The sequence below is a fragment of the Pelodiscus sinensis genome, chromosome 7, assembly GCF_052426305.1.
Source record: "Pelodiscus sinensis isolate ZL-2025 chromosome 7, ASM5242630v1, whole genome shotgun sequence".
Classification (NCBI taxonomy): domain Eukaryota; kingdom Metazoa; phylum Chordata; order Testudines; family Trionychidae; genus Pelodiscus; species Pelodiscus sinensis.
Window position 1 is genome coordinate 68,790,061 of NC_143058.1, and position 288,358 is coordinate 69,078,418.

The following is a 288,358-nucleotide window of genomic DNA, read 5'->3' on the forward strand; positions in this document are numbered from 1 at the left end:
GGATAATTTTTAATGTACAAGAACCCAGTATTATTCAATGGAATTCATCGCGCATGACAGAAAATTGCCTGGAGGAAAGGAGGAATTTGAAAGGAGTGGGGGGAGTGAAGAGTGGTAAATCCTACAGACCCTTACATGGGAGAATAATTCAGAGTTCTCTGAGTAAAGCCTTTTCAGGAATTTTATGATCCAGGCATAAAAAAATAACCCACACTAACACAGTACAACATTCATTATCCCACCAGTCAAGTGATTTGTAGCCCAACACTAGCCAAAATTGATCACTTGGGCAACATAGTGGTGTAACTAGTTGAGTGCTGGGGAGTAGGATTGGGGAAATTGTGTGTGTATGTGCATGGGGGAAGGGGGGAGGAGCAGTATACAGTCAACCTTCCCTAAGGGAGGCCTGGGAAAATCCCTTGTTGCTTCAAATAGGATTAGCTCTGAAAGGTGACTGTAAAAATGGCATAGTAGCTTCCAGGTTTTTTGCCTCAAGGAATTCTAAATCCTATTTGCTCAGTACACAATTAAACGGATAGTTTCCTAATCATTTGCTTTGAAAACTAATCCTGGGCTATTTCTTTCTCACACACAGTCACCAGTAGCAGAATTTAGTCTAGAGAATCTCTTCTGTCATATTTGTGCCATATTCATTGGCTTTATCTTATGCCTTCAGTTACATTTTTGCCATGTATGAGTGTCACAGCAGATTGGCAATAGAATAGGAATTTATCTGCTTACTAACAATTCTGTTAAAGATGTATAAGAATGTATGAAAGCATAGCTGTGCTGAATCGATTCTATGATTAGGACTAAAAAGTACTGCAAACATTATTTTTGTCATCTACAAGAAGCAGAGTCATGATTCTGAATATGCAAGAGGCAAATACGTTGAAGAAGAAGATTTTTTTAAACTAAAAACACACTTAAGCATTTTGAGACTGCTCCTTGGGAAAAGGACAAATCATCTGTGGAAGAATTATAACTTATGCTTTGTTTTAATCAACACAGACTAGGAAAACTGCTTTTACAGCATAATAAAAGCCTAGTTAACCATGTTAATAAATGTTACATGCTCTGTGTCTATCATAACCAGCTGTCTGCATATCTAAATTATTCTCACGGTCTTCATACCGTTATGTCATGGCAGGGCCAGCCTGAGCCCTTTTGGTGCCCCGGGCCTGGGCGTGCAGCGCTGCCCCCGGGGCACACGCCGCATGTGTGGGCCCGCTCCCGGGGCGTGAGCTCACCCCCCCAAGTTGCGCAGGCCCACCCCCAGGGCACACAGCGCATGCGTGGGCAAGCCATGGCCACTTGCACGCAGTCCAGGGCCTGCCCCCAGGGCACATGGTGCATGCGCAGCCCAGCCACGGCCGCTGGCGCGCAGCCCGGGGCCCACCCCCGGGGTGCATGGTGCATGCGCTGCCCAGCCCGGCCCGGCCACTGCTGCTGGCGCGCGCACTAGGCCATGCAGGGCCCTGCGGCCGCGGAGGGAAGGATGCTGCTGGCCGGTGCCGCGGGGGGCCAGTGCTGCGGGAGCCGGGCATGCGGCGCCTGATGGCAGCTGTAAGGGACGCCGCACGCCCCTTACAGCTGCCATCAGGCGCCCCCCATCGGTTGGTGCCCCGGGCAGCTGCCCGGCTTGCCCATTGCTCGGTCAGGCCCTGTGTAATGGTATTGCTCATCCTGAATTCCTGCTGACTTTAATGGGAATTGAATGCTCAGCACCTTACTAAGGATCAAGCCCTTAGGTAAGCAGTCTCTCTCTTCATGCATAGCTCGTCCCCTTTGGAAGATTTGCACCAACATTTGCACAGAAGCAACATATCTGTTTTCTAGAATATTCGTTATGTAATTTAAGGGACAGAGCTTACTATCCATCTGCCCACTCCGATGAGAAAATACAGAACAGGCTGCTGAGTCATTTAAAAAGAATCTACCCATAATCTTTATTTGAAGATCAGGATTGAAACACACTCATAGTTGAAAGTTAAAACTATCCCAGCTGTCATAGACAAGCTGACTTTATAAATGAACTCTGAAGTATGCACTCGAAGGTTACATCTTCAGTTCCTTTGGCACAGCTGTATATTACCTATGTCCTTGAGCAGAGAAAAACATTAGCCAACAAAGGTACAGAGAAACTAGCTTAGTCCTGCTAGAGTCAAGCTCCAGCCAATTTAAAGAGATGTAATTCATTTTGGATCTGTGCCTTACTTCATACAATTAAGAGGACTGATTGTTACTAAAGGTCTAGCAGTGAACTTGGAATTCAGTTTATGGCTGCCTGGGTGGTGACTGCCATCTGTTAGCTAAATGGGTCTACTTGAGCCGATGTATTCAATGCCTGTGTTTCTTTGGGGGTGGGGATGGTTAAGTCTCTGTGTTTGGGCATACTATGTCAAAAACAATAAAAATGCACAGGGAAGAGAATTAACACTATCAACACTAAAGGATGTATCATGTCTTTCCTTCTACAGGTACTGTTCAAGTGCTCGATTTGAATGGAGGGTTTTAAATGATACTGTACAATGTCCCTTAATAAAGACTTCTGATAGAAGGGTGAACCTGCTCTTGTTTATTTTCTCCTTCAAAAATGAATTACTAAATTTGATGTGAGTGTAACTGAAAGCAGAACTGAATCCACTGAGAGTTTAGTGTCCACAGAGAATGCAAAAATTTCAGCAACCATTTCATTTCATTTCATTCAACTGAATTTCAGCAGAAATTTAGTAATTTCTGTAACACTGATCACTCTTGTGTGTTTGCTGAAATACGCTCAGTAGTTAGATTAAGCCTGAGGATATATCAGTTCATTAACTTTAGAAGCTAATTGCTTGTTATGTAAATATTTATATGTAAATATCAGTTAGTTGTCAAAGTAAAGTGCATTATCTCTGTTCTCAGTATAGTTTATAGACTTAGCTCATAGTTAGACTATAATCACTAGCATGAGTGTTTTATCTATTGATTGTTTTCAGTTCTGGTAGTACATAAACTACTGCTTGTTGTTTTTATTTCTAAGAGTGCAACTTAGGTGGCTTTCCTTCAAGGTAAGTTATAAGTAATTACTATTGAAATATCTTATCTTTTGCAAAGATATTACTTTATACCAGAGCAGCATATTAACTTACTCATGCTTTTCCTATTGTGGAAAATGTTGATATATCAGTCAAAATAAGTGACATTTAAAGTTGACCAAAATGAATTACTATCACACCGTGATTCATTTAAGATCTATACTTTTTCCCCTCTAAAGACTAATAATCAGAAGACCCTGAAACTCTAATAAAAATCAGAAGACAGATGATCAAAGTTAAACATGCAGATATATGCAAGTTAAAAGGTCCTAAAAGGAAAAGTGATATTTAAATGAGTACACACATGCACATATGATACAGGTCAAGAAAACAAAACTTTTCCTGATTTTTAAACAAAACAATTGCTTAAGAATTCAATGATTGCTAATTTTTTTCTTTGTCATCTTCATACTCAGAAGTTTCCCAAATGCAATCCTTTCTTTGTGTTTATAATCTAGAATGTTTACCTTCCTAAGAACAAATACTATTGTCTTTTTAATACAGTACTACAGCATAGCTTGATAAATATTATAAATGTTATGACTTTTATTGTTGATATATGTGCGTTATGCCACCTGTCATGTCCAACAAAAAAAGATTGATTTAAAAAAGTCAGACTACTGTACTTTCATCTACAAGGTAGAATTACCTGTGTTAAGACCAGAACAATATATTTTCTCTTCTGATGAGGAAAAGCAGACTCTTCCTTTAAACTGGGGAACCAATGTTGCAATTTGATTAGCAAGCACATACTCTTGCTCATAAATATAGTGTTGACTCTGGTGGGAATCTGCCAGTGACATTCCATGTGTGCAGTTCCTAGTTAAGAATTTGGCCTTAGGCTTATAATCTTGCCTCCACACAGAGGCTAAACTATGCTAATGTTCCCTTGCAGATACTTCAGATTTAACCAAAAATGTGCCTGAAAAATGTTTAAACCTTATTTGTGATGCCAAAGTACTTATTGTCACCAGAATTTCAAATGTAGGCTCCAATATAGATTCCAAAAATATTATCTTCTAAAAAGATTCCAAATAGTCTGTCTGTCAGCCTTTACTAAATGATAACATTCTAAGATTAGGAACCAGAATCTGATTTCACTTACACAGGATAACCACTGAATTTACAGGATTTTTATTCTGAATTACATTTTGTGTAAATAAGGTTAGAACAACGCCCTAGAATTTTGGAGATGTATGCGATTTTGAAAATACATACATAAAATAGAACTTCATTCTTCTCTATTTTTTTCCATTCATTGTCTCTAGTCCCTGTGTAGAGTGTTAATAGCCTCTGTTGAATACTATCCTGTTCTACTCCATTTATAATCAAATGGCAGACAAGATGGAATGAATAAGAGCTAAAAACAATAGTTGAGAAATTTGGAGGATGGATAGATAATGATCAAGTTAAGGATGCATAGTAATATGCAGGTTTCTCTTACTTATATACCTCTTGTTCCAAAATATGGTCCACAATTAATTTTGAATTGATGTTCTCTTAACCTACTAAAAAACACATACAAAGAAAAATATCATCCATAAAGGGCCCTGATTCTGACCTCACTTACTCATATTTAACACCAGAATCATTGTATTGGCCTCAGTGTTAACAGAATCAAAGCCCAGTATATCAATGGAAAATTGAAGTTATAGTAGCCAGTATATTGAGGAGCCTTGAAGATGTAAAGCAGAGCAATTAAATTCCTGATAGACTGTACTAAACCTGAAGCTATATTCAGCCCATGTGTTAGATGACTGTGGCGTATATGATCATTTTTTTCTTTAAGTGACAGAAGAAATTCATAGAAATTTCAGAAGTTGTTTATATTTACTCTTAAAATTAATCTTTTAAATGATTTCATAAGATCAATTTATAAAAGCCACAAGAAAGCTGCTGTGGCTTTTAATTTTGTCACAAGATACTTAATTGTCTGAAGTACTGTTTGCTGAAGTGACTTGATAGAATTATTAAGTGAAACTATATATCCAAACATTCAAAATCTTCTACCACTTTTGGCCATCATTTTAAGTTTACTAGTGAAAAGTGCCAAAAGATCAGACTTCATAATTTTCCCTCCCTCTGGTACAGTACCAAATTCACAGAGAAAAAAATTGTGAAGAACTTTGTTCCTGTTGTCCCTTTGAACCATCCTATACACTTCTACACTTCAAAGCCATTTTGCGTACAATACATCCTTCCCTTAGGAAGAGAATAATTAATATTACAGTATTTGCATAACCACTTCCATTTTAATTCCATTACATGAAATGTTTTTAAAAACTATAGTGGCAGAAACAGTTGTTTTGGGGAGTCCATAGATTGGTGCAATCCAGGATATGTCAGGCCCTGGCATGCAGCAAATAATTATTGCAGCAAGAACAGTAAAAACAATAGAATTTTGGGGTCCCGCTGCTTCTGAATTGGAGTTAGGAGGCAGGGAATCTGTTCCCTTTAAAACATACAAAAAAATAGAGAAGAAGGGGAAGCTTGATACTGCTTGACGGTATTACAAGGTGAGATGGGATCAGCTGTTGGCTCCTGTAGACACCAGATTTGAGGAGGGATGGTAGCTGTGTGCAAAAGAGTCCCAAAGTAGGAATATGGATGGATTAGGGATCTATTAACAGAGGTGGATTCAAGATGGAAGTTGAGTCTTTTTCTCCCCAACGTGGGCCCAGGTTTCAGAAAAGGATTGCCAATGTGGCTGAGTTTCAAGTTGGTAACAAAACCTGAAATCAGGCAAATTACTAACCCCATGTAACTGGAAACCATATTATAATATTGGGAGTGGAAATGTTAACGTGAGCAAGAGCCAGAGTAATGTTAAATTAAAAGGTTGGTACTCTGTCTTGTGCTTTTGCATAACATCTGAAACACTCAAATCCATTGAGTCTTGTGCAAGTTGCTTCACTACAATAAATGTTTGAAAATGTGGTGTAATAAAACACACCTCACTAACTGAGAACATGTAGTTCTTTGCTGGCACTCCCCTTTGGACAAGAGTCATACTTGCGCAATCATAAATTATAAGCATGAAGGTAAGTCTGGTATACACATGCTTAGAGTGCATGCCCAATGTCTAGGTTTGAGAGTTTTGCATCATTAGCAATAAAATATTCATGAGTTCTTGTCAACAAATCAGTGGAATGTTGCCACCTTGATTATTCCTTTCTGTATTTTAACACAGTGTCATAAATATTTAATCCCCATTAGAAGTTATCAATGCTTTGGAAGTGTTCGAAAGATGATAATCTTGTTCAAATAGTAAGTAACCTTGGATTATAATGAAACATTGCATGCCACTGTAGTTGATGATGCTGGTAGCCTGTCCTCAGTCACCAGAATCATAAGGCTAAATGCTCTCTCGTGTTCTTCATGTGCTTTTGTTTTTCAGATTTATTTTATCTCTCTAAAAAATAGATATGCTTAAGAGAGAAACCGGGAACAAATCCCCCCCCCCACACACACACACTCAGGATTACAGCACTATTCTATTGAAGAGACATTGTTCCATTAAGTTGTCAGGGACTTGCTCCTTTTGAAATCAATAGGAATGTTGCCAGTTCTTGCACTGGGAGAATGGAACGCTTAGCTAAACAGCATCAATTCTTCCTCCTTCAGAAATACAACATAAAATATATGGAGGATGGAACACAGTGCTAATTTTTGCTTCCACGTATAACAAAATAAAAAGAATACGACCTGGTGAAATGGATTTTAACTTGCTGTTTTAGGGACCTGTTTATTGTTACTAGTGCTATCCTCTCTACTCAAATAATTCTTCCTCTGTGAAACCCCAAACCTGAATGTCTTTGTGCAGGCTGCTGGCATGCTGACTAAAGGGATTTAAATAAACATGGCCGCCGCTTTTTTTCCGGCTTGGGGAAAAGCCGGAAAAAAGCATCTAGACTGGCGCGATTCTCCAGAATAAAGCCCTTTTCTGGAGGATCTCTTATTCCTACTTTGAATAAGATACCGGAAAAAAAGCGGCAGCCATGTTTTTTAAATCCTGCGGGGGATATTTAAATCCCCCGCGGATTTCCCTATTCCCAAGTTCAAAATTAGCATACCCCTTCCGAAGAAGGGGCCAGTGTAGACGTAGCCTATGTGTTTATTGCATCTTGTCCTAAGTACAATGTAAGCAATTCTAGGCATATCTTATACTTTATTCTGTGTTTGTGTAATACCTAGTACAATGTGATAAAACAATAAACATTTCCTAATATCTATGTAAAGCAAATCCATGGTATCATGAACACAGGCTGAATGTGCCTTTAAAATTTGATGTTTGACGTGTTACAAAGTATTTGTAGCTAGACTGAGTGGTATTTGTAATACTACATTTAGAAGTATGTTTTAGAGCAGATAATTGGGACTGTCTGATACATCAAGAGCGACTTCTGCGTAGGTGAGTCAATTACTTCATGAGATGAGGGTGCTTATGTGTAAAGAATTTCACACATGAAAATAAAATTCCAAGTTTTAGATGCAGCATTGTGCCCTAAGGGTGAGTGTAGTGTCCCCCTAAAGGAGACTCAGATGACAAGCAAAGAATGTACTACACAGAGCTGGTGGCAAATACATTTGATAATTAATGGCATTCCCGATCTGTTCCAAAAGAAGTACCAAATGTTTCATCGTAGTTTGAGGAAAAATGTAGATAAGTCCTGCATATGAATAATAACATGGCACTGGCATTTTATGCCATTACCTTTCTGACATTATAAAATATCTAATTTACTATTATTTCATCTCTCTCTCTCTGCTTTCCAGGAATTTCTTGCTTCTGGGCTCTCAAACTACAGGTTGTACCTCACTTATCCAGGATTCCCTGGTCAGGCAACAGCCATGGTCTGACATGGACCACAGATGTTCCTGGACCACAGAGTCCAGGAAGAAGGAGGTCTGGCAGCGGGGCAAGAGCTCCGTAAGGGGCACCGGCAACTCAGCCGGGAGCCCAGAGTGTGTGGGTGGTGCTGGTGGTGGGGAGTTCAGATGGCATGGCAGAGAGTTCTGGCCCCAGCATTTGGAAAGCTCTAGTCTTGTCATGGCCATGGACCTCTGGCCCTGGTGAGGGAGCTCTGACCCCAGCAGCAGCCAGGGAGCTTTGGTCCTGTCCTTAGCTGTGGAGCCCTGGCCACATTCTGGGGAACTCCATCCCCAGCAGCACTCAGGAAGCTCCGGCCTGGGCTGCGGAGCTCCGGCCCCATCCCTCTGCCCTGGCCACAGAGCTCCAGCCCTGGCTGCAGAGCTCGGCTCCAGCTGGGGAGCTGAGGCCGCAGTGGGAGCAGGCTGAAGCCCTAACCTGGTCCAGCAAATCCCCTTGTACAGGACCAGTCAGGGCTGGAGGATACTGAACCAGGGAGGTCCAGCCTGTACTATGTTTATGTTTTAATCTACATTATTCTAGGTTAAATAACACTTTATTTACTCCTTATATTTCTATCCATGGAGGAGTCTATTGTGTATCACATATTGCACTTGACGAGGGAAATATCATTGGCAAATAAGTGCCTTTTGTTTTAATCAGTGTTCCTGATTCTCCATCCTTTATTCACATGAGTAAATCTTATTGGTACAGATAATGCCACTGGAGTCAGTGGAATTACATGAGTGAATATGGGAGTAAGGGTTTCTGTATCATGTCCTTAGTTCCCTTCTGGATAGTGTTGAGCACAATGACAAATAATATGAAGCTCACACAGATATTTAAATTAGCCAAGTAAACATTTTCATGTCATAGTCATGCTAATCCTTCATTTCTGCTGCTTATCTGAGATCTGTCTTGCAGATCTGATGGGAGGTTTTAGCCCTATGATGGGTGTACGTGCTTGAACTGGGAAAACCTCATTTTTCCTATGGATTTAGTACAGAGAGCACCCGCCACCTTCTTGCAGGAAGGAAAGCAATCTCTGACATATAGATTATTTGCAGGGAAGTATACTGTACATTTTGATACTGTATTTTCCAGTAAAGTACAAGACAGTGAGTCAAATAATAAGTGATAAAAATATATCAAATGAAATCCACTTAAAATATTTGCAGCTGGTGTTTGGACACACAGACTGTGTCTTCCTATATTTCCACAGAGTACAATAGGGGTTAATATTATAATACAAATGTTTATCATGTTTATCATCAGCTGCTTAGGCAACTGTCTCCAGTCTGAAAATAAAAACCACAATGAATTTTAATTTAATATTTTTGCGGCCCATTTGTATATGTTTCCCTTAGGATATTATAATAAACACGTAAGAGCATAGCACATGACCTGAACATAGAGGATGGGGGAGGCTGTGGATGAGATCTTGCTTTTAGTAAGGCTTTTATCAGCCCCACATGACAGTCTCATAAGCAAACTAGGAAAATGTGGCCTATATCAGGGTATGTCTACACTACAAAGTTAGTTCGAACTAAGTTTCATAGGCGCTACACTAGCGCTCCGTTAGTTCGAATTTAATTCGAACTAACGGGGAGCTTAGTTCGAACTAGGTAATCCTCATTCCACGACGATTAAGCCTAGTTCAAACTTACTAGTTCTAATTAAGGGCTGTGTAGACCCTTAATTCGAACTAGTGGGAGGCTAGCCCTCCCCAGGTTTCCCTGGTGGCCACTCTGGCCAACACCAGGGAAACTCGTCTGCCCCCCTCCCGGCCCCGGACTCCTTAAAGGAGCACGGGCTGGCTACGGTGCCCGTGCCAGGTGCAAGCCTGCCAGCACCCAGCCAGCAGACCCTACACCTGGCACGGCTCGAGCCACCCACCCGATGCCCCCCAGCCCTCCCCCTCTTCCCGGGACCAGGCTGGCGGCTCCCCGGAGCTTGCCCGGGACCGCAAGAGGCGGGCACCTGCCTAGGCTAGTGCGGACATCGTGGACCTCGTCCACGAACTCCGCACTAGGCACAGGAAAGTGGCCGTCTACGGCAGGAGAGCTGCCAGCCTGGCCACCCAGGAGCAGGTGTGCAAGAGAATCAAGGGGGTCCACTGAGACCCCCGACCCTGAGCCCTGAGCTTACAATGGCCGTCCTGGGTCAGACCAAAGGTCCATCTAGCCCAGTAGCCTGTCTGCCGACAGCGGCCAACCCTAGGAACCCTGGAGGGGATGGACCGAAGACAGTGACCAAGCCATTTGTCTTGTGCCATCCCTCTCCAGCCTTCCACAAACCTTGGGCAGGGACACCACTCCTACCACCTGGCTAATAGCACTCCATGGACCCAACCTCCATGACTTGATCTCACGTCCCTTTAAACTCTGTTCTAGTTCTAGCCTTCACAGCCTCCTGCAGCAAGGAGTTCCACAGGTTGACTCTTTGCTTTGTGAAGAACAACTTTCTGTTACTAGTTTGAAGCCTGCTACCCATTCCTTTCCTTTGGTGTCCTCTAGTCCTTCTTTATGGGAACTAATGAAGAACTTTTCTTGATGCACCCTCTCCACCCAACTCCTGCTTTTAGAGACCTCTATCCTGTCCCCCCTCCGTCTCCTCTTTTCTAAGCTGAAAAGTCCCAGTCTCTTTAGCCTCTCTTCATATGGGACCTGTTCCCAACCCCTGATCATTGTAGTTGCCCTCCCCTCTCCCAGCCTCTCTCTTCCCCTCTCCCACCTCCTTTTCCCAGTCTCCCCCAGTTTTGTTCAATAAAGACAGATTCCATTTTTGAACACAATTGTCCTTTATTTTGTACATCAAGAAGAGGGGCTAGGGAAGGGTAAGTGGAAGGAGGTGAGGGAGGAATGGGGCACGAGCCCCCGATGGGGAGGACTGGGCTGGCTCTGCGGGCTTCTGGGGGTGGAAGCTCTCCTGCCCCCTCTCCCATGGCAGCCTGCAGCAAGTGCAGCCGGGCTGATGGCCGAGTGGTGTGATGTGCCCAGTGTGGGTAGTCCGGGCACTCTAAGCCAGGACTGCTTTGCAAGCGGGGAACCCCTGAGAACTGTCTGTCCGGGGTGGGGGTCGGGACCCTTTAAGCACAGCCCTCGGCTAGCCTGAGACAGCATCTCCACACTCTAAGTCCTCTTCTGATGCCCTGCCGGCACTGCTTCCGGCCATCCTTAAGCCCGGTTCAGGGTCCACTCAATGTGGACATGCTAGTTTGAATTAGCAAAACGCTAATTCGAACTAGTTTTTTAGTCTGGATCTGTTAGTTCGAATTAGCTTAGTTCGAATTAACTAATTCGAACTAAGTTAGTTTGAATTAACGTTGTAGTGTAGACGTACCCTCAGATTACTATAAAGTGGTTGTGAGGCTTCCTCTGGTACCCAATATTGTGGTTAAGATTGTTAGACTCCCTCATGCTGGAAGTGTGTGGAGGGGGTGTATCAGTAACTCCTGCATACTCTTATCAGGAGTCTGCCAGTTTAGTTTTGCTTTGCAGGTTAACAGTAGGTTCAATCCAATCCCTGAATCCTGTTTGAAGAGCATTCCTCTGTGTAGCATCCAATCCCTGTCACGGGACACTGACAGAAATTACCAGGTAAACTGCCCCTCACAGAGGCAGTATACATTCAACTGGAGGGTTTACAACTCAGGTTTCAGTTCCTTTAGAGCAGCACAGTACTGTAATCTATTAATAAAAAACAAATATGAATTTATTGACAAAAACAGATTCAAGTCAGTATTGAGTGAATAAAGGAATCAAATGGTTACCCACAAAAGAAAAGTAAAACATGCTTTCTAGAGAAAAACTTAATAGACTACAACCATTGTCCAAAACAGTTTCTCACTCTCAAAGTCTTTCTGCAGAGCTGCAGGAGCCATTCTTTCAGCCATCGCTCCTTTTCAACAACATTGTTCCTCAGTGAAATATAAAGGAATTTTACTACCCACTTACAGAGAGACTGCAGAACTGAAATGTATCTACAAATTTGACACTGTTCACCCTGGGCTTGAATAAAGACATTACTGTAGCTGGTTAATGCACTACAAAGCCAATGACCCCTGCCTTAGATATCTGCGTTTTCACATCAATAGCTATAAATGGCACACATTCAGCCCACTTAATTAGCTTCATTAACATGAGTCCTACAATTGACAGGTACTTTTTTTGGATTCTGTTACTGCCACTCTAACTCATCTGATGAAGTGGGTCTTACCCACAAAAACTCATGATCCTATATATTTTTGTTAGTCTAAGGTGCCACATTGTTTTTTAAGTTACAGACTAACACTGCAGCCCCTCTGAGACTGGATAACAGAGTGTTTTCCTTGTGCTTTGAAAGGCACTCCTATTGTTTTGTTCCTAGTGTGCTAACACCATGTTGTCTTCCCATCCCTCAGCAACCTGTTTCAATTTTACCTGCTAATGTAGCTCCTGTTATTCCTGGCTTATACTGCTTAATCTACATGTGACAGGTTGCTTCTGGAAGAAACCTGTTTCTCCTCTTAAAGTCTATAACCAAACAAAGTCTAATTTTAGCACTGGTGAGTTCTTAAGATCATATTGGGTGCACAATATTCAGGGTAGTTAATGATTTGTTGTCAGATGAGGATGTAGTGGCATCCCCAGGCCTGCCAACAGGAGGAGGGAAAGGGGTCAAGTGCCCTGGGGCCTGGTGATACACAAGGGCCCAGAGCTCCTGGCTGCCACTGTTGCTACTGTGGCCTGAGCCCCTGGTCCTTTAAATCACTGCTGGAGTGCCACACTCCAGGCCAGGGGTGGGCACAAGGGCCTCCACAGGCCAGATCCAGCCCGCCAAGTGGGTGGATCAGGCCTGCAGAGGCCCTGCTGCTCCCTTCCCCCCAAGCCCTAATTGGGCTGGGGGCAGGAGAGTGTGTGAAGCCTCCTCCCGCCCTGCCAGGAGCACATGGTGCTTTGAAGCCATGTGCAGCTCTCAGGGTGAGGGGGAGAGTGGAGGAGGCTTCGTGCGCTTCCCTGCCCCCAGACCAATTAGGGCCTGGGGGTAGGGGAGCTGCGTGAAGCTTCCTTCACCCTACCCTGGCCCTGTGAGCAGCGCACTTCAAAGGGTGGGAGGAAGCTCCCTGTGTTCCCCCATCCCCAGACCCTGATTGGCCTGGGGTGAGGGAGCATGCCAAGACTCTTTCATGGCATGGGTGCCTAGTGGGAAGGGGGGGCAAAGGGGCTCCCCCATCCTCAGGCCAATCATGGACTGGGGGTGGGTTAGCCCCGCCACTTCCTGTTTAGGTTCTGCCCCTTCCGGGGCGGCCCGAGGCTACTTCAAAAATTTTTGGAGTGGCTCCTGGGCAAAAATTATTGCCCACCCCTGCTCCAGGCAGTATTGAGGGCTGCCTGGGGGAGACACGGCGCACTCTGGGCAGTGCTGATGGCTGCTTAGTCTCAGGCCTGCCCCTTCCACCTGAGGTTCTGCCCCTTCCTGGGGTACAAAGGAGGCCCCCGCCAGCTTGTCCAGAGCCTGGAGAAGCTGCACTTAAGGAAGAAAACTCAAATGCACAGCTACAAAATGGGGAACAACTTTTCTAGGCAGCAATACTGCTGTAAAACGTCTAGTAGTAATTGTTGATCATAAATGTGTCACCAGTGTATTGCAGCAGGGAAAGAGGCTTATATTCTGGGGTATGTTAGCAGGAGAGCTGTGTGTAAGACATGGGAGGTAACTGTCTTGTGCATCTCAGCAGTTGTTAGGCCTCAGACTGGGCCAAATGTCAGAAACCCCCCTTCTTTTGGAAGCCCCTTCATTCCTCATGGAACGAGGAATATAGGGGCTACCAAAAGAGCGAGTTTGCCGGAAAAACTCCTGGGCTGTGTCTACACTGGCATGAATTTCCGGAAATGCTTAAAACGGAACAGTTTTCCATTATAAGTATTTCCGGAAAAAGAGCGTCTACACTGGTAGGCTGCTTTTCCGGAAAAGCCCTTTTTCCAGAAAAGCGTCTGTGGCCAATGTAGACGCGCTTTTCCGGAAAAAAGCCCCGAACGTCATTTTCGCGATCGGGGCTTTTTTTCCGGAAAAGACAACTGTGCTGTCTACACTGGCCCTTTTCCGGAACAGTTTTCCAGAAAAAGGACTTTTGCCCGAGCAGGAACAGCATAGTTTTTCCGGAAAAGCAGCTGATTTCTTACAGTAAATCGTCACTGTTTTTCCGGTGCAGTCCCAGCCCCCCAGCCCCTCCCCTGCACACAGGAAGGCAGCATGGGAACAAAGTCCCCAGCGCACGACAGACCGGCATTTTAGGTACTGCACCAGCTGTTGGGGGGGGGGGAGCAGCCCGCACACTTCTGGGACCTGGTGCACAGCTGAAGAACTCCCCACCCCCAACCTCACAGGAAGCCTGTGTTAGCCCCGTAGTCCCTGGAGGTAGCATCAGTGCGTTGTTAATCTTGGGGATGGAGGGCAGCGAAGGGGGCCCAAAGCCTCACAATTGACTGGTTGGTGACCACGGTGTTAGATATTTGGCTATTACAATGGTGTTTTGCTTACTGTAATCAACTTAGCTGGTGTTGGGTCACAGATTGTGTTAATACTAATTGCCATGTCTGTAATTATTGGAGAAATACAAATGAAGAAAATGTGTGTTTAACCTAGCACAAAGAAGGGAAACATTCTCAGTTTAAAGAATGAGATTCTGGGCATGTGCATGTAAATACAGTTCATTAGTTTGCATAGGCCTGCTAGATATTCTACTACAATGGTTTTTTGCCCATTTGTGCCAGCGTGAATTCCACCCGCCTGAGCAGGAGGGAGTTAACTCAGCCCTGAGAGCCAAGGAAGCCACACCCACTGTATCTTACTGGGCATGCTTGGGCTACACTACTATAAAAGGGAGCAGCTCAGCTCATTTGGGGCTGGTAGCAGAGGAGCATGCTGAACTAGCTCCCTGCAAGCCCCAGCAACTACCTAAAGGTTGGAATACTGCCACCTAGGCTAGTGACCAGATGCCTGTAGAGACCACGCTGGATTTGGAAATAAGGGGAAGTAGCCAGAATGCAGAGAGCCGTGGTGAAATGGAGACTCACCAGTGAGCCAAGACCGGGGAAGCAGGAAGCAGCCCAGGAGCGGCAATAGCTACCAGTGAGCCACTGTCAGGGAGTCAGTGTGTTGCAGTTAGGATTTCCCTGTTGACTCAGTGGTGAGAGTATGCCACTAACAGGGCCCTGGGCTGGGGTCCAGTGGAGTAGGAGGGCCTGGACCCCCCCTGTAGTGGGAAGTAAACCTTTCCCCAGCTGCTCCCCCACAAATCGACTCTGACCATTGGGTCATGTGTTGACTATTGAACTATGCTGCCCTGCCTATAGGATTCCTATGAGGGGACTAGAGGGAAGGAGCAGACAGACTTTGGGGGTGGGAATAGAGGCACCAGCTGGGGAGAAAAAGGGTGGGGATAAGTGCGATAGGGGCGAGGTGATCCACCCCACCTGAACCATATCATCCCCATAGCCGTGTGACACCATTGTAACCAATTTGACTGTTGTGGGGTCACAAACTGTGTTAACACTACATGCAGGAATTGTGAGGTATGATCACCAGTGCTTGCACGTATTGGGGGAATGCAGAAAAGTCAGACTGTGTTTAACTCAGCTCAGAGGAGAGAAACTGTCAGTGTAAAGAACCTTGGATGGACAAGGGCCTCCATGCCAAAGCTCTGTGAAGTTAACTGGGGAGGGCAGGATTCTGACTGCCCTCCAGGTACGAGCTGTAAGACCGGTTCAACCTGTTTCTCCTCCCTGTTCTAATGATAGAACTAGAACAATTTCTGTAAGGAGTCTCTCTTATTATTTTAAACTTACTCCAGTGGATGCTGGAATCTCTTGTGGCTGGATGGTGCTTTGAGCCAAGCGGAAATCCCTCAGAGCTGAAATCAATAGGTTTGGCCCAGAGCCAAATCCTCCACAAGCCTGCAGAAGATGCGATGAGAAGCTAGCACAGTGGCAGCAGCAGGATGAGCAGCCAGCAGAGTGGCAACAGAGGGATAATGAGCAGCAGCCGAGTGGCAGCAGCAAGGTGAGATGAATGCCAGCAGAGTGGTGCCAGACAGCAGCGAGCAGGTGGATGATGAGTGACCAGCGGAGTGAGTAAAATGCCTCCTACCTCCTCCCGCTCAGGATGGGAAGTGAATTCTGCAGCTGCACCTCTGAACTTTAGATCTGCCCTTGGTCAGGGCAGTGACTGTGAGTGGGGTGAAGAGAAGGTCTGGGCATGTGAAGGGGACATTTACATTGCTGGACTTGAGAGCCTGCGAGGAAAAGGCCATTGCCCAACCTACTTGAGCTGGGATGTTTACTCATGGCTTTGGTTATGAACTCTGTTTGGGGTGTTTTCCCAAAGTAATGCCACGTTACTTCCCTCCCCTTTTAATAAAAGTTTCTCTTTTACACTCAGACTCTGTGTTTGTGAGTGGGGAAGCATTGCCTCCCAGAGGTGCCCAGGGGTGTTGTGTGAATTTCCCAGATTACTGGGTGCGGGCTCGAACCAGTTTTGTGTTGGATGGATGAAGAGAAACCCCTAGATATTGAACCTGGCCCTGGCTGCTGCTGGCATAACCTAGCAGAATGGTTACACACATTTACACTGTGCTAGCACCTATTGTGTTTGACAAGCAAAAACCAGAATCTGCATAGGACATCAGGTTCATTTTTGAGATTTTACATGCAAAACTTCATGTCCTTGCTGGTGTTCTCACTGTAAGAGCCTTTAGTGTGTCTTTGTGTGAACTCTTTTGTACTCAAAATAGTAAGAGCAAGTAGTGATAGCCTGAACAGAAATATGTAGTCTGGGGGTAAGGCACTCAGCATGTCTACACTACATGGAGGATTGTTGATGCTGCAGTTGATCTTCTGGGGTTTGATTTAGCAGGTCAAACCCCTTCTAAACTGAACTCAGTGGGTGCCCCCATTGACGCCAGTACTCCTGCTCCTCATGAGGAATAAGGGATGCCGACAGAAGTTTTTGCTCCCATTGGCCTCCTGCTGTGCGCGGAAACATGATGTTAGATAACATGATGTAGCTGGAGAGGCATATCTTACTTTGACCTTCCAACGTAGTACAGGCAGTCCCCGGGTTACATACAAGATAGGGACTGTAGGTTTGTTCTTAAGTTGAATCTGAATGTAAGTAGGAACTGGCGTCCAGATTCAGCCGCTGCTGAAACTGACCAGCAGCGGCTGAATCAGGACCAGAGCAGCTGGGGTGCTGCTGGGTTGGACCAGTAGCGCCCAGAGTGGCGCTGCGGGACCAACCGGCAGCACCCCAGCTGCTCTGCCACAGGCGTCTGGAGAAAAGCCTAGTCTGCTGGGGGGGGGGGCGTACTAGCTGCGCCCCCCCCACCCCAGCAGACCAGGAAGACACGGGCGGCGCCAAGCTGCGGGGGGGGCTCGGGCAGCGAGGCAGCCCAGGCGCGCCTGGACTGCTCCGCTGCCGGCTTCCCTGCGGCTTTGCAAAGCCGCGAGGGGGAGGGCTGGGGGGGGGCTGCCCTGGGCTGCCCTAGCCCCTCCGGGGCTTTGCTCTGTGTCTTCCTGGTCTGCAGACCAGGGAGACGCAGAGACAGCCCCAGAGTACACTGGCGGCAGGACCGCGAGGTCCTGCAGTCCGTGTACTCTGGGGCAGCCCCGTTCGTAACTGTGGATCCGACATAAGTCGGATCCGCGTACGTTGGGGACTGCCTGTACTTGCATCCTCATTGCAAGAGACACACAAGCCCACCACATGGTCTGAGCACCCACTCCAGAATCTGGCAAACTTGTTCAAGAATTGGGCTGTTTAGGCCACTGCTTTTAATCTGCCTCTCTGGTCACAGGTCACAGCATAGGTGATGATGTTAGTCCTGTCCCTGGACTGGACTGGTCAGGACCGTGAAGTCCTACTGCTGTCACAGTGGGTCGTGATAGACATGCAGCCATGTTAATCTGGTCTAGCTGAAACAAAAGACAGGACTATGCAGCACTTTAAAGACTAACAAGATGATTTATTAGGTGATGAGCTTTTGTGGGCCAGACCCACTTCCTCAGATCAATTTTATGGAAGAAAATTGGCACGACCATAAATACCAAAGTGATACAATAAAAAAAAAAGTGAACACATATAAAATTGACAAATCAGATTTTAGAACAGAGGGGAAATGCGAGGGGGGGAAAGTTAGTGTCTGTGAGGTGATGATATTAGGGGTGATAACAAGCAATTAGAAACACTATGCCAGAGGATACCACTGCCAATCTGTAACTTTGTTCTCACCCGCAATTATTTCCAATTTGGAGACAACTTATACCTCCAGATCAGCGGCACAGCCAAAAAAATCTTTTTACTTAGGCCCATTTACTAAATTCACTAAACTTTAGGACAAAGCAATAGACATTTAACTAAAAGGACTTAATTTAATGAAATATTAAATGTGTATTAACATATACCTTATATTGCTATATTATTGTTACATCATTAAACTACATTACTATATTACTAAACGTAAAATACAAATATAAAAAGAATAAAACTTTCAGTTCCAACAGTGGGGTGTTCTCCAGGGGCCCAAACTGGGACCAATCCTATTCAGGATATTCACAAATGATCTGAGAAAGGACTAAACAGTGAGATGGCAAAATTTGCAAATACAAAACTGCTCAATATAGTTAAGTCCAAAGCAGACTGTAAAGAGTTTCAAAAAGATCCCACAAAACTAGGTGACTGGGCAACAAAGTGGCAGATGAAATTCCATGTTGATAAATGCAAAGTAATGCATACTGGAAACCATAACCCCAATTATACATATAAAACAATAGGGATATGTTTTAGCTGTTACCTCTCAAGAGAGAGATCTTGGAGTCATTGAAGATAGTTTTCTGAAAATATCCACTCAATATGCAGCAGCAGTCAAAAAAGCTAACAATGTTGGAAATCATTAAGATATAGATGAAAGAGAAAATTTTGTATTGCCTCTATAAAGATCCATAGTGTGCCCACATCTGGAATACCATATGCAGATGTGTTCATTCCATCCTCCCAAAAATATACTGGACTTGGAAAATGTTCAGAAAAAAGCAACAAAAATGATTAGGGGTATGAACGGCTTCTGTATGAGGAGAGTAATAAGAATGGGACTTTTTAGCTTGGAAAAGATACTAAGGGGGATATGAGTCAGAGCTATAAAATCATGACAGGTATGGAGAAAATAGGTAAGGAAGTGTTATTTACTTATAACAAAAAAAAAAAAACCTAGGGCTTCACCAAATGAAATTAATAGGCAGCAAATTTAAAACAAAAGGAAGTATTTTAACCAGGGTGGATTTGATTTAAATCACATTTATTTAAATCACTAGTTAAGACTCAATTTAAACATGGTTTTCTACATAAAAGTGCAGTCTTGTTGGTTGTCATAACCTTAATTTTTTCACAACTCAGAGATAGATGTAGGTTTCATTTTTAGAAGGTAGACACTATACATTTTAAATAGTGATTTATTTTGAACACAAAATGAAATGAATGATTGGTTATTTCATTTATCAAAGGTAATGAAGCAGATAGTTATGAAGTCATTGAGAAATGAGCAATCTCCAATTCAACAGATTAATCATTAATATTTGGAGGATTTTCATGATGTATTACAGGTGGTACCTCTAAAAACTGGCATTCTCTGATCTGGAAACATCTGTAGTACAGCATGACCAAGGATGCTCCTGAACCTAGGAGCCCGGGAACCTAAGGGCAGGAGGGACAGCCAGGCTGAGGAAAACAAGGTCAGCTGCAGGCAGTGCAGGACCCGTGCTGGAGCCCCCATAGCAGTGTGGAGCCAGGGCTGGACTTCCCTTGCAGCGTCTGCAACAGCACAGGGCTGGACTCTCCTGACAGTCCCCGGGAGTGTAGAGCCAGAGCCCCCACAGCAGCCCCCTGGAGACTGGGTCTGGGACCAGAGCCCTGCAGCAACCCTGGAAATGTGGGGCCAAGATGGATCCCCATGGCAGCCTGCAGAAGCACGGGTCTGGGGCTGGAGTCCCTGGTGAAAAGGTGAAAGTGCATGCTGTTGCATGAGTATGTCATGAAAACATCTGTATTTTTTTTAAAGCTCAAAATAGCTGATAATGTAAGAAATTGGATGCTGACTGCAATTCCAAGTGGTGATTGAACCTGGTGATATCCAGAATGTAAAAAGCCTGTTACCCATGGTTGTATCTGTTTCCATCTCTTCACACACAATTGACTTCAGTTTATTACTTTTGTATGGCAATCTTGGACTCTTATTTCATAGAATTAATATAAGCAAAATATGTACGTAACTACACTGTTTACATGCTATTTTAGGCACTTGACAACACTTAGTCTAAGGGCAATCAAGTTGTTCTGTTACCAGGATGAGTCTGTAAGAAATGACAAATCATTTTGCCAACTATTTTGTCTTCTCTCCTCCATTAGGGGGCAGTCTGGCTGATCATTCATGAGTCATTTGTACCCATGGTAACGTGTGACGATCCTTAACTCCAGTCTACTTCTAGCCCAGAAGCTTCTGGCTTGGCCTTGGCTCAGATCAAGCAGGGTCCATTTTTAGCACTTTTTTTTTTTTTTTAAAAAGAAACTAGAACACAAAGTACCGCAGTCGGTGCTCTCATGAGTTGCAACGCCTGAAAGCTTATGAGATAATAAAATTGTTAGTCTTTAAAGGTGCCATTGGGCTTTTTTTTCCCCTTTTCTGAAACAGACTAACAGGGCTACCCCTGAAACGTCTCTTCCTGCGCCCTTTCCTAGGCTGAGCTTTTTTTATTTTTTATTTTTTGGAGGGGCGGGGGAAAAGGGCAAAATATTTAGCTCCTCAAGTTTTTGCTACACGCAGCTGGCTGGTCCTCTCCTGCTGCACGTTCCACGCCAGCTCTAACACCTCACGGTCTGCAGGGAGAGCAGTTTTTAACCAGGAATGTGCGCATTGGAGGCACCACTCCCTGCCCGCCCGTAGCCTTCAGACGGCTGGTGCTGCGGCGCTCGGGAAGGGGCGAGCCTGAGCTCATTTCTACGTGGCGAGTTGCACGCACGGGCGCGAGGCCGAGACCCTCCCGCTTCCCTGGCGCAGCTCGTCACCGCCTCGCGCCTCGCCCCTCCCGCGCCATGAGGCACGCTACGCCACACCTCGCGGGTCTCCCCCCCCCCCTCCTCGGGTGGGTGGGGCCGGCGCGCGGCCTCCTTCGCCCGCCCCTCCCTGCCCCGCGGGCTCTGCCGTTGACTTCAACCGCGCAGCCTCTGACGCCAAGTGCGCCACAGCTTCAGTCTGGTCTCCGCGGGGGCGGGGCGGATTGTGAGTGGCGTGCCGCGTGACCAATGGGCGGGCCAAGCGCCTGACAGCTAGGCGGTGCGCGCCCAGCGGGCAGGCGCGGGGCGGGCTGCCCGAGGTGGCTGGCCGGCGCGGCGGCTGGGGCGCAGCACTCGGCGGGAGGAAGCGGAGCGGCAGGATGCGGGTCTGGAGCTCTGTGCTGCTGCGGGAGCTGATGCGGCTCGGCCAGCCGGCGGGGGGCGGAGGCTCAGCGGTGAGGCGGCCGCTGGCCCCGTTCGCTGCGGCCGCCTGGGGCGCTGGCTCGCTCCCCTCCCCCTGCTGGGGGCCGCCGCCCGTCCGCAGCGTCTGCACCCGCTCGGAAGGGGCCCTGCAGGAGCCGGGCAAGGGGCCGCCCCTGTCCGCTAGGGCGCCGCCCGCCGACGGCGGCAACAACAACCACCTCAACGGCGGCCAGGAGCTGGCCGGAGCCGGGGGGGACAAGTGAGTCTGGGGGGGGGGAGCGGCTGAGGCGCTCGCCACGCGGGGAGATGCTGCTGGCGGCGGGCCGTGCCTGCGCTGTACGGATGGTCCCTCCCGCGGCGGCTGGGCGGGGACTCGCGTGTGGGGCGTTGGAGGGCTGCTCGCCGGGCCGGCGGAGGTGCTGGGGGCTCTGGGCCCCCGACCCTCCCCCGGGTCGCACGCTCCCAGTAACCGCAAAGCCGCCACAGCAAGCCGGCGCGTCTGGGGCTGGAGTGGGCGAGGGGTCCCTCGCCGGGCAGGGCAGGCGTGTTGCTATCCTGAGGGGCAGGGTGAGCGCCGCGGAGGGTGGGGAATCCTAGACCCTGCCTTGTGCCTTCTCCTTCACTGTTCTGCTTCTCCCGTCGTAGAGAAAATACTTGACTGCTTTTACCCGCTTGGTGTATTGACTCGTTGTGGGTGTCTCTTCCTCCCTCAAGGGGAAAAGCAGATACATGCTGCAGCTATGCCAAAGGAAATAGTGCCGTGTACGTCAATATCAAGTAAAAAAAAAAAATCTCAAAATAGTTCTGGCACCGGCTTTGTATTCGGACTCTCTGATGTAAATGTATTCTAATATTAAAATAAGCTTTTAAAAATGCTTTCTATAATTAGGTATAGTGCATTATATCTGCGAATTTCAGTAGGATTCAGCACATTATGAACATGCTATTTATGTGTCCTTCAATCAAATGGGAAACAAGGGGGAATACATTTCAGATAAGACAATATGTTCTGGTGCTTTTTTGTTGGAATGATATTTTGTTTGAACAAAAATACTATGTCTGTTATATTATTAAAGGTGAATTCAGTGCACTCTCTCCTGTATTGGCACTCCTGCAATGGTCTTCTCAATTACACTGCTACATCTTGTGATTTTTAGAAGTTAACCTCTAAGTCCCTGATCTCCAACCTATAATTAGTAGAGAGAGAATTAACGATGTTGTGCATTACACGTGTTTACACTAATTCCCATGGAATGTGCCTATGGGACTAACTGGGTGGATTGATCCTAATTTATGTATTGGTCTCAGGGTTGGGTGAGGGCGGGCAGGTGTTGAGGACAGACAGCAGTGAAAAGCTGATTTCATTAAGCTCATTTTAATATTTGAGGGCTTAAAATTCATCATTGGGCTAAATATTAGAAAAAGGTACAAAGCACATGAGAATTCTATTTATTAAGGTCAAGGGAGCAAAACCTTCATTTAAAAATTTGGGTTCCTCACAAATGCTCTGACTCCTGGTAAAGGAAAACATGCTAGAACATCTAGCTCAGTGGTTCCCAAACTTTTTGGCATCAGGCCCCTTATTGATTTTTGGGAAACCTTCCCCCTCCCCCAGCAAAAAACTTGAGCAAAAAAAAAAAGGAACTGACCTGGACCAAAAAACAAAAATAGCAAGGGGATGGGGGCGGAGGGGTTGGGTTGCCTTGCACTCCCCTCCCCCCAGAATTCCTTTACGCCCCCCAGTTTGGGAACCCATGATTCTAGCTGAAGAGCTTCATCTTTCATATCAATCTGTATGTATCCGTCTTGTAAATGTGACATTCTGTCTCTTCAGTCTCCTAGAAGAGAGAAAATATGCTGTCTAGCTCCCTGCTTTCCTCTTTTGCCCTTCAGAGCTTTGTGTCTGTTTCTCTCTCTCTCCCCAAGCTTTGGCTTGTTTGAGGGCAGGTCATCCCCACTATGGAGCTATGAAAGTTGTATTATTAAATTCCTATAATACCCATAATGTGTATGCATAGTATATTTTCTGCATATGTGAAGTTTGGATGTAGTTGTGGATGTAGTTTCATAAATGATCATAAATATAAATTAATAATGAAACTAATTTCCATTATGATTCTAAATGCACGTCATATCATTATTGAACTTTAATGTCAAGGTAATGTCATTTTAGTGAAAGAAACACATACTTGGATGGATACTAATGCAAAAAGGGCAGCATCCTCACTCCCCAATTTGAATTCCTAACCATTCTTGTCTGTAGATTAATTCCAAAGTAGTTATTCAGGCAAAGTCTGTAAAATAATATCTTGTATCAGTGCACTAAGATTTTAGTGCAAATTTTAAATAATGTCTAATCAGTTTATCACTCGAAAAAATACTACTTGATCACCCATGGGGCAAAATGTACATGCTACATTTTAAAAATAACTTTCATTGTTTTCTTTGACACATGGATGCACTTGATAGTCTGTAGTTATTTTGATTTTCAAGCTTTAGTGCCTAATGCACAGAGAGTAGTATCTTACAATTACCAAAACTCAAGACAAATGCACACTACTTTGTGAGTGTTACAGTACAAATGATAGCTGTACTCTATGACAAGAGTACAATTATAAAGAGAAGCACTTTTTCATGCAACACAGCTGGTGGCTCTTACTGGTGCATGCTAACTGAAGTGAATAGCTTAGTGGGGTTCCAACATGGATAATAAGAACCAACTTGGTATAGAGCCCTTTAAAAATAAACTACTGGCCACTGTAGACGGCAGGATACTGGAGTAAATGGACCACTGATTCAGTATAAAAATTTGTGTATCTGTCTTTACTGGTGCTCATGGTTTTGAAATGCTGCAGCATGACATTGACAAGAGTTAATGTTCCTTAGGGCAGGAGTAAAATCCCTAGTTATTCATTGTCACTTAGCTGCTCAAAAATTGTACAAAACTATGAGCAGCAGCTGTCACTGGAGTTGTCTGGAGACTCAAGAAAATAGTACTATATTTTACACTCAGCATGGTATAAAGGGTAATTTTTGCAACTGAAAATTTTACAAAGTTAACTTTTTATGTGAAAAATTATACGGAAATTCATAGATTGTTCAGCTGTTATGTAAGCTGTAGTGAATTTTCAAGCCCTGAATATTGTTCCTGTAATTAAGGATATGACTTTTATAGTTCTTCTTTTGACCTCCTGTCCCCAGATACCATCCCATTTTCCACCAGAAAATCATGTATGTTTTTTTGGGGGAGAACTTTTTTAAGCTCAGTTAACTAGAGAAGCAATCCTTGGTGGCTGATTTTAGAGCTAGCAGTTTTCAAAGTTTTATGGCTCACTAAAATTTGCAACTTAAATTTATCTTGTATGTATCGATGTGTTTTAATCAAAAGGTGTTTTTTTTAAAAGCCTTAAATATAAATTTCCATGCTTAATAACGGTTTCCCTTTGCAGAGAAATCACAGAAATTACTATCAAATTAATGTTCTGGTATACAGGCAGTCCCTGGGTTACGTACAAGGTAGGGACTGTAGGTTTGTTCTTAAGTTGAATCTGTATGTAAGTCGGAACTGGCATCCAGATTCAGCCGCTGCTGAAACTGATCAGTTTCAACAGCGGCTGAATCTGGACACCAGTTCTGACTTACATACAGTTTCAACTTAAGAACCCCAGGCGTCCCCAAGTCAGCTGCTGCTGAAACTGATCAGCAGCTGATTCCAGGAAGCCCGGGGCAGAGCAACTCTGCCTCGGGCTTCCTGTAGTCAGCCGCTGGTCAGTTTCAGCAGCGGCCAACTTGGGGACGCCTGGGGCAGAGCAGCTCGGGTGCTGCTGGGTTGGTCCAGTAGCGTGGCTGCTCCTCGGCGCTACTGGAGCAACCCAGCAGCACCCCAGCTGCTCTGCCCCAGGCGTCCTGATTCAGCCGCTGCTGAAACTGATCAGCAGCGGCTGAATCAGGACTCCTGGGGCAGAGCAGCTGGGGTGCTGCTAGGTTGGTCCAGTAGCGCCAAGGAGTGGTGCTGCGGGACCAACCGGCAGCGCCCCACCTGCTCTACCACAGGCCCCGGGCTTTGCTCCACGTCTCCCTGGTCTGCTGGGGGGGGGGGGGGCACTAGCTGCGTCCCCCCCTCCCCCAGCAGACCAGGGAGACGCAGAGCAAAGCGGCAGAGGACCCGGGCCAGATCAGCTGGAAGCGCCGCGGTTCTGGCCGGGTCCTCCGCGGCTTTGCTCAGCGTCTCCCTGGTCTTCTGGCTCCCCCAACAGACCAGGGAGACGGGGAGCAGCTTTTCTCGCCCCGGAGGAGGCAGGCGGCGGGACCAGGCGTCCCGGCCCTCCAGTCCTCCGGGGCGAGAAAAATCCCCGTTCATAACTGCGGATCCGACATAAGTCGGATCCGCGTAACTCGGGGACTGCCTGTACTTTTTTTTTCCATTTGTCTATCTCTCCTGTTCACTTTGTTTCTATCATTCTGCAGTAAAGGACGTAGGTATTTCAGTGGATGAGAAGCTGGATATGAATCAGTGTGCCCTTGTAGCCAAGAAGGCTAATGGCATATTGGGGTGCATTAGTAGGAGCATTAGCAGCAGATCTAGGGATGTGATTATTCCCCTTTATTCAGCACTGGTGAGGCCACATCTGAAGTCTTGTGTCCGATTTTGAGCACTCCATTACGGAAAGGATGTGAATGATTGGAGGAAGTCCAGTGGAGAGCAGCAAAAGTGATAGGGTATTGGAGCACATGACTTATGAGGAGAAGCTGAGGCATTTGGACTTACTTAGTCTACAGAAGAGAAAAGTGAGGGTAGATTTGATAGTAGTCTTCAACTACTGGAAGCGGGGGGGGGGGGGAGAGGGGGTTCCAAAGAGAATGGAGAGAGGCTGTTCTCAGTGGTGACAGATAAGAGAATGAGGAGCAATGGTCTCAAGTGGCAGTGTGGGAGGTCTAAGTTGACATTAGGAAAAACTATTTTACTAGGAGGGTGATGAAGCGCAGGAATGGGTTATCTAGGAAGCTGAGGGAGTTTAAGTCCTGGCTTGACAAAGCCCTGGCTGGTATGATTTAGTTGGGATTGGTCCTGCCTTTAGTAGGGGGTTGGTCTCTATCACCTTCACAGGTCTCTTCTAACTCCGATTCTATGACTCTGATTTGCATTCAGTCTCTGACAGTTAATAATAGTGCACAAATGCTGCTGCTTCATGTGCCCTCCTTGTTGGGAAGTTGGAGCGGTCTTAGGCCTTCCCCTCCATCTCCCTCCTCTTCAGGGGCACCATATGGATCTAGAGCGCCCCCTATTCCTGGAGGAGAGAGGACTACAGTTCTCCACACCATCCCTGGATATACTGGTGAACTGCCTCCTAGAATAACAGGCAGCTTTAGTCAGATAGAGCAGTGTTTCTCAACGAGTGGTACAAGTACCCCCCAGGAGTACTTGAGAAAAGTCTGGGGGGTACATCAACACAACTGAAATTTGGAGAAAACTGAATTTTTGTTTTAAGTTTTACAGCACTTTATTATACCCGGCTACAATTTAGTTGTTTAAACAGATGTGTTGCAGTGGTAGAATAAAAAACATGTGTCTGAAAACTGTAGGTGCTGGGGGTACTTATAATTTTTTTTTAAAAAAAGGGGGTACTTTATAAAAAAAAAAGGTTGACAAACACTGAGCCTAGCATATTTATTTGTTCTGTAACTCAAGTGGGAACTGTTGGTTGTGCAGTGCTGATGGTTTAGAACAAGTGTGTGTGTGTGTGTGTGTGTGTGTGTGTGTGTGTGTGTGTGTGTGAAACCAACCTAGGAAATGACATATTTAGCCTAAATAACTTATTTTTATTTTTTTAATCACTTGAAAGTTAGAAACGCCAAATTTATGGACTCCTGTTCAACCTTAATTCTTCCCTTTTATGCATATATGTGTTATGGTCGTCTGATTACTCAATAACATTATTGTTTTCCACAGGACTTGTCTCATTCAGATTATGGGATGGATGCACAAGGGGGCAAAATGAACAATAGAGTAGTTGACTTTGCAGTCTTAATAACTTTGCAATTGTATTAATGTACATCATATATAATTTTCAATCAAATATCTTTGTACTCCAGCCCCATTGGAAACTTGTTTTAGAAGAAAATTCTGTCATGTTAGAAAGATACATACCGGTAGTTTTTCTCTCTCCTTGTTAAGTCTTAATTTATTTTACTGTGATAGACTGGGTGATTTTTTTTTTATATAGAAATTCCTACTTATAAAATTATCAAAAAAAAAAAACCCACTTATGGAAGAAATGTAGATTTGAGGCAACTGCGCTATATATGAAGAAGTCAAAAGATTTTTTTTTTCTGTCTGATTTTTTTAGGTTCCAAGAATACACAGAAATTGTAATGGCTGTTCTAGTCATTCATACTACAGCATGTGCCAAAAGCAGCATTTCCAAGACTTCTCTACTTGACTCTATCTAACCTGCATGTGCAAGATACCACTTTTTGAATTCTATTTGCAGCATAATAGCACCTGAATTTTCTACTTCTTGTATTGTAGGGCAGTGGAAAGAGAATCTTATGTTGAGCTAAGACCACTGTGACCATGGTCATTGGAAAGATCACACTGAGAATGCTCAATCATGACAAATGGCAAAGAAAAGGGCAGATCTGCAAAATTAGTAGTTGGTTCTATAATTAGATTTTATCAAGCTAGTACTGTAACCAAACAGCTTGTTTAATACCTTACTAGTTACCAAGAAGCTAAAATACAGTTCTCCTTAAGCAATCCAGCCTTTGGTTCCTATTAAGGATGTGAAGAAGTGGGTAATTGGGTAATTGTGTAGTTGATACAATTTGTATAGACTACATGATTAGTTGATGAGGGAAGGCACTCAGAAGGAGCTACCCCTGCTGCATCTCTGCAGTTTAAATGTTGTAAGAGCTGGGACCCAGTCAGCCCAGCTCCTACTACATTTAAACTGCAGACTCACAGCAGAGTTAGCTCCTGGACCCGGCGCGAGCAAGGACTGAGCCAGGCTTGCTTATTCCCGGCTTGCACCGGGTCTAGCAGCCCCTGTCCATGAGAAGCAGCTTTGTTCTGCTCACAGCCAGAGCAGACTCTGTTCATAGTGTTTGAGGCTAGCCGCAGACAGGGGCTGCTTCTGGAGCAGCCTTTGTCTGCAGGGGGCTCCCAGGACAGAGTTGAGACCTCCCCCATGGACAGGGCGCCTTCGTAGCACCAGCCTCCTGTTGTCCCCCCTGTGTGTGTGGGGGGGGGGGGAGAGGAAGAGCAAGTAGCACCATGGAGACAGTGCTGGGGGAACTGGTTTTTAAGTTGATTCCCCTCAGTGCTGGCAGCTCCAGCTTCCCCCTTCCCCCTCCGCTGCCTCTGATATTTAGGCAGCGAAGGGAGGGGAATATGAGTAGTCGATTCAACTACCTGATAAGCTTAGGCCTAAGCCTAGCCTACTTTTTTACATCCATAGTTACTATTAGGGATGAGAATGGTTATCTGTTGGGGGAAGAGGGGGTGTATCCCTAGCTCCCCCCAGTTCAATTGGCTAACCAATTAGCATAATGTTTAATCGATTGACTGACTAAATGGGATTTTACATCCTTAATTCCCATCCAGATAGCCAAGTCTACTAAGAACATGATAGTGTACATGTTTAAAGGGTTAACTGATGAGCCTGGGCTCATTGCTTATAATTGTGCATATTAGCCAGACCCCCCCCCCCTTGTGCTGCTGCCTCAGTATCAGAGTCAGCAGCGAGGGGGAAAGGCAGGAATGTACCAGTTCACATGGAGCCACCTCCCTCCTCTATCCTGTATGTAACAGTGTAAGCAGTTACATGATTACATAATTAAATGCATTTTAACATCCTTAAAGTCTATTATAGTGAGCGTTATTTAGTCTTATTCACCCTATATGAAATATTACTAACCCCAAGAGATCAGATACTAATTGACCTGATGAGTAATGTATTTCAGATCTGAAGCAAATGCATGCTAACAGCCAATTCTTATTAACGGATTTAAGATTTATTTAAGAAAGAAAGAATTATTACAGTTAAAAGATCATTATACACACAGGTATAAATAAAATTCTTGAGTGAGTTTCATAGCATACATGACATGCTTCCAAATTCTAAAACTACTTCCGGATTCAGTTCATTATGTTATAATCCATTAGGCAATCTACTTATAGAATTTGTTCTAATTCTTCCATGAGAATTTGCATGGGTACTCAGGTTAAAGACCTTCTTTATAGTTCCTAAGCAGGGTGAGAAGCTTCTTGTCACAGCAGAATCTTCCCTTGAAGAATAGGTAACATACATTGTTGCTTTGAAGTTAATCCCTGTTTCCTAGTCTTATGTAGCTAACTAGTTGTATTGATTAGCAAAACGTAATTAACATTAAAACTATTCATTTACAACAAACTTAAAAGAGAAAGATATTACTACACCAAGTTTTATTTAAATATTGATATCACTGTTTGATCTGAGTCAATGTAATTGGGTGGTGAAATACAGGAACAGAAACTTGGCACTGACAAGATAATTAGATCATTGTTAAATTTCTAACAGATGTAGGTAAACACTGACAAAAACAATTTGTATCTATCGCTCATTCTCCAGACCTCTCATCTTTTTAACATGGCTTTGATAATTGTCTATAAGAAATGATCCTATTTACCATGTCAGTATTTCTCTAATAAGTCTTTAAAAGTTGATTTTTGAGTCACTTAGTCAGCTAGTTGACCAACCCTTGATGGTTCAGCCTCACAGCCATTTCATACTTAAGTTATTTAGTGTTTTTTATTTTAAAAATACCAAAACACCCTGAGCAGAGCTGACTTAAAGTTGTAAGTCAATCACAATAGCCCTGACCCAGAACACTCATTTGATTCTGAAATACATTAAAATAGTTATTTAGACTCTTTTAATGGTACAGGCAGTCCCCGGGTTACGTACAAGATAGGGACTATAGGTTTGTTCTTAAGTTGAATCTGTATGTAAGTCGGAACTGGCATCAGCCGCTGCTGAAACTGATCAGTTTCAACAGCCGCTGAATCTGGACACCAGTTCCACTTACATACAGATTCAAGGTAAGAACACCAGGCGTCCCCAAGTCAGCTGCTGCTGAAACTGATCAGCAGCTGATTCCAGGAAACCCAGGGCAGAGCAACTCTGCCTCGGGCTTGCTGGTCAGTTTCAGCAGCGGCTGACTTGGGGACGCCTGGGGCAGAGCAGCTCGGGTGCTGCTGGCTTGGTCCAGTAGCGCGGCCGCTCCTCGGAGCTACTGGAGCAACCCAGCAGCACCCCAGCTGCTCTGCCCCAGGCATCCTGATTCAGCCACTGCTGAAACTGATCAGCAGCTGAATCAGGACGCCTGGGGCAGAGCAGCTGGGGTGCTGCCGGGTTGGTCCAGTAGCGCCAAGGAGCGGTGCTGCGGGACCAACCGGCAGTGCCCCACCTGCTCTACCACAGGACCCCGGCTTTGCTCTACGTCTCCCTGGTCTGCTGGGGGGCACTAGCTGCGTCCCCCCCCAGCAGACCAGGGAAACGTGGAGCAAAGCTGCGGAGGACCCGAGCAGAATCGTGGCGCTTCCAGATCAGTGCCGCAGTCCGGCCCGGGTCCTCCGCGGCTTTGCTCAGCGTCTCCCTGGTCTGCAGACCAGGGAGACGCTGAGCAAAGCCACGGAGGACCCGGGCGGACCCGCGGCTTCCAGATCAGCTGAAAGCGCTGCGGGTCCGGCCCGGGTCCTCCGCCGCTCTGCTCAGCGTCTCCCTGGTCCCAGCGTCTCCCTGGGGCCGGACCCGCGCTGCTTCCAGCTGATCTGGAAGCGGCGCGGGTCCAGCCGGGTGCTCCGCCGCTTTGTTCAGCGTCTCCCTGGTCTGCAGACCAGAGAGACGCTGAACAAAGCGGCGGAGCACCGGGGCCGGACTCGCAGCCGCTTCCAGATCAGCTGGAAGCGGCGCGGGTCCGGCCGGGTGCTCCGCCGCTGTGTTCAGAGTCTCCCTGGTCTGCAGACAAGGGAGACGCTGAACAAAGCGGTGGAGCACCCGGGGCCGGACCCACGCCGCTTCCAGCTGATCTGCAGACCAGGGAGACGCTGAACAGAGCGGCGGAGCACCCGGCCGGACCCGCGCCGCTTCCAGATCAGCTGGAAGCGGCCGCGGGTCCGGCCCCCGGTGCTCCACCGCTTTGCTCCTGTCTCCCTGGTCTGCTGGCTCCGCCAGCAGACCAGGGAGACAGGGAGCAGCCTTTCTCGCCCCGGAGAAGGCGGGCGGCGGGACCAGGCGTCCCGCTGCTCTAGTTCTCCGGGGCGAGAAATCCCCCGGATCCGCGTAACTCGGGGACTGCCTGTACTTTTATAATTTTCAAGACTGGTGTACTGATGGAGTGGATTGTTTTAAAGGTGGCATTAGACTTTGACCATACCATGTATCCTTTCCTAATTGAATTTATTTCCAAATCTAGTCCATCTTGCATAGTAAGTGCCATACAGGTACAGACCAGTGGTGCATTTGATCCAGTATTTAATGCTGGTCAATACTAAAGGTTCAAGAAACCTAGTTACGTAAGTCATTGGATAGGGAAGCTTTCTGCCTAACCCCGATCAGTTAGAAACTGGCTCTTGCTCTCAAGAAACTTTTGAACCCTTCAAAAACTTGTGTTTGTGTGGTTTTTCATGTTTTTTATTACTGGATTTCTCTAAAAGCATGGACATATTTAATTCTTTTGAATCTTGCTAAACTCTTAGTATCTATAATATCTTGAGGCTTCAGGTTCAACTGGTTCAATATACTTTGACAGGAAGAGATGTTTTTATCAATTTAAAATTTTACACCTTTCAATTGCTGTGACCAACTAATTCTTGCATTATGTAAAGGTGAATATAAGTAATCAAGTCATACAAATTTATTTACATTCATTATTTTGTAAAACTTTATCATGCCTCTTATCTACTTTGCCTCCAAAATAGACAGTGCCAGTCTTTTAATATGGAAGTTTCTTCATGGCTTTTATCCTTGTTTGTCTAGTTGCCCTGGTAGTGATAAGAAAGTCACCATTGTATTATGATGGCTGAGCTCCTAATGTGAAATGAATTGATGGTCTTAGTGTGTTTGTTTCCTAGTGAGTGGCTCTGTGAGTAAATCAGTACTACAGTTTTAAAAAAAACCTATGGTTGGCCTGTACCAGTTGACTTGAGCTTGAGTCATAAGGATGTATAGATGTTTGAGCTTCGACTGAAGCATAGCCTAGTGTTCGCAAAAGCCCCTCAAAATGGTATCAGCTGGCACTGGCCAGCTACAATTGTCTAATTGCAGTGTAGTGATACCCCCAAGTAAAAAGATCAATACCACCTTAGTTTTCAGGTTTATTTTAAAATTGACTCTGTGAACAGCCCTGCAGTTCTATGGGTCAGCTCTGTGCTGGGCCAGAGGAAAATACAGGCAAATTACAGGTATTGGGAGCTGGATCCTTGCTTACATGGTCCCTATAATGTAGAATCTTTGTTAAATGGCAATGTGGGACAACCTTCATTATTCCAGCCCATAGAGTAGGATGGTATTTGTAAAATCTAGTTTAATTAACCTCTGTACTTTTTCTGTGTTTTTTCAGAACATGATGTAAACTGCGAAGTAGGGAATAAATTGGAATTTCCACTTGAAGCTAACTATGGCAGTAGCACGTCCTCTTTATTCAGTACTTGGCTTTATGTGGTATATGCTGAATAACACTTTCTTGTTCAGTGTTACTGCTCTAAAACATGGCTTTTAGGTTAAGCAAATGTTATATACTAATAATATTGACGTGATAAAGAGGGCAAAAGCTTATTCTGCAGTTTTAACTGATAAACTTATTGAAAGGTCCATTTGACAAAGCATTTTCTGTAAATATAGAATAGTAGCCTCATTTGCTTTGGCAGCTGGTGCAAATTTATTGTTAAATCAAGCTGACTTGCTCAATATTTAACAGCAACAGATGTGAAAGAGATAATGGGAATTTTTTAAAATCTTTGTTTGTGAAATGCATACAGTGATTTAAGAAAATATAAGTGTAAATGTTATGAAGGGTAGGAGTAAGAAACTTACTGTCCATTCAATTTTTAAGGCCATAAGTCTGCACTGATATAAATAGGATAGATTCATTTTCCTGGGGCATAATTATAAAGCTTGTTATAGAGTAGATTCATAGGTTTCAGCTATTTTTGCAAGTACAGTAAACTTCCGAAAATCTGGCACCTTTAGAACCCAGGGGGTGCCGGATTATCAGATATGCCGGACTATCAGAAGGGGGGGCTATGAGGGGTCTAGAGTGGGGTGGGAGGGGATGCCACCCCAGACCGCTGCTGGTCAGTTTCAGCAGCAGCTGAATCGGGGATGCCTGCAATAGAGCAGCGGGGGTGCTGCCGGGTTGGTCCCGAAGCGCCAATGGGCGGCGCTGCGGGACCAACCCGGCAGGACCCCAGCTGCTCTGCCCCAGGGGTCCCCGATTCAGCTGCTGGTCAGTTTCAGCAGCAGCTGAATGGGGGAAGCCTGGCGGGCTGCCCCAGCACTCCGGGTTCCTGATGGTGCCGGACCATCAGGAGTCCCGGAGCATTGGATGCCGGACTAATGGAGTTTTACTGTATATGCATTGCCCTCTGTAAAATTTTTGCAAGTATATGCATTGCCCGAGTGACAGCAAACATTCAATCTGGATTTCAGATGGCCAGAAATAAATTTTTTGTGTTCATAGAAATACTGCATATAGTTGTACATAATTCAGGAAGTTCACAGGTAAATGTACTGAAACTGCATAAAAAGGTTAAAAGTCGATAGACTTTGGAATGTGTTTTATATTGTAACTCCTAAAATATATGAAATAGAATTTGATACTTTAGATACTTTTAAATTGCAGTATAAAATTACAACTTTAAAAGTGTATAATACTTTTGAAGTCTAAAAATTGTCTGTTTTAGAAGCTAAGTGAATTGGATCTATAAAGATGCAAAATGTGGCATGGAAGACTTTGAAGAAAGTTCTGTAACTTTCCTAGCATAATTGCATGTATTTGTCTTTGAGTTGCCAGCCTGTCTTTAAATGAGGCAATGCTGGCTAGTGTACAGATGATTTTTCTGAAATGAAAAGGAAACAGTAAGAGCTCTGTTAGTTCATAAATTCACATCTGTTCTTAGTGCATTCATACATGATAACTGTACTTAATCATTAAAGATAACTGTTATCTACAGAAAGGGGTGGTATATAGTCTTGTTTTAAACTTACCCATTAAAAATAAGTGTATAAACTTGTAACTTGAAAACAATCTTCAAATTAGTTACTATACCATCATCAATGCAAGTCAAGTTCTTTCCTAGAAACGAAAACCTTCAGATGAAACACAATGACTGTTTGGTTGTGAAAGCGGTCTTTCACAAGATGCTGAAGAATTTGGAGTTGTATCCAAAAATAATTTGTGGGACCTAGCCCTAGGACTGCAGTAAATACTGCTGCAAGTAGTCATGTAAAATAGGAAATCTGTGGTTGTGTGTGTGTGTGTGTGGGGTGGTGGTGGGTGTGGTTTTTTTTTTTTTAAATAAATAAATCACAAATTTTGGGGAAGGATGTAAATTCCTGGTTAGTCAGTTACCTGGTTAAACCTTAGCTTTAACCTGTTAACCGATTAAGCAGGATCCTGCTGTGCCACCTCCCTCCCCATGTACTGGGTTGTTGCTGTGGGTAAACCAGATTCAGTTCCTGGCCCCCCCCCCTTCCCCCCCATGCGTTTGGTGCCCAGCTCCTACTCCTGGGATACACCCTTCCCCTTCCCCCTCAGGGCTTGAGCAGCTCTCTACTTGTGCGCCACACCCAGGTACAGGTTAACCGGTAGTTGGTAAGCATTCCATGATGAGGCTGATGCTTACAAGGTAACTGGTAGGGATGTGGACGACTAGTCGACTGTCCAATGAGCAAATGCTTTTTGGATAGTCAATACGCTTGTCGACTAGTTGCTTTCCCCCCCCCCCCCCCCTTGCTGTCTCTATCTGAAAGGGTCAGTGGGATGGGGAAGATGTGGGGGTGCTTCAAAGCAGCAGCACCACATGGAGTCGGGGTTAGACAGGGGGCTCCATGTGGCGCTGCCATTTTGAAATGCTGCATGAAGCCTGAGCCTGGGCTCCCTGTGGCATTTCAAAGAGGCAGCGCCGCGTGAAGGCCGTTGTCATCTGGGGACTCTAAGCTGATCCCCACTGATCCCGGGCTCCATGCAGCGCTGCCTCTTTGAAGCTCCGCAGGAAGCACTGGGCCAGTGGGGGACTGCCCTGTGCTTCCCACAGCACTTTCGCCTTTGAAGCAACCCTGTAGCTGTTGCTACACTTCAAAGGTGAAGGCGCCCTTATCGACTAATTGAATAGTTGATGCAAATTGCATTGTCTATTTGATTAGTCAATCAAAATTTTACATCCCTAGTAACTGGCTACCTATTGACATCCCTAGTAGAGGGAAGGAGAATTTAATATGAAGCCCATTGTTAATATTAAGGATAGGATTAAATGTATGTAGGTTATTGATTCACTATTAATTTTTGATGAGTAAACTGATCTATCATTGAAATAGTTTCAGCTAATACTGTATTTCTGCAAGTATGAATCTGCAGATGGTCTACATGTTTTACGTGACTACTTGCAGCACTATTTACTGCAATCCTATGACCTGCAAGTTATTTTTGGATATATTTCAGAATTCTTTAGAATGTTGTGAAAGACAGCCTTCACAACCGGACAGTAATTTTGTTTCATCTGAAAGTTTTTGTTTCCAGGAAAGAACTTGACTTACATTGATGACGATATAGTAACTAATTTGAAGATAGTTTTCAAATTACAAGTTTATACACTTATTTTTAATGGTTAAGTTTAAAGCAAGAAGACTACATACCATCCCTTTCTGTTGATGGCAGTTATCTCTATTTATTTAGTATACAAAAACAGAGCATCTGACGAAGTGGGTCTTTGCCCACGAAAGCTTATGCTCCTACACTTCAGTTAGTCTATAAGGTGCCACAGGACTCCTCGCCGCTTTTGCAGATTCAGACTAACACGGCTACCCATCTGATACTCATTACTACCGAGAGTCTCTAAATTTGACGTGTACCAAAGAGCATAGATTTTTTTTAAGTTGACACTAAGTCTAAAAAAAACCTGAAGTGCATATAGGATGAGGAAAAGGGAAAATGATCTGAAGCTCATTGTAACTTTGTTCCTAGTAATACTGAGATATTAGGTCCAATGAGAATATCATCAATCTATTACAGTGCAAGTCTAGAGAGTAGCATTTAAAAAGCTGACTTTAAACCTGAAATTCCTGGCATGCTATTGTGAAGCTTCAAAAAAGATTGTTTTGTTATTTAATATTCATCATCTAATTTGAGAAGGAGCTGGGAGGGGAACACAATTTATTGCTGATCCTGTAGCATTACATTGAGGGTGAAATGCCAGAAATACTACTTTAGCAAGGATAAAAGGTGTGCAAGTGAATTATTTAGAGAAGGTAAATCTGTCTATTCAATTTAAACATTCATAATACAAGAATAAAAGGCTATTGAATAAAATTTCAAAGCCCAGACTTATAACTGTTGAAACATTTTTTTTTTTTTTAAAGTTTTCTTTCTTTAACTGACTTGCAACAACATATAATTGATAGCAGGAGCTGATTAGGAATAAAAAAAACTTCTTAGATGTGTATATGGATAATGAAAGCATCCATAGCTTTATTAGGATATTGTACCTAGGAGGTAGACATTTTTTAAAAAATATATAAACTTGTGCTTACAGGTATGAACCAGCTATTAGCTGATGGGGATAGGGCATAAGCTTCTGTAAAGAAAAATTAATTATCCTACCATGGGATTTTTGCACCTTCCCGTGAAACTTCTGGCACTGGCCATTTCAGGAGACCGTGAGTTAGGTTAACTGGTTAACCACTAATCGTTGCCCTTACCAGGTGAACTTACCGGTTCTCGTTAACTGGTGGGGGCTGGAGCAACTCCCCGTCTGCTACAGGCAGGACATTACTCCAGCCTCACAGGAGGTCTGCTGAGGACAGGGGCTGCTCTAGTTGTCGGGTCCTATAGAGCAGACTTTGTCCATAGGGAGCCCTGACACCCCACAGTCAGGGGCTGTGTGTCCCTCCCCTTACTTGTGCCCCCTTTAATCTGTTAACCAGTTAAAAATAATATTTAACGTATTAACTAATTAAATGTGACTTTACATCCCTACTTTCTAGGAGTTACTTTTTGTTATTTAAACTGTGAGAGGGATGAAATATTTGAAAATTAAGATTAGTCTTGATGTATGTGGTCAGAGAAAATGTGAGGTGAAGAAAAGAATGAAGGCTATAAAACTGTCATGCACATCTGTATTCTCATAGTGAAAACCAGTCTTCTTTACAGTTCAGAGAGCAAGTCTTCATGGTCTCTAGACAAATTGTGCCCTTCCACATGTATAATTCCCCCTTAAGTCAGTGAGAAGCCTGCTTGTGATTTCAAAGGTGGAATTAAGCCTTGTGAACAAAACACAATTTGTGCCTCTTCCTCCTCTTTGCTCCCCCGATATTGGAGTTGAACTTGGTCGTCTAATCAAGTGATGCAACATATTTGTCCACATGTGTTCTTGTGCTATAGAACCTCATAAACAGGAGGATGTGATGTAGCAGTTTCACAAATTGACTTTAGAATAAATATGTACTCTTCATTCATTTGAGTTTATTGCCGTATACAAAACCGATTTTAATACCATTAATGCAAACTGTTGGATATCTTAACTACAGTTAAAAAAAGAATCACACATACAAGCTACTTTATTAACATATCACTATTTTGTGTCAGCTGAATTAAATTTTTGAAATAACTGTCCTGCAAATGCCTTCAAGTTCTCTGCTAGTGGAACTGGTCTGACTCTAGATTCCTTTTTTAGAGTGGATAATCAGTAAATAATGCATGTGTACTAACTCTTCTTTGATTTTCTTTTTATTCCTAGTAAGATGAAACAAGGTCTCTTGCCCAGCTTGGAAGATTTGCTGTTCTATACGATTGCAGAAGGGCAAGAAAAAATTCCAGTTCATAAGTTCATTACTGTAAGTTTCAAAGTGGATAAAAATTGCATGCGCGCACATGTGCACACAGAAAAATACCCTCAGATTTTTTTAGAATTAGAACTAATTCTCCTTTTAAAAAATCAGTTACATTTGCTGTGGTAAAGTAATGCAATGTAAATAACAGCAAAAATGCAGTGCAGATGTGCAGACTTTCTAAGGAAAGTCAAACCATAGGACTGATGGAAGTCTCTGGCTAGATACCTAAAGCCAAAGTACAGGCACTCACCAACTTACAAACATTCGAGTATATGAGCTCCTCAGGTACAAATGCACCTGCAGCCTCAAGGGAGCAAGCAAGAGGTGTAGGTAGTGGTGAGCAGCATGAAAAGGGCTGGTTGCAGTCCTTCAGTCCTCATCTGTGGCTGCCCTCCCCTCACTTGTGTGTTCAGCATGGGCTCTGGCAGCCCACCCCCACCCCCATGCGACCTCAGCTCCCATGGGATCTGGCAGCTCACTTGCTGCAGGCTCAGCACTAGCTTTGGCAGTTCCATCCCCCAGCCACCCCTCCTGCACTTAAGGGCACTGCACCCAGCCCCGTTCACCAGGAGGCAGAGAGCAGCTTGAAGAGAGGGGGTGGCAATGTGATGCTTGTCTCCAGATGGGGCTATCTGAGTGGTTGAATTCTCTCACCCGGTCTGTGCTGTTTGCCCCCTCCCAGTGAGTGAAGGCAAGGTGCAGAGCCTGTGGGCTGGGTGACTGCTGTAGGGCGAGGCTGGAGATGGCTGGAGCCCATGCTGGGGGACGAGGGTAGGGCTGGATTAAGAAAGGGCTTTAGGAGCTATAGCCCATAGCTTTGGGCTAAGTGGGGGGTCTTGTAAAAAGATCTCTAGGCTACCAAAAATGCAGAACTTATTTCCAGGTCTCCTTAGCCCAGGGCTCTGGCCTGCATCCCCTAAAGCCCCTGTGTTCTAGCCCTGCTTGGTGGGGTGAGGATGTGGCTCTGTGCTCTGCCATTCTCTCCCACACCGCCCTCCAGGGTTGGAGCTGCAAACTCCAGGAAGCTCTCCCGCTTCCCTCACCTGCAGGCTCAGTGCCTGAAGCTCCCCTTGGCTGGGAATTGGGGACAATGGGAGTTGCCGAGGGTCATGCTTGAAGGCAAGCAAATGCAGGGCAGCATGCAGAGCCATCTGCTTGCCCTCTCCTCCAGGCCTGTGCCACCGCAAGGGAGCTACCCCAGGTAAGCGTCCTAACACTCTTGCCCCCAGCCCTGACCCCCCTCCACAGTTTAACTCCTGCTCAGATCCTGCAGCCCAGTTCTTCCACTCCTATTCCCACCTCCTTCTCTAAGCCTCTCCTACACTCCAAACCCTTGATCCCCAGCCTGGAGCCCCCTCCTATACCCCAAAGCCCCCACACCAACCCCTGAGCACACATCCCCAATCACAGCCTTCACTCTCTCTGGCACCAACCCCCTGCCTCAAGCCACAGCCTCCTGCTGTATTCTGAACCCCTCACTTTTGGCCCCACACTAGAGCTTAGAAGTTCCCCCAAAATGAAATGGCCCCAGGCACTCAGAAGACTTAATGTAGCCTTGTGGCCAGGGGGTATCCAGAAGCCCCTCAGAATCTGTTCCTACCTTCTCATCTCTTTCTAATTAAGCCTGCTGTTCCTCAAGCACCAACCAGCATTCAGTGTTAAATAAAAAAATATTTCTTAGTCAATGTTGTTGATTTTGTTTTTTGTTTAATTACTAGTATTGCAATTATTTTTCATTGGAAATATACAATATGCCAGCAGCTCTGTTGGCTAAATAGGCCTAGTCACCATTTATAACATTGTTTGTTTCTATGGGAAAATGTATTCCGAGTTCCAAACAACTGACTTACAAATAGGTTGTGTTCCGAACATCCATTTTTAAGTTGTGGACTTCTGTATGTTGAAGTTCCTTTGATAACCGGTAGCTTTTTCCGCAGTTTCAGAGAATATTTTCGTCAATTCTGCTTGTTCATTTCCATTTTATTACTTTAGTTCATGCAAAATTTGGAGTTGAAAACTAGAAAAGCTTGTTTCCTTTATGAAAGAAAATGAGGTGTGAAAGGATGGAATTTATGAGTTCTAAAATATTAAAGGGTGTGGTGACTAGAAACAGTTGCTATCTTCAGTTCATACTTAGATTTGTTCAGTAAATCAGTTTTCAGTGCAAAACACTGTATTTGATACACTTTTTTTTTAACTTGTTAACATATTTAAGCTACTGTTGTTTACCTAACAAATAATTTTAAAGTGGTGTTGTCTTTGTGCATTTTAAGTGAATTCTGAATTTCATTTACAGCTTGATAGAAATCCTGAGTTTAAAAAAAACTCTAGGTAAATGCATTCATCACCATTTTCTAACACAATAAAAACCATGAAAATTAAGAATCTGAATAAATGTATGTTATGTAATTACTTGCATAAATGTGTATACATATGCTGTATTCTCTTGATTAGTAAAAAGAAGTACCAAATTATATGGAGACTGTAGAATCTATCTTTCTTCAGGAAAATTACTTAAAATATAAATGTGCCAAGATTAATACTGATTAAGGGTTTTCTACTTGCTGATTTAAATAATAATTGAGGTTAATGATTTAAATCACCGTATTGGTGTGTGTTCTACTTCCCTAGTTGTATATTATGTTATGCTTTAGCAAGCAGAGATATTCAATTAACTTTTCTGTTACATGATGAGCTACAACTTTGTGATATTCCTTGTTTTCTGGACTTACCGCAGTGATCTCCTAAGGGACTATGAATAGGGTGAGACTTTCCATAGTCATTAGCCTGCACACAATTTGAAAGGAATTACTTGGGCCTTTGTGTCTGTCATCTAAGAATAAATACTATTTTATTTGGGGAAGTCTTTTTGCATACCCACAAATTCCCCAGTAGTATGGTTTCTTCTCAAGTTATGGTCCATCTACTCAATTCACTGATATTGTTAAAACAGCGGAGGTCTTTTGATGCCACTAGTAAAGATACCATAGCAAGAGATCAGGGTATTGAACCTACCTATATAATAATTGGATGAAATTTTGGTAGGCTATTGTGAGAAGAGAACAAATAGGGGTAAGCACTAGAGAATTTAATATTTCAGTAAAGGAATTTTTCATATTTTAATAATTCTAACTTCTCTTTTATTATAATAGGCACTCAAATCTACAGGATTGCGTACGTCTGATCCCCGGTTGAAAGAGTGCATGGATATGTTAAGGCTAACTCTTCAAACGACTTCTGATGGTGTCATGCTGGACAAAGACCTTTTTAAAAAGTAAAATATTTCTGATAATATTGTGACGTGGATGCTATATTATACAGTATGAAGATCATGTGCCTTATTTAAGTCACGTGCTGTCATGAAATACGTATACTATGTGTAAATCTAATAAGTAGTTAATGAAAAGTGAGAGACACCCATATTTAATTTAACTAGCATTATCCTAGTACAGTGTTTCTCAAACTGTGCTCCACAGAGCCCCAGACCTCCGCGAGACATCTCCAGGGGCTCCGCGAGGTTGACAAACTGGAAACATCGATAGGTACAATACATATAATCAGTGGACCGCTGGGGCTCCGCATACATTTTTACACATATAGAGGGCTCCAGAGCCCAGAAAGTTTGAGAACCACTGTCCTAGTATTTGAGAATGCATCACTATCTCATAAAATACTGCATGCTAGGGTCATTGATACTCAAGGAACAAATTCTGTTTCTCTGTATTATGTATTTGTTCACATAGTAGAGGGAGGAAGTTTTTGTTTTAAAATCTGCTACTTTTGTTTACTAATTAGTGATGCAGAAACTAAACTTTTTGAGAAAGGAACACGAGACAGTCTTATGTTAGAGTAATATTAAATGTGCAGTAAGATGCAGCAAAGACACGTAAGTCTACATTTATAAATGAAATCTGTGTGCCTATTCTCATGCAATGTGCTAAAAATTAGACTCTGTAACATTGTCATTGAATTAATTTTTTAAATATCTTTTTATGATACATAGCCTGCTAAATGATTTGGTTCCATATATCCTAAGTATACAAAGTTTAGCTATTGTTGAGTTAATTGTTGGAGGGAAGTTAACAGAAAATGGGAAACTTACAAAAATAGGAAATGGTGCTTTCCCCGTATGTCTCGTGAATCAGCAAAACTAGCTCTCTTGAAAAACAAAAGGAATATGGAAAATTTCAGCTAAAACAATTCTGGAAAGCTGTGAGGAGGGACTCAATGAGACTATGGAATGTGTGACCTGATTTACAGTAACTGGCTGCGGAGTAACAGCTATAAGAGGGTCTAAAATTCTGCTATATCATTAATTCTCTTTCACATAGGTGACTTGGATATTTAGCCTTCATATGTAAGAAGTTTAGTCTTTGTCACAAGGCACTTTGCTACTTTTTACCAGCAGATCAGAGATCTGGCTGACAAGATTGTCACTCAGAGTCAATAAAAGTAGAACAATCAGATTATATTAAGTTGTAAATGTAAACCTAACAATTGGCAATCTGGCCTCCAGTGATCTTCTAATTTTTAAAATTAAATTGACCTTCCTTCAACATACATGAAGATAGCAGATTCCTGAGAAATTTTCCATTAGGCTTCCTGATACTTACCTTTTACTTCTCAAGTTACACAGGTTTTTATTCATTTGGATGGCTTAAAAGGTTCTGCCACAGCAGGTTAATTAAAGTGTTTGGAATTTCATGTTAATATGACAGACTCTCATTTACCAAAAATAATTAAATTTGAATTTTTCTGCAGGAGATTAGAACTGTTGCACACGCTTTCAAATGTAATTACTTCTCTTTTAAGAGCTTTACTAGAAGTAATACTACTAGTTACATGTATAGGCATAGGTTCTCCGACTGCTGTAGACAAACATCTCATTGACATTGATGTTAGTTCAGGTTTATATCTATATAAGGACTGGGACCATATTTTGAATACTTTCCCAGTGGAAAGACTGACAAACAGGGTATGTGCAAACCCAAAAGGGTAGAGAAGAAAATACCTTGGAAGAATTGTTACGATAAAGGACATAATAGGGAGGATGAAAAATAGTTCCGACTTACGCGCTCCAGTATTCTGCCTTCCTAAAACTCAACTCCTGCTTTGTACTGTGGGTGGTGGAAACCCAGTTGCAGCCATATGGTAGAAAATGAAAGAGTTCAAAGGGGATCCTGCTTCTAACAGGTTGGATAATTAAAAAACAAAAACAAATTTTGATTTAAATCAGTTTTATTTTGTTTAAATTTTAAAAATAAACCTATTTAAAATGAAATCTGAATTTAATACAAAATACATTAAAACCTAAAGTTCTTACAATCTTTTAAAACATTTTAAATAAAAATGTGTGCTGAATCTATGAATCTTTATTAAAAACTTAGAATTAAAGGCTGTCTTTGTTTGTGAAGAGACACATTTTTTTCCTTTGATTCAGGGGGTACGTCTAGATTACATCCCTCTTTCGACAGAGGTATGTAAATTAGGCATTCTGAAATTGCAAATGAAGCCGGGATTTGAATTTCCCATGCTTTATTTGCATAATCACGTCATGGCGCTCTTTCAAAAAAGTGCTATTTCGAAAGTAAAACCGCGGTCTAGACGCGGTTCTTTCGAAAAGGGAAGGCTTTTTGGAAAGATCCCTGGCACTGATGGGACTTCAGCATAGGGGCCATTCTCACATACAGTTGCTTCTCCAAAAATACATTGCCTCCACTTTGGAGCTATAGCTGTCCAATATAAGGGATTCTATTCCCACCATTTTTTCACAGAGAAGAAAAATGGGGGATGCTGCTCTATTCTTTATCTCAGAGCTCAGAACAAATACGTAGGATTCAAAATGGTGACCCTATTTTTTTTTTTTTGGGGGGGGGGGCAACCATATGTCAGTACTGGGAGCAGGATGACTGGTTTTCATCCCTCATCCTGCAAGACACACATTCACATGACACTACAGTATATCCAGCTCACATTTTCTCTGGTTTGTCCTAGGTCTAAGATTCTGGCAGTTGTTACTGCTCATCTAAAAAAGAAAGGCATTATTTTCCCATACCTGGATAACTGCTGCTTAAATGCCCTTTTCCTACAGGACTCTTATCAAAGCATCCTTACAACCATTCTTTTTTCCCAATTTCTTGTCCTGCAAATCAACAGAAACAAATCCTCACTTATTCCCACTCAAAGGCTACAGTACATAAGAGGTCAATTAGATGCAACAACAGCTATCACATCTTTTCCACATGACAGATTCAACAACATCAAGTTCCCAGTATGCTAACTGCAGGCCAGCCTGCAGGTTATTGCTCATGACTATCTCAAGCTACTCGGACATGTGGCCTCTTGCAATGTAATTGTGATGAATACGTGCCTCTTCATGCAAGGATTTCAGAGATGGTTATATACTATGTCCAGATCTCTCAACATTTCCTCAATAACCTCCTCTCCATCCTTCCTGTGATCAGGCAATCCCTTACTTGGTGGACAATCCAATACAATCTGTGTTCAGGGGCCCCCTTTACACAAGAAGAACCATGTGCACTATTCCAACAGATGCCTCCTTCACAGGATGGGGAGTGCTCCTTGTGGACCACACCGCTCAGGGTCTGTAGTCTCTTCATAGAAAGCAAACAGGTCAGACTCTACACTGACAACATAGCCTGTATGCTCTACGTAAAGAGGCAAGGGGGAGCTTGATCCCACATGCTTTGCAAGGAATCCATGAAACTGTGGAACTGGTGTCTTTGACGCAACATAAGACTCCATCCATTACCTTCTAGGGGCTCTCAACACCATTGCAGATGCACTAACGAGATCTCTCCATCAAAAATACAAATGGGTGATAAATCCAGAAATCATCAACCCAATCTTTGACCCCTGGGGTTACCCCATAGTTCGCAGTCCCTACAAGAAAATGCCCAAACTTCTGTTTCAGAGCAGGATTAGGCGATGCATTCCTGGTCAGATGGGACTGTGGCCTCCTTTATGTCTTCCTATCAATACCATTACTCAGGGTGGTACAGAAGATTTGCTTGGCCACAGCTACAGTAATACTTGTGGCTCCCTCATGGCCCAGAGAACCATGGTACCCCTTTTTCACCAGGATGTCTTCCTTTTCTCTGATCACCCTACCACTAACATCCAACCTCCTAGCATACCCCACAACACAGGAATAGCATCCCAACTTTCACATGCTGCATCTCAAAGTATACCTCAATGGTTCATGGATCAGGAGTTAGTGCTCAGAACCAGTTCAAAGAGTGTTGTTGCATAGCAGCACAATCCACAGGTAAAACTTACTTTCTCAAATGGACAAGGTTCTCTCACTGGTACTACAGCAGCACGTTTCCTACCTCAGCATCCGTTCCTACAATATTGAACTATCTTCTCCACCTTAAACAATTGGGGTTTTCCCTAAGTTTCATTAAAGTACACCTGACAGTCATCACAACTTTTCATCTCAAAATAGATACAACTTCTGTGTTCGCACACTGGGAGATACCTCAAGGGACTATAGGCATTCTATCCAGATGTTAAACCGCCAACTTAACCATGGGACCTTCACGTTTTCCTTAACTTTCTAATGGGCCAACCCTTTGAACTGACGGCAACCTGCTCCCTCCTGCATTTATATAATAAGACTGCTTTCTTACTAGCCATCACATCAGCCAGAAAAGTAGGAGAAATTGCAGTATTTATAGTAAAACTACCATATACCATGTTCTTTAAGGATAAGGTTTCCCTCCATACTCATTCCAAGTTCCTACCAAAAGTTCATTCTTCTTTTTACTACACCCAAACCATTCATCTGCCTACTTTCTTTTCTAAACTACACGCCAACACTTTTGAATCCATTCTGCACGTGCTTGATGTACGCAGAGCATTGTCCTTTTATCCTGATAGGACTAAGCCTCTCAGATCATCACCAAAACTTTTCATATCCATAGCTGATCATAATAAAGATAAAACCAGTTTCTTCCCAGAGACTTGCACTGGATATTGGACTGTATCTGATTATGTTATGAACAGAACAACATAAATCCTCCTACCTCTCTTCAAGCACACTCCATCAAAGTGTTCTCTGTATCTATATCCTATCTATGGAAGATTCCACTTGTAGACATTTTTAGAGCTGCCAGATGGGCCTCTGAACATACCTTTGGAAAACACTACATAGTGATTCCTAGGATGCAGCAGGATAGAATGAACTGGGTCACATACAATTAAACATGAAGTGCACCCCTGCAGTTGAAACCTTAAATTAGAGCATAACATAATTAAAGAATAAAACCGACTAGTATTCAACTGCTGTAACTAATCAATTTCTCTAATATCTTTTTGGAAAGTTCTTTTTAATAGAGATTATCTTATGCCTATAAGCAGGGTTTGATGAACGGCAGTGAAATTCTCTTGCCAGCCCCATACTACGCATGTGCAAGAGCCGCAATGTGCATGCATACGCTGCGAATGAACAGGGCGTGCGGCTGAAATCTACTCGCCATGGGCTAGTAGATTGTATTGTTTGTTGAGCCCTGCCTATAAGAATAATTAAGGGCTCAGTCATCCAGCCCTCGCTTAAAGCACGTTCTGCTGTTTACTTCAGTGGATTAGTCGTAACCCTGGACTGGATTGTACCTTTTATAGTCCTCTGAGATGAAAGAAAAGGCAGAATATTTACTTAACATGACAATTTTCTTTTATTTTGCAGGTGTGTACAAAGCAACATTGTGTTGCTTACTCAGGCCTTTAGGCGGAAGTTTGTCATTCCAGACTTTATGTCATTTACTTCACACATTGATGAGCTGTATGAAAGTGCTAAAAAACAATCTGGAGGACAGGTAATATCTTTGTAAGGATGGGATTTTTTGGTGTGTGTTCTCCCTTCATACCTGCCCAGCTCAAAAGAGAGCCACAGTTTGTTTGAAAGTGGAGATGTTGCTTTATATTTCATATATTTTAAGACAACTGCTTTAGGAGTACAAGGAGATAAGAATTCAATAGAGATTTTTTTTGAGTTCTTGCAACCTAGTAATTTTTTTATACTTGTTAACTTATTCTAAACTGTATTAAATATAGTATGGTCTCATAATTTGATATGCTTTCAACTTCTGAAGCATTTCCAAGCTTCTAATGATTTTTGGAAATCAACCATACTCTGGATGTAAAAGTCTGTTGCTTTATTATATGTGTTATGATAAGTAAAGTCTGTTCTATTTCTGACTGTAAAGGAGAGTGCTTGGGGGATTGATAAACAGGATGACATTTTTTCATCTAAACTCTGTTACCTGAATGAAATCTCTGTCATCTAAGCTATTCGGAGAAATAGAATATGCTGTATTCCACAGCATAATATACATAAGTATTTATGCCTGTTACAATATATTGCTTAATAGTGAAAATAAACATTTTAATTATAACTAACTGTACGATTTCATTTCATATTTTTGGTAGGTTGCTGACTATATTCCACAATTGGCCAAGTTCAGCCCTGATTTGTGGGGAGTGTCACTTTGCACAGTGGATGGACAAAGGTATATATTTTTTTACTGTGGTAAAGATTTTCACTATTGGTATAATTTCACAGCTAGAGGGATCTGCTCCTGTTGCTGATGTTTTATGTTTCAATTAAGTGTTATTGGTATTTCCCATACAGTAGAGTCCACTTTATTTTATTTGGAGAAGGAGCTACCAGATATTGTCTTTTGATATTTGGCACTACAGCATCCCTGATGGTAGCATTCAGTAGTGATCATCTGAGTGAACTTAATAGCTAAGTGATTTTTCAGTTGCAATTGATGACTGAAGTTGTTGATAGCTACACAGCGACAATTGCCTTCCAAGTAAGTCCTCTTTACAGCCAGTCTTTGATAGTAGATTTCTTTTGAGAAACCCCCTCCACCTCTGAAATTAGAGTATATTTATTCTGACAAAAGAACTTGCCTTCCTGTGAGTGTTAGCATGACAGTTTTCATACATGTAATATGTTGCTAAACTTAAGTTAGTAACCTACTGAAAATTGCTTCAAAAGCAATTGTCTTCCCCTCTCATCCTTAGTAATCAGATTACTATTTTCTTATGGCTTACTTTATACATGGTAGATCTGTCTAGAAAACAAAGAGAAAATCAAAACTCTTGCTCTGTTTTATTTGTTTGTTGAAATCTTTTGATCAGCTCTTATTTAGATCTGAAGTTGGGAATTGTCCTAATGCTCAGAGAGCTTACTGTGAAGAAGACTATATAGATGGGGAATTTTCACAGTTGACCTTTATAGGAAGATATTAGTGTGGGTGTTGACACCACTTGGCCAGCATTAATCTGAAAAACATTAGAGGCTCTTTTTAAGTGTACCCTGGCTTCATAACTGTTGAAACCCCTTCTACAAGAACATATCTGTCCTTAAAAGGAAAGAAATACTCAGGGACTGACATAAATTAACAAGGCCTGTGTTTCCCATTTATGAAATGAAAATGTCTCTTGATCTTACATGGGTCTGGATGTAACTGTTGCCTGGATGATCCCTAGTGATTTGGACTGCCCTTTTCTCCCATAACAAAGTGGTTCAACACTAGCGTTCAGGGATGCTTGAATGTCCCAAAGGAATGGGGTAATTGACTGTAGCATCAGTAGAGGTATGTCTCATGCCAGCTTGCAAAGAGTATTGACTTGAGGCCATTTTAGTATCAACATAAGTATTTAATAATTTTAAAAATACTTTCCTTTTTTCCTTCATATTTATGTAAAGCTGGAAAGCACTTGAGCCATCTAAGTACAGTTATTTTCTTGAAGTTAGAGTGTTAAAAGCATTAAACTCCAGACCAAGAGAAATTCAGTTTGCCACCTCACCTGTGCTTATTGAATAGGAACACAGCACTGCAGTATAAACAGTTTTCTCTTTCAGTTGTGCACTTATTATTAGCTTAAGTGAATATGTACATTACAACAAATCAAAATATCTATTAGGTGTTTATCGTGCAGCATCTGAAATATAAACTCTAAAGCTTTAACTTTTTTCATGAATACATATTGCCAATGGAGCCAAAATGTGTTATGAGTTAATTGCAGCAAATAATAAAAAATAATTTCATGTCTTAAGTTCCCACCCAGCCAAGTGTCTCTTGAGGTACACCGAGACAGCTGTAACATTTTCTATGGCTACAGAATTTCAGGATCAGTTCAGTCAAAGTGGAAAGGATTAGAATGAAAATACTATGCAATTTTTGTGTAAAAGTGATTTTCCAGTGTTCCAGTTCAGAAGCTTCCTTAACTGATACTTGAATTATATATTATTTGCTGTTTGTAGATCAGTTTTAAAATTCATACTCAAAATACATTCCTGTTCTTCAGATTACTTTGGTTAGGATTTTGCTTTATTAGGAATATTATAAAATATATTAATGAAAGGCCATCAAATATATTTTCAAGGCCATCAAAGAGGCTCTGTGAGCACCATTAAAGACCTCTTAAAAGAATATCTTTTTTTGCAACCATATCACAAAAATGTACTCTTAAAACTCAGCTGATGGACAAAGATTTGATAGGGTTGGAGACCAACATTTTAGACAAATTTAGACAAGACTACTTGTGCTAATCCAGCCTTGGTTTTAGAAACAGTCTGAATTTGTTGTTAAAGCATACTAAACAATCAATTTTTATCAAATTTTGTCTTTCATTTTCTCACTCCGGAGGATATTGTAAATCCAGGTGTCTGGAAACTCAAATCCAAGTTGTAATACTTTAATGATCCAGACTTAAAAAGGGGTATCAATTTTGGTTGCGGATGGTAGCTTAGTGACTTGAGCACAGGACTAGGAATCAGAAATACCTGTGTTAGTTTTAGCTCTGATACGGACACCTCTCTGTAGACGTAGCCCATGTCTACACTACCATTAAAAGCAGAATAGCGTAGCTAGAGTTGATGTGCCTTAGGTCTTGTTACCACAGGGTCTAAACTGTGGAGAGGAGAGGTATCAATGGGAGAAATTCTCCTGTTGACTTACTTTACTCTTTTCGTTGGGCGTGAAGTACAGGAATCAGTTGCAGAGTGATCTGCAATTGATTTGGCCATTCTTGCTTAGATACACTAAATCGATTGTTAGTGGACTGATCTCACAGCATCAATTCCTGCCGTAGTATAGATGTAGCCATCACCAGCTCACTATTTCTGTTTTCTTATTTATATGGTGATTACTAGAGTTTGACTTCACTGTTGCCTTTACACACATTGAAAAATAAAACATATTGAATTGAGTACAGATTTCTGTTTTTAAAACAATTTAACAATATTGGTAGTACAAAAACATTCAATAATAATCTGAAGATTTAGTGCAGTAAATCTTGACATAGTAGTCAAAAAAGGAAAATATTAAATTGTATCTGTTTCTTTGTTAGGCATTCTGTTGGAGATACCAAAGTCCCCTTTTGTCTTCAGTCCTGTGTAAAGCCTTTGAAATATGCTGTTGCTGTTAATGATCTAGGCACAGAGTATGTGCACAGATACGTTGGTAAAGAGCCTAGCGGATTAAGATTCAACAAACTGTTCCTGAATGAAGATGGTAAGAATTATATGTTTAATAATGAACATTTTCAACTTCCTGTTTGAAATCAGAATATCATAATGGAAGATACCATGTTTTTGTTCATTTTTTTAAATCAGTATATCAGATTGGTATCCTCTGACAATGCTGATTTATTAGGTTCAGTGCCCCCAAAATATTTTGCCCATGGAATAGTTTCACCCTTTGCTTACAGTAGTTATTAGTTTTGTCTCGCTTCCAGACTCAGCATAATATACTTAATTGGGTTTTTAATGGCCTATATTCATTTTTGCAACTACTAGTTATATTTTTGTAATAATTCATAATGTATGTTTTTATTCAATATTATGGAATTTAACTTTTTTTTTATTTGAGAAAATGGAGGTTGGTAGCTAGTCTGGCCCTTTGCAAAATGGTTTCTTGATCATAGAATCAGATGTTACATTGAAGGAAATATAATTGTCAGTCATCCTTTTCCTTCTCAGAGAGAATTTGGTGCTAGTGCTAGATACAAATGCTGGCTGGATTCCAGATAATAGAAGTGGAAGATGGGACTGTCTCCCCATGATTATCTAACACTGAAAGTGCTCTGCTCCCAATTCAAAGCAAATGTTTGTTTCACAAGGACTTTTTTCTAAAATGATTCTGTGCAAGATTTTATATAGACTGTTTTTGCTGTTTATTGTAGCAAGCCATGAGCATAAAAGCACTGTTTTGAAAAACAAAGTCCTAAAATGTTAAAAGGATGACTCACTTAATCTTGGAGGAAACACTGGCTTTTTGTCTCTGAAACAGATATTTCTAGTGGAGCTTGTTCTGTAAGAGATCAAACATTTCTGTTGCCATGGGACTCCAATTAATATTTAATTAATAGAATTTGATCATGTCAGATGTAACCCTTTTAGAACATTGTCTTTGTGTTGAGGAATATAAATAAATTCTTGCATTTGTCATACTATAATATGAACATGATTTTCTATTACCAGAATGTGGAAATTAGCATTTTGTTCCATCATGCACAATTTTTGTTGTTACTGTCCACAAATGCTGAGGTGCTAAACAAGCATAAAGAAGCAGCAGCGGTTTCTGCCTTTTAAAAAAAATCCCAGTGTAAAAAGTAGGTATATTACTGAAAATCAGTCAGCTTTTAACGGTATCTGTCAATTTAGCATAGTTCTTACTAATATAATGAGGAAAGGCATAAAAGTTATTTCCCATTTTAATACAGGTTTAAAACAAAAAACTAGTTAAATAAGAGAATAAATTACTAGTCAGTTCTTTTTTATAGATAGTGTAAACAAAGAAGAGCTAAATAATTATCATAGAATAAGAGAATTTGGTTTGTTTAAAATACTGTACTGCATTGTTTCAAATTAACTGAAAATGTGTGGCATGCATATTACAGTGTTATTTTTCAGCTGGTTGATACAAAGCTAAGGACAGAGGCAATATAACAGTAAATTACAGAAGTCTGCCTATCTCACTTAAAATGGAAATCCATAGAATAGAAGCTGAAAATCAGGAGCTAAGCAGACAGTATAGTTACATAGAAAGAGGGAATTTTTTTGTACATAATGTTTAGCTATAAATTAATCTGTATGTATTCTTTGGGAGAGCTGAGCACCTGGATCATTTGAATTTTGTTGTTGGTGGTGGTGGTTGTTATTGACACATGCTCATTTAAGATGAGTAGGTTTGTAAGCAGAAGTTATACGTTGTATCCTTCGGGACTTAAGTATTTTGTATTTAACTGTCTACAATGCTAATATTAATAGGCCGTACTGGAAACTAACAGAATTGCAAGTAAAATTAGAATAATAGAATACTAGGACTGGAAGGGACCTCAAGAGGTCATCTAGTCCAGTCCCCGCCCCTCATGGCAGGACCCAGTACTGTTTAGACCATCCCTGATAGCAATTTATCTAACCTACTCTTAAGTTTCTCCACAGATGGAGATTCTACAACCTCCCTGGGCAATTTATTCCAGTGTTTAACCACCCTGACAGTTAAGAACTTTTTCCTAACGTCCAACCTAAACCTCCCTTGCTTCAGTTTAAGCCCATTGCTTCTTGTTTTATCCTAAGAGATCAAGATGAACAATTTTTCTCCCTCCTCCTTATGACATCCTTTTAGATATCTGAAAACAGCTGTCTATTTATGTCCTCCCATCAGTCTTCTCTTTTCTAAATTAAACAAATCGAATTCTTTCAGCCTCCCTTCATAGGTCATGTTCCTCTAGACCTTTAATCATTCTTGTTGCTCTTCTCTGGACTCTCTCCAATTTCTCCACATCTTTCTTGAAATGTGGTGCCCAGAACTGGACACAATACTCCAACTGAGGCCTAACCAGTGTAGAGTAGAGTAGAAGAATGACTTCTCATGTCTTGCTCACAACACACCTGTTAATGCATCCTAGAATCATGTTTGCTTTTTTTGCAAGAGCATCACACTGCTGACTCATATTCAGCTTGTGGTCCACTATAACCTCTAGGTCCCTTTCTGCCATACTCCTTCCTAGACCGTCGCTTCCTATTCTGTATGTGTGAAACTGATTGTTCCTTCCTAAGTGAAGCACTTTGCATTTGTCTTTATTAAACTTCATCCTGTTTACCTCAGACCATTTCTCCAATTTGTCCAGATCATTTTGAATTATGGTCTTATCCTCCAAAGCAGTTGTAACCTCTCCCAGCTTGGTGGTATCTGCAAACTTAATAAGCGTACTTTCAATGCCAGTATCTAAATAGTTGATGAACATATTGAAGAGAGTCGGTCCCAAAACAGACCCTTGCAGAACCCCACTTGTTATACCTTTCCAGCAGGATTGAGAACCATTAATAACTACTCTCTGAGTACGGTTATCCAGCCAGTTATGCACCCACCTTATAGTAGCCCCATCTAAGCTATATTTGCTTAGTTTATTGATAAGAATATCATGCGAGACCATATCAAACACCTTACTAAAGTCTAGGTATACCACATCTACCACTTCTCTCTTATCCACAAGACTCATTATCCTATCAAAGAAAGCTATCAGATTGTTTTGACATGATTTGTTCTTTACAAATCCATGTTGGCTGTTCCCTATCACCTTATCACCTTCCAAGTGTTTGCAGATGATTTCCTTAATTACGTGCTCCATTATCTTCCCTGGCACAAAAGTTAAACTGACTGGTCTGTAGTTTCCTGGGTTGTTCTTATTTCCCTTTTTATAGAGGGGCACTATATTTGCCCTTTTCCAGTCTTCTGGAATCTCTCCTGTCTCCCATAACTTTCCAAAGATAATAGCTAGAGGCTCAGATACCTCCTCTATCAGCTCCTCGAGTATTCTAGGGTGCATTTCATCAGGCCCTGGTGACTTGCAGGCATCTAACTTTTCTGAGTGATTTTTAACTTGTTCTTTTTTTATTTTATCTTCTAAACATATCATTTCCCACTAATATTCACTATGCTAGGCATTCCTTCATCAGACTTCTCAGTGAAGACCGAAACAAAGAAGTCATTAAGCATCTCTGCCATTTCCAAGTTTTCTGTTCCTGTTTCTGACTTCTCACTGAACAGTGGGGCTACCCTGTCCTTAATCTTCCTTTTGCTTCTAATTTATTTATAAAAAAATCTTCTTGTTTCCCTTTATTCCTCATTTTGTGCCTTTGCCTTTCTAATCTTGCTCCTGCATTCCTGTGTTGTTTGCCTATATTCATCCTTTGTAGTTTGTCCTAGTTTCCATTTTTTATAGTACTCCTTTTTTATTTTTAGACCATGCAAGATCTCCTGGTTAAGACAAGGCGGTCTTTTGCCATATTTTCTATGCATCAGAATAGGTTGCTTTTGGGCCCTTAACAACGTCCCTTTGAAAAACTGCCAAATCTCCTCAGTTGTTTTTCCCCTCAGTCTTGCCTCCCATGGGACCTTACTCAGCTCTCTGAGCTTACCAAAATCTGCCTTCCTGAAATCCATTGTCTCTATTTTGCTGTTCTCCCTTCTACTCTTCCTTAGAATTGTGAACTGTATGATTTCATGATCACTTTCACCTAAGCTGGCTTCGCCTTTCAAATTCTCAACCAGTTCCTCCCTATTTGTTAAAATCAAATCTAGAACAGCTTCCTCCCGGTAGCTTTTTCAACATTCTGAAATAAAAAGTGTGACCAATGCAGTCCAAGAACTTATTGGATAGTCTGTACCCTGCTGTGTTATTTTTCCCAACATATATCTAGATAGTTAAAGTCCCCCCATCACCACCAAATCTTGGGCTTTGGATGATTTTGTTAGTAGTTTAAAAAAATAAAGCCTCATTCACCTCTTCCACTTGGGTAGATGGCCTGTAGTAGACTCCTAGCATGAAATCACCCTTGTTTTTTACCCTTTTTAGTCTAACCCAGAGACTCTCAACATTTCCGTCTCCTACGTCCATCTCCACCTCAGTCTAAGTGTGTACATTTTTAATATATACGGCAACACCTCCTCCCTTTTTCCCTGTCTATCCTTCCTGAGCAAGCTGTACCCTTCCATATCAACATTCCAAACAATTTTGTTTTAAAAATAAGCTAAAAATGACATGAACTAATTTTTCTAAGCTCAAAAATATCATTAAATAGAAGGGTGTCTTAGAAACTTCAAGGGCTACAAGCTTGGGTATACCTCTTTTGGAAAACCTGGCAATAGCTGTTCTCCAGAAATATATAACTCTCATTCTAGAATGCTGCAGACTTAAAAATATCCCACAAGTGTTCTCCTAAGTCATAGGAACCAATCCAGAGCAGACTGTGTCTTGGACCACTGTAGTTTTGGAAACATTTATGTAGTTTGTGTGTGTGCTTCATTTTTTAAACAAAGAATGAAGTTAGCTCTTAAAATTTTAAAATTCCTGATCTGCTTCAAGGGTTTATTAAATGACTCAGCAGTTTTGTTGCACTTGTCACTAAGCATATGGATATGTAGGAAATGGACCTATTGAGGCAAGACTCCCAGCAAAATTCAGTCTTTAATTCTACATGCCCTTTGTCAATATAAAGATGACTAATTCTTTGCGAACTTTTGCATGTGACTTGCATATACGTTATTGTATCTTAACTGTATAAGAGAATGGTAAGGGGATGTCCTTAGCTAATCGTTGAATTGTACTGGATACTTTGACATCTTTCATTAATCTTTATAGCAGGTCTGTACATGAAATAGGTTCTAATTTTATGCTTTGCATTAGATTAATAGATTTTAAGGTCATATGGCACATTCGTGATCATCTGGTCATCCTGTGTAGTGCAGGCCACTGCACCTCACCCACCCACTCCTGTAATAGATCCATAAGCTACTGATGTCCTCAAATCCTGATTTAAAGACTTCAAGTTCCAGAGTATGAACCATTTACTCTAATTTAAATCAGCAAGTGACTTTGGTCACATAGTGCAGAGGAAGGCGAAAAACCCTTTTTCCTCTCACCCAGCATTTCAGCCAATCTGACATTCCTGATCACAAATATGATGATCAATTGGACCCTGAGTATGTGAGCAATACCCACCAGTTATACAGCTGGGAAAGAATTCTCTGTAGTAATGCAGAGCTCTCTCCCATCTAGTACCCATTACTGGCCATGTAAAGTATTTTGTTGCTAGAAATTGCGGATCAGCTATATGTCATTGTAGACAGACTCGTCATATCATTCCGTCCGTAAATGTATCCAGCTTAGTCTTGTAGATGGTTAGATACTTTTGTCTCCAATGCTCCTCTTGGAGGATTTTTTCAGAACTCGACTCCTTTGATCGCTAGAAACTTTTGTCTAATTTCAAGGCTAAATTTGTTGATGTCCAACTTATATTCATTGGTTTTTGTGTTCACATGAGCAATTAACTTAAATAACTTTTCTTTTTCCCTGGTATTTCTCCCACTGATATATTTATAAAGAGCAACCATACTTCCCTCAGCCTTTGCTTGGTGGGCTATACCAGTCAGACTCTGACTCTCCTTCCATAAAGTATGTTTTCCATTCCAAGGATCATTCTACTAGTTCTTTTCTGCATCTGGTCCTCTTTCTTAAACACAGAAGACCAAAATTATACACAATATTACAGAGGAGGTCTCACCAGTGCCTTGCTAATGTTGCTAACATTTCCCTCTCTCTACTGGAAATATGCCCCAGATGCATCCTAGGATTGCATTAGCCTTTTTTTATGACCATATCACATTGGCAGTTCATAGTTACCCTGTGATCAACCAGTACACCTGGGTCTTTCTCCTCTTGTCACTTCCAACTCATGTACGCCAAGCTCATAGAAAAAAAATCTTGTTACAGTAAAACCTGCACTATCTGAAACTTAAGCATCCGGAAAACTGTAGAAACCAGCAAATTTCTGACGCCAGGAAAAGCCAAAAAAGGGTAACTGGCCCTTTAAGAGCCGGGCTGTTCCTCAGATGAACGTGCAGCACGTAACTGGGGGGGGGGGGGTGAATGGCAGCCGGAAGCAACCAGGAAGCATCTCTGCTACCCCCATGGCTCCTGGTAGGCCAGCCCCCCTGCAGGTCCCGCCCCCTCCTCCTGACAGGCCACCCCTGCCATCTCTGCCTCCCGCCCCCTGGCTTCCATGCCCCTCACCAGTTCGCATCCTGCCCCCCCTGCAGCTTGTTGCCCCCCCTGCAGCTTGTTGCCCCCCGAGCAGGGGCCAGGATATGGCCTGCATGCTCTCGTGGCCTTCCCTCCCCCAGATAACCAAAATTTTTAGGTTACCGGCATGCCCTAATCCCTGGGCGTGCTGGATAATACATGTTTTATTGTATTAGCCCCTAAGTGCATGCTGTTGAAATTTCTGTACTATTAAAATTTCATCCCATTTCTATTATTCTAATTTACAAAGTCATCCATATCATCTTGTGTGATCTTTGGGTCCTCTTCTGTATTGGCAATATCTCTGAACTTTGTGTCATTTGCAGATTTTGTTCACACTCCCATTTTTTTTGGTGCCAAGGTGTCACACAAAAAATGTAAAGTAAGACTGGTCCCAAAACTGATTTTTGAGAAATTGTGCTAGTAACTTCCCTCCAACCTGATGGTTCGCCTTTCGTTATGATCCAGTGTAGTCTATCTCCCCTTTAACCAGTTTCTTATTTATTTTTCCTATTAATCTTCATCTTCTTCAATTTAACAATTTCCCATGTGGAACTTGTGACAGGGTGTCATCACAGAAGTCCCTTGAGTTTGTTCCCCGGTGTACTAATTATGCCACTGATCCCTGCCTGTCTTGCTCTGTGGGGCTACCGACTACCCTGTCCTGCCAGGCCAGATTCTCTGCTCTCCACCAGACAAGGCATGAAGCTGGAGTTACTACCCCCATGAAGCGCAAAGCAGACACTGAAATAATTCAGCTCTGGGAGAATGCAGTTCTGGGGTACGACACTCAGAAAACCAACCCTCAAAGGAGATCAAAATTCTCAAATCCATCTTTCTCTGAGTAAAAGTTATATACTAAGAAAGCTCATGAGGACATTTGCCCTCTTTATCAATGAAAGAAAGAGATGCAAGCTGGTCATCCCCCTAATTCTCCCCCAGGTAACAATTACACTGGGCCTGATAATAAAAACACTTCTGTTTTCTAAGTACAAACAGTAGGATTTAAGTGGTTGCAAGTGAAAACAGACAGATCAAAGTGACTAAGTTAAAAATGAAAAGAAAATTCATAGCTGTACTTGGTTCTAAGCATAATCTTCAGATCAAAAATGATCTTTTACTCCTACCTGAATCCCCATGCCTTTGTATTCTTCCAGGGATTTCCAGATTAGCCAAAGACGAAGGGCTGATAACTTCCCCTGGCTTAAATAGTCTTTTCCTAGTCTTTTGTTGTACGTTCTCCCTTCCATGAAAAACTACATGGGTCAAAAATGGAATCCCAATATCTGGTGCTATGGTCACATGTCTTACTAGTCTAATCACCGTTGGACTTACAGGACAAACAAGGCTGTTTACAAGTCCTTACGTTGATTACCTGGTTGTAAAGACTGCTGGATACCAATAATGGTTCTCATTAGCAAATTTAAAACTATACTTCATATTTCTAACTTTTCATACAAGAATGATAATACACCAACATAGGATATATAAATCCAGCAGATTCTAATATTAAAATGCCTTCGTTACAAGAGGCATTTTGTTTAAAGCATCTTTGAGTTATGCATATTTATATTCATAAGCCAAACTTCATAAAACATTGGGCAAGGGAACGAGCAATCTCAGATCTGAATCAAATGATACTGCCTTACTTGGATTTCAGTAGATTAGTTCTATATATTTTTTTGTCATATCACAACTTGTTAATATGGTATTTATGTTAATCCATTCTTCAAAAAATCCTATTCATAACACTTAGAAAAGACATTGTAAGTAATACTCTGACAATAAAAAGCCAAAAAACTCCTTAAATGTAAAGTCTGTGAAATGTACCCTTCCCCCCCCCGCCATTTCTGTGGAATGTTCTCTTCCCCCCCACCCCCCATTTCTTCTTCAGATGGTGGCAAGTAGCTTATTTGTGCTTCCTGATTGCACAATTGGCTTCTTCAAAAAGATTTGTGTGTATTAGGCTAATAATTCTCTACACTAACAGAGCTTCTTCCAAAAAAGTATCTTAAATTGCTTTACAAAGATATGTATCATACCTAGTTTACAAATGAACAAATTGTTGCACAGAATGAGTGAGGAGGATGAGTGAGGTTTTTCAAAGATACTGCAGGTTGAACCTTCTAAATCTGGGACTCCTTGGTACAACAGCATCCATGGTCCAGCAGAATCATGGATGTTGCTGGTCCAGAGAGCCCCGGTGCCCGGGAATGCGAGCTTGTTGAGAGTCCAGCAGGCTGAGATCCCCATCATTGGGACTGGGTAAGCCCTGTCCTGGGGAGCCTCATCCTAGCATTCAGCGGTGGCTGGGTAGCTCTGTCCCTGGAGAGCCCAAGCTAGCTGGCAAAAGCAAGCCAGAGCTAAGACCAAGCCTTACCCCTGTAGCAGCAGGGCTAGAGTGGTGTCCTTGGGAGGCCAGTGGTAGGGGACCTCCCCGATTGGGCATATTTCCCTCATTTGGGACCAGACCGGTCCCAAGGATGCAGACCAGGATGGTCCAACCTGTATAAATCATTTAATGAGTTGAGACTAGTGCTTGGGTTTCTTAATTCTCTGCTTCTATGTACTTGCACATAAGTCAATATACAAGTCAATATATTCTAATCTGTCAGTTAATTTGTGCTTGGTTAAATACATGTTGTGCACTTTATGGAAAGCTTCTTTGCAAGATTGAAAATAAAGGCCTGCTTGATGTTGAGAATAGAGCACAGAATGCTTATATGGGTCCTCTTGCGTCCTGAGTGAAAGGAGGGTCTATATGAATAGCCCTTGTGTAGGGGCTACTTCTACTCTTCTTTCCATATCTTTCCATGTGCACCTGTCCCAAAGGGTTAGCATGCCTTATATGTTTTGGGAAGTGTGACACATTTGACCTGAACCATGATATTTTAAAATATATATAGTTAGTGTGTGTGTGTGTGCGCGCGCAGAGGTTGACCTTTTCTTTTTGTACTGAGTTTGCAAGCCAAATAGCTAGGGGGTCACTACAAAAAGGGCATAAAGTCAACAGAGGAAAAGCAGCTAGGAAAACTGGCAGAGAAAAGGTAGTTTACTAGGGGAAAGGTCTGAGTTGGATAGGGAATAACTGTATGGGTGGAGGCTAGCTCAGTTACTCCAGCAATGCAACGGTGATAAACAAAGGGAATACGAATGCCATTGTTGTACAGTGTGGCTCTTACTGAGGCCCTGTTGTGAATACACATTCCTCCAATAAACAAATGACTCTTCCTGTGGACTACTTATTTTCTGTATGGAATGGAGATATTTGATCTGCACAACCATATTAGAGGGAAAGAGAATCTATTCTGAATTGAGAGAAAGAAACATGCTTCTAATATGCTGATGCAGCCTGTATCAGCATTAATATTTGTCACATTTAAATTTGGCCGCTACACCCTGAGTAGTGTATTGAAGGCTATAATGATCGAGGGGACAAATCTGAATGCTGGGCACAAAGACTGCAAACTAGCTAGTGGGGAAGGGATATCAGGGTTTCTTCTTTGGAGTACTGTGCCTTTGGTAGATCTGAGGACATATTTGGTGCTTTTTGGGGTATAAATGTACCCGTAGGTACTTAAGACTACATTAATAATGTAGGAGGGGACTGAAAGGGCCTTGGTAGATTGGGTAAGTTTTTTCTTTCATCTCAGTTAACTTTGGCTACGTTTAATTTATCACATTTAATATTTGCCTGTATGGCATATATTTATTGACATGGTTTATCGGCATTTGGCAATTATTTTTTGTTAATCTGCTCCTTAAACTACATAGAAGAATAGTAATAATTTTGAAAAGCAAGGTGGGTAAGGTAACATCTTTTATTTGACCAATTTCTGTTGGTGAGAGACGAGTGTTTGAGCCACACAGAGCTCTTTTTCAGGTCTGGAAAATGTATTCTGAGCATCACAGCTAAATGCAAAGTAGAACAGATTGGTTAGCAAAAGTAGATAGCACGTATTCTAAGGTACAATTCAAGGATATTAACACCTTTGTAGTCATGTGACAAAAGGACTGTTATAAATCAGAAGTGATTGGTTAGGAAGGCCACAGGATTGGGGGGACAATGGCCATGTGATTCCTCCCTGCACATACCCTAGCCCAGGGGAAGGTCAGGACAGTGTCCCCCATCGCTCCTGCTTTGCCTTTGCCCTGCCTCTTCCTCTGATCTCTCTCCACCTGGCGTAGCACTGCCTTGCTCTGCTCCCCCGTCTCAACAGCATTGCTCCACTTCCCACTGGTGAGTGCTGGGGGTGGTCCTGCCCCTTCCTTGAATGAAGTGGCTGGGAGCCAGGGGAGCAGAGCAGTGTTGCTCCACTTCTCCCCATCACTGTAGATGAGTGTGGGGAGCCTGACCCCCGACTGCAGGCGCCAGGGTCCTCCCCACTAGGCTCTAGACCAGTGGTCTCCAACCTTTTTAAGCACAAGATTACTTTTTGAATTTAAGTGCAATCCAAGATCTTCCTCAAATCCAAATACCCTTGTCCCTTCTCTGAGGCCCTGCCCCTGCTCTTGCCATCATCTCTCCCTCCTCCATTCTTTCTCACTTTCACCAGGAAGGGATGTGGGTTGGGATTGCAGTCTCTGGTCTTGGATTAAGGGATTTAGAGTGTGAGAGGGGCTCCGAGCCGAGCTTGGAGCTGGCAGTTGTGGTGCGGCAGGGGCTCTAGATGCAGGCTCTGGGAGTGTGTTTGGATGCAGGGGTGCTCGGGACTCGGGCAGGGGCTTGGATTGCAGGAGGGGGCTTATGACCTGGGGTAATGTTTCACGATGTGGGCTATAACTGGGCACTGCTTATTTCAAGTGGCTCCTGGGTGGTGGTGCAGTGGGGCTAAGGCAGACTCGCCCCAGCCCTGGCCCTGTACCACTTCCAAAAGCAGCCAGCAAACTCCATTCTGAGTCCTGTTGTGCCCCCTGCCTTGCTCTGTGGACATAGGATACAGGGTGGGAGAAGGGGGTACCTTGACATCATGGCTCCTCTTCTCCCTCCCCTGCCCTACTCAGCAAGCAGGAGGGTCCTGGGAATGAGGGGAGGCAGCTCCAAGACAAAGGGCAGGACATGTGCAGTAGTAAGGGAGAGGGGCAGCTGAAAAGCCAGCACTTCATAGCCTGTTGGCCAAACAAATCATGATCACCTGTCAGAGGCTCCAAGATCTACCAATAGATCCCAATCTACTGATTGGTGACCACCGCTCTAGACCAAACAGAAAATCTGGTTCCTTTCCCTTTTCACTCACATTTCTCTCTCACGTGCATTACAAATTAGAGACAATGGATTTCAGGAAACCTCAAAGAGCTGATAGATAAGGTCCCATGGGAGGCAAGACTGAGAGGAAAAACAACTGAAGAGAGTTGACAGGTTTTTCAAAGGGACATTTTATTAAGGGCCCAAAAGCAACCTATTCTGATGCATAGGAGAGATAGAAAATATGGCAAAAGACCGCCTTGTCTTAACCAGGAGATCTTGCATGCTCTAAAAATAAAAAAGGAGTCCTATAAAAAATGGAAGCTAGGACAAATTACAAAGAATGAATATAGGCAAACAATACAGGAATACAGGGGCAATATTAGAAAAGCAAAGGCACAAAACAAGCTAAAACTAGCTACAGGTATAAAGGGAAACAAGAAAACATTCTATATATTAGAAGCAAGAGGAAGACCAAGGACAGGGTAGCCCACTGGTCAGTGAGGAGGGAGAAACAGTAACAGGAAACTTGGAAATGGCAGAGATACTTAATGACTTCTTGGTGAAGTCCGAAACAAAGAAGTCTGATGAAGGAATGCCTAACATAGTGTATGCTAGTAGTAAGGGGGTACGTTTAGAAGATAAAATCAAAAAAGAAGTTAAAATCACTTAGAAAAGTTAGATGTCTGCAAGTCTCCAGGGCCTGATGACATGCACCCTAAAATACTCGAGGAGGTATCTGAGCCTCTAGCTATCATCTTTGGAAATCATGGAAGACAGGAGAGATTCCAGAAGACTGGAAAAGGGCAAATATAGTGCCCCTCTATAAAAAGGGAAATAAGAACAACCCAGGAAACTACAGACCAGTCAGTTTAACTTCTGTGCCAGGGAAGATAATGCCTTAGCCCCACTGCACCACCACCCAGTAATTAAGGAAATCCTCTGCAAACACTTGGAAGATAAGGTGATAGGGAACAGCCAACATGGATTTGTAAAGAACAAATCAGGTCAAATCAATCTGATAGCTTTCTTTGATAGGATAACAATTCTTGTGGATAAGGGAGCAGTGGTGGATGTGGTATACCTAGACTTTATAAACTAGGCAAATATAACTTAGATGGGGCTACTATAAGGTGGGTGCATAACTGACTGGTTAACTGTTCTCAGAGTAGTTATTAACGGTTCACAATCCTGCTGGAAAGGAGTAACAAGTGGGGTTCTGTAGGGGTCTGTTTTGGGACCAGTTCTGTTCAATATCTTCATCAGCTATTTATATCGGCATAGGGAGTACGCTTATTAAGTTTGCAGATGATATCAAGCTGGGAGGGGTTGCGACTGCTTTGGAGGACAGGGTCATAATTCAAAATGATCTGGACAAATTGGAGAAATGGTCTGAGGTAATCAGGATGAAATTTTAGAAGGACAAATGCAAAGTGCTCCACTTAAGAAGGAACAATCAGTTTCACACATACAGAATGGGAAGCGACGGTCTAGGAAGGAGTATGGTAGAAAGGGATCTCGGGGTTATAGTGGACCACAAGCAAAATGAGTCAACAGTGTGATGCTGTTGCAAAAAAAGCAAACATGATTCTAGGATGCATTAACAGGTATGTTGTGAGCAAGACACGAGAAGTCATTCTTTTACTCTACTCTACACTGGTTAGGCCTCAGTTGGAGTATTGTGTCCAGTTCTGGGCACCACATTTCAAGAAAGATGTGGAGAAATTGGGGAGGGTCCAGAGAAGAGCAACAAGAATGTTTAAAGATCTAGAGAACATGACCTATGAAGGAAGACTGAAAGAATTGGGCTTGTTTAGTTTGGAAAAGAGAAGGTTGAGAGGAAACATGATAGCAGTTTTCAGGTATCTAAAAGGGTGTCACAAGGAGGAGGGAGAAAAATTGTTCTTCCTGGCCTCTGAGGATAGAACAAGAAGCAATGGGCTTAAACTGACGCAAGCGAGGTTTAGGTTGGTCGTTAGGAAAAAGTTCCTAACTGTCAGAGTGGTTAAACACTGGAATAAATTGCCTAGGCAGGTTGTGGAATTCCCATCTGTGGAGCTATTTAAGAATAGGTTAGATACATGTCTATCAGGGATGGTCTAGACAGTACTGGGTCCTGCCATGAAGGCAGGGTACTTGACTCGATGACCTTTCGAGGTCTCTTCCAGTCCTCGTCTTCTATGATTCACAGATTGTTGCAGTAAGCCCTACATCCATTGTCTCTATTTAGTTCATGATTTTTGACTTATGACTAGCAGACTTATGAATTTAAGCTTCCCAGGGTTGTCTTTTTTTGAAAGTGTGCAGGTTTCTTTTGTGTGTCAGGACTGAAAGGTCAGGTATAGAGTGATCACTTTGTAAAAAGTGTTCACCCACAGGTGGTAGACTGTTCTTTGTTTTCCATCATTTTCCTGTGAGAGTGCATTTGAGACTGATTGTCAAGTTTCATTAGTAGCTGTTGGGAGATGTATATATGCACTCAGCAAATATAACTTGTTGTGTTGCATGTGTGTAGGAGCCATAGATCTTGAAAGGTGTGTTGGGGGTGGATGGGCATTCATCATTGCAGCAGTAGAGGTATGTCTTCAGATTTTGTTTTGGAAGGGTCTGGTGCCAGTTGAATTTGGTGTTTGTTGTCTGTAGGGAGCTTGTTCCTGATTAAGTCGGGGGTATGGGAGTTGGAGGCCACAAGAGAGGGTTCAGAAAACAGTTCTTTCAGAATAGGGTCCCCATCAATTATGGTTTATAATTTGATGCCCTGTATGAGTTCCAGTATTGGGTGGCAGGTGACAGGTAATGGGAGGAGGCCAGATCGGGTTTTATTTCTATATACAGATTGAACTTCTCGAACCAATTCACTGCATAACATTTTAATTTGTACTCATGTAGCCAGTTCTTTTTATGTAGACAGTTGTACTGTTAGGCAAATACCTAGATAGGTTGATGACCCCCCACGAGACTCCAGAGTTGAGAATCACTGCATAAAAACATTTTTAGATCAATTTGTAATCTATTTAGTATGGGCTATGCTAGTTTTGTTTAGTGCTAATTTTTTATCAGAACCCCATGGAGTAAGTCAGACATGTTAGTATTTGTTTAATACAAGTCGGAAGCCTAAGTACGCTATGTTCACTTAGTCTGAGGACACTTGGTTTAAAAAATAGGCATTAGTTCTGTCTGTGGTATTAATATACACTCTTGAAACCAGTATCAGTATTACATAATTGCTCTCATTAAATGTGCTAGCTAGAATAAATTTGCGAGCTTTCCCTGTGTAGTTAGTATATAAATAGTAGCAAGTCAATGGCATTTACCTATTACCAATTTTACTTCTCTTACAGCTAACTCAGGGATTCACTAATAAAATCTATTATGTGTGTATATATACAATCTGGGTTTGACAATTGCTTGAAAGATTCTGCGTTCATACATCAATTAATGTGGTGTTTAGCCACGTGTTTCCTAATGTATGGATAATAGATTTGTTATCCAGTAAATGTAACTTAGAACAAGTTAGGGAATAAGCTTTTTCACAGTTTTCAGAGCAGTGTATGTATTAGATCAGTAACAAAAGAAAAAGACATATTCAGAATGTAGAGAGTGCAGTGATACTGATACACCTATTAGCAAAGTGGAAAGGCATGTCACACAAGATTTTTGGCTGTGGTACACCGCAGCTGTCAAGTCATCTAGTGTTGTGATGTGTCTCCCTTCATGAAGAGAAGTATGCTAAAGGTTCTACAGCAATGCTCTTGTAAACTGGAAAAAAAAAAAGCTCTATATGTTGCTCAAGTATATAATGTTGGTTAACAGTATTGTAATTTATGATTACAATAAAATAAAATAGCCATAGCTTCAAAAACATGTCTAACTTTTACTTGGATGTATTGGCCGATTTTAATTTTGTTTGAAACAAGTCTGAACGTCAGCCATTGGGATGTATGTTAATTGAAATTTTTTAATTTCACAGACAAGCCTCACAATCCTATGGTGAATGCTGGAGCAATTGTGATCACTTCTTTAATCAAGGTAAAACAGTCACACTTTGTTTTATTCTGAGTATCCCATTAGAATGTGGAAAATTAGCTTAGCAGTCAGTAGTGCTTGTACATTTAATATATGTGTATAGATAAGTCTAATTGGAAGCATGCAAATCTTGTCTAATTTGCATAATAAGCACTTCAAAACAAGGGTATCATTAAAATTTGTATTGATGATTTCTGAAAGATATCATGATCTGATCCAGATTCAACTGATCCAGATTCAACTGAAACACTGCTACATCTTCTGTATATAATTTTATTTTTATTGTTTTACCCATCTAGTTAGCTTTTTTGTATGCTGGGCAAAGCAGACAGATGGATAAGATTGAAATCGTTTAGTGCAGTTTTGTTACGAGAAATGTCTTTTAGTCATCATCAGAGGCTTAAGAGTTAGGGATGTAAAAAACATTTACTTTTTTAACTTAAAAATCCTACACGTGCTGCAGACTGGCTCCCTGGCTTTATACTGCACAGCTCATAGTGCAGAGTGGAAGCTGACTCTTCCGGGAGCAGAGCTGGGAGCCGACGTGTAACAGAAATCAATACACTGATGCTTATCAGTTACCTTTTTATATCAAGGGTGGGGAACCCTTTTTGGGTTGGGGCCACTGACCCACAGAAAAATCAGTCGGGGGCTGCACACGAGTGAGAAGTAAAAACATCCCCCAGCCTCTCCCTGATGTGGCCCCAGACTGAGAAGGAGAAAGACACTCCACACATTTCCACTTCTACACCAGACCTATGGGGGCCCAGCCTAGTAGTTTATGTGCTCCAGCCCCTCTGTGGCGGCAGGGGGGCTGGAGCACCAGTGTGGACTCCCCAATGCTGAGAGGGCCCTGAGCCTCGGGGACTGGATCCAGGCAAGCTCAGGGCTATATCTGGCCCTCAGACCTGATCCCCACCCCTGATTTAAATGGTTAAACTCTTACATATCAAGAGTACATCCTCAGAAATTCGCTAAATTTTCTCTTGCCTAATGAGAGAGTTTACTCCTGAACTTAGATTTTCTCCTGTCTTGTAGAGAAGTACAATAGGATTATTTTTCCTTTCATGGTAAAATTAGAGTGCTTTACCATCTATATATCCTTTATAGGAGCTGCACAACTAAATTCCATGCTTTTATATTAAATGTGCCTACAATTATCCTCCTATGTATTTAAATCACTTTTTACTATCTATATTATTTGGTATTGCTTTGAACCTAAAATGTCCACTTTCTCAAATAAGTGGTTGGAAACTAACAGCTATGCGTGTTTCCATAAGTAAATATTAGATTATATATCAGATATTGCTGTTGGGCCATGTTCCTACATAAATGCATGTTTGCTTTGAAAGGTGGGGTTCTTCCCTTGGCGTGGGTTTGCAGGTGTAAGTTGTAGATGAGATGGATTGTATGCTGATGTACTCAGACCTTGTCCACATTAGACTTTAAAACAATATAATATTGCTTAGAAGTATGAATAAGCCATGCCCTGAGTGACTTCAGTTATGCCACCTGAGTGCTGTTGTAGACATGACTGTCAGTGGGAGATCTTCTCTTGCCAACATAGCTGCCACTGCTTTTTGGGACTAGCATAATTAAATCAGAGGGAGTGCTCTTTCCCATTGACTTATAGTGCTGCCCGTGTAGATGCTCTAGAGGTTCAGCTGTGCTGCTTTAAGTGTGGTAGTGTAGACAAAACCCCAGTGTAAATCATACCATAGTTTTGATGTAGAAAATTTAACACTAGGTATGTAACTTTTCCAAGCATGACTTCTTAATTTGTTTTACATTGGATTTATTACATTTGGAAACTCATTTAGCCTCTGCCTGCAAAATGCTAGTTATGAAAGATTCCTCCTTATTTTGTATCATGATTTTCTGCTATTTATATTAAACAAGGTGTAAAAATTCTTGCTTAAAGACGTTTATCTTTAATAGCTATAGGTGAAAGAAAATGGCCTTAAGTATAACAGGTAAATGTATTCATGATTTAGTTTTTCTAAAGGTTTCACTGAGCACTGAAATTCATGTTGGCAAAAATTAGTTTTAACATCTACATTTGTAAAAGCTGTTAAAATGTTCCTCCTCCTAGAGTGTGCCTTATTGGTCACTGTTCTGACAAAAGAACAGCATGTAACTATTTGGAATGCACCAATATAGAGTTCTTGATAAATGGTATATTTATGTGGCTACAATAAATCTTAGTTTTTAGTGCATGTAATCGTGATACTTGTTTTAAAAATGCTGTAATATTTTTATAGACCAAATTGCATTACACTGAGAGGTTTGCTTGTAATAATTGCACATCTGAGACACATACCATATTATCACTTCATTTTTTTCAGTGACAATATCTAAATCATTTCATGTACTGCTTCCACTAAGCTGCTATTTAACATTTCAATAATTAATAATAATTTCTTTGAAAATTATATTTGGGATCAACAGGTACAAAACATTAACTGCTTATATTTTGGCAGATAACTTATAGTCTACAATTTAGCTGTCTTGCATATGAATTGTGTTTTTAAAAAAAAAAAAAATTTGGATAATCCACTGACAAACTTAAATTTGGATATAACCTATATACAGTAAAACTCCAGTAGTCCGGCATCCAGTAGTCTGGCACTCCTGATAGTCCGGCATCAAAACGGCAAGAGCCTAGTGAGTGAGCTTCGGCAAAAAATGAGTCACAAGGTAACAGCGGCAGCAGGTGAACTGAGCAAAAAGAGTAAAAAAGACTTAACCTAAAACATTACAGTATACAGTACAATAAAAGAGGTTAAGAACACTTTATATACAGTATATAATGTATACAGTGTATATATATATAACCAGTTTATAGTACCTCCTGATAGTCCGGCATATTTGATAATCCGGCACCACCTAGGTCCCATATATTCCGGATTATTGGAAGTCTACTGTATAAACTTTTCTTAAACACACTGGTAAATAAAAGCCTTATGTTGCCCTCAGTTTACATGCATTCACTATCAGGATCCATAGGAATTGCTAATATTTATTGAGGACCATGCATGGACTTTGAAATCTGGCAGTTAAATGTCTTTTACGTTGTCTTAAATGGCATCAAATATTTGATAAAATTACATGAGATTCATATGCCAGCATATCAGGAGGTATGGAGAGACTGTTGGTGTATTTCAAAATTCTGACCAGCTTTTATCTTTGTGGTGAAACTGTTACTACCTTCACATGTAAGGGCTCCTTGATTTCATGTGTTAATTTTCTAAACTATTAAATTATTCTAAATAATACAGCAAATACAATGCACTGAATGTGTCAGTAAAGAGAAAAAGCTGGGTATTTACCTCAATTCTTGTGCATGATTATCATTAGTATGGGTACCGTATTTCAGCGAATATGCCCCCCCCCCAAATATACCTCATGGTTTTTGCTATTTGAGTTAAAAAACCCCAACCTGTATAGCCCACAGGAGAGATTCCATGGATAAAGCACCTGTAATCACCTGTTAATGAGCTGCAGCTGATGAAGGTAATGCAGAGCACCTGTATTCAACTGTTTATGAGCTGCAGTTGATAACACCAAGCAGTAAGGGGTGTATATAACACCTTTGAACAACACCGCTTTTCAATTCATTTGTTCCTTCATTGGTTTTAACTTCTATTTTAAATTTTTAAACTTTAAACCTTTACACTTTTCAATCTTTTTAAAGCTTTTAGAAATGCCTAAGTGCAAATCATACGTGGCCGATTTTAAATTGTGTGTAGTGGCTTTTCCAAAGGACAATGGAAACAGAGCTGCAGGCAGAAAGTATTCAGTGAACGAAAAGTCTGTTTAGGAGTGGATTTTTTTTAATAAATTTTACCATAACTTTCTCTATTATTAAATTAAAATATGCTGCTTTTCTCAAGGAAGTGTCAGTATTGTTGTCTTTACAGTAAAAAAAACAAAAAACAAAAAACCCTTTATAACTCGTGCATGAGTATAGCCTGTGAGGGAGGTGCGGGGTTTGTAAAAACTAATATAACCCGCAGGTTATATTTGCTAAAATACGGTAGATGCAGATTGAAGAAAATATGTTAAGGTGAATTTTTTACTGGACAAGAATTGTTGCTGACATAAGTAACGCTTTAAGGGAAAAATTCTGCCTTTGGGATCACACGCACAACTCTGACTATAATTGGAATTGTATACGTCTTGGAAAAGAATATAGAGCTGATATGTAGTTGGGGGTTCGCAATTTAGTATATTTCTTATGTACTGTTAACATTAATATGTTTTTCTTACTAAGCATAACGGCATTATGTTTTAAAAGCTTACATAGCAGCCCAGCTGTAGAATACCAGTAGTTATGCTGGTGTCTTTAAAATTTGGTGTATTAACTCGGGCTCTATTCTAACTGTACTTACATTCCACATAACTATTTGAGAGATTTAAACCATATAAAAGTGCTTTAGTTTTGGGGTTCTAAATCTTTCCTGCTGCTGACTGGATCTTAATAAATGGGCTGTTAGACCATATTCCCACCACTTATGATTGGGCAGCCACTTTGCTTTATATGTGTAATCATATAACGTCATAGTGATAATTACAACAGTTGTTCATATGGCAAAGCAATATTAGGAAAGTACTTATTACCAGTTAGCTGTCTTTTGTGAAATAGAGATTTTGAAACATAGAGATGCAGCACCAGTGTAACTAGCAGTTTTCTGCAGACTACCAATGGTTCATTGTTGGAGAGATACATATGTATCTAGTATAAGTGACCTTGGCCTCAGAGGGCAACAGTTCAAATAATTGACATATCCCTGACTGTAAAACTCCTAATATGTGAGTGTTCAGTTACATCGGTGACTGGATCTCCATTTATAACCTAACAAGACAGATAAACTTCTTTGGAAAAACAGAACATGTGGAATCCAGGACAAACCTCATTAGAACTTAAGGAGGAATGGATCTTTTATGGAAGGGGAAGGAAGATAGGATGGCTGTTGAAAGAATTGCCAGAGGAGAAGAAATTGATTGAGAAACTGATCACGGTGTAGGGTTTCCAGGTGTCCTCTTTTTTTTGGAACACCCAGTTGAACACAAACCCTGGAGGCTCTGTTCAGTTCTACTGACTGGAGTGTTAAAAGTCTAGCTGGTGTGGGCCTTAAAGGCTCTCTACCTGGTTCTAAGTGGCTCTCAGGAAGCAGACAGCATGTTTTTCTAGCTCCTGGGGCTATGGCTGGCCATGACAATTCTGTATGCTGCCTACACCCTGAGCACTGGCTCCACAGCTTCCATTGGTCAGGAACCAAGGCCAGAAGGTACTATGGGGGCAGTGTCTTTGGCAGGAGCAGTGCACAGCACTCCTTGGCCACTCCTGTGCCAGGGAAGGGAAAAGAGTTGGATGCTCCATGAAGTCCAGCCTTCTCTTCCAGTTGAAATGGGAAACATTTAGATACTGCAGTAATGGGTGCCATCAAAAGTCCTTGGAACAAAAGTTCCAAAGGATTATCGGCATAGGTATAAAAATGAAGATCAGGATAGAAGTGAATATACATCCTCAGCTAAACTTAAATGACCTGCAGAAAGATAAGATGAGCAAGTAAGCTGCTTCATATACACTTCTTGAAATTAAGCACATAAATTACTGTTATCCCACAGTATTACATGTGTTGTAAGTATTCTGACATTACCTTTGTAGAAAGCTGTGAATCATTAAAGAAATGGGACTGTGGTTAAAGAGAAATATAGCTGATAGTACCATAATCCTGTTAAGTACCACTATACAACTGTTAGATTCATAGAAGTTTTGAAGACACGTTTTCATATTCCATCCTCATACTATGTGATCAGAAAAGTCTCTGCTTTTCCTCTAGTATAGCTAATCGTATAATTACTTCTGATTGTCTGACACATTTAAATAGGTGTATATTTGTGAATTTGAAAACATGTATTCACATGATCATAGAAATGCCCAAGATTTTTGGCTTCTCTTCTACTTGGGTATTTGTTCATGCTGTTACACCTCTCTTCTGTTAAGATTTGTGAATCCTGATGCAATGGTTTGTAAATATTCACATTCTTTTGTCTGTTTTTTATTATGACACATTACAACTAGAGTAAATTTCAAGCTTCATGTTACATTTCAAGTTGAACTTCTCTAGGCTGCTGTCTTTGGTCCGGCAACATCTGGGGGGTCTTGCATGATTTTCAGTTAGCCAGAGATCCACTTACGATAAGGTGGCCAATTTTCCTACAGTCCCATAAAGTTTTACTTCTACTAGTCCTGGCTCTGTGTTCTGTGCTGTTATTAGCTCTTTTTTTTACCTGAAATGTCTTCTAAGAGCCCAGTAAGTAGTGGAAGTGTTGGTATTGCAGCTAGACAATATTGACTACCGGTGAGCCTCAAATTCTCTGGTTTGGCACCAGTTAGGCCCCAAGGGTGCCATACTAAAGAAGATCAACCTATAGTTGGTATAGAATCTGCTCTGTAGTGCTGTGTCCAAAATTATCAGATATATTCAATACTTACATTGAGGACACACAAAAGTTTCTTAAATGTATTTATATATAATATACATGGCAGATCAAATATTATCTGACATTGTACTCCCAAGTATTTCAGAGGTGCAATATTAACACTAAGCAATAAGGCAGAATTTTCAGAACATGCACAGATTAACCAAAAAAGAGTGCAAGTACAGTAAGCTAGAACAAAGCCATTAAAAGGTAAATTGGTGTATTCAAATGCAAAAATTGCTGCTGTACTTAAAATAGTGTCAGTATTTGCGTTTTCTGGGGGCTTTATAAAAACATAATTATAGCATTCTGCTTTGCTGACATTTGTCATGTCAAGTCTTCACTCGAGTACATTTTATCAAGATCTAAAATTGTTAGAAAAACATTTAAACACACCTATGTTTTAACTGCATTAGTTCTTTCACATTAAGAAATGAAGTGACTGGATTAATAAAAACAATAATTTGGCAACGAAATTATATTACATTATGGTCTAATCAACTGCATCTCAAATGTTAATGAAAAGTCATTTTTCATTAGATAAGTTTTATATGGGTTTATTTTTGGATTCTTGAGAAGCATTTTACAACTCTGTTTTGCCATGCCAAGTACATGGGCGCTTATATTCTTATGCTCTGTATTACAGAAACTAAATGCTCTTATTCAATTAGTATTTACTAAGTAGAAGAATTTTTATCTTAAAATAAGAACAAACTTCCACACAATGTTTTTTCTTAAAGCAATTAAATTAATAAGAAGCCCCTGCTCTCCTTCCCATTCCCAACATGTTTATAACCACTAAGGTTCTAACACAAATTGATAAGCAAAAAAATCAAAGTTAGGATTTCCAGCTATAACTCATTCATTGTGTGTTTTGTGTGCTTAAAATATTAAGATGGAAACAGTCTGATAAGGAATTTCAGAGTTGTTACACACAGCTCTTAAAACCCATATATTTCTATTTAAACTGTTTTGTATTCATTTATAAATGTTTGTTCATATGTATATATGCAGTTATATAGAAAATATACACACAGGTATGTATACAATGTGTGTATATGTGTAATACGAATGTTTCTGAAGATGTTGCATGGAACATTTCATTAGCAATCTAGGTAGATGAATTGCTTACGAAGCTTTTAAAAATATAAATTAACTTGATTTTCCAGTGTTAATTAAAGCAAAGTCATGTAAAACAGTAAAGAGGCCTTCCTGTCTTTCACTGTTTAAGTTGTTGAAAATAGCTTCAAAATTCTATAACTAAATTTTAGTATCTGTATTTGAACTTCAATCATATGTATTTTCAATGTGGCCTGTTAATTTAGAAGATGGGTAGTATGCTTCCTTTATCTCTACAAATAAAAACTGAAGTTGTGGTAGTGATCTACTGTAGTCATCAACACACAATGGAAATAAAACATTTTGTTTTTTTCTAAGTTATTGCATATTGTAGGCTCCAATTATGTCACCTGTGCAAATACTTTAAGCATATGAATAGCCTCATTGAATTCAGTTGGGCTGCTTGTGTGCTCAGAGTCAGTAATGCATGTGTGCAGAATCAGAGTCTTAAATGTACATCATCTGGTCAACATGATCATTAATGTACAGAAGATGCTGTGTAAAAGTGATTATCTTCTGCAGTGGTAAATCAGATGGTGCTTATTAAAAACACTATTTTTTTTAAAAATGGTGAAATGAAAATAGTACTGATGTCATATCTGACTTTTGCCCTTCATGTTTATATTTTGTTAGTAAAATTAGTTTATTAAATGTAAAGGATTTTTTTCAGTTGGGCAAAAAAAGAACCAAAATACTGTATATTTGTATTTTTGCACAAAGCATGATCTTTCTCCTTTACCTTTTTTAAACAAAACCATAACTTATTTCAGTTTATTTTAAATGTCTAACCCTATGATTATTGATGCAGCATCTCTTCACTAATGCTGACCCAATTTCCCAAAAAGATGTTCATTGTGCATTTAAAAGGTTGAAAAGGTTTTTGTGGCTTAAATGTTGTTACATATTTTACAGCATTAGGATCTATGGAATATTTTGACAACTGCAACAGTTCAATGAAGTTGGTAATTTCTTCTTTTAATTATTTTTCATTGAACAGATTTGGCATTACTTTTTTAAGGCTTGTATTCTGGTATATTATACAAAACATTTTGATGAAATGTGATTTTTTTTTTAAGTATAACTTACTTATTATTTAGCTAGAGATTATTGGCTCTGAATAAAATTGATTACCTTTTATTTTATATGTGTAAGGGACCATTGACACAATTTTGGCACAGCAGCATGGTATTGCTTTCAACTAGTGATCATTCATACATCTGACTGCACATCCTCTTATATATGAGCTGATACATAGGGCTTCATAGGCTGTGTGCAACATCTTAATCCATTTGTAGAGTGGGAAATTGGCTTTATGCATTTCATTAAGTAAAATAATGGTACATGCAAAACTTACACTTTTTTATTTTTTCTATACTAAATGTAGTGTGAGTAAAGTTTCTTGGGCTGCTCGAGGTAATCTTTTTGGCTAATGTATCTAGGACTATATTTAATACTCAAGTGGTTTATAAAACAAACCTCAGATTTATTGTTTCTGTTAGTTTAGATGAAGCCATTTGATTCAATTTCAGATTTTTAATCCACTGTTTTTATAAACTTAAAATGAAGCTGCTTGGCTTTTTCAAAACAAGTAAAATACATGAGCTTTCCCCTCTCTCCCTCCCCTCCCCCCCCAATACAAAGTTATGGCAGGTCACTTATCAGAAACTGAGATAAGGACCAATACATCTTTCACTGATATTTAGCAAATTTAAGAAAACATGTTTTAAAAAGTCCCCTAAAAACTATTTTAATAAAATTAGTGCAATAAGATTTGACAGTTTTCCTTATGTTGCTTAGGAAAACGTTGATGTAGTTTTAAGTTTCTAAAGTGGTAGCTTTTGAGTAATACCATATTTAGCTAACCAAATAATCAGTTTCTTTATAGGATACTTACCTTAAATCTCAATTTAAGTGCAAATCTGTTTATAGTAAAGGTAACACTTTATTTTAAGTTTTCTGTCTGAATTAAATTTTTAACATGAAACCTAACCATAGGAAACACTTCATGGCCTGAAGTCTGAATTTTTCTGGCCTGAAGTCTGAATTTTTCTGTGCTCAGTGCTAATATAAAATAAAACAAGATCTTTACTCTTTTTTATACGTATAATCCAGTGTTTTGTTCATTGTAGGAACATTGATCACAATGAATTTGTGTCACGTATATTATTATTATTATTATTATTATTATTATTATTATTATACTATTCTTTGTCAATATGTTGTGTTGAATAGAGAGCACTTAAAATAAAGCATACCTTTCTTTTTGTTTAACTCATCCCCTGTATTCAGGGTATTTGATAAAAACATCTTGTAGCTTTCTTTGTATAAATGTTTTCTAAGTTATTTATGCTTACCTTTTAATTAGGGTTTTTCTTGTAATTATATTAATATAGAAAATATTTGTAGTATTTTATATTTAAGTAGCTTTATACATTTACATTTTTATTAATTATATAAAACTAAAAACCCCCTAATATGCTACATGAACTTCTGACTTTTTTTTGTATGTTAACAATTCTTGTAAATATCTCTTCTTTCCTTTCAGCAAGGAGCAAATAATGCAGAAAAATTTGACTATGTAAGTGAATATTAAAACATTCTGTTGCTGTTTAGCATATTTAGATTTGGTGCTACAGTGGCTCACATTGTCCTCATGGAATTTTTGCCTTTAAATTGCAGGTGATACTTAAGCAGTGTAAACAGCTATCTGATTTATAGAGATTTATTTAGAAATTCTAATGCGGTGGTGTCCAACACACTAGCAGCCATTAGACACTTGTGGTTATGTGGCTAGTTAAGTGTGGTTTGTTCGCTGTGGTAGTAACCACTATACTGGCTACTGCTTCAGAAATGGTTGGACACCATTGTTCTAATGGGTTTGAATGTATGCTCCCAAAACAGGTTCAGTTAAGGCCATGTTGAAAATTTGGTCTGAGTTATGATATTTTCAGATCTGAATATTTTTGGGATGCTTTTTATTTTTTATAGATGATGCAGTTTATGAATAATATGGCTGGTAACGAGTATGTTGGATTCAGTAATGCCACGTGAGTATTTTTGTTTTTGTTTGAGGTTTGGTGGTAAAATGTCTAAGGTGAAAGCTGAGCCCATCTTAAGCTCAGTGGAGACAGTTTATCCTTTATTTAAGAAAATATAACTTCATTCCTTATATGGTTTACGTTGTTCTGATCTAAATGTTCATTTTTGTGGTACTTAATGTACAACAGTCTCTTTGATAATAGTTTTGGTTAAATATTATGTACAACAATGGTTACTTCATATGTTTTGGAGAATTTCTCTTGAGTGCTGTTTAGATGAAAGCCTCACATCAAAACTGTGACACCCTGCCATTCATACCAAAAATGAAACTGCTCACTTTAACATCGGTGTACCAAAGGATTATAAACCATCCTTTTACATTTGTTATTCCTTTTGCTTTTTTTAAATTTATGTAATCTTTTAAAGAGCAAACCCCCTTATGGGAATCTTAGAATTGAGGATTCCTGCAAGAAAACAAGGCTTTTCTGTTACAAATTCAGAATTTCCACTGAGGCAGTGCTTCTATGAAAAACATAAGTGTGCTCCGTGGTGTTGGGGAATTGTGAATGCTGATGAGTTTGTGTGGGAGAGGGGAGATTGGTGATTATAATTTCCTGAGCATATTCGATACAGGAATCTTTAGTGTGGCAGCTGATAACTTTCATTTTAACTTCTTTAACTATGAGCTTAAATTTAATGGGAGAAAAGCCTAATTAAAAGTAGTGGATTGTCCACATATTTACCCAGCTCTTGCCTGCCCTGGCACTCTATTCAGATACTCAGACCACCACGTCAGCAACGTGCATCCTTGGGCCTCTGTTTACCTATTGACATGGAATTCAGCCTGATTCCTTTTTTTTCTAACTGTCAGATCCCTCTTCATTGTACTTGTGCATATCACAGGGAACTGTGTATTCATTATATTTAACTGTCATATGCCCTTTTCTGTTCTTTTACTGCCCGGCCTCTTTCAGTGTTACTTTTAAGAAAAGGATCTTTTGCTTTTGTCTCAATCTACTGGCCTACCTATAATTCAGTGTACATTATACTATATATACTTTATTGATAACCAATACATGTATATATTTGACTATTAATTCAGTTCTACACCTTAAATTAGATTTTGCACTGATAAAAGTATAATTAATTACTCTTCTACCAGAGTGAGACTGCTTAATCTAATTCAACTTTAATGAGAACTTAAAATTTATTCACTATACTGTCATTTCATGCAGAATTTTACCTTACATTTTTAAAAAATTGTATGTAAAATTCTGTGGTTACAAGGGTAACCTCTCTGTGTGAACCAAGTGTAAATTAATGTAGAATCTTTCCAACTCTGCAGAGAGAAGGTGCCTACGTCTTATATCTCAGAGTTTTGCTAAGCTGTAATAGTGTGACACAAATTATGCTAGCCATTTTTTACTGTTGATAAATCAAAATATTGTGGGCGGTGGTTAAACAATCAAGAATTATGTCTATTTCCTGTTGATGGGGGAAGCAATGAGCAACATAGGAGTCAGGCTCTGAAATTATTCATGAAGGGTGAGGACCCAGACAAGGGAAATTGAGGAAAAATAGAGTTGTGAAGGTCTCTCTGCCTTCTCCCTGTCAGATGCCAGGAAGCTCTAAAGGGGAGGGGGGGGGGGGAAGGTACATGGAGATTCTCATGCTCATGGGCGAGGACATAAAAATACAGAATGAACTAACTGCCGCCTTTTCCTTTCACCTGTCTCAAGGTATTGAGGCAGAAAGCTTGCTGTCAATACCTGTGTAATCTAGCTAGTACATTTGTTGTTAGCATTAGTTATTTTGGTTGGTTGGTTGGTTGGTTGGTTAGTATTTATGATTAGTCTGTTAGTAAATTAAGAGTAACAAAAAAAACTTTCCCAGGATGGTCTCCTTCAGGTCCCTGGGGTTAAAGTACTGCTCCTTATATTAGGGAGTCATGTTTGCCAGTGACAAGTTTGTAAAGAGTCTCTTCTGTCTTGGAGAATTGCATAATGCCTGAAAATTATGTGGTATGTAAATATTTTACATCCCAGTTCTTCAAGAAAGAGGGCAGACTGGAGATTGATTAGGGTCTGACACCAGGCCCATAAAACAATCAGACTGTTCACCTGCCTTTGTCCCACATAACACATTTCTCTGAAGCATGAGAATGTGAAATTTGCTTTTTTTTAAATGGGTTGTGTCCTGCGGCAACATGTAAATTGGTAAAGCCTGAGCGAAGACAGTCAGCAGACACCTAGAATGTAGGCAATATTAGGGGAAGATTTCTGACTTAGAGCATCTCAGAAAGTTGTTCTTACTCACTGCTTTTCTGAACCGTTGCAGCCTCTTGTTGCTCCCACAGAAGCTTATTCCTTGCACTGAGGACTTGGCACAGTCTCAAAGCCGTGAGACCGTACCTAGGCCTGTTTTCTCCCTGAGGAGGAACAAGAGGGGAGAGGAGCTTCTACTGCCCTTGACCTAGCAGACTCATTCAGCTGTCCCCCATCATTCTTATTGGTATTGCTGCAGGGCCCAGAACACCTTGCCATGGACCAATGCTTCCAAAGGTGAAAGCAGCGCTCCTCCACAGTCCAGCTGTCCCACCATGCTCTTTACACCCTCTCCCTCTCCCGGTTAATAGATGTTTAATATTTTTTCAAGCACTAGTTTTATGATATTTCTCACTTTGCAGTTATTTCAGGATATTGTGATGCTTCATTTTAGAAGCCGCAAGGTTTCCACCTCACTAAGCTGATTTAAAGCCAAGAATTCAGTTTTTGGGTCTTGGTGGTGACAAACGAGGGAATAGTCCAGTTATTACAGGGAACTTTCCTGGTTTATACACAACCACGGTGGAATTAACTAGTGAAAGTATCCAGTTCTTGCTTCCACTCCCTTTACCTAGCAGCCTGCCCGACCTTAAGGACCCCCTTTTACTCTCTTGGGTGGCAGTGTCTTCATAATCCTGACAAGAGTGGGCCAAAGATTCCTGGAAGGCTCGTTCACTTAGTCTGGCTTAGTACATGAGCTAAGCTGTCCCCACTCTGGGGTACTCTTTGCTTTGGATGCTTCCCTGACAAAGTGCTGATTACATTAAGGATGTAAGGGGCTAGTCAACTATCCAGTAAGCAAATGCTTATTGGGTAGTCCAATCGACTAGTCGATTCCCCCCTCCTTGCTGCCTCTATCAGATAGAGGCAGCAAAGCAGGGGGGGGTGGGGGCAGAAGTAGTATTTCAAAGTTGCAGTGCCACGTGGAACCAGAGGTCTGCTGGGGACTCCCCAGCTGATCCCAGGTTACACGGAAATGCCACGCGGAACCCGGAGTCAGTCCCACCTGACCCTGGGCTCTGCATGGCATTTTAAAGCAGCAGCGCCACATGGAGCTCGGGGTCAGTGGGGAACTCTGAGTTCCCCGCTGGCCCCAGGCTTCATGAGGGCGCTTCCGCTTTGAAATGCACAAGAGTTGCCACTGAGGATCCTTGTACATTTCAAAGCTGCCATGCCCATGTACAGCCCGGAGTCAGTGGAACTTCCTACTGTACCTGGGCTGCACACGGAGTTCCACATTCCTGATGGGGCTCTTGTACATTTCAAAGGAGGAATGTGGAACTTGATCGACTGATAGAAACTCCATCGACTACTCGACTAGTAAATTACTCAACAAAGACTGCTTTCAGTCTCAGGCTACTGATTTTCCATCAACATTACCATTTCTTTTGGTACTGGGAGATAACCAACCAAAACCCCTCACTAAGTTTTAGTAAGGGATCAACAGTCTCCTTACATGTAGCCTAAAATCAGAAATGTCCTCCTATTTGTATTGGTTGAATTTAGAAAGCTGTCTTACTTTAATCTCCTTATTTGCACATGATAGACACACTCCTTGTCCTGAGCAACATACAGTCTAATTTTAAGAAAAGATTTGACTTGAATGGGTTTAATGAATAACAGATCTGTTCTTGCATTCTTGAATTCATTAGTAATTTTACCACTAGTTTCAGTCGGGTAAGTTTGGACCAGAAGTTCAGAGGACAAGGGTAACAGTGTTGAAATGGTGTGGTTACAGACAGTAATAATTGCATAACTAGGTGATTCCAGTATATTTATTCTTTTTTAAATGCTTAATTTTTAACAAATGCAAAATTGTTCTTTTCAGAGCTCTCTACCTGTTTCTTTTTTGTTGACATCTGGCTTTGCCCATAAGTTAAAAAATGAAAAAACAAAAAATGCTACATTCCAAGTATTTGAAAACTTGGGTTTTTGTTTTTTTAAGGTTCCAGTCTGAAAGAGAGAGTGGAGATCGAAACTTTGCAATTGGCTATTACCTGAAAGAAAAGAAGGTTTGTCCATCTTTTGTTAGAAGTCATGCAAAAACATCAGCTCGTAATGTTGGTTTCTGAATTTTTGGTGTTTTATTTTATAACCTGTTTTTATTGATATAGTTTAGAATACCTTGTGTGTTGTACAGGAGACCCTCGCTATTTGTGGAATCGTGCTATTTGTGGTTCTGCATTTTTGCGGGGGCAGGAGGGCAACGGTGGTCAGGAGCTGTAGGGAACTTACCGCAGCTCCTGGCAACTGTAGTGAGTTCCCTGTGACTCCCAGTATCCATAGATTTTGCTCTTTGCAGTGTTTCCAGGAACGCATCCCCCATGAATGGTAAGGGTTTAGTTTGCAGAGGATGCAGACCTGTATTTAGGTATTCTTTACAGAACGACCCAAATCTCATTTCTCCATATAAGATTATCGGTTCTATCATATCCTGTAACTTTTTCCAAAGATTCAGTACAAGTGACTATTTAAAAAATTGCATTATATGTTTTAAGTGTTTCTATGCATACTTTAAAAGTGCCTCGATTTAAAGTTGTACATAAAGGTATTTTAGTAGAGTATTAAACTGTATGAGAGTTCCATCTTTAAAAACAGAATGTCATTTAGTTTTCTTAAACATTATAGTGCTCTCTTTAAACATCTGTATACATTTTAATTAAAAAAGACTAGCTAATGTTTTGAACACTGGCAGGAATTTATTTGATTTTAAAATCTATTTAGTTTAAAATTGATGTATTGTCTAATATAATCAATATATTTAAAAAATTCCTTTTACTTCTTTCCCCAGTGTTTTCCAGAAGGCACAGATATGGTTGCTGTGTTAGACTTCTACTTTCAGGTGATTGACTCCTATTTAATCTTGAGTATTTGTTATGGAATTGAAATAACATTTTGAAAAATTTATTAAACTTGGAAATTAAAACTTATTTATGAATCTCTATGGGTTGTGTGGATTAGTAAACTTCTGTGAGAATACGTGGAAGGTTGTATTCATAATTGGATTTGGCAGAATGTTTTGGCTGCTTTGTGTTTATTACACAGAGCGTGGCATTCAACTTTATATTGTAATGGAATACAGTGCATGCTTATCTTTTTAATTTCAAGTTTGAAGGTAGTATTCAAAATGAGGCTACACTTCTGCACCTCTCTTCATTTAATCAGATTGGTTCTTATGAGCAAAACATAAGTACATTTTGTAAATGGTCATAAAGCTTTTTGTGGGTGGGTTTATGTGAGTTTGACTTTTTCCCAAATTAAATGCACTTCTTGTCACATGAAAACTTGGCTAGCAGGAATTTCCCTGAGATAATCCACTGCCTAGTGGAATTATAGAAACTGAGTAGATTTGCCTTTTTGTCACTTCATCTCTGAAACGCTATATCAAGTCAAGAAGCTTGTTTTGGAAAGGAGCATGTTTCTTACTCAGTAATTTGCTTATCTCTAAGCAGCATTTTTCTAAACATTAGCTTTATCTGAACATTCATGGATGGGGAACTGACACTTGACCTATTGACTAGTTCATTCATCTGTGATACAGTACATAAGCACTGAGACCAATTTTGTGTCTTCCTTTATTACCTCAGCTAGACAAGGCCAAATCAACATTCAGATCAAAGAATCATTGTTAGTAAACAGTAAAAGTGAGTGTAGAATTATAGTAACATGTTGTGTTTATTATATTAGCATTTAAGACCTGCAGCATTTATTATGTATTTTGATACAGTTATAGAATCTGTTGGAAAAGACCTTAAAAACCTGTAAGAATGGAGATTTCACCACCTCTTTATGTAATCCATTCCAGTTCACCACCCGTCTAGTGATAGAGGGGAAAAAAAACTATAATATTCTACTTAGATGTCCCCTGCTTCAACTTGAGATGCTCCTTGTTCTATAAATTGCCACCACTGGGAACAACTTAGTGCCATCCTCTTTGGAACCCTCCTTCAGATAGTTGAAGGCTTCTCTAAAATCCTCTCACTCTTCTCTCCTGCAGAATAAATATGACCGATATCTTCAGTCTCTCCATGTATGTCATGTGCTCCCACCCCTAAATCATTTTTATTGCTCTCCTCTGGACTCTTTCTAATTTTCCCACATCTTTTCTGTCATGGAGAGCCCGATTGTGGATGCAGTATTCCAAATGTAGCCTCACCAGTGCCAGAGAAGGGAGAATAATTACTTTCCTCATTCTGCTGGCAGTGTTCCTACTAATGCAGCACAATATGCCATTAGCATAATTAGTTGCCTCGTATCTAACTTCTCATCCACTGCAATCTCCAGGTCATCTTCTGCAGAACTTCTGCTTACCTAGTTGGTCCCTCAACCTGTAGCATGGATTTTTCCATCCTGCATGCAGGACTCTACTTGTCCTTGTTGAACCTCATCAGATTTCTTTTGGCCCAATCCTCCAATTTGTCTAGGTCACTCTGGACCCTATCCCTATCCTCCAGTGTCTCTATCTTGTCCCTTCAGCTTAATGTTATTCACAAACTTGCTGAAGGTGCAGTCCAACTCCTCATCCAGGTCATGTGTGAAGATGTTGATTAAGATTGGTCCCAGGATCTACCCCGGGGTACTCCACTTGATACTGGCTACCAACTAAACATTGAGTTGTTGATCGCTACCCATAGAGCATGATGATCTAGCCAGGTTTCTATGCACTTTATAGTCCATTCATCCAATCCATATTTCTTTAACTTGCCAGCAAGAATACCTAGAAAGACTGTACCAGAGGTTTTGCTGAAGTAAAGATGTATCCTGTCTATCACTTTCCCCATAACACACAGAGCCAATTACCTCATCAGAGAAGGCAATCAGATTGCTTAGGTCCTGGTTTGTTTATGGCTTCTTGTGTTCATATATAGGCACCTAAAATAACTAGACTGTTGCTCTGTTTTCTCAGTATGTATAAGGAGGCTTCCCCTGTTGCACCCTCCTCCTTATTTCCTCCTGGTGTCCCACTTCCCTGAGGGCTTAGGTCTCTATCCATAATGGAATCTAGTTTAAAGCCCTCCTCACAAAGTTAGCAAGCTTGTCTGTGAAGATACTCTTCCGTAAGGTGGATCCCATCGCTTCCTAATAATCCTTCATGGAACAACATTCCCCGGTTGAAGAATCCAAAGCCCCCTCTCCACCATAATCTGTGCAACCATATATTTACTTCCACAATTCAGTGGTCCTTTCCTAGGTATTTTCCTTCAACAGGAAGGATGGACGAGAACATTGCTTGTGCCTCAAATTCCTTTATCTTTCCTAGAGCCACAGAGACTATAGTCACCCACTTAAGGTCATTCTTGGCAGTATCATGTGGGACAAGTAAGAAGGAGTAGCGGTCTCAGGCTTTGATCAGCAGACATTGTCACACCCTGAATTCTAGCTCTGGGCAAACATTTACACTTCTCAAGTCTCCCCCTCTGGATGTGATAATGTAATAATATGAGGATAATAATATCATATTCAGGGGTTTTTTTGTACAGGGCCTAAGTCTCATTCAGTGCACAAAATGGACTATCCTCCCTCAGTGAACAGCTAAATCCATATTTTGTTTTCTCATTGTTCAGTATTTGGTCCCATACCTTATTTACACTATTCAGAACCTGCTCTGAATGTAAAATTTTGTATTTCCTCGTGGGCTTTTCTGTAGTGCTTATTATCTGGGCTTGACGAATGGCGGCGAAAGCCCCTCGCCAGCCCTGAAATGCGCATGCGCAAGACCCGTATTGCACATGAGTGCGCCGCAAACAAACGGGGCACCCAGCTGAAATCTATTCGCCCAGGGCTAAGCAGATACGCTCCTAAGCAGATACGCCTTCAACTCTTGGGCAGAGATGAACAAATTTAGGGAGCTGCTGCCCCTGGACTCCAGGCAGGAGTACAAGACCCTGTTAGAAGAGAAAAAGATTGTGTCCCAAGGGACACTCCAGGCTGCCTTGGATGCCACAGACACAGCGGCCCGCACTATGGTGACCAGCCTTGTCCTGCAGAGGGGCGCTTGGCTTCAAGTGTTTGGTATCTCACCAGAGGTCCAGAACACTATTCAGGACCTGCCATTGGAGGGGGCAGGCCTGTTTTCCAAGTGCACTGACACCAGCCCCCACTGGCTGAAAGACAGTAGTGCAACTCTCAAGTCCCTCGGCATCCACACCCCAGCCCCGCAGACACACTCCCTCTCTAGGGCCTCCTCCGTCCATTCCAGCAAGGAAGAAGGCCAGACCTCTCGAGGTGCAGGGGCCGCAACAATAACAGGAATGACAGGCGGCCATCCCACTCCTCGTCCATCAGGGCCCCAGGCTGAGCCTTTGAAGGTTTGAACAGATACAGCGTACCAGCCACGTGTCAGCAGCCCTTTTCCAGACATTTATCCACTTTCCGCTGTTCCTGGTCCCATTTTACAATGGACCACTTGGTCCTGGGTAAACTGGATACTTCATTCAGTTCTCCTTCTGCCCCACCTCCCTTCCCTGTCCCTTTTCAGGACTCCTCTCATGAGCATCTCCTAAGGTTGGAGGTGAAACAGCTCTCTATCTGGGGGCAGTGGATGAGGTTCCGTTGAATCTCAGGGATAGGGGGTTTTACTCGTGTTATTTCCTGGTCCTGAAGGTCGAGGGGCGATTTTTCGCCCCATCCAAGACTTGAGGGCCATCAATGCCTTTATAGTAAAGTCAAAGTTCAAGATGGTAACGTTGTCCTTGATCAGTCTGTCCCTAGCTGCAGGGGACTAGCACACTGCCCTCAATCTCGAACATGTCTATTTTTCATATTTCAATTGTTCCTCCTCTGAGGCGATTCCTACGATTGACAGTGGGTTAGGATCATTATCGGTTTAAGACCCTCCACTTTGCCCTTTCTGTGGCCCCTAGGGTGCTCACAAAATGTATGGCAGTCGTTGGCATGTTCCTGCTGAAAAGGGGGTCCAGCTTCACCAGTACCTGAAAGACTGGCTCATAGAGGGTTCCTCCTCCTTCCAGGTTTTGGAACGCATATCCCTTGTTGTGGAGACCTATCTCAGGCTGGGTCTCATCTTAAACGAGGCCAAATCTACTCTGACTCCCACCCAAAGGATCGAATTTGGGGGCCTGTCTGGATGTGATGCTGGCCAGAGCCTCCTTGCCCATGGCCTGCTTTCTGGCAATAAAGAAGGCCCGTTCTGAGGCTCCAGTCATTTCCCACCACCATGGCCTGGTGTTGCATGAGGCTGCTGGGGTTCATAGTGGTGTGCACCTATGTGGTGCGTTTTGCCAGGCTCAAGCTACGACTGCTCTAGGTCTGGTTGGCATGAATCCACAACCCATCGTTCCAGCCAATCAGTATGGGGGTGGTGATGCCTGTGGACCTGTTGAGGTCCCTTGACTGGTGGCTGTGCAAGGAGATGGTCTGCGAGGGGGTGCCGTTCCACGGCCCTTCCCCCATCCATCTAATTGATGATGAATGCTTCCAACACGGGCTGGGGAGCCCATCTCGGGAAGCTATAGACTCAAGGTATATGGTCTCCTGTGGACTTTTCTCTCCACTTCAAGGAGCTGAGGACTATTGGCCTTGCATGCAGTGTTTTCCTACCACAGCTCTGAAGTAGGTGCATTTCAATATTGACAGACCGCACCTCAGCAATGTTTTCTATAAACAGACTCGCTCTTATCCTCTGTGCCTACCTTCTGTGGGAGTTCTGTGTAACCCATGACATTCACCGGGTGGTCTCTTACCTTCCCAGGACCCAGAATGCGTTGGCGGATCGCCTCAGTAGGTCCTTTAAGAGGCACATGTGGTCCCTCAGGGTGGATGTGACTCGCTCTGTCCATTTTCTACAAGTGGTATTTTCCCCACATGAACCTGTTCATGACCCACAGGAAGTGCCCTGCTTTTGCTCCCTCTTTAGCCACAGCCCTGGGTGGTGCACTCATGGCCCCTCATCTCAGGGCTTACTGTATGTCTCCCCCCCCCCCCCCCCGTTTTTCCTGATTCATAAGGTGATCCTCAGGATCAGGGAGTTGAGGGCTTCCGTGGTCCGAATAGTCCTTGTGTGGCGTCGCCAGCATTGGTTTTTGGCCCTCCTTGATCTTAGTGGGGCAGCTCCTGAGCCTTTGCCTGGCCCTGGCCCTAATTTCTCAGGAGTTCGGCAGGCTTCAGTACCCGAACCTCTAATTTCTGCACCTCAGGGCATGGAAGCTTCATGACTGACTGCCAGAGAGAAGCAGCGTTCAGACTGAATTCAGGCAATTTTCTTGGGAAGTCATAAACCATCTACAAGGGCGTCTTGCCTGGCGAAGTGGAAGCACTTTGTATGCTCGTCAGAGGGCAAGGGATTCGCCTCCATGGAGGCTCTAGTCCCAGCCATCTTGGATTATCTCCTGGACCTCAGAACGAAGGGCCTGGCCCTTTCCTCAATAAGTGTGCATGTGGCGGCTATCTTGGCCTTCCATTCAGGGTCATGGGGCAGGTCTGTTTTCAGGGACCCCGTGGTGCATCGTTTCCTTAAGGGATTAGATAGGGTTTACCCCCAGATGCGTAAGCCTCTGCCTCTCTGGGACCTAAACCTGGTGCTCTCTAGACTCATGGCCCCTCCCTTTGAGCTGCTGGCAATGTCTTCTCTCTTGCACCTGTCCTGGCAGGTGTCCTTTCTTGTGACCATTACCTCCGCTAGGCAGGTTTTGGAGCTGCAGGCTTTAATGGTGGATCCTCCGTATATGGTTTTCTTCAAGGACAAGGTCAGGCTTCACCCTCACCCCGCTCTCCCGTCCAAAGTGGTGTCCCATTTCATCCTTAATCAGAACATTTTTATACCAATCTTTTACCCAAAACCCCATAGTTCTGGGACAGAACAGGCTTTACACATCTTAGATTATAGACAAGCTTTAGCCTTTTATTTGGGTAAGACTAAACCCTTTCGTAAGTCCCTCCCTCCTTTCCCCCCTCCCCCCAACTATTTGTGTCCATACCTGACAGAAAGAAGGGTTTGCTGGTGTCAGCCAAGCATATTTCATCCTGGATCACTTCCTGTATCAGGGCATGCTGTGAGCTGGTGCAGGTCTATCACAGCCCATTTGCCCATGGCCCATGTGTCTTCTGCCACCTTCGTAGCTCAGGTGCCCATCATAGAGCTCTGCAGGGTGGTCACCTTGTTGTCAGTGCACGCTTTTATGAACGCACACTTATGCCATAGTGCAGCACATCAGTGAGGGCGCAGCAGTGTGTAGGACTCTTGTACATTTCAAAGGAAGAATGAGGAAGTGCTTGTCCCACTAGTTGAGTAGTTGATGGAAATTCCTTCAACTACTCGACTAGTAAACAAATCGATATTTAACATCCTTAGTAGACAAAGGTTTTTTTTTTGTGAATTACATTGCTAAAATCTAAGAGGTTTCTGAGCAAGTACAAACTGCATTTTTCCAAGGCCTTATAATTTGACCTAATTTGGACAGATTTTCATGGGGATGGCAAAACCCACCCTTCTTAAAAAAGCCACTTCTTGCCAAACTTCAGATTCCTACTACAATGTGTGTGGGGGGGGGGGGGGGGGAGGAGAGGGGAGGGGCCTTTCAGAGAAAAGATCACCAGAATTTTTTAAAATGAGCGTCCCCCCCCGACCCCCCCCCCCCCCCCAAAAAAAAATCCCTAACCTTGTGTCTCAGAAAATGGCCCAACTGTTTTGGCTGAAATAAAGATTATTATTCAGTGATAAAGATCAGCTCGTGTAATGCCACTAGCATGCAGACCTCTGATTGTTAACCTTCAGTACACTGTATATATGTAGAGATTATATATACAAATAGCAATTTTCCCCCTCTGTTAGCTGTGTTCAATTGAAGTGACCTGTGAATCGGCTAGTGTGATGGCAGCAACTCTGGCTAATGGTGGCTTTTGCCCAATTACTGGTGAAAGAGTACTGAGCCCTGAAGCAGTCCGGAATACTTTGAGTTTAATGCATTCCTGTGGCATGTATGACTTCTCAGGACAGTTTGCCTTCCACGTGAGTAACTGTTGGATTCTAATTGTTTCTTGCAAGGGATACTAATCCTAGACTGTTGTTTAAAACAAACATTTAGGATTGATCTTTTTGTACTTAAGCTGTTATGTGAATTAATCAGATGTTAAACACAATAGAACTTGAAAATCTGTTACGTAGGGTGGAGGGTACTAAAGCCTGAGGCTGTCGGAGCCCTGCTCCCCCATGGAGAGAGCAAAATACAAGCCCCACTGCCCTGGGCCGGTGTGGAAGGCTAAGCTGCAGCCCAGAGGCATCTGGCCCTTGCTGGTGGGCTTTGAGCTTTGACCCCAGGCCCTCTCAAGATTAATGCTAGTCCTGGTGATCCCATTCAAATAGGGTTCTGGCCCACAGTTTTAAAAAACTGCTGACCTAGTGCATCATGAAATTAATCGTTTCAAGGTATTTCAGACAAGTACTGTTGTGTAACACTAAAGTCAGACTTCATTTTTGGCCTGAAAATGTAAGTTGGACTTCAAAAATATCTCATTCTTTCAGAATGTAATCTCATGGTTTATTCAATTTAGTAATAATTCAAACAAATGTTAACTGGTGAAATCCTGAATTAGGTGCTAAAAAATTGCACTTACTATCTGTGTGTACATTTCACTTCTCTGCTGAGATTATCAGGCCTTGTGTTATAGTTCTTGCTGAACCACTAACATGCTGTCTGACCTTAAGTAAGCAGGGTAATTGCTGATCTGTCTCTCCACTTTCCTTATCTGTCAGGTGAGGATACTAAAGCTTACCATCTTATAAAATTTTCTGAGAATGATCAACTAAAAACATTAGATAATAATACATTTATGTGCAAAGTGTTATGAATCATGTAAGACTAGAATGTTAATGTAGTGTACTAAGTTTTTACCTTCCTGCAGGTTGGTCTTCCTGCAAAATCTGGAGTTGCTGGTGGCATTCTTTTGGTTGTTCCGAATGTTATGGGTTTGATGTGCTGGTCACCTCCTTTGGACAAAATGGGCAACAGCGTTAAAGGGATTCACTTATGTCATGTAAGGAAGGCTTCTTCTTTCAGTATTTTTTCTTTTGCAGTCAACATTTACTTATCTAGCATGGCTAAGGACAAACTGAACTTTGAGGAAATCCTTAAATTTGTTGATGTATGTACTCCCAGTCTGACCTGATCTGAGATCGAAGAGCAGTCTCGTTTTCTAACTTTTGTGGTCGTCATTCAGATAAGATTCATTATTGAACTGTGCAGACATTTAGAAAGTGATAAAACCAACCTTAAAAAGTGTTTGTGAAAAAAAGTTAAAGGAAAAATGTCTTGTGATATTATATATTGATAAATTGGAACACAAGATCTTTTCCACCTTAAGGAGACTCGTCAGAGTCCAAATATTCTTAATAGTGGCATCAAAGAGGGAATTCAGTCTTTTAGCAGTCAAGTATGTGGAAAAAAGGGTGGCTAAGGATGGCTAGTTCGACAGTTGTCTTTTGTATTAAAATACATTTAGTATATGTTATTGACAGACACTGCTATCCCTCTGAGACTATTCACAGAAAGACACTTTCCTAACAAATTAATTGAATTGGAACTGTTGACAGGGACCTTTGGCAGCTAGCAATAAGATGGGGATGGCTGTTTGTTATATTTTGATAAAAATATCATACTTTTGTGTGTGGGAAGATTGGTTGAAAGTCTCTAGAGGGACAACAGTCAGCCAAGTATTCATAACTTTCTCTTTTGTTGCAGATGTGACCTTTTAAATAATTGAAGGGTCCTGTTTGGTGCCAATGTTAAGAATATTTGGACTTTGGCCAGAGATCTTGTACCATACTTAGTTTGCACAGTAATAACACTGCTCTACAGCCAAAATGCTTCTGAAATAAATGTAGTCAAACTTTACTAATTCTGGGTCACTGAGAACGAAAATGATGCTTAAAATTGTTGATCGGCTCTAGTTTTCAAGATATGCTATTGGGTCAGTATATACGACCCTTGACTTGCGAATGGCAGAGGATAAGTGAGTTATAAAGGGAAGGGATCTCAATTTAAACCAGAAATGACTAAAATACACCTTTGACTGGATCTATGAATAAATCTATGACTGGGTTTGGACAGTACTTGCTTTTTAGGCAAAACAATGAATGATGCAATCTGAAGCTGGTATTGTGTCATACATGATATGAATTGCATCATGTTATTCCTAGAAGTCATGGATGATGCAATCATAACAAAGCTTACATTGCTTTGCTGAACAAATTGCCCTATATCAGCTCTAGAAATCATACAGTGTCGTGCTCTCTTATTTGTCAGTGTTTGATTTTTGCAAAGGGACACATTTCTGTTTAGCCAATGTGAGCAGAGATGCCTCGTACTTGTGTGAACAGTGCAGATAACTTCTTCTATGTTTGTGGTGAAGTGACTTTTGCATCACAAAAGCGCAGTAGAACCACTATGGTTAAGAAAGCTTATCACCTTTATTTTGGCTGCAAAATTGGAGATCAGGACAAGAGGTGGTCCCCACACATATGCTGCAACACTTGTGCAACAAATCTTCGCCAGTGGTTGAACAGGAAAAGGAAATCTATGCCTTTTGCAGTGCCAATGATTTGGAGAGAGCCAACTGATCATACCAGTAATTGTTACTTCTTCATGGTGCCTCCAGTTGGGAAAGGTGTATCAAAGAAGAAAAAGTGGACTGTGCATTATCCAAACATTCCATCAGCTATACGCCCACTATCCCACGGAAAAAGACTGCTGGTTCCTGATGCACCAGAATAATTCTCACTTGAGTCAGACGAGGAAGAGGATGAAACTTCTGGTCCTGAACCATCACAAGACCCACATTTTCTCCCATCCTCCTCCTCTGAACCACACCTTATAACACAAGGTGTGAACTGAATGACCTTATCAGGGATTTGGAACTACCCAAGAGTAAGGCAGAGCTGTTGGGCTCCAGACTACAGCAGTGGAATCTCCTGGCAGGTGATGTTAGGGTTTCCATGTTCCGTGACCGTCAAAAGGATCTTGTCCCATTCTTCTTCATGGAAGGTGATCTTGTAGCCTGCAACAATATTGATGGTGTGATGGCAGCCCTCAACATTGTTCACGATCCAGATGAGTGGAGACTGTTAATTGATTCATTGAAGACGAGTCTTAAAGCTGTTTTGCCATCAATTCCAGTTGGTCATGCAGTCCATATGAAGGAAACCTATGACAACATGAAACAACTTTTGAGGTGCATAAGCTATGACCAACATCAGTGTCAGCTTTGTGGCGATTTGAAGGTTGTTGCTCTCTTGCTTGGTCTGCAGACTGGATACGCAAAGTACTGCTGTTTTCTCTGCGAATGGGATAGTCGTGCAAGAGATTCCCACTACATCAAAATAGATTGGCCACTCCAACAGTCATTGGAGCCTAGGAGGAAAGGTGTTCAGCATCCACCACTTGTTGAATCAAGGAAGATTTTGTTACCACCCTTACACATCAAGCTGAGTCTGATGAAGAACTTTGTCAAGGCCATGGACAAAACACAAGCAGCTTTCAAGTACCTCCATGGAAAATTTCCAAGGTTAAGTGAAGCTAAGATAAAGGAAGGTGTTTTTGTTGGTTCTCAGATTCGTGAACTTATTCGAGATGATGCATTTGACCATGCACTGCGTGGCAAGGAAAAGACGGCACGGAAAGCCTTCCAGTTAGTGGCAATACATTTTCTCGGAAACGAGAAGGCAGACAACTACAGGTTGTTGGTGGAAAACCACCTCAAGGCATGCAAAAGCTTTGGTTGCAACATGTCACTAAAGATACATTTTTTTGCGCACTCATCTAGATTTTTTTTCCACCGAACTACGGAGCAGTGAGCGGCGAGCAATTTCACCAGGACATTGCAACAATGGAGAAACGCTATCAGGGCAAATGGAGCCCATCAATGCTTGCAGACTATTGCTGGACAGTGACAAGAGATGCTCCATTTAATTGCTGATTCTTAAAGTGTTACATAAACAGGACAGGTGAAATATTATCATGTAAAGCAACCATAAACACATGAAAAGACCTAGGTTTACAATTTATGATTAAAACTCTATCTACACAATATACATAAAACGTAAAAACTTAAATATCTTGGAAACAGTAGCCAATCAGTTGTTCTAATTGTCATATTTGAATTCAGCACATCAAAATACATAATAAATAGCACATTTTATCTCAGAAGCAGACAACTTCTAAAAAATTGTAGACTAGTGTAATGAATGGTGACACATCATTGGCCTTTCAAAAAGAGAAGAACATGGCAGGGACAAATAGTTTCTGTCTTTCTCTTCTGTCTACAAACTATGGTAGTGTTAATTAGAACAACAAAGAAAGGATATGCCAATGTTTAGAGCACTGTGCAATGTTTAGAGTACTACATTCGCCCAACTCCTATAGGGATGTAAGTGACTAAGTAGTTGACTATCTGATAAGCAAAAGCTTATCAGATAGTCGACACACTAGTCAACTAGCTGCTCCTTCTCCCCGCCTCCCCCCCCCCCCGCTGCTTCTGTCGGAAAGAGCTGGTTCCCCACAGCTGTAGCTCCATGCGGGTGGGAGGGGCAGGAGCATAGCGGTGGCATTCCGCCTTTGAACTGGCCCCAGACTCCATGCAGCATTTCAGTCTTTGAAATGCACAAGAGCCCCTGCTGGCACTTCCGTCTTCAAAATGTAGCAACAGCCAGGTGGGCTCTTGCAACATTTCAAAGCAGAAGCGCCCTTATTGACTAATTGAATAGTTAGTGGAAATTCCATTGACTATTTGATTAGTTAATCTAATTTTAACATCCCTAGATTCGTGTATTAGCTGCATAATAATCTAGTTTGTACCCCATTCTGGGGGTATGAACCAGTAGAGCATCTATTACTCTAGATGAAAATCTATTACTGTTTTTCAGCCTAGATATTTTTGCTTTTTAAATCTTATAATAAACAATAATTTCCAATTAAAAACTATTTTAAGAAATAACTGTCATTAATATAGAGCTGATAAATTGGCAAACTTCACATTGTTGCAAAAAAACTACTTGCCATAATGTTTGTGAATTTAATTTCGTTATGAGAAACTCTTAAATTGAATCCTCTCTGTCCAACTCCCTATCACAAGTGTTGTCTTTTTGTGATATAACACCTTATAAGTGTTTCCAAGTGGTATGATATTTTTACAGTGTGATATTGGTATATGTTAGCTTTCTTTCTAAATACCATCAATAATTCAGTTATTTACAAAATGAACTCTCTTATTGGAACTTGATAAAAATATGCCTTTATCAGTGTATGGAAGAGCGTTTTATGAAGAGACGCAAGGAGCCTCTCATTAAAGTCAGAAAATTAACTAAGTATATCATGTTTATTATGAAGCAAGAACATTTAAAAGTGTGTGTGTTAACCTCAGGTGAAAGAATATTGAAATATACCATTTACACAAGATGATGTAGGTTCTTTTTGACTGATTTCAGGATCTGGTTTCTTTGTGCAATTTCCATAATTATGATAACTTGAGGCATTTTGCAAAGAAGCTTGATCCTCGCAGAGAAGGTGGTGATCAGCGGGTAAGCTAAATATGTTAATGACTATTTTGTATAGTTATCTGATGGAAAATACAGGGTTAATCTGTAAACATAAAACTGCTCAATGACATGTATTGCATCAAAACTTAAAGATAAGCCTATCAATCTAGTCTTACCAGAGCACAGTTGGTATCAACATATGTTATATCTGTGTTGGATCTTAAACAGTAACAAGATTGTGTAAGATTCATAGTTGCTAACAACTTAAGTATTTCTTCTCCCTAGCTAGGCTGGGTGTATAGTATTTTGGTAATATTTAAGATAAATTTCAGTATTCTCCTTGCTGTCTAATAAAAATTTGGTCAGCTGGTAACTTAGTTTTTCCATTCTGCACTGCTATTCATGAGATCTGGGATCAGTATTTTTCACATGGTTCTCAGTGAAATCAGAGGATGGATTTCAGTTTAACTGGAAGATGTAAAATCCAGCTTAAAAAGATGTACACGCTTTCATCAAGCTTATGTGCTAAAAATGGAAGTGTAGCTATGGTGATGGTAGGGGCCAGTGCCTGGTGTCTCATGTGGGGCCATAGTCCAGGAAGCTAGCCCCTCTTGCCTCTCATGCTGCCACACAACTGCTCTCTGTTTTCAGCTCACTAACTCATTCAGAACCAGTGTGGCTAGCTCTGCTGGAGCTACAATTTACATTTCCAACTCAAAGTGTAGACCTCCTCACAGAGGGTATCGAGGCAGTGCACTTGGTGTTTGTCAAGTATCAGAGGGGTAGCCGTGTTAGTCTGAATCTGCAAAAGCGACGAGGAGTCCTGTGGCACCTTATAGACTAACTGAAGTGTTGGAGCATAAGCTTTCATGGGCAAAGACCCACTTCGTCAGATGCATCTGACGAAGTGGGTCTTTGCCCACGAAAGCTTATGCTCCTACACTTCAGTTAGTCTATAAGGTGCCACAGGACTCCTCGTCGCTCTTGGTGTTTGTGTGGCTGCAAAAATGTCATCATTGTACTCTAGCTCATAGGTCTGGATCTGCTGACCCACAGAAAAATCAGTCAGGGGCTTTTAGACACACGAGAAGTGTTAAGGGGGGGGGACACCCCAAACCTCTCAATGACATGGCCCCTGACTGAGAAGCAGAAAGACACCCACCACATTCTCTTTGTACACTGCTGCCTGGGGGCCCAGTCTAGTAGAGTTTGTGTGCTGCAGCCCCATGGGGGAGGCTCGAGTGCTAGCATGGATTCCCCAGTGCTGGGGGGGAGCCATGAGCCTCGGGGACCAGATCCAGGCAAGCCCGGGGGCCTTAGGTTCCCCACCCCTGCTTTAGATTAAGGCCTCCTTTCTGTTTCCAGGCTCTGGAGAGGGTCACTCCGTTCCTTTTGTGCTAAAGGATATTAAATATGTTATGGGTGCTTGAGGTTATGAGGCAAACAATGATATCTTTTCCTGAAGGATTTTACAAGGATTCGATAGTCTCCCAAATGGAAGATAGAGTAGTATGAAAAAGTTACTTTTGTTTTTATTTGCATGTGCATTTAACATTCCATATTAAATAGTTAGAAAGAGAGCTCTATGTATAGCTGGAAAACTTACCTTAACTATTTGTAATAAAATGTCACAAAGTGGAGACAGGTGGAGGTTCAGTCTGTTGGCATTGAGAGCAAATATCTGTAACACACAGATTTGTTTCTTTCTTCAAATACACTAATAAATAATGTATGTTGCTTAAACAACTAGCATTCCTTTGGACCATTGGACTATGAAAGTCTCCAGCAAGAACTTGCTTTGAAAGACACAGTGTGGAAAAAAGTGTCACCTGAGTCAAACGAGGACATCTTCAGAACCATAGTGTATAGAATGGAAGGTCGGGGAGAGCAAAACTAAAGGAATGGGTTCTAGTTTCATAAAGTTCTGCATTTTACAAGCCCTCAAGCATCTCTAGATTAAAGAATGTCAGTTTTGTTTCCTTCATATTTTTGGTTATATATAAACTTTTTTCTTTTATTGTGCAAATACTGTATATGCAATACCAAAAATAGACTATTAACATTTAAAAAAAATCTGCCAAACCACTTTCCTAGTTCCTTAAAGTAAATTTATTGTTAACAGAAAAATCTAAATGTTTTAAAACATAGGTTCTTTGTTATATTTGAGAATTTGTACATGAATTAAAGGTGCTTTTACTAGAGTTCTAAGAAGATTTTGTAATGTGTCCTCTTACTTGCATTTCTCTATGTTCCAGATATGGTATCTAGAACATAAAATAGTACCATATCTAGAACATAAAATAGTACACCAAAATAAAGTAAGATGACAATCCCCAAATAGGTATACATGAAACAATCAATTTGCACCTGTTTCTTTTGTTTCATGTGCACCCACAAAATGTGTTTAGCATAAATAGATCCCTTTCGTACATCATATTAGCAAAAATAAACAGTTAATTACCAAATTGTATTCTTTTTAGCATGTTTTAAATTATGCATGTTAATATTCAATTAATAGAAGAGGAAGTAGCTTTGTATCTTTCAGAGCTGCTTTAATTTCATAGCTAGTTAACTTAGGAAGAGAGAGATTTCTTACTAAAGTGTTCTGAGTGCTCCTCTAGGAGCTGTCCTACCAGCTGCCATTCTAAAAATACTACACTCCACTTTTATTTTAGAGAATGTAAACAATCTTAGTTTTAGAGGGGTAGGTAAAGCGAAAATATATTCCAAGTAAAAAAGAAAAATTGGTAAAGATTTTTAAAACAGTTTTAAAAGTAAGTATTAATGACTGCAAATAAAAGTACTTCAGTTGTTCTACTAGCTGTATTGGTCCCCGGAGAGTTGATGACAAAGAATGGTGAAGTGATCTTTTATTGGACCGCTACCTTTATTGGTGGAAGGAACAAGCTGTTGAGCTCCATAGAGCTCCTTTTCTTTCTTCAGACCTGTAAAACAACTCTGAAGTTTGAAAGCTTGTTCTTTCCACTAACAGATGTTGGCCCAATAAAAAAAAAAAAAATTACATCACCCACCTTGTCTTGCTCTGAATTTTTTAGCAGTTATCTCTCTCTCTCTCTCTCTCTCTCTCTCTCTATCTCGCTATCTCTATCTATCTATCAAAAAATAGAAATGGTCCTACCCTTTGTGTTTTATCTACTTAATATCTCTTTAGTTCTTTCCTAGTGACAAAATTTCTGTCTTTAAGATGTTCATAATCGGCTGTAAATCTCAGATATTGCTCTATTCATACTGTGCAACAGTTTGATCTAGTATGAAATGGTCAATATAAATCTTAGAAGTAGGGCTGTCAAACTTAACATTAATCACAAGATTTTTTAAACTATTAATTGCAGTTTTAATCACACTTAATGAAATACTATTTTAAATATTTTTTAATTTTCTACATTTTCAAAAAGTGAATTACAATATGATATAAAGTTGTACAGTGCTCACATTTACAGGGTAAAAATATAAATATATAAGAAATGGCATTTTTTAGTTCCCCCTCATGCAGATACTGTAGTGCAACTTCTGTATCATGAAAGTGCAGTTTATAAATGTAGATTTTTTTACATAACTGCACTCAAAACCAAAATGATGTAAAACTTTAGAGCCTACAAGTCCATTGAGTCCTACTTTTGTTCAGCCAGTGTCTGCTCATTATTTACAGTGTCACTTGAAAGTGAGAACATGGCAGTGTTGTAGCCAGTATTGCAAGATGCTTAAGTGCCAGATATTCTTATGACCCTCCATGCTTCATCAGCATGGAAGTATGTCCTCTGAAATGGTGGCCAAAGCATGAAGGGACATATGCATGTATATCATAATTGATATGAATATACAGGCAGTCCCCGACTTACGCGGATCCGACTTATGTCGGATCTGCACTTACGAACGGGGCTTTCTCGCCCTGGAGCTCGCAGGCAGCGGTCCGCCACCTTGACCTCCGGGGCGAGAAAAGCTGCTCCCGGTGCCCCTGGTCTGCTGGGGACCATCTCCAGCAGACCAGGGGCACCGCGAGCAAAGCCGCAGCCGCTTTCTTGAAAGTGAGAACATGGCAGTATTCTCAGAACACTGGCAAAGCCTCAGAAGCGTGGGACCCCGCCGCGGCTGCGGCTTTGCTCGCGGTGCCCCTGGTCTGCTGGGGACAGTCTCCAGCAGACCAGGGGCACCGGGAGCAAAGCCGCAGCGGCGGCAGGTCCCGTGCCAGAGCAAAGCCTCAGAGGCGCGGCACCCCGCCGCTGCAGCTTTGCTCCCTGTGTCCCTGGTCTGCTGGGGGGAGGGGGGGCGCAGCTAGTGTGCCCCCCCCAGCAGACCAGGCTTTTGTTGTGGACCCTGGGGCAGAGCAGCTGGGGCGCTGCCAGTTGGTCCCGCAGCGCCGCTCTGGGCACTACTGGACCAACCCGGCAGCACCCCAGCTGCTCTGCCCCAGTCGTCCTGATTCAGCCGCTGATCAGTTTCAGCAGCAGCTGACTTGGGGATTTGGGGTTCTTAAGTTGAATCTGTATGTAAGTCAGAACTGGCGGTCAGTTTCAGCAGTGGCTGAATCTAGACACCAGTTCCGACTTACATACAGATTCAACTTAAGAACAAACCTACAGTCCCTATCTTTTACGTAACCCGGGGACTGCCTGTAATAGAAAATGTAGGGGAAAAAAAATCCACAAATATTTGTAATAAATTTCAGATGAGTATTGTTATTGTTTAGTAGTACAATTAAAACTTTTTAATCGCATCAGATTTTTTAATAAAGTTAATTGCTTGAGTTAATTGACAGCCCTTCTTAAAAGTATTTCAGACAATATAGATAATATAATGGGATCCAGTATTTTCTAAATTCTAGAGGCCAAATGCATAGCTGTTTTATACGGTTTTTACTGATGCTGAGTTTTTTTGGTAAAATTCTTCACTCTCTACATAGCTGACTCTTTATCCTTGTCTTCAGCTGATCATACTATGTTCCATGCCCCCTTCCAATTAACAAAGACCTAGTTTATTGTTAATTCCAAAGCTCAACCCAAATAACCTCTGATCAAGTCTCTTTTAAAAAGTTACTGGTATAGCCTTTACATAAAGGTTCCAAACTATATCCATAATTGGACAGGGAAGTATTTATATACTAAGGCTATGTCTATAGTACAACCACTCAGCCAACACATCATAGGTACAGAGTATTAGTGTAGCTAATGAGTCATAGTTTGGGCTAATAGAGGAAAGACAGGGCTGAGGGGGCCCACTCTACTTACCTAAGCTGTGCCTTGATGCCAAAGACTTTTTCTTCTTCAGGAAAAGACCTCCCTCATTGGGACAAGCTGTGGCAGGGAGGAGATACTGGAAAAGGCTCTTGTCAGTGCCCAGCTGCTGGAGTTTTCTTCTGCCCCAGGGATAGAGTAGCAGTAGGGAAAAGCTGAGCCTTTCCCAACTTTCCCTTTGTCAGGGCATTTCTTCTATATAGTGACAAGCTCTGGCAACTAGAGATGTAAAAGGGTAACTGTTTAAATAGTTATGGTTGCATGTGGTTTCCCTGGGAGTTGGCTTCACTGTAGTATAAAACTTATATATAAGCTTTAACTGAAGAACCCACAGCACATGTAACTGCTAGGATTTTTAGCGGTTACACAGTTACATTTTTAAACAATTTTTTTTATATCCCTACTGACAACAGGGAGAGCAGAATGTACATTTTACTATGGCATGTAGTTTTATATGCTCAATGTTATGTTGAAAGTGTTGTGAAATGTTGACATTGTCTGAATCATTTCAAGGAAAGCATAGATTGTAAAACAACTTGGGCACTTACAAAACAAGAAAATAAGTGAAGCAGGATATGCAATGAATGGTGATGAGGAAGCATTTCTTGACCATAACATTTAAGTATTGATAATAGCTAATGAGTGCAGCTCAGCTAAATCTAGAAGTACTGTTTAGATGTTATATATACAAATACTGTTACAAGTGAGTCTAAATGATCTTCTTGTAGCAATATATAGTTATGTTATGGCTATATGCCTTTTGAAGCGTATGTTAATAGAAAATTACTCAGGCAACCTTTTCAGAAAATTAACGTACTGGGGACTTTGAAATACTAATAAAATAATGTAGTGGGTTCTATTAAATGCCATTCAGAAAAATAGTATAAATTATTGAATGAAAACTCAGCATATAATTTTATCCCAGTTGTGTTGCTACACTTGTCCAGGGTTATAATGAAATAAGAGCAAGGGAAGGTTAGTTAAGCTCTTTAAATATCCTTGAAATCAACAACATTACATGAATAAGAAAGTTGAGGTAAAACAGTAGTCACTGAGACATTGCAAACAAAACTCCGCAGGTGTGTGCCTCAGATATGCCCCGTTGCTGTAATTGGTTAATTTGTTTTGAACATTTAGAAGATTGTAGGATGGCGCATACAGGGTCTATGCCCCCTAGTGAACTCATGTTGCTGAATGTATTTAAAAATGAAGGTGGACCTGTGTGGGCATTCTTTGCCAATTTCACATTATTTGGAACTAATTTTAAAACTAGCTGAAGTTGGAGAAATTGTTTCTGATGGATTCAGATCTGAAAATATAGCCCACAAAGCTTTAAGTATTTAGGTATGTAAATTACACACAGAATTCTGAGAGAGGCAAGTCATAGTAAACGTGACAGGATTTAAAATGTACAGGATTTCAAAAGTGATTAGGCATTTATGTGGCCAACAAGCATGTCCAGAGTGTGTGTTTAAAGTTTTGGTGGCGATATAAGCCAACCTTTAACTGTCGTGGATAAGTTGGAAGCTTTCCTTTGGTCCGATTTATCCCATAACCTGCCTTCTCCAGTTTCTTGCTCCTCCTCTAAAGTTTATGGTACTGGCTGCTGTTTGTAACAGGTTACAAAACTAATTGGTCCATGGCCTGATCCAGTATGGCAATTCCTGTACACTTGTATTTGTATGTTTTGTGAACATTGTCCTAAAGAATGTTGTGGATAGAGGCTAACTATTAAATACGTTTATTGAAGATATTTCTGAGTACATAAAGGATTTAATATTCATCTTCATCTGTGTTATGGCAATACCAGTTCTTGATATTCAAGCATTTGTTCTTTTTCTTTTGTCAGCATCATTAACATTTCATTGGAAATGTAAATGCTTTTGTAAACTTCATTTTGGCATTTGTGTGTTGTACCTCCTGGCTCAGTTCTTTAAGTTACTTGTCGTGTTTTCCATTTTTCTTTTGCATTGTATGTGTATGCATCTTGTCTAGCAGGCTTATTTTTGTATTACATAATAAATTTATTTTAAGCTGATTTTATTGTATGTTTTCTATTGGAGAAAGAGAACTTTCATTCAAGCACATGGACCAAAACAAGATAGTGAACATATTCCAGAAACTTCATTCTGGTTTGAAATAGGTATAGTGAGTGATATGAGTTAAACAGCAATTGAAAATACTTGAAAGAATGTCTTGACTACATTTTGTAATATTCTTATTTTTCCTTTTTGTTAGAAATACCATCTTAGAAGCTTGAAAATAATAAATATTTGTCATGGTTCTTTTCAGCTTCCCACCCTTTTCTAAAAAGCAGAAGCTAATATTATTGTGATTTTATTTTTTCCTATACAGCAGCACTATAGATATCATTCTGCAACTACGTGGCTCTGGGAATAGAATTTAAGTTCAGTATTTGATTTGGCAAAATAATTGGAAGTAAGCATGTTGGTTTTGGTGCCAACCTGCTAATTGTGGCTCAGTAATCATTTTTTTAAAATTAGCAAATATAACTAGTGTTAAATCTTATTTATAATCTAGAAATTATTCTAAACGGCATCTTAACATTTTAAAGGTAGATTGATTTGGGGTATAAACACTTTGGTAGTGATCCTTACATCATTTTGGACATTTTGAATGAGCACTGTGGAATATTCTGCATACTTTTTTTTAACAAAATTAATGTTACCAATGGAAGTGCACTCAGCGTGAAGAGGTCCTTATGTAGAGAAGCTTAATGTGGCTTATTCTGAAACAGAATTAGAGAGAGAGAGAGTGATTTATAAAGTGTAATTAATTATATCATGCTTTTAAAAATATTTGCATAGCATCATGAATACAAGTGTGCAGGACTTTTTCAAAAGACAAAATTAAACCCACGAACAAAAGATTTTAGTCTTATTCAGTTAAGATGAGGAAAATTAAAGAAGGGGGTAGCTGTAGATGAGGAGAAAGTTTACAAATATACTCAACTTTAGAGGTTGCATGTGTCCCTTGTGTTTTGGGCTGGATTTTTTTTTAATATGTGCCTTTTTATCTGTAAAGTGGAAGCTGGAAAAAGGAAATAGTAGAAAAGCCAAAAGAATGGTGAAAGTCATTAAATTACCCAAGTATTTACTCATAAGCAATAATATTTTACAGTGCAGAAGGTCTTGATACATACATGTCATTGATTAGTAATTCACAGTACTTCAAGGATGAGCTTTATCACTTAACTAGCAACAAGCAGATTAAAGTTTAATATCTAGAATGTTATCTTTTTGGAGATGGATTGGTTTTTCAATTTGGTTTTACATTGGGCAAAACAGTGCAAAGTTGTGTCATTGTTGAGTTGAAAAATTGAATGCACAATTTAAAAATGTTAACTGTCATCAGTGAGTTGAACTGTTTATAATTATAATTGAGTTTATTATTGGAACAATTTAACATGTTTTCAGTGCATGTTTTTTTACAGATCCAGGTAGATGTATGACATTCCACATTTATACTAGTTGTTGGAATGGCAAGAGGCTATATAAATCTGTGGGCCTAGCAGTAATAATTATGCAACGCCTAAAGCTTGCTAGGTGCTTTACAAAACAAAACAAAAAAATCTTTTCCCCCAAGGGTCTTGCAATGAAAGATGAAATAACTTACCTAAAGAAGTGTTGTTGAGGCTGGAAATCAAGTAGAAATCTGGTAAAAATCACCTTACAATAAACTAGCTCTTTGAAATGTGTTTTCTACACATTTCACTTTTGGTGCACATGCATCATATGTGCATGAGATCAGATTTTTTTTTTTGAATAGCAATGTCTCTAGGGCCATGTCTGAGCCCCTCTATACCTCTTGATTCCCATAGCAGAGGGGAACGAGGTAGTAGTACATGCTCACTTCATTTTCCAATAGGAAACCTGAGGTTGGGCCTTTACTTAGTAGAAGAAAGGGCTGGATGTAGAATCTGTGTGCTCAACATGTCTTGAACTACATTTACTGTAAGGAAACCATAAGTTCTTTGAGTGATTGTCCACACATGCCAATATTGCTAATAGCAAGCAGTCATTGAAAAGCTAGAGGCATGTGAATGAGAGCCTACTTCAAGAGTGCTTGTAGTACTGCACTGCTGAAGTTTGCATGTGAACTATAGGCTTGCATCAGAAAATAAATGGGAGATAACTGTGGTCTGAATTTCATTTTGAATCCCTTGCCCTCTGCCTCTAGTGAGGAGTTTTGCTTGTGGGCACTGGATATTAGCTCCCTAATACCACCAGCCATTCATGAGCTCTTCTGAGTTAGTTACCCGTGTCTTCATCTAGTACAGGGGTCTCCAAACTTTTCTGCCCGAGGGCCGCATTAACTATCAAACAGCAGTTCGGGGGCCAACTACACACTTGAGGTCCAAATAAAAAACAATCAAAACATGGATGTTGTTTTTAATTATTTATTAAAATAGATCCACTGTTTGAAATTGGGGGTGGTGCTTGTCCTAGTCCTGCAGGAGGGGCTCCAGAACGGGAAAACTGCTGAGAACTCATTTCCACCTGCGCAATGTGATGAAAATTGTAAGCAACATAATCCTGGCAATATGTTCAGCCTAAGACGCTCACACTTGAAGAGATGTGATCGCTCTCCTATCATGCAGGGAATGAGGTGACAATTTGTAACATAGCCCCATGGAACAAGGGGCATGCATTTTAATGGGAAAAGCTGGTTTGAAAGCAGACACGTTATCACTTGGTAAAGGAAGTTGGAAAGCAGTGCCCAACGCTCCCACAGACTGATACCCGGCAGGGCGGTGCTGCTCTGGGTTGTGGATGAGAGAGACCAGACGTGGAAGGGAGAGGGATGTTTCTTCAGGGCGCACTGCAGGGACCAGGGCAGCGCGTTAGGCACGGCACAGCGTCACCCAGAGGCTGTGCCACAGCAACCAGACCGCCTCCTGCAATGGGCACCAGCTCCTCAGGTATCCCCCCCCCCCCCGCGCGCGAAGTACCCACTTCAGCCCCCTCTCGAGCCAAGAGCCCCATAAACCAGCTACTAGCCCCTTCGCTGATTGGGTGGCATAAAGGAGACTACGTCATAGCCCTGTACCAATCCAAGGTCAAGCTGGGCCACGAGCCAATCGAACGCAGATTTAGGCTCGTGCGCTCAACCAATCGAGAGCCCAGCCCACTAGTGACCTCATGAGAGAGCTAGCCAATAGGATAAGAACGCACTGGCCAATAGGGAGCAATTGTCCACGCCAAGTCCCAACCCCTCTCGCTGTGAGGGACGCGCAGAGCCCGGATGTTCACAAGCAATAAAGCGCAACGGCCACCAACAAGCCAAAAAGGTCTCCACGGGCCGGATGAGAGGGCCTCGCGGGCCGCATCCGGCCCGCGGGCCGTAGTTTGGAGACCCCTGATCTAGTAGATAGATGGACAAAGGATACCTCTCAATGTCTGAGTCCCTTGAAATTGTTCTTCTGTGGTATCCAGCCCAATACTGGGTACTTACAGAAATCCCAAAACCTCTGTTCCCAAAAAAGCTGTGTGTCCTACCTTACTGGTTTTATTTTAAATCAGTGCTCTTGAAAATTCCAAATGTTTGTGCGAACTTACAATAAAACAAAAGATGGTGTCCAGGAAAGGAGCCTCTACTATGGACTTGAAGGGAAAGGGGAGAGTAGTTTTTTTTATCTCAAGGAACAAACTCCCCCCAACTAATTGGCATGACTGCAGTGAGTTGGTTTCTGCTATCTTGGATTATATACAGGGGGATATATACCAGAGGAGGGAGTGTGACCTATCCGGAGAGAAATATAGGAAGAGAAGAAATGTTGTTACTATACTAAAAGTAAAAAAGGGGCTTTGGAATGCATTTCAAACATGGAGTCTATGGACAGTCTCTCCAAGAATTATTAATCTCATGCTAAAGATATTGTCCCTGATTAACAGTCGTTGGTTAAAATACATTAACTGATATGTGCAATGTTACATGAATAGGGGATTTATAAAGTATAGAGATTGTGAGCAACTCAGTACCGGAGATATGTCCTCTGTCTAGAAAGTACTCATGCATATTGTGAGGGCAGTTGTTTATATATCCTTTTTGGCTTCTTATAACCTATACATGGATTCTGGTTTATATTTTTCTCAGTCTGGACAGCTCATACAGAATCAAAATATTCTATTTTTAGTTAAATAGGACTTTATCCCCCCTTTGCTAAATTTTTCATACTCCTTGATGCAGACAGGTCACTTGACTCTTTTCAACTCAAAAGTCTATATTTGCCTGGCCTGAACTGCACACTTAGGGTGTGTCTAGACTACAGGGTTTTTTTGAAAAAAGTGGCCTTTAAAAAAAAAAAACAAAAAAAAAAAAACACCCTCCCCTGCATCTAGACTGCTGCATTCTTTTGACAGTAAATTGAAAGAACGCAGCAGTTTTTTTGACCACAGAAAACTTCGTTTTACGAGTAAGTGCCTCTTTTCGAAAGCGCTCTTGAAAAGAGCTATATAATGCAAACTGTGCTTTTTCGAAAGAGAGCATCCAGACTGCCTGGGTGCTCTTTCGAAAAAGCGGCTTGCTTTTTTGAAAGTACTGGTTGTAGTCTAGACGCTTTATTGAAAGTATCTTTCGAAAAAGCCTCTTTCACAAGAGGCTTGCAGTCTAGACGTAGCCATAGTTACACCGTTTTAACTGTATCTGTTGAAAATTTTAGTTAAACCTGTTCATCCTTATGTGGGAAGAGAAGAAATCCAGAGTTCAGAATTTTTAAAATCTTGCAACAAACTCACTCCTGTGAGTCACAACTATATAAATAATTATGAAAATGTTGCTTTGTAGGGTAGTATAAAAACTGTTGGCTACTAGTACTAAATGTGTCACTAGTTAGTGTATGTGGTTCAAGCCAATCTTTGAGGATTGAATATGCTGCTGGAGACATCAGCCGCTTTTCCGGAAAAACTTGCCAGCTGACTACACTGGCCGCTTGAATTTCCGCAAAAGCACTGACTTCCTACTGTAAGAAATCAGTGCTTCTTGCGGAAATACTATTCTGCTCCCATTCAGGCAAAAGTCAAAAGTAGACAGCTCATATTTGTTTTCTGCAAAAAAGCCCCGATCGCGAAAATGGCGATCGGGGCTTTTTTGCGGAAAAGCATATCTAGATTGGCACAGACGCTTTTCTGCAAAAAGTGCTTTTGCGAAAAAGCGTCCGTGTCAATCTAGACGCTCTGTTCCGAAAATGCTTTTTAATGGAAAATTTTTCCGTTAAAAGCATTTCCGGAAAACCATGCCAATCTATACGTAGTCTAAATTAAAAGTTCAGTTAGGTGGTATTCTACTGACAGTCCCTTTCTTTTGTTTGCTTTGCAATTACCTTTATACATTGGTAGAGGGTCAAGTCATAGACATGAATGTGAGCATTTGGACCCTTCCATATAATTAACAGCTAGTTTTTATTTTTTATACTTTTGCTATGCAGGTGTAGAAACACTTGCCGGTTCTGTGGTAATAGTGTCTGTTTTGTAAAGACTTTTTCCTCCTCTTACCTGTTGTTAAGCTACATGGCATAAAATATTCAAGAATATAGTGTTTCCCTGTAGATTCAAGATTCGTCTTGAATATTCATTATGTAGTACCTCTTGTTAATATTTTCTCCAACCTTCTAATCCCCCTTTTCTGATCATCGATGACAAAACTTTTCAAGTTTATAAAAAATGCTACCTGTAAATTACTGGGACGTGTTTGCCAGTACTTCCTTTGTGGTGACCACAGTATATATAATTTTGATTACATGATTTTTCTCACTCTAGGAAAGTAAACTATCCCTACCTTTGGTGAATTGAATTCTGTTAAAGCTTTATAGTTTGTGACATGCTGCACATTCCTGAAATCTGGATTTCCTGCATTTTCCTTAATTTGTTTGGCTCAGAGATTAGTCAAGTGATCTGGAATTGATCCAGGTTTTTCTTATATTTATTTGTTAGAATTTTCGTAAAGTGGCGAAAGTGACCTTGTAAGTCCTGTAGCATTTTCTCTGCACATTTAAATCTCTATATTTACTATATTTATAAAAATTGACAACAGAGCTTTATTTTTCTTTTCATTGATGTAGATTATTATTTATTGGAACCCCAGGTCAACTCTATGCACTTTATATGCAAGCATTCACCTGGATTTCTGTCTTTATACAATATGCTTTCTTAGTTCGGGTAAATCAACTAGTTAAGCAGGGTGTTCCCATAATTTGCTTCGCAAGGAATCAAAGGATTATACTTTATTTGTATTAAAAATATCATTCTGGAGACATGGAACATGGGAGAAAACATGGAACTCTGGCATTCTGACCAGCTGGTTCACAATGGAGCATTGCATGCTGAGATCTGTTGCCCCTAAAAGTTACACTTCTGAGTTAAGGGCTGACTTCAGTCGCCTTTGTACTAAAGCATGATTTTGTTCCTGAAAGTAATTTGTATTTCTGTTTGACCTTAAATTGGATTTTTGAAAAAAAATGTTTGTTTTTTTAATTACATTTTCTGTTAATATATGGGCAGTGAATGAAAATATCAGCTGGAAAAGTACAGTGCCTCTGATCTGGAAATACATTATATAAAGATTAGATCAAGGACCATTTAGAAGCCCTTGTGATTTATTAACCAAGTAGTGTGAACTAAGAACATGGTGCTGAGCTATTAGAGTAATTGTGCTTGCTTCCTGTTGATGTGTTCTGCTAGTCAAATTTTCCTTGAAGTAGACAACTTTTGTTTGTGCAGTTACTCAAATAGCGTGAAAGCTGTTTATTTTACATATTTGTCACTCATAGATTAAATTTTGGTTAAAATATGTACAACATATTGACCTGCTTTTAGGTATAAACAATACAGTAGTACTCAGTGCCTTTTTTATGACAGTATGCTCCTTCTTTTGGGAGCACTCGCCACTTTTCCCCAGCACAGCCCCCAGCCAGCCCTGTGAGCACTTGTGACGGAAGCCAACTCTGGACACGTGGCAATTAAAGGGGCCGTGACCGCATTTCAGCCTGGCATGTGTGGGGGGAGGGGGGGGGGAGGGTTTTTTTTTGTAAACAAAAAAAAGCACTGGTAATACATATGGTCAGCATCTGAACAGGAATTATATAAGGATGTTCACAGTGCTTGTTTATGCTTATTAATATTCCATTTTAAGATCTTCAGAAGATAACTAGCTTAACTGAACCCATAAGTATTTAAAGAGGATATTTATTATTCCGAGATAAATGTTGTTTAATTTATATCAATAGACTTTATATTTCTAAATTTGGTAGAGAAGGGCAAAATCAGTTTTTTTGTTTCTGGACCTAGACAAAAATTAAGCTGCTGTTTGAGTGCATGTCTGTGTTTTGCACTCTGTGCTCATTTCCCTGATTTCACATTCTTTTGGCAGTGTCTGTTGGACCACAACTGCTCCCCAAGCCTCTTGTGTGACCCAGATAGGGGCATGAAGGGTATGGCATCCTCAGCTGTCCTCCTGTTCCTTCTTACTGCCTATTTCTGAGTCAGAAACGTAGTGTCCAATTCTCTCAATGTGATTAACCCTTTTGTAGTGTGAAAAATTGGGAGTGGTGGGATGAAGGTGTTTATCCCTCCCTGGGGCACATGGCCATTTTGCGGGGCCCAGGGCAGCCCAATTTCGCAGGGTCCCCCTTTGCCATGGCGCATGCGCGGTGGAGCCACAGCGCATGCACGGGGCTTTTTGAAGCGCGGGGCCTGGGTCAGCCGCCCCGCTCACCCTGCCCTATATCCGCCCCGATCCCTCCCCTCCTTTTTGAAAACAACCCAAGCCCTTATTTTTTTATTTCTCTGGTAAGATGTGTGGCACTAGGTTCAGCCCTTACAGCAGAGCCAAAGTCTTCTGGATTTAAGAATTGCTCATTGTGATGCAGTGATGGCTTTAAGCGGTGTCACTATTGTGTCCTGGGGAGGGGCATATTACTGACAGACGAAAAACTCTCTCTAAGGGTACGTCAACACAGCAGTGCAGTGTTATTTCAGAATAACTGATGTTATTCTGAAATAACATAGTCTGTCTACACTACAAGCAGTTATTTCCACATAATATCAAAATAAGGTCAAGCTGGAAGACTTCTTAACCTGATTCCTGTAACCCTCATTTTATGAGTAAGGGGAGTTGGAGGAAGAGGGCTCTTCCTCAGACTTCCTGCTGTGCAGACAGTGCCAAAAGCTGAAAAGCTATTTCAATGCGTTACACAGTTGACATAGCTCAAGTTGCTTAGTTTATTTCAGTTTTATCCCTGCTGCCTAGATGTGCCCTAAGAGAGTTTAGGGAAGACTTTCCTGCCTTTTGTGGGGGGTTTTTTGGGAATGTGTCCCCATCTTTGGAATCTCAGGTATCAGTGGCTGAAGAGCCTGAGCAAACCTTTTCAAGTATTCCTGTGAACTTGGGATCTACCCCCAGTTCAGTGTCTTAAGTCTAGAGACTGTCCTTTAAGATCAATAAAACATCTGTCGTCCAGGGGAAGAAGGACCACTTCTCTAGCAAGGGGATCAGATCTCTGTCTCCCTTGCTGGGTTCTAACAATAAAAAGGTGCAGATGGCCTGGGTCTACCTCTTTTTGAAGGTGGTCCAAAATGGCCCCATCTGGCACTTTGTCGGGCACTGGTCACTATGTCTCTGTGTGGACTTACTCAGAGCTTCTAATGTTGCCCAGTACCAGTCTTTCAGCACTGAGGTTCTTGGTGCCCACAACACCAGTTCCTGACATTTTTGATGGCTTCTGTCTGCCTTAGAACCTTTTTCAGTGGTGACAGCTTTTATAGTACTGAGCCATCTAACTGTCCCAGAGCTATGTGAATCACCACTACTTTTAGCTTTGAAGATCACATCTTCAGTTTTGGTCACTTCACCCAGTCTGCTCCAGCTCTGAAAGTAGTCCTTCTCTTCTTCGTTGAATCATAGCAAAGAGGCATCACCAAAATGTTCTTGCAATCCTAACCGTTTTGATTTTGTGACTGAGAGGGAATCGAGAGTACTTTTTTATAACCCTAGATTAGATTTTCCAAGAGAGAGCTCTCCTCAGGGCCCCCTGCCTCATACCCCTCCCATCAGCATTGTCAGTAGTGGGCACCATGAGGCTTGCAGCCAGTCTGAGGCCAGCTTCTGCAGCTGCACCTGGGATAAGGACTCCTCCTTCCACAAGAATGCAGGGATTACTCAAAGACCAATTCCTCCTCAACAGCTACAGGAATACACAATGCGGAACAGGACCTGCAGATTGGTGAACAGTTCATACCAGCACCCATTCTCTCTGCTGTGCCTGTTGAGACAGCGGTGGTATCCTTGTCATCAAGCACAAAGCCTGATTAATAAAACATTTCAAGATTCATTATGCTTATGGTAGATATGCTCAAAATTTCTGGGGTAGCTGTGCAGAAGACATCCCGTATCTTACAATCCACACAGTGATTTATGTGATGCTAATAAAAAAGGGGCCATATAAGGCAAGACAAACTCTTCTGGTTGATTAGCAATATCAACATTTGATAGATTTGAACATTTCTGCATACGTTCTGTTCCAGGTTGCAAGTAGGGGCTGTGGTCAATAAGATCACTAGTCAACTGGGATCACCAAAATTCATGTTCAGAGAAGAAGCCGAAGAGACTTGACCTTATTTGGCAGCAAAAATTGTTCTTCAGGTAGTCTGCAGGCAAGAATCTTTAATTATCAAACTGTATTGGCAAAATGTTCTAAATTGGGACAGCGTCCCTAAATTCATGGACAAACTCACATATGACAGCATGGAGGAATATAATTCTCTTGTCTGAGGCACAGCTTATGACACACACATCTCTCGAAGCTTCTCTCAACATTAGACACAGCAATAAGATCTTAGACCGCCTTCGTTGTCATGAAGAGGCCCGCTTGACTATAGCCACCTGGAATATCAAAAGAAGAGCAAACATTGCCTCCTCTTGTTGCCATTTTCTGGTTCCAACTCCTTTATTATATTTAAAAAAATAGCAAGTGGCCTCACAATCTAAAATTAATAGGTCAGAAATTAATCTCTACAAAGGGCTTTTTGATCTTTGTGCTGTATTGCTGTCTTGCCATGTCTCCCTTCTCCAGATACTATATTAAGGGGGAGTGAGCCACTGGTCACGTGGAGAGCATCAATACTAAGTACCAAGAATGTGGCTGGCTGGGTCTAGTGTATGTTTAATTTTGGAGGGAGTGAGGACAGTTGGTTGCATCCTCCAGAGATGAAAGAACTTGTTTGAACATGGCAGGAACTGTATGAGGCATTTTGACATTTGGCCACATTCTTCTGAATGTTGCCCTCTGCCAAGAGCATGAGGGGTGGTGGTGGAAACATTTTAGAGTTGAGGCTGATTTGTGATGGGGAATAACAGACCATAATACAGTGCAGAAAAAGTTGCATGAGACGTTGTCTTCACTGACCCAAACACATTGTATCTGAAATCTTCCTAAGAATTGTATACCTGTGAGTGAATGCACTTCCTATTGTCTGAGACCGTATTTGAAGAGAAAACATTCTTGGAAGTGTTCCCTTTCTGTAGTCAACCGCAACAACTAGGTGAGGCTTCTTAGAAATAAACATTTCCCTGCCTCTCCCAACAACATGAAAGGTGCTGGAATATTTCTACTCACTTGCTGTGAGTTGTTTATTCATAAAACAGTTATAGCATAGGCTACAGATGTGCAACACTTGTGTATGTCACCCTTTCTAGTGTACCTCAACTGGGATGGGGGAAGGAGGGAAAAGAGCACCTTTCGTGGTGAAAGATAGCTCAGTCTGCATGCAGTCCTCACTTCTTCAGAGATTGTCAGACTGCCTGTGTAAACCTTTTCTAATGTAGCCTCTGTAGCCCATCTTGGTTGTGCATGCTGGGCTTCCCAGCACCCCTCCACAACCCAAGTGGGCCACACACCTGCCTTCCTAGCTCTCCACCTTCCCACATCAGACCAGGCTCCTGGCTCCCCACGTCCTCCTGCAGTACACTGGGCTCTTGGCTACCCCAGCCCACCTGCATGCCCACCTGTATATATTTTTTGCTAACCTCTTAAGGTGCCACAAGATTACTCGTTTTTATTGAAAATTAAGTTTTCTGTTTCTCCTCCACAGTCCTACATATGCAAATTAAACACTAGAGAGACACCCTAGAGTTGATTTCACAATCGTGGCTCCAAAAATAAACTCTCTAGTTGGGTGTTTGAAAGTTAATGCTGCACTAATAGTTTTTAAAGTTAATGGCATTGGGGTGGAGGTGAGTGGAATTCTCTGTAACAAGCTATAAAACTTACCCAAGAGGAAAAAGTTGTAAACTTGTCACACTTAGGGGGAAAAAATATATACTTGTTGCATTATGAAAATGAAATTATTTGAGCTGAATGCACAGACTCCTGATATTACAAGCCAGTTTTTCCTTACTTCTGGATAATGTAGTTAGTTTATCCATGTAGCCTTGTAAATATTTTAAAATTCTGTTGTAGAGGAGATGAATTTCCTTAGGGATTGCTACCCTTTATTATGCTAAATAGTATTCAACATTGCCATAAAAGTGTGTTGCTTGGAAAAAAAAATTGGGTTTGAGAACAAGAAACTATAATAAAGTTTCTGACTGAGTTATTGATATTGATTCATGGAGGGCTGTACCTCCTTGTTCAGCAAGACTGATCATAAAGGTCACTTAGAAACACAATTGCATTTCATTATTGTCATTTAAAATCAGAATTGTAAAGGACTTTCTTGGTTACTATAAATTGCTCAGAGTGATGACTTCTACATGCAGTAAAGCCTGGCCCCTGTTCCTAATGGTGCTGCTTGTCTTGCTGTGTGTCTATGGGTAAGCCGTATAAACATAGGTAAGTCACTTAACTTTACCTATGGCAAAATGAGCTAGAGAGGTTAGTTACAATTTACTCATCTCCTGAGAGACTTGGATGAAGCATACTATATGGCTATGTCTAGACTGGCATGATTTTCCGGAAATGCTTTTAACAGAAAAGTTTTCAGTTAAAAGCATTTTTGGAAAAGAGCGTCTAGATTGGCATGGATGCTTTTCCGCCAAAGCCAATCTAGATGCACTTTTCCACAAAAAAAGCCCCAATCACCATTTTCGCGATCGGGGCTTTTTTGCGCAAAACAAATCTCAATTGTCTACACTGGCCGTCTTGCGCAAAAGAGACTTTTGCCCGAACGGGAGCAGCATAGTATTTCCGCAAAAAGCACTGATTTCTTACAGTAGGAAGTCAGTGCTTTTGCAGAAATTCAAGCGGCCAGTGTAGACAGCTGGCAAATTTTTCCAGAAAAGCGGCTCATTTTCCGGAAAAACTGGCCAGTCTAGACCCAGCCTATATGTATATAACAGTGATAGTGAGAGCCCAAATGTCTTCTTAAACTAGTTTCATCCTTCTGTTATTACGTGTACTGATTTTAAAGTGAGAACTATTTTGTATAATACTGAAAAAACAGTGAAGTTTTTTTTAAAAACTCCCGTTAACTTCAAGGAGAAAATTAGAACACTTCTGAGCTATATTTTTTAAATATATAATGAAAAACAAATGCAGCTAGAGTAAGTTTCCATTTCCTTCTAGCTAATGAATGAGATTTTTATAGACTTTTGGTGAAAGCACAGTATATCCATTTAACAGCTAGTAAGGCCATGTTTGGTAGAAAAGATTCTTCCCAAAATCAGTTTACTTTACTTTACTTTTGAAAATTGCAGCCATACACAAACAATGGTTTCCAATATTAATATGTTCAGTGAACTACAAAGGAACATTCCCATGTAATATATACAGGATGTAGAATAATCTCCATTTCTAAAATAATTTGGTGCTATCCTGTGTTGGAGGCTGAATGTTCTGCAGATTACTCCTCTTGGTGTTGGCATTTCTGACTTTTTTTTGTCCTTTTGACTATTTTATTAATTCAAATTTCTAGATCTAAATCAAGAAAGTAAATTAAAAAAATCCTTAGAATCTGATTATTTGTAATTTCAAAGATGTTTTCTGTGCACTGATTCTGGAAGCATTTCACTTATCAATTATATACAGATTTATAATAATCAGATGCTTCGACCAAAACTTTTAAACATAGGAAGCTAATGCTATGCCCCTAAATCCACATTTGGTTTTGGGTTTAACATTTTTCTCTTCTGGTATAGATGACTGCAGCTGTTAGAGAGCTGACATCAGCATGTTCTGGAATTTAGAACGTATGCATTGCTAAAATTGATATTCTGTATTGATACAATCCCCTCTCCAGGGCTGATTTGAACTTACTTTCTGCAGCAATTTGACCATTCCTACACCCCACTTGTTAAATAGATCCTACTGACAGTCAAGAAGGTAAGGAGACCTTGTAATAATAGACCTCTCCCCTCAGTGTGGAACATTAATCCAGGTTCACAAAACACACTCACCTTCAACTGCTCAATCTATTTTTTTTTCCAGAGTTAATCTAGCTCTGAGCTGGATTAATGATGAAATATCCTGTTAACAATAGTTGCAAAAGCTCAGGAAGACTAACAGGTGTTACAACACTGTGGTGTTGGAAACTTGCCCTTACTACAAAGTATTGATGCATGTAGACATTCATTTGGCAGCCTGTGCACTTGTGTTTAATATGTCAGTTTGCTTATGGCACAGCTGCCAACCAAAAACGTTTTAAATAGCTAGGGCAGGAACACAGAAGAGAGATCACTTTGTACTTTGTTGTATTCGGACAATAAACAGAAGCAGAATGTGGTGTGTCTGCCATCTCCTGCAGCCTTGAAATAACTTGTAGCAGACTTTTAGGGCATGTCTAAACTACATTTTTTTTTCGAAAGAGGATATGCAAATTCCCGTGGAATTTGCATATCCTCTTTTGAAAATTCTCCATAGTGTAGACATAGCCTTATTGTGGATGTATAGAGGAAACAGATTATAGTGGCAATGTCTGCCGCTAAAAGCCTGCCACTGTTCTTCTAAATGCTGCAAGAAGACAGATGTGACAGTTTAATACGACTTCTACTTTATTAATATATCTGCTAAACGTTCAGTGCAGGTCTTCCTCCCTTCTAGTCTGTGCCCATCTGAGGAAGAGTTGCTGTCTTCCTGTGGCCCTCCAGCCTTTTAACTCAGTCCCAGCACCATTGTAACCCTGGTTTACTCCCCTCCTATCAAGGATGTAGCTATGGGGAAGTGGGGTTTGCCGTTTGCTGAACTACCTGACGTTAAGGGTTCTAACCCCTTTCCTTACCCACTGCAGGGGATACTTTCCTATTTACAGTACATTTGCTCAAGCAGTGTGGGCCCTCTATTGAACAAGTAGCTGCATTGCACACGTGCCAAGTTGCAACAACTTGAATTTTACAGTCACTGGTGCGCTGTGCTGAGAAGCAACTAGAAAAATCCTACTTTCTCCAAGCCAGTTTAGTAGTATGAGGAAAAATTCCTTCTCAACCCTGAAAAGTGACAAATATGATACTAATAGACCCTCAAACCCCAGTGTGCCCTAATCCTAAGGGGGGAGAGTTCTGGTTCCTGCATGCAGAAGAGCATCCTGGACAGGGAGAAGGCCTTATAAACCTTCCCTTGGGGGTATAAGGGAGCTAGTGTGCTTTGGCTGCATCTTTTGATTCCAGCCCATCAGCTAAGAAGCACCTTTTCCCCTGCTGCCTTCTCCCTCAAGTCCACATAGAACACTCCCACAAGGCTAAGGGAAAAAGAGGAGTCCCAGGGCTATTTTCCCCCAACGATCCAGAAAAAGCCTTTCCATTTCTGAGTCTTACATAGCATTATTTTCAAACATGTTCCATCAGATCTATATAATCCACTTCTTTCAGTGGGCATGGGAAGGGGATATGTTTCACCCATAATGGTTGGGCTATGGCCATGGTCAAGACAATTGAAATTATTGCAGTTTACTCTCATTTACTAGCCAGCCTTCAAGTACAACTAAATTACATCTCATTAAAGTTCAGATGCAGGCAAGATGCTAAGTGACGGTATTACAGTTAGTTTGGATGTGAGGATCCCAGGGCATGCAGGAAAGACACTCTTAATTTAGGGAAGACTGTTTGAATTTGTGCTAATAAAAACTGTTGTGGTTACAGTACTTTGCAGTGTTTGTAATACTCCTAGATGAGGTTTAGTAAAAGCATCCAGACCTTCTACTTTGAGTGGTGACCCTAAGAGTAGAGTACTCTAGTCTGTATCCCTGTGCCTAAGATCAGAGACTTTTAGGCTGAGACGTTTTATAGTGCTGTGCACCCAAACTTTCCAAAGAGAGCCCCAGCCTGGTTGTGACTAATAATGACTAGCATATGGCTGAGTACCTTCAGTTGGATTCTCTCATACTGTTACTGCTGTTAAGCTGAAGAACTCTGTAGGGTACATCTACACAGTAGGGCAAAAGTTGAATTAAGCTAAGCAACTTCAGCTACATCGATTGAGTAGCTGATGTCAAAATAGCTTAATTCGGCTTTTGGCACTGTCTACACAGCAGGAAGTCGAAGGAGGAACACTCTTCTTTCAACTTCCCTTACTCCAATTCATGGTAACCCTCATTTCATGAGGAGTAAGAAGTTCTCCAGTTCAACATTATTTCAAAATAAAGGCTTGTTGTGAAGACATGCACTATGTTACTTTGAAACAACATCAGTTATTCTGAAATAATGCTGCGGTGTAGATGTACCCTAAGAGGACAGGCTCAGGTCGATATCACTGTTGAGAGAAATGAGCAGTAGAGAGAGGTCCAGCCTTTTCTAAAATAACACCAACTGAACTGCTCACACACGCTACCAAGTAGTTTGGCTCTGCAAAAAATTGCTGTGCCACCTGCTGGACACTTAATAGAGCACAAAGTAGCCTGGACACCAACAACCACTTTACCTGTAGTGCAGGGGTGGGAACCCTAAGGCCAGGCCCTTGGCTTGCCTGGATCTCGCCTCTGAACTTAGGGGTTCCCTCACAGCATTGGGGAGCCCATGGTGGTGCTCCAACCCCCACTGCCATAAAATATACTAGCTTGGGCCCCCTGGGGCTCTGGTGTGTGAGCAGAATGGGGGGGGGGGGAACGTCTTTTTCCTGGGCCATGTTAGTGAGGGTTTGGGTGTTCTTTTGTTTGGTTGTGGGGTTTTTTGTGCTTCTCACCTGTGTGGGGACCCCGACTGATTTTTCTGTGGATCAGTGGCCCCAACCCAAAAAAGCTTCCTCACCTCTCCCGTAGGTGCACCTATACCATCTGCTTCCAGGGTGCTTACTGATGGCCATTATGGCATTGCAGGGATTTAGATGTCCAAAGGACTTACTAATATGGGAGACACCCAAGTCTCCACTTCTTGATACTGGTGTCACAGTGGTGTGCACCTCATCTCTGGATGTGCATCGGAGGCAAAAGTTAGTGCATGCGCCCTGGCCCGCAGCTCCAGCAAGAGCTGGCTGAGCTGTGGCAAAGGCCAGCAGGGAGCTATTTAAAGAACTGGTGGTGACCTGGGTTGCAATAGGACAGCACCTGTAAGAGATTTTAAATTACTTTAGCTGCTGACATGCATTCTACTTCACAACACGGGACTGTTCCTCCTCCTTTAGTGAGGAGAAGGAGGAGGAAGACTTTTTTGGTATTAGCACAGGGCTCCCTGTCACAACATGGAGTTACCAGAATGACCGGTATATTTAGACAAGCTACCACCCATAGCATTGGTAGAAACATCCATGGATACTCCCACCCATGTCCTTTTCATCACAATGGCCCTAGTGGGACCTATTGGCTGCATCAAGACAGCAGTTTTCCAGACCTTCCACCACCCGCAAAGGGAGAGTATAGCATTCCCCATCAGACTTGATAATTAGCCCCTCCCATCTTCTGCTGAACTAGATAAAGTGGCCACTCTTGAAACAAGGGGTGAGAAACCTTTTTTCTACTAGGGGGAGGGGTGTCACTTACCACAGCAGAAATCAGTTGCAGGTCACACAGAGCCCCATGAGGAGAGGAGGTGCAGGAGAACGGGGCTTCCCCTGGGGCAAGTGGGGCAAGAAGTGAAGGGTTCGGGGAGTTGAATGCGGGAGAAGCTCCAGACTGGGGCTGAGTGGTTTGGAGGATAGGAGTGGGCCCATGGCTGAGGCAGAGGGTTGTGGTGCTGGTGAAAGTGCAGAGTCTGGGAGGGAGTTTAGCTCTGGAAGTGAGCTCAGTGCTAGAGTAGGGGCTTGGGTGAAGGAGAGCGGGTTTGTGGCTGGGTTTGGGGTACAGGATCCAGCAGTGAATTAGGGTGCATGAACAGGTTCTGACCTGGACCGGGTTTTGGAGTGCAAGTATGGGCTCTGGGAGGGGTTGAGGGGTGCTGACTGTGGTCAGGTGCTGCTTACCTAGGGTGGTTCTGGAGTAGCTGAGCTAATGCAGACTGTTCCCCCTGCCCTGGCCCTGCATCACTGCCACTGCCACTCCCACTAGCTGCCACGTTATGCGGTGCACACTGTCAGCCCTCAGAGGCACGCCCCCACAGCTCCCACTGGCTACAGTTCCTGGTAAACCTCTCAGCTGTTTGCCTCTCAGGACTTCAGAACAGCACAGAAGACACACTCAACAGGAAGTTCTCCTAAGAACAAAAGTAGGAAATAGATATCACCATCCTACGCAGAAAATTTATACCTGGGGGACTCTTGCAATTAGACGTCTTTGCCGCACCTGTGAATAGCATATGCTCACACTTCTGCTCAAGAGCAGGTCTGGCTCATTGATCTCCTGCCCTCTGCAGTGCAACGCACACCTCTTAAATGTGTTTCATCCAATTCAATTAATACAAAAATAAGATACAAAATAGAGGAAGAAAAGGCCAGAGTTGGGATAGCTCTGAGATAGCCCAGACAGCTGCAGTTCTCTTATTTTTTGCAGATAATGATATGCCCTGCAATCACTCTTCATCCCATTCCACATCTCCTTTCGCAGGATGTGGGCCACATGCACCACGCTAATGGAAATTCTGTGCCTGTGAGTGTGGCTCCTTAGATGGAGGACACTCAGAAAAGTTCTGTTAAATATCAGGGAAAATAATCTCATCAGATTTCATTTAGAAATGGAAGAGATTCTGAGTCTGGTGTTACAGTAGACAAGTTACCACTATAGTCTCTTCTTTTCCAGTGATGCTAGATTCTATAGCCTAGAACTAAAAAAAAAAAAAAAAAATACAAAAAAAATCAGATCTTGTTAAATTCACTGAAAGTACCTCTCTCAGTCATCACAACCTTTCACCAAAAAATAGAAGGTCACTTAGTATTTGTTCATGCCGCAAAAAGATTTCTTAAAGGCACGAGGAACCTTCATCCTCCAATTTGGGACCTTAATTTAGTTTTATGCTGCCTGGCAGGTCTCCACACCCTTTTAGCCGCCCTGTTCACTCCCACATCTAAGAAAACTTTATTTTTATGGCCATCTAGTCTGCCCCTATTGTGGCACAGAGACGCGCTCCCATGGTGTACCCTTCCTTTACCATTTTCTCCAAGGATATGGTCACTTTACAAACACTTGCAAAGTTCCTCCTAGGGATGTGATAGGATACATGTTTAAACTGGTTAACTAATGAGCCTGGGCTCATCAGTTACCCTTCAAGGTTACAAGGCTCCCCTCCCTTTCCCCTGTGCTGCTGCCTCTGTATCAAAGGCAGTGCTGCAGGGGGTGGTGTTTCCCCTCCCTCCGCCCCCGCATGCTGCTGTCTCTAAATACAAAAGGAAAAACTATGCAGCACTTTAAAGACTAACAAGATGGTTTATTAGGTGATGAGCGTTCGTGGGCCAGACCCACTTCCTCAGAGCATATTCTGGAAGAGAATTGGCATGACCATATATACTAAAGGAATACAATGGAAAAAGTGAACACATTATTAAACTGACAAATCAGATTTAGTACAGAAGGTGGGGTGAGAGTTAGGCAGCAGTGCGGGTGGCAGGCAGAAACCAGTCCAGGTGGGGTCCCAGTACGCCTCTTCCCCCCAGTGTGTAAATATGTAACTGCTGAAAATTTCAGCAATTGCATGTTTACCAAAAATCCACATTTTAACATCCCGGCTTCCTACCTTCATCCGTCAACTTGAATCAACTCATCAATCTCTCATCTTATCCTCAGACTGGGGAAGAAAAAAGGAGGCAATGTTTCACACACTCAGCGTCAATAGAGATTATTTGCTATTTAGGAAAGAACCAGGCTTTTCAGAACATTTCCAAGACTGTTCCTTTCCATCACAGATCGATGCAGAAGAGCCTCGCTATGTAAGCAGAAGTTCTTGAAATGGATCTCTGATGACGTGAGCTTTTCATATCATCAGCTTGACTTGCTGTCTATCCTGTGAACTTGACCATAAGACAGTGGCCAGCTGGGAGTGGGGTGACTCTGAATGTTCCTGGCCACAGATAAGGTTCCTGCTGTTCTGGGCAGGGTTTTCCCCTCCCATGCTGGTCCCATGCCCCACAGCATAGGGCCTCTTCCAGCTTCAGCCTGGGGCTTCCGTCCATGCACCCCATGTGCCTCCTGCCAGGGCGCTGGGGCTTCCCCTCTGCATGTTTCTGGCTGGGGGCTCCCCCCCCATAGTCATGCCAGGGACAGGGGCTTCCCTCTCCCCCTTTCCCCCCTCCGTCCGCCATGCAGCTCCTATGAGAGCTCCTCTCCCTGCCCTCACTCCTGCTCCCCTACCTCCTGCTGTAAGTCCCCTACACTTCCAAGCCCCTTGCCCTGCCTCCTACTCCTCCCAGTCCCCTGCCCTAACTCCACCTTGAGCCTCCCCATAAACCCGTCCTGAGCCCCTCATTCCCTCATCATTTAAATAAAGCATGTACATTTTCCTTTTAATTTCAGATTGGGTTACCTGAGGTTCCTGGGTCACCTCCTGAGAGGTACAAGTTGAACCTTTCTTAACCAGGACTCTCAGGTCCGGCAACATCCCTGGTCAGGGAAGTTCTAGGACCAGAGAGTCCCATGGAGGGCTGGTGGCTGGGAGCCCAGCAGTGGGACTGGAGCCCTGAATGGGGATGCCCTGTGGCAGTGAAACTAGGAGCCCAGCAGCACAGGGCCCAGCAGTCCCATTGCTGTCCACCAGAGCTGCCTGGTGAGGCTGGGAGACTGCGGGGCTGCCCAGTAAGGTTGAGGCCTAAATGGGGTGGCTGCCCAGTGGCACACTTGGACCCCAATACGGGAGCTGCCATGCGGGGCTAGGAGCCCGGCAGTTGGGCTGTGGTGTTGGGGCTGCCATAGTGGGGCTGGGAGCCCTGTGCTGAGGGGGCAGTGGCATGGGGGAAGCCGGTGAGGAGGCTGGCAGTGAGGCCATGGCTGGGGAGTGCTGGTGGCAGCAGGGGCCTACAAATGACCCTCCCTGGTCCAGCAAAACCCCTCATCTGGGACCAGTCAGGTCCCAAGGTGCAGGACCAGGGAGATCCAACCTGTAATAGAATTCTGAATGGAGATAACTTGGGATTGACTTTCCATGGAAGTTGTTTGGGGAGTGTTTGATATTCTTTGCTTATAGATCCATTAATTTTCAGTGCATACAAGACAATGCAACAGATTATTTAGATTGCAGTGTCTTGCGCCCTAATATTTCCCTTTAGTCCCGTCCCCATTCAGTTAGCACCTCATCACCTCCATTCCTTTTGTGAGCACTTGTCCCACGTTAGTTATTTCATAACTAGATACTGTGAAGTGTGAATCCTTGTTCTTCATTAATTGCCATTAAATCTGAGGGTGGAGAAGGATTTGAAGCGGAAACACTGATGTGCGTTCCTGGACTAGATCCTGGTAATGTGGATTAGCAGTGATAAAGATTTTATTTTCAAAAACAGGTACAGGCAGAATTACCATATGCCCAATTTTAATACACACACCTTTGGGTCAACACAAAGATTTCAGTCATGGCCTTGTGCTTTGATTGATCATAATGATATTTTTCACGTACTACGTAATATTGGCCACTGCCACCATAAGTCCCACTTTGTGGAGAAGTTACCATGTGTCCATTTTAAGAGGAGGGTGATGACATTTAGTTTTCTAGTTGGTACTCTTCTTTCTGGGCCACACAACAAGGCGTCTACCTCACACATTATGTCTGCAGTACACAGTAATTCCTCATTTAACACTATAGATGCATTTCTGACAATATTCATGCTAAGTGAAAACGTGCTATGTGGGGGCCAATTTTCCCATTCAAAATAATGGCAAAGGAGAGGTTGCATTTCAGGTGGTGGTGGCAAAGTCAATTTTTTGTTGGTGCTGGGTCGTCAACGTCAACATTAGATATCTAGAAATACAAGATAATTAGCAACACAAGTTGCCGCAGTTTGTTAAAAAACAAAGATAAACACGTGAGTGAGTGGAGGAGCGCTGTGACCATGTATATTCACCCGTATTACCACTATTTTCACTAATTTATACCTCCATGCCAAGTAGTCCGCCACTTGATTATTTTTGTGTTATTTTGGGGATGGTTGTGTTATTCTAAAAAAGTTCCTAAAAAAAATCATGCTATTGCAAAAACATGTTAAGCAGGCACGTGTTAAACGAGTAATTACTGAACTAACACTCTTTTTCAGAGCAACAAGCAAAATCTGGAACTTTCCAGATTTGTGTGCCTTAGTGGTAGACCACCAGGGGAAGCACATTCATATGTACCCTAAAGATGTTTTCCAGGTAGCCTCTTCAGTGAATTGCTGCTAACAGACTAAAACCATCTTCATGTGGATTGAACACAAGCAATGAATCTGTGTACAAGGCATATAAACAAAGATTTTGCCGTGATACAGTGTTTAAGTAACAATAGTCATGATCAGTGTGTGGTATCAGTAAATTTGCTAGCAGTAATCCAGAGCAGAGGGCAGTCATGGTTGAGGGCATCCCAGAGGATGATCACCTGGAAAGTACTGAAGCCGATAATACTAACATTTAATAAAAAATGTGTAAAGAGGCAATAATGCTTTCTAGGAGCATGGGAGGACACTTGAAAAAGCAGGACACACAGTAATAGATTATAATCCGGGTTCAGTAACCCTGCTCAGCCAAGAGCTTCTGATGGATTTAATCCAGCTTTGAGCTAAATTAATTTTTTCCAAACTGCTGCTTTTCCTGTATGTGCAGCAGCTAAATTTTCTCTCCTGAACTGCTCAGGGGTTTAAGACAGACCGTTAAGTTAAGCAAATACCCTTGTCCAGCACTTCCAGAAGCCAGAAACAATTGATGGGGTGACCCAGACACTCTTTTGCTGAATTGAACATGATCCACAACATGGCATGACCTGGATCTTCTCGAATAGTGCTCTCCAGTATGTGGCTAAGGGAAGAGTGAGCATGAATAGTGATCATCACAGGCATACCTGATCCCATGCAAGGGAATTATTTAAACAAAATAAATGTGTTTGACATTTCTATGCTAACCGTGGTACATTATTCCTATTGTATCACGTGTGAGCAGATGTATTTGTTTATTCTGAGGTATCAGTCTAATGAAATTGAGGTCCTATTTACTCTGTGAAAACAAACCAGCTACCTTGATAATACGAGGAAGGCCCCCTTACTCCAAACATTGTTACTGCACAGTTCTTCTAGCATTGTGTAGATAGGACTATTCGTTGTTAACTGTTTCTAACCCATGCTAATGTTTTTGAGTTGGTTGGAAACTCAGTTGAAATGTGGTCTTAAGTTTTAGATGTTTTAACAGGGTTGAACTACCAGGGTGAAGGGAGCTCTCCTGTCATGGTAGTTCTTCCAGTGTAGACAGTCTTTCTAGCCTCTTGCCTATGAGCTACAAGCTCTTCTTGCCACTTTCTTAACTGGAAAAATCTGCTTTATGCTATTGAGAAATCTAATATGGGAAGTTTGGAGTTGTAAGAGCTGGAAGGGGGATTCTTTAATAATCTTTCAATACCCTCGAGTAGCAGTTTTTGTCTTTATTTAAATGTAGTGTTATAGCCGTGCTAGTCCCAGGATTTAGAAGACAAGACAGGTGAGGTAAGAATCTTTTATTAGGCTAACTTGTTTCTGTTTTTCACCAATAAAAGTTGATACAGTATCAGATAATTGTTCCATTTTGGATTCTGCACTAGAGCAATCCAGTTCATATATTTAAAGATCACTCCTTTATACTTGAAACAAAATACAGGACTATGTAGCACATTAAAGACTAACAAGATGGTTTATTAGATGATGAGCTTTCGTGGGCCAGACCCACTTCCTCAGATTAAATAGTGGAAGAAAATTGTCACAACCATATATACCAAAGGATACAATTAAAAAAATGAACACATATGTGTTAATCTATTACATATGTGTTCATTTTTTAATTGTATCCTTTGGTATATATGGTTGTGACAATTTTCTTCCACTGTTTGTCCATGAAAGCTCATCACCTATTAAACCATCTTGTTAGTCTTTAAAGTGCTACATAGTCCTGTATTTTGTTTCAGCTACACCAGACTAACACGGCTACATTTCTATCACTATCCTTTATACTTGTCCTTCAAGTGTTTAAATCTCTTGAACTGCAGAGTATGTAGTCAGAACTTGCTGCAGTTGTGGAAAGACTCCCCTAGACTTCAGTTGGCTTGCATCAGGCATAAGGTGAATTTTCTAGTCTTGTCTTTGAAGCTGAACAGAAATATGTTTCTACTAATTTGCGTAAAAAAACAGTCAACTTCTGAACATCAGAAATACCATCCCTAACCATTTTATATGGCCAGAGGCGTGGCGATTGCTACTAATCGGACCCTGACTGGTTTCACAGACATAAAATGTTTCCCTAAGCAGCTATCAGTTTATGAACACATTCTACTTTATCTCTTACTATCTACTGGAGGTTTTGCTTTTATGTATTTTGTGTTCCAATACTTAATTTTGCTTCTCATATTCTCTTGCCTACTCCCAAGAACAACATAAAATATTTGGCTACCTTCTATATCAACATTTTCACTTTTGCAGTTAATGACATTCTTTAGCTGTTTGTTTTCAGTTTTTAAAATTAATAACTACTTTGATCTCTTCTGAGCGAACGTCTATAAATACAAACTCCAACATCTGGCCCTTTCCAAGTTACTATTCACATAATATGTTTTCTTTGTACCCGTATTACAAGGTGCAGAAAGCCTTGCTGAATTAATTAGGAATTGAGAGTGCTCAGCGGCTCACAGTTTTTGGTACAGTTTTTAACTTTCATACTGACAGCTTACTGTTTGGGGGTGGACGGGTTCTTGCAAGCATTGTAGCAGTTTTCATACATCCCTGTGGGAGAGTCACTTCCTGAATTAGGTTCTGATAAAATTAAAAGATAGTTAAACTAATTTCCTTTTGGTGCCTATACTTCTAAACACAAGCTTCAAACAGATACCTAGAGAAGTGCACTTTAACCAAACTGTACTTAAACGGGTCAGTAATGGGGTACAGAACTGTCCAACTCCAGCTGATATTAGTTGTGACCAAGTTACCATCTGGTAGCTGTTCAATAGCTTATCTGAAATGAGTTTGTTGATCTCAGTCTAGTCCCGATAATATGTGACGACAGTACAAGCTATAGCCACCACACTGATTGACACTTTCATTGGTAGTCTCAGGAATTGGATGATCATGGAAGCTGAACTACGTATTCCTCCGTAGCAGTGACTCTTCCGAGAACAAGGCAGGGATACATTAGCAGGATAGTGTGAGGCAGTTGCTCCCGTTTCTTCTGATAAATCAAGATCTCAAATTCCTGATCCGTGTTCCATCCTGCAGCAGTTGAGCAATCTGGCCTGAGAGTCCTGAGGGGGTGTGTCCATTTCTGTTTCCCAAGCTCCACCCTTTCCTGCCAGTGCTGCACCCTTGCTCCCCCCACCATTGCACCCTATCCCCTGAGGATGTGGCTTTGAGGATTACTGGGGGCAGGAGGGGGAGTGGTTGGGTCCTCCCACACATCCCACATGGCAGAAGCTGCAGAGAAGCAGCACAAGTGTGCCTGCTAAATGTGCTTTGCTTCTCCATCTCAATAGGGGGAAGGAGTTTGAGATCTTTGTGATAAACAATGATGTCAGTCTGCCTAACAATCTTGAATATTTAGCTTCAGTGCCACTGTGAGGCAGGGCAGTGCAATTCTCCCCATCTCACTGATGGAGATCTGAGGCACAGAGAGCCTCAATGACTTGTCCCATATCACCCAGGGAGTCTCTAACAGAGTAGAGAACTGAACCCTGGATCTCCCAAGAGTTAGGACAGTGCTCTAATGCACGGTCATTCTTCTTGGTTTGGCATTGTTTGTGCCTGTGGTAAAAGGAAAAAAATTAAGTGTGTTGATTAGAAAATGGGTAAACAAGGCATAGATCAATTACAAAGCATTTTCTGTAAGCTATATATAATAAGCAGTGGATTTACATGCAGCCTGTTCCCTGTGTTTGATCTTTTCGAGAGAGAAAAGGGGAGGCTTTAAAACGTCAGTAGTGCCAGAGTGACATTTTTATATATATATATATATATATATATATATATATATATATATATATATATAGAAATGTAGCCGTGTTAGTCTGGGGTAGCTGAAGCAAAATGCAGGACAATGTAGCACTTTAAAGACTAACAAAATGGTTTATTAGACCTCAACTACCCACCCGGAGAAATAAAAAAGCAAATTGAAAGAGCCAGACGAATACCTAAAAACCATCTACTTCAAGACAGACCCAAGAAAACCAACAATAGAACACCACTTGTCATCACCTACAACCCCCAACTTAAACCTGTCCAACACATTATCAATAAACTACAGCCTATACTGGAACAGGATACCATACTCCAAGAGGCTCTGGGAGACAGATCCATAGTGTCCTATAGACAACCACTTAACCTCAAGATGATTCTTACCAACCACCACAGGACATACCACACTAATACCAACCCTGGTACCTTCCCTTGCAACAAACCCCGTTGCCAGCTTTGCCCACATATTCATTCTGCTGATACCATTATTGGACCTAACCAAGTGAGTTATAAGATCAAGAACACATATTCCTGCGCATCCAGAAATATAATTTATGCTATCATGAGCCAAAAGTGTCCGTCTGCTATGTACATTGGACAAACATCTCAGGCACTTCGCCAAAGGATTAATGCCCACAAAACAGATATCAGACAAGATCACAAAGAAAAAACAGTTTCTTGCCATTTTAACCAGAAAGGACACTCTCTCAATGACTTAACCACCTGCGTTCTGCTACAAAGACCTTTTACATCTGCACTTGAAAGGGAATCCTCTGAACTGTCATTCATGTTAAAATTCGACACTCTCCGGGAAGGAATGAACAAATGCTCAAACTATCTTACCCATTACCATGATAGCTTCCCCAATTATCACCTCTAATACCATTAGCTCACAGACATCCCACTCTCCCCACCTCTAATATCATCAATTCATAGACACTTACCTTCCTTCCTTCCCCACCCCTCCTGCATCCCCCTCATGTTCTGAAATGTGATTTGTCCTTTTCATATGTGTTCATTTTTTTAATTGTATCCTTTGGTATATATGGTTGTGACTATTTTCTTCCACTATTTGATCTGAGGAAGTGTGTCTGGCCCACGAAAGCTCATCATCTAATAAACCATCTTGTTAGTCTTTAAAGTGCTACATTGTCCTGCATTTTGCTTCACACAATATATATATTTGTCTTTCTTCTTTTTTTTTCTTCCTTTCCCTCCCCTTCCTTTATTTATTCTTGGATCTGGACTTTTAATACTCCAGTCATCTGAAGAAGTGGGTTGTGCCCATGAAAGCTCATGATACCATCTACGTGTTTTGTTAGTCTTGAAGGTGCTACTAGATTATTCGTTGTTTTTTAAGTTTTTCCAGTTACAGACTAACTCGGTGACCCCTCTGAATTTTTTATCATGGTAGGCAAGTAAATATAAGTAACAAGCTTGAACTCTTGCCACATGTTGCACATGTTAATGATACAGGTCTGTCTGTGCATGAGTTGCAGCCAAGCACACTACAAGAACAATAACTCACAGCAAGTATATTGGCTAATAGTAGAGAAAAGAATAATGACAAGAATTGAAGGGTGAGTTCTCAGAGCCTTGCCTTGCAAAGTAGCCAGTGCCCTCACCTCCCACAGAAGTCATTGGGAGTCGCAGATTCCTAGCACCTCGCAAGACTAGGCCCTGATTTAATAGGGTTTGGATTTTGTCATTTTCTCCACAAAAAGGCAGCAGGTGACTTAACTCAATGAGCCTATGACTCTAGGGTAACCCCAGGAAATTGGCCGAGTGCTAAAGCTCAGGGCTTGCATCAGTGTCAACACAAGGAGGCAAAGCAGGAGGACAGTAGGTCAGTGAGTCTGTGCTAATGGTGATTCAAGGTAACCCTGCTAGTGTTCATGCTGCTGGACCAAAGATGGTGTCTGTGTCCACCTTAGTCTTTGAGTTTCAAGTTTTGAGGCCATACCCATAAAGATGCTGCAAAGATGTGATTTGTTTATGTCCTTTTGTTTTTTCTGTATAGATTACTGTGCTGCTTTATAACTAATCTTTATTCAATACTGGATAGGGAAATTTATGTGAAAAGATTCCACAGTTCTAGCTTATAAAAGGTGCAAATGATGACAAAACACCCCAATGTCCCATGAACACAGCCACGCTGTTCGGGGAACAGATGGAGAAGGCTGTATGTGGTAGAGAATCCAAGAAGAATTGTGATTCTGAATTTGTTTTAATGATCATCTATAAAGGAGACAGAGTTCAATCCAAACTGAATGGATTAGTTTATGCTTGGGAACCTTACTGATGAAGAATAGTACTGGGCAATGTTGCAAATCCCATTTTAATAGGCTAAGACTTGGTATCTCTAGCTGGCCATAAATGCTTATGAAACTGTGAAATATATATTCAGGACTTGTTATCTAGAGCAGCCTTTCTGAAATGAATCTTTGTTGTCTTTCTTATACTTATTAGTTTGTCTTCTTTTTATTACTTAACACTGTGAAGCATTCTGGGACGTTGTCTGTAGAAAGCCTCCATACTGTATTAGCAAAAGTAATGGAAAATACGAGCAATAACAATATATTGAGAAAGGTGCTGTATGCAGGTTTCCTCAGATAGCTTTTCCTTGGCATACTAGGTGCTGACTGGTAACATCTCGCTAGTCTTCAAGTCCTGGGTCTCTATTCATCCTTAAGCAATCTGTCATGATGAATTATGTAAATCATGCAACGGGTTAGAGATTCGGTAATATATAATGTTATGTTTAAACGAGAAATACAATTTGATCAACAAAGGAAAATATTTCTAAATTTTTTGTAATTATAAAATACAGATTGTGTTGTACAGAAAAACTAAAAAGTGGTATATTCCGAGTTGGACCAAGAAGCATTACATTGCCAGTGATGAAGCTATTTGGAATTTGATCTGAAAGCCTTTTTAGACTGTATTAAAAATATACCCAGATACATTCTTACATAGTTCACATTTGCCAATAGTGCCCTTGCTATAGCTTTGCTTTCTCACCTCAAGAAAAAAAAATAACTTTTTCCTTCTCACTTCACAGGTAAAGTCTGTGATAAATCTGCTCTTTGCTGCTTACACTGGGGATGTATCTGCACTCAGAAGGTAAAATCAATATGCAATTGGGGAAAGGAAATCACTTGTGTTTCAGCTACTATTGCACATGAATTCTGAACATAAGACCATGGTAGAAGACATTATCATGAAATCATAGAATTCACAATTCTAAGGAGGGGTAGAAGGGAGAACAGCAAAATAGAGACAATGGATTTCGGGAAGGCGGATTTTGGTAAGCTCAGAGAACTGATAGGTAAGGTCCCATGGGAATCAAGACTGAGGGGAAAAACAACTGAGGAGAGCTGGCAGTTTTTCAAAGGAACATTGTTAAGGGCCCAAAAGCAAGCTATTCCGCTGTGTCGGAAAGATAGAAAATATGGCAAAAGACCACCTTGGCTTAACCACGAGAAATGCATGATCTAAAAATGAAAAAGGAGTCATATAAAAAATGGAAAGTAGGACAAATTGCAAAGAATGAATATAGGGAAATAACACAGGAATGCAGGGGCAATATTAGAAAGGCAAAGGCACAAAATGAGCTCAAACTAGCTACAGGGAATAAAGGGAAACAAGAAGACTATTTATAAATACTTTAGAAGCAAGGGGAAGACCAAGGACAGGGTAGGCCCATTGGTCAGTGAGGAGGGAGAAACAGGAACAGGAAACTTGGAAATGGCAGAGATGCTTAATGACTTCTTTGTTTCGGTCTTCACCGAGAAGTCTGTAGGAATGCCTAACATAGTGAATGCTAGCGGGAAGTGGGGAAGTTTAGAAGATAAAATAAAAAAACAACAAGTTAAAAATCACTCAGAAAAGTTAGATGCCTGCAAGTCACCAGGGCCTGATGAAATGCACCTTAGAATACTTGAGGCGCTGATAGAGGAGGTATCTGAGCCTCTAGCTATCATCTTTGGAAAATCATGGGAGACAGGAGAGATTCCAGAAGACTGGAAAATGGCAAATATAGTGCCCATTTATAAAAAGGGAAATAAGAACAACCCAGGAAACTACAGCCCAGTTAGTTTAACTTCTGTGCCAGGGGAAGATAATGGAGCAAGTAATGAAGGAAATCATCTGCAAACACTTGGAAGGTGGTAAGGTGATAGGGAACAGCCTGCATGGATTTGTAAAGAATAAATCATGTCAAACCAATCTGATAGCTTTCTTTGATAGGATAACAAGTCTTGTGGATAAGGGAGAAGCGGTGGATGTGGTATACCTAGACTTTAGTAAGGCGTTTGATACGGTCTCCCATTATATTCTTATTAATAAACTAGGCAAGTACAACTTAGATGGGGCTACTATAAGGTGGGTGCATAACTGGCTGGATAACCATACTCAGAGAGTAGTTATTAATGGTTCACAATCCTGCTGGAAAGTTATAACTAGTGGGGTTCCGCAGCGGTCTGTTTTGGGACTGGCTCTGTTCAACATCTTCATCAACGATTTAGATATTGGCATAGAAAGTACGCTTATTAAGTTTGCAGATGATACCAAGCTGGGAGGGGCTGCGACTGCTATGGAGGATAGGGTCGTAATTCAAAATGATCTGGACAAATTGGAGAAATGGTTTGAGGTAAACAGAATGAAGTTTAATAAGGACAAATGGAAAGTGCTCCACTTAGGAAGGCACAATCAGTTTCACACACACAAAATGGGAAACGACTGTCTGAGAAGGAGTATGGCAGAAAGGGATCTAGGGGTTATAGTGGACCACAAGCTGAATATGAGTCAGCAGTGTGATGCAGTTGCAAAAAAAGCAAACATGATTCTGGGATGCATTAACAGGAGTGTTGTGAGCAAGACATGAGAAGTCATTCTTCCGCTCTACTCTGCACTGGTTAGGCCTCAGTTGGAGTATTGTGTCCAGTTCTGGGCACTGCATTTCAAGAAAGATGTGGAGAAATTGCAGAGGGTCCAGAGAAGAGCAACAAGAATGATTAAAGGTCTAGAGAACATGACCTATGAAGGAAGGCTGAAAGAACTTGGTTTGTTTAGTTTAGAAAAGAGAAGACTGAGTGGGGACATGATAGCCGTTTTCAGGTATCATAAGGAGGAGGGAGAAAACTTGTTCATCTTGGCCTCTGAGGAAAGAACAAGAAGCAATGGGCTTAAACTGCAGCAAGGGAGGTTTAGGTTGGATATTAGGAAAAAGTTCCTAACTGTCAGGGTAGTCAAACACTGGAATAAATTGCCCAGGGAGATTGTGGAATCCCCATCTCTGGAGATATTTAAGAGTAGGTTAGATACATTTCTATCAGGGATGGTCTAGACAGTATTTGGTCCTGCCATGAGGGCAGGGGACTGGACTCGGTGACCTCTCGAGGTTCCTTCCAGTCCTAGTATTCTATGAGTCTATGATTCTGTGATTGCTGCTTTAATACTCCAAAGTAGCAGGGCCATTTAAACACACAAGGTGTTAGAAGCAGTGCTAGATCCTATCAAGCTCATTTTTTTAATATCTATTCGTCAGATTCCTGACAGACCAAGGAGTTAAGCTCGTTATATAATCAGTCTCCATATCAAAACTTCATGTTGATAACATGAAAAATAATTTGTACATCTGGTTATAGCCAGAGGTGTAACAATATAAAATGGCATCATGATGCATGGACATAAACTGATTTTTCCCTTTGTGTCCACGTTCTCTTCATCTCAAATCTTTTACAGCAGTGGAAGCTCAAGCTGAGTTCTAGTCTACCTTGTAAATCAATTCCTGAATTATGAGCAGAGGTCAAACGTAGGAATGTTTATTGCTGGTGATGTAGGAGCCGAGAGAACGTTGCTTGATTTTCAGATCCCAAGTACTATAGAGCTGGCAGCATTTAAAAAATCCTTTCCATTTTACACTGAGCAGATTTCACAAGAGTCATTGACAGAGCAGATGAATGTGGAAGGCCTAGTTCTTCACTGTACCATTGCAAAGCTGGGACAAAGCTGGCTGCAGAGCTGCTCTAGGAGCTTTATAGTGGTTTGAGATCCTTCCTGCACAGGGTAGATTCTTCATAAAATGTCTCTGGCTGATGTAAGTTCCGTTTGCAGTTCATATCTCAGTGAACTTAATCAGTAAGGGTATGTCTACACTACAGCGCTATTTCAAATTAACTTAATTCGAAATAGTTAATTTGAATTAAGCTAATTCGAAATAATGTATCTATACACAAAAACTATTTCAAAATAGTGTTTTGCTATTTCAAAATAGCACATCCACACTAAGTGGACCCTGAACCGAAGTTAAGGCTGGCCGGAACCAGTGCCGGCAGGGCATCAGGTTAGGACTTAGCCTCAGGCAGCAGCCCCACGCACTAACTGAGCTCCGTGCTTAAAGGGACCCTACCCCTACCCAGACAGACAGTTCTCAGGGTTCCCCGCTTACTTGTCTACCTCGATGAGGGACAGCAAAGCAGTCCTGTCTTGGAGTGTCCTGAGTGCCAGAACTCGGGACACCACCGCACTCGGCCACATGGAGCCAGAGCTGCCCCTGGGCATGCTGGTGCATCTCGTGGGGTCATTGCCATCAGCCTGGCTGCACTTGCTGCAGGCTGCCATCCGGGGAGTCCATCGGGGGGCTGTTAGGATGCAGGAGGCCCTCAGTGAGAGCGTCCACCCCAAGGAGCCCTCAGAGCCTCCCCAGTCCTCCCCACCGGGGGCTCGTGCCCCATTCCTCCCTCACATCCTTCCACTTAGCCCTCCCTAGCCCCCCTTCCTGATGTCAAATAAAAGATACGTATGTTTAAAAATAGAAACTGGGTGTATTGAAACAAAACTGGAGGGAGTGAGGGGGGGATGAACTTCTGGGGAGACTGGGAAAAGGAGGTGGGAGAGGGGAAGAAAGAGGCTGGGAGAGGGGAAGGGGAAATCTGGGAGGAGGCAGCTGGAAGGGGGAAGCAAGGAGAAGAAGCGGGAGGGGAAGCTCAGTGGTCAGGGGTGGGGATCTCACGAGACCAACTTGATTTTCACGCAAACCTGCTCCTGCGTTTACATGTGGCCTTGGGTGGCCAGGCTGGCAGCTAACCTGCCGTAGACAGCCACGTTCCTCCATCTAGTGCGGAGATCATGGGCTTTGGGGGCATCCCCCCCAAACCTGAATAAGGTCCATGATCTCCACCTTGGACCAGGAAGATGCCCGCCTTCTCTAGCCCCTGGCAGACTCCTGGGAACTGGTAGACTGCTCCTGGGGAGTGGTGGAGGGCTGGCTGCCAGTGGCTCGCTGGCTCATGTCAGGGGCCCCAGTGGCCACTGCTGGCTCTGGACTGGCAGGCTTAGAGCTGGCACAGGCACTGTGGCCAGGGTCTACCCCTTTAATGGCTCCGAGGCTGGGGGAGAAGAAAGTAAGTTTTCCTAGTTGTGCCCAGAGTGGCCTCCAGGGATCCCTGGGAAGGGTTGGAGGCCCCCTATTTTGAATTAAGTGTCTACACAGCACTTAATTCAAAATAACAGTCGTTATTCTGAATTAACTTCAATAGCGTCTATACATGCAAACCGCTATTTCTAATTAAATTTAATTCGAAATAGCGGAGCCCTTAATTCGAATTTGGTAAACCTCATTCTACGAGGAGTAACGCCAAATTCAAAATAGCTATTTTGAATTAAGTGTTACTCCTCGTTGCATGTTACTCCTCATGCAATGAGGAGTAACAGTTAATTCGAGGGAAGGGTTTTAGATCGGAGTACCGCATCTACACGCAGCGCGTTAATTCGGGCTTCCAGCATTTTAAAATGGCGACCGGCCGCAGATATGCTAATCAAACGTGGGATATTTAAATCCTGCGCTTCATTAGCAACTTCGGTATGCTTCATTTGCCTCCCTAGTTCGAACTGGGGGCAAGTGTAGACAATACCCTCTTTTATTAAAGTTCAGATGAAAATATAATGTTCTTTTGCTAGTACTTAAATCCTGCCACAGAGGGCATCTCATTGTTTTACACTAAAAGTGTGATTACGTCTGTATTTCTTTAATTATTTCTGAGAGTGACTTTTTGAATTTGGTCTTTCAGATTTGCTTTGTCAGGTATGGATATGGAGCAAAGAGATTATGATTCACGAACAGCATTGCATGTAGCAGCTGCAGAAGGTAGTGTCTCTTGATAAATAAGATATAAGCTATTAATTTAGTGGTTTTAATTTAAAAAAGTATATTAAATCCTTCTTTTATTTTATAGGTCATGTGGAAGTAATTAAATTTTTGCTGGAAGCCTGCAAAGTGAATCCTTTCCCCAAAGACAGGTGAGTAATTGTGCTGCTGGTGTGAAGGACGGGAGCGTGTGTAGCTAATTATATTAATGAGTCCAGCTTTAGTGCAGTCTGTTGACTAGAGTTCTTGTTTCCTCTGAAATCTCATGTGTTGTTGAAAGTAGGAACAACTGGGACCATCTGATCTAGCCAGCTAATTTGTAGCAGGTGCTAGAGCCCATTTGATCCAACAACACTAATTCTCCCCTCTCCCCTATTCCCATTAAAGAAGCAGGAGTTCCAGACATCAGTAGGGAAAATTGAGAAAATAAAGCAACTGCTGCAGAATTTTCTTTCAAAAGTGGCATGAAGGCAAGAAAAAGGAATGTATAGATTGATGTGCTTGTGTGAATATATCTGCAGAATTTGCACATAAACATCTCTCACACCCCACATTTGTGTGTGTTCTTCTCCAACATGCGCAGTAAATCAACACAACAGACTTCGAGTGCCCCAGAGACCACAAATTAGACAGGGATTGAAAGCACCAGAGTAGATTTATTGCCAAGCGAGGTACAATAATAGTTGTCACCAAATAGACTTGCTGCTGCACCACTATACATATGTATGTCACGACAATGGAATAATACCCAATCAGTACCATTGATTCAGCATTGTCCTCACGGTCAGCTGACGACCACTTTTTGGGGTGCATTTTTGTACATAAAATGCATTCTAAAAGGAACCCATATTGCTACAGAGTTCTTACGCCAAGATTAAACTGTAATCAAGGTTGGTGGGAAGTTTATAATGTATCTACATCTGCTCTAACTACCAGCTTTTCCATTAAAACTCCTCAAGGGACGAGTTTGTCCTATGCCAAACGGATCAAGATCAACATTAGGAAACATACTTCAGTAAAAATAATTTGTTTTTGGGGGTTGATTTACTTGGTGTGAGGAAGTAAAAAATGACTCTGTTGGAATGCTGTATTTTGAGATTTCTTACTCCTGTTTAAAAAGAGGGAATACACAATTGTATGCAATGAGCTTTGCATATTGTTGTTATATTTAGGAAAGTTTGTTGATGACGTGTAGGGATGTGAATGGTTAATCTGGATTTTGGTCACCCTTATCAGGTGATGTTTACCAGTTAAGGTTAACCAGTGCAGGTGGTGAGCAGCCCCCCCATCCACTGCAGGCTAGGGGTTGCTTCAGTCCTGTGGGGCCTGCTGTGGGCAGCTGGAGTAGGCCCAGCTGGAGTAGGCCCTGTCCACAGCAGGCCCAGCCCGGGCGTGCTGCGGACAGGGGAGTTCCACTTGGCTGCAGTGCCCTCCCAGTACCTGTTTAATCGGTTAACCAGTGTGACATAGTGTGGGTACCTTGCTGGTTGCTAGGCTTGGGCTGTGGGTGACCCCCACTGGCTGCTGTCTGTATCACGGCCCAGCCGAGTAGCTGATGAGACAGGGAGGTAACCTGTTCTACCGGTTACCTCCCAGGGAGAGGAACAAAGGAAGGTGGAATGCCACCCCTGGCTGAGGGGCAGGGCTGGAAGGGATAGTTAGTGTCTGTCTGGGATCATGGAGGAGACAGCCTAGGGAAGGGGCTGGCATTTAGGGTCCCAGTCTCCCCCATCTCAAGGGGGGCTGAGGCATCCTAGGCCTGCCCTGTAACCAGATTACACCTGTGCTGTGCTGTATCCTGCAGAAGCAATAAATTCTCTCTATTCTACTGACTGGTGGAGTCTGTTCGTACCACTATGGGGGTGCAGGAGATGGGGAAACCCCAACGCGCCGTCACAACCGGTTAAACACGTTTGACTGGTTAACTAGTTAAATGGGATTTTATATCCCTAATGAGGTGTAAATAGCATCAGCATGTATTTAGCTATTTTTTATGTTTACTGTTTTGTCTAGTTTGATTACCCTAATTCACAAAAGTGCACTCGTGCTATTAACGAGGGCTGGAAAAAACAGTTATTGTCTTTTATGATTTTCAAATCAAATGTGTTGTTTTTCATTTTTCAAGTAAAAAGTTTTGTTTCCAGTGACAAACAGCACAGATGCTTTCAACCTTGGTTTCTTATTTATTACCAGTGGTCATTTTGGAGTCTACATCACTGACAATGTTTATGTTGAGATTGGATTCTAGAAGATATGATCTAGGGATTATTTTGGGGAAGTTTTAGGGCCTGTGTTGCACAAGAAGTCAGAATGGTCCCTTTTGGCCTTGCACTGTTGAGTCCTGGGTAATAAAATGCCATGTTTTGTCTGTGGTGACATCTGTGAAATCACATTGATGTGACAGAGATGTGTGACTGGTTGGGCAGAAATTTATTAAACAATTATACTGAAGCACAAGAATGAATGGAATCCCACTCATTTTGTTAATTACTTTGATGCTGAAGGGATAGAAGAAGAAAAGCATCCGTTGTCAAAAAAAGGTTGGGAGCTATCATCTAATTAATTGAAGGTACTTACATAGTCACTGAGCTTAGTGCATAGTGCACTAGCAATTGTTGACTCAACCATCGGAATTCAGTGGTGGATTTACTTGCTTACTGATTTTAGAAATATTGTGCTCCCTGTTTCAGATGGAATAACACTCCTATGGATGAAGCTTTACATTTTGGACACCACGATGTATTTAAAATTCTTCAAGAATTCCAGATTCAATACACACCTCCAGAGGATTCCAGCAATGGAAAGGAAAATCAAACAGTTCATAAAAATCTAGATGGTTTACTCTAACCATCTTCAGCTAGATCCCAAGAATCAAATATCTTACCTATGTTGTTGTGGAAAATGAGTATGAAGAGCGTGTGTATTTCTGTCTGACAGTGGTGTATATTTTACAGATTATTTATTTCAGTGTTACAGGAATTTTCTTCATGATATGCAGCAGACAAACCCATCGCTCCAAAAAGCAAAAACAACCCTTAAAAATCTCTCTCCATAATGTGAGCAATATTACCTCATGTTACATATAATTGATGTAAAAGAAGTATTAGCTGTTGATATCTTTACTGTGCACTACTTAATTTATTTTTGTGTTCTATGTATATCTTCAACTGTAGTCAGGAATTTTTCTGCTGAATTTGCATTTCTAAACAAATCTCTTACAGTGTGGCCAAAGTGGAACCATGCTGCTGCCATGTGCAAGTGTCACTGTAGTTTTGCTAGATTTCAGCAAGTTGTGGATGCTGGTATAGATTTAGTTTGGGTTTGTGGAACAAGGATCTGCACTTATCTTTTTTTCCCTCATTTTTTTTCCATGCAGCCTTGTTTAACATAGTCACTGTGTCACCTTGATTGATCAGTCCATCAGACTTCACAGAATGCTGACCACAACACACTGTTCATGTTGCTCTAGCTCCTTCAGCCACACACTGACCCAACTGACAGTGGCACCAGACACCCAATTGGCAATAGCGCACCACAGCCCAGAACCCCAGAGCTCAAGTGAGTCACCATCCTCAGCTTCCCAGGTAGCTAGAATTTCAGGTGTATGCCACTACAATCTGTTGTTTATATAATGTAAATCTCAAAATGGTGACATTTGCCAGTGGTCTTGGCTAATTGTTCTTAAAGATTTTTTTTTCGGGGAATCTGTTTTAAGGTTGGTTTGATGACCAAATGACAGGGGAATATAACTTGTGACATTTTTTGAGCTTTTTCTTTCAAATGCCCTCGTCTAGCCTCACTCTCTGTCCATATTCAGACAATGAAGTGCTTTTTCTTTAGTTGGTGCTTCCACAGTATTCATATATATGCATTATGGGGAATCTTGTAGACTGCAAAATAATTTATCTCAATCTTATGCTTTGTCCTTAGCTGCAACTGCACCAAAAACCATTCAGGGGACTAAAAGTATGTGAAAGACAAAATACTTAACCAAATATTCTAAATGAGTTAGGCGCACAATAAAAAAGATGATGGATTGAAATAACTTAGAGAGGCATAGAGCTAATCAAAGCATGAAGCAAGATTGTGATTATGCCAAACTGTGGGTCTAATGTTCTTTTTAGGCTGGCATGAATCTTCACGTTTTGTTGAAACTTCTGAAGTTCTACTGGTATAAAACAGGTCAGAAATCAGAAACATACACAAATCAAGTTGTTCATTTGTATGTAGACTGTTTCATTTACCCTCATCACTGTATAGTCTGTGTCCTACATACATGAGTTACAAGGAATTTAAATCCAAACATTCTATTTTTGGAACCATTATATTGTATCAACTTCTTGCCCAATGCAGCAAGCTGATTACTGACACTTCCATATGAAATCACAGAGTGAAGTCCCTTAAAAAAAAACTGGGTAGGAGAGTGCCCATTTTACAGTACTGAAAGTTGGTGATAGTCAAGCATCAGGCAGTGGAATTGACACCATTTATGGGCACTGCACACATCTCATGCATCTCAAAGATATGGCAGTAATAATTCATCCATATATCTCAAGATGCCCACTGTGCACACGAGAAAACTAAGGCTTGGAGAGGTCACCTAGCAGGTCAGTGGCAGAGTCAAGTTATGGAACCCATGTCTCCTGCAGCCCACTCCAGTGCTCTAGTCACCATGCACATCACCTCCCCATGGAAGAGAAATCAAACAGAGGCACTTGATATTCAGCACAAGCAGTGGCCTATCTAGCTCATAATAAAGATGCTGTCTTCTAGTAATTTGAAAACTTAAGTCCCTAAAATCTGATTAGTGAAAAATGCTTGCCTGGCATAAGTCATGCTTTATTCCCTCTTGATCTGATATTACTGTTCTCAAGCTACTTTTTTGCTTCAAGTCAGTTATTCACCGTAAGGCCTCATGCCTTTTTAAATTAGCCATGCCTTGTGTTGCATCCATCTTCCTTCTTAACCAAGAACTGGATGGGATACCCTTTGAACCCTTCTTGGCCAGAGGGGGACACTGTTGAGAGCACAAGGCCCTGTCTCTGCTGCATTCCTACAGAGGATAAAACCAGGCAAACTAAATCACACATTTTCCTCCATACATTCTTAGATCTACCTTAGGAAGTAAAATTTCTCAGGTGGGGCTTCAGGGGTATGGATTTGGTCTCAATCTACGAGACACTTCTATTTGTCTCTCTCTGGGTTGCTAACAAAATGTATCCTCTGCTGGCTTAAAAAAAAAGTCAGTGATCTATTTTGATGAAATCAGTCAAATTTACTTTGCTCAGACAATAAATTTTCCAGAAGGTAGGTAGGTAGGTATATGCACTGAAAGATAAAGGTATTTTAATTAACTATCAGTGAGCTTATGACTGTCCCTAAACCGAATGCTTTTCTCCCCCATATTAAGAGCTTTTAGCAAGATTTATAGCACCGATGCATTTTTATCAGGACAGTTTTGGTAATATTTTCCTCATTGTACCAGGAGATATTATTTTGCAAAGATTGTGCCCAGTGGAAGCAGTGCATTTATTTATATATGCAATTATTTATAAATGTTGTTCACTTGTTTGGCTGCTCATCATTGCTGGCACTGACACACAGATTTTAATTTAAATGGCTTATCAAATACTGCCATCCTTATGCTCCAAAGAGTTTTCTGTGTTGTCATATATGTGCTTATGTATCACTGCAGCTAGAAATGGTTAAGCTAACTTAATGCTTTGTACAAAGAAATATTGTGCTGATCTTAGCGTTAATTATCCCAGCTTTTTTGTGAAAAATGTGATGTAGTGGACTGATACCTTTTTAGCTACAGAACTGGACAGTCAATGAGTGTTTTCATTGATGCTATACTATCAGCAATTGTGACTGATTGATGTGACATTTTAGATTTCTTACTGTGGGGAATAGACAGTGATGAATGTATTTGCGTTCAGCAATTTCTTGTAAGTGAATCTAAATTTAAAATTACTAGAGCTGTACTGGTTCTGAAAATGAAAGATATTTATTTTAATGAATAAAATCCAGGTATTATTGCTTTTTACAGCACAATTAAACAAGAATACCAAAAATTATTGATGTATGAGAGTTTTTTTTATTGGTTAGTTATATCATTTACCCCCCTCTAATAGAAATAGCCAAAGCGAGTGGAATGTGTGGTGCCTTTCATCTCAGGCGGCTTTGAAGCCTTCTAGTATTGAGGCTACTTTTGTACTGGGAAGGTCTTGTGCCAAGCTTTAATTATAGCATCAATCATCAAGCGTATTGAATATTCTCTCTATATATATTAAAAAAAAATTCTGATGGCAGAGTGATGTCATTGTGTCACTCTGCATCCCACAGCCTCTCCCCCCTCCCTGCTGCTAATCCCATTAGCTCAGAACTAGGCTTCTAGCCCTTCTCTGCAAGCCCAGGCTTGTAGTTGGGGGGGGGGGGGGGGCGGCGCACCAGAGGCCCACACTGATTGCAAGGGGGGAGGTAGAGGCCCTGGCTCCCCTCACCAGCAGCTGGGGGCCGACGGGGCACAAGAGACTGGGGCTGGTTCAGAGGGTGGGGTGGCAAGTGCAGCTAGCAGGGGGCACAGCCTCCTACCAGTTTCAAATCTAAAAGCCTGAAAATGCCAAATAGGCACGCTCAAGCTTTTCTTCACCAGTACAGGTGCCCAGCTGGTGATGGAGAAATGATACTACAAAGGCATAACTAACCTTCTGTGGGTATTCTAATCAGCAGCTGGTCTTAAGGATGTTTCTATTCTTTAGGAATAAAGGTTATTGCTGGGATGAGGAAGATCCCTGAATCTGGTGAATCAGGAATTAGATGGATGCTCTGGCTTTTGAAATAGCTAAGAACCACAAAATGAAATAGGGATATGCAGGCATCATTTTTGCTTCTGAAGTTTCCTTAACAAAGCCCAGCCTCATACTATAGCAGAAAATTGTGGAAGCAATCAAGGGATTCTACTGAAAACCATCACCACTTATCCTAAGTAGATCTCAAATTGGAGCCAGGAGTGGAGACTTTCATGGTTTCAAGATGGGAATGGTCTTCTGGAGCAAAACCCACCTTTATATAATGTAATACAATCAAACAATCTGATAGAGAATGACAATGTCTTCAACGAACACCTTCAATTTCCTCCAGTGATGGTAGACGAGCGCATCCTCACACATGATTTACAAATTAGACATACAGGTTAGACCTCCCTGGTCCAGGGCCTGTCCCATCCCAGATGAGGGATTTTGCAGGACTGGTCATTTCTTGCCCTGATGCCATCAGCCCCCTCTAGCCCTGGCCCAATCACTGCCCTCGCAGCTGGATTCCCCTTCTTGGTGGTCCTGCTGTCCTGTCAACCCCATCTGCTCTACTGGGCAGTGCTGACACCTCTGTGCACTGGGTAGCTGCACTGTCTCTGCTTGCTGGGCTTCCACTGCTGTGTGATACAGCCCCACCACCTGTGTGCGCATTGGGTTCCTGCTGCAGCCCCACTGCCTTTGCATACCAGGCTCTGATGTGCAGCCCCACTGCCGCTATGAGCTGGGTTCCCACAGCTGAGCCTGACACCTGCTGCTGCTCCGGGCAGCCACATATCCACTGCGGCAGATTCCCGCTGACCTGCCAGCTCCCTGGTGTTTGCCCTCCACTGGAACTCACTGGTCCTGGAACATCTGTGATCCTGTTGTACCACAGATGTTGCCGGACCAGAGTCCCTGTTAAGAATGCCAGTTAAGAGAGTTTCAACCTGTAATAAAAAGCAGTTTCAGAGAATTTATCCTGACTGCTTAACTACATTAAAAAGTGAGTGCTACTAGGCATCAGACTAGCCAAGCCCGTGAGGGCCCATTCTAGGCTACTACTATCACCAAGTCACAATACAATGAAAAATTAATTTTGTCTGAAATAAGTTGCCCAGCATTAGTAGGAAGAGAAAGCTGTATTCCTGGTTCTAACAAGTTGGAGAATTTTTAAAAAATAACTTTGCATCTATCTTCAAGTGATTCTGAATATTGTAAAAACAACGACAAGTCCTGTGGCACCTTAGAGACTAACAGATTTATTAGGGCCTAAACTCTTTGCTGTTTTTGCAGATACAGACTACCACAGGTATCCTTCGGAGACTTTTCTGAATAGTGTGTTACTGAAATGAGGCACAATAGCAGCTCAGTGGCTGCAATGAAGATTTTATATACTGCCTCTCTTAAAAGCATCCATGCTGTGTGTCTTGTTCTTTTTACAAGTGTATATGCTAAAAGGGAAGATGTTCAGAATCATTTTCAAGGCTTTTTCCAACTGCTCCCTCCTCTCTTCAGAAAGAAGGCCCTGAGCGTATTTACAAGGCCATTATAGTTTACCTATTCATGCCCCTTCCTCTCACAGAACCAGCTGACTTCCATACAGAGATGAAACTGCCCCAATGGTCTTGCAATCAGATAGAAGCCTTCATGATGTCAAAAATTCAATGAAATTTCATGAGTCCATTGTTTTTTTAAGATTATTGTATCAATCTCATTTATTAATAACCATGTGACACTAAGTGACACTTCAGGGTTTTTTTAACCTGGAAAAGACTATATCTGGTATTATAATGATCATCCATGCAAAAATGGCATAAAGCCATCTATGCCTGGTAAATCTTTGAATTTGTGAGAAAATCTGACTGGCAGATACAATATGAATAGGTATTTGAAAGATATTGTACAGAACACATCACAGGTCTTACATCTACATCACTTTACTTGATAGCTATTAAATATTTATGTACATTTAGCTACTCTAAAAAGAGAACAAAAATAAAATTAAGCTGTTGATATATTTTTCATTTATGATCATTGATTTTTTAGATAGCGGAATCCAAATAAAGCAAACTGGCACGATTTTGCCACCTAAGCAAACATTCCTCACGGATCCTTTCAGGATTTTTCATAGTCAGAAAATCATAGTCCTTTCTTTGTGGGCAGCAGTGATGTAAAACTTTAACCACATGCAAAACTTTAACGATGAGCCTATAGTCATTGGTTAACATTCACAGTAACACACCGGCTCCCAGTATGCATGGGGAGGCAGCTTAAAAGCTGGTTCCTATAGAACCATCTGTTGCTTCATGCCCACTGCTGTCCCCGTGTAACAGCTGAAATTTTCAGCAGTTACATAGTTACTTAATTCTATGAATTTTAACATCCCTAGTAGGTAGCACTTACTGGCACGCTTTACCACTTCCTTTTTACGAAGCAGGCTCCACCTTTTCAACCTATCTGACCAGTTTTCAGAGAAGTAGCTGTCTAAGTCTGCTTCAGCAAAAACAAGGAGTCTGGTAACACTTTAAAGACTAAGAAATGTATTAGGGTAGTAGAGCATAAGCTTTCATAAGCTACAACTCAGTTCCTCAGATGCTGAAGAGAAAAAAAGACATAGGGAAAAAATACAGAGATGGGAGTGTTACAACAGTACTAATTAAATCAGAATGGATGTGGCTAATCTCCAACAGTGGTGAGAAAGTGATTGTTCCTGAATAGTAAATGGAGAACTACGCTGTGTGTTTTAGACCTTGGTTCAGGGTGTTAAATTTGCTTATAATTCCAGCTCAGCAGTGTCTCTCTGCAGTCTGTTTTTCTGCCTGAGAACGGCAACTTGCTAGTTCAAAACTGCTGATTAAAGTGCGCCCCCACTGGCTTTTGAACGTTGCCATTCTTAAAGTCTGATTTCTCTAAGGCTATGTCTACACTACAAAGTTTTTCCGCAAAAACCGACAGAGCGTCCACATCTCAAGTGAGTTTTTGTGGGGAAAAAAAAACCCACAGTAAATCGACAAGATAGAGGATTTTTGCCAGTAGAGTTGGAATATCCTCATGGAATAACTCCTTTCTGCGCTACAGATCTTGCGCAAAAAGGCATGAATGGATGCTCCGCAGGGGTTTCTTGCACAAAAAGAGCCTATCGCAAAAAGCACAGGTGCTCTGATGGTCATTCACAGAATGGCCATCAGAGCTTTCTTGCACAAGAGCATCTGTGCAGTGTGGACGCTCTCTTGCACAAAAGAACATCGCTTTTGGAATGCGCTTTTGAGGTGTGGACATGCTTTTGTGCAAGAAATTTTAAAAGCTTCTCGCACAAAACCCCTGCAGTGTAGACAAATCCAGACAGAGAGAAACTGCTGAGTTGAAAGGCATATGCAAATTTGACTTCCTGAACCAAGGTCTAAACAAACACATGGAGTGGTTCTCATATTACAACAGGTTATTTCCCATTCAGGAACTCTGACCTCACCACTGTTGGAGATTAGCCACATCCATTCTGATTTAATTAGCACTGAAGTCACACTTCCATCTCTGTATTTTTTTCCCCTCTTTCTGTGTTTCTTTTCCCTTTCGGCATCTGAGGAAGTGAGTTGTAGCTCATGAAAGCTTATGCTCTCCTACCCTAATACATTTAATAGTTTTTAAAATGCTACTGCACTCCATGTTGTTGTGGCAATGTAGTTCCATGTCACTTATAAGCTAATTCGCAAAATGTTCCTCAGTGCAGCAAGAGCCAAAGTATTACAGCTATTGAAACTCTGAGGAGAGCAAATTAGTGACTTCCTATTTCATGAGGAATTATGAATGCGTAGTGAGATTTGAAAATCAATGAAATCTGTGTAAGGGACCATCCTCATTAGGTAACCATGACTTAATTAGCTTCCAATCTATTGAGAACAAGTCTTCTCTTCTAGACTGTCTCCTTCCTCCAAGTACCAAAGCTTGTGTGGGCTATAAGCACCTAACACAGTCACTTGTGACTCATCTTGCTTTAACCTGTGGTTATGAATGAAGATGCGCGTCCATGCAGCCCTCTTTCAGATAATCAATATTAAAAATGAGAAGTGTTCTAAAACATGACTTCGTTAATAATGGGATGCCCAGTATGTACAGGAGGGCTACGTCTACACTGGCCCCTTTTCCGGAAGGGGCATGTAAATTTCACGAGTCGTCGTAGGGAAATCCGCGGGGGATTTAAATATCCCCCGCGGCATTTAAATAAAAATGTCCGCCGCTTTTTTCCGGCTTTTAAAAAAGCCGGAAAAGAGCGTCTAGACTGGCCCCGATCCTCCGGAAAAAGTGCCCTTTTCCGGAGGCTCTTATTCTTACTTTGAAGTAAGAATAAGAGCCTCCGGAAAAGGGCACTTTTTCCGGAGGATCGGGGCCAGTCTAGACGCTCTTTTCCGGCTTTTTTAAAAGCCGGAAAAAAGCGGCGGACATTTTTATTTAAATGCCGCGGGGGATATTTAAATCCCCCGCGGATTTCCCTACGACGACTCGTGAAATTTACATGCCCCTTCCGGAAAAGGGGCCAGTGTAGACGTAGCCGAGAAGTGTTACCCTCTCTCTCCCCCCCAAAGAGACTACGGGCAAAATCAGTGTGGTCAGTATAAACATGTAAAGCAGCAGGGACTGTAGTCTGTGAAAATCAGCATAGTACCACTGACTTCAGTGGGGTTGTGCTGCAGTCAAGCCCTTTAGGGTATGTGTGTGCTTCAGTTAACAACCTGCAGCTCACCTGGGCTAAGGGGGCTATTGAATTGCAGTGTAGCTGCTTGGGCTCATCCTAGAGCCCGAGCTCTCAAACCCTGCAAGGTGGGTGGGTCCCAGAGTTCAGGCTGCACCGTGAGCGAGAACAGCTCCACTAACCCCTTAGCCCAAGCCTCAGGAGCACAGGCAGCTGGCACTGGCCTGCCACAGGTTTCTAACTGCAACCTGGGCTAAAACAAATGTGTTATTTTTCAATTAAGGTAACAGTGCTTCTTTCGCTGTGGGGTGGAGATGCTAGGAGTGCTGTTTGTTATTACAAAGAGGAAAGCAAGACACACTTGTCCTCTGAATGGGCTTGCTCATACTCTCAATCAAGTCAACAGAAAAATCTCAGCGATTTAGTGCACATCCATCTTCTTGGCCTGCAGTCTGCCTGGCCAAGAGCTGCCTCTGTCAGTTTGACAAATGTGCATTTCTTGAGGATCTTTCAATTCTCTATTTTTCAGGCTTAATCCCCCCACCAGTATCAATGTTACAATATTTTGTTTGTTGGGATGGCAGCTATGTCACAATGACAGACATCCCCCCTATTCATAATATACTTTGGGTAACAGTTATTTAAAATTAAATTTTAAATTTAAACTTTTATGTGCTTTGTGACTACTTAGTGGACACATGAATTTTCATATTAGACAATAATTAATTCTGTCAATGTCACAGCACTTTAACCCCCACAAGTAACTACCAGCACAGGTGTAGGCTATGACATCTGTGCAGCAAGAGCAAAGACCCGCCGGGGAGAAATCCTTGCAGTTAGTTTGCAATGATGGTTGGAGGGAGGGCAGTGTTTGGATTAAGGACCCTCTGAGGAAACATCTCTCTACTGCCTCTCAAAGATTTTACTGAACTATACTCCACGTAAGTTATTGTGCATAATTCTACAGTGTCTGGCTTTCAATTCCGGTGTGCCATGGCTGAAAACAAAATATGCAGCATGTGTTCAAACACTGTTCTTTGGGGTGACATAACAGCCTTTGGGAATATTCTACATGAAAAAGATTTTGAGAGACGAGACATCCTCTTCCATGGGTATTTCTTTTCTCAATGAGTAGTACAAGTAGTAGATCTGTATTCCACTCTTACCATAACATGCTTTTTTGTAGTAAAACAAAATAAAAAAAGCATATGTCACTGATTTAGCAGAGCAGAAGCAAACAGCCCAGTGCAGTTTGTGGCTGTACCCTTTGAGGAAGTAAGCTTTCATTTTAAAGAAAATATTCTAGATCTCTTCATTGCAAAAGAAAGCCTTCCAAGTGTGAGTCAAAGTGCAAACTGAAGCTGTATTGTTTGTGTATGAGGGCAGTCTGAAACCACTCTCACAGGTGTGAATTACCCTTACTTTAAAACCTGAAGACAACATTATAAATGTCAACATAATTATTTCATTTGAGATACATTTAGAATAATTGGGGGCTTCTCCCATAAACCTACACTGCTCTCCCAATCAAAAGCCTCAACGGTCCATAGACTTCCAGCTTCCCGCCCCAACCTTCTCTCCTGGAGTGTTGCAGTAACAGAAAATTCTCTAGCCCATTGAAAATTACAATTAAACAAATGTAGTATCACAATCAGTACCATACTCTAGTTATTATTCATTTTTATACTTAACTCAGTAAGAAGTTCAATTCCTTAATTGAACTGAAGCATCAGCCTGATGCACTGGTGTGCCACACTATTCAAGGGCTTCCCTCAGAATTTGGAGAAAGCTAGCCACAAACTATACAAAGCCTTGAGTACCTCGGCAGGCTGTGGAACAGGGAAGGAGAAAAATGCAAGCTACCTAAGGATGCACATGTGCAAACGGTATAGGTGAGAGACCGGGACCACTTAAGTTGGATAGGCTGAACACATCTGCAAAGAGAGCACAGGTTAATTAAAAAAAACCTCTTAAAATCTAGCCTAAAACAAACCATAGCAAAGAATGTACTAAAATAGTCTTACACTTAAAGTCTACTGTAAAACGTAAGTGCCATTTACTATTATTTGTCATGGTGTTACATAGTAAGAGCATTAGTACTGTTGTGCTGCTATTTGTTTATGGGGCTTAAACTCTGACAGCAAAATTGTTAAGTAATCCAAAAAATGGATGTGTTACTCAGGGTTTTCAGAACCCACTACACTGGGGCCACTGCTCAAGCTGTCCTGGGACCAGCTGCCCCAGAGCAGCAGTGTGGGAGCAACAGCACTGTTGGCCACCCTCCACCTAAAGCTGCCCCCCCCCGGCCTGGAGCAGCTGTGGGGCCCCAGGCTGCTCCCTTGACTCCAGAGCAACAGTATCTGCCAGAGTACCTCCTCTTGCCCCTGGACATAGAATCAGGTATTTATAGTACAAGACATGGACAAGTCAAGGGTTGTGAATTTTATTTATTACCCATGACCTATCCATGACTTGTATTATAAATACTCAACTGACTTGTACCCTTTAGCTCTAACCTGCAAAGGAATGTGTTTGCATTTCCCGCTAATTGGAGGTGGTCACTTATTCTGGAAGGCTAGTTTGTGTTCAAATCAGAGTCAATTTAAAATACGAAATATTCCATGTCAGGATCAAAAAGGAGCCTTTTAAAAGCAAAATTATGTATCCACTCCCCTCTCCTCCCACTGCTACCACACACAAAAAAACCAAACCAACATACCACAGTATCAATTTCTGCAGGGCTCACCATTCGAGACACCTCATCAAAATCTTCAGGAGACATGGGTAAGAGGTTTTCTGTGGTCTGGAGTCTGGACGGGTGGCTGACATGGAGAGAAGAGATAAACCTTTGGTGTATTAATATTAATTTCAATAAAGTCATTTCATTTAACATTTCAAAATCCTTTTACTTCAGTTGGTTGATTTTTAATAGCGTGTGTCGCTCACCATGGTATCTGGCCCCCTCTCATTCAATTTAAAAAGCAACAAGTAGAGTAGATGTCACTGAGAAGGGTGATTCGATGAAATTATATCTATCTCATTTTGCAGTAATGGTAATTATGCAGTCTGATTAAACTTGAGCTGTCGGAAGATACCACCTTTCACCAAGAGAATCCATTACAAGGGACTCCTTGGCTTTATGCAGAGTGTCATTGAAATCTTAGGACAGCTGCAGACCCCAGTGCCTATGGACCCTCTTGCCACCACATCTACACAGGGATAAAAAAGCCATTGCTACTCTAGGACAGCTGAATCAGGCTGTGTGGATGAAAAATTACTGTGTAGCTCCTGTGAAAATGCAAGATACCAGAGTTCACGCTTCAGCCCTAGCCAAAATGTCAACATAATTTTTAGCCCTGCGAACCCAAGACAGCTGATTTGGGCAAGCCATAGCTGTGCTGTGGATCTTTTAACCCAGTGTAGCTGTATTCTGCAAGATCAACAGCTTTGACTTTAGTAAACCACCAGCAGTAGGAGGTTCCATAAGCAAAAAGCCCAGCCTCCTCTTAACTGCACTGCTGAGACACAGTGTTTCACTCTGCTATGCAAGAGTGGTTTTAATACAAATGGACATGAGAGGTGCATGGCTGGGGATACATACTAATTTACTAAAATCAAGTCAAGCTAGGTCAGGTTAGTCCAAAGAAAACTGAAGTAGCTAATTTTTACGAAAAATCAAGTATGAAAAAACAGCTTTAAATTGCTTAAAGATTTCTACATTTTGTATTTTAACATAGTAGCTTTTGTTCAGATTTGTTAAGTGTATTGTGGTGTCTTTCTACCCACTGGACTTAGCAAAGCAGAGAGCTAATGGCAAATCATGTGTATCTTTAACACTCCTAAAATGTACAAAATTGGTTGTAGTTTCAAATACAATCCAATTTCTAGAAATCCAACTTTTCTGTTGAAACTTACACTTCAGATACAGAGATTAATTCAGTTTTGATGTATCCATTCCCTTTGGGGCCATCTAAATCCATAGGCTCAGAGGCTAAAAAAAAAAAAAAAAAGATACACCTATGGTTACCAAAATTTTCATTGTGGGAAATCTTTTCTATGAATTAAAGCAATAGTGTCAAAAATTACATTTATTTTTGAAAATGTTTTACCAGCTACTGTTACAAATTAAGGCTGCCAGAACTGAAAGAGCAGAGATGAATATTTCACTGTATTTCTATTTGTTTTTCATTAAAGAAGACTGTGTGTCAAATCAGTTTCCACTGTTTGACTTTTGCCACATAGCAAAAAGAAGAGAAAAAAACCCCAAATAAAGGAAAACCTGGTCCTGATACACGCAGGCAGCATTTTCTTCCCACTGATGTCAATGCAATATCATATAAGTGCCAGGGTTCAGTTACAAGGATCTAACTGCTAGTGGGGACATAAGGTTGTAAAACTATACAATGTGGCAAGCAGATTTAGGAGCAGCTGTTTGGCCTGATACCATGTACAGAATTTCCAATCTGACTAGATTTCCCACTGACAATCTTTGTACAGCCACATTTTTTTCCACTTTTTGAACAGTCGTGATACATTTTAGATGGGAAGAATTCAGGTATGATTTAAAAACACTGACCATTCTGATTCAACTACAATCATTTCATTGTATAGCACAGATATAATATGGTATTCCAATACTTCAATGACAAACAGGTACCTCAAAACACTTCTGCAAATGAAATGTTGATATCACTTACTCTCCTTGGGCCTGGAGTAGTATTTCCCAAAGGCATTGTCTTTGGGAATATTTGGATACAGATAGATCAGTGGATTTTCAGGAATATTTTCAGCCGCCATCACTTTGTAGTTGCGAATGATATCAGGGAAAGTAACAGCTGAGAGTTCCTTCTTGGTATAAGGTTCTACGGAATGGAACTGAGGTTCTGGTGAATAAAGAAGGATGTGAATCCTTGAGAGGTGCTCTAAGCGTACAGTATTAAAACTATACAGAAAAACACAGCTGAGCGTTTGTATTCACAGAGGGTCAAGTGAAGGAAGGGCCTTATAGAATGAAATCTAATTTGTACTATGTTACAATTTCAGTTATTTCCAAGCAAGTACCACTCCATGCAGAGGAAAGTATGACCTAACAGTAAGAACAGTTCTTTTCACATGTTTTATTCAGAATGTCAGAGGTGACTTGTGTTCACCCCTGGAAATGGGCTATGATCATACAATATAGTTCAACTAATCCACACTGAAGTTTACAAGACTGGCCCTTTTCAGTCTTTTCTGATAAAATTCAAGGCCACAAAGAAGGAAGAAACAATGGGCAAGGCATCTGCTTTCAGCAGCAGCAGTCAGTGGATTTTCCTAGGCCAGCAGTTTTCAAAGTACAGATCATGACCCAGTACCGGGTAGTGGAATGTCAGGCTCTGGGTCTCATTGCTGCATGGGGGTGCAAAGACAGCCTACCTGCCTGTCCTGGCATCGTAGACTGCGCTGTGCCACAGAAGGGGCCAGCAACAGGATCAGTTCCTAAGGGGAGAGGGCTGTGCACACTGCCCCTGCCCCAAGCACTATCTCCACACTCCCATTGGCTGGGAACCTGCTGCTGGCTGCTTCTGGGGTGCAGCATGGTCTGCGGTGCCAGGAGAGGCAGGAAGCTGCCTTAGCAGCTCTGCTGCACCACTGACTGGAGCCGCTCAAGGTATGCCCCTCTTGCCCTAGCCTAGACCCACCCCCCCCAAAAGCTGAAGCCTCCTCTTACAGCTGAAAGCCCTCATAATCAGCCCCAACCCAGAGCTCACACGCTAGTCAAATTATGTTGAGTCATGGGCATCAACAATTTTCTTCAACGGGGTCATGAGAAAAAAAGTTTGAAAACCACTGTCCTAGGCAGTTTAGTAGTTGGACTCCATTAGCTGGAGCAGCAGCTACAGCCTCTTGCCAGCAGGGGGTGCTATGTCTCTCCTCTACAATCAGCACAGTCTCTGCCCCGCCCAGGTGCCTCCCCAGCTTAGCAGGGAAGGAAGCTCACCAGGGAGGCAGCTGAGCTGCCTGCAGGGGAGTCACAGCTGCCCACTGTGTCGTCCCTCTCCACTCTGGAGGCAGGTGCAAGGGCATTGCTGGTGGGGAGCAGGAAGGGCAGGGGGACCAAGGGCAGTTGGGGGGTGGGGAGGGAATTACAGAGCTAAAGGAAGAGTCTTGGGGGGGAGGGCAGTGCAGCAGCAGCACCACCACCCTGGGCATGGGGAGGCTTGGGAGGTACAAGTGAGAGCAGGGTGCTTGGGGAGGCATGAAGGATATGTACTTGGTCATCCTGGGCTGGAAGAAACCTGGTGTGAGGGAATGATCATGGGGGGAGGGAGGGTTTGGGAATCTGTCCTGCACAATATGAGAGGCCAAACTGACTCCTCAGGAAATGCCTCTTTCCTCACCTGAATTAATCAAAGTGGCCTACCAGATTGCTTATGGAATATTATACTAGTGGTAGTACTATGGCACTTACCAGATAGGATTGTTTATTTTCCAGAGTCTGTGTAAGGGAGACAGTGGTTGCCAAGGATTTTTAACTTTGGTTTTCAAATACAGATATAAACCCAAGTTATTCTCTGTGTTTACTTACCATTTTGAGATCCCTCTACCCAGGTAAAAGTGATGGCTCCTTCTCGGCTACTTTCGCTAAATCTCAGTAAAAATGTCCCTGGCCTTTGGACCTTTAACAAAGCACGTTCTTTCTCCTTACTGATAAAGCCCATGATACAGCTGTAACATTGAAAAGAGAATTGTACATTTTACTTCTGAGCACATCCAAAGCATACTGAGTTACCACATGCAAGTAAAAGCAGAATTTTCCAATTGGTTTATAATGCCCTATGCAACTGTAACACCATCATCAATGCACAAACTGAAATGCACTCTTGCTTCTGGGTGCAGTAGTCCTTGAACAGCAGCTATCTGGAGACTGACAGTACAGTCTTTCCTTTCATTCTATGTGTAACCTACTATAACATGTTTTTTTTCTCAAACCTTTTAAAATCAGAAATTGGTTAGTTATCCAAAACAAAATGTATTCAATTTACACATGTGTTTGCAAGACCTGGGCCTAGAGAGTAGTTTTACCTTAATGAGAACATTAAGTTGTCATTAAAGAAAATTGTTGCTGCTTTTCTTTTTGACATCCTGTGTTGGAATCACAGACAATTATTTGGGTTTCTCAGTATTTGATTTTGTGCTCGCTTCCCAGACAGCATGGGTATCTCTGCCAGATCAGATAATAACAGTCTAGGTTATTTCAATCCCAGTATTTCATTGTATGTTATACCATGTTTTCTTACACTTGGAAACACTCTAATAGTAGCTCACTTTGCTTTCCCTCTTTATGCCAGGGTACTATGAATTGTCCCTTTGGAGAGTTTTATTTTTTGTCAGATGCTTCAGAGTGAGCTGGGATAATTTTTGTGGCCTTAATGGAAAGGAGCTCTTAGGAGAGCAGATGAAGCTGTGTCTAATCTGCTTGCAATGCCTGAATATACCTGAACATGCTAGATGGGCCTGTGTGATATGACAGAGTAACATATGGATATGATGGTGAAGATCTTAGAAAGTGAATACTCATGAAGATGACACAAGAGGCTCTCAAATAGGAACATGAAGGAAGAGAGTGCTCCCTGTACAATGACTTCCATCCATTAGGAATATCTGTATTTTCAAGCTTGGAGATGATGTAGCCCTGATGCATTCAGCTAGCAATATTGTCCAGATTTTCTCCAATAGATCAGAATTTGAGAGAGAGAGACAAGGGGTATTTTTGGCTTTAAAATAATGTTCCTACTTTATTTACCTATGAGTTCAAATGTTATTTGAATCATTGCTCTTCCCTCATTTATGTAGTAAGTAAATTACAATTACTTTAGGTATATATATCTCTGGGTCAGTCCAGTACATCAGGAAATACACCATTTACTCAAAAGAGAACATGAAATGTACATGCTAAATTATATATTGAGAGCTTTTTAAAAAGAACTCAAAGGATTCTTTAGGACTATATATCCCAATCCTTTCTTTGGCAATCTTCAGCTTGATATATGAAAAAGGCACTATGAGGACAATTATGATCCCTATTAGATCAATGCTGATGCCATGTATATGCCATAGATGTTTATATTGACTCCTAACAAGTCTTTTTTTGTATAGTCTGATTCAGGGCCTCTTGTGGTTCCAGTGGTTTATTAGCCCCTCTTAATTAAATTTCTGTTATTTGGCTCTCCTAAAAACACCTAATAAATATTTTAAAACTTACGCCTGATGTAACAAACGTGTTCATCTCTGTTTCTATAGACCTTGTGTTGTGTTACTTGTCTGCAAATCCTTTAGGTTTAATTGAAAATAAAGGTCTTATTATACCTTTTTATTTCTGTTTCTGCTCTTCAGCTAATAAACCGAGGGCTTAACTGTTCAGGATGAAATTTGTTGTTTATAACTCTGTGTATCTGTAAGTTGTTCTTGTAGATGGTACTAACGTTATTATACAGAGACAGAAAGAGCACCCTGGATACTAGTTGCAAAACTCTCATTAACTTTAATAGGGCCAAGATTTCACCCTATTAACTAAAAACAAACAAAAACTTCTTTATGGGTGTGGGTGTGAGAGAGTAGCTCCCATTGTTAAGCCTAATGGGGCTGACAAGGGTGCCTGGAAAATCCGGACTCAACAATGGGCGCTGATCAGTTTCCAAAGAGTAGGACAAAGATTTTCGAAGAGGAGCAGAGATTATAATACAGAAAAAGAGGAGATTTATGAAGGGTGAAGTTTGTTGGGGGTTTTAATGGGAAGCTTTAAGGGGAGAAGTCAGCACAGAGATCTGTAATAGCTAAACAAAAACTCACGGTGAGAACACGGCACACGTTAGTATAGTCACTTCCCTATTAACTTAGTCGTGTAGGTGGGCCCTATTCAGTAAGACACTTTTAGTATTTGCCTTACCTCAAGCACATATGACATTTTGTTAGTCACATGCAAAAACACCTTGTTCATTCAAACCTAATATCCATAATTTTCCTGGTTTAAGTTTTAGTCCTGGATATGAATGTTATTTTGCCAGCACAAATACTCTAAAACTGTCGTTAAAATAGTAAGAGTTTGTCACTGTTTTCATTAATTACTGATTGTCAATATTAATAGATAGCCATTTTTACAGAATTTTTCTGTAAACAGTAGGGATGTCAACAGTAGGGATGTAATAGAGTAGCCTATTAACCAATAAGCAAAAGCTTATTGGTTAATGCTATAGGCTACATGCATTTCCCCTCCCCCCCATTTGCCAGTAAATTTTTAGAGGCTGGCTAGCAGCCCGGATCAGTTCCAGCTTGTGCAAGGTCCAGGACCTACCCCTGCTGTGCCTCTGCATTTAGGGTACGTCTACACTTGCTCCCTAGTTTGAGCTAGAGATGCAAATGTAGCTGACCAAAATTGCTAATGAAGTGGGGATTTAAATATCCCGTGCTTCATTAGCATATTCTCACCCGCGCATTATTCCTGGTTCGAATCAGCTGTTGAGCAGAAGTGCGCTCCGGGAAGCATTCGTTCGAATCAAAACCCTTGGTTCGAGTGAACATTACTCCGAAAAAAATTAGGAGTAACATTAGTTTGAACCAAGGGGTTTGATTCGAACGAACGTGCCCTGGAGCACACTTCCTAGTTTGAACCCGCTGTTGAGTGGAATAACGCGCGGGCGAGATTATGCTAATGAAGCACGGGATATTTAAATCCCCGCTTCATTAGCAATTTTGGTCGGCTAAATTTCATCCCTAGCTTGAACTAGGGAGCAAGTGTAGACATACCCTTAAAACGAATTAGGAGCCAGAAGGGCAGGCATCCTGGCTCAGTTCCAGCTTGAACTGGGTCCAGGAGCTCAGAAACTCCACCGGACAGGGGCTACTGCCACCCAGAGGCAGCAGCGCTGGGCAACAGGCAGCCGATCCGCGAGGGGAGCTGTTTTTTAAACTGGCTCCCCTCACAGACCAGCTCCCACCTAGCAGCCCACGCTACTGCCTCTGTATCAGAGGCAGCAGTGCAGAGTAACAGAGACTGGCTGCCGGCCACATCTCTGGGGAAATATAGAATAGTTTAGTAACTGATAAGAATTCATGAGATTAATCGATTATTCATTTAACCGATATTTAACATCCCATGTCAAGTGTTGTAAAATGAGGTTAAATCTGAACTGACAATTAAAAAGCAGGATTAGAATTAGGGATGCGAACAGTTAACCAGTAAGAGCTGGAACAGCTCCTTGCCTGTTGCAGGAGCCCCATGGGATGCCCGTGGCGTACAGGGGCTGTTCCAACTGGGCTCCAACAATACGTTTAACCAGTTAAGCAATTAAATAGGATTTTACATCCCTAGTTAGAACCTCATTTTGAGCTTATTTCCGGCAGCAGCCATAGCTCATTATTAAAGGGACTATGTTTTTGAGATCAGCAAACTGAAGGTCAAGGTTTTTAAACATTATTAAAGGAGAATGGAGCTAATTTTTCAAATCTGAAAAAGAGCTTTACTATTAACATTTAATCCTTCAATATTTGATCAATAAAAATTAGTTGCTATAGCAGGACTCCTTCACTGTATCAAGGGATTCAGTCAATCCACCTGTTAGCTCACAAATGCACTTTTTAAAACAAGGTTGAACATTGTAGAAGGTTCCCCTGCAGCAGTTTAGTCTTCCCCTCTAAACTCCTGTTCTTGTGAACAAATTCAGTTCTCCCTTAGGATGTGGCAAATGCTCACTACGTTGTAGGTTGGGGCTGATGGCTAATTTCACTTAACTTGACAATGATTTGAATTTTGATCTTTGGCATTAAAAGGCAGTGCAATGGGGTTTCTGCACTAAACTGATGGTGTTTTCCCCACTGCTTCAGCTAAGATGCAGAGGATCTGTCTTGCTCCTTCCAGTGAAGACTCAGAACAAACCTCACTTGCCCTATTTAGCACTCACATTTTATTTTATAACTGTCATTATTAATAGAACTAATTGCTTGCACCATCAGCCACTCATCTTCATGAGCAACACACAAGATTCTTACCCGTCATTCCAGAGGCATAAGAGGTGTTTTTTAATGAGTTCCAGTATGCCCTCAATCCACAGCCAGAAAGGAAAATTTTTCTCATTTATATTTTCCTAAAATTACAGTACATGGGGAGAAAGACACAAATAACTGTTACAAAATGAAATTTGAGTATAATGGACTTAACTTATAATAATATAGTGAAACAACTGCATTGTCTCTCCTTCCTCTCTTCTTCTCCCCTGTTTTTCTTAACACTTTTCCTCTTTCTTTGTTCTTTTTTGCTGCTATTTTTATTTCTTTTTACAGTCTCCTCTCTTCTCTTCTTTCTAGCAAGGAGCGGAAGAACCGGAGCTTTGAGGAAAAGTGCTGCCTTGGGATGAGGTGTATCCATTGACACCATCTCACACTGGTCTGTGTTAGGGATGTAAGAATGATGGACATCGTACCCAAAGGACTGAATGTTTAAATGGGTAATCAATAAGCTCATGGGTTACCCAAATGGTTACATGTCAGCTCCTGCACCAACTTACATTTGATCTGCTACCACTACAGGCATGTATCCTGGGACATGTCTTCGTTGCAGTAAACTTGTGCTTTTCCTTGGGTGTTGCCCCTAATCAGCTCCTATTCACTAGTTAACTACTCTCTTTATTTAAGACCAATGAAGGTCTTTCACTTGATGACCCACAGATAAAATTAAAGTGCTGGAATAGAAGCCAGGAGCAGTAGATTATTTTATTATATTGAAATACTTAAATCTATACATACAAAGAGCTCTGGATGACTTTTACAGAAATGAAGATTCAGTCCCTGAAAAGATGCACACACCTCAGCAATCTAACCTAGTCCCATATAATTTACATGAACTAATCATGACTGAATCCAACTATCCATTCCCCCTAGCCTCCTGAAAAGTGAAAAAGTATAAAGAAAAATATTTGTATAACACTCCAGTAGAAAAACTCTATGCAAAAGAATCCTCAAACAAGGGAAGTCAACACTTTGTTCTCATTATCTAACTTGTTAAATAGACAGTTCCTACCTTGCAGAATCTTGTCCAAGGAATAAGGCCATCAAGAGAGCATCCACCTGTTGGACCTAAACAACAAATCAATAGATGGGTTTCAGATGTGCTTATTTGAAATATCAATTAGACTCAAAACTTAATGAAGGTGAAACCAATATATATTTGCATATTAAATTCTGAGCATTTGTTTTGTTTCAGTTAGGGGTGTAAAAAAAGATGCTACTGATTTAGCTGTTTGAATAGCTGGTGTAGAGATAGCAATGCACTTTTGCATTGTCATCCCTCTAGAAAGTGTACTGAAGAAGCAGAATGTATGCAAATTTCAAAAGTTCGTTCTGACAGACACCAGGTAAGAGCAACTGAGAGCTCTGCTACAGATTTTATATTAATAATTAGGATCAGAACTAACCCTAAAACTGTTGTTATATATGACATTTTCATCTTCAAAATAATTCTAGAAATTTTGTCCCTTCTTACTTATTTATTGGCAGAAGTCATCATACTGAAATTAGGAGTACTAGCCATGTAAGCTGAGAGAGATTTGGTCCATTAACTCATCAATTATTGCAGTATCCTGTGAGATCAAGTTTTATTCCCATTTCAGCTTTAGTGATTTGCCAAAGGGCATGCAGGAAGTTTTTATCATAGCCAGTAATAAACCTCATATCCTCTGACTCTCAAGCCTATCCTTAACCACAAAATCATTCTCTTTCCTGTTAGAATCCAGTAGGGATGTAAGAGTGTAACTGTTGAAATGGTTAACTAATAAACATGGCTCTGTATCAGAGCCTGCATAAGCCGACTGCCGGTCTCACTCCTGCATTGCAGGCTCTGTGGCATAAGCTTTATACCACAAAGTCTGCAGTGTGTAACTGCTAAGATTTTTTTTAATGGTTAAAGAGTTACAATATTAACCAGTTTTTTAAATCCCTAGAATCCAGTAGCGTGTGCACGTTTTGTTTTAAAGGAGTATCTATGGTTTTTCCCTTTAAGAAAACTGTAGCCCAGTTGCCTTCAGCTGTGTCAATAGTAACATGGTCAAAATCCCTCTGAGCATGCAACATCACAAGGAAAGTACAGGTTGGACCTCCCTTATCCCGCACCGTCGGGACCTGACCAGTCCCAAATGAGGGGATTTGCTGGACCAGGGGAGGTCCCTCCCATCATGGCCCATGCTGGCTTGCTGCCCTCGGCTAGAACTCCAGCCCTGCCCTGCTGCTGCCTGCTCAGATGTGGTTGCCCAGACTGGTGCTCCATGATTGCTGCTGGGGTTGGAGCTCTGCAGTTGCTGCTGCTGGCCAGAGCTCCATGTCTGGGGCTGGAGCTCTGTGGCTGCTGCTGCAGGCCCCCCGCTACCACCTGGCTGCAGGGTCAGAACTCCCTGTTGCACCGTTCACCCCTCTGCCCGCCCCCCAATGTTGGGCTCCCAGCTGAGTTGCTGCCTCCCTTCCCCTTTTTCCTCCTGCCTGCTGCTCCTCCTCCTTCATGGTCCGACCTCCCTATTCATGGCCTTTGTGGCCTGGGGGAAGGGAAGCACGTGAAGTCTCCTCTTGTCCTGGAAAGCGCCGCATGCTCCTTGCAGCGTGGGAACAGGAAGTGCATGAAGTCTCCTCCTGCCATGCAAGGAGGCGGGTGCCTAGAGAGAACTATCAGCTGTTCAGAACAGCTGGTAGTTCTCTCTAGAAGGGAGGAGGGAGTGGGCAAAGACTTCACTGTGCTCCCCCACCCCCAGGACAATCAGGGTCTGTGAGAGGGGAAGCATGGAAGTGTCCCAGGCCAGCCTTTCGTCAGAGGCCCCACCCCTTCCAGGGTGGTCTGGGACCACTTCAAAAATTAGTGAAGTGGCTCATCTAAAATTATTGGCCACCCCTGTCCTGTCAACTGCAAGTCTTTGCTTCTCTAATCCTATCCAGTATCCTCCTCCTCCTGATTTGTAATCAATCAAACTACAATCTCCAGGTATAAGGGAGATATCTTTTTTTCCCTATATCCATCTAGAACAAGTATCAGTTCTCAAAATCATCCACAGTATCATAACACAGAAGAAAGTCTCAAATTTATTGCCGCTAATGAAGATTCTCCCATCAATTTTTCCAGAATTGAGATGAAGTTTTATATTTAAAATGTAATGCAATGATAAGATCGAAGGTACCTATTTACAAATTTCCCAAGTTGTGAAATACCAAACTGAGATGTGTCAATGTTCAATCTTCCTCTATCTAACAGCAGGAAGTGAATGTATTTGCCTTTTTTATTAGAGAATTTTAGAAAAAACAAGTGATTAAACTAACAATGGTAAATTATTTAACAAAGAATGCCAAAACTTTTAAAGATTTGATATCTTGAGAACATACCAGGGCTAGAAAAAATGCTTTAAAAACATTGGCCAGCCGGATTTCCAATTTAATTTTTTTTAAATATCGCTTTTAATAAAATTGAAGGCTAACGGAAATGCTTCCTGGGAATTAACAACAAAGGTTTTTGTTTTGGTTTGTTTTTAAATTAAATATTTCTTTCCGAACTCTTATCCAAATGCTTCAGAATGGAATTAGTCAGGGTCTCTGAGAACCAGACAGGAAACTGGCACTTTTTCATTGTTCACTTTTGTTGTGTACATCTCCCTTGAACAGTGAATTGGGGTTTAGCTAAGGACATGGTGGGAGAGGAAGGAAAGGAGGTTTTTATCTTAACACGTACCTTTAAAACTATCACAGATCTCTTCGTCTAGCCCTGTCTTTTATGCAGTCAAGGCTATATATAGCAGGTTTTGGTTAACGGGCAAGCGTAACATGAAAACTCAAGACAAAAATTACAGTTACTGGGGAAAATAACCCATTTCTTGAAGAAATATTGCAGTGCCCTCGCAGAAGCAGTTTTGGGCAATGGTAGATAATGTAATAATGGTACAACAGTAAGAATGTAACAATGGTAGATAATGTAACAATGGTACAACAGTAAGAATGTAACAATGGTAGATAATGTAACAATGGTAGACAATTGGAATAAAAAACATGAAAGTCCAATATGGTAGTAAGTACAGCTGGTCAAAATGTTCAGATTTAAAAATCTGACTTAAAAAAAGGCAGGGGAGAATCAAGCTTCTCATGTTTTCTATGGAAAAGTTCATTTCATTTTTGTTAGGCAATAAATCATTTTCCCTAGTCATCAAAAAGGTCATCTACTTAATATAACCAAGAGAAAGGAACATAAAAGAGCTTATAGATGTAAAAAAGCTTTACAGGCTCCTACCAAGAAGTTTCTCCCCCAGCATGCTCAACTGATCTGCATGAAGTCCCCTTTTAGTTACAGAAGAGAACTGCCAACTCAGTACGTCAGAAAGTTGAGACCATCTTGCACAAGGCGGGTTCAGAAAGAAGGACAAGTTCTAGAGAGAAAACACCATGTCCACAATTTTAAACACACATGAAACTTAGGAGCAAAGGGGTATGGTTAAAAAAAGTAAGTTTACACAAGATGTGATGAAGTTTGATGATAAACGAGGACATCTACAAAGATCAGTGTTTCTCAAAGTGGTCTGCGGACCCACTCTGAGAAAGCTGTTACCCGGCCGCTCTGGTTTACTTACCAGCTCCACAGCCACGGAGCCTAATGGCACCCATTGGCTGCGGTTCACCGTTTGCATCCAAGAGAAGCCGCCGGAAGCCGCAGCCTGGGTCATGCTGCTTCTAGGGTTGTTCAATTTTGATTAATCAACTAACAGAGTATTCTATAGAATGTCCATTAACTAGGTGATAAGGAGTACGCTCACTATCCGCTGCACCTCTTTCTTTGAAACATACAAGAGTCGTGGGTAGTTGGACCCCGGTGAGCTTCTTACTTCGAAATGAACAAAAGCTGCGGACAGCTCTTATACATTTCAAAAAAGAGAAATGCAGCAGTAAGGACACCTCTGCATTCCCTGAGCCCCACGGAGATGGTGGTATGGGGAACCGGCTTTTAAGCCGGCTCTCCCTACTACCAGTTGCTTTGATAGACTCAGCGGGGGAGAGGGGAAGGGGAGAGCAACTAGTTGAATGACTACTTGACTATCCAATAAGCTTATGCTTATCGGGTAGTCAACTAGTCACTTATATCCCTAGCTGCTTCCCACAGCTCACCTTGGCTGCAAACAGTGAACTGCAGGCAACGGGAGCCCTCCGTGACTGTGGAGCTGGTAAATAAACAAACCTGAGCAGTCTGGTAGCAGGTCTCAGAGTGGGTCCATGACCCACTTTGAGAAACACTGACATAGATGGAATGCCTAGCTAACCTGGGGAAACAATTAACAATATTGATGGAATCTTCTCTGAGAAAAAACAAAACTACAGCACTTCTCTTTGGGTATGTCTACACTGCATTCCTCTTTCGAGAAAGGAATGCAAATGCAACCGAGCAAAATTGCAAATGAAGCGCAGATTTACAAATCTCGCGCTTCATTTGCATAATGGTGTCTGGGCGCTTTTTCGAAATACCCTATTTCGAAAAAACCCCGCCATCTAGATGGGGTTACTGCAGAAGAAAAAACCCTTCTTTTGAAATAACCCTTACACCTTAAAAAAATGAAGTTTAAGGGTTATTTCAAAATAAGGTTTTTTTTTAAAATAACCCCATCTAAACGGTGAGTTTTTTTTCCGAAATAGGGTATTTCGAAAAAGTGCCGGGACGCCATTATCAAATGAAGTATGAGATTTGTAAATTTCGCTCAGTTGCATTTGCATTCCTCTCTCGAAAGAGGAATGCAGTGTACATACCCTTTGGTTTGCTGGGTAAGATTAAACCCATGCATGTTACTGAAGAGGAATTAATTACTGAATATATGCAGTATTCCAGGAGAAGCCAAATCAACAGGTGTATAAACTATAATAAAGGATACTACAAACAATACCCCAATCTACGCACATAAAAACACAAACCCCAACCAAACAAAAAAACCCTTATATCCAATAAGAAATGAACTTCAGAATAAAAACAAAAGAATGAATGTCAAATATTATGAATTAACATGGAAAGACAACTCACATCTCCCTTGTAAGTTGTACATAGTTTTCAGGGTACTTTTAATGCTCTATCTATCTTTCACACCAACAATACTTAGAAGTAAGTCTTCTGTAAATACCTTGGGTTCAGAAGTCAGCATATTGTACCACAAAATAGAAGCCCATCCACTTGGAAGTTGGCTCACATTTGAAATCACAACAATGGGAAGGGACGTGGTCTATAAAGGAAAGAGATTTTTGGAATTATCAGGGATACCACTTATACTACTGAATATACTTCAGAGTATATATACTTAAATCAGTTACTATGTAATTATCTTTCATATACAATAAATATATTATCAGTTTGTAATGAACTGGGGCTATGTTTGTACAACTAATTAATTCTGACCAATATGTGAAGTGTTGTAATGAAAAACTGCTGCATTACCAATATCTATATTAAGGGTGGGCAATCATTTTTAATGGGGAGCCACTCTAAGATTTTGGGAAGCGGTCAAGGACTGCATTTCTGTCAAGAGAGTGCAGGATCTGGGTCAGAGGTTGGGTGCAGAAGGGAGCCTCGGGTATTGAACTGGGGTGCAGGAGGGGGTGTGGAGTCAGAGAGGGAGTTTGGGTGAAGGAGGGGGTTGTGATCTAGGGCAGAGACATGGAATGCAGGGTCCAGGTGGAGGCATGGGTGTAGGAGAGGATTCTGGCCTTGGGCAGGGGCTTTACAAGAGACTGCAAGGTCTGGGAGGAATTGTGACCTGGGAGAAGGGCTGGCAGCAGGTTTGGGTGATTACCTGGGGCAGGGGAATGGGGTGCAGGGTCAGGGAGGGGATTTGGGTGCTGGAGAAGATTCTGGCCTGGGGGAGCGTTATTGGAAACTGGCCAATGGGAGCTGAAATTTTGTGGGGGGGCGCGGGGTGGAACAGAGCACAAAGCCTCCCTCCTTGCTCTCCATCATCCAAAGCATAGAGCAGATACATTTAAGGCGGCTGCAGCTGCACTGTGTTGAAGAGTTCCAGGGAGGCAGCTGTGGGCTGGATCTAGTGGCTTGGCAGGCTGGATCCAGCCCACTAGCTGCCTCTTGCCCACCCCTGATCTATATACATGTGGATCCATAATTGCTGACAGGGCCTGGAGTAGGTACATGCCAGACAGGCACAATGTGACATACTTAAGGTTAACAGTGGTATGTAAACCTCATCAAGCTCATACTGAAAAAACAGCTGCCTTTTTAGAAATCTTATTATACATATATATGGGAAACACAGAAAACATATCAAAGATTCACTAGTGAAGGAATGTAATAGCAATCTGTACTAGAACCTATGACTAAGTTTACAAAACAAATTTCCTATTTTCACACGATCATAACTTACCAAACCTTTTAGATTGACGTTTTCTATGTCTGTATACTGAAGGGAGGGAAAGTTGAGTTTTTTTGAGACTGGGAAAGTGTATTGGAATTGGTTGGACATCCCCTCAACCAAGACCTCTGTTTTACATCTCATTCTAAAGCTGGCATCTCCAGCACCACTTCTAATGCTAGGCTGGGACACTAATTGAGTTTTAACGTGAAGGGAAGAGTGCTATGCAAAGAATGGCAGGCACCATTTCATGCAGCACAACATGTTCTTTGTCAGGTTATACAAACTAGATCCAGACTTACTTAGGTGCTGAGACTGAAAGAATCAAAATATAAAGGCCCTATCACTATATGCAGTATCACTGCTAAGTATCATCAATGCACTTGAAAATAACAATGGAGATGGAAAAATGCTGAAAATTCTAATACAGTAAGACCTTAATTTCATGAATACCACTCTTCCCAACTTTCTCCCCAAGAGGACAACAAAAGTCACAACAAAAGTGATGTTGATGAAGAACAATTACACATATTCAGTGCATTCAAGCCTCTGGACTGGTTTGAAGGACAAGAAAGTGATACAATGCACCATGCTGCATCTTACTATGCACTATAGCAGTGGTCTCCAACCTTTTTAAGCACAAGATCACTTTTTGAATTTAAGTGCAATGTATGATCTACCTCAAACCCAAACACCCTTGCCCCACTTCCTTAGTGTTCCTTCTCTGAGGCTCTGCCCCTACTCACTCTATCCTCCCTCCCTTCCCCATCTTCCCTCCCTTTAACCAGGCAGGGACAGAGGGTTGGGGCACAGGCTCTGGTCTTGGGCTAAGGGATCTGGAGTGTGAGAGGGGCTCTGAGCTAAGCCTGGGGCAGGGAGTTGGGTGCAGGAAGGGGTTCAGGGTGCAGGCTTTGGGAGGGAGTTTGGGTTCCAGGGGTCGGGGCTGAGGGTGTATGAGGGGGTTCATGGCTGGGGCAGGGGTTCAGATCCTGCTCCAGCTGGACACTGCTTACCTCAGGTGGCTCCTGGGTGGTGATGCAGTGGGGCTAAGGCAGGCTCACCCCTGCCCTGGCCCTGAACCATTCCCAAAGGCCGCCAGCAAACTCCATCCCAAGCCCTGTTGTGCCCCCCTGCCTCCTTTCTGTGGAGACAGAATACAGGGTGGAAGAGGGGACACCCTGACATCAGTGCCCCCCTCCTCTCCCTTCCCAGCTCTGTACTAAAAGCAAGAGGCTCCTGGAGTGAGGGACAGCTCCAAGGCAAAGAGCAGAAGGTGTGCAGCAGTGGAGGGAGAGGCAGCTGAAGAGCCAGCACTTGATAGCCTCTTGGCCAAACCTGTCAGAATCACTTGTCAGAGGCTCCAAGATCTACCAGTAGATCTGGATCTTCTGGTTGGTGACCGCTGCACTACAGCTAGGGCTCAATGTTTGTCTCAGAGATTACCAAAGTCATAGATTCTGTGACTTTCCAAGACCACCGTGACTTCTGCAGTGGACAGTATGTCTGTCTGCAGGAATGCTCAAGCAGCTGTCTCCAGATCTAGTTGCTCAGGTGGTCCTGGGGCTAGCCACAACGACTGCTGTTTGAGTGGTTCCCAGAGCCAGCTGCCAATGGATTGTCTGAGCAGCTGGCACTTAGGAACACTTCAGCAGAGGTCCCAGGGCAGTGGCCCCCAGCAGTAGTCCTAGGGCAGCCAGAGCAATTGTGCCTTGGTAGCCCTTGCAAGCAGTGGCCCCTGGGGTGTGCCCACCAATAGCTGTCTCGCAAGACTGAGCCTCATGACTACCGTGAAGAAGTGTAAGCTGAAGTGGTGCAGCCATGTAACATGATCATCTAGCCTATCCAAGATCATCCTCCAAGGGACCATACAGGGAAAAGAAGAGACAGACTGGTGGCATAAAAGAGTGGACAGGAATGTACTCCACGGAGACTCAAGCACTGGCACACAATTGTTAGGCTGCAGACAACTGGTTGATTGATCATCAATGGTGGTGCCCCTAGAACCAATGCGGTTAATGGGAGTGGTGGTGATGAAGATGATGTATAATATGAGTCAAGGACAGGTCACGGGTCATCAAATTTTGTTTATTGCCCATGACCATGATACAAATACTATGATTAAATGTAGGCTTGACCATAAATATTCTGAGACATAACTAAAAATTGAACTCAGGTGCCAATTACTTCATAAAATAGGAGTTAAATAACTTAGAATCTTTTAAGTTTTAATTTTACTCAGAATTAATTCCATCCCTATCTAGTCTATGTATTAACCTTACCTCTAAATCTACTACTAGCCCAGGCTGGCACAGCTGAGTTTCAAAGCTGAGGGAATGAAGTTCTTCTGTTACAATGAGAGGACCCTTAAAAAGAAACCAATCATAAATGGTTAAGCTCAAATCCTTAAAACTTTGTAAATAAGATACTTTAGGCTGTTAGGATTTATATGTTGTGTTAAATACTGTTTAACCCATACCAAATTTTGGTAAAGTACCTTTTATTTCCATGCAGTAGATAAACTAACTGTCAATCCAAATAATATGCTGTTTTGTATTCACTGGTTTATGTAAAAGCAAGACCCCCCCCCAAAAGATATTTTTCAAATATTAAAATTAAATGCCTCTAGAGATTAGAACAAGTGTCATTAGGCAGGGATGGAAACAGTTTGATGGTCTCTTGGCTTAGACAGAATGAATTCTCTCCCCCATTATTTCTTTTACTTCCAAACTTGTGTAGAAGGCTTTATATTTTAGAAAGGCAAATCAAATTAAGACAAAGAGCAGTTTCTGGGTAATATCTCAAGATAGCTTTGGACTCTATATGGAAAAACAAACTGTTCATTAGTACCTTATAGTCTGAAACATCTTTGAATCTGTTCCAAAGGCTCTTACTTTACTACATTTAAATGCAGAGGCACGCACTGAGTCCAGCAGCCCCCGTTCACAGTGGACAGTGCTGTTTGCCACACACAGGGGCTGGTGCTGAACCAGCCCCTATTCACAACAGCCAGGGCTGGCCATGGACAGGGGCTGCTGCGTGAGCAGCTCCTGCCCATGGCCAGCCCTGGCCACCATGAACAGGGGCTGCTTGGTAGCAACAGCCCCTGTCCGCAGGGGGCCCAGTTCCCTGTTGGGACACCTGTGGACGGGGACTGCTTCCTAGCAGCACCCTAATCCCCCCTGCTGCCTCTGATAGAGGCACGGGGGGAGGGTGGATAGGCGGCACCCCAGAGATAATGCTGGAGGGAACCAGCTTTTAACATGGCTCCCCCCAGCACTGGCTCCTGTTCCCCCCGCCCCACACACACTTTTTGCCTCTCATAGAGGGACTGGCGCCAGCAGTGGGAACCGGCGCCAGTGGGGAACAAAGCTTGCACCATTTCCCTGCTGTGCCTCTGCTTCCCCTGCCCCCTATGGAGACGGTTCTGGGGGCAACTGGCATAAAGCCGGTTCCTCCCAGCACCAGCTCCTGCTCCTCCCTCACTTCCTGCCTCTCTCTGATAGAGGCAGCAAGGGTGGGGGAAGCGACTAGTTGAGTGGCTACTCAGCTATCTGACAAGCATTTGCTTATCGGATAGCCGACTAATCGCTAGCATCCCTAGTATGGAGGGTACCTTCTAGAGATGTTAAGTACTAGTCAACTATCTGATAAGCAAATGCTTATCTGATAGTCAACAGGATAGTTGACTAGTCGTTTCCTCCTCCCCTTGGTGCGCCGCCCTATCGTGTAATTGAATAACTGATGCAAAAATGCATTGACTATTTGATTAGTTAATTACACAATACTTAAGATCCTTAGTACCTTACATGGCAAATCTCACCCTATCAGACAGTGTCAGCCTTCACCTCTCCTAGAAACTTATAGATACTCCTTCCCTAAGGGTAGCAAACGGTACGAGCCAAGGCACTGGCTGTGGTCCATAGTACTATTCCGTCGAGCAGGAGTGGGCAAGAGGCTGCCAGTGAGCTGGATCCAGCCTGCCAAGCCACTGGATCTGGCTTGCGGCCTCCTCGCCGGAACCCTTACGCAGAAAGCAGCTCACTCATTGGGCAGCGGGCTGCTCTCTACTCTGGACTGCCAGCGAAGGAGGAAGGAGACTGTACATGCTGCTCTAGGTCCCCAGCAAAATCTCTCAGCTCCCATCGGCCAGTTTCCAGCCAATAGGAGCTGAGAAATTTTGCTGAAGCCAGGGACAACGTGTGAAGCCTTCTCCCTCCCTCTTCCCTCTTATGCTCACAGCAGACCCCACATGAAGCAGCCTGCCAACTGAGAGTTCAGCAGAGAGCCTGCCTCAGGTCCTGCAGGGCTTCTGGCTGGGAGCTGCCTAGGTAAGCATCTCCCAGCCAGAGCCTGCCTCTGGCACCCACCCCATTTCCCTCCCCCACCCCCATCTACCAGCCCCAGGCCACAACCCAAACCCTCTGTACCCCTTCCCATCCTTCTCCAAGGTGACAACTCCCCCACAGATCCTGTATCTTCTCCTATACTCCTCCCCCAGGCCAGAATCCTCTCCTGCACCTATACCCCCTCCCTGACCCTGCACCCCATTCTCCTGCCCCTTTTTACCACTCAAACCCTCTGCACCCCCTTCTTCCAGGTCACAGCACCCTCCTATACACTGCATCCCCTGCTAAAGGCCCCCCCTCCACTAGAATCCTCTCCTGCACCCTTACTACCTCCTGGATTCTGCCCTCCAAGCCCGTGCCCCAGATCACAACCCCCTTTCACCCAAACTCCCTCTCAGACCCCATGCCCCCTCCTGTACCCCAATCCACTACCTAAACTCCCTTCTGCACCCAACCTCTGTGCCAGATCCGACAGCCCCTCTATAGAAGTGCAGCCATTGAGCACTTGCCAAAATCTTGGAGTGGCCCCCCACATTCAAAAGTACTGCCCACCCCTGCCCTACAGAGCACGTAGACATTTCAGAAAGAACTTCCTCTGAGTCTCCTCCATGGATGCTGCTCAAGAATCCTAGAAGAGTTCTGCCATTAGCAAAAATTCTTGTTAGAGCCATCCTCATATGGGGAAGAAGGCACAAAGGAAAAGTACTGAGGTATAGGACCTTCTATATAGGACAGCACCTATATAGGACTGAGGTATAGGACCTTCTATATAGGACAGCACCTGTCTGAGTCCAGGACTTGCTTTCCCAGAGATGGTAAATCTTTACCCTCCTCTGCCCATTTTCCTCTTGAGGATTTTTCCATTGGATTGGGAAATTCAGCACATTATCAGGCATTTTATAGTCATCTTACTATTTTACAAATACTGGACCAATGACGACAGAAAGGAGGAGAAAGTCAGTGCTTCTTACCTCATTAGTTCTGCTTCCTGTATTTTTTTGTTCCTTTAATTGCTGCAAACAAGAAGAACCAAAAATAAAATGATAGTCCTGACTGAAAAAGTGACCATTACAAATAACAGTGAGTATTTACATAAATAATGCAGCGTTTGCACAGTCCCTTCTGCAGAACTGATCACAAATGTGCTGTTAGTCTCTGATCCTCTTTAGTTCCCAAATGTGGGAACCAGGGGATTTGACTGTAGATACAGTGGATAACTGTCTATTTACAAAAACATTCTGATGTGAAAACAGATATTGTCACCTGAATTAATATATTTTTATCACGCTGCAATGACTGTATAGAAAAGGCCTTTCTTTGAGGCACAAAAACAGTTATTGATGAGGGTGGGATAGACTGAATAATGATTATCATCAATGAACATCCACCCTAAATTGGTCCAGGAAAATGTCAGCAGATTCTGTACCATTGTTAGTTCCCTATATATAGAGCTAGGCACATAGGGGGAGAAGAATCTCCCATTTGCCTGTGATTCCTCTTCAGATAGGATGGATACTGGCTACCCTTCCTAAATCAGCATGGCAGTGAGATAGTCTGCTAAATTTGTGGGGCTGTGGTCTAAAATCCTCTTCCCTACACAATTTAGCTTTAATTTCTCTCTCTCAATACATATAGAACCTTCCTACTCATTGCTTGCTGTGAAATCCTTCCCAGAAACACTCTCCCTACTGCCCTAGCATCTTAACTTCTACAGGCTTCCTCCTCTTCTCTCTTCCTCATAGAAGCTGATACCTTCACTATAACTCCTCAGGAAATGTTTGTTTCAGGCCATGAGATTTTACCACCCTTGACTTTCCAGTATAGTAAGAGATTATAGAAAGTGTGGCCGCCAGCTCTCCAAAGCCCCAACCTTGCTTTCACTCAAATCAGTGGCATAACTCCTGATGTAGGGAACATCTGGCTATTTGGTACCAGTAGGGCAAAAAGCAGTGGCACTTTAGAGCACAGAGTCAGTTTAAGTCTCTGTTAGCAGACAGCATTCTTTTGACATACTAAACAATGATCTAAAAATGGGAAGACAAGAAAAATGTACCCTACCAGATGCCTGAACTCTGCTGCTAGGCTTCCATTAGTAGATTCCTCCATGTTCATTACTTTCGTATTTGTTCCCAGAATATTAAATTTTCTGAACCTACACGAAGAGGAGGGGAGAGTTATAAGAATTTAATTCCTTTAAAAATTACCCAATATGGCAAAAATAAATGGGAATAACTGCAGGTGTAACATACCCTTTCACTGTGTTCTTCTCACTCACATCCCTGCAAAGGAGATTTGGATCTTTGTAAGTTCCAAAAGCAAACCACACACACAGAACAGCCTTATTTTCTCTTTTATTTGTAATTGATAGAACTGAGTGAAAGCTGGTGGTAATACTTGTGGAAAAAATTCAGTGACATTTCAAAACTCTGATCAGCTCTAGTAATCAAGAAAGCAAAATGTACATTAAATTAAATGTTATTTCACATCACACTGAATGCTTTCCCCCAAAAGTTTGATTATAAAGGCATCTTGGAAAAACCTAAAGACAGTCCTATGCTTCAGTACACTGTTTATAACTTTGCTACTCCACTGCAAAAGATGAGAGTTGATATATTCAAAACCCCTATTTGAAACCCCTCATTCCCAGCACAAAAAGCTACCATTTAATAGTGTTGCCAGTATTCATGATTTTATAATAAATCTCATGATATTTCCTAGTAAACTCCAGATTATGGAGTCAAATGATTATGTGATAATCTGTGTTTATGTTGTTAAAGAAAGTTTCTAATTTCTAATGTGATGTTTTGGAGAAAAGCCTAACTGCACACTAAAGAATAGAAGATAAATAAAAACACAAATTATTTTTAAAAAAATCATGATTTTTCAGCTAATCATAATTCCTGGTGTTTGGATGCCTGGGCTTGGTAATAATACTGAATTATATCTCAAGCACACTGTTGGGTGACAAATGAATTTTGTTTAGAAAGTCTGGAATTTTCTGATTTGAGTATGAATAATCAGAGGTTTTATTATGATTAATACATATCTCAAATGTTTATCTTAATATGCTCTCTTCTGCATGTGGATAACCACAAAAATTATTTTGTCTTAAAAGTTCAATCTTGCCATTTGTATAGTCCCCAATGTGGAATATCTACTCTGCTAACTTAGGGATGGACTAGTTGATAATTAAAGCTGTACACATTTTTGCTTTCAGATATGACTAGTGGAGTATGCGCATGCATGTATACCCACACATACACACAATAGTGTCCATAATTTACTTGCACAATGAGTGACTTTCCTTAGCAAATAAGGCTCCAGTACTACAAAAGAGCTCTGTATAGTGGGACCTGTGTAGTTCCAGTCCTACAGTGAATTCTACATCTGTCCTTGTGGTGCAAAAGTGTACTAGAAATGAAAGAGGACATGGGAAATTGTTCTCTTGCACCTAGTAAAGAAGCAGAATTATAGGAGAAATGGCTCCTGTGATAGCTGATACAACAGGGGCCAAAGACTGTATATTTCATGTGCTTTTTACTGTGGCTGTTTATCATAATTATATACAGGACATACAAAAAATGCAACATACTTGTCAAATAAGACTTTCACTTTTAAATTATAATTCAGTTCCTGTAGCTTCACCAGCAATCTGGAAAGAGAAATAAGTACAGATAACTAACTGCACAAGCTTTACTGCTCTCAGAAACATAGCTCCTCTTTGATTCGATTTCATTATTTAGTTGATGAACAAAATGGCTTCTTGATTTGTCAGTCTCCTTTAAAAGATCAGTGAGTCAGCATGAAATTTCCACCCTGCTTTTGACTTCCTCACCTGAAATTCCTTTCCATTTTTTTGGTCAAATGCTACTCCCCTTTAAATCAACACACATTTTGCCATATGCTTCACTGGGAGTATCCCTGGTCCCTTTTGATTGATTGGACACTGCCCACTGAGAAATCATCTTTGACATATATGTTGATTTTTCTTTCCATTTTGAATAAACAGAGCCTGTATACAGGCTGTGAGCACCAGACCATTTATCTGCAATTACAAAATCAAATGATGCAGTGCAGTAAGCTCACCCCATTTTTCTGAAGCTCATAACTAAATGCTAACACACCATGCACTGACCTACACCTCAATCCACTTACCCCTATTCAAAAGTAAAAATGAAATAAGTGGTCCCTGTAGCATGCCATGGAGAAGCAATTCCACTCTATTTCAGACCAGTGAAGGGGTGCAAACAAGCATCCATGGCACTGAACACCCCACTAGCTTCCCATCCCATTATAGTCAGGGGGGAATCTGGTCTGAATAACTATGCAAAAGACAGGAACTCTGAAAGCTAGGCTTGAAAGGGAATCAACTGTTACCCATTAGGGAAAGACCACTCCTAACCACCTGTATGCAAAGAATTATTCCAATAGTTATAAGAAAGCAAGTGCATTATTAGCTGACTCCTATGCAAACTACAGCAGCTTCTGAAAGGTGAGAAGATATTGGCAAGCCAAGTATAGTCCTAGTCAAGGAACTGTCATTAAATATGGTATAAAGTGGCTATTGCTTAAGGGAAAGGGACAGGTTTGGGATTTTTTATTTCCCTACACACTGAACCTGAACAATCAGTATTTGAATAGATTAAGGGAGGGCAATATTTTGAGGGGGACATGCCAAGATTTTGGAAAGTGGTCAAGGACCACACTTTTCTGTGGAGGGGCAACAGGGTCTAGGATGCAGGATGGGTTGCAGAAGGACGCAGTAGGTGCAGGAGATGGTGTGAGGTCTGAGAGGGCGTTTGGGTGAAGGAGAAGATTGTGATCTGGGTCAGGAGATTAGGGTGTAGGGTCAGGGAGGGAGCATGGATGCAGGACAGGACACTGGCCTGGGGAAGAGGTGTAGGAGGGAATACAGAGTCTGGGAGGGAGTTTTGACTGGAGGGAGGGGAGTGCAGAGGGTTTGGATGGTGACCTGGGGGAGAGAGTCAGGGTGCGGAAGGGGCAGGAGTGACAGAGGCAGGCTCTGGCTGGGAGGCACTTACCTAAACAGCTCCCAGACAGAAGCCCTGCAGCACCCCCAAGGCAGGCTGGGTTTCCTGTCTGAAGCAGTCCAAGACCACTTGAAACTTCAGGCTGTTCCCTCCATCTGGCTCTCAGCTCAGGGAAGGGGGAGAAGCTTTCACTGCCTTCATCCCGCAGGCCAACCTCTCGGTTCCTATTGGCTGGTTGTTTCCGGCCTTTAGGAGCTGAGGGTATGTCTATACTACCCCGCTAGTTCGAACTAGCGGGGTAATGTAGGCATACCGCACTTGCAAATGAAGCCCGGGATTTGAATTTCCCGGGCTTCATTTGCATAAGCCGGGCGCCGCCATTTTTAAATCCCGGCTAGTTCGAACCCCGTGCCGCGTGTAGCCGCGCGGCACGGGGTTCGAACTAGCCGGGATTTAAAAATGGCGCCGCCCGGCTTATGCAAATGAAGCCCGGGAAATTTAAATCCTGGGCTTCATTTGCAAGTGCGGTATGCCTACATTACCCTCCTAGTTCGAATTAGGAGGGTAGTGTAGAAATACCCTGAGAGATTAGCTGCAGTCAGTTCTATTGGCCAGTTGTTTCCGGCCAATAGGAACTGAGGACTGGGCGGGAGGCAGGGAGATCACACAAAACCTTCCCCTCACTCCAGAGCAGACCTGTGCTTAAAATAATGGCTGCTGCATGCCTGAGGGTCCTGGCAGCGCAATCTATGGGCTGGAGACGTATCTTGCCCACCCCTGGAATAGAATCTAACGTTCCATGTCTAGTCTGCTAATAGTGGTTTAACCTTCCTCCCATCAAAGAGCCTGAAGGGTTTACATTGTATGCTTTCAACTCACTTCTGGCCAGGGAGGCAGGACTGTATCACTTCATACTAGGGAAGTTAGTGGCTAGTTGACAAACTGTTTAACTGATAAGTGATATCAGCTAAAGGTCCCAGTTAACCACAACACCATCACCCCATATCTGCTCTCCATTTTAAACTTGGACTGGCAGGCTGGCTTCGTTCCAGTCCACTGGTCCGAGTTCTAAATGAACGTCACACAGGCGAGCCACCCACCACCCCATGCTGCTGACTCTGATACAGAAGCAAAAGCATGGAGCAGCAGTAACCCCTGTTTGTGGGGTGCCTTAGGTGCTTCGCAGAAAGGGACTGTTGCCACAGATCAGCCTCTGTCTGTGGCAGGCTCGGGTATCCTCTTTCTGCAGGGACCCCAGCCCCCAAGAGACTGCAGCTGCCGCCACCCGTGCTGCTGCCTCTTTATCAGAAGCAGTAGCACCGGGCAGCATGCATGAACTGGTCTGTGCAGGGAGTTGATTTTTTTAAACCAGCACTCCTCATGGATTACCTCTGCATGCCACACCGCGCTACTGCCTCTGATACAGAGGAAGCAGCATGGAGTAGCAGGGGGCTCCCCAGGAGTGGGGTTGGAAGTGCACTGGCTGCCTGCCTCACCCCCAGGGGGGAGCATTTTAGTAACCAATGTAATCACTAAAAGTTGCTACATGATTACTAAAATAAATGAATTTTAGCATCCCTACTTGATACTAGGCCTCTGACCAAAGGAATAAAGTCGGAGGGTTCCAAATATAATACTGGTCAGCTCTCAGCTGTAAGGAAGTGAAGAACTGAGTGGGAAGAGGGATGTATTGAGGGAGGAAGAAAAAGAGGGCCCAGGTGAACCTCTCAGAACACTTTCTCTGTCACACTCACTGTATTTTGATCTGGTCATTTAACCAGATGGAAAGTTTTGCATTCCTTTCAGCTACAAGAAATCAATGAGATAACAGACATACCACAAAGAAAAATTACCTCAGTTTTACTGTGAACTGCACTCCAGTCTTCAGGACCAATGGCCTTTGAGGATGAGTTGGCATGCAAGGCTGCCTCTCTACCACAAAAGAACTGCAGAGGAAACACAATCATGGACATTTTGAGATATATCATTACAATACTGTTAAAAAGTGATACTTTCGGCACAAAACAGATGACACTGTCTAATTTTATTTACTATAGTATTTTTTACAATTATCAACAATAAATTTGTATAATGTGCACTTTCAGTGCATATATAATTGTTTATTTCCTCACCTTGTTTTTTTAAAGAGAACTAAAAATTAACAGTTTGAAGAAAAAAAAAGCTGCTTCACATAACTTCAAAAATACCTAAGCTTGCAACTATACCAGCATCACTACAGATCACAAAATTCTTCAAGTGTTCATACTGTGAAATGTGTCAGGGTCTAGGGCAGTATTTCTCCTCCTACTCATGCAAGCACTCTATGGAAGATTTAATTTTAGGCCTTTTTACCTTGTCTGTTTGTACTGTTTTGATGAAGCAGGAGCTGATTTCTGTCCCTTTCACCTGTGAGTTAGGCTAGGGTGCTTGAACTGAACTCAGGAACAGAGTCTATTTCCAGCTTAGACAATAACCTGTTGTGGGATCTTGGACAAATTGCTTTACTCCTTTAGGCCTCTTCTCCCCACAACTCATCTGTCTAGACCAGGGCTACTCAACTTTGGAAGCCCTGGGGGCCACAGTGATACTTAAAGCACATGCCGAGGGTTGCAACTTAAGTATGGTTACAAATACAAATAGCTTCTTTCACACTAATGGGCATGATACAAGATTAAAGCAAGACAACACAACACGCAGGCCCCATTTAAGACCGTTCTGCTGATATTAATAACATGCAATATTTACCCAACTTCCACTCATATGACAGCACTTTTAATGATCAATAACAGTCCAGAAATTAAACTACTAAAAGGCATATCAACAGGAGACCATTATATTAACTACTTTTTTGTTTTGGCTCCCACCCGTAGGCTGTGTGTTGAGCCCTGTGTAAATCCAAACCACACCGCAGGCTGCAAAAAAACGGGCCGCATGTCGAGAAGCCCTCGTCTAGACTGTAACTACTTCAGGGCAGAAACCCTATGTTAATGAATTTGCACAGTGGAACCCTGATCTTGGATGAGGCCTCTAATTGCTACTAGGATATAAGTAACTGCATGGCGAGGCACAGCTATTCTGACTCATCCCGATTGACTCCCACGCAAGGGGATAAGAGATGGACAGTTTCTCCAAGGTATTCATCCTGCATGTCTCTGTCTGTCTGTCTGTGAGCAGACCTCAGGGTGCTCTCACATGGAACAGTTTGCAGGAGTACAGCCTAAAATAAAAAATGAAGTAGGGGGCTAAAGCTTGATTCTGCGTGCACTGAAGACAATAGCAAAACTCCCATGGACTTAAGGATGCAAAATCAGAGACTTACTAGGATTTTCTCTGAAAAATATCCTGTTTATCACCAAGCTCAGTTTGTTTAAGAGTAAAAGAGATCATCAGGCAGGGCACTAACCGCATGCGTGACGTGTTGAACAGGAAGGGTCTCCACCCAGTCACATAGACAGACCAAACAAACATATGCATCTATTACCTCTGAATGAGTTGTTTGAAAAGACTGCATGTCCGGTCTTGCAGGACTTGTTTGTTTTTTGTGATAGGGTCTGGTTCATATGTAAATTTCTGCTCCAATTCTTCAAGCTTTTTAAGCTGCTGACGGACTTGCTGAAGACTCTCAGCAACCATAGTGAACCTTCAATAATAATAATAATAATGATAAATAAAACATGTTACCAAATCCTGGTGCCTAGATACCCTCCACCTTACAGAAGTGCCTAGACACTCTCCAGCTCAGTGATCAAGTAGCAGATTTCTAAGAGTCACTGTCCACAGGAACTTATGAGCCTGTCTCAGTGAAAAAAGACACAACAATGATGTAGGTTTGCCAAGGATTTCTTTTTAATATAGGTAAATATTTAAATCTCCAAAATCTGCCCTCTTTACCTTTCCTTCCCATGTAAGTATGGCAACGTCTTCAAAGTAATAAGGAATGGAAGCATTTCCTCAAATTACTGACATCTATTTCTTGGAGGACATAGTTTTGTGTATTGGAGACAATGCATGCATTATAAAGCTGCTCAAATAAACTGCATTTGGTGCCATAAAAGAGATTTCTATTCTCTCTAGAGTGTATTAGTTCTGCTGCACAGAAAATTATATTTAAGCAATTGTATGTTAACTAGACACATGAAGCTTCAGAGGTAGTTTATATAATATTTAATAAGGAAAACTCTACTTCTCCCCCAATCAGAATCCTCATTCAAATGGCGGCAAATTCAATAGGACTCTCATTATCTTACAGAAGTTACAACAGAACTGACATTATCCAGCTCTGCATATTAACAACTAACCAGCGAACAAAGGTCCAGAAACAAACTCTCTCTCCAACGCCACTAGATGATGATGCAGCCTTACACTCCTCATTCTTTGGATTATCTGGTCTAGCCCCACTCAATTAGATCCGATTCAACAGGGTTCTGCTATAATGCATCCTTGATGGGGAAATGAAGGGTCAATCTACTACATTTATTGGAACAATTACTTCTCAGAGTATTTTAGCATGAACACTGAGGCTCAATTTGGCCCATGGAACATAAAAAAGCAAAGTATACTTCCGGTACAGAAAGTTATATAAGAAAATCAGTCGATGTTTTTTTCAGACTTCCTTGAAAAGAATGATTACAGTACTATACTATATAACTCTTAGGAGCATAGTGAAATGTGCTTGTTGTTTTTCTTGTGGCTAAAAAATGATTTATTCTAATAACAATAAATAGACTGTGCTGGCTCACAATCTCTATGCATGCCCATTTACAAATATATTTGCTCATCAGATATTTCAAATCCCCTGGGGTCAGTTTAGCTGTGATATAGAGACTTACCAGTTTTGTAGCTGGTCAAGGCAGGCATTGGGTGGTCCACCAATACAAGCAATTTGTTGTCTATGTTTCCATTCAACAAGCTCTTCATTAATCAAAGCACTTTGTGTGTGCTCAGATATATTCAACAGATTTATTATTTTCGTCACCACTTCCTAAATGGAATATCAGATTCCTCTGTTTTAATTGTTATATTTTAAGTACATTTAATTGTTTGCTTTATCAATTAATGCTGCATCTCATAAAACTTTGCAAGGAACTCTAAATAACAGAAAATCTACTCTGTTAATATGAACTACTCTTTTTCCTCAACCTGAAGAGTACTTGCTTCACAAAGAGAAGCGAGAAAGGTCTACTAGCCCCACTGTCTTCTCTAAAGGGACTAACCTTGGGTCCCCACTTCTGCAATGACCTCTATGCAAATGGATCCTTGTGCCCACATAGACTCATTGCTAAATTGGGGCTTACAGTATTAAGAGACTTAGGACTAAGAAGGGTTTAAACAAACAAATAAGAACCCCAGCACTTTCTAGCATGACTAATGAAATATGACACATTTCCTTTCCTGTTATTGCACCAGTTTTAGCTGGTTAAATAAGTGTTCAAACTAGGCTCTTTTAGTAAGAAAAATCCTAAAACAGAAGTAGTGCAACTGCTTTAAAGGGCCCCCAATAACAATGCAAAGGGCAAAAGAACATTTAGACTAGTGTTAACAATAAAGGTTCTACTTTGTTTATATACACGGTTCTTTTATGTCCTGTGATAAGCCAATCCACAGAGAACAAATGTGCATATTTTCAAATTGAAGTATTGTGGAGCATCACCTTTCGTTTAAAGTCAAGTGTTAGAAACATCTTCTGGAGGACAAGTTGTTCTTTCTTATATTCATCCTGTGCCACTCCATTGGGCTCATTTTCTGTTAAAAAAAATAGAAATATTTGGGTAGGGATTGGGGGTTTTTTGTTTTTGCTTTTTAAAATTTTGTTACACATTCAGATTCTGCAGAGCTGGCAGCAGAGTCGGTACAAAGTGCTGAGGAGGCTAGTGGCTGGAAGGAAAAGCCCGGCATTCACCTCCTGTTCTGGCTACTTGTGAACTGCTGCCAGATTTCAAGGAGAAAACCACATCCTTTATTCTGTTCAAAGAGATTTGTTTAATTTAAAAGCTCACTAATACTCGATTACATTCACAACCAGATTTCAAGAAGCATTAGACAAGGGCATCACCAAAGTGACTCAACTAATCAGTGTCCAGAATATCCTATGCTGTTTAATATCTAGAAAGATATTCAAAAACTCCCCAGTTCTACTTCTGAACAAATATCCCAGTCCTACAATTCCTTACTCATGCCTATAGAACTAGTCAAGTGTTTCACCATCTTTGATAATGAAAGTTCAATTGAAAAGAATAGCTGCATTCAATTCTCTCTGGATGACTCTCATCGTCAGTTCAACACTTTGCATTTGCTAACACTAACCAACATACAATGCATCATTTGTTAAACAGTAACTTTGTTATTTAGAAGTCAACAGTTTTCAAAACATGCAAGATAACAAATCCTCATTAATGGCTAAAAAAAAAATCTCAGGCCAAGTCTATACTATGTGGAAGATCAATACTATTCTGGTCAATCTTCCGGGATTTGATTTAGTGGGTCTAGTGAAGACTTACTATATCAAACTCGGAGGGTACTCCCTTCTGCAACGGTACTCCTGCTCCTCATGAGGAATAAGGGAAGCCGATGGGAGCATTTGCTCCCGTCGACCTCCTGCTGTGTGGAAGGCAATTTAAGATATAGTGACTCCAGTTATGTAATTAACGTAGCTGGAGTTGCATATCTTAAGTCAACCTTCTGCTCTAGAATAGACCACACTGCAGAGGGGTAGCTGTGTTAGTTAGTAACTTTAAAAACAAGTGGTCCTGTGACACCTTAGAGACTAATCAAAACACATAGAAGCATGAGCTTTTGTGGGCGCGCACCCACGCGCGCATCCCCCTCCAAAGTAGCCATTCTTCTACGAAGGAATTTCACTAACCAATTACAGAGAGAATCTGCAGAACTGGAATTTATCTACAGATTAGACATAATTTCCCTGGGCCTAAACAAAGACATAAACTAGTTAGTTGGTGAATTACCAAGCCAATTTCTCTTGCCATTAACATCTGCATTTCCACATCAAAAGTTACGTATGAGATGCATGCAGTCCACTTAATTAGCCTTATTAACAGAGGTCCTACAATTTACAGGTACTACTTCTGCTGTTACTTCTGCTCTTGGTTTCTGTTATTTCCACTCCAAATCATCTGATGAAGTGGGTTTTGCCCACTAAAGCTCATGATTCTATGTACTAATGACTAAGTCACTTTCCAACTTTGGTCTTGAAAAATGAAGCCTTTTTAGAATCTTTCATGAACAGAACCAACAATATTAATCCCCCTACTCCCAATCGTACTGAAGTTAATGGCAAAACTCCTATTAACTTAAATAGTGCAGGATCAGGGTCTTTTTGGGGGGCAGAAGGAAAGAGGTGAGTTCCTTTAACTCTAAAACAGAAATTTGTATTTTTTCCAAACTTTAACACATTGGGGAGAAACTCCTTAGTAGAGAAAAAGAATATTTATCTCAAAATTAATAAGGTTATAAGGTAATTTCCTAATAAAAATACATTTGTATGTAGCAAATACACAATAGAAGGGAGAAGCCTAAACTTAGAGATTAGGTCTAAAGCTGAAATGTCTCAACATTCATGGGATTTTGGAGTTGGTACTTCTAGTGACAAAGCAAAGGGTAAAAGAACATGTAAACTAGTATTAACAAAGAAGTTTTCCAACTTTACATTACAGTGAGTATTATAAGGTAACCTATTTTCATGAGTTACAGATGAATTTTTGCATCATAAGAAGTCAGAAAAAGCAAAATTCCTCCCACCATTTGCATCATGTCTGAATTCGGCTATTTCATAATCCTGATTTCTGGTACAAAAGAATGCTTTTCTGTACTGTACTTAAGATTTCTTATATGAATGAATCTCACCTCTGTTCTGTAAGGTTTTACATTTAAAGTCATATTCATCTTGTACATCCTCTAGTGTCTTGATGTCTTGTTCTATTTCCTATAAAGCAATAACATAATAAGACGCCATTAGTCAAGCAGCCTTAATCATCTTAAACTTTTACTGATTGGCAATTATGTGGTACCAAGTACTTAGAGACAGCAAAAAGAAGATAGTAAGAAACATCCCCAAACTAATCACTGCCTTCTCTGACAATGGAAAATGCATTTATAACAAAATTGGGCTAAATTCTGATTTTGCATAATCCCTGCCCCCTCCCACTCCAAAATCAATGAGTCAAGGAGAATTTGTACACTACGTGAAAGCAGAATTTGGCCAGTGAATGGCATTTTAAAGATGTTGGGACAAATCTTTGAGCCCTCACTCAGGAAAAAACTCAGGAAAGTCAGAGTGAGGACTATAGGATTTGTCCTACAGAAAACTGTCAATCAAGATTAAGAAGGTATTACGGAAAAAAAAAAGGAAAGCTTTAGAGCCAGATGTGGGCGCTATACAAGCTGATGATCTAGCTTTTATTAGTGGACTATATATGATTTCTCAAAATATCTCCTTTCTTCTAACATGTCACTTAAGATTGTCAGCTATACAGGCATCTCCAACTCCTTTAAAAACTTTTTCTGCTGTGTTTGAAATCTGGGGAACTTTATTGTGGACATCCTGCATCTCACTACTATTGAGCAGTGATTAGGTAAAGTTTTTTAACACCTTCTGGTGGTAAAAAGCTGAAAAACAAACATACTGCTGAATTCATGATTACCCTCTCACAACATTGAAAATATTTTCCTGATATTAGAAACATAAATGTAGATCTCTGAGAAAAGTCTAGTGTCCCAGTTTTGCTTTTACTTACCACAACACTGTTCTTTACACTTCTGACTTTCATATCAAGCTCCTTCTGTTTGTCCAGCATTACAGTATTCTGTATGTTTCCTACCTGCATCTACCGTAGAGAGCAGAACAAAAACAAATATCGTGGTTTTTTTTTGTTGTTGTTTTGACTAACACAAGCTGCCATATATTTGGTGCCTCTAACAAAGCACACTTCATTCTGATAGTTCATGACCCAATTATTTTTTAACTATAGGTATAAAACAATTAGGTTTAAATTACTGAAAATAGAGGAAGGCTGTAATAAGGAAAGGGATTAGAATGTGACACATTGCCTTTTGGGTGACACGTACTTTATATAATTTCTTAATATACTTTACCTGTGATTTGGTTTTGGCAAGCAATAATTTTATCATTTTTGTATGTTTTTCTGACAATATAAAGAAATGTAATATCTAAGAAGGCTGGATTTTTTTAATAAAGAGTTGGTACCAATATTAGACATGTACAGGAAACTGTAAATTAGTGTACAATTTAATTTTTGCACAGCTACAATACAAAGCAAGTTATCTTAGGTGGCTGTAATCCTCTGAAACTGAATCTAATAACATAATTTAAGGAGTTAATATACTTAAAAGCCAGGACATTTAAAAGAAGAGCAGTACACTATTACGTGTATTGCATATAGCGAGATGCTTCAGTGTAGGTGGTTTTTACATAAAATGTGCTCTAAGAACTACTAATTTGTGCAGTTAAACTGTTAAATACCAAGCTTCCAATAAGTGTATGATTCCATAAACTTCTCAAAAAGTCCCTTTTAAGTTAGACCATTAAAGTTACCTAGTTATTGTTTCTGTGATTTGAAATATGGTAAGGGACTTTCCTGTATGCTTGGGATGTTTACAGTTTGGCTTTATGACTTTGAGCTCTTTGTATGTTATCACAATGACTTCCTACCTCTATATAACTTACAGGCCAAAACTGGCCCATTCCACTACGTTGTAATAACAAGTACTTAGTTGTGATGAATCCGTAACCTATTACTATATAATATCTAAGGAGCTACATTTTGCAGTATGCACTTTGCACCAACTGTGTTGAGGTGTGTTTTTAAAAATATTTATTAACAAAATAAGTAGCTAGTCCCAGAAAAAATAGAAATAAAACAAGATCTACTGTAACAGATGAAGAAGGGAATACTCTAGTTCCTTTAAATTGTTTAACTGTTTAGTGGGCAGAGAAGGGCTCCACTGAATAAACAGGATGGTAAAGAAATATTTAGAGAACAAATGGAAAAACAAGACTGTTGCATCAAGATCACAGAGGGAAGCTACAAAAAGTAGGAAGGATCAGATAGTCACCACAAGGCAGGTAAGGGTACACTGCAGAAAGGAAGTAAGCTAAAATCCCGCCAACATTAAAGCACTGAAAATGCAAAGGCAGGTGCTCTACCTGAGTCATAATAAAAACTAATAAGGTTGTTTAAACATTCTCCTTACCATAGCAATCATATAACTCCTACGTTTAACCTAACTGAAATTAAACGTGAGCAGGCTAGTAAAATCCACTTTAGACACGTTAACGTGCTGGTTTCTTTTCATAAGTATCATCTATCTCTGGACTACAAAAGCAGCTAAGGCCTTGAATTCCCTCATAGGGAGAAAGCTGACTTCCTTTTTCTTTAAACTATACCTGGGCAAACAAACAATTTTAAAACAAGCCACAGCTTGTGCGGTGGATGTTTGTGATAGACCAGATCAAGCTTCCTCTTAAATAGGTGAAGGGTGGTTCTGCTTTCAGTCTGTTATTCTGTTTTGGAGGCTATAAACTACTAGAGAGAGAGAAGAAATTACCTGGTCTGACAACTGGGCGCTGCTCAATATTTTCCTTTCCTCCTTCAGACAATTGTAGATTGTCATTGCCATTTGTATTGGGTCTTCTTGAAAATGATCCTGGTTTGATAGCATTAGAAACAGTTCATTAATAGCATGCACCAATCACACCAGTTTTCACATCTGATAAAGCCAACAGGCAAAAAGCTTAGCATGTATCCGCTGTTTGTGAGCCAAGATATGGCGTGAAGATGTATTGCCTCAGCAGGAGCTACTGGGTCACACACAGCATCCCTAGAAGTTCAGGAGACATGTCTGCTGTGTCACCAGGATTGCAGAATCCAAAACCCTTTCATCCTCTTCAAGCGCCACTCACCACCCACTTTCAGGAAGTTTAGTTCAGTTGTAGATTAGGGATATAAAATCCCATTTTAATCTGTTAACCAATTAAATGTGAAGTTTAACTGGTTAATCAATTAAGGGTGGGGCTGGAGTGCCTCTTCCTCCCCCTGCCATGGCCAGTTAACTGGAACTGGTAAGCGTTACCCATTAAGGATGATGTTTACCGGTTAATACAGATGTTAGCGTGTAACTGAACAGTCATGTAACTGCATCAAATTTTAGTAGTTACACAACTATTTGATAGCCTCTGGAGGCAGGGCTGGCAGCCAGTGAGCTCCCAGCCCCACTCCTGGGGAGCCCTGACACTCCACGCTGCTGCCAGCTCCCCACGCAGACTGGCTCTCACCTGCCACTCCCTGCTGCTGCCTCTGATATAGAGGAAGCAGGGCAGGATGGCAGCAGCCCCTGTCCACGGGGAGCTCAGAGGCTTCACGGACAGGGGCTGCTGCTGAGGAGCAGCCTCAGTCCATGGTGGGCCCAGGCCCACTGCACAGAAAGATTGCTTTGTGGCAGCCTCCCATGCCTCATCCCCTGTGCTGCTGCCTCTGATAGAGGCAACCAAGTGCAGAGGGCAGGGCAGGCACCACAGAGCCAATGCTGGGGGAACCAGCTTTAAAGCCACCTCCTCCCAGCATCTGTTCCTCCCCACCCTCTTCCCCCACCCTTGATGCCTCTGTAGGAGGCAGCAAGGGGGGGGGGGGGGGGAGGACAGGCCAGCATGCATGGAGAGCTCCCCGCACATATCGGCTCCCACCTACCCCCCTCATACTCTGCATTGTTGCCACTCTATCAGAGGCAGCAGCGTGGGGGTGGGAAGGGCAGACGGATTCTGTGCTCGTGGGGGACAGGCTTTAAGCCGGCTCCTCACAGGTGCCAGCTTCCACTCCCCCACATCTTGCTGCCTCTGATACAGAGGCACCAAGGGTGAGGGGTGAATGCTTGTAGTCAACAGGATTAACCTTTTATATACCTACTGTAGATGTCTAGGCTTAACCTTTCATATACCTACTGTACATGCTGGTTTTGCAGGGTTCTTGCACCTACACGAAGTGCTAGAAATAAACATTGTAAATTGGAAAAAAGATAATTTCTTTAAACTGTTAAAGGACTCAGGAGTTACATGTACTATTCATAAGTTTTAAGAAAAAAAGCTCAGACAAGTATAACCTTTAACTTGTAATATTTAAGCTAAAAGAATATTTTCTTGAAAAAAATATGATTCTAATACCATGATAGTCACACACATACCTGAAGATTTCGTTTGCTTTTCCTTATGTTGTGTTGCAACAAAAAGTTGTTTTCTATTAAAAACCGACTGAACTGATCATCTAACTGTGACAGGAGGTCATGGAACAGTACTGTAGCAAATGAAACGTTGTTGGCAGCATGCTCCCTAGGATATTTAAGGTATATTTAATATTAAACGCAACTGTTACATTGATTTTTAGCAAGGTAAGTGAATGCAATTTTTTTTTAAGATTCTGGTCTTAGTTTTTAAAAGCATTGAATAGGTGTGTGTAAATTTCATTCAATTCCATTCTTGGTAACTCCTTCATTCTCATCTCAAATGACTAAAATGAGTAATACTTTCTTTTATTTTTCCTAGGATTACTCTTGCAACATTTGTGTGTTTGCATATGTATCTACCATTAATCACCACTGAGGACCTCATACTGAGAATCTGGAAGTGAGATCTATTCCTCTGCACGCTAATGAAGCGCTATAAAAATATTTTCTAGAGATTTTAGCAATACTTCAGTTTGCTAGTGGAGATGAAACTGAAAAGCTGACCCCTAAATCCTTTTATAAATAACCATAAATCTTTCCCTTGTGGACAAAGGAAACAGGGAAACAGTTGTGTACAGCCATAGGTACTGGTGTTGCAGGATTCTTATTAGGGATGTAAAATCCTGGTTCATTAATTAACCAGTTAAACAAAAGGTTAACCTTTTAACTTGGTTACTGACCAGAGGGATCTCACAACTCAAATTGGGGCTGGAGCTGGCTCTGCGCGCTTCCAGCTCCAGCCACACCAGCCCCAGCTGCCAGCAGCATAAGGCACCAGTTAACCATTAACCAGTAAGCATCACCCAGACTGGTAAGTGCAATGGGAAACAGTGACTAGCAGCACATAGGCTCCTCTGTTCCTACCTCCCAGTCGTCACCCTCACAAAAACTTACTGAACAGTTTGCTGCCCTAAGTGGATGCTTGTTTTCATCATACAGCAGAGGTTCTTAGATAAGCACGCATGGTGTTTTGTCAGTGAAAGCCATCTACCTTCACACAAGGTCAGAAGCTAGTATCATATCTTTCAAAGGCATCACTGGCTAAATAATGCAACAACAAACTCCAATATACATTACAGCACTTCGCTCTCACCAGTCTTGATTTTCCAGCCATTGTGCCAGATACTGTCTGATTTCCATAGGAAAGCTGTCATCATACAGCTGATGTACTTGTTCCAAGAATTTGGAATCAAGCTGCTGCAACTGGTACCACTGAGTCATTCTGTGGAATCAAGATGCATAGAATTTAATAAAATCTTAGTCACATCTAAATCTTAGTCACACCTAAATCCCAACATAAGATATTTAAGAAGTAAGCTGAAAATTTCCCATCTAATCACTTTTGATAGAAAATGATTATTTAAAAAAACTAAATTTTGGGGAGAGGGAACTATTTGCATAGAAAATCTTCAGGTTTTTGTCAAAAAAGAGAGAAATGTTTGGTTCTCAAGTTTCCTGAAATTCCCAAAAATGTCAAGAAAATTGGCAATGTAACTAACAATGGGAATAACCATCCTTTCCCAGTCATCTCTGATTAAGGGCTTGATGCAAAGTACAATGTGTGTTAGCAGCCCTAATGAGTTTTGCTAAATTGAATAGTAGCCTACCTTGGCCATGAAGACAAGTCCTAAAATAAAGAAACAGAAAGTGAAGACCTACACTGTTGGAGAGCAGACAGTAGGGGGAGATTATTTTAAATTGCATTTGGATTGCTCAGATGCTGGCTAAAATTTTCAAAGGCACATATGTCCATTTTCAGAAATGTCCAAATCTGAAAAGGACTGAGGTGTCTTGGTAGATAACTAACCAAATATGAGCTTGCAGGGCAATGCATTGCAGCAAATGTGACCCTGTGATGTACAAGGGGCATCTTGAAAAGCAGTACGTAAGTGGTACTGCCTCTGCCCAGGAAATCAGTGAAACTATTGCAGAACTGTGTCCAGTTTCTACGTCCAGAATTTTTAAAAAGTTAAATTGAAAAAGGTTCAGAAAGAGCTGTAAGAATGATCTGAGATCTGGAAAGCCTGTGTCTGTCAGAAACTAAAGAAGCTCAATCTGTTTATCTTGTCCAAGATCACCTCTGTAAGTACAGGTTGAACTTCTCTGGTCCAGAATTCACAGCCCCGCTGGGGGTTGGCAGCATAGCGCAGCCCATCTGGGAACTGGCAGCACATTGCAGCACAGTAGGCAGCTAGCCTGAGTGCCCCTGGTCAGGCAAACTCCCTTGCCTGGGACCATGCAAGTCCCGAGTATGCTGGACCAGGGAGGTCCAACCTATATCTATGTGGGGGAGAGATTTCTCATATTAGAAGGCTCTTCAATTTAGCAAAGACATAACTGGGTCAGGAAGCTGAAGCAAGACAAATTCAGGCTAGAAATAAGGTTTTTAACATTGAGAGCAAACTGAGCAAATTTTTAGCATTGAGAACAGTTAATCACTAGAAGACGTTACCTACAGATGTAGCGGATCCATAATTTAGTCTTTCAAAGAGAAGTCTGGGGGATACGTCAACACAACTAAAATTTGAAGAAAACTGAATTTTTGTTTTAAGTTTTACAGCACTTTATTATTTTTGTACTTTTTACACCCAAAAATGTAATCGCCCTCTTGGCTACGATTAACTCGTTTAAATAAATGTGTTCCAATGGTAGAAAAAACATTTGTATGTCTGAAAACTAGGTACTGGGGATTTTTTTTTTTTTAAAGGGATACTTTATAAAAATGGTTAAGAAACACTGCTCTAGCTCAGTGATTCTTAATAGAATCACAGAACTGAAAGAGACTTTGAGAGGTCTTCTAATCTAGCCTGCACAGCAGGACTAAATATTTAAGCTTTCCCTGACAGATGTTTGTTTAACATGCTTTGTGTAATAACAGTAAAAGCACCCTGACCAGCCTAAATTAATTCTGTGTTTTAATATGTACTGGGAAAAAAAAAACACAGGAAAGACACTGCTGTACTTCAACCAGAAATTATGGGGGTCATGGCAAGAATTACTTAGCAAAACTCTGAAGTTTATACTGCAAGATCAGATGATTACAATGGTCCCGTCTGACTTGGATTTTAAAGTTACTTATTAGTTTCCTAAGTCCCTCTGAAAGTGATTTCTCTAAGGGCACATCTACACTGGGAAGTTATTTTGAAATAACTCCTGAAATAACTATTTCAAAACAGCACTATTCCACTTCACAAGTGGAAGTTATTATTTCAAAATAATAACTTCCACTTATTTTGAAATAAGGGGCTTAGTAACGTGGATGCTCGTCTTTTTAGTTAAAAATACGGAGAGCTATTTCGAAATAATTCCCTAGTGGGCTACGTCTACATTGCCGGCTTTGTGGGCAGTACCTATGCAAATGAAGCACAGATTAGCATTTTGCCACACTTCATTTGCATAATGTATTCAAACTGCTTTTGCACAAGAGGTTTTTGCGCAAAAACAATAAGTGTGGATGGAATTTTTTTGTGCAAAACCTCCATTTTGCACAAGATCCTTACGCCTTGCACACACTGGGGTAGGTAAGAATGCCTCACATAAGGACCTTGTGCAAAACGGGTTTTGCGCAAAAGAAGAGTCCACACTGCTTGTTTTTAAGCAAAAACCCCTTGTGTAAAAATGGCTTGAATAAATTATGCAAACGAAGCATGGCAAAATGCTAATCCACGCTTCATTTGCATAGGCTTTGCAGGCAGTGTAGACAAAGCCGAGATGTAAGCGACTAGTCGAATAGTTGACTACCTGATAAGCCTGGGCTTCTCGGGTAGTTGAGTCACTAGTTTACTAGTTGCTTCTCCCCCCCTTGTTACTTCTATCAGAGGCAGCGGGGAAGAAGGGAGCAGGAGCTGAGGAGAGCAGGCTTAAAAGCCATCGACTACTTGATTAGCTCATTAAACGCAATTTAACATCCTTAGTGCAGACATGCCTTAACTCTGCACGTTCACTTTGAAAAGATGTGCACGTATCTTACATCTTTCCATTACATTTTTCATGCTGCCTTCTTAATCCTATGTTCCTTCATCATTCTGTCCTAAAATACTGTGACCAACTTGTACCTCTCTGTGTGTATTTATTTAGGAAAGAGTTACAATAGGAATGAACCTTGAGTCTCAGAGGAATCAGGTGCCGCAGTTTCGTAATCCTATATATCTAGGGAATTCAAGAGGTGGGAAGGTCAAGTCCTATAAAGGAGTGTCTTTTTGGGGGGGTTTGTTCTGTGCTTCCCTCTGAGGCAGTCAGCATAGTTCCTGTAGGATCTGTGATGCCATTTACACGTCACTTTCCATGTCTAAAATCTCCCTACCTATTTTTAGAAACACGAGCTAAGACATCAGCACTCACTGGGGTAGGCAAGGATGCCATACAGGTCAGCTCTTGTGCGGCTCCTGCTCCCAACACCTGGCTGGGCAAGGGGGTGACTCTGCATTTCTATGTCCTAGGATCAGGGTTTTTCCACTGACTGGAGGAGGGGTTTGGGTCTTAGGACCACTGGCTCGGTGACTGTGAATCCAGCCACGTGGAATCTTTGCGAAGCCAGTGCAGCGAGGCTGTAGTTACAGGAGCGCAGCAGCCATCACCAGGACTTGGCCAGAGCCTGCCTATTCGTGGGGTGTCTGTGGGGAATTAGAAGCGTGTCAATGGCAACAAGGGAACAACATTTCCAGCTGATGCGTCAACTTCCCAGCGGGAGTGTGTCCCGCTTTAACCGGCGAGCTCAGAGGTGGGTGGGGGGAAGGGGGGCTCATCCGGCTTCACTCAGCTGCTGCTGCCCCGCCCGGTGGGGCTCACGCCGCGTCACCGCTACCGCGTGGCCCGTGGCTGTGCGGGAGGCGGGCCCCGGCGGAAGGAAGGGCCCGGGGCAGCGCTGCCCGGCGCTCAGGGCCCCAGCAGGGCGGGCAAAGGGCAGGGCGGGGACGCGGCGCCGGGTCACTCACCCGACTGGCGAGAGGAGGCTCCGGGCCGCCGTCACCGCTTCGCTGCTGCGCCGCCGCCGGCAAACCGAAAGCGAGCGAGGAAACGGCAACAAAACGCCCGTTGCGCGGCCAGCCCCCGGGCCAATCCCGAGCCGCGGGGCGGGCCTGCCGCAGCCACCGCCAATCCGCGCTGCGGCACCGGCTGTTCCTGAAAGCGCGCTACCCTCCCGCTGCTCTGCGCTGCCTCCCAGAGCCCCCCCCAGAGCCCCCCCCCTCCAGCCCCCCAGCCCTCCCCCCCCAGTCCCCCCTCCCCCAACCCCCTCCCCCCCACAGCCCCTCTCCCCCAGCCCCCCACACCCCCCCCCCACCCCGCACCACCCTCCCCCCTCCCCCAGCCCTCCCCCCTCCCCCACCCCAGCCCCCCACAGCCCCGCACCCCACAGCCCTCCCCCCTCACACCCCACAGCCCTCCCCCCTCCCCCAGCCCCCCCAGCCCTCCCCCCCACCCCCGCACCACAGCCCTCCCCCCCCCAGACCCCCCACCAGCCCTCCCCCCTCCCCCCTCAGACACCCCCCACCCCACAGCCCCCCCCCCTCCCCCCCCCACAGCCCTCCCCCCTCCCCCAGACACCCCTGCACCACAGCCCTCACCCCCTCCCCCACCCCCCAGCCCTCCCCCCTCCCCCAGACACCCCACCACAGCCCTCCCCCCTCCCCCAGACACCCCTGCACCACAGCCCTCCCCCCCTCCCCCACCCCCCACAGCCCTCCCCCCTCCCCCAGACACCCCGCACCACAGCCCTCCCCCCCCCCAGCCCCCCCCCCTCCCCCCTCCCTCAGACACCCCTGCACCACAGCCCTCACCCCTCACCCCACAGCCCTCCCCCCTCCCCCAGACACCCCACAGCCCTCCCCCCTCCCCCCACAGCCCTCCCCCCTCCCTCAGACACCCCGCACCACAGCCCTCCCCCCTCCCAGCCCCCCACAGCCCTCACCCCTCCCTCAGACACCCCTGCACCACAGCCCTCCCCCCCCCCCCCCCTCCCCCCTCCCTCCACCCACAGCCCTCACCCCCACCCCACAGCCCTCACCCCTGCACCCCAGCCCTCCCCCCTCCCCCCCTCCCCCACCCCCTCACCCCACAGCCCTCACCCCCATCCCTCAGACACCCTGCACCACAGCCTTCACCCCCTCCCCCAGCCCCCCACAGCCTTCACCCCCTCCCTCAGACACCCCTGCACCACAGCCCTCCCCTCCTCCCCCAGCCCCCCACAGCCCTCCCCCCTCCCTCAGACACCCCTGCACCACAGCCCTCCCCCCTCCCCCAGCCCCCCACAGCCCTCCCCCTCCCTCAGACACCCCGCACCACAGCCCTCACCCCCTCACCCCACAGCCCTCCCTCCATCCCTCAGACACCCCTGCACCACAGCCCTCACCCCCTCACTCCACAGCCCTCCCCCCATCCCTCAGACACTCCTGCACCACAGCCCTCACCCCTTCACCCCACAGCCCTCACCCCTTCCCCCAGCCCCCCACAACCCACCTCACCCCCTCCCTCAGACACCCCTGCACCACAGCCCTCACCCCTCACCCCACAGCCCTCACCCCCTCCCAGAGCTCCCTCACCCCACAGCCCTCACCCCCATCCCTCAGACACCCCTTCACCCCACAGCCCTCACCCCTTCACCCCACAGCCCTCACCCCCCTCCCAGAGCCCCCTCACCCCACAGCCCTCACCCCCTCCCCCAGCCCCCCAGAACCCCTCTCACCACAGAGTCCCAACCACAGCCCTCATCCCCATCCCTCAGACACCCCTGCACCACAGCCCTCACCCCCTCCCCCAGCCCCCTCACCCCACAGACCTCACCCCCTCCCAGAGCCCCCCACAACCCCCTCACCCCCATCCCTCATCCCCTGCCAGAGCCCCCTCACCCCACAGCCCTCACCCCCTCCCAGAGCCCCCTCACCCCCTCCCCCCTCCCCCAGCCCCCCACAACCCTCCTCACCACAGAGTCCCAACCACAGCCCTCATCCCCATCCCTCAGACACCCCTGCACCACAGCCCTCACCCCCTCCCAGAGCCCCCCTCACCCCACAGCCCTCACCCCCTCCCAGAGCCCCCCACAGCCTCCCTCACCCCACAGCCCTCACCCCCTCCCAGAGCCCCCCTCACCCCACAACCCTCACTCCCATCCCTCACACACCCCTGCACCACAGCCCTCACCCCCTCCCAGAGCCCCCCTCACCCCACAGCCTTCATCCCCATCCCTCAGACACCCCTGCACCACAGCCCTCACCCCCTCCCAGAGCCCCCCACAGCTCCCCTCACCACAGAGTCCCAACCACAGCCCTCATCCCCATCCCTCAGACACCCCTGTACCACAGCCCTCACCCCCTCCCAGAGCCCCCCTCACCCCACAGCCCTCACCCCCTCCCAGAGCCCCCCACAGCCTCCCTCACCCCACAGCCCTCACCCCCTCCCAGAGCCCCCCTCACCCTACAACCCTCACTCCCATCCCTCACACACCCCTGCACCACAGCCCTCACCCCCTCCCAGAGCCCCCCACAGCTCCCCTCACCACAGACCCCCTCCCCCCCTCACCCCCACCCCAGAGCCCCCCTCACCCCACAGCCCTCATCCCCATCCCTCAGACACCTCTGCACCACAGCCCTCACCCCCTCCCAGAGCCCCCCTCACCCCACAGCCCTCATCCCCATCCCTCAGACACCTCTGCACCACAGCCCTCACCCCCTCCCAGAGCCCCCCTCACCCCACAGCCCTCATCCCCATCCCTCAGACACCCCTGCACCACAGCCCTCACCCCCTCCCAAAGCCCCCCTCACCCCACAGCCCTCATCCCCATCCCTCAGACACCTCTGCACCACAGCCCTCACCCCCTCCCAGAGCCCCCCTCACCCCACAGCCCTCATCCCCATCCCTCAGACACCTCTGCACCACAGCCCTCACCCCCTCCCAAAGCCCCCCTCACCTCACAGCCCTCACCCCCTCCCAGATCAATACCTCCTCCTTCTCCACACCTGCCTGCTGCAATCAGCTGTTTCACTGAGGCTCTGGGCTGAAGGGGGAGCAGGGATGCTGTGCACTGAGGGAAGGCACGGAACTGGCTGGCAAGAGGTGAGGTAAGTTAGAGCCTTAGGGGAAGGGGCAGAGTGGGAGTGGGAACTGGGGCATAGCTGGGGGTTGAGCACTTTTTTTAAGTCCATGCCTGCAGTGCTGGGGACTGACTTGGTGACCTTTCCAAGTCCCTTTCCACCCTATCATGAGGAAACTTCTAGGAATATATCCAAAACTGGCACTCCTAGGCTACGTCTATCAGGGCCGCATTATGACTTTCGTGGGCCCCTCCCACCATAATAATATCACTATTAAAGATTATTTTTATATAACTTTAAATACTTCAACATTTTATTTTTTTTCTATTTTAGGCAAAATTTAATAGATTTTTGTGGGCCCTAAAAGTTTCTTTTTTTTTTCTGATGTGAGAAAAAAATTAAAACATTTTCTTCGACCTTAAAAGTTCATTTTTTTCTTCTGATTTTAAAAGAAATTAAAACATTTTTGGGGGCCCCTAAAAGTATCGTGGGCCCTAGGCACTGTGCATACTCTGCCTAATAGATAAGTCAGCCCTGACGTCTATACTGCATGCTTATTTTGAAATAACTCATGTTATTTTGAATTAACAGAGTGTGTGTCTGCATAGCAAGCCTATTATTTCAAAATAATTTTGAAATAACAGGCTTCTTACTCCAACTTCTGTAACCCTCATTTCAGGAGGAGTAAGGGAAGTCGAAGGAACCATATTCTTCCTTCAACTTCCTAAGGTTGACAGCACCAAAAGTCGAGTAAAGCTACTTTGACTTAAGCGACACAATTAACCTAGCTGAAGTTGCGTATCTTAATTCGACTTTAGCCCACGGTGTAGACGTACCTCCTACTGTGGAGGCATTGGTCCAAAGGACAAGCTTTACAAGGTCAGCAGGCTGTGCATATAGGCTGTGTCTAGACTACATGCCTCTGTCGTCAGAGGCATGTAGATTAGACACATAGACAAAGGCAAATGAAGCCACGATTTAAATGATCGCGGCTTCATTTACATTTACATGGCTGCCGCGCTGAGCCGACATACAGCTGATCAGCTGTTTGTCCGCTCAGCGCGCTAGTCTGGACGCTCCCCTGCTGACATCAAAGCCCTTTGTCGGCAGCCCCGTTATTACTCGTGGGATGAGGTTTACCGGGGCTGCCGACAAAGGGCTTTGATGTCGGCAGGGGAGCGTCCAGACTAGCGCGCTGAGCGGACAAACAGCTGATCAGCTGTTTGTCGGCTCAGCGCGGCAGCCATGTAAATGTAAATGAAGCCACGATCATTTAAATCGCGGCTTCATTTGCCTTTGCGAAAACAACAAATCTACATGGCTCCGTCGATGGAGCCATGTAGTTTAGACGTACCCATAGTGGCAGGTGCTGGGGTCGAGGAAACATTGGCTGGTCTCTGCTCTGGCTTACTGGGCCAGGGAGGCAGGAGGGGTGAGCTAAACCTGGAACAGCCGAGCCACAGCCGAGACACGTGCTTTCTGAGAAAGGACTCCAGGAGCTAGAAGGAGGTAATTGAGAGGAAAACGAAAGTTAAAACAGCTGGAGGAGGGGAAAGGGACGTCAGCCTAGGAACTGTGACCCTGGCTTTGTGCCTTTGGCTGGGCAACCATCTGATTTCCTCCCACGCACCAGTCTGTTAGTTCAGCATGCCTCCGTGTGACCAACTACCAAAATCCTGTTTGGATCATTTAACCAATGTTCTTCCTGAAACGCTAGACTGCTTGTGATGCAGCTTTAGCATGTGGCTGTGCCTCAGGCTTTTTCCTGTCAACTGAGTGCTTCACTTTTCAACCAGATGTATTCCTTCAAGTTGTGCAGTAATAATATGCATTCTTCACCTGCAGTGCACAGGGTAGAGGATGTGTCCCACTGAATATACAGTATCACCATCCTGCCTTGTGAATGCAATGTAGTGTATTTGTATCTTAAGCCTTCCTAAAGTAATCAATGCAGATTACTATATATTTAATGCACTAAAACAAAGATATTATTTTAAATTGAGTGGTTTAGTGTGTTCATAACAAATTTCATTGCTTGTAGAAAAAGGGAACACAGTATTTTGTGTGCTCTCCATCATAATAGACACAGTATGAAATTTCACCATATGTTTGTTAAAATATGTTTCCAAAGATTTTAGGCATAACAAAGGATTTTATATCATACTAAGGTATGGATTTTGGTGGAGAGTTCTTTTAAAACTAGTTAATCAAATAGCTGGATGAATGAGTTTCCCTTTCTTTTCTTCTATCTGAAAGAAACGGGATGTTTCCTTTTGTCCCTTTAAGGCAGGGTGGGAACCTCAGGTCCCCGACTTGCCTGGATCCAGCCCCAGAGGCTCAGGGCTCCCCCTCCAGCATTGGGGAGCCCATGCCGGCACTCCCAATCCCCATTCCCTCACTGCCCCCTATGGGGCTGGAGCACACAAAATCTACTAGGCTGGGTCCCCCTAGGGTCTTGTGTGGGAGGGAAATGTGGGGAGTGTCTTTCTCCTTCTCAGCCAGGGGCTATGTCAGTGAGGGTTGTTGTTTCTTTGTTTGTTTGTCTCTCACTTGTATGCGGCCCATGAATGATTTTTCTGTGAGTCGGTGGCTCCCAACCAGTGCTTTTTTTGTGATGGTACACACCGGTACGGTGTACTGGTACGGTGTACCGGCACCATTTTTTGTGAGCACTCTTGCCGTGCTGCTTTCCCCGGCACAGCCCCTGGCCCTGGGAGCGCTTGTGCTGCAGTGCGTGGCTCAACTGGGCCAGCAGGGGGTCTGAAAAGCAGCATGTGGTTCCACTGTTGGGGCAGAAAAGTAGCACGTGGCTCAGCTGGGCTGGGGGGTGGAGGAGGGAAAGCGGTGGGTGGCTCAGCTGGGCTGGGGAGGACTCAGTGAACTGAAACTAGAGGCTTAGTGAGGAGGGGGCAGTTGCCCCTGGGCCCAACATTAATTGGGGTGAGACCAGAGTGCACACCGCACAGGCCTATGTGACGCATAGAGCAGTGAGTCAGGAGTTGGGCCACGTGCTGCCTCCCTGTACACACTGCGAGCTGAGGCAGCTGGGCCAGCGACAGGAGCAGCCACTTTATAGGATTACTTTACCCGTCCCATCCCTCAGGTGCCTGGCTCTGTGGGAGGGGAATTTGGTGTGTGTGTCTGTGTGTGGGGGGGAGATGCTGGGGATAGGGGGACTGGGGTGCCGGGCTCTGAGGAAGGGGTAGTTGCATTGAAATGAGGAGGGGGGGTGAGGATGCCTGGCTCTGAGGGAGGGGTCAGTTTTGGTCCTGGCAGTGCTTTTTTTGTGACAGTACACCCCTTTCCCAGCATATTGTAAATGAATGGCATTCACCTCAAGCGTACCGGCACTTTGATTGGGATATGTGGGTATTAAAGGGGCCGTAACCACATTTTGATCCCCTGGTGCAGCTTTTTTTTTTTGCTCAACGACTTTCTCCTGGAGTACTGGCACCTTTTTTCTTACAAAAAAAGCACTGCTCCCGCCCCAAAAAATGTTCCCTACTCCTGTTTTAAGGGCTCTTCAAAGGGGAAGGGAATAAAGGTAGAAAGATTGCAGCAGCAGGGATTGACTGAAAGGACAGGAGGACTTTGGGAGCAAGATTTTATACTACAGTAATTAAAATTTAAATTGTGTATTTTACATAAGGCTAATCTTTTGAAGAATTTATTTAAACTATACGCTGAAGAACCAAAAGAAACTACACTGTCTACTTAAGGAACTCCCTCTACTCAGAACCTCTACTCAGGACCAAATTCACACAGAAACACCTTCTGAACCCTGACCAGGATTGTTCTATTTGCTTCCCAAAATCCATATACCCGGACACCCCAGACGTCCCATCATTTCAGGTATTGGCACACTCACTACCGGATTATCCAGCTATGTAGACCCTCTCCTCAAACCCTATGTAACCAACACTCCCAGCTATCTCCAAGATACCACAGACTTCCTGAGAAAAATACAAAACGTTGATAACCTCCCTGATAACACCATCCTTGCCACCATGGATGTAGCTCTCTACACCAATATTCCACATGAAGATGGATTACAAGTGATTAGAAACACTATTCCAGAGGATACTATAGCCAATCTCGTAGCAGACCTATGTAACTTTGTTCTCACCCACAATTATTTCCAATTTGGGGACAACTTATATCTCCAGATCAGCGGCACAGCCATGGGTACACGCATGGCCCCACAGTATGCTAACATCTTTACGGATGACTTAGAACAACGCTTCCTCAGATTGCATCCCCTTTTACTTCTCCTTTACTTACGCTACATCGATGACATCTTTATGATCTGGACCCATGGCCAAGAAACACTGGACGCATTCCACAGAGACTTTAGCAACCTACATCCCACCATCAATCTCAGCCTGGACCATTCTACACGAGAGATCCATTTCCTGGACACCACAGTACAAATCACTAATGGAAAATTAAATACCACTCTCTACAGAAAACCCACTGACTGCTACACTTACCTACCTGCCTCCAGCTTCCATCCAGGACGTACCATATGATCCATTGTCTATAGTCAGGCCTGTAGGTACAACCGCATCTGCTCTAATCCCATTGACAGAGACCAGAAACTTCAAGATCTCTACCAAGCATTTGTAAATCTCAATTACCCACCGGGGGAAATTAAAACAAATTGAAAGAGTCAGATGAATACTCAGAAACCATCTACTTCAAGATAGGCCCAAGAAAAGCAACAATAGAACACCACTTATCACCTATAGCCCCCAACTTAAACCTCTCCAATGCATTATCAATAGCCTATAACCTATACTGGAACAGGATATTACACTCTGAGAGGCTCTGGGGGACAGACCCATACTCTCCTATAGACAACCACCTAACCTCAGGAAGATTCTTACCAACAACCACAGGACATACCACAATGATACCAACCCTGGAACTTTCCCTTGCAACAAACCCCGTTGTCAACTTTGTCCACATATTTACTCTAGTGACACCATCACTGGACCTAACCATGTCAGTTATACGATCAAGGACACGTATTCTAGAAATAAAATTTATGCCATCATGTGCCAACAGTGTCCTTCTGCTATGTATATTGTACAGACTTCTCAGATACTTCGCCCAAGAATTAATGCCCACAAATCAGACATCAGACATCTTCACAAGGAAAAACCTGTCAGTTTGCATTTCAGCCTTCCTGGACATACTGTAAAATCTCGAGTATAATGCGCACCAATGTATACAGGCAGTCCCCGGGTTACGTACAAGATAGGGACTGTAGGTTTGTTCTTAAGTTGAATCTGTATGTAAGTCGGAACTGGCATCCAGATTCAGCCGCTGCTGAAACTGATCAGTTTCAACAGTGGCTGAATCTGGACGCCAGTTCTGACTTACATACTGATTCAACTTAAGAACCCCAGGCATCCCCAAGTCAGCTGCTGCTGAAACTGATCAGCGGCTGATTCCAGGAAGCCCGGGGCAGGGGCTTCCTGTAGTCAGCCACTGGTCAGTTTCAGCAGCGGCTGACTTGGGGACGCCTGGGGCAGAGCAGCTGGGGTGCTGCTGGGTTGGTCCAGTAGCGCCGCCGCTCCTCGGCGCTACTGGACCAACCCAGCAGCACCCAAGCTGCTCTGCCCCAGGCATCCTGATTCAGCCACTGCTGAAACTGACCAGCAGCAGCTGAATCAGGACGCCTGGGGCAGAGCAGCTGGGGTGCTGCCGGGTTGGTCCAGTAGCGCCCAGAGCGGCGCTACGGGACCAACCGGCAGCGCCCAGCTGCTGTACCACTGGCGTCCGGAGCAAAGCCGCGGAGCATGGGGGCAGCGGGACAACCCAGACGCGCCGTGGCTGTCCTGCTGCCCTCGGGCTCCGTGGCTTTGCTCTGCTTTGCTCCCCGTCCCCCTGGTCTGCAGACCAGGGGGACGGGGAGCAAAGCGCCGGAACACGTGGGCAGCGGACAGCCCAGAAGCGTCTGGGCTGTCAGCTGCCCGTGTGCTCCGCGGCTTTGCTCTGCTTTGCTCCCCGTCCCCCTGGTCTGCAGCCAGGGGGACGGGGAGCAAAGCAGAGCAAAGCAGAGCAAACCCGCAAAGCACGCGGGCAGCGGACAGCCCAGACGCGTCTGGGCTGTCCGCTGCCCGCGTGCTCCGCGGCTTTGCTCTGCTTTGCTCCCCGTCCCCCTGGTCTGCAGACCCGGGGGACGGGGAGCAAAGCGGCGGAACACGTGGGCAGCGGACAGCGGCAGCAGACGCGTCTGGGCTGTCCGCTGCCCACGTGTTCCGCCGCTTTGCTTCCTCTCCCTGGTCTGCTGGAGACCAGGGAGAGGAAGGGCCCCGTTCATAACTGCGGATCCGACATAAGTCGGATCCGCGTAACTCGGGGACTGCCTGTAATACGCACCCTGACTTTGGAATCTTAGCGTAATGAAAAAATCTGAAATTCTATGTATAATGCGCCCCGGGGTTTGAAGCCATCGAGCTTAGCAGCCCCACAACTTCTGCCAACAGGTGGCTGTCCCATAGCCAGGAGCCGACCTGACAGCACCAAGCCCAGCCTTGCCCACTTGCTGGAGGCGGCCCTGGGCTGCAGGAGAAAGGGCGGGAGGGACACACCGCTCCCACCTGCAGGCTTGCCTGGGAGGTTCGGGCTGCACAGCCTCTTCCCTCCCTGATGCTCGCCAAGCTCGCGCCTGCCACAGGAACCCCCGGGCACAGCTTGAAGGAGTACCAGGCAGGCAGTGAGCCAGGGTGTTGCAGCCTGGTGGTGCCACCGGCTCCTCGCCTTGTCCAGGAGCCTTACGGGGCGGCGACCCCCGCGCCACGCCGCAGCAGGAAAGTTTCTGGGCGCAGCCTGAAGGAGCACTAGACAGGCAGCAAGCCAGGGCACTGCCAAAATAAAACTTTAAAAAATAACACCTGTGTATAATGGGCACCCGGACTTTGACCCAAAAAAGTCAGAAAAAAAGCATGCATTATACTCGAGATTTTACGGTAGTCTTAACGACCTTACTACATGCATCTTACTTCAAAGAGACTTTAACACCAGATTACAGAGAGAAACTTCAGAACTTTCATTCATGCTTAAATTTGACACTCTATGAATGGGCCTTAACAAAGATGCTATTTACCGTATACATTATAAAGACAGCTTCCCCACTTATCACCCCGATTAGCCATTCATTGACTTATAAACAGCTATTCCCTCCTTCCCTCTCCCTACCTTTTGTTCTAAATCTGATTTGTCAGTTTAATAATGTGTTCACTTTTTTATTGTATTCCTTTGGTATATACGGTCATGCCATTTCTCTTTGGGTATGTCTACCCTACAGCACTAATTCGAACTAACTTAATTTGAATTAGTTAATTCGAACTAAGCTAATTCGAACTAGTGCATATAGACCTAAAAACTAGTTCGAACTAGCATGTCCACATTGAGTGGACCCTGAACCGAGGTTAAGGCTGGCCAGAAGCAGTACCGGCAGGGCATCAGATTAGGACTTAGAGCGTGGAGCTGCTGCCTCAGGCTAGCCGAGGGCTGTGCTTAAAGGGAACCGACCCCCACCCCAGACAGACAGTTCTCAGGGGTTCCCCGCTCGCTTGTCTAACTAGATGAGGGACAGCAAAGCAGTCCTGTCTTGGAATGCCCTGAATGCCCACACTTGGCACATCACAACACTCGGCCATCAGCCCGGCTGCACTTGCCGCAGGCTGCCATCCGGGGGGGGAGTCAATCGGGGGGCTGCAGGAGAGCTTCCACCCTGAGGAGCCCGCAGAGCCACCCCAGTTCTCCCCATCGGGGGCTCGTACCCCATTCCTCCCTCACCTCCTTCCACTTACCCCTGCCTAGCCCCCCTTCCTGATGTACAAAATAAAGGACACGTGTGTTCAAAAATAGAAACTCTCTTTATTGAACAAAACTCGGGGAGATTGGGAAAAGGAGGTGGGAGAGGGAAAGGGAGAGGGTGGGAGACGGGAGGGCAACTAAAATGATCAGGGGTTTGGAACAGGTCCCATATGAAGAGAGGCTAAAGAGACTGGGACTTTTCAGCTTACAAAAGAGGAGACTGAGGGGGGATATGATAGAGGTCTATAAAAGAATGAGTGGTGTGGAGAGGGTGCATAAAGAAAAGTTCTTCATTAGTTCCCATAATAGAAGGACTAGAGGACACCAAATGAAATGAATGGGTAGCAGGCTTCAAACTAATAAGTGAAAGTTCTTCACAAAGCAAATAGTCAACCTGTGGAACTCCTTGCCACAGGAGGCTGTGAAGGCTAGAACTATAACAGAGTTTAAAGAACGACAAGGAGTCCTGTGGCACCTTATAGACTAACTGAAGTGTAGGAGCATAAGCTTTCGTGGGCAAAGACCCACTTCGTCAGATGCATGTAGTGGAAATTTCCAGAGGCAGGAATAAATATGCAGGCCAGGATCAGGCTGGAGATGACGAGGTGGATCCAATCAAGGAGGATGAGGCCCACTTCTAGCAGCTGATCTGGAGGTGTGAATTCCAAGAGAGCAGAAGCTGCTTTTGTAGTTAGCAAGCCATTCACAGTCTGTTTAATCCAGAGTTGATTGTGTCAAACTTAAAGATGAACTGTAGCTCAGCAGTTTCTCTTTGAAGTCTGGTCCTGAAGTTTTTTTGCTGCAGGATGGCTACTTTTAGATCTGCAATTGTGTGTCCAGGAAGATTGAAGTGTTCCCCTACAGGTTTTTGTATGTTGCCATTCCTAATATCAGATTTGTGTCCGTTGATTCTTTTACGTAGGGACTGTCCTGTTTGGCCGATGTATATAGCAGTGGGGCATTGGCACATGATGGCATATATTACATTGGTGGATGTGCAGGAGAATGTACCAGTGACAGTATGGCTGATCTGGTTAGGTCCTGTGATGGTGTTGCTGGTGTATATATGTGGGCAGAGTTGGCACCGAGGTTTGTTGCAAGGATTGGTTCCTGAGTTCGAGTTATTATGGTGCGGTGTGTAGTTGCTGGTGAGAATATGCTTCAGGTTGGCGGGTTGTCTGTGGGCAAGGACCGGCCTACCTCCCAAGGCCTGTGAAAGCGAGGGATCATTGTCCAGGATGGGTTGAAGATCACTAATGATGCGTTGGAGAGGTTTTAGCTGGGGACTGTAGGTGATGGCCAGTGGTGTTCTGTTGGTTTCTTTCTTGGGCTTGTCCCGTAGCAGGAGGATTCTGGGTACACATCTGGCTCTGTCAATCTGTCTCCTCACTTCCTCGTGTGGGTATCGCAGTTTACAGAATCAGTTTACATACTGTCAACTGGTACATTCTCCTGCACATCCACCAACGTAATATATGCCATCATGTGCCAACAATGCCCCACTGCTATATACATCGGCCAAACAGGACAGTCCCTACGTAAAAGAATCAATGGACACAAATCTGATATTAGGAATGGCAACGTACAAAAACCTGTAGGGGAACACTTCAATCTTCCTGGACACACAATTGCACATCTAAAAGTAGCCATCCTGCAGCAAAAAAACTTCAGGACCAGACTTCAAAGAGAAACTGCTGAGCTACAGTTCATCTTTAAGTTTGACACAATCAACTCTGGATTAAACAAAGACTGTGAATGGCTTGCTAACTACAAAAGCAGCTTCTGTTCTCTTGGAATTCACACCTCCGGATCAGCTGCTAGAAGTGGGCCTCATCCTCCTTGATTGGATCCACCTCGTCATCTCCAGCCTGATCCTGGCCTGCATATTTATTCCTGCCTCTGGAAATTTCCACTACATGCATCTGACGAAGTGGGTCTTTGCCCACGAAAGCTTATGCTCCTACACTTCAGTTAGTCTATAAGGTGCCACAGGACTCCTCGTCACTTTTGCAGATTCAGACTAACACGGCTACCCCTCTGATATTAGAGTTTAAAGAGAAGTTAGATAAATTTATGGAGGTTGGGTCCATGGAGTGGTATTAGCCAGGGGGTAGAAATGGTGTCCCTGGTCTCTGTTTGTGGAAGGCTGGAGATGGATGGTACGAGACAAATGGCTTGGTCATTGTCTTCAGTCCATCCCCTCCAGGGTACCTAGTGTTGGCCGCTGTCGGCAGACAGGCTACTGGGCTAGATGGACCTTTGGTCTGACCCAGTACAGCCGTTCTTATGTTTTTATGTTCTAAGCTCAGAGCTCAGGGTCGGGGGTCTCACTGGACCACCTTGATTTTCATGCAAACCTGCTCCTGGGTGGCCAGGCTGGCAGCTATCCTGCCCTAGATGGCCACTTTCCTGTGCGTAGTGTGGAGGTCGTGGACATTGGAGGCTTCCCCCCAAACCTGGATGAGGTCCACGATGTCCGCACTAGACCAGGCGGGCGCCAGCCTCTTGCGGCCCTGGGCAGGCTCCTGGGAGCCGCCAGCCTGGTCCCGGGAAGAGGCGGAGGGCTGGGTGGCAGCGGGTGGCTGGCTCATGCCATGCCGGGTGCAGGGTCTGCTGGCTGGGTGCTGACAGGCTTGCACCTGGCACGGGCACCGTAGCCAGACCGTGCCCCTTTAAGGGCTCCGGGGCCGGGAAGGGGGCAGACAAGTTTCCCTGGTGGTGCCCAGAGTGGCCACCAGGGCAAGCTGGGGAGGACTAGCCTCCCACTAGTTCGAATTAAGTGGCTACACAGCCCTTAATTCGAACTACTTAATTCGAACTAGGCATTAGTCTTCATAGAATGAGGTTTACCTAGTTCGAATTAAGCGCTCCGTTAGTTCGAATTAAGTTCGAACTAGCGGTTTGTATGTGTAGCGCCTATTAAAGTTAATTCGAACTAACATCTGTTAGTTCAAATTAACTTTGTAGTGTAGACATACTCTTTCAGAGTATGATCTGAGGGTCTGGCCCACGAAAGCTCATCACCTATTAAACCATCTTGTTAGTCTTTAAAGAGCTACATAGTTTTTCCTTTTGTTTTTGCTGAAGAACTAAGCATTTAAGGCTAAAGCTGACTACTCAGATTTTTAGATGCACAATCTATGCAACATTTTTTTAGAGATGTGATTTTATAATCTTCAGCAACGAATGAATTATTTAAATCTAATTTTAAACGAAGATCCCATAGACATATAACAATAATGCACACTATTTTTGTCAATAAATTCCGAAACTGAAACTATATACCCCTCTGGGTTGGCAAATGGCAGTTAAATGGCTGCAATATCACTTAATGGCTTTTTCACAGATACAATGTTGTGTTAATAGGTCTGGCAAGCTGGAACGCTTTTTAAATTACTAGATTATTAAGACTCACCAGGCTTCAACAACCTGCTGTGGGTATCTACAGAAATGGTCAGAATAAGGATGGGCAGAAGGAAAAGGCTGAACACTTAGGCTATGTCTACACTTGCGGCTTCTTGCGCACGTAATATGCAAATGAGGCTAAGCATGGAATATCGCAGAGCCTCATTTGCATACCTAATGAACCACCATTTTTTTCAGAAGAGACTCTTGAGCAAGAAGGAGGGTCTACATAGCCCCTTCTTGCGCAAGAAAAACCCTCTTGTGCAAGGCCGTTCTTCCTGAAAAGTAATAGGTGTAATGGCATTGTGCAAGAGGGTTTTTCTTGTGCAAGAAAAGGCAGTGTAGATGCTTCTTCTTGCACAAGAGCCTCTTCTAAAAAAAATGGTGGCTCATTAGGTATGCAAATGAGGCTCTGCAATATTCCATGCTTAGCCTCATTTGCATGTTACTCATGCAAGAAGCCGCGAGTATAGACATAGCCTTAGGGTATGTCTAGACTGCATCCCGCCGTAGGCAGAGGGATGCGGATTAGGCAGGTCGACATTGCAAATGAAGCAGGGATTTAAATATCCCATGCTTAATTTGCATAAAAATGGTCACTGTTTTTGCTGACTCTGCACTTTGTCGGCAAAAAGCGGCAGTCTAGAGGGGGATTTGTCAAGAAAGAAAGCTTTTTTCAACAGATCTCATGCCTCTTGCAAGTAGGTTTACAGATCTGTCAAAAAAGGCTTTCTTTCTCGACAGATCCCCCTCTAGACTGCCGCTTTTTGCCGACAAAGTGCTGAGTCGGCCTAAACGGAGGCCATTTTTATGCAAATTAAGCACAGGATATTTAAATCCCCACTTCATTTGCAATGTCGACCTGCCTAATCTGCATTCCTGTGTTGACAGAGGGATACAATCTAGACATACCCTAAGACCCAAGGAAGGCATGGCCTCCCCTTGCCTGTTTTACTCGCTGCCCATGACTGTAAAATTGGCCAAAATAGACTGTAAATTTGGTAGGGCCTTATCCATAGAAGTAACCCATCCGTTATGTTTACATAATTAAGCACAGTTTAAAATATTTAGCATTTTTTTTATTTTAAGTGCTTTGCACTAGTGAATCTTCACTAAATGTCCCTGAAGTACAGCATAGAAGTATTATCTCCATTCTATAGTTGAGGGAATTGAGGCTTTGGAGTTGAGTGCTAAGCTCAAAGTTCAGAGGGACAGCCATGTTAGTCTGGATCTGCAAAAGCGACAACGAGTCCCGTGGCACTTTACAGACTAACAAGCTCAAAGTTGCAGACTGAATCAGTGTTAGAGACAAGATCAGGACAAAGCCGGTCCTGGATCTCTGATCTGTGTACAGTCACAATATTTTTACTAAAGCAGGAAAACAAAACAAAAAAAAATTAACATTTTGCCATCTGTTTTAATCCCATGAAAATATTGATGAAACCAATTTCAAACTGCATTTTCTGACTATAGGTGCCAAATGTTTCAATATGAAGGGTTACATAGAGTAAATTTACCATGTCAGGATGAAAAACTTAATCAACTTAGAGAGGGAAATATAATAATCTGTGTTCCCAGAGTGTCTTAATTCTTTCAAAACTGATTTTTTTTAACCATTAGCCTTAGTGATGTGAAAAGTTAACCGAACTGGTTAACTGATAAGCATTAAGGGTGATGCTTACCAGTTCCAGTTAACCAGTGGGGGTTGGGACAGCTCCCTGCCTGCCATGGGCAGGAACTGCTCTGGCCATCCAAAGCAGCCCGTCTGTTGGTGGGCCCAAGTGTGTTGCAGGCATCCAGAGCAGCCCCTTTTGTGGTTGGTCTGGTCAAGTTGCAGGCAGGAGCTGCTCCAGACCAGCCACAGTGGGAAAGGGAGGGGAGCGGCTCCCTTAACTGGTTCATAGTTAACCAATTATATAGGATTTTACATCCCTAATTAGCTCTTTATTTCCAACTACCCAGAACAGAGCTAAGATATGTTACAGAGGTTAATACAGTCTTCTAGGCAGTTTACATGGTCAAGGGTGTTCTGTATGCTGGGTTCTTTTTTTAAGAAGCATTATACATTAAAAAAGCTGTGTGGTGGTGGATGCTGGATGAATGTGATGCTTGTCTCTTTAAATGTCTCAGTTCCCACTGGTTGTTCAGACCCAGAAACAAGTAACGCAAAACAAAATCTATTTTTATTTCTATTGATTATGTATAAATTACAGAGATGATGAGACTATATACATGGTTTAATATCAAATCTATGCCATTGTTATGGTTCTGAAGAATTACTGACGGTAACTGGTTTTCCATAATTTCACTACATCTCCCTAACTTGGTCCAAAGATTTCAGATTAGATAGATAAAAACAGATATTAATTTATTTTAAATATATTCCATTTGTGCAGCAAAGAGATGCCAGGTGAATCAGATCATTGTGGCTCCCCTTCCCTTTGCTTTCTCAAATATTTACAATTGAGGGCAGTACTAGCATGGACGATCTGCTCTCCTTACAGCTTATTCTATTTCTAGCCATCTACTCCTATCTTACATCTTTGCCCCACAATGATTTTTTTCCTATGCTTCTACTTGGAGATGTTCCCAGTGGTTGTATGCAGTGACCGTCACTCCTCCAAAACCGTAAGATTGCAAAAGAGAGCGCTAGAAACAATGTAATGTTATAGCGCTACTAGCTATTCGCCAAGCTCCTAACCCACCAAAGTTAATACAGGTTGAACTTCTCTAATCCAGCACCATCAGGGCCTGACTGGTGCCAAAGAAGTTACCTTGGTGTAGTAAAGATGGTTCTTCAAGTTGTGTATTCCCGTGGGCGTTCCACTGTAGGTGTTAGGCCTGTCCTGGTGCCGCAATTCGGAGACTTTCAATAGCCGTAGTCAGCCATCTGCAGATGAGTGATGAGAATCTTGCTCTGTTCACAGCTTTTGCCTCATGCGTGCAGTCTGGCTCCCGCCAGTTCCTCTCACCGGCTCAAGTATCTGAAATGATACTCCAAACCAAGATTCTGGGTTGGGGAGGAGGGTGGGTAGTGGAGCACCCACAGGGACACACATCTCGAAGAACCATCGTTATTGCACCAAGGTGAGTAACTTCTTCGAGTAGTGTCCCCATGGATGCTCCATTCTAAGTGACTATACAGCAGTATTTGGAAATATCCAGATGGCGGGCTCCAGAATCAAGGATTGTTTGAAGCTGAAAGTGCCGTTGAAGCCAAAGAGGAGTCTGCCGCCAATCGCTGCACAATTGCATAATGGTTTATGAAAGTGACATTGGACAACCATGTGGCAGCTCATCAAATGTCCCGAAGGGGGACTCTCCATAAAAAAAGCTGTGGATGTAGTTATGGCCCGTGTAGAATGTGCTTTCGGTTGTGATGGAAGAGGCTTATTACGAATAGAGTAACAAGTGGTGATGCAGGAAACTATGATCTTGGCAATATGCTGGAAAGACAGTGCCTCACCCTTGGATCAGTCTGCAGGAGAGACTAATGAATGGTCCGATTTATGCCAATCTCGGGTCCTGTCAATGTAAAAGGCGAGCGCCCGACAGACGTCAAAAGTGTGGAGGACTGCCTGCTGTGATTAGGTTTGTGGTAGAAGGAGGAGGAATATGATCAACTTGTCAATATGGAATGTGGAGCAGACTTTAGGGATAAAGTCTGGGTGAGGTCGCAGTTCCACTCTATTCTTGTTGAAGGTTGTGTACAGTGGTCCTGACATCAATGCTGCAAGCTCACTGATCCTGCAGGCTGACATTATAGCAAGCTAGAAAACTAACTTGAGTGTTAACATCTGCAGTGATGTAGTGACCAAAGGCTCTAAGGGTACGTCTAGACTACAGGCTTTTGTCGACAGAAGTTTTGTCGACAGATACTGTGGACAAAGCTTCTGTCGACAAAGAGCGTCTAGACGACTTACAGTTCTGTCGACAAAGCAAGCTGCTTTGTCGACATGAGAGTGTAGACGCAAAGGTCAGCGTAGATGCAATAATGCCTTCTGTCGACAGAACTCTGTCGACAAAAGGCGTTATTCCTCATAGAATGAGGTTTACAGCTGTCGATAAAACTGCTGAGTTCTGTCGACGTCATGTCGACAGAACTCAGTGGCAGTGTAGACGCAGGTATAGTTTTGTCGACAAAAGTCCACTTTTGTTGACAAAACCCTGTAGTCTAGACACAGCCTAAGAGGGGCCGAATAAGAGTGTCCAGCACTAGGTCCAGATTCCAGTATGGGGGTGGGAGTCAGTGAGGAGAGTTAAGGTTCGTTAATCCTTTCAGGAACCTCTTCGTTGTTGGGTGGGCAAACACCGAAGTACTGTCTATCAAATGGCAAAAGGCAGTAATCGCTGCAAGGTGTAACCTCAAGGAAGCAATTGACAGACCCATTTGTTGCAGGTAAAGGGCGTAGTCGAGGATCCGGTGTATAGATGAGGCATGCAGATTGATCCCATTCACAGAACACCACAAAGCAAACCTTCGCCATTTGGACAGTTAAGTAGATTGAGTAGTGTTTCTCCTGCTTTGTATCAGGACATCTTTGACTTGGTCCAAACAAAGATCCTCGGATGGGCAGAACCAGCTAGGAGCCAAGTGGTTAGATGTAGAGTTTGGGGCTGCGAGTGCAAGAGGGAGCTGCAGTTCTGGGACACCACGTCTGGGAGGCTCGGGAGGGTGTATGCTGGCCTCAGAGACATTCGGTGAAGGAATGGAAACCACATTTGGTGTGCTCAGACAGATGCTATGAGAATCAGTTTGGCCCCATCTGTGTTGATCTTGTCTAGAACCCTGAGTATGAGTACAATAGGAAGAAATACATATAGGAGGGAGTCCCCCCAATGGAGGAGGAAGGCATCCCCTAGAGATCCCTGACCTATGCCTGCCCTGGAGCAATAATATCTGCATTTCGCATTCTTCTAGGTACCGCGGCCGATATTTTCTTAGGTCTCGTGGCTGAAACCACCTCATCTTCTGAAACCACCTTTGCATAGGAAAAGGCAGTGCCGGATGTTCCAGGTTTGTCCCGTGCTCACCCTGCTCAGCGGGACCGGTGGCAGAGAATGCGCCGGTGAAGCCCACTTTTCATTGGGGCTACCCCCAGAGAGGAAGCCCTACGTTTTTGTGCCATGGCAGGGCCTGAAGAAGACATAGACAAGGCGTCCGATCGCTGGAATGCCTTGTTGAATAAAATCATTTGAAGGCGCATTTCTGTTGCACCGGGCCCTGGCTGTTAATTTTGAACAGTGGGCACATTTCTGCGACATATGAGCTTCACTCAAACAGCGCATGCAGGACGAATGTCCATCTGAAGCAGACATAGGCTCTCAGCAGAGATCACATTTTTGAAGCTGGGAGAATCCGGCATTGCGAGGTTTTTCATTCTTCTGCCCCCCCCCCCTTTTTTTTTGCAGTGGCCTGAAGGACGGAGAAACGAAGAACAATCGAGTTTTGTGGGGGTCTTTATAAACTAAAACTATAACTACAACTATTAACTATAAACAGATAACCTTAATGACAATAAGTAAATAAAACCTATACATTTTTCCTTTCTGACTAGACAGAGATGAGAGAGAGCTCCGTCTGCGACCGAGGGCGGTTGAGAGGAACTGGAGGGAGCTGGACCACACACGAGGCAAAAGTTGCGAGACACTCACTGTGCAGTCTCCGATCTGCGGCGCCGGGATGGGACTGACACCTACAGTGGAGTACCCATGGGGACACTACTCGAAGAACCAGAGAATTTTCCAAACCACAGGAGGTCAATGTTGTCTAAAAGCATTACCAACACTTCCACTGCTTATTTGGCTCTTAGAAAACAATCAGGGGTAAATTAGAGCTAAATAACAGCATAGAACATGGAGACCCAGGACTGGTGGCTGTAAAAAATTTTTATGAGACCACCAGAAACTTGGCTCACTCATGATGTATACATCCAGCTAACTAAAACTGTGCCAGACCACAGATATTGCTGGACCAGAGGATGCCAGACTAGAGAGGTTCAACCTATTCCAACAAAATAAACACCTACTTTGGCATTTGCACAGCATGTGTGTTTTTAACCGCTCGCATGTACTAATAACCATTTGTTTGTGCAAATGCATATTTTGCTTGCACAATTAAGTATGTTCAGAACTGCATACATTGCAGGCAGAACCTGGATAGCTATATTTTATATATGGTCAGTGTTTGTTATTCTAATGAACAGTTAAGTTGTCATGGGTAATTCTGAGAAAAGACAGACTAATGCTAAGGATGTTAAGTATCGGGTAATTGACTAATCAAATAGTCGATGCATTTTGCATTGACTATTCTATTAGTCAATAGGGCACCTCTGCCTTTGAGGTGTTGCAACAGCCCGTCAAAGGCGAAAACGACGTGGTAGCGTTTAAGTGGCAGTGTCGCACGGAGCCCAGGGTCAGGTGGGGAGTCCCCAGCTGATCCCAGGCTCCATGCGGTACTGCCACTTTGAAATGCCGCATGCAGCCTGGGGACACCCCAGCTGGCTCCAGGCTTCAAGCGGCGCTGACTCTTTGAAGTATCCTCTCTTCTTTCCCCCTCGCCTCTATCTGATAGAAGCAGCAAGGGTGGGGGAAAGTGACTAGTTGACTTTCTTTCGACTATCTGATAAGCATTTGCTTATCGGATAATCAACTAGTCCTTCACGTCCCTAATACAGTAATTCCTCATTTAACACTATAGATGCGTTTCTGAAAACGTTCGTGCTAAGCAAAACCATGCTATGCGGGATCAATTTTCCCATTAAAAATAATGGAAAATGTGGGGGTTGCATTTCAGGTAGTGGTGGCAAAGTCAATTTTTTGTTGGTGCTGGGTTGTCAACATCAACATTAGATATCTAACAACACAAGTTGCCGTGGTTTGTTAAAACACAAAGATAAACACGTGAGTGAGCGGAGGAGCACTGTGACCACGTGTGTTCATCCGCTCATGCGTATTACCGCTGTTTTCATCAACTTATACCACTGCACGAAGTAGTCCGTCACTTGATTATTTTCGTGCTATTTCGGGGACAGTTGTATTATTTGAAAAAGTTCCCCCCAAAAAATCGCACTATTGCGAAAACATATTAAACGGGCACATGTTAAACGAGTAATTACTGTACTAACACGGCTGCTTTAAAAAACACAAATTATCTTTTATTTTAAGAACTGGTTATCATAGTTACCTCTGTATCTGAGGTAATTTAGCTCTTTTTAACTTTGCACTATGACTAAGGTGCATTTTGGACAGTATTTGGCAAAGAAGCAGTTTTTTTGTGATCTTTTTATCATTCAGAGCATGTCCCAAACACATTGATTATAGCGCACCATCTGAACTCTGCACTGAATAAGGACTGTTTTAATTTCTTTTATGTGCTTTTCTGAAGTATTCTACCACAGTGCTTCACAACCATGAGTACATTTACCCTCACAACTGTCCTATAAGAGAGGGAGATTTTATAAACCCTGCTTTACAGATGCAGGATGGAGGCACAGACATTTAGTGACCTTTGAAGTTTAGTGCTGTTAAGTTTCTAGAGAACTCTTCTATTCCCATTATTCCCACCTCTATCTCTTCCGGTTCATGGATTTTACTGCAGGAAGATAAAATCTGTCCCTTTGTATTGAAAGCACTCCATGACAGGAAAAGTTGACTCCTGACACCTATGGTAATGAAGAGATGGATGGGAACTTTTATTTTAAAACAAAACCAAAGAAGTAGACATTATAAAAACAGAACATGAAATATAAATCATGAATCCTGATTTTCCGAACACATCTTAAATCTCTTCAGGTATTCTAAAATCTTGCTTTCAAAATGTTCCATGAACAGTTTAGAACATCTCCATCCTACAGTAAGTCCTATTTACAGCAATACAGCAGTCCTTATTCCCATGAGCAGTCCCATTGCGTTAAATTCATACTTAGTGGAAAGCCACTGAAGTCAATGGAGTTGCACATCAGGGAAGGATCTGGCCAATTGACTTATGAGGTAACATTCCCTTTAGTGAGGACTTCAGTGCCAGGCCCCGAATGATGCCACTGATGCTTGTAACTCCGGTGACTTCACTGCAGAGACTTCTGATTTACATGCAAAGTACAGTTAGGCTCAAGAAGAACATTGCACTGACTTCCAGGAAATACTGATTTACAAAGCTGTAGAAACAACTTTTTTTTTAAACTTTCAATAAAAGTTAAATGTATTCTGGATGCTTTGCTGTTCTTCATGGTGTCTGAATTTCAGTCAGATGAATATGGTGAACTCAGCTAGAAGAGAGGAATGAAAACATCAGTTTTGAAGCAATTATTGCTGCACATTTAAAAATCAAAACTAAACAAGCCACAGTTTATTCAATTATTTCCAGTACCAAATACACAATCACAGTGCAAACTAAGCTCTGACAAACACAACAGCTCCCCAGCTTAGCCTCTTAAAGAGACATTGTCCAGATCCAGCACTATGCAGGAGGTGATGCCCCTATGCACTGATCAACACTCTCTGGGGAAACTAGGGGCTTGTCTATGTCGAGACTCAGAGTGTGGCAAGCCAGGATGTGGATATACAGCATGCTAGCTTGCTGTGCACTAACCTGCTGCATGGACTCAGCTACACACTGAATACTTGTCTACGTATGTAGCACCATAGCTGCAGCTGCACCGCTGTAGTATTTTAGTGAAGATACAACTATGCTGAGGGGAGAGTTTCAAATCACACCAGGTTAGGTTCTGCCCACATATATTTAAAAGAAATGCAAGAACCTGTCCTGCTTTGCGTGCAACTTGTAAGGGGGAGCTGCCTCATCTTCTGCTCAGAGCTCTGAATGCAATTCTTACCAGGCAAGAAAAGGAGAAAATGATTTTAAATATATAAATACATTTTGTAATATAACTTGTAAGCTGGCCTCCTCCCACCTTGCCCAGGATCCTGGCTAGTCTGTCTGCCTGAATATAGTGGTTCTCAAACTTTGGCAACCAGTGGACCCTACTTTTGATTAAAACATTTTCAGATCCCCCAAGTTAGCTTCTAATTTTCCCTGGGTATGCTCAATCTCTGCTCAGTCGCAGGCCCTATCCCCACTCCATCACATCCCCCCAAGGCCTCACTCCTACCCCCATTTTTCCTGCACTCACTCCACCTATACCCTGCCTCTTTCTAGCCCCCCTCTGTTGGGGGAAGTGGTGGAAAGAGGAGGGATAAGGGTAGAATGAAGGCAGGAAGAAGACTTGGCAACTGGTCCATGGTGTGAAGGAGGCTCTAGGACAGAGGTAGAGGAGCTGATTAAAAGGACATGACTTGTAGAGCCCCTAGATTACTCTCTTGTCCACAGACCAGTTCGAGAGCCACTGGTGTAATACTTACATACAGTTTTGGGTGTTGAAGCTTAGAGATCCTCCACTGCAAACTTCTAAGATATAAAGTTCATAGTACAATGGTCACCATGAAAAAGACAACATTTCCTACCATACTGAAGAATTTTATTACAGTTAGAATAGGAAGGAACTGGATTACCTCCCATAGCACTGTATGGGAACTGAAGATAAGTGCTGACTTTTTAATGGTTACAACTGTACTCTCACCCTTTTGCACTGCACAAAAAGCCTTTCTCTCCACTGGCAACTCTTTCTCTCCACAAGCAAAAGTAGACCCCATTTGCTTAGTAGCAAATTATGAATGAAAAAACTTGCAACATACAGCAGTTTCAATTACTGTGGGACTCAGGTGTTCTCTCAGCACAGCATAAACACTTGGAGACATGGGAAGAAGATCTGATGGAGAATGTGGAACTGTGGAATCATATAGGCTTGAAAGAAACACAAATAAAAATCATTATCCTTAAAAATGATTAGGAAATAATGGGAAGAAATCCCTTTGCAGCATAATGTATCAATGAGGGATGCAGACATGGAAATAATCATTCCCTGGTAGATCTGTATTGGGGTAACACTGATCTAGCATCAAGTAGCCTGGGAAAGAGCCAACAGCATGCTAACATCCTGTAGTCAGCCTCGTCCATGAAAGTACTCTTAGAAGATATAGCTATGGACACACAAAATTATGCTGTGCACCTTGTGCTATTCCAGGAGCACTAACATGTCTTAAACCTTGTTTAATTTAAATCTGCTGGCAGAGCGGGATCTGCCTTGTGATCTTGAACAGCACAGGAGCTCTTACATCACCTTCTAGTCACTTGAGCCAGGAGTTTCAGCTGGGAAAAGATGCAACCCAGTTTCCATAACAGTTTCTGGGGAAAAATTAAAAGCTGAAACTCCGGATCAAGAAGAGCTTAATGGCTACTCTAATTTATTTTTCAGTACCTTCCTGATGTCTAACCAGCATTAGGACTGGGCAGAGGGAGAGAGAGGGAGGGGAAGGTAATTTTCAAGCCCTCTTTATTTATTCTTACACTGAACACTCCTTTGCCAGTCCAGAGAACTGGGGTCTGTATCTCTGTGTTGCTATCATTAGGTATTTCTATGGAAAAAACTGGAATAAATGAAACTGCAGGGTGAAGGGAGGTACACAGACTCAGTGAATAACATCCAAAGTGTGAAATAGCTTAGATTACTCACATTTTGGAGATTGGGATAAATACAGCAGGGACATAACCTTTGTCTCCTCCTTCTGTAGGTCTTGAGACTAAAAAAGAATCAACGTTAGGGACATTTTAAAAAATGCCCTAAAGTTTCTATGCTTATTATTTATTGAGACTTAATTCCAAATATTTTAAAAGCAGCAGAACATAATATATTCAAAAGGAAACATAACTAGAGGCCTGCAAATCTGTGGATATCCGGGGCTCATTTTTGTGTATACAGATGCAAAATTTTTTATCTGTGCAGGGCTCTAAACGTAACTGTTTAATCATAAACAAGCAACAAGAAAATAAACAGTTAAGACAAGGCTTCAATCTGCACAGATTTGCACACATAAGTAACTGGACAGAAGAAGCTCTTTTGAAATCATGAGGACAATTTAAGTACATTATAGTTACGTGCTCAAATCTTTGCAGGCCTGAGCCTTTAGAATCCAGTCCTGCAAACATCTGCCTTTAACTGAAACCTTTCGTGAGGGGACAAAATAAGATTGTGTTCATTCATAGCCGATTCTTATTATTCTAGCAATTTTAGTCAACATATATTGCATAGGATCTGATGTTTGTCTCTGGAGTTGTAAGTTACTCTCATTGGTTGTTTGCCAATACTAAGTCCCCTGAATCACAAGTGGGAGGTTCCTGGAATGAAGAGGAAGCAAGTGATACTGCTGTTCTGGTAGCAGACAGGCAAGTGATATATATAAACAGAAATAAAGAGCCAAAACACAATGCAAGACATGTAACTGAAAGACGTATGATTTTTGTGAACAATGAATAATATCCAATAATGTGACTGTTTTCACAGAAATGTTTCTTGGCCTGTGTATACCTAAGTGTCATTGTTATTTATTGTTTGTGTTGCTGCAGCACCTACAGATCATAGACTAGGGCTCAACTATGTTATGTGCTGTTCAGTCACACAACAAAAACACAATCCCTGCCCTAAAGAGCTTGCCATCTAAGTATATGACAAGCAACAACAGGTGGAAACAATAGGTAGGTAGAGAGTGCACAAGGAAACAAGAACAATTCTTATAAAGGCATTATCTAAAATAAGGTAACGTTTACACAAGTAAACATCTTTTTTCCTAAGACAAAAGTTCATTTGTATGTCACCTGAATTTAATGTTACTTTCCAAAAAGCATAATATAGACTGTAGAGCCCAACCTTCATTTGGCTGACAGCTGTAGTATTTGCCAAAGGCTTTATCTTTGGGAATGTCTGGATACAGATACTTCAGTGGATTTTCAGGAACATTGTCTGCCAAAATAACTTTGTAATCCCGCAAAATATCAGCAAATGGCAGTGCTGTTAAACGACCTTTATTATAGGGTTCCACTGAGTGAAACCTTACTTCTCCTGTAAAAACACAAAGGCAATATAATTGTGAATAGGTAAAGAGATCATTGGTCATAATCAGTTACTCACTTCACCTGCCATTCCTAGTTTAGGTTGCCCTGAATTTTACATTTTTAAACTTCACTTACCATTTTCTGACTGGTCCACCCAGGTAAAAGTAATTCCTCCCAGGTTGCTTTCACTAAACCTTAATAAAAATGTTCCAGGCATTTTGTCCTTGAGCAAAACTCGTTCTTTCTCCTTGCTCACAAATCCCATTACATACCTGCAAGTATAACAAAAAATCATGGCTTTACTTACAGGGTAACTACAGCATCCATTCTATGGAATTCCTTTTGCAATTCTTATATTGCAGTGCCAGATATATGCCAAGCAAAGTAAAAGGCTGGTTTAATAATGGGCATTGCTTTAGATCTACTAACTTCATGTGGAGCTTTTGTAAGGAGTTTTATCTGTAAAAGAATACAATGTAGGTCTACCACAGAGTGGAACATGACAAAATGTATTATATTACTTGCCTGTAAACTAACTAAGTCCACAAAGGAGAAATCTAAAATCCACTTTGAATAGTTTCAGTAGAGTTTTCTTCAGGCTATAAATAATTGAAAACAATATGGCATACTTGGCCTAAAAATCCCCTTTGGAAATACTTTTCTGTAATGCTAAGTGTAGACTTAATAAAGAGAAGGGATAGATGAGATAAGCATGTTACATTAATGGGAAAGTTGCCAGTATATTGCTCACCCATCAATCCAAAGAGGAAGAATGTGTTTTTTAATTAAGTCCAGTATTGCTTCAATCCATACCCAAAAGGTAAATGACTTTCCAGGTAAATGTTCCTATTAATAAAATAAACAAATAAAAAGATAATTTCAAACTGCATCTTTATCACAATTTCAATGATGCATATTCCTGTCATTTTCACAGGAATAGTTCTAGTTTCTATTTGTGAGAATGATAGAGAAATGTATTCAAAGCAGCAATTCAAATCTTACTATCTCGTGTAAAAGCAAAATATCTAGATGATTTGCTTTTCAAGATCTTTAGAGGAAGTGCTTCACTTTATATTCTATTTAGAATAATTTGTGTCTATATCATTTCACCCTCACTAGGAAATCACAGCTTGAGAGCACAACACGCAGCTATTTTCTTCCAAAAATATTTAAATATATCTATATATTTTAGAAATGTGCATCTGTCTGTGAGTCTGTTCAAGAACTCCTAAATGGTAAGAGCTAGGTCTACTAAATTTGGTATGCAGCTTCCTCTTATTCTAACTTAAAGCAAGGTCAGGGTTTGGTTGGGCCAGGAAAACAGGAAGTTCAGGGAATGGGACTGTTTTCCATAACATGGAAAGGCAGCGGACCTAGAGAGAAGGGACATGATAATGAGAGTGTCCACTGGGGACAGTGAGCATGGTGGGGGGGAGGGAAGCTATATTGCAGAGTCACCACTGGAGACAGCTGCACCACTAAGAAAGTGGTCACATGACTGCGGCTCGCCATCTTCTCTGCCAGCAGACTGGGTAAGTGCCTTCCTGCTCCAACCTCCCCACCCCAGACCTTGGCCGCAGCACTGGAGTTAGGGAGAGAAGGCCCTTTCTGGATGCATGGGCTGGAGGAAGAGAGAAGGCCCCTGCCAGCTGGGAGGGGGGAGGGGAGAAAGTCCCTGCTGGCTGGAGGAGGGGGGGGGGGGTGAGAGTAGAACAAGAGCCCCACTGGATGGGACTCCCTGTCCTGAGCCCCTCATCACTCTCCCCCCCATTCCCAACCCCCTTGCTCTGAGTGCCTCCTAAACCCCCACCCTGACTAATACACCCCCCTATATGCCCCAGACTCCTGCTCTGCCTCCCACATTTACAAAGTCCTTCCCTGACTCCTGAACCCCCCACAATGCCAGCCCCCTGCCTTGAAGGACCTGGGCAATGCCAGGAAAGTCTTCTAATATTACAAATATATCTTGCAATATATTTTAGAAATGTGTGTCTGTCTGTCTTTCCGTGAGTCCGTTTGTTCAAGAACTCCTAAATGATAAGAGCTAGAACAACCACATTTGGTATGCAGTTTCCTCTAAGCACAACTTAAAGCAAGGTAATAGTTTGGTTGTGCCAGGACAATGGGATGTGCCTGGAATTCAATTGTTTCTCATAAAACAGAAAAGGTAGGGGTCTGGCCGTTATACTGCAGAATGACCATAGGGGGCAGCAACGGGCCAGAGATGGGGACTGGGACAGCTGTAGCCCCACTGGGCCAGCTTGGGGCAGGAGTGGAGAAAGGGACAGCTACTATATATATGAGAGAGTTTATCTGTTTGTGGGTCAGTGTTTGTCTGCCCCCACTTCTCCAGCTGTGTCCACTGTAGAGGCTATGGTCAGGAGTTTCTCACCTGGCCCTAAGCTCTTGTGGTGAGGTAGGGCTGGAGTTGTTCTCTCCCCCCAGGGAAAACTGAACCTCTCATCGCCAGCCCCACCCCAGAACAATGATTTAAATTAAGAAAAACACAACTTATTTGAGTTAAGGACCCTAGCAATTCTGAGTAAATTTTCCAGTTTTAAATAATGCATCTTTAATATGAACATATTGGATTTATTTTCCATACTCAGTATTTGTCTGTTTCTGACCGGAGTATTTAGATGTATTGACTTACAGACAACTAGTTCTGAAATATGTTTGTTTTAATTTACAAATGAGCATTTGGAATAATTTAACTTTTAAAAACAATTTTAGAGTCTGGCTCCCATTAGTGATTATATTTTCTTAAGTCAAGTCATAAGCTAACTGGAATGGTCAAAGAAGAATCAGACAAGACTACTGACTAATGGCCAAACCATTAATTTTCTATGGATGGCATGTATGTGCCAATCTAAATTGCATCACCATTAAAATGTCTTTTATTAAAAAGGAGTTCAATTTCAACAACTTTAGGACAGGTCATTTAGTGAAGTAAATGATAACCAGGTGTGATTTAGTCTGAACTCCTCCCAGCCAGATTTAACCATTAAGGTCCTTGTTGGTACTTTCCAGTAAGTAGCATTTTAGAAATAATTCAGTATGCTAGGCCTGGAAATCCCGACACAGGGAAGCTCAGGATGGGGCCAATCCTGATCTCATATATGTCAAGTGGGAGATTTGTCAGTGATGTCAGTGGAGCTGAATTAGGCCTGCATGCAGGCACTCAAAGGAAAAAGAAGAATATTCTATTTTCATAGTCATACCTTGCAGAACTTTGCCCAGGACAGTTGATAATCACTGTAACTAATTTGTTGCCCTAAAATTTAAAAAGAATGAGTCCATTTTTCAGAAGTTCCTGAAATAGGTTCATTTATGATATTTGATATAAAAGCATTTACACTGTACATTACATTTAACAGAATAAGACTGGTATAAGCACACTTTCTCTCTAGGTAGACCTACAATTTAAATAGCACAGCAATACTCTGAAGAAATGTGGGTCTTCTTCTATATACCTTTACACACGATTTCACTTTTTATCAGAGTTGCTGATCCTAGGCTTCACTCACACTTTTCTGCTCAAATTTCTAATAGGAAAATCTTTTATGATACATACATTCCTACCAATTTACTCTTCTGTAAGTGCTAGAAGAAAATAAATACAGTATCTTTAGAATAACACCACTTAACATGTAGTTATTGTCATATTATTATTTCAAATCTTCAATGTCTAAATAGGAAGTAATGTTTCTCCTGTGAAATAGAATAAATCTCAACCTCATTTTTATTTATTTTTTGTTCTAGTTACTGACATGACATAGAGGAGAGAGACCTTGTTTAGACAGGGAATGGCACCAAGAAATTGTACCAAGTACCATACATTCATCCAGATCACTTGAAATGTTTGGGGTACGAGTGAGAAATGGGATAGGAAATCTTCTAGCCTGCTTGTCTTGCAGGAGTCTAGGGTGTAGGCACAACTCCTGGGGGTAAGCAAACACGTCCCTTTCTCAGTTTTTTTCTGTTGTACATATGCTTTCTCTTGTTGTGGTTGCAGGTCTTTTTAATTTTCACTCCTAGGGATCCAGAGCTAGAGCTACAATCCTATTAATCAAATGTTGCGGCTGAGACCAGGGGTACGTCTACACTTGCACCCTAGTTCGAACTAGGAATGCAAATGTAGGCGACCGAAATTGCTAATAAAGCGGGGATTTAAATATCACACGCTTCATTAGCGAGATCTCACCGATGCATTACTCTGCTCAACAGCTGTTTCGAAAGTGAAACTAAGCGCCGGGACGCGTTAGTTCGAACCAAGAGGTTTGATTCGAACTAACGCGTCCCGGCACGCACTTTCACTTTCGAAACAGCTGTTGAGCGGAGTAACATGCCGGTGAGATCATGCTAATAAAGCGTGAGATATTTAAATCCCCGCTTCATTAGCAATTTCGGTCGCCTACATTTGCATTCCTAGTTCGAACTAGGGTGCAAGTGTAGACGTACCCCTGGTCTCAGCCGCAACATTTGATTCATAGGATTGTAGCTCTAGCTCTGGATCCCAGTCTTAGAAGAAGTTGATTATGTGCACACTGGGCGGCGTGCACAACTTTTCTTTTCTTCAACCTTCACCACCATCGCTTCACTGCAGAAAGTGGCTCTGATAAAAGTTCCCTCCTGTACAAGTTACTACAGAAAGTGGTTTCACTTCTCTAGGCAAATTGCTTTCCCCCTCCCTATCCTCCTGACAGAAGTCCTCCCCCAAACCATTAGCAGCTGCCTTAATCCCCTTTTGCTGCCCCTCAAAAGTGTCTCCCCATTTCAGCCTCCACCAGAAATAAAATCTAGCTAAGGAGTTCCATATGGTCTGTCAACACCTTTTCTTCCCTCCCTCCATCAAAAAGGGCATTCAAACCACTCAACATCCACCTCCTGACTGACATTAGAAAGGACAGCCTCTCCAATTCTTAATCACAAATAATTCTACCAGCTTCCTCCAAAGCCAGAATCTCCTTTCTGGAGGACATGTAGTTGAAACCTTCAAGAGTCCATCATACTGCCAGGAAGCTAATTATACCCACTTCCTGCCCCTAGAGAAGCTTCCTTTTCCTTAATCAGAAGAGAAGGAGTGATCCCCTTTGCCTTGAGGAGACAAGTGACCCAGAAAATAAAAGGTTCTAGAATGCTGTGCTCTCTGCTCGCTATGTTCACCTACCCCTCCCTCTCCCTCTGGCCGCTTTCGCTTTGTTGAGAGAGCCTGTTGACGCTGATGACGTGATGAAGTAATTCTGTCGCTGGGCAGGAAAAAACTTGTACAGGCAGTCCCCAGGTTACATGGATCCGACTTACATCGGATCCCTACTTACAAATGGGGTGAGGCAACCCTGCACTAGCTGCTTCCTCCCAGCAGACCAGGGAGACGCGAAGCTAGCGCCCCCCCAGCAGACCAGGAGGACGCGGAGCGGCTTTTCTCAGCAGACACCTCAGCTTGAGAATAAAGGACTGAGGGAAGTGAGGTGTGGGAGAATAAAACTGAGCTCTGGAAAAATGTTTGGCTAGAGTTTCCCCTACAATATGTACCAGTTCCGACTTACATACAAATTCAACTTAAGAACAAACCTACAGTCCCTATCTTGTACGTAACCCGGGGACTGCCTGTATATACAGATATAGATATAGAGATTAATGTTTTTAAACAAACCAAGACTGCCCTTTCATTTCATAATAAATTATTTTTTTTTAACATAGCTTACCATAGTTTGTTGCAACTATGACACTATTTTGCTTAGCCCAATCATCTGAAAGTTCACAAGCTGAGGTACTTTTTGTTAAGAAACGTATCTTTTTACATAAAAGTATTAACAGACAATTAGCACTGCTGACAGTGCCAGAGATAGCTGTGTTACTGAAAAGTGGTGTGGCAACAGCACATGAAAGCACAAACTACAAGGAGTCCTATGGCACCTTTAAGACTAATTAATTTATTTAGGCATAAACTCTGTGGGCTGGAACCCACTTTGTCAGATTCATGAAGCAGAAACTTGAGTTTGGCAGGGATGTATACACATATGCAAAGATCAGTGTGTTACGTTACCATGCAGAGGGCCAGTGCTAATGAGGTCTATTCACTCCTTGAAGATATGTCTCATTCCCAATAGTTGAAGAGATAGGTTGTAGATCCTTGATGCTATGTAGGAGAGAGTTTAACTGGGGGCTGTGGGTAATGGCCAGTGGTGTTCTATCACTTTCTTTGTTGGTCCTGTCCTATAGTAGGTGACTTCTGGGTACCCACCTAGCTCTGTCAATCTGTTTTTTCACTTCCCCAGGTGGGTACTGTAGTTTTAAGAATGCTAGCTAGAGATCATGTAGGTGTTTGTCTCTGTCTGAGGGACTGGAGTTAATGCGGTTGTATCTTATGGCTTGGCTGTATACAATGGATCATGTAACGTGCTCGGGATCAGTGGTTCCCAACCGTTTTTAACACCAGGGACTGGTAAACACATTCAGAAACTTTTGGCGGACTGGTAACGTTTTATTTGCAGATTTAGATATTCATTATGCAAATGATGAATATGCAAATATGAAAAATAAAACATTACCAGGCTGCCAAAAGCCCAACCCCCTGAACCCTCAGTGCCAGCTGTAACCTCTAGAGCTCTCCACCATGCCAGCCACTGACCCCAGAGTCCCTTGCGCCCAACCCACCCAATGCCAGCTCCCCATCCCAAATGCCTCAGTGACAGCACCCCGCCCCTTGGAATCCCCCCCCACCAGACCCCACAGTATCAGCCTCCTATTTCTAGAGCCACACTGCACCCTATTCCCCCAGAGCCTTCCCCAGTGCCAGCCTCCACTACTAGCTCAGCCTCCAGAGCTCCTCAGCACTAGCCCAGTCCCTGGAGCCCCCACCTGCCCTGCCCCCCTCACCTAGTCCTTGGCTGCTGCCCTTGTCATAGCTGCTCTGGGGGTCAGGCTGGGGTACATCACCATGGCTGTTGGGAGAGGTGTGTCCTGCCCCGCCTCTCAGATAAACAGACAGGAGTGGGGTCTCCTCCAGCCACAGAAGAGTGCTTCCCTGCATGGCACCATGCAGGGAAGCACTCTACCGAGGCTGGGAGGAGACCTCGCTCCTGCCTGGTGCTGGTTGGCTGAGAGGCAGGGCAGGACACACCTCTCCCAACAGCTGTGGTGGGAGAGGAGGTGCTGGGTGCTGTACCCTAGCCCCAACCCCCACACCGCTGTGGCCTGGGAGCCAGGGGTGCGTCTTGACTACAGGGTTCTGTCGACAAAAGCGGACTTTTGTCGACAACACTATACCTGCGTCTACACTGTCGCTGAGTTCTGTCGACATAATGTCGACAGAACTCAGCAGGTTTGTAGACGGCTGTAAACCTCATTCTACAAGGAATAATGCCTTTTGTCGACAGAATTCTATCGACAGAAGGCGTTATTGCATCTACACTGTCCTTTGTGTCTTCACTCTTATGTCAACAAAGCAGCTTGCTTTGTCGACAGAACTGGATGTAGTCTAGACGCTCTTTGTCGACAGAAGCTTTGTCAACAGTGTCTGTCGACAAAAGCCTGTAGTCTATACGTACCCCAGAGGTCTACCGCCCATCGGCAGGCTGCAGCCTGGGAGTTGGGAACCGCTAGTCCAGTGGAAGCTGGAATCTTTTGCCAGCCTAGATGGTGGCCAAAGAGTTGAAATCACTAAGAGCTGAAATCACTGGTTTGGCTGGGAGCCAGACCCATTGCAGCTAGTGGAGTGGCAGGCGGGAATGACCGGCAGGCGGCTGGCGAGAGCGACTAGAGGACTACAGGAGAAGCACAAAGGTGGCCTAGCCTCAGGTTCAAAGAGGGGAGTCATCCGGATGATGTGTCAGGGTCTGCACTGACTGGACAGAGTTGGAAGTGGGGCATCTGAAGTGGGGAAAAGTTTGGGTAAGTGAACTCTGTTGTGGTACTTTCCCAAGATAATGCCATGTGATTTCTCTCTCTTTCATTAAAAGTTTCTTTTCTTTTCTCAGACCCTGTGCTTGGGAGTGGGGAAGCATTGCCTCACAGAGGCGCCCAAGGGTGTGTAAATTTCCCAGGCTACTGGGTAGGGACTCGAGCCAGTTCTGTGTGAGATGGACCCCTAGATATTGAACCCAGCCCTGGTTGCTGCCGGGCCTACCCGGCGGAAGGGTTACACATGTAACAGCAGGGCTGGGTCCTAGAGAGGGCCGAATGAGCTGCCTGCAGCACAGTCTAAGGGAGGGGATTGGCTGCTGGGGTCTCTGGGAAGTGGAGGGGATAAGGGTGGAAGAGCAAGTCAGGCATAGGGTTACCAGTTTAATAATCCCGCCTAGGGCACCATAAATCCTAAGGACAGCCCTGCTGCACAGCTAACGTTATAGGGCAAATAATGCTGCTTGTCCACAATTTCAGCCTGTGCACATCAGCAGACACACACTATGTAGAAGTCTAATCTGTTGTTTTGACCATCAGGAAGAATCCACGCAGAGACTGGGACTGGCTAGCTCACTGAAAAAAGTAATTTCCCCTCTTTCGGTATTTACATCTTTTCATCAACTGTTGGGAGTGGGACATTTTGACCCTGACTGAACTGGCTTCATTAAGACATAGGACAAGAAGCAATGGGCTTAAGTTGCAGCAAGGGAGGTTTAGGCTGGACATTAGGAAAAACTGCCTAATTGTCAGGGTGGTTAAACACTGGAATAAACTGCCTAGGGAAGCTGTGGAATCTCCATCATTAGAGATATTTAAGAGCAGGTTAGATAAACATCAGGGATGATCTAGATGGTGCTTGGTCCTGCTGTGAGGGCAGGGGACTGGATTTGATGACCTCTTGAGGTCCCTTCCAGTTCTACTATTCTATGATTCTAAGATTAGCACTGGTTCTCTGCATAGAAATGTAACACACCTGTCTATCCTGAAAGATGATCCATCGTTCTCACAGACTTTGGGAGGCAGGCCAATCCTCGCTTAGACACCTCCCCAACCTGAAGCAAATACTCACAAGCAACTTACACACCTCACAATAGAAACACTAACACAGGAACCAATCCCTCCAACAAACCCTGTTGGAACACACCCACCTTTGCATGTCTATATATACCTGATAAACTGAAGTATCCACTTCATGCATCTGATGAAGTAGGTTCCAGCCCATGAAATCTTATACTCACATAAATTTGTTAGTCTTTAAGATTTCCCAAAATTATTCAGTTTTTGCTGAAACAGACTAACATGGCTACCCCTCTGCAACTTGTTTATAAACTGATTTAGAACAAGTAAAGAATGTGGGGAAAAGGATGTGGGTGGAGGAGGAGGAGATTTGGGGCACAAATTCTCACCTCTAACCTGCAAGTGGGCAGAGTTTGGCCTCTTGTGTACAATATTTAGAAGTAAATATAAATTGAACAGCTTTCATAATTTCATGGTTCTTACCAATAAGTTTCTCTGCCAGCATATTGAGCTGCTCAGAATTGAGCCCACGACCAACATAAGATGAAAACTGCCAGCTCAGTATTTCCAAAAGTTGACTCAGCGTGGCAGCTGGAGGATTGTTAAAGAATGCCAGGTTCTGCAATATAATTAATACTTTGTTTATTCAAAGTACAAAGTGCAAGAAGCAGGAGTACAAGATTTCCAAGTACCCTCCTGAAATTTGCCCCAGTCCAGTTGCAGAGAAATCATAACAAGAGCGTGAAAGGATAATTAAATATACAAGCCCATTCCATCACTGGTCTCTTTACCAAGACCACAACCAAAGTGCTAATTTTTAATACCAGCTGAGAATGTTTGTGTAGTGATGTTGAGATTTGTCCACTAAGGACAACATATGGTGCCTAGCAGAGCAGGGTCCTGGTCCATGCTTGGGGCTCCTACGTGCTATGATAAAACAAATCAATAATAAATAGATTGGAAACTACCAATAAGCCATTTCACGCCAACCAAAAATCAACAGTCAAAAGGTCAGTACCTTCCTATCTTACACATGAACTGAAAATCTGGAGGTGAAAAAGGCACCATATCTGGATCCAAAGACCCATTAAATCTTCTACTTAAATTTAAACATATTATTATACATGTGATCACAGCTAATTTGTAGTTTATAGAGTGTGTACAGAAAAAAGGTCAATTTTCTTAGAATATCAGATCTGGGGGAAAAATATTTTTCTGATAATATATTTGATTGACAAATAGAGAACTAGAAACTTGAAATACACAGAAAATAAATATTTGGGATTTGAAGACCTACCTGAGGATCCTTTGACGACAAGTTGTACCAAATAATAGAAGCCCAAGCATTAGGCAACTGACTGACATTGGAAATCATCACTACAGGCAAAGAGGTTGTCTGGTGAAGAAGCCACAGTATGGGAATGTTACAAGGCATTCATTGGGAAGGACTTAGTATACCAACATGTTTTTTTTTAATTTGCATAATGGTTGTGTAGTATCAAAAACTGCAATAGTCTTAATATCCCCTCTTCCTCTAACAGCATATTCTTGGGTCAGATATCTGCTAGGGTGCTGTTGCTGGCCAGTGCTCAGGGGATAGGCCCCCAAAGGTTGAGTGAATGCTCTGTATGCCAGACTCCATAGTGACCCAGGTGGCTGGCTGTCGCTCTATGAAAGAGCTGCACAAAACACAGCTGCCCACAGCCTGTCATCCTTTTGGCAGGAAGGGGAATCTGTGGTATCCCTAACAGTGTTGGAGACCATTAGGATCCATGTCAGCCACACTTGGATGCCCACAAGTGGTGAATCAGAAAAACCTGTTGGTCATGTGTTTTATGAAGCCGTAAAACTTTCTCTTGCCATATCCTATCATTCCTCAAAGAGAATGCTATGCTTCTCCTCAGCGCATCCCAATCTTGCTTCTATTAAACTCAATGGCTGTGTCTACACTGGCCACTTATTCTGGAAAATCAGCCGCTTTTCCGGAATAACTTGCCAGCTGTCTACACTGGCCCCTTGAATTCCCGGAAAAGCACTGACGATCTACTGTAAAATCATCAGTGCTTTTCCAGAAAAACTATGCTGCTCCCGTTTGGGCAAAAGTCCTTTTCCAGAAAACTGTTCCGGAAAAGGGCCAGTGTAGACAGCACAGTAGTGTTTTCCGCAAAAAAGCCCCGATCGCGAAAATGAAGATTGGGGCTTTTTGGCGGAAAACTGCGTCTACATTGGCACGGACGCTTTTCCGGAAAAAGTGCTTTTCCGGAAAAGCATCCTGCCAATGTAGACGTGCTTTTTCCGGAAATACTTATAACGGAAAGCTGTTCCGTTTTAAGCATTTCCGGAAAAGGGTGCCAGTGTAGACGTAGCCAATGGGAATTTTGTCTCTGAATTCAATGAGGACAGAACTAGGCACTACATCGTCTGCAAAAACATATTTATACTGTACCGAAGTGAAGCATGCATAACCAATTAGGAAGGCTCATATCCATGTACATAGTCTATTAACAAATTTTCAAGCTCTGGTAAGCAACAGGCATTAATTTGGTTTGAAGAGAAAATTGGTTTCTTACTCTTCCCCACACAAAAACAGTGAAAACACTCACTTCCAAATCTACAGTCAGACCATACAGGGAGACCTGTGTTTCAAAGCTGATGGAGTGCAGCTCTTCAGTTACCATCTGAGGCCCCTGAGGGAGCAAAGACAACATAAAACTGTGAACAATATTGGCATTTAAAATTGGTTTTGGCATTCTGACTACAACCAAATCTTGCAGCGAACACAACATCGAAAGAAAATATGTCCTCTGAATATATAAGCTGAGCCAGTGGAAAATCGTGGGTGTTTAAAAAAATACAGAGCTTCTGACCTTAAACTCTGTCTACAACTTCTGTAGTTTTCTGAAGAAGCTAAGAAAGCACTGTTAAAAGAACCTTTTAAGGGAATTTTTGCACTTTTAAAGATGAGCTATAAAATGAACAAAAGGAACTGTCCTTTTTGTAAATTATTGAGGTGGCCTCACACAGTTTTTTAAAAAGTTTCTTTAACGATTGACAATTTCAATGTAAAACAGATTCTGATTTCCCAGATGACACTATCTTTGGAGGACTGGGAATACATCTTTCCAGGAGGCATAAACTTAAGCAGCAGCTCTCTTAGCTTTCCAACTGCTCAACAACACCTCCTTGTGTAGGACTAGAGCATGCAAATTGCACCAAGAGTGGCAGGGGGGAAGAGGTTGGCCAAAGCCCTGTTTCCTTTTCTACCTTTTCCGGGTGATTTGCTCCCTGGAGGGGTTAAGGTCAAATCCCTGCTTACCGAGAGTATTTATAAGTCTCTGTTTTTGCACAGGCCACATGAAGAAGATTTCCTTCCACGACATCCCTTCCCCTAGCACATGTCTACCAGGGCAGATTATAATATTGCACAGTTGGGGAAATGCAGCTCAGGTTTCCACCTCCTATGAGGTCAAAGTTCCCTTCCTGAAACTACCAAATCCCGCCATTCCTAGCATAATGCTCAGTGAGGGAAAAGCCAGTTTTTGACAACCCAGTAAGACAAAAGCCTAAATGTATGATGTCAAGTTTCATCACAGTTTCACTGGCTTTGCAGTTCAATCTTCTATGTTAAGCTTTGAATAAAAAAGTTGCTTTCCTCCTATGTGGCATACACCACAACTGTGGAAACTTCTGATCTGTAGGCCTTCATAGACACTTACCTGGAATGGAACTAACCAAACAAAGAATTAAGAACTGTGTCTGTTCTGAGCTAGATTTTCAAGTTATTTAGGTACTTAAAGATGCAGCTAGCTGCCTAGGGGGATTTTCAAAAGCACCTCACCCCTCTCAAGAAACATCTTATTTGCCTAATCTAGCTATTATACAACATTGCCTTCCCATTTTCTCAGAACCTGGGACCAGCAGTGGCATTAAACAACATAGCTATAACAACCAAGCCGGATACTTATGCTACCTCATTTATGAATTCATTTCTAGAGCCTCAGCATATTTTTTTCAATTGCAGTTGCAGCATCGATCATTGACAACTGACGTTAACTAAGAATGATTAATTCTCTGTACAGGACTAGAATCCTGACCAAAAATGTTTTGAAGTACAAATCTGCACACCATAACCACCAGACATACTTGGAGAGAAAGTTCTGTGCTTGTAAAAAGGCAGAAGCTGCTAGAAGTTTGGCATCTGCCACTGCAAGCAGGGATCCACAGACAGTTTTGCTTAAGCACTCCAAGCCAGCTGTATTGCCCCGATACTCCTGCTGAAAGTCAGTCTCCCCTTGCCTGCAGCAAATGAAAGTACCAGCAGAAGAGACTGACGTACAAGAAATAGCCACCAATGTGCTTGTACGACCATCTCAGAACGTGCGGGCCAGCAGCAATACAGGGAAAGCTGGTGAATTTATGTGGCATGGCCAGACAAGCCGCAGGAGTAAGAACAAAAGTAAAGAACGGTCAAATCACAAGGATCTTTACAAAGAAACACTCTGAGTTGTTTCTTGCCCTCTTCCGCCAAAAGACATCTGCAGTTTGGCAGCACATCTGGGACTCTCTCTGATGGTGGATAAGAATGATCAGAGGGTATGCAGCTGTTCAGAGCAGCTGTAACTGCATTCTGGATATTATAACATTTCCCAAACAGAATTGTACACAAAGTACAGCCTTTTCCCAGCTCCTCTCTTCTGTCCAACCCAGACACTGGTGACAACTCTCATAATTTTACTGTGAATTTTGTCATATCCTTTTAGCTTAAAGTCCCTGTTCTTGGTGTCCTCAATTTATGTCCCCTTACTTTTTGTGTCTTTTCTTTAAATGAATGTTGCTCACCTTCCTGGATAGAGAGAGACTATGGAAAATGTAAACTGCTAACAAGCTAGAAGGCAAAAAAAGCCCCCCAAACACTAATAATTTAAAATTCATGAAAATTTTAAAAATTCCATATCACTCTTGGGATATGATGCCTACATTTGGAACACTTGGGGTTCCTGATACCACTTCTGAGTGGACACTTTGCACTGAGAAATTCTCAAGGCGGGGTGTGAACTCTTGGAGAAACATATTATTTTATTATCTTGCTAACTGTACCATTTGCATAGGTCTCAACTTTTCTTTATACCACCAGTGCTCTTTTACTTCCCACTGTGCTGCACAAAGTAAGGGGACCGTTTAGCCTTGGATGATTCTGGACTTATCTACAATTGAGATAAGTACATAGTCTCTCTTACTAAATCCTTATACTTAACAAGAGGTACACAAACTGAGGGTAGACAGTAGCATTTTACACCCACTTTGCACTCATTCACTTCACAAGGTGCAAAGCAACAGAGAATCAGGCCCGGAGTTTCAATTTTACTAATCAGCTGGTGAACTGTTCCAGTCAAGAATACAGATGTATGCAAAAATGTGTCCTGCTTTATTTTTGGGCGAGGGTGTGTTTTTTGTTTTGGTTTAAAGCATCCATGCTGATCTTCTCTTACTTTGCACACAAACTCTCTTATTAAAGTCTAGTCTATATGCAGTTTTGTACTCTTATAACTATGTCTTTTAGGGATGTAGGGGTTTTAATCAACACAGATATATTGGTGTAACTGCTAATACAGAGACAGTCAAACTGGCACAAGGGTCCTGTAAACTACTACAGATTTTTCCTCTTCCCAAACAGGAATATTCCATACCATTTTTAAACTGATGTAGTTGCATCCATACTAGAGGGTTATACCACTTTTAAAGCTGTAAAAATATTCATGGCTAGGTTTCTGATTTTTTGTTTCAATCTAATATTAAACAAAACCATAAAGATAAATATTACTAAATTTAATACTCAAAATATTAATTCATACTCTTTACACAAGTTTCCTTTTAAAAGAGACCAAGAAAATGCACATTTTGAGGTTGTGTAAATTTTGGGGGGGTGTATGGGAGTAGCATAAATTTAGACTCTTTTAGGGCAGTCTTACTTATTACTTTTGGGTATGTCTACACTACAGAGTTAGTTCGAACTAACTTTCATAGGCGCTACACTAGCGCTCCGCTAGTTCGAACTCAATTCGAACTAGCGGAGCGCTTAGTTCGAACTAGGTAATCCTCATTTTACGAGGATTAAGCCTAGTTCGAACTAGCTAGTTCGAATTAAGGGGTGTGTAGACCCTTAATTCGAACTAGTGGGAGGCTAGCCCTCCCCAGGTTTCCCTGGTGGCCACTCTAGCCAACACCAGGGAAACTCTATGCCCCCTTCCCGGCCCCGGACCCCTTAAAGGGGCATGGGCTGGCTACGGTGCCTGTGCCAGGTGCAAGCCTGCCAGCACCCAGCCAGCAGACCCTGCACCTGGCACGGCTCGAGCCAGCCACCCGATGCCCCCCAGCCCTCCCCCTCTTCCCGGGACCAGGCTGGCGGCTCCCGGGAGCTTGCCCGGGACCGCAAGAGGCGGGCACCCGCCTGGGCTAGTGCGGACATCGTGGACTTCGTACACGATCTCCGCACTAGGCACAGGAAAGTGGCCGTCTAGGCCAGGAGAGCTGCCAGCCTGGCCACCCAGGAGCAGGTGTGCATGAAAATCAAGGGGGTCCACTGAGACCCCCGACCTGAGCCCTGAGCTTACAATGGCCGTCCTGGGTCAGACCAAAGGTCCATCTAGCCCAGTAGCCTGTCTGCCGACAGCGGCCAACCCTAGGGACCTTGGAGGGGATGGACCGAAGACAGTGACCAAGCCATTTGTCTCGTGCTATCCCTCTCCAGCCTTCCACAAACCTTGGGCAGGGACACCACTCCTACCCCATGGCTAATACCACTCCATGGACCCAACCTCCATGACTTGATCTCACGTCCCTTTAAACTCTGTTATAGTTCTAGCCTTCACAGCCTCCTGCAGCAAGGAGTTCCACAGGTTGACTCTTTGCTTTGTGAAGAACAACTTTCTGTTACTAGTTTGAAGCCTGCTACCCATTCCTTTCCTTTGGTGTCCTCTAGTCCTTCTTTATGGGAACTAATGAAGAACTTTTCTTGATGCACCCTCTCCACCCAACTCCTGCTTTTAGAGACCTCTATCCTGTCCCCCCTCCGTCTCCTCTTTTCTAAGCTGAAAAGTCCCAGTCTCTTTAGCCTCTCTTCATATGGGACCTGTTCCCAACCCCTGATCATTGTAGTTGCCCTCCCCTCTCCCACCCTCTCTCTTCCCCTCTCCCACCTCCTTTTCCCAGTCTCCCCCTGTTTTGTTCAATAAAGACAGATTCCATTTTTGACCACAATTGTCCTTTATTTTGTACATCAAGAAAAGGGGCTAGGGAAGGGTAAGTGGAAGGAGGTGAGGGAGGAATGGGGTATGAACCCCCGATGGGGAGGACTGGGCTGGCTCTGCGGGCTTCTGGGGGTGGAAGCTCTCCTGCAGCCCCCCGATTGCCCCCTCTCCCCAGATGGCAGCCTGCGGCAAGTGCAGCCGGGCTGATGGCCGAGTGCTGTGATGTGCCCAGTGTGGGCACTCCGGGCACTCCAAGCCAGGACTGCTTTGCAAGCGGGGCACCCCTGAGAACTGTCTGTCCGGGGTGGGGGTCGGGACCCTTTAAGCGCAGCCCTCGGCTAGCCTGAGACAGCATCTCCACGCTCTAAGTCCTCCTCTGATGCCCTGCCGGCACTGCTTCCGGCCATCCTTAAGCCTGGTTCAGGGTCCACTTAATGTGGACATGCTAGTTCGAATTATCAAAACGCTAATTCAAACTAGTTTTTAGTTCTAGACGCGTTAGTTTGAATTAGCGCTGTAGTGTAGACATACCCTCTGTTCAGGATACATACCTGAAGTGTACTTACTTCTTCGAGGCTATGTCTAGACTGCCACTTTTTATCGGAAAAAGGTATGCAAATTGCGCTCTGCAATTTGTGTACCTTTTTCCTATAGTTTTGTTGGAGGAAGCTTTTCTGAAATTTGGACCATCTACTTTTGGTCAAATTTCGGAAAAACCTACACTTTCGGAAGAGCCCTTCTTCCTCATGGAACAAGGAAGACAGGGAGTCCGAAAGAGCGTGTCTGCTCTTTCGCAAAAAATGTCGGAAGAGCAGACGCGTTCCCTGGACGTGGCAGAGTTTTTCCGGTATCCCGGAAAAACTCTGTAGTCTCGACATAGCTCCAAATGTCAGAGGGCATCCACTGTTAGTTATTCTGTAAATCTGAAGTCTTATATAGTAACCACAAGGGGGTGTACTAAGACCAGGTTCTGATAAATACTACCAAAGTGGGACAGAACTGCATCTGACAAAGTGAGTTGCAACTCACGAAAGCTTATGCCATAATAACATTTTTAGTCTTTATGGTGCCACTGGATTCTATATTGTTTTTGCTGAAACAGACTACCTCTGAAACCAGTCCTGACTGAGGAAGACAAAACTCTATTGATTTAAATAAAATTACACCCTTATTCCAGTTGTGAACTTAGCCTTCAGTTTACCAGTTTAATTAACTGTTCTAATTGGGTATAAAACAAAATTTGTGGAAACATTTCTCTTATTGTGGTTTTGTTAAAACCTTGTTTTTACAAAATGTAAACGTTGGACCCAATTTAAATTAATTCCCATTAAGAAGAAATACACATTTGGATATGCATATCCTGCTAGAACAACCATTTTTGTTGTATAAAACTAAGGGTTTTAATTCATACTTCTAAGAAATTTATTTCTGAAAATTCTCATGTATTTTTATTATGTTATAAATAACTGTCAACTGTTCAGTTTATCATGACTGTGTTTAAGTCAAAAGGTAACAGGGGAGATTAGCAAATGAGATTACAAATGGTATTAGCTGAAATCCATTCTAAAATACTTTTTATTTAAAAGTCATAAAAAATTTACAAAACTTTATACCTCATTTCCTTTGCTTCCAGCACTTGATTTCATTTCTTTGGGTTGCTGTAAAATAGAAATTAAGACTTATATTCAGGAAATTATAGACCAAAATATTTACAAGCAGTATTCACTATAGTAGTTTTATTAACATAGATGTATAGTAATTGTGTATTTGCGCCGTGTATCCTTCAGAAACTAACACAGGACTTTTTCCAGGATCTCAAAATAGCAAGTAATTGTCTTGTGCCATTACATGGCTTTTGGAATAAAAATTTGCCTTTACATAAATTAACGACACTGCGTAATTCTGTGATAAATACACCATTTACATTGACCATCTATAGTTAAGGCTCTGGTGAATTTCCTTGATAAATCTGTTCAGTGAGTAATTATTCATTTTAAAGAAAAGGTTTTTTAAGCACAATTAGCTCATAACATTTCAATAAAGCTAAATTCATAATAAAAAACTAACTACACAAGAATGCAAAAAGTGAAGACATGCATTCTAATGGCAGACTCCATTGCTGCAGGATTTTTATTATGCCCTACCATGGTTAAGCCACAGAAAGAGACCACAGCACATCATTGGAGATGCAATTCAGTTAGGCAGCAGAACCAATCAGGAGAATGGGGATACGAGAGACCCAGAATTAATGTTGATTTTAACAAAACTATTTTTTTACATTTATTTTTCTTTCAAAATGTTTCAAACATCCCTTTTCCTTTATTTAATTTTCTTCTATTTGGTCAGTTCGTTTGTTCATTCAAGAAAATTCAAAATAATTATCAACTGCAAATGTGGAAACTCAAAAGCTACAAATCATATGAAGTCCAATTAAAAATCTAGAGTTCTAGACACAGATGAGATCTGGTTGGTAGAGTAGAAAGTACATGATACCTAATCTTGTGTAGACTTAATAGTGACATTGTATAGCATATATTTGATAGAGAGCCTAAAACGATTTGTTTTTATTCTGTGTGTGCTGTTTCTTTAAAACTCAGCAAGAAGTGGGGCATGACGGAACTGTAAAAAGTTCTAGGTAGAAGCTTTCCAGAAGGGGTTCTCAAAGCGTGGCCCACAACTATCTTGCAAGTGGGTCATGGGTTTGGGACTTGCTCCCCCAGGCCCTGCAGAGGGGAACCTGTGCTAGCGCTCCAGATCTGTGGCCCCCTGAAGCTGGAGCATCAGTGCCAGCTTTCCACTGCGGGGGGAGAGGGAAGGGGTGGAGCCTCACCAGATTTGGCTTGAGGAGGAAGGAAGTGGCTCCATGTGTTGCCGTTCCCCCACCCCCATCTGCAGGAATGGCAGTGCAGAAAACCACTTGCCTGGAAGCTTTCCCTGCTGCTTCTATTGGCCGGAATCATGGCCAATGGCAGCAGTGAGGGGTGGTACCTAGAAGCAGCAGGAGACATGGAGCCAGGTAAGCATCCCACACCCTCATCCCTCTCTCACATACCCATCTTTCTAAGACTACAGACCTCTACCCTGCTCCTGCACCCAGCCCCCCACACAGACTCCCCCACCTTCAGTCCACTTTTGTACTTTACCTACCACCCGGACTCCCACTCTTGCGCCCAACCTCATGGACAGATTATCCATCTCTAGCCCACTCCTGGACCCATTTTGTCATTATGGGAGGTTGGTTGGTCATCCGCAGAAAGGTCTGTGTTGAGTGGGGTGAGATGCAGGCCAAAAAGTTTGAGAAACACTGCTTTATAGTGAGGCAGAGAGAACGACAGTCGTAGGAATGATAGTTCTCCTTGTTCTAATGAATTTCCTTGTTCAGCTTAAAAAAATTCTGTGATTGCTTTACCAATGTCACATGATAAAAACAGTATGTGGCAAACTTACCAAATGTCGAAATTCTACAGACAGACTTCCATTTGCAGATTCATCCATATTCATAGCTTTGACATGAGTGCCGCATAGAACAAATCTGCGATTACTAGAAAACACAGTACTACAATGTACACAGTGGCAGGAAAATGTGTAAAAAATTAAGAATTCTCATACTTTTAAAGCCTTACCTTACTGTTGACACATTCCTTAAAAAAAGAAAGAGAGAAAATATATCCTTAACAAAGAATATATAGAGTATACACTGAAACTAAATAGCACCTTTTTAAAAAGGAGCAGATTAAATTATACCTGGGCTTTTAAGGGCCTGTCCACATTACAAATAGAGCTGTGACTTCTGTTCTGTAATCACTGAGGGTCTGTCTACACTACCACCCTAGCTCGAACTAGGGTGGCTAATGTAGGCATTCGAACTTGCAAATGAAGCCCGGGATTTAAATATCCCGGGCTTCATTTGCATGTTCCCGGGCACCGCAATTTTTAAATGCCCCGTAGTTCAAACTAGCTGCCCACGGCTACACGCAGCACGGACTAGGTAGTTTGAATTAAAACTCCTAATTCGAACTACCGTTAAACCTCTTAACGGTAGTTCGAATTAGGAGCTTTAATTCGAACTACCTAGTCTGTGCCGCGTGTAGCCACGGGCAGGTAGTTCGAACTACAGGGCATTTAAAAATGGCGGCGCCCGGGAACATGCAAATGAAGCCCGGGATATTTAAATCCCGGGCTTCATTTGCAAGTTCAAATGCCTACATTAGCCATCCTAGTTCGAGCTAGGGTGGCAGTGTAGACATACACTTAGAGACACATGGGTAGTTACAAATAATATGATTTACTATATGCCTACACAGATTTTTTCTCTGCCATCAGAACCATATGTGCATATCCAAAGCTCTCACTTTGCCTAAGTATGTTTTCATCAATGCATTCCGGGAAAATACAGGCATCTGTATACAGGAGGCACAGTATGATGGAGGACATGCGCACACCATCAGCATGTAAGGCAATGTACTCTGAGATATCCTATGGCCTGCAAGGAAGGAAGACTGACCAAATCAGCTTGGATGTTCTGTTCACATTGTAAAAAGAAACATGAAGAATGAGGGAAGACTGCTGAACCACTTGCAGGAAGACATCCATGTGCCAGTTTAAGTCTCTGACAGAGGTGGAACACTCCAAGCTTCCATAGTTATTAATTATAGCACCAGTCCTCCAAGAACATGCTAATCTTTACTACCCTGAATAGTCCAATTGAAATCAATGGAACTGTTCGCAAAAATGAAGTTAAAGAGATATGTAAATGTTAGCAGGATCTGGGATTTTGTGGTGTTATGACAAACTACCTTTTAGAGCTAGTTATGATGTTAAAATCATTCTGTTAGAAGTTGAAATGTGGATAGGTCTAAGTTTCTGTTGAGAACAGCCAGCAGAAACCCTGAAGCTGCCACTCTCTTCAAGGATCTGGGCTATAGTAGTTATTTGTTTTGTGATTACAAATTAATTCAACCTGATTTCATCAAGAATAAAGGGGCAGATGAGCGAAAACAGATGTGAAATAAGTCAAACCTCAACCCAGGTTTAATTGGTTTGAGAACCTTTTAGTGAACCTGAGATAACTTACAGTTTCTACCCAAAAACAGTCAAAATTGTTTTATATTCCCTTTCAAGTTTTTTGGTCTTTGTACACACAGAACTCAGGGGCACAATCCTATTAGACTCAAAGCTGAAAACAGGTAAGCATGACTATGCTGCTGCCGCCAGACAAGACCATTGTGTTTCATACTGCTCCTGTTAAAATTCTTCACTGGAAATGCTGCCACAAATTTTAAAATATCAGATAAAAAAGTAAGCCTTTTTAAACAAAGGAAAATCTTTCATCAGTTATTGACTCGAATAAATCTCTTTAGCACTACAATAAGTCTTGTATTTTAAAAACACTACAACTTTCAAACCAGATAAAGCAACAACACAGACGTTGAGCCTTAGCTATATAATGTGGTTACTTACTTGTCAATAGTTGCTTTCACTCTGATCTGGTAGTTCAGCTCTGGCAATTTAATTAGCAGCCTGGGAAATGAAAAATGTAAAATTGGACAATCAGAACTAGGACTTGTGCCGTTTAGCCCTGGTCTATACTAGGGAATTATTTCAAAATAACTCTCCTTAATTAAAAATAACAAGCGGAGAGTTCACAGTATCAAGCCTGTTATTTCAAAATAAAGGGCTGGTTATTTTAAAATAATAACTCCTGTTTTGCATGAGGAATAACACTTATTTCGAAATTGTTATTTAGAAATAGTGACAGTGTGGATGCTCAGCTGCTGCTATTTTGAAATAATTGGCCTCCAGAGGCCTCTCACAGCGGCACTTGCAAATGCTCTGTCCACAGCCCTGACAACTCCAACGATTCTTCTCCCTTTCTCCTACAGAGTTTAAAGCTGTAGGCAGAAGGGAAAGGGCTTGTGGCATCAGAACAGCCCTGCTAGCCCCGTGCCACACAGCACCCTTCGTGGGAACCATGACCGACCCCAGCGCTCCCTCTGCACACACCTCCCCACGGTTGCCAGCACTCCCTCAGCACCCTCTGATGCTTCTGGCCAGGGATGAAAGAGGGCACTGGCTTGGGCTTGGTACAGAGATCCTGGACTTCAATCTCCAAGAAAAGGAATGCCAACCTGTATGGCCGCCAGCCTGGCAGAAAAAGGACACACATGGACCCTCGACCAGGTCTACATGAAAATCAAAGAACTCTGGCAGGCCTACCCAAAGGCCAGGGAGAAAAGTGCACGCTCTGAGGCGGCTCCTCACGCCTGCCACTTCTATGGGCAGCTGGATGCCATCCTGGGAGGGGAGCCGGTCACACCCCCCTGCAATTATCAACTCCAGCCGGGACATGCTTGACGTCAGCCTCCACAAGGCCTGGCTTGCACGTTTCTATGCCTGCTTGTCTCCAGAATGTGGGTGTAGTGATGCTCCCGTGGGATGTCCATGCCCCTGCAGGAAAGTGCCCACTGTCTAGGCAACAGATGGCCTGCCTAGAAGCACACCGCCATCGTCTGAACCAAGACCTTTGGTGTCAGCGCAGAGATTAAGGCTAGGCTTCATACACAGTGTCTCCTGGTATGACTGCCTTTATAACTTTTCTTCACAGATGGGCCAGCTGTGAGCGTGGCATGTCTACCACCTCTCATGCCATCTACCTGACTCCAGGGGATTCACCACAGAAAGCACACCAGGGAAGACCAGCTGAGGGACCAGATGATCTGCCTCCAGTCCCTCATCCAAGGGTTCAATGAGGAGTGCTGGGAGCAGGCTGCTGACCGCAAGGGGTGCCAGGCTGACCAGAAGCAAAAGAAGGCCCCGTGGGAACATCTGTAGCACCAGCATGTGGCTATGTGTTTCTCCATAACATCTGCATAGAGTGCATGGCTGTGTGCATGGAGTGGACCCTCAGCCACCTCACCTCCACATTCACCCTCCTGGCTTCTCCTCCTAGCCTGCCGAGGAGCCACTGAGACCCCACCCCCAAACACATGGCGGTGTGACCTCTCAGGCAGCCAAAGCCTCCCAAGGTACTTGAGGCAGACGCCTGTCCCAGCCCCACCCTTGAATTCCCCTACTTTTTCCTCCCTCATTCCAGGTTCTTTCCCTAGTCCCTCCCCTGTTGCATATCCCCAAAATAAAATCAAAGAGAGTTGTGTTTTCCAAACAAAAAGGCTTTTTTATTTTTTCTGGAGGGGAGGGAGGAAGGTGGTAAAGGAGAGCAGGGGAAGGGAGAAATGAGGGAGGAAAGGCACACAGGAGCAATGCGAAGGCCCCTTGTGGAGAGGCCCAAGGGAGAGTCTCACAGCCCCCTAATGGCACTGATGTCTGGCTTCTCGTATGCCCTGCCCACCCAATCAGCCGCTGCCCCCAACCCTGGCAGGAAAGTCTCCCCCTTGCTCTCACATATTTTATGAAGCACACAGCAGGCCGCCACCACATAGGGGATGTTTCGCTCTCTGAAGTCCAGGTGGGTGAGGAGACTCCTGAACCTTCCCTTTAGGCAGCCAAGGTCACACTTGACCACCATGCGGCACCTGCTGAGCCTGCCATTAAAGTTCTCCTTAGTGGGGTCCAGGCTGCCGGTGCAGGGCTTCATCAGCCAGGGGAGCAAGGGGTAGGCTGCGTCGCCCAGGATGCAGATGGGCATGTTCACCTCCCCGACCCTGATGGTGTGGTTGAGGAAAAAGTCTTGGCATTTATCCTCTGGAACAGGCTTGAGTGCTGGAAGAAGTGGGTGTCATGCACCTTCCCCAACCAGCTAACATTAATGTCCATGAAGCGGCCCTTGTGGTCCACCTGGCCTGAAGCACTACTGAGATGTACCCTTTTCTGTTTATATCATCTGAGGCACAGTAGTCAGGGACCAGGACGGGGATGTGGCCCCTGTGGCCATCTATGGCCCCTCCGCAGTTGGGGAAGCCCATGATGGCAAAGCAATTCATGATGGGGTTGACATTCCCCAGAGCGATGACTCTCCACAGCAAGATGGCGTTGATGGCCTCGATAACCTGCAGGAGTACGGTCTTGACTGGTGGATTTCTTCACACCGAGCTGGTTTCGCACAGAGCGGTAGCCGTCCAGCGTGGCGAGCTTCCATAGGATGATGGTGATGCGCTTCTGCAGATGGATGCTGGGTCTCATGTGGGTGTTCTGTTGCCTGAGGGACAGAGCTCCAGGAAGGTGGCCTTATACATTCAGAAGTTCTGGAGCCACTGCTGGTCGTCCCATTGCTGCATGATGATGAGATCCCATCAGTTGGAACTGGTCTCCCTCCACTAGAAGCCCTTAAAAAAGGGCCCAGGAGGACTCCCAAGCTGCGTACCAGGGGGAGAGTAACTCCGTCTAGAACAGGTGCCATGCCACATTCATGAACAGATGGCCTCCTGATCCACAGGACCTCAGTCTTATCTGGGTTCAACTTCAGCTTATTTGACTTCATCCAAATCATCAGTGCCTCCAGACACCGATTTAGATCAGTCACTGCCACACCTGGTTCTAATGTCACAGGGAAATAAAGTTTGGTGTCATCTGCATATTGATGGCACCATCCTCCAAAACTCCTTATGACCTCTCTCAGCGGCTTCATGTAGATATTAAACAGCATAGGGGACAAGATAGAACCTTGCGGGACCCATAGCACAATCTCCACGGGGTCGAATAGCAGCCCCCTAGCTCCACCTTCTGAAAGCGTCCTGACAGGTAGGACCGGAACCACTGCAAAACAGTGCTTCCAATACCCAGCTCTGCCAAGCGTCCCAGAAGGATATCATGGTCAATAGTATCAAAAGCCGCTGAGAGATCTAGGAGAATCAACAGGGATTCACTCCCCTTGTCTATCTCCTGGCGTAAATTGTCTACCAGGGCAACCAAGGCTGTTTCAGGTCCAAAACCAGGCCTAAAGCCAGACTGAAATGGATCTAAGTAGTATGTTTCTTCCAAGAAAGCTTGGAGATGCAGCGCCACCGCCCACTCGAGTACCTTGCCCAAGAAGGGAATATTAGCAATTGAGCGATAGTTATTTAAGTCATGTGGGTCCAGGGAAGTCTTCTTGAGTAACGGTTTTATCACTGCCTCTTTCAAGGCAGCAGGAACCATACCAGATCTAAAAGACGCATTAATAATCCCCTGGACTCAGCCAGTCATCCCTTCCCGGCTAGATTTAATAAGCCATGAAGGGCAGGGCACGTGAACACGTGGTCGGTCGCACTCCTCCAAGCACCTTGTCCACATCCTCAGTCTGCAATAGCGGAAATCGATCCAGAGAAAAAAGACTGGGTGGTGCACTCAACACATTGTGTGCCACACTTACATAGCAACCAGAGTCCAAATCCAACTGGATGCAGGTGATCTTATTTGCAAAATGCTTTGCAACCAGACTGCAGCGGGGGGCCAAAGGCTCCTCTATTTCGTCATGCCAGGTTGCAACAGGCCCCGCACTACTCGAAACAATTCTGCTGGACGGCATTGTGTGGATGCGATACGGGTGGAGAAGTAGGTTTTCTTTGCTGTCAACATTGCCACAGAGTAAGCTCGCAGTTCAGCTCTAACCCACAGTCGATCAGATTCAGCTCTAGTTCTCCTCCAGTGGCGTTCTAGCCGTCGCACAGACTATTTTGCTGCCATCAGCTCCCCAGAAAACCTGGGAGCAAACTTGGATCAACTGGTCCGAAGAGGGTGCTTAGGAGCAATCATATCAACTGCCCGAGCTGTTGTAGAGCAGGTTTTTTCTGACCATGGCCTTCACGTATAGCCCATCCTGCCACACTAGGCCCCTCACTGAAACCAGACCGTGAGATACTCAGAGGAGCATGGGAAGCACAATGCAGCTTTCTGTGAACGGAATTTAACTTTACAGGCATCCGGGGACTCTCAGGTGTCGAAAAACAGGGAGGTGAGCATGACTAGATAGTGCCCAGCTGTAATTAACAGATAAGGCTTGTTTGACCGTGGCTTGACTGGTCCTTGAGGCAAGGGAAATAAACATAAGGTTAGAAAGCACAACTGTCTCACACTGACCATGCCCCATCTGGTCCTGTCCACGAGGGGATCACGCATGCATCACGAAAACTCCTATAGGGCAGTATTGTCATACTACCTCATTACCAGCCTATCAGACCCTGCCAAATGCAGACCCTAGCATGGCATTAGACATCGAATTTTTGTATAAAAAACCCTCAACCCCTTTGTTCGACGGAGGTTCCGAGTGTTGAGGGCATGTGTCTTTTTTTTTTGCCTGGCTGAAGGACTGATCACCCTGAGGCTGCCTCTCCAGCCTTCGAGTCAAAGATAGGGGTGCACGAGTCCTGAGCATGCTCCGAGTTCTAGTGTGTCTTTATGTTGTTATCGTTGCTGGATTTGTAAGTATTGCTTAAATATATTAGTTATTGGTTTCGTTAATAGTTGAACTGTTAATTTCACTGTGTAATTCTGTAAAGTGTAACTGAATTCTATTAACCACACTGTGTAAATTGTATAATCTTGTGTTGTGTAGTGGTGTTGTATTTAGGCCAAGTATAAGTGTTAGAAACCCAGAAGTGGTTAAGTTGTAAAGGTAGATTTATGACTAACTCCACCAGCTGCCTAAAATAACCATAGAGGGGCTGGCTATGGACGAAGTTTTTATTATCATTATTTATCATTTTATTATCATTATTTTGTATTTTTGCTTGCATGCTGTGCTGCCTTAAGCGAATTAAAGACAGTGATTTGGTATAGCTGAATTGTAATCAAAGAAGTTTGTAATTAGCTAAGTTTAGGTTTTTCTACCTTGTAAAAGCATTGAGCAATTGCTAGTTTTAAAAAAAGTCATTTGCTAATTGTTGGTTTTGATAAAAGAATCATTCCACTTAATAAAGATCATTTGTTTCACCATCATCCAGTAGTTTTCACTGGGTAGTCGGCTTTAACCCTTGAGGCTCCCACCACATAACCGAACCAAAGTGTAACACGGGCTACCTTGGTGTTCCATGTATCAGCTAGGGTATCTACAGGACCATTTGCGATAATGGCTGAACAATCCCTCAGGGACCTCAGAAAACCCTCCGGATCCATCAGTCTCCGAGGGTGGATCATCTTAATTGGTCCTCTGCCTCTGTGGAGGGGAAGGTCAGGGACTTGACCAGGTAGTGATCAGTCCATGACAAAGGGAGTGTAGCCACATCACTTATCCCAAGAAGTCTATCACCCTTAGTCGAAAAAACCAAATCAAGTGTATGACCTGCAACATGTGTTGAGTCAGTTATTTCTTGGGATAATCCTAGGGTGGTCATGGTATCCATAAAATCGCAGGCCAGACCAGACAGAACAGCCTCGGCATGGATATTAAAGTCCCTCAAGACCAAAAGCCTCGGCATCCTAAATGTCACGTCCAACACCACGTTGGCCAGCTCGAGCAGAGTATCTGCTGTATAGTGAGGTGGGTGGTACACAAGCAGCATACCCAACCTATCCCGGCCACCCAACATCAAGTATAGACACTCGAATCTGACACTTTGTTGGACCACAACCCTAGCCAGTGAGATAGTATCTCCATAGACCAGTGTTTCCCCAACTGGTGCTCCGCGGAACCCTGGGGTTCGCGGAGCAAAACTACGGGTTCCACGAGGAGCCGGCACTCCCCCGCCCCCTCTGAAAAAGAGAGAGAGAGCCAGCTAGCCAGCAGAGGCATGGGCGGCGAGTTGTGTGGGCTCGTGGTGCTCATGCTCCAGCAATATTTGGAGCTGGAGCGGGTCCCGACCTCCCCGCACGTCCTCCCACCCCAGCCCCAGAGCATCTCTCCCCTGTCCCCGTCCCAGTCCCATCCCTGCTGTGTGCAACCTTCTCTGAGCTCCCGCTTGCTGGCTGCTGTTGCCCTGCGCAGCGTGCTCAAACCAGTGGGTGGGGAGATACCCGGACGTGACATAACGTCACAGCCCGGGATTTTAAACCTGTTGGTCCTGTGTTGCGCCGCATGGCTGAGTTGCGGGTTTGGAGTCCGGGGACAGAGCACAGACTCCGTCCCGGCAAAGTGGAAGGCAGAAGGTAAGGGAGAGGGAAAGGGAAAGGGAGGGAAAGGGCTTGCGCAGAGGGAAAAGGGAAGGGCTGGGACAGGAAGGCGCTTGTGCGGAGGGGGGGAGGGGAGAGAGGGAAGAGGAAAGCACCAAGGCACAGGGGTGGAGGAGAGAAAAATAGCAGGGGGCCAAGTGCAGACAATGAGGAAAAGGGCAGGAGGGGAGGTGTCAGTGGGAGGAGGACAGGGTGATGCTGGGAGGGGAGAGGGTAAGGGCATTGGGGGCTAGAGGGGTGAGGGGAGGTGCTGGGAGAAGGCTTGAAAGAAGGGGTGGGCATGAGGAAGGCCGGGATGGAGCAAGTCATGTGTGAGGGCACAGGGGCATGAGGGAAATGGGTGGTGAGAGGTGGGCATCAGGGAAAAAGGGGGCAAAGAGGGCAGGAGAAGTGAGGGAAGGGGGAGGCACCAGGAATGTGCAGGGGTAAGAAAAGGTGCAGGTGCCAAGGGATTCTGGGGGTGAAGCAGAAGGGCAGACACCTGCAGAGGAGGGACCAGCACCAGAGGAGAGACGCAGGGCAGGATTGTAAAGGGAGGTGTTAGGAGAGGGGATGAGGAGGGGTAGCTCACATGATCAGAGTGGGGCTACTGGAACAGAGGGCACAGGGAGGAGAGAAGGGCTGGTGGAGGGGGCCAGATTGCAGGAGGGCTGAGGACAGTGAGAAGGGAAGGAGTCAGGACAGCAGAGGAGGGTGAGGAGTGGGAGGGCAGCAGGCACCAGGAGAGCTGATGGAGCATGGGGAGGAAACATGGAAGCAGAGGGAAAAGGTAGAGGTTTAAAAATATTTATTAATAACTTGGGTGGCACATTCAAACAAGCCACATAAACTCAGTACTGGTGCACAACACAAAATTCATTTTGCTCATGTGAGGAAACTTAGGCAATGTCTACACTGGTTGTTTCTTGCGCAAGAACACATCCACACTGCCATGTGCGAGCTGTGCTTTTTCACAAGAGCATCTATGTCAGTGTGGATGCTCTCTTGCCCAAGAAAGTGCCAATGGCCATTTTAACCATAGGGCTTTCTTGCACAAGAAATTCATGTTGCCTGTCTACACTGGCCTCTTGCGCAGAAGAGCTGCACAAAAGGGCTTATTTCTGAGCGGGAGCATTGTAGTTCTTGCGCAAGAAGCCCTGATTTCATACATGAGAATGCCAGTGTACTTGCGCAAGAACACATAGCCAGTGTAGACAGGCAGCAAATTTTTGCACAAGAGCGGCCGCTTTGGCCCAAGATAGTGCCAGTGTAGACACAGCCAAGGGGAGGAAGGAAGGCGGGGCAGGGAATCAGCACTGGCTCAGCATGTCTACATGGTTTGGGGGAAGGTGCAGGGAAATTGAGCTCAGCTGGGTTGCAGAGTGGGGAGGTCCAGGGAGCTGGGCTGGGCTGTGGGGTGGGGTGTGTGTGTGTGTGTGTGTGTAGCAGCTCAGTTTGGCTGCAGGAGGCGGGAGGTGCCGGGAACCGAGGCTAGACTCAAGGGGAGGGAGGAGCAGGGAATCGGCTCTTGGCTCAGCAGTTTTGCGGGGCTTGGGGGGAGGTGCAGGGAAATGGGGCTCGGCTGTGCTGTAGGGGAGGCATGCAGGGAACCAGTGCAGGGCTCAGCTGGGCTGAGGTGGATGGGGGAGGGCATACAGAACAGACTGGCGGCTCAGCTGGGCTGTGAGGGGCTGCATTGAACTGATGCTGCACTCCCTTAGATTGTGGGGTATGGTTTTGGGGGAGGTGCAGGGAACAAGCAGGGGTGGGCAGCTCAGTTGGGTTGCAGGGGATAGAGGTGCAAAGAAGCCTGGGGGAAAGCGGGGGGGGGGAGAAACCAGGAGCCTTGAAATGACCTCCCCGGTCCAAAAATTCCTCATCTGGGACCAGTCAGGTCCAGAGGGTGCCAGATCAGGGAGGTCCAACTCCTACCCAAGTCCCCTCCTTGCACCCTCCCTCGTAGCCAAACACCCTACCCCCAATCTGGTCCTGCTCCCTCCCCCTGGCCAAACACCCTACATCCAGCCTGCTTCTGCACCCTACATACCACTCAGACCTTGACCCCTTCCGCCTCCCACCTCCTTCCCAGATCCTGCACCCCATCCCTATCCCGCTCCTTGGCAGCCCTGCCATCCACCCTAGCACCGCCCTGGCCCCAGCACCTTGCCTCACACCCCAGGACTCAGCACCGCCCTGGCCCCGGCCCCAGCACCCTGCCATCCACGCTAGCACCCAGCAGCACCCTGTTCCTTGTCCCAGCACCTTGCCAGTCACCCTAGTGCCCAGCAGGACCATGTCCCTGATCCCAGCACCCTGCTACCTGCCTGCCCCAGCACCTTACCCCAGCACCCTGCCACCTGAGCCAGCATCCTTCCACCTAGCAGCACCCTCTCCCCATCCCCAGCACCCACTAGCACTCTGTCTCCTACCCCCACCAGCACATTTGGGACCACATTAGTGAGGCTTGAGGGTTTTTGGAGGAGCAGTTTTTTTTTTTTTGCATCTCACTTGTGTGGTCCCAACTGACTTTTAAGTGGGTCAGTGACCTTTGACTCAAAACAGGTTCCTCACCCCTCTCATATATAAAGACAATGCTAAAACCTTTTGAGTTTGACATAATTTATTTAAAAATGAAGCCTGGCCAACAAGCCCCCAATTGGGACCAAACCCTCATTTCACTGCAGCATCATAACACTCCTGCACCACCTGACCCCAAATCTGAGCCTATCATACACTGGAACCCCCTGTCCTGAGCCTCTTACATCCCCAAACTCCTGCATCCCCACATCCTCAGTCTTCTGCCACATTTCTCCACCATCCACACATCACAAATCTGTGTCCTGAGTCCATCATACTCACAACCTTCTTGCCCTGAGTCCCTCACATATCCAGCTCAAACTCCTGCAGCCTCACAGTCACAAGCCCTGGCTTGCTCAGCACCCCAAGCTTCCACCTGAGCCCAACACTCCCCAGCCTTGAGCCCCCTCCCCGAGCCAACAGCCCCTTCTCCTGCATCCAAATTCCCTCCCAGAGCTTGTACTTCTCACCCCTTCCCACACACAAATCCCTCATTCCCACACCTCACTCTCATTAGGTTGAGACAGGTATAAGGGCTGGGGATAGCAAGTGATGGAGAGGAGGGGAACAGAGTGGATGAGGCCTCATGGAAGGAAGGTGGGGGGGTCCCCCCTTTTTTTTGTTTGCTTGACAAACCTAGGGGTTCCTTGAAATTCTGAAAAGGGTTCCTTGGCCAAATAAAATTGGGAAATACTGCTATAGACAATTGCCACCCCACCTCTCCGAACATTAAGCTGCGGCTGATGCTGTACTGAGAACCCAACTGGCCACAATTGGGAAAAGTCAATGCCTCCCTCCACTCGCAGCCAGGTCTCAGTGATACAAGCCATGTCAGCCCCTTCATTCAGAATTAAACCATGGATGACAGCTGTCTTCTGGGATACTGACCTGGCATTCAGCAACAGCACCCTCAGGGCTGATGGCCAGGTATTAAAGTTCCCAAAATTTTTAATTTTGTTTGCAATGTTATTAAAGCAAGAATCCAATAAAGGACTTTTAAAAAAATGTGAATAGGCAAACGTGAACTCTTTACTCACAGCAAAAAGCTACCACCTTTACTTATGGCGAGCAGTACCATGTAGCTGAGTGGCAGAATTTGGACCAGTGTTACGTCCTCATTCAAGAACATTCTCATTGAAGGCAATAGTATCTCTGCTGGAGTGTAGTTATCAGGATTTGGCCCAATGTGTTAAATGTTGGATCTCCTATGATATAATGTAAAATGGAAATAAAGGAAATAGCACTAATCTTCCTTCACTTACCTTAGTTTAACTGTGAACTGTATTAAGGTTTTAAGTACCATTGGTCTCTGGGGGTGGGTGGGCATGCAGGGCTGCCTTTCGATCACAAATGAACTAGTTTGAAAAGAAATAGCTTAATTAAAATCATGCATAAATATACCGATCTAGTCAAAGGGCTTTCATAGTACGGAGGGTGACTTTTTTTATGCATACTGAAGTGCCAGGTGTACATTCCAGTTCAACACCTCACATTCTATGTACTTCTTGCAAGTTACTCCCATAAGAAATGGACTAAGTGAAAATAGCAGAAGAACACATCATAGCATAGAGATATCATATTCTGCTAAAAGACACAGGAAAAAATCACCACTACAAATGAGACATGAAAACTGGCTGCAAAATTGGTTCCAATAAAATGTATAAAACATAAAATAGAACAGGACTTGAACAGAGTGAAAAAAAAGAACTAGATGGAGGTTAGGTCCATTAATAACTACTTCTTAGATAGGACGGGCAGGAACGGTGTCCCTAGCCTCTATTTGTCAGAGGCTGAAAACGGGTGACAGGAGAGAGATCACTTGATGATTGCCTGCTTTGTTCATTCCCTCTGGGGCACCTGGCATTGGTCACTGTGAAAAGACAGGATACTGGGCTTGATGGACCTTTAGTCTGATCCAGTATCGCCATTCTTACGTTTTTACATTATGTTCTTAACAGTCGTTTCACATTTCTGTCATATTTTAATGACAAATGGCCAAAATTTGCTCTCAGACAGGGCCAGTCCTAGATATCTATTACAAGGGCAATCACATGTGGTGCATCCACAGAACAGGCAAAACACAAGCAATGGAACAGTAACAAAATACCGTTTGCTTAAAAGGAAGAAGTTAAAGGGGACGGGTGAGTGTGGCATACATGGAGGCAAAGAAGAGGCATGGAAGAAACTATCATCTCTTAGACCCACACCAGACACTTTTCACAGAGTCACGTGGATGATTCCTATTGATATCAATAGGAGTCATTCATATTTATCCAAAGGCAGAACTTGACCATGAAACTTTTAAGGGCCTGACCTGCAAAATTCTTATTCCCAGGCTCCTATCACTATCTGTTAGCGTTATAGATGCTCATCACTTTTAAATACCAAGCTCTTATGGATACATTCAGGCTTTTTTTTTTTTTTTTACAATGATAAACTGTGTTGCTGCTGAGGTGTTTTAGATTCCTGCATCTTAAATGACACAAAATGTATAGTAACTGATGTACCTTCGGAAAAGATTGTACAGCAAGAAGTTGACTCTTTCCAGCAGGTGAGGCCTTTGAAGAAGAATAGGATCTCCATCATAAGTCAGCTTAGTCAACAGTTCATCTAATTTTTCCAGTTGTCTTCTCACTTGAAAAAGGCTCTCTGCCAGCAGTGTAAAACTATTACAGAACAAAGTTACATTCTCTCACATTAATTGCTTATTAGAACATAAAAGTTACTGAAGCTCTTTTAAAACAAAAATCATAGAATTAAAATCAATTGGCATTTACTAGCCTTATACAAGCTAAAATCAGTCAGCTAAATTAATATATGTGACTCATTGGCCAGATTGTTCCTATAATATAATTTCAAAGCTGAGCCCTTTCCCAAAAGACCATATTGACAATGACTTGAGTGGCTGTGACTTGCTAGAAATATATCCACAACCACTACTACAGGACTATAATGCTAGAGCTCAGTAGTATCTTTGCAAAACATGGTAAGAGAAGAACATTTATATCTGAGAAAAGTGAGGAGATGACTGTGAAAATCCAGCCCAAGCACACTTGGCTATCAGTTTACTTTAATGGGTTTCATGCAGCTAAAATCCCTTATGAGACTTAGAAAAACAGTCTTCCTCCCCATAGCAGTGTAAAAAACTGAACAAGGATTTCAAGATTTGTCCTGTTACATTGTTGTCACAAATTCACATACAAAAAGATCAGGTAGAACTGGTTGAAAAAAATGTTTATTGAAAAAATATTTTGGTAACAAAAAAAGTGCTTTTAGGCCAAAATACACATTTTCATTTTGCTGGACATTTTTTGATGAAAAACAAATATTTTCAGTTTTCAGCAGTGAAAAAATGGTTCTGTTTTTTATTGTTTCCCTCTCTATCATTCTTTCCATTTTCCCTACGGATTATCAACTACAACTTTTTTCCATTGGGGGCAAAAGCTTCATGAGACATAAAAAACTGTTGGGAAAACACTGAAAGGAGCAACAAAGTTCTCTGGCTCTATTATAATGGTCACATTTAATTATGTTTACATTCCAGCATTGAATCTAGATATGAAAACCTCTTGAGACTTTTGTTAGTTTCAAATACAGGCTATTATATCTCATTAAACTCCTCTTTGTTGTAATGACCTACTGAGGTTTCAAATCTGGTGAAGTGATGCATTAAGTGAGTCAAATCATGAAGTCTTTACCTATTTCTTCCCCAGATAAAACTCCCACTGTCCTCAAGTGACGAGCTTAGTGATCTCAATGTGCCACTATAGTACGCACAGAGAAGTCAGACTTTATGAGATGAGAATGTTGTTTCTCTGTGGGGTTTTTGACTAGATCTGTACATTTATGTGTGGTTTTAATCAAGTTATTTATTTCTTTTTAGCCAAACTCCTTTGAGGAAGCATATATGATATATGGCAAGCTTGTCGCACACAGTTGTTTTGTTTAACCACCTGCAAGTGCTCAGTCTCTGAGTACAGCCTGTTGTTTGGTATTCATTCTCACAGCACATTATACCTATCAAAGCCCATTGCATTTCAGTTACTTATTTCCTTAACTGCTACCATATCAGCAGCAAGCATAATTAATTCATACATACAACAGCAGCTCTGATGGAACCCTGTCTTTTCATATGTGCTGGGCTACTGTGAAGCTGCAGACTTCCTGTGGTTTTCACTGGAAACTTAAAGTAAATGTAAATTTACCAGTTCTGGAGCTGATCAAGCCCATTATGTAGAGGACCTCCAATGCATGCAATTTGCTGGCGCCTTTTCCAGTCCAGAAGCTCTTCAAGTAACATGTTGTTCATTAAGACATCACTTTCATTTATTACTTGTGTCATTTTACTAAGGACTTCCTGCAAGGAACAGGACAAGTGTCACAAACTGATCACAGGGAACACCAACAATAGTTAGAAATGAAGCCAAATATAATGCTGGACAAAAATTTTAATTTCTTAGAGTTAGAAGAAGTCTGCAGTTCTTATGTGCAATAAAATGATTCACCTTGTTTTTAAGCATCCATCTTTGAAACACCATATTCAAATGACTTAAGGATTTAAATTTATAATGTTCTAAAACTTACAGATTAATTTTTATTTCTGAGAAAATGACCATAGTTGTATACTGCTACTGCTTGGGTTCAGATGATTGGATTCCCCATCCACTGTACTAAAAATGGTCCTGAATGTTAATTAATTCTTTTTACATAGAGATTTTTTTTCAAATTCTTTTTTTTAGGGAATTTATTATGGTATAACACCTCCAGGACCTTGACATGTAGAAGCACTGTTAAGGTCACAAACTCCATTCTGTGATTTTGGATTGTATCCCACATAGATTTTTCTTTAACAAAGAAAAGAATATATGGAAATATATCTAGGTTTTTAAGCTATTCCAATATGGACACTATAAAAACAGACTTAGAATGAGTGCCTTCTCCACTACCAAGGAAGAAGGCGAGGTCTTGATCACATTCATCAGTTTGAATTCAAATGCACTCAATAAAAAGATGTCTGGTTTTGTAGTTATGGGATTGCATTGATCTGGAGTGGCTTTCTTTTCTGTTTTTAAATGAAATAATTGCCAATAAAAGAGTTGACTGAAGTAAAGTTCATGTAATGTGATGATGACCCTTACCTGTACACTGAGCAGTTTTTACCCATATGCAGAATATACAATTGTGTAGGGAACCCAAAAATTTGGGGCCTCACTGGGTCTTAATGTTCACCCACCCACTTTTCCTATCCTTGTTCTGTAGGCTCTGCTTCCTCTGAAGAGAATCTAGTTAACTTAAAAGTGAAAAAGCCTGCCAGACCTATTAGCAGAATATCGAACCTGTGAAAGAGCCACTCAAGTGGTAATGAAGCTATTTAACAGGCATTTGCCTACCACAGGTATATACTGTCAGTTTCTGAATTTACTGTATTTAGTCTACAGGACCTTAGGTAAACATTAGTTTAAAAATATTTCATTAGTGTGTTGCTGACAATTATAAAATCGAATCTCTAAAACATCATCATCCCCTCCTGCTACCACAAGGGGCACCAGTTTAACAATACTATATAGGACCCCATAAATCCTAAGGACGACCCTGTTCATGCCCTCAGTTGTACTCTTTAGAATTGTCAGTTATTTAATGGCTGGTCAAAACCCCCATCACCTCTTGGTATTTGTAACACAAAATTATGTTTATCTGCTTTTTTTTTTGTGGGAGAGCTTGTGCAAGTGCCTCCTGAAATGTGATTATTCAGTGTGGGAGCAGGGGGGAGAAAGCAAATGAACCACAAATGATAAAACATGTTACTAACCTTTCTTTTGTAGTCTAAGGTATTAAGCATTTCCTGCAACGTCACCATTTCCTGTTTCATCAGGACGCTGTTTTTGTCACCCTGTTCTACAGGGGGAAGAGAAGAAAAATCATCTTGTAACCTCAGTGTAAGTGTATGTGTTTATAATGGATGGGGGGGAAGCCCTAAACAGGTAATATCATGGCAGCTAGTAAAGAAACGTACTAATGTTTGTAATTAGAGTTTATATAATTTCAGTTGAATAGACTGATTCTAATATGAATTTAAGAATTATTATAGGAGCTGAGTATCTTGGGATTTTTTTCTTGTGTGGAACAGGAGAAATATAGGAAAGAAATGAGTAACAGAAATGATTAGATTCTTATATATCTGTGTATACTCTTATTTTATTATATAATTCTGGTTCAGATGGGATTTATGTATTTGTGGTGAGCCATTATAAAATTGTGCCCAGTGCCATCAATAATCATAGTAAAATTCTTTTGAAGCTAAACATGAGCCATGTGTTGGGTTGAGGAAATGTTTGTAGGTGGGGGATGCATGCAAGAACGTTTGGCATTTGGGAGGGAGATTTTACGGTGCTCATCACCATGAAAATTTTGGAAGTTGTGAGTACTGGTCACTAGGGCTACATTTACACTGCAGAGTTTTTGTACAAAAACAGCCATTTTTTATGCAAAAACTCGCAGAGCGCCCACACCACAAGCGCATTTTTGAGCAAGAAAATTTACAGTACAGGCAGTCCCTGGGTTACGTACAAGATAGGGACTGTAGGTTTGTTCTTAAGTTGAATCTGTATGTAAGTCGGAACCGGCGTCCAGATTCAGCCGCTGTTGAAACTGACCAGCAGCGGCTGAATCGGACACGCCTGGGGCAGAGCAGCTGGGGTGCTGCTGGGTTGGTCCCGCAGCGCCGCTCCTCGGTGCTACTGGACCAACCCGGCAGCACCCCAGCTGCTCTGCCCCAGGTGTTCCCAAGTCAGCCGCTGCTGAAACTGACCAGCGGCTGACTACAGGAAGCCCGAGGCAGAGCTGCTCTGCCCCCGGCTTCCTGGAATCAGCCGCTGATCAGTTTCAACAGCAGCTGAATCTGGACGCCTGGGACAGAGCAGCTGGGGCGCTGCCAGGTAGGTCCCCGCAGCGCCGCACCTCGGCGCTGCGGGGACCAACCCGGAAGCACCCCAGCTGCTCTACCCCAGGCGTCGGCGAGAAAAGCCTGGTCTGCTGGGGGCGGGGGGGGGGGCGCACTAGCAGTCCCGCCGCCCGCGTCCTCCGTGTCGAGAAAAGCCGCTCCGCATCTCCCTGGTCTGCTGGGGGGAAGCGCCCCCCGTGCCGCCAGAGGGGGCGACAGTGTGGGAGGCACCCCGCACTAGCGGGCCCCCCACCCCCGGTTCGTAACTAGGGGTCCGACTTAAGTCGGACTGACATAACCCGGGGACTGCCTGTACATTGTAAGAAGAGAGGGCTTTTTGCACAAGAGTTATTCCTCTTTCTATTAGGAATAAACCTTTTTGCGCAAGAGCTCTTGCGTACAAAGGCGCATGTAGACGGACAATAGGAGTTTCTTGAAACCCCTATCGGAAAAAGCACAAGTGCTCTGATGGCCATTCTGTGAATGCCATCAGAGCCTTCTTTCGTGATAGCGTCCACGGCAGTGTGGACATTCTCTTGCGCAAGAGCACATCTCTTGCGCAAAAGCACGTGGCAGTGTGGAAGCATTCTTGCACAAGAACTTTTTGCGGAAGATCTCTTCTGCAAAAAGTTCTTGCACAAGAAACCTGCAGTGTAGATGTAGCCTCCATGTTTCATCTTGACAGGATCTTGTCTCCAACTGTACACTGGCTTCACTTCTTCCTATCCTGACCATTTCCTTTTCTCTCCATCTGCAACTACCTTCAATGAAAAACTTAATGCCATCTATTTCTATTCTGGGCACTAGCATATGTCTTCCACTGAAATTTGTGCTCTGACATACTAAGTCTCATATGACTGGCATGCTGAAGAAAGTAGGGCACATAGGGCCCCAGATTTCTCTGAATGTTCAAAGGGAGATCTCAGTGCAGACACAGCGTGGCACCAGTTTCATTTCTGAATGAGGGTCATGAAGAACTTGTTGAAGTGTGACAGGATGCAGACCCAAGCTGCTCAAGCCTGCATTTGGAATATTTACCAGATGGTTATCACCACTTTGGTCTAAAAGATCAGAAGTCCTAACTAGTGGTTAATATAATGCTATTCGAAAAGTGGTTTTCAAGCTTCTTTTCTTATGGCCCAGTTGAAGAAAATTGTTGATGCCTACAACCCGACATAATTTAACTACAGTGTTACTGAGGACAAGAGCTTTGGGGGTGTCAGGGCTGGGGCAGGAGGGGCTTACCTTGAGTGGTTCCCAATCAGTGGTGCAGCGGGGCTGCTAAGGCAGGCATCCTGTCTTTCCTGGCACTGCAGACCATGCTGCACCCCAGAAGCAGCCAGCAGCAGGTTCCTAGCCGATGGGAGTGCGGAGCTAGTGCTCAGGGCAGGGGGCAGTGCATGGAGCCCTGTGTGCTCTCTCGCCCCCATCCTCTCCCAGGAGCTGGAGCTGTTGCCAGCTGCTTCTGGGATGCAGCATAGTCTGCGGTGCCAGTACAGGCAGGTAGCTACCTTAGCACCCTCACTGATCACCTGATCCCCCTACAGCAATAAGACCTAGTGCCTGACATTCCACAACCCACTACCGGATCATGACTCATAGTTTGAAAATCACTGTTTAGAAAACTTCACTATGGGGGAAAACATGGGGTTGTACACATCCCACTCTATAAGAGGAAGGGCCATGTTAAACACGAAGAAATTGTTTTGAAGAAAATAATTCCCAAGACTTGATCACACTACTTCCTAGCTCATTTACAGAAAGTAACTGCCTCTAGACACTGAGGATATTATTACCTTTTTAACTCCAGAAGTGTGCATTGTGGCACATAGAGCAGTTTTATGTACACATCATGCATATAGCTCAAAGTATCAGCTTCTGTGCTTCTGTGAGCTTAGAAAGGAACACACAAAACATACCTGACACTGAAATCTAGCTCTATAATCCAACATATTTCTCACAGAATCTTGAAAGATGTATGAACAAGCTTACCTAGGCTCTGTATTGTTTTATATCTGAAGTCAAACTCCTCTTGCAAATCTTCTAAGTACTTAACATCTTGTTCTGTCATCTTTTATAAATTAAAAAAAAATCAGCATTGCACCACATCTGACGGTTTCTAATTTACATTATTTTATTTTTACCTAGTTTGTAGTTCAGTTCTTTCAATATTTACATGTCATTTGAGAATTTCAAAGGTTTGACAGAACTGCTTATATCCTAATCACTAATCCAGGGATGGGCAACAATTTTTGATGAGGGGACACGCCAAGATTTTGATAAGTGATCAAGGGCCACACTTTTCTATGGATGGGGTCTGGCTCTTGTGCATTTCAAAGACTGAAATGCAGCACTGAGCCCAGGGCCAGTGGGGAGTTCCCAGCTGACTTCAGGCTCCATGCAGGCGCTTCTGCTTTGAAATGTACAAAAGCCCTGGCAGGAAATTCCGTCAACTATTCAATTAGTTGATCTAATTTTAACATCCCTATTTCACACACTGTTATCCTTATTGATACAATCAGCTCAATCTTGAATTCTGCTGTGGCCAAACTACCTTGATTCAGTTTTGCCTGCATACCAAGTACCTGTGTGTATCTGGCCATTAAACCAGTCTCCTCAAATAATCATTCAAATTCTTAGGTATTCACTGATTTGTTTGAAAGTAGAAATGATAAAAATTAGTTCAGACTGCTCATTCATAATATAAATCTAATTAAAAAACACATTTATGTAAACTATTGGAATAACTGTCATTTGACACTCAAGCAAGTCTAGGATGTTCTACCTCTCCTCCACCCACTTTTAAAAATGTTGTAGTCTGGTAGTGTAAATTGTCATTCTTTGAAGAATAGTTAATTACACTATGAAAATTATTAATTAAATATAAGCTTATGGATTGGAACACACAGCTCCTCAAATTATGGCATGGGAAGTTTTTAATGTGGATCTTCAATAATTTACCTTTAAAACTATAAGCCCAAGAACAAATTTCAAAAACTAAACAAAACACTTCTACAATGTTGATGTGAACATGTTTGGAGATTATTACCACTGCAGGATAACTTCCCTTTTTTAACTGAGAGCTCTAATTTTTCATTTTTTATAATTTTTGTTTGGCCTATTTGGAGATTTAAAGTTATTCTCAACTATTATGAGATGAAATAAGCTGCAACAAGGCTCCCTCTGCTCTGGGGCTGGGCTGGGTTAGGGTTACAGCCCAATGGTGAGCCTGCGGCCTGCTTGCTCTGCCCACTAGATGCAGGCAGGAGGCGGCCTCAGCTGAGCAAGGACTGGAGTGGCTTGATGAACCTGCTCCTCTTTTCACCCACTGCAGTCACTGGATTTTTGGTGTCCAGACTTTCTGGTTGAAAAGTGGACACTAAGCAACTCTGAAATAAATGTTTAGAGGATTATAAAAATCCAGTCTCCAAATCGAGATGTGTAGACAGACAGCCACATCTATTACTATTTTTTTCTATTTTGGGGACTAACTTTGGAAATGTTAATACAAGGTATGCAGTTGTATGCACAGTTGGCTATTTTCCATGCACAACTCAAGCATACTTTATAAAATTGTAGCTCCTAACCATTATTCTTATTTACTCTTTCCTTTTCAATGAAATTCACCCTCACCACAAAAAGCCCCAGCAACAGATTCTATGCAGCAGTTTGCAATATTGGATCAGCATTATGGGCAGGCTGCTGGGCCTTAGCCACCAGCTGCTTCTCCTCTATGACTATCTGGAACCTAAATACCTAGGGCTACATCTAGACCACAAGCCTCTTTCAAAAGAGGCTTTTTCGAAAGATACTTTTGAAAAAGCCTCTTTCAATAAAGAGCATCTAGACTACAACCAGTACTTTTGAAAAAGCAAGCCGCTTTTTCGAAAGAGAGCACCCAGGCAGTCTGAATACTCGCTTTTGAAAAAGCACAGTTTGTATTACATAGCCCCTTTTTTCAAAAGAGTATTTTCAAAAAAAGGGGTTCTTCCTTGTAAAACAAGGTTTTCCGTGGTCGAAAAAACTGCTGCGTTCTTTCAATTTACTTTTGAAAGAACGCAGCAGCAGTCTAGATGAAGGGTATGTTTTTTCGAAAAAAGACGACTTCTTTCAAAAAAACCCTGTAGTCTAGGCACACCGTAGGTACTGATCCAGTGCCCTGTTCCCTAGATTAGACATCCAAATTCTCCCCATTTTTCCCCCCTTTGTTCTTTTATAAAGAATAACAAAGACAAACCTCAGGCCAAACTTCTTCTTGAGCAAAGTAGTTTCTAATATTATCCCAGCTGCACCTTACTTTTTCTGTCCTTAGTTCCCCCTACTATAGCGAGAGACTTCTGGGATGAAGTGCTAAACCCCAAATTAATAGTATGTGTGACTGAATCTGCAGCAATAAACCTGTGTCTGTGCAGAGTCCTAGAACCTGACACACCATCCCAGACTGTAACAGACACAACTTACCTGGGCACTATTCTTAATGGCTGACACTTTGTGCTCCACATTTCTTTGTCTTTCTGAAACTACAGAATTCTGCAATTGTTTTTCCAGTGGTCCCTAGAACAAAATTAAATATGTAGTGTATAGGCCATCTATGTCTGATATCTTAAACAGCATTCCTATTTTGTGATACATAGAGCATTCCATACAAACAACTCCACTACCACATCTAGCACATAGTATCGGATTTAGGGCTAGATCTTCAGCTGGTATAAATCACTGTAGTTCCACAGACAAATAAACAGTACTGACCAGATCTTGAGATCAGAACGGATAGTTTTGCAAACATTTTAAAATATAATAAATGTTTAAAAAACAGGAAAATCCAAAATTAAAATATATTGTAGGAAGATAGTTATATTGCTGAAAAAATATTTTCAATATCCCAGTAAGTGCGTACATTCTATGCACAAGTTATTAACTTAACAGAACTTACACGAATCTGTCTGAATTTTTCCTTCAATTTTTCACAAAATGTATATTGTATAGCTTTGGATTGTCTTGTGCATTTAAAAAAACATATTAACATTTTAAATAAGTTTATAGAGGAGATAATGTGATGGGACTGCCTACAATGGCATGCAGCCCACTGGCAACTGCCAACAGCAAAAGTCCTTAAGTGTGGGAGACAGGACATTCGCTGGGGAAGGCTCTCGGTTTTACTACAGAGAATTCTTTCCCAGGTGTCTATATGGTAAGTCTTATACTCAGGGTCTAACTGACTGCCATATTTGAGGTCAGGAAGGAATTTTCCCCTGGGCCAGATTGGCCAAAGCTCTAGTATTTTTCTTTTCTTTTTGCTTTCTTCTATAGCAAGGGTGGGCAATAATTTTTTGCTGGGGGCCACTTCAGAAATTTTTGAAGTGGCCCTGGGCCGCACCAGAGGGGGCATGGCCTCAAGCGGAAGGGGCAGGGCCAGGATACTTCCCTGCTTCCCCACCCACAGACCATGATTGGTCTGGGGGTGAGGGAGCGCGTAAAGTCTTTGTCCCCCCTCCCCCCCCGAGGTTCCCCCTGGGCGCCCACGCCCCTGGTGGTGGGAGGAGAATTCATGCGTTCCCCCTTCAATCAGGGCTTGGGGGCAGGGGAGTGTGTGAAATCTCCTTCCCTGCCAGGAGCGAGTGGCGCTTTTAAGCAGAGCGGAGGAAGTTTTGCACACTCCTTCCGCCCCCAGGCCAATCAGGACTTGGAGGTGGAGAGCACATGAAGTCTCCTCCCTCCCTGCCAGGAGCACGTGGCACTTCTAAGCGCCGCAGGCTCCTGGCAGGGTGGAGGAAACTTTGTGCGCTTCCCCCTGCCCCCAGGTCCTAACTGGCCTGGGGGCGAGCGAGGGGCAGGGCCTCCGTGGGTCAGATCAACCCACCTGGTGGGTCGGATCTGGCCTGCGGAGGCCCTTTTGCCCACCCCTACCCTACAGGGTCACTTGCAGGTTTAAACTAGGGTAAATGGTGAATTCTCTGTAACTTGAAGCCTTTCAAACAAGGGTGGACAATAACATGGGCTGGATCCAGTGTGTCAGGTTTAGCTCCTGGCTGGCCACCACCACTATATTTACTGGCACAGCGATAGGTACTGCTGATTGCAGCTCCTGTTGGCCACAGTTTGTTGTTCCCAGCCATGGGTGGCAGATGAAGGCCAAGGTGGGGAAGGCAAGCCCGAGGCCTACCCCTTCCACTCCAGACCCGACCCTGGAGTCAAGCCCCTCTCCCCCCGCCCAGTCCTTCCTGGCCACCTCCAGGGCTGGGGCTGCCATTCTGGAGCCCCAAGCCCAATCCTCCCCAGCAGCCAGGGAGCCAGGCTGCTGTGACACTGCCCCAGCCCTCCCCTGCAACTGAGGAGCCGAGCTGCTGCAATGCGGCCCCTGTCCTCTCTAGAAGCAGTGGAAGCCAGACTGCTGTGCCGCGACCCCACAGACTTCCTCGGTGGCTGGAGGGTGTAGGCAACTTTGGAAAGTCCATGCCTTCCCTTGCCTATATTACTGGCCCATATTCCCAGCCAATGGGAGCACCAGGAAGTGGTGCAGACCAGGACACCACTTCCCGCAGCTCCCATTGGCTAGGAACGGTGATCCATGACTGATGGGAGCTGTGAGCGCAGTTACCTGCAGCTGTGCAGGTGAATATAGCATTGTGGGCCCACCAGAAGCTGACCCTGGCAAACTGGATCTGGCCAACAGGCCAATATTTGCCCTCCCTTGCTTAAAACCATGATTTGAGGACTTCAGTAACTCAGCTAAAGATTAGAGATCTACTTCAGGAGTGGGTGAGGCTTTGTAGCTTGAAATATGCAGAAGGCCAGACTAGATGATCATCGGGGTCCCTTCCAGCCTTAAAGTTTACGTACATTAGCATGACAAATATTACATAATAAATACAACAATGACACTTGTTTTATGCAGCACGAGTTAAAAACTGCTCCATGCTTCAGAAATAACATCTTCTGTCACAAGACATTTCTATAGTTTCCTGCAGTGACCAGTAACATACTGAAGCCACTTAAATTAATATGAAAGGTCAGGTTCTGCAAAAGCTAACTTGCACTTGCTGTTTACATGATTTGGAGACAGAGGGCCAGATCTTGCTCTCCAATCTGGTCCTCAGTACATGTGATCAACAGGACCATATTAGTTCAATAAAATGTAATATGTTACCTGTACAGGCATGCTGGCTGCAGCTAGTATTCTTCTCTCTTCTCTTAAGCAGTTTGAAATGATAACAGCTATGTGCATAGGATTACCATGATATTTTCCCTGCAAACATAAATACATTGTAATGCTAAAATTAAAAGAAATACCAGATTTTCCCTTTGTAAATAATACAAATCTTTATTTTATTATCTACTAACTGTGGCCTTCTATAGGTTTAGGAGATTTCACTAATATTTCCCACTACTGACAACACTGGTTCAGCTATGAACTGGTGTTAACCACAATGGGAGCCCTTATGTAGATGGCCTGCCTGTTAGTGACACTATTTTCAGCCTTGTGTCCTTTAGACTTGTTCTGAGCTGGATCAGAGGACAGGGCTGACTTCCACTGATACTAGTGCTGATTCAGCTGACAAGCTGTTAACGGTGGTTTGGGATTTTCGAGAATATGTGTAGTTTCGACTAAGCTGACTTAAAGCACCTGCACAACTTCTTAAAAGACATGTACTGGATACATTCATATGATATTATTATTTATTCACATCACAGTAGCACCTAAAGGACCCATTCAGAGTCCCATTGTACTAAGTATACACAAGGCACAAATACACAAAGCACGACACAGTCCCTGCTCTGAAGAACTTACATTCTTACAACAGACAAGTCACACAAGTAAGTTTAATGAGGTGGGAGCAAAAGGGGTGGGAGGACAAGGATTACAGTAAAAATCAAAAGGCATCCTAAGTAACTTATTTGTATGTCCAGATAATATGGAGGCTTCTACAGTAGTAGGGGATTTTTCCCCTCTTAAAAACAAATTGTGATTGCATTGCTCACAATAATCTCATAACATATATTACTGAATGTAGATTTGTGCTGCAATGCAGCATCAATTATTGCCATTATTGTAAATATATTACTATAAAGATTATTAAATTATAGCTGTGCGTTATGTAAAACAATGGAACAATTTGACCTTCAAATTAAAACGTATCTAATTTGAGATGGCATTCTTGTCAGCAAATTTTTGATGCACTTTTTATCTGGGTTTCCATTTTCAATCCAGCACATAGCATGCATTTTAGTAAGCAAACTGTATACCACATATCAGCATAATAACTATGTAAGCAGAAAAGTCCCAGTATATAATAGACGTAACTCTTTTCTCATTTTAGCCAACCTTTATGAACAATTTTCCTTCCAGTGATACATAGAACAAGCAGCTTTTCTCCCAAGACAAGGAGTCCAATTTTCCTCTCATTTACACTAATGTAAACCAGAGGCAGAATCACTATATTTAATGGACTTGAGCTAGTTTAGAACGGTTGTGAGATGAGAATAAGGCCAAAGTGGACCAAATATTATTAAAGATTTTGCTTTCTTTGGAAAACTGGAAAGCTAGTTTTCCTAAAGCAGGGCCTTTTGCAGTCATGTTTTTTGTGCTTTTGTCTTTCTTCTGCCATATTTGTTTACTCTGTGTTTTTCATACTTGTATTATAATGTGTTCAGCACCATTTCTCACACTTTTCCTGAATCAAATACTTAAGTCTCTTTTGCAGTATTTTCCCTTCGCCATCTAATTAAGTTTTCACACTCATTCTGCTTTGTTTCAATTACATAATTTTCTTATTCTTGTTTCTTTTGGTGGGGGAGGGGGGTCTGGCACAATAAGCTTCACATTTCTTAAAACATTTCATGATTTCTTAACCCAGCTGTTCCACTGTTTGACAACAGGGTCAGGATGGGTGTGTGATGGAAGAGTGCATAGACTCATCATGTCTGTTCATATAAATGTGATTGCACAATTGAATTCTTAGGAGTAGCACTAAATGCAAATATATATATAGAAAGAAAGAAAGAAAGAAAGAAAGAAAGAAAGAAAGAAAGAAAGAAAGAAAGAAAGAAAGAAAGAAAGAAAGAAAGAAAGAAAGAAAGAAAGAAAGAAAGAAAGAAAGAAAGAAAGAAAGAAAGAAAGAAAGAAAGAAAAGTCCCTTAGTATTTTTGAACGAGTTGTGGATAACTGAAAAGTGTTTTTACTGCATGTGCTGTCTGCAGTTGCAAGGCAGCAGAGTATAACAGAAAGATTGACCTTCAAGAGAAATACAAATAATTTTAATCACTGTGACTGGCTGTTTGATATTACACATTGTGCTGCCCCTAGTGTTGTGTTGCCAGACAGAAACTGAAAGGCACAGGACTTTTGCAGTCAACAGAACAAGGAGTGAAAGGTCACCTATCCTTTGCAGAGAAGCTTTGGCTGTTGTTACACCAGGCAAGTCTCCACTCAAGCACTACACTGGCGCTGCTGCACTGTTGTACAGGGTTGCCAGATGGCTTCAACAAAAATACTGGACACACTTGACATTACATCACAATCTACATTACATCTTATTTAGAAAATACTGGACATTTATATTTTCTCAATTTGTTTCCCAAACAGAAAACTCCAATACTGGACTGTCCTGTTCAAAACCAAACACCTGGCAACCCTAGGCTATGTCTAGACTGTAAGCCTCTTTTGAAAGAGGCTTTTTCTAAAGATACTTTCGAAAAAGCCTCTTTCAATAAAGAGCATCTAGATTACAACTAGTATTTTCGAGAAAGCAAGCCGCTTTTTCCAAGAGAGCACCCAGGCAGTCTGGATGCTCTCTTTTGAAAAAGCAGTTTGCATTACATAGCGCCTTTTTTCAAAAGAGCACTTTCGAAAAAAAGGTGTTCTTCCTGGTAAAACGAGGTTTTCCGTGATCGAAAAAAACTACCGCGTTCTTTCAATTTACTTTTGAAAGAACGCGGCTGCAGTCTAGATGCAGGGTAAGTTTTTTCGAAAAAAAGGCCACTTTAAAAAAAAAAAACCCTGTTGTCTAAGCATACCCCTACTGCTGTAGTGTGTCTAGTGAAGATGCACTATGCAGATGGGAGGGCACTCTCCCATAAGCATAATTACTCCATCCCACAAGAGACAGAAGTTATGTCAGTGGGAGACTGTTTCTGGCCGACACAGCACTAGTGTGAACAGGGCTTAGGTTGATGTAATTCATGATGCTCTGGGAGTGTCTTTTTCACACTTGTGAGTGGTGTAAGTTACATTGAAGTGGTAGTGTAGGCCAGTCTTGAGTGTTGAAACAAGGCTTCAGAATTAACCAGCTGAATGTTAAGTAATGTACGTGCTAAAAGAGGTAAAATAAACTTCCCATAGCTGTGCCTCATGCTGTATCTCCTAATGTCCCTTTGGAGTGTTGCTGAAAAGAATGTGACAAGTTCAAAGAGCTGTACTTACCCTCAGAAGCGAATAAAGGGCAAGAGCAAGATTGTGATTTTAAGCACTAGCTTCAGCAAGCTGGTCGTGAAGAACCAGCACCATTCCAGGAGGCACTGCACCTCAGTCACCCTTCTAAAGCACAGCTCCCTTCCTGCCTCCTCCTTGCTGTGGGATGTGATAGTGCACACGTTTAAATGGTAAACCGATCAGCTTGGGCTCATCAGTTAACCTTCATGGTTACACACAAACTCCCCTTCGCCTCCCTCTCCCCCAGTACTGCTGCCTCTGATAAAGCAGCATGGGAGGGAGCAGGCAGGAGCTGGTGCTCGCAGAGAGCCAGCTTTTAAGCAGGCTCCCTGCAAACACCGGTTTCCAGGGAGCCACTTGCCCTCCAGCAGTTACGTTTACCAAAAAAACCAAAAACTAATTTTAACATCCCCAGTGAAGATATAGGGAAAGTGGGTGGGGAAGGTTGTTGTTGGTAATTTACAGCTCTTTCTTGCATCAGCACAGTTGTGTTGGCCAGTGTGTTACAGTAGCAGAGCCAAAGTTCTGCCCATTCCTCAACCCTCCCTGCCCTCTTCTCACCCATTCGCTCTGTAGGAATTAAGGAGAGTTATCAGGGGCACAGTTCCCTGTTAGCTGAGCAGTTGGGTAGCCACCCAAGAGAGATTCCAACACCGCCTTGCTGATTAGCAGTGTGCTCACAGCATCCCACAGCTGCCAGCATGTGTTTTTATTCATGGTGCACATCTGTCAATGTCTTGGTGCACATAAAATTTATTCTACATGTGGATGGAAAGAGTGAACACTGGGCACACGTGCTGCTTATCACAGCTCAGGTAGATACAAGGGTACAGATATGGTATAAGGAGGATTCTTACTTCCTTGTATGGGCATGTTGTCAATCTAGCCCTCAGTAATTTCTGAATGAAACTGTGCTGCCACCTTCCATTTACACAAAAGAAGATAAGGGGAATGTGGGACTTCATGTGATCAGGCCTGGGATTTGAGGATATTCTTGTGGAGGAATGAAGCCTCATACTGTTTGACTGGAGTAGTACTTCATGAGGCAAGGGATAAAGATTCAGGGAAATATTGTTCTCATCTGGTGAAAATTAGCACCACTCCCAGTGAACTCAATGGCTAATTTATACCATCTGAGGAACCAGCCCTGAAGATTAATCAGTTAATGCTTGTTGATCGCTTAGCTAGTTCTTTATAATTCTTATCGTATTTCTGCTGATATTCTTAATATATTTCTGCTGATAGCCCCAGCTCCTATGCCTGAGTGCTCTGTGTTGGAGAAGGCTGGCTAGAAGGAGTCTTTGCTGCAATCATGATATCTCCACTGGCACTCTGCAGGTGCACAGCCTGAAGAGTGGCTAGTCTGAATTAATCACCCAGCAACAGCATCCCAACAGCCTACAACAAAATCTTAGGCTACGTCTACATTGGCATGATCTTGCGCAAATACTCTTTAACGCAAGAGTTCTTGCATTAAAGTATTTGCGCAAGAGAGTGTCTGCACTGGCACGTGCCTTTGTGCAAGAGATGTGCTTTTGCGCAAGAGATGTGCTTTTGGCGAGCATCTGTGCCAAAGTAGATGCTCTCTTGTGCAAGAAAGCTCCAATGGCCATTTTAACCATCGGGCTTTCTTGCGCAAGAAATTCATGTTGCCTCTCTACACTAGCCTCTTGAGCAAGAACAGTTGCGCAAGAGGGCTTATTCCTGAGCGGGAGCATCATAGTTCTTGCGCAAGAAGCACTGATTTCACACATGAGAATGTCAGTGTTCTTGCGCAAGAACTCCCCGCCAGTGTAGACAGGAAGCATGTTTTTGCGCAAAAGCGGCTGCTTTGGCGCAAGATTGCACCAATGTAGACACAGCCTTAGCGTTTAGGCAGCATATTTAATATACCACAGACTTAATCCTGCAGTCAGATAGTCATGGGCAGACAATGCCCATAAAGAGCCTGAAGATGTAAGGATCTGCCCACACAGATTGCAGAAGAGGATCATAACATAGTGACAGACCTTTCTCAGAGACCTCTCTTTCAATGTAGGTTGAGCCTCTGAGTCCATTTTAAGCCTTAGTTTGGGGGAACGGGGATAAGGTCAGAGGGTCTGCATCCAGCTGGCTGAGGAATGGCCATTCAAAGAACCAAAAAGAGGGCAAAAATGGACTCCCTCAAACTCTGTAGTTTTTTTTTTTTAACCACTGCCCTCGTGAAAGAGAAAGGATTCAAGAAAAAGCTGTTTAACAAAGTCAACAAAAATGAAATTCTGTGTTGGAGTCAGGAAATGTATTTACATAGAAAAGGCGTTTCAAAAGAAACTCTTGTCAGTGGGATGATTTAAAATCCCCACCATACGAACACCAGGTAATGGGGACTTTCCCAGCATTTCTACAGATAGCAGTTGTACACAAAGCTTTTTTCCCCCCTCTTATTTCCACAATGAAAAAAATTAATGACTGAGCTGTTTAAGACATAACAGTGATTAAGGGGGAACTAACTCCCTTTCCTCTCAGGCCTACAAAGCTCAACTTTTGTGTGCAAGGAACTACACACTGGCTGGTGGTGGGTAGAGATTTCTCTGTGTTATATCACCCACTCCCCTTGTCTTTGCTCTCCAGAATAACATATTTAAAGGCTTAACATTTAATGCCCCAATTCATTTTATACAGCTCTCAATGATTATTGTCCTGGGTGCTGAAAATGTATGCAGATTACCACCCAGTTTTCTTCAATTATCAGTTTAAGTTCCCCCATAAAAATTCTCACCTTGATCCAGTTTTGCCCTTAATTGACCAATGTAATTGAAGACAGAATTTGGCTAAGTATGAATTTTGCTATTGAGTGAGAAGCAGAAAATGACCTCCGAAAAAGAGGCACCAAAAAAGACAGTGGTGGGTAGGATATGGAAAAACTTAATGAGCTTGAAGTCAGGGAATGTAATACAATTGTAGGGTATGATATAATGTACCATAGCATGCTGCAGCTAGCCAGCAAAGGAGAATACAGATCCCACAATTAGGCCACATTGTATTGGTTTAAGTTTATATACATATTTAATAAATATGTTACAGCAATTATCTACTGTGAAAAGTTTTAAACCCAGACAATGGGAAATCTTTGCTTTCTTTAATTATTTCTCATAACCTGATTTCAAGGCTCTGAGTTTTCCTTGTAAGTGTTGATGGGCTTATTAATATCTAACATAGGCTAAAGGAAAGCCAACAGAGAAGAGCAGTAGAAAGAGTTGGATGAAATTTCATCTGAAAGTTTTATTTTTAACTTTTAAATTTACTAAATTTGTCTTTTGTCAAAAATATTTTTCTGCTCTTTTCCTTTGTTTTGTACATATACAAACATTTCCTTTCTTAACATAAAAATATTTGCATAGTGAGCTACAATAAATAAATAATTAATATTTGGACAGTTTTTTCTTCTCAGTAACTACCAGGACACTGTTAAATGAAGCAAACAGTTAGTGGAAAATGCTTGCATTCTGAACAGGTGAAAACATTCTCTGAATGCTGATGATATTTACTAAGAAAAAACCCATACATTTCCTACAGAGGATATAGATTCTACAATCCATATAAGACAACAGATGAGATACAAGTACCTTAATAGATCATGAAGAAAAAGAGAAACGGATCATTTCTAAAAGAGTTAACTCATAATAACTTTTAGGGATAGATATTTTTGGCCAAGTTTTCAAACAGCTTGTAGAATTATGTCCAATATTAATAAATATAAAATCTTGCATGTGCAGATGCAGAAAGGCATTTGTGCAGGCTAAATGGGGACTACATATTTAACTGGTTTTAGGCTGTAAGTATTATTTGGTGACTAGAAATTCTTTTCTATGTGCAAATGAGGGATTTTGCTCAGATATACCCAGAAGTCTCCTCCCTCTACCCCCCAGTCTCTTGCCTTCTTAGTTTCCTGCCCAGACCCCTAATCATAGAGCTCCGCTATCTTCCCAGTCAAACTGCAGTCAGACTGCAAATGATGAGATTAAACAACCATATTTACTAGAGGCAGCCTCATTACAAGATATAAATACTGCAGGGAAACTTTGTCACATTGTCATGGACTAATGGGTGATGCCCATTAGTGGCCTGTAGAGTCCCTGGAGGGAACCGCCTGCAGTGCGACAGCCTCTTCTTGGGGAGTCCACTCCAATGTGACAGTCCCTTCTTGGGGAGTATCTTCTCTCTTAGGGGTGAGGCCTTCAGCCTCCTGGAACCACACCTTTCTGAGCCTTCAGCACACCTGTCTCTGCCATGGACTCCCTCACTATGCTGTCTTCCAGGCTATTCTTTTTTTAAGGCAGGAAAAAACCCTGTTTAAAAAAATATAGAAAAAACTCCAGACTTTCTTTATGTATCATAAAGAAGAACTAAAAGCATAACCCACCCTTCTTTTCCTTTGAATTCTTTTCTATTCTACCTTTAAAAGGACACTGAACTCTTCAGAAAGGCAGGCTTTTTTCCCAATACTGTCTGTCTCTGCTTATCCATCCACTGAGTATGGATGATAATACTGACCTGTACCTCTCCCCTCATTTGATGGTTCTTTGTTTTGAAAGTGCTTGAGAATTCTCAAAAGGCAACTTTTCAAGTTTAGAGTATTATTATTTAAGGGATATTCCGACAGCCAATATGTTTCTGTTTTATCTAGGTCAAGAAGGAAGTACCTGTGTCAGTATCTATTTTCTGTACTTATCTTAGATTTATCTTTTTAGATTCCCCTCCCCCCATCCTCAGGATGCTTTAAAGAAGAGATCTCAAAGTCAACCTCCTTCTTTAAGGCAATTCTCATGACATGGGGAAGTCCTAGAACGTACATATACAATTCTGTATTTCCCCTCTTTATTTCAGCATACTGTAAACTGTGTAATTTCCAGGACCTCTTTAAATTCCTTAGGATACCAGTACTAAAAACTTTTATAAATTTTGTGGGCAGATATACAGCAGAGCTTAATTAGCGCAGGACAAGTCAACCATCTCCTACAGATGGTGTAGGAGGAAGGAAACTCAGAAAATGTAATACAATAAAATGTGCTACTAAGCATTCCCACACAGGGGAAGAGATCAGGGCCTACTGGAGTTTGCAGCAGATGAACTTTTCTTTCCACTCAAATCCTGAGATTTTAGGGAAGGGATCGCTTAATCACACACACATGACTGCTGCTCTACTGATTTCCACACAATCTCCTTTCCCTCTGACAGCAAGGAAGGAGCAGGAGTCATGCTGCTATTGGCTGAATCCTCTCTCTCCCCAGCACTAACTTGGCTGCTTAAAGGCAGCTGTAGAGGGAATCCAGAAGACATTTCAAACTATACTAAGACCTAGCCAAATTTTTGCACTGATATCCAGCAGGTGTGCACTGGACAATGTGTGAGCATGCGTGATCCCCTTCCACCAGGTTCTGAAGAGATGAGAGAAATGATCATGTCAAGGCAGCACTTCTCCCTTCTGAGCAAGCAGGCTGTGATTCATTCACAGATAAGTTATTCTAACCCTAGGTTTTCTTGTCACCTGACTACATATCTGTGCTGCTGTGGGAGATGAGAGCCCAGTCAGTCTCTATGAGGATGGGGCATAGTCCAAAAGGAAAATCCACAATCTTCTTGTGATAGGGGTGAGATGGTGGTAAAGGAAGAGGACTGTGTGGTTTATTTTTCTACCATAGTCGCTCTAAACTAGAGCATTAGTAACAGTTAACTAAAAAGACCTGGGGCTGGCAAATGAACAGGACCCTGGTTTGGCAGTGAAGCCCCCAGGCAGTAGCGAGCTAGTGGCCGGGACCCTGGGCACAAAAGTTGTGCAGCACTCCCCACACCGTGCTTCCTGTGCTTATGTTCCTAAAGAACAGAAACAGATGTCTAAGGCTCCTGTTTGCTGAAATTTTACCCATTCATTAGCTGCCAGGTCAGCCCAGGTGCTGTGCTACGCTTCTGTGCCTGAAGGCAGTCTGCTTTTCCATCTAAGCAATATGTGAGTCCTTTAGTGACAATCACTGTCTAGACAACCAAGCTTTCCAGGTGTGTTTCCAACATGATGGGATATATCTCAAAACACACTACTGAGAATTAATTTTTAAGGATGCAGCCATCATATTAATCCTCCTGCCTGCTTCTAGCCAAAAGGATTGTATCTTGGGCCAGTCCCAGCACATGTGAGCCAGTGTGGTTCTGGGGCACGCACATCACCAGAGGCAATCTGTTTTGGCAAGGCCCATGCATTGTCACCTATTCAGGGGTCAGTGTGAATGAAACATAATTTTGTGTTGGGTCAGCCTTAATTGTAGATCAACAGTAGAGTTTTTAACGTTTTGCAAGGTGCTTACCCCTTGGCTAGGGTTCAAAGATACATACAAATCTTTGTTCCATCAGGAGGATGAAACAGGATGAGGCAGCCTCTGTCCATGGCAAGCCAGGGCACCTCACAGGCAGGGGTTGCTTTAACCAGGACACCAGACCAACCTCTGCCTGTGGAGCACCATGGCCTCTGGCAGGGGGGCTGCAGGCAGGAGCTCTCTGGCCAGGCTTCTGCCCTGTAATCGGTTAAACAATCTGTTTAATCGGTTAGCCAAGTCAATGGTATTTTACATCCCTACTTCAAACAGTACAAATCTTCGTCCTAGGCCTGGTGAAGACAATCTAAATTAGGGACGGTCTTTGGGACCTGGAAATACTTACAGGATACATCTGGTTGGGAAAAATTATGGTGTGGATTTTTTCTTAAAAAGAGAATTGTTCTAATTCAGACAAGATTGTAAGAGTGGATGCTGTGAGTTATTAGAGTTTAAATGCATATATAGATGGGAGAAAGAAACTTATAATCTGTTCTCAGTCCTGATCTACTGGGGCCTGATTGGGAATTAATCAAAGGATTCTAAAAAGTCACACAAGAGCTTTCAAATTCTTTTACCCCTTTCCCACCTTGCCCCCTTTCTTCCTTTCCTTTCCCTCCCTTTACCTTTTTGTTCTTCTGCCTTTCTTTTCATTCTTCCTTATTGGGAGGGTGTTCAATAAAATATAAATACATAAAATTTCCCACCAGAGCTAATGCACTCATGGCAGGCTGGTTAGCTCAGTTGATGGGTTTGTGCCTTGTATAGGCCAAGATTTGTAGTGGGGAATTCTAGCAGTTAAAGTAGAATATCTATTGGGGCAGATTGTTAGTAATGAAAATAACAGTTAACTAGCCTAATAGATCAGAACACCTTAAATATACATTTCTTATTGTTTGCTATTTACCCATTCAGATTTAATGTAGGCCAAATTCTGGTACAGGGAATTAACACAGAAAAAGGACGATGTCAGGCCCAAGGGAGACTAGGTAATGAGATATAAATATTGTCCTTCCTAATGTTTCTTTGGACTTAATTCGCATTACAGAGGAAAGAGCTCAAACTGGTATTAATTCACATAGCTAGTGTCACTGTCAGGATAGAGTTACAATGATGGGGAAGTTTTCGCACATGATTCTGACATGGCATCTGCTTTGTGGATAAAAAGTAGAATTCAGTCTGCTGGGTGTTTCATCTGGCATTGTTCAGGAGCACTCAATCTATGTGAAAAGATTAAAAACACAATTCTGCTCTTGCAGATCAAAAGAAAAAAACTACTGAACATAAGATAGACTATAGAAAAGGAGTGAGATTTCAAGTGAGATAATGTGGCACTGAAGTGGGCATTAAAAGACAACACTCTCTCCTGTTTTGAGTGTGTCTATATTCGTTCCATTCTTACCCTGCTATAATCTTTTAACAGGAAATTGCAGCTCACACTTCAATGGCTACTGTTTCCATCTTCTGCGGCAGCTTCTCAGTACAGTCTTTATTAGAAATATTTGTTAAATGCCAATTGGAATAGCCTATTTCACATCATATGTTTTTATCACTTTCTTTTGTTGCTGTGAAACAAAACAACTTTAAGAAATATCTGTCACGCTTTTTTTTTCCTTACTGGAGATGTGACTTTCATAAGCATGTTGAAATAAAAAAATTACTTTCATATACAGATATTGTAATTGTTGGAGGAATGGTGTTTATTTACTGGCAGGGACTGGTATTGTGTCATATGCATGAAATACTGATATAACATCAGTGGCAAATTGTCAAATTTCTACTGTAGTGCATGTAAAGCAGTGATTATTATTTATTACTTGTATTACAAAAGCAGCTAGGAAGGTCAATTTGATCAAAGGTACTAATGTTATCATTACTCTTACAGGTACTACCTGATGAAATTTTTTCAATTTTTTTTTCAATCCACATGAAAAAAGCAAGGTAAAAATCCCAAATGGTTTAGCCAGACAAATATGAGATATTCTAAGGCCAGGTCTATATTGAGGGAGAAATTAGACTTAAGATATGTGACTACAGTTATGTGACTAGTGTAGCTGGAGTTAACATACCTTAAATGGAATTTTTGCCATGGCCTCACTCTCCCATCAACTTCCCTTACTCCTCACGACCCTGTGGAGTACTAGGGCCAACAGGGGAGCCATTACCATTCTTAAGTCAAATCCTGGAAGATTAATCTCCAGAGCATCAATATCCAGGCCTTAGAAACAACAATATTAGCAAAGGACTAGACGTGTATCCAGCATCCTTGTCCCAGTCATAAGAGTCATGCCTGAGGTAAAACATGTCATCTTACTTTTGTAGGACAGCTGCAAAGGAAAAAATATCTAGTGCAGATTTTTCATCTACAGTAACCAATTCGGCAGGGAAGAGGAGTTTTAACCATGTTCCCTTGAGAGACCATCCTCCTTTGTGACTATCATATACATAGTTGGTGCATTAGCCGTTTTCCTTCCCTAGCACATCATGTTAGATTCCTTCCTATCTGCTGAAGGAGACTACAGAGTGGAGAAGAGGCTTCCTAAGCCCTTTTCTCCTTCTAATGCAACTGTGCAATGAGATGTAGGAATTGGCCCACACTTTGGTTTAGCTTAGCCCACATTATAAACCCATGGTGGTTGAGAAGAAAACTTACAATGCAGCAGCACCACATCAAGACTTTTTATCATAAAAATGATACAATACTAAATATACTTCTTTCTTTAAACCTTACCAACCAAAAATAAATATATAAAACAAAATTAAAAAATCTTAACCAACACAAACAAAAGTCTATCCCCAGGACAGATTTGAGCCCTCCAAAATAGGTAAGTGCTAGAATCTTCATAAAGTCCACTAGAGACTTCTCTATTCTTGATTTTACATGGGAGGTGCTCAGATACAAGAAAGATGGGTAGTAAAATAAAACCCTATGATAGATGAATACATATAAATGAAATTCAGTTCATTGTGTGCTTCATCCACAACAACAAAAGGAAAAACTTGAAAAACAACAAATAATCTAGTAGCACCTTAAAGACTAACAAAACATGTAGAAGTATCATGAGCTTTCATGGGCACAACCCACTTCTTCAGATGACAAGTGGGTTGTGCCCACGAAAGCTCATGATACTTCTCCATGTTTTGTTAGTCTTTAAGGTACTACTAGACTATTTGTTGTTTTTAAGTTTTTCTGGCTACAGACTAACTCAGCTACTCTTCTAAAGCTTCTGAACAATAGGAAAGACAACAAGAGTTGGTTAGAAATTTTCTGTCAGTTTTTTTTCCCATGAAAAATTGCTATTTAATCAATACAGAATTTTCCGCAAAAATGTCTGGTTTTGATAACATTTGGTAACATTTTCCTAGGTAACATTTTTTTTCCAGTTTTCAGAAGCAAGAATTTTGATTTTTTTTTTAGTTTTACTTAATTCAATTTTCAATAATATTTGGCAAACATTTCCAACTTTGCTGAACATTTTATATCTTTTTGCATTTTCAGTTTAGGTGAAAACCTGCAAATATTATAAAAACTTTAGATGAATACAAAAAAAAGTTGTTTTTCTCAAAAATTTTCATAGAGCACAAGATATTTTCCTACCAGCTCTAAAGAACAACACACATTTCCCTGTAGTTTATCTGTACTGCGTACGTCACCATGTAGAATACCCATTAAAATGATTTTGAATGTGATTGTGAGAACTAGGTCTGTGCCAAAACACAATGGACATATCCTGTACTCCTCACTCAAATTTTATTCAGTCCTTTTCAATCAAATGCTCAGCAAAGACTGAATAAAAACTGAAGCCCAATCCTGCATTCAGGAGCCCAATCCTGCTTCCATAGAAGCCTACAGTACCCTTCAAGCTTATCACAATCTACATGGAATCCCCCTGATTTCAACAGGGCTCTATCTGGGCACAATAATTCCTTTTATCTACCACATGTCTTTGAAGGAGCCGAGAAACAAGGAGGAGTTTGGTATTCAGTCCCAAAAGAATAAAAATTCCCATATTTGTCAAGTGTTCTCAGGATAGTACCTTGATGCCACATGCAGTGTTTTGTCTTGAATGGATAGTAAAAGAACTTGACTTTGGTCAAGTTAGTCTCGTAACTTTGATATATGTGATTGCAGGATATAAATAGGATAAACCCTGAAATTACCCAGTTTTACTCAAGCAGAGCTTCCAGCGAAGTAAACAAGTCACATACTAACAGGGCCAGGTTCAGGGATTGGGGACCTCCTGAGGTGTGGCACTGGTGAGGGGAGCATGTTGTTAGCAATAAAAGGGAAAATACAATATTTGAAGTAAAATTTTTCAGGTAATTCCATATGTGAATTAATTTTCACGGAACTAGAGTATACTGGACCTTTGCAGAATTCTCGTGAAACCTTCCAGACTTTCTGAGAACTACATTTTCCTTGATCTCCGACCTATCCTAGAATGTAGTCAGCCACACCTTCGCAGGTCCTTTAAAAGATGGGGTGTCACTAGTCAGATGAGAACAAAATGAGTATCCAGCTGTAACATTGTGAATCTTGTTTTATTGTGTAATTGTGAAAATATGTTTGTGTTTTAAGACTCGAAGAGTGTAAGAAGTGACAAATAAAGGAAACATTTAACGAGATGCCATAGATATCTATTGAACCCTATCTATACAACAGTATAAAAGAGACACTGTTATTTCTTTTGCTGTGCTTCACATAAAGTTTGATAACTTTCTAAGACTGCAGAACATAGACTTTTACTCTCCCTAATACTGTCTGTTTTCTCCCATAGAAGATAAAAGATGCCCCCAAATAAATCCTTAGGAGCTCAATAAGGATCACAAAAAGCTTAATGGCAATCTAATTTGCAGGAAGGGGCAAATGTAATAGGAAAATATCTGAGTCAGATCAACATAGGCTGGGTTGTAGGCAGTACCAATCGTAGGAGCAGAGTATATATGACAGAAGTCCTATTACTAAGGAATTAGCAGATTTACCTGATAAGGAATGGAAATGTGAGGAAAGATGGAGAATTGTCCAGTTTTCCTGGCACCGTAAAGGAAAGGGATGATTTAAAAAAAGGTGGTGGTTCATGTGAAAAGGGAGTAATGACAAAGAAAAATCTGGTTTACATGAAAAGGAAAGAAACAATAAAAAAAATCAGCCTTGTGTGATGACAGAACCAGCAGAGACACAAATTGCACACCACAAATCGATACATCAGATCCTGCTTTATGGCTGATGATCCTACACTCCGCTGGTATTGATTTATACAACAACTTTAAACAGGATGAAAAAAAAAATCAAGAATGAGCCATTTCCAGCAAATAAGCAGCAGTGACACTTTTCAAAAGTTGCACTGTCAAAATGTGCAAGAATGGTAAGAAACTGAATTGGCATTGGCTAGCTAATTCAAAATCAACTGACAAAGCTTTCTGTTTTTCTTGCAAAATATTTGCACAAATCATTAATTGCACTTACCTGGTAAAATTATTGGCATAACTTAGCTGATGCTCTGAAACAACATGAAAAGTCACACAGCCATTTTACAGCCTACTCCAAATAGATGGAGGTTGAGTGCAGATTTAAGACAAATAAATGAACAGATGCAGAAAACCAGAACATTTTAAATGCAGAAACCCAGCACTGGAAGAATGTGATTGAGCAGCTGATCTCAATTACATTCTTTATTGCAATGAATAATTTGGCTTTCTGGGGATGGTCGGTAGATTGCCTCAGTTTTTTTTTGTTTACGACCAGGGCAGCTGTATCCAAATGAAGGAACACTATCTGCTTCTGGTCTGTGGATGACTCTACTGGAAAAGGCCCAGCAGAACTGCTTATGAGTGTTCTAAATGAGAATAAAATAAAGCTTTAGGACTGTCATGATCAGTGGCATAAATATAAGGGGAAGAAACAGTGGTGTCCAGGCAAGGATCCTTGAACTTTCTTCATGCCTTCTAGCTGCTATTCCCTCAACCTGGTTGTATCAGATGCAGACTCCATTTTCTTCAGATGTAGTACATCTCTTTGGAGTACTATAAAGGATATAGGCCCTGTTTTCAACATCAACTATCAGGTGGAAGATTCTCACAGACAGCATTATAAATCTGACCATAAAGCCACAAAGTGACACTCACTGGGAGAGCTACACTGACAGCATAATGCCAATGAGTTCTCAAGTAACTGACGTTTATGATATCCTGGTGGAACTGGACCAATTGAGTAAAGCTGAGGATGGAATCTGGCATGAGGCACAAAGCCAGGTAAACCAGATTACTGACTTCAAATTTCTAGTCTCAGTTGTGGTTTGGTATGATATCCTGTTCCAAGTAAATGTTGTAAGAAAGGCAAGACAAACTCAGACGATGTACATCGTGACTGCTACTACTTTGATGAGAAGGAGCCATGCTTTTGTTGTGATCTAGAGAGAAAATGGATCTGAGTAAGACATCACTGCTGCCAAAGAAAAACTCAAGAGTTGAGCTTGCCCTCCAGGAAACTCATTCACTGGAAGAGGAGACTGTTTGGTTACAAGGGCAGAGATGAGGTGATGTAAAACTTGGGAAGAAAAATTTGAGAGAGAAGTTTTTTTCTCATTTGTTGACATGGCTCACATGTTTATCAAAGAAAAGTTTGGACAAATGAAGCACCATAAAAAGACTTGAGGACGTTTTGTATGATTTTAGTAAGCTGCCAGCAGACTGGAAAACATTCTTGAACAACTGTATGGAGCTTCATTGGATGCTGATACCTGGGGAATGTTTGAATGACAATGATAAAGCTCTCTATGTAGAACTGGACAACATCGGTCACATTCTGCAACATAGAAAGCACTTTCCTCCTCAAGTTCTCCAATTCATTCTGGAGACAGAGCAGAAGGAGCTTTTCTTAATATGTGGATAGCTATGAGAATCCATTCATGCTGCTGGTCACAGTCACGCAAGATGAGTAGATATTTTCAAAGCTCAGGATCATTAATACAGGCAGTCCCCGGGTTACGTACAAGATAGGGACTGTAGGTTTGTTCTTAAGTTGAATCTGTATGTAAGTCGAAACTGGCGTCCAGATTCAGCCGCCGCTGAAACTGACCGCCAGTTCTGACTTACATACAGAATCAACTTAAGAACCCCAAGCGTCCCCAAGTCAGCTGCTGCTGAAACTGATCAGCAGCTGATTCCAGGAAGCCTCTGCCCCGGGCTTCCTGTAGTCAGCGCTGGTCAGTTTCAGCAGCAGCTGACTTGGGGATGCCTGGGGCAGAGCAGCTGGGGTGCTGCTGGGTTGCTCCAGTAGCGCCGCTCCTCGGCGCTACTGGACCAACTCAGCAGCACCCCATCTGCTCTGCCCCAGGCATCCTGATTCAGCCGCTGCTGAAACTGACCAGCAGCGGCTGAATCAGGACGCCTGGGGCAGAGCAGCTGGGGTGCTGCCGGGTTGGTCCAGTAGCGCCCAGAGCGGCACTGCGGGACCAACCGGCAGCGCCCCAGCTGCTCTGCCACAGGCGTCTGGAGAAAAGCCTAGTCTGCTGGGGGGAAGGGGTGTACTAGCTGCGCCTCCCCACCCCAGCAGACCAGGAAGACGCAGGCGGCGGACCGAGATGCACCGCGGTCCTCCGCGGCTTTGCTCCCCGTCTCCCTGGTCTGCTGGAGACCAGCAGACCAGGGAGACGGGGAGCAAAGCCTCTGAGGACGCCAGCAGCAGGACAGCCGCGGGGCGTCTGGGCTGTCCCGCTGCCGGCTTCCCTGAGGCTTTGTAAAGCCGCGGAGGGGCTCGGGCAGCAGGGCTGCCCAGGCGTGCCTGGGCTGCCCCGCTGCCCGAGCCCCTCCGCGGCTTTGCTCTGCGTCTTCCTGGTCTGCAGACCAGGGAGACGCGGAGAAAGCCCCGGAGTACACGGGCGGCAGGACCGCGAGGTCCCGCAGTCCGTGTCCTCCGGGGCGAGCCCCGTTCGTAACTGCGGATCCGACATAAGTCGGGGACTGCCTGTATATGTCTTTGATTGATGATGGCAGAGGATAGACTTACACTGCACACTATTTTATCAGTTAAAATGCCATTGAACAGTCTTTTGAACTCTTTGATGCTGTACTTCAGTTCACAAAGGTGAAGGCAAGAAAAGCATCCTTTTAAACTTAAGGACGAGGTTTAATATTCTAAGACTATCATATACTGTAGTACTATTTAATACTGATCCACCCAGTGTTGCTGCACAGTTCAATGTATTGATGTCAGTACAGTTCAAATAGTCTTAAAATTAAAGAGTTTCTATAAGCACAAAGGAAAGGATATTTTATTTGCTTATATATGGCATGAATAAATAGATTTACAGATCAGGCATGCAAATGTATTGACTTATATGACAGGGATAAAATTATGCATGCATATCATGACTATGAAATAGGCTACAAGTGCAATAAAAATAAAATATTGTAAAGTTTAACAAATGTGGGGGTGCCAAACAGCTGGGTCATCATTTGATCTATGGCTAGCCCTGCATACTTAGATTGCTATTCAGAAAAAAATGCCATTACATGTCCCCTCACATCCTGCCCCAGCTGACTAGTGCTTATACTTCCTTTACATTCAATCAAAGTTTTGTATTAACTGGGACATCAAGATTTTGTCCAATAATATACTAAATAACCAAGAGTTTGAATGGTAAATAGGTGGAGTAGCTCTCCTTCCCATTTGCATTCAATTTCTTGAGGTATTACTTTATAACGGCATTACCTTAATTTCCCCATGAAATATCTCCTTTTTGTGGGTTACACCATGACACTGATTTTTAAGCAGAACTCCTCCAGATTTGTTTAAAAATTAGGGCTGTCAATTGACCTGTGCTAACGCCTGAGATTAATACATGACAGGATTAACACATTAAAAAAATTAACATATTAATCGCAGGAGTTAATGCTGCGCTGCCTCTTTGAATTGCCGCTCTGGAACTTCAAAGAAGCTTTGAAACACAGAGCCAGGGATCAGCAGGGGACTCTAGCTGATCCCCAGCTCTGCTTGCGCTGCTGCTTTGAAGTGCCACTCCGGAGCCTTAAAGAGGCAACACTGCATGGAGCCCAGAGTCAGCTGGGTACTCCACCTGACCCCGGGCTCTCCAGCTGACCCCGGGCTCCGCCTTGCACTGCCCTTTGGAAATGCCACTGCAGTGCTTCGAAGGGGTAGTGCTGCCTGGAGCCTGGGGTTAGCACGGTACTCCAGCTGACCCCAGGCTCTATGCAGCGCTGCCCTGTTGAAACGCCACAGTGGCATTTGAAAGGGGAGTTGCATGTGATTAATCATGATTAAATGTTTTTAATCGTGCGATTAAAATTTTTAATAGTTTGACAGCCCTATTAAAAATCATTGACTTTATATCACTCCTTGTTTTTAAATATCAAATCTGAACAGTTCTAATTAAGGACCATGTATCTCAATACCAGAGGGTAAAGTTTGGCTTAGGGAACAAGTAGGAATGATTCTGGGCCTTTCTGAGTGTTCTTCATTTGTTTATATCTCAAAGGCATCATATACTGGGTCAGTCTCTGTTCATTTTTCCCGTGCACCAAATTTAACCACACATTGCTGGTAGGGAGAATAATGTATTTGAAAATACAATGCCAGTTTAAAGTTGAAGGATAAAAAAGGACATGACTCATTTTTCATTTGATTTTCATTTATTTCATTCATTTTTGCAATGTTTTGTGTGGCTCAATAAACCAATGCAAGAAAGGCATGTTCGGCTGCAGTAAGTACAGCTCCATGCTGTAGTAGTGTTAGTTGTTATCATCTGTTCTTTCCTCTTCATTCTTTTCCTGTTCTGGTTTTCTGCCAAAGTCTTGTTGTAGTGCTTTTATCCTTGGTGGAGGTGTTGACGCCAGGTATTTCTATCCATTACCAGGTTTTCCCAACTATGAATGTCTATCCAAAACTTTACAAAAGCAGCTTTGCAGTAGTCCTTGAAACGGAGTTTAGGGCATCCTTTTGGTCTTGTTCCCTCTGCCAATTCTCCGTAAAAAATGTTCTTTGGGATGTGGTTATCGTCCATTCTCTTCACGTGACCCAGCCACCGTAGCCTTCTGTTATGCAGAATGGCTCCCCATGCTTGACATTCCAGTTCTTTATACTACTTTCTCATTCCGAACTTTATCTTGCCATTTGATGTTCAAAAGTTTGCATAAGCAATGGAGATGGAAAGAGCTAAGTTGTTTTTCTTGGCTTGCACAGGTGGTTCATGTTTCTGATCCATAGAGAAGAACGCTCAGCACATATGCCTGGTAGATAAGTATCTTTGTTCTACTTGTGAGATTTGAGTTTACCCATGCACGTTTTTTGTTAGTCTGCTGAAAATAGTAGCCGCTTTTCCAATATGAATGTTAATTTCTGCATCTAATGACAAGTTGCTAATTACGGTTGAACCTAAGTAGCAGAACTTCATAACTACTTCCAGAGGGTTGTTATTTAGCATAATACATGGTGGAGTCGTGTTACCTTGTGCAAGGACCACAGTTTTCTTAACGCTGATGGTAAGAGCAAATTGTTGACAGGTTCTTTACAATTGGGCCATAAGATCCTGGAGTTGTGTTTCATTATGAGCTACAATAGCAGCGTCATCAGCTAAGTGCAGTTCTCTGATAAGCACTTTCTTTATCTCGCTTTTCGCCCGCAGTCTAGTCAGATTGAAAAGTGATCCATCAGATCTTGTGTGGTGGTATATGCTGCCATGTGAGTTCTTGAATGCACAGCTTAGGAGGATTGAGAAGAATATTCTAAATAGGGTTGGGGCAAGAACACAGCCCTGTTTTACTCCTGTGTTCACCTGAAAGCTATCCATCAAACTGGATAGTAGCTCTCATACACTCATGAAAAGCTATGATCAGCTGCAATAGTTTTGGTGGGAAGCCTATTCTCTCAAGTAGAAGGTAAAGTCCTTGTCGACTAACAGTGTCAAACACCTTTGTGAGGTCCAGAAAAGAGATATAAAGTGGCATATTTTGCTCATGGCACTTCTCCTGTAGTTGGCGAAGGGAGAAGATCATGTCGATGGTTGATCTTCCTGTACAAAAACCACACTCTGACTCTGGATATATGCGATTAGCCAACAGTTGGAGGTGCCTTAAGATGTCTCTTGCAAAAGCTTTACCTGCGATGCTAAGGAGAGATATGCCATGATAGTTGTTACAATCTCCCTTGTCTCCTTTGTTCTTATATAAGGTGACAATATTTGCATCTTGCATATCTTGTGGTATTCCCCCTTTTATCCAGCACTTCAGAAGGAGGTCATAAAGAGGAGGAATGAGACAGTTTTTGTTGTACTTGAGTACCTCATCAGGAATGCAATCTGTGCCTGGCGCTTTTCCTCTTGACAGTGCGTCTATAGCATCTATCAGTTCCAGCTTGCTTGGCACGGCATCAAGTTCTTGCTTGCTTGCTTTGTTCCATAGTGGGAATGAAGTCTTCAGTTTCTGACATGATGTTTCATTCCTCTGAATACAGCTTTGAATAGTGCTCAATCCATCTGTCCATTTGCTTGCTCTTATCTGTAATTGAGATACCCTCCTTAGTTTTTAGGGGAGCAATCTTAGTAATGTTGGGACCTAAAGCTTTTCTAAGACTTTCATACATGGCTCTTGCATTTCCTATATCGGAGGTAACCTGGATATTACTGCAAATATCTATCCAGTACTGATTTATGCAGCGCCTGATCTCTCTCTGGAGTAGGCCTTTTGCATGCTGTAGTTTGGCCTTCATGTTGTCGGATGGATTCTTTATGTATTCAAGATATGCTTCATTCTTCTGCTTTATGAAGGTGTGAAAAGGCCTCTCCAGTCTGAGCCTCTAGTCACTGGCCCTGTCAGGCCTTACAGGGCTACTCCTCTATCAGCCGCTAAAAAAGCTGCTTCCGTTACCCAGGATAGTGCTCCTTGGAGGAGGGGAAGGGGGACTCGGGCCTGCCCTCTGAGTCCGGACCCAGGGCCCTAAGGTAGTAGGAGAGTCACGACTCCCTCATGTGACCTGACTGGTGGGGCGTAAACCCTTAACTCACCAGTCCGCGGGCTTACCTCCCTAGTCCTGGCCTGGGCCACTTCCTCCCCGTCTTGGCTCACCCAGCTCCACTTCCGTTTGGCATTCTCCCTCCAGCATCCGGGATTTGCCATGCCCTTTTCTGTCTGGGCTCCCTCTCTCCCCTGACTCTTCTGGTCTCACTCCCTTTGTAAGTCCTCCTTCCCTCCTTCGCCTATTCTCTTCTTCCCCTTCCATGTCTTTGTCTTCTCCCCGTGTCTCCTCCCTTCTCCCTCTTATATTCCCAACCTCCACCTCAGGATGCCCTGTGACGTCCCCACTGACATCACCCAACCCGCAGCCAGCGGGTGATGTCCCGCATCGTCCGCCTACGCCTCCCTTTGTGGCCCCTTGCGTGGTGCCGCCGTCGCCCACATCAGCTGGGGTGGCGTACATTTGCCCAACAACCCCAGGCGAACTGATCCGTTGCGCAGCACCGCCGGGACATGCGCCGTCCAGCCACTTCGGCTCAGCTGCGCGGGGCAACGGCCGGCGCCGCACCATGTCCTGCCACTCATCCCCCAAAAGGAGGGGAGAGCTGTAAGTGCGAGGCTCTGCCGCCCCGTCCCAGAGGGGCATCAATCTGTCAGCATTTTCCTCAAGCCAGTCCTTATTGGATGACTTCTTTTCGCCAAAAGCTTCACGGACTGCTTCATAAATAGCGCTATGAAGAGTTTGCCATGTTTCTTCAACTGATTCTACATGTGCACTCTCTTCCCACTTTTTTGCAAAGTCTTTGGCAAAGTCTTCACATTTAGAACTATTCCTTGTGTTCACACAGTTAATTTTTGGCTTTTTGTTCGGTGTGGTTCAATTGAATCGCTTTTAATTTTGTTTTACTGACAATGAGGGAATGGTCAATGTCACGTCAGCACTATGATAGGTACTTGTGGACTTTATGCAGTTTAGGTCCTTTCTTTGCACTAGGACAAAATCCAGTTGATGCAGTGACCTAACCGTGGGTGGTGCCAAAAAACTTTCTGGCATTCTTTTCCAGGGAAGAAGGTGTTTGTTATGCAGAGTTCATTAATAGAACAAGTAGCCTTTAACCATTCTATTCATTTTTCTGATGCCATGATGTCCCAGGAAAATAGGTCATGATAAAGTATCAATGCCCACTCTCGCATTCAAATCTCCCAGGATGAAAAGTTGTTCACTTGATGAGACAGAATCAACTATTTTCAGCAAGCTCTCATAAAAGTGATCTTTATGTGCACTATTTGTTGTCAGAGTTGCTACACAGGCACTGATGAAGTTGACATAGCCTGATTCAGTGAATAGTCGAAGAGTCATGATGCGTTCGGAATCAGCACTAGGTGTGACTATTGACTTGAGCAGCGAATTGCGAATGGCAAAACCAATTCCATACAGGCATTTTTCATTACTGTTTTCCTTGCCAAAAAAAAAAAGGTGCAGTGGGACTCTCTTATGGATCCAGAATTGGCAAGTCTAGTCTCTTGAAGGGCAGCAATATCGATGTTCAACCTGATGAACTGTTGATCTATTAGCGCAGATTTTCTGATGATTATGGTCATATCATCGGAATCGTTCTGAAGTCCACGACATATGGTTCTTACGTCCCATGTTCCCAGTCTGAAATTTGAGGTTTTTCTATTACTGCTAGGCACATGATTTCATCTGCTTTTTGACTTTTGGTCTAGTCCCATGCACCCAATGAGATGGGCAGACGTGGTGGGTGAGCACCTAACTATCTGGGGACTGCCCGGCTTAAGGCGGGAGGTACCTGACCAGTGGAGTGCGATGACTCCTCCCACCATCAAAAGTGACCCCTGGCATCTTCCTCTTCACCAATTTAGGAAGGCTTATAACCGGTATCTGCCACTTTCCGTGTTATGACCAAGCTTAACAGCAAGGATGGAGTGTCTTCTCCATGTTGTCTTCTGCTGCATTGCCTGGGCAGATAATATAGAGATCGTGCATTGCCCAAGGACACCATCCCCCTCTCGATCCTTCCAGTTAAGTCCAAAAGAAAGACAAAAGGTCCCTGGTAATGGGAGAGCAGAGCTGCCTGCTACCTGGCACATCTCTAGGTGGTGGATAGGAGGCGGCCTCTCTTGTGAGAGGTCTGCTGCAAAATACACGTCTCATCATGCTAATATGCAGCCGCGGACCAGCAGCGGCAATGCTACCAGGGTGTGATGGGACATCAGTTGTCGTCCATCATACTGATATAAAAAAAAAAATCACATGTTCCCAATGATGGCGTTGTGACATGGCGTGCGTAGCCCGCCATTAAATAAGGCTGCCGCCCCCACTGCCTTGTGGGTTAGCCCGGGAGGGTGGAAGGCTAAGGGAAGAAACCCCTGAAAGAAAATCCCTCACTGCTTTTCAAGTAGTTTTGGGAGAATCAAAGGCTACGGGAGTAAACCCAAACAGAAAATCAGGAGCAGAGACCCTAAAGTGATTAGTAGGAAGAATGTGTCAAATCTGTTTTCCAGCATCTCCTACAATCATTATTATTATTTAACTTGAAATAAATAATGAATTAAATGCTTTTTCAGCTGTTTCTTTGAAATCTAATTTCTTCATGGTTTGGAGCATGACCTTAAGATATGACTGATGGTGGTGTATGATGCAAACTGTCCTAAAGGTACTCAGATGTTTTTCTTTTTTACATAAAGTCACATTTGAAAATAATCATTTATACTTTCTGAGCAGAACTTGTTAAAGGTTTACTGGTAACTCTCTGAATGTTCCATCTACAATGTGTATGCTTCAGTTCCCCAAGCCATAAGTTAAATTGAGCATGCTTCCCCACTTCACTTTCATGCCATCTGCACTGAGCATACTCAAAACCTGAGGTCTAGATGGGAATGAGCAGCAGCATCACTTTGGTCAAGGAAAGAGTGCTGGGCTACATGGAGACCATAAGTTCTAGTGTCAGCTCCTCACACTGGTTTTAATAATTTAGTGTGTTTCATAACTTTTTTTTAGTGAGCAAGGTATCACATTGCTAGCTTAGCAGGCATGCA

The 288,358-nt window shown here is 42.9% G+C and overlaps 3 protein-coding genes and 1 long non-coding RNA gene across 9 annotated transcripts in view; 2 read left to right on the forward strand and 2 right to left on the reverse strand.

The window, feature by feature from the left end:
* The first annotated feature begins 21,319 nt into the window (after nt 1–21,319).
* On the forward strand, nt 21,320–142,254 carry GLS (glutaminase). 2 transcript variants are annotated; one of them, XM_075934201.2, is made up of 18 exons: nt 21,320–21,715; nt 38,450–38,546; nt 41,696–41,817; nt 47,251–47,380; nt 47,994–48,073; nt 50,931–51,094; nt 66,824–66,882; nt 77,033–77,065; nt 77,476–77,534; nt 81,796–81,862; nt 82,642–82,692; nt 89,641–89,817; nt 90,711–90,842; nt 95,287–95,379; nt 131,090–131,151; nt 136,101–136,177; nt 136,266–136,329; nt 138,868–142,254. In XM_075934201.2, the coding sequence occupies exons 1-18, from the start codon at nt 21,414–21,416 to the stop codon at nt 139,022–139,024; spliced, it is 1,926 nt and encodes a 641-aa protein (XP_075790316.1). In that variant the 5' UTR covers nt 21,320–21,413; the 3' UTR covers nt 139,025–142,254. The 2 variants fall into 2 exon arrangements, with proteins under 2 accessions (XP_075790316.1, XP_075790317.1); XM_075934202.2 differs by lacking the exons at nt 131,090–131,151; nt 136,101–136,177; nt 136,266–136,329; nt 138,868–142,254 and adding an exon at nt 97,088–102,627.
* Nucleotides 142,255–147,319: 5,065 nt separating this feature from the next.
* On the reverse strand, nt 147,320–192,774 carry STAT1 (signal transducer and activator of transcription 1). Of its 5 annotated transcripts, none has more exons than XM_075934197.2 (25): nt 192,571–192,774; nt 188,730–188,858; nt 187,598–187,742; nt 185,969–186,067; nt 184,138–184,227; nt 183,248–183,326; nt 181,038–181,129; nt 180,217–180,368; nt 178,869–179,027; nt 177,241–177,333; nt 173,989–174,048; nt 172,646–172,675; nt 172,455–172,548; nt 171,368–171,409; nt 168,330–168,413; nt 164,815–164,913; nt 162,948–163,083; nt 159,714–159,769; nt 158,687–158,781; nt 154,227–154,366; nt 152,356–152,541; nt 151,574–151,649; nt 150,405–150,480; nt 149,522–149,592; nt 147,320–148,836 (listed from the first exon to the last, which is right to left on the reverse strand). In XM_075934197.2, the coding sequence occupies exons 2-24, from the start codon at nt 188,855–188,857 to the stop codon at nt 149,569–149,571; spliced, it is 2,235 nt and encodes a 744-aa protein (XP_075790312.1). In that variant the 5' UTR covers nt 188,858; nt 192,571–192,774; the 3' UTR covers nt 147,320–148,836; nt 149,522–149,568. The 5 variants fall into 5 exon arrangements, with proteins under 5 accessions (XP_075790312.1, XP_075790310.1, XP_075790311.1 ...); XM_075934195.2 differs by having other exon boundaries at nt 147,321–148,836; nt 150,378–150,480; nt 192,571–192,773; XM_075934196.2 differs by lacking the exon at nt 147,320–148,836 and having other exon boundaries at nt 149,002–149,592.
* Nucleotides 192,775–195,172: 2,398 nt separating this feature from the next.
* Nucleotides 195,173–212,599, forward strand: LOC142830272 (uncharacterized). Its single transcript, XR_016350102.1, has 3 exons — nt 195,173–195,690; nt 211,298–211,915; nt 212,461–212,599. It is a non-coding gene; the product is annotated as an uncharacterized LOC142830272 (long non-coding RNA).
* STAT4 (signal transducer and activator of transcription 4) overlaps nt 209,065–288,358 on the reverse strand; it is a 96,760-nt gene continuing 17,466 nt past the window's right edge. The window contains exons 4-24 of the mRNA XM_075934199.2: nt 263,703–263,801; nt 261,017–261,109; nt 258,548–258,626; nt 255,425–255,510; nt 253,821–253,972; nt 252,123–252,281; nt 250,878–250,970; nt 240,478–240,537; nt 238,641–238,658; nt 238,465–238,558; nt 236,631–236,675; nt 230,374–230,457; nt 229,068–229,166; nt 228,254–228,389; nt 222,067–222,119; nt 219,597–219,691; nt 218,981–219,117; nt 218,661–218,852; nt 217,470–217,536; nt 216,592–216,700; nt 209,065–215,165 (exon numbers count right to left, since the gene is read on the reverse strand). Coding sequence (XP_075790314.2) covers nt 215,139–215,165; nt 216,592–216,700; nt 217,470–217,536; nt 218,661–218,852; nt 218,981–219,117; nt 219,597–219,691; nt 222,067–222,119; nt 228,254–228,389; nt 229,068–229,166; nt 230,374–230,457; nt 236,631–236,675; nt 238,465–238,558; nt 238,641–238,658; nt 240,478–240,537; nt 250,878–250,970; nt 252,123–252,281; nt 253,821–253,972; nt 255,425–255,510; nt 258,548–258,626; nt 261,017–261,109; nt 263,703–263,801 — 1,977 coding nt within the window. The 3' untranslated portion in view covers nt 209,065–215,138. The remainder of the gene's footprint in view (nt 215,166–216,591; nt 216,701–217,469; nt 217,537–218,660; nt 218,853–218,980; nt 219,118–219,596; nt 219,692–222,066; nt 222,120–228,253; nt 228,390–229,067; nt 229,167–230,373; nt 230,458–236,630; nt 236,676–238,464; nt 238,559–238,640; nt 238,659–240,477; nt 240,538–250,877; nt 250,971–252,122; nt 252,282–253,820; nt 253,973–255,424; nt 255,511–258,547; nt 258,627–261,016; nt 261,110–263,702; nt 263,802–288,358) is intronic.

Coding starts and splice junctions, on each gene's coding strand:
- STAT1 (XM_075934195.2), bottom strand. CDS start 188,857: ATGACTCAGTGGTACCAGTTGCAGCAGCTTGATTCCAAATTCTTGGAA. Junction 181,130..183,247: donor TAAAACCTTACAGAACAGAG/GTGAGATTCATT, acceptor TTTTTTTAACAG/AAAATGAGCCCAATGGAGTG. Junction 159,770..162,947: donor GCTGGGGGAGAAACTTCTTG/GTAGGAGCCTGT, acceptor TTTGTTGTTTAG/GTCCAACAGGTGGATGCTCT.
- GLS (XM_075934201.2), top strand. CDS start 21,414: ATGCGGGTCTGGAGCTCTGTGCTGCTGCGGGAGCTGATGCGGCTCGGC. Junction 66,883..77,032: donor TGATCACTTCTTTAATCAAG/GTAAAACAGTCA, acceptor CTTTCCTTTCAG/CAAGGAGCAAATAATGCAGA. Junction 82,693..89,640: donor TGTTAGACTTCTACTTTCAG/GTGATTGACTCC, acceptor CCCCTCTGTTAG/CTGTGTTCAATTGAAGTGAC.